The sequence below is a fragment of the Leptodactylus fuscus genome, chromosome 10, assembly GCF_031893055.1.
Source record: "Leptodactylus fuscus isolate aLepFus1 chromosome 10, aLepFus1.hap2, whole genome shotgun sequence".
NCBI lineage: Eukaryota > Metazoa > Chordata > Amphibia > Anura > Leptodactylidae > Leptodactylus > Leptodactylus fuscus.
Window position 1 is genome coordinate 16,765,386 of NC_134274.1, and position 203,911 is coordinate 16,969,296.

The following is a 203,911-nucleotide window of genomic DNA, read 5'->3' on the forward strand; positions in this document are numbered from 1 at the left end:
ATGAAGTGAAGAAAAATCGAAATGCCATCAATATTCGGTGTGACCTTTGCCCTTTGTCTTCCATCAGTCCTTCTCAGTACTTGCAGACAGTTTTTGGCAGAACTGGGCAGGGAGGTTGTTCCCGCCATCTTGGAGAACTAAGCACAGATCTTCTATGGATGTCGGCTCGCTCCAATCCGTCTGTCTCTTCATGTAATCCCAGACAGACTGGATGATGATGAGATCAGGGGGTCTATGGGGGTCATATCATCACTTCCAGGACTCCTCCTTCAAAGGACAAAGGTCACACCAATATTGATGGGATTTAGATTTCTTCATTACCTTTATTGTGAAGAAACAATAAACTATTAACCCTTCTATTTCTAAACAAATTCTTATTTGGAAGTATTTTCCACATCCACTTAGAACTTTTGCATAGTGTTACACCTTTTCCATGTTGAAGTGCAATGGCGCTGCAGAGAAAATCAGCTTTAACTCCATATGCCAATGAGTTGTTTGGTGGACCTGGTCATGGCCAAATCTACCGGAGCACCTACACTCACCGGCCACTTTATTAGGTACACCATGCTAGTAACGGGTTGGACCCCCTTTTGCCTTCAGAACTGCCTCAATTCTTCGTGGCATAGATACAACAAGGTGCTGGAAGCATTCCTCAGAGATTTTGGTCCATATTGACATGATGGCGTCACACAGTTGCCGCAGATTTGTCGGCTGCACATCCATGATGCGAATCTCCCGTTCCACCACATCCCAAAGATGCTCTATTGGATTGAGATCTGGTGACTGTGGAGGCCATTGGAGGACAGTGAACTCATTGTCATGTTCAAGAAACCAGTCTGAGATGATTCCAGCTTTATGACATGGCATTGCATTATCCTGCTGAAAGTAGCCATCAGATGTTGGGTACATTGTGGTCATAAAGGGATGGACATGGTCAGCAACAATACTCAGGTAGGCTTTGGCGTTGCAACGATGCTCAATTGGTACCAAGGGGCCCAAAGAGTGCCAAGAAAATATTCCCCACACCATGACACCACCACCACCAGCCTGAACCGTTACCGATACAAGGCAGGATGGATCCATGCTTTCATGTTGTTGAGGCCAAATTCTGACCCTACCATCCGAATGTCGCAGCAGAAATCGAGACTCATCAGACCAGGCAACGTTTTTCCACTCTTCAATTGTCCAATTTCGATGAGCTTGTGCAAATTGTAGCCTCAGTTTCCTGTTCTTAGCTGAAAGGAGTGGCACCCGGTGTGGTCTTCTGCTGCTGTAGCCCATCTGCCTCAAAGTTGGACGTACTGTGCGTTCAGAGATGCTCTTCTGGCTACCTTGGTTGTAACGGGTGGCTATTTGAGTCACTGTTGCCTTTCTATCAGCTCGAACCAGTCTGGCCATTCTCCTCTGACCTCTGGCATCAACAACGCATTTCCGCCCACAGAACTGCCGCTCACTGGATGTTTTTTCTTTTTCGGACCATTCTCTGTAAACCCTAGAGATGGTTGTGCGTGAAAATCCCAGTAGATCAGCAGTTTCTGAAATACTCAGACCAGCCCTTCTGGCACCAACAACCATGCCACGTTCAAAGGCACTCAAATCACCTTTCTTCCCCATACTGATGCTCGGTTTGAACTGCAGGAGATTGTCTTGACCATGTCTACATGCCTAAATGCACTGAGTTGCCGCCATGTGATTGGCTGATTAGAAATTAAGTGTTGGTGCTGTTGGACAGGTGTACCTAATAAAGTGGCCGGTGAGTGTATATTCGCCTGCGGTCATCACCCTGCGCTGCCCCCTAACATAAACTTCCAGATGTGCAGTGGAAACACGTAAAAATAACCCCATTGTACCTAACAGCTCATCTATATATGGATTAAAACTTGACCAGTCACGTGGTTATCAGATATTTAATAGGTGAGGTTTTTTTGTGTATGCAGTTTTGCTACAGTGTATATTGTACCTGTATAGAGTTTAAAGCTGACAGCTATTTTTGTTTCATATGGTCATAGGGGATAGATTTATACAACTGTGTTAATTAAAGAGGTTTGCTTAGATTGTAATATCCTTAGGATAGACCTTCAATATCAGATCAGTGGCGGCCAGACACCTGGCACACTCATAGATCAACTGCTTGAAGAGACCACAGCACTGGAGCGAGAGCTATGGCCTGTTCTCTGAATACCAAGCACAATGTCCTTGTTAAATATTATATATTTACAATATTCTCTAGCAGACATGGGGTTAACACTCTACTGACATCATATCTGTTGTATTTTGGGTACATGGGTGCGGTTAGAGTGCACCATAGTAGAAATCTCCTTACATAGCTACAAGATGGAAGGTAACACCCACTCTCATGAACATAAATGAGTGACAGACACACACGTCGTCGTCGTCATCATCCATGAGGGGGATCCATGGGGAATCTATGGCAGGTCTGTCTGCCATCCCTCTCTGTCATCCTGGACAAGATGTCGTGAATATTCCAGATGACCAGACCAGATGACAAGCATGAACCAAGCTGTAACTACAAGATATCCAGATGATTTAACTTCTCTGAAGATGTAAGCTATTGACAATTGACTGATATTTGTGTTATTTGGACATTTTCCCTGTTCCTGTGTTTTCCTTCAAGATATTAATAAACCTCTACACTGATTTATAACAAGCTGACTTCTTCCTATCGTGGATAAGGCCTACAACACGTGACATAAGTCTATCCCACAATTTCAAGGCCAGGTACGGATATTTAACAGTGGATACAAGTCTCACCGGCAAATACAAGATATTTAACAGTCCTACATTGCATAGAGGCTGCGCTCAGTATTACAGCTCAGCCCCAGTCACTTGAATGGGACTAAGCTACAAAGAAGGGTTGACTGATGAACGTAATGTCACTGGTCTGTGAAGTGGAAGTGACGCTCAAGTGAGTATAGCTAAGAGCAAGTTTTATGTGGGTGTCCTGGTATCATATCCCTTGCCCATAGCAACCAATCACAGCACAACGCTTATTTCTTATAGTGCTCTTGAAACATGAAAACTGACATTGTAATGTGGGGGCAGATGAAGAGGGACATTGTAATGTGGGGGCAGATGAAGAGGGACATTATAATGTGGGGGCAGGTGGAGGGGACATTGTAATGTGGGGGCAGATGGAGGGGACATTATAATGTGGGGGCAGGTGGAGGGGACATTGTAATGTGAGGGCAGATGAAGAGGGACATTATAATGTGGGGGCAGATGGAGGGGACATTGTAATGTGAGGGCAGGTGGAGGGGACATTGTAATGTGGGGGCAGGTGGAGGGGACATTGTAATGTGGGGGCAGATGGAGGGGACATTGTAATGTGGGGGCAGAGGGAGGCGACATTATAATGTGGGGGCAGGTGGAGGGGACATTATAACGTGGGGGCAGATGGAGGGGACATTATAACGTGGGGGCAGGTGGAGGGGACATTATAACGTGGGGGCAGATGGAGGGGACATTATAACGTGGGGACAGATGGAGGGGACATTATAATGTGGGGGCAGATGGAGGGGACATTGTAATGTGGGGGCAGGTGGAGGGAACATTATAATGTGGGGGCAGATGGAGGGGACATTGTAATGTGTCCCCTCCACCTGCCCCCACATTATAATGTTCCCTCCATCTGCCCCCACATTACAATGTCCCCTCCATCTGCCCCCACATTATAATGTTCCCTCCATCTGCCCCCACATTACAATGTCCCCTCCACCTGCCCCCACATTATAAAGTCCCCTCCATCTGCCCCTACATTACAATATCCCCTCCATCTGACCCCACATTATAATGTCCCCTCCATCTGTCCCCACATTATAATGTCCCCTCCATCTGCCCCCACATTACAATGTTCCCTCCATCTGCCCCCACATTACAATGTCCCCTCCACCTGCCCCCACATTATAAAGTCCCCTCCATCTGCCCCTACATTACAATATCCCCTCCATCTGACCCCACATTATAATGTCCCCTCCATCTGTCCCCACATTATAATGTCCCCTCCATCTGCCCCCACATTACAATGTCCCCTCCACCTGCCCCCACATTACAATGTCCCCTCCACCTGTCCCCACATTATAATGTCCCCTCCACCTGTCCCCACATTATAATGTCCCCTCCATCTGCCCCCACATTACAATGTCCCCTCCATCTGCCACCACATTACAATGTCCCCTCCACCTGCCCCCACATTACAATGTCCCCTCCATCTGCCCCCACATTACAGTGTCCCCTCCATCTGCCCCCACATTACAATGTCCCCTCCATCTGCCCCCACATTATAATGTTCCCTCCATCTGCCCCACATTACAATGTCCCCTCCATCTGCCCCCACATTACAATGTCCCATCCACCTGCCCCCACATTACAATGTCCCCTCCATCTGCCCCCACATTACAATGTCCCCTCCACCTGCCCCCACATTACAATGTCCCCTCCATCTGCCCCCACATTATAATGTTCCCTCCATCTGCCCCACATTACAATGTCCCCTCCATCTGCCCCCACATTACAATGTCCCCTCCACCTGCCCCCACATTACAATGTCCCCTCCACCTGCCCCCACATTACAATGTCCCCTCCATCTGCCCCCACATTACAATGTCCCCTCCATCTGCCCCCACATTATAATGTTCCCTCCATCTGCCCCCACATTACAATGTCCCCTCCACCTGCCCCCACATTATAATGTTCCCTCCATCTGCCCCCACATTACAATGTCCCCTCCATCTGCCCCCACATTATAATGTTCCCTCCATCTGCCCCCACATTACAATGTCCCCTCCACCTGCCCCCACATTATAAAGTCCCCTCCATCTGCCCCTACATTACAATATCCCCTCCATCTGACCCCACATTATAATGTCCCCTCCATCTGTCCCCACATTATAATGTCCCCTCCATCTGCCCCACATTATAATGTTCCCTCCATCTGCCCCACATTACAATGTCCCCTCCATCTGCCCCCACATTACAATGTCCCATCCACCTGCCCCCACATTACAATGTCCCCTCCACCTGCCCCCACATTACAATGTCCCCTCCACCTGCCCCCACATTACAATGTCCCCTCCATCTGCCCCCACATTATAATGTCCCCTCCATCTGTCCCCACGTTATAATGTCCCCTCCATCTGCCCCCACATTGTAATGTGGGGGCAGATGGAGGGGACACTGTAATGTGGGGGCAGGTGGAGGGGACATTGTAATGTGGGGCAGGTGGAGGGGACATTGTAATGTGGTGGCAGATGGAGGGGACATTGTAATGTGGGGGCAGATGGAGGGGACATTATAATGTTTGGACAGGTGGAGGGGTCATTATAATGTGGGGACAGGTGGAGGGGACATTGTAATGTGGGGGCAGGTGGAGGGGACATTGTAATGTGGGGGCAGATGGAGGGAACATTGTAATGTGGGGGCAGGTGGAGGGGACATTGTAATGTGGGGGCAGATGGAGGGAACATTATAATGTGGGGGCAGATGGAGGGGACATTGTAATGTGGGGGCAGATGGAGGGAACATTATAATGTGGGGGCAGGTTGAGGGGACATTGTAATGTGGGGGCAAATGGAGGGAACATTATAATGTGGGGGCAGATGGAGGGGACATTGTAATGTGGGGGCAGATGGAGGGGACATTATAATGTGGGGGCAGATGGAGGGGACATTGTAATGTGGGGGCAGATGGAGGGAACATTATAATGTGGGGGCAGGTGGAGGGGACATTGTAATGTGGGGGCAGATGGAGGGGACATTGTAATGTGGGGGCAGAGGGAGGCGACATTATAATGTGGGGGCAGGTGGAGGGGACATTATAACGTGGGGGCAGATGGAGGGGACATTGTAATGTGGGGGCAGATGAAGGGGACATTATAATGTGGGGACAGATGGAGGGGACATTGTAATGTGGGGGCAGATGGAGGGAACATTATAATGTGGGGGCAGGTGGAGGGGACATTGTAATGTGGGGGCAGATGGAGGGAACATTGTAATGTGGGGGCAGATGGAGGGGACATTATAATGTGGGGACAGATGGAGGGGACATTATAATGTGGGGTCAGATGGAGGGGACATTGTAATGTAGGGGCAGATGGAGGGGACTTTATAATGTGGGGGCAGGTGGAGGGGACATTGTAATGTGGGGGCAGATGGAAGGAACATTATAATGTGGGGGCAGATGGAGGGGACATTGTAATGTGGGGGCAGATGGAGGGAACATTATAATGTGGGGGCAGGTGGAGGGGACATTGTAATGTGGGGGCAGATGGAGGGAACATTATAATGTGGGGGCAGATGGAGGGGACATTGTAATGTGGGGGCAGATGGAGGGGACATTATAATGTGGGGGCAGATGGAGGGGACATTGTAATGTGGGGGCAGATGGAGGGAACATTATAATGTGGGGGCAGGTGGAGGGGACATTGTAATGTGGGGGCAGATGGAGGGGACATTATAACGTGGGGACAGATGGAGGGGACATTATAATGTGGGGGCAGATGGAGGGGACATTGTAATGTGGGGGCAGGTGGAGGGGACATTGTAATGTGGGGGCAGGTGGATGGGACATTGTAATGTGGGGGCAGATGGAGGGGACATTGTAATGTGGGGCAGATGGAGGGAACATTATAATGTGGGGGCAGATGGAGGGGACATTGTAATGTGGGGGCAGATGGAGGGGACATTGTAATGTGGGGGCAGGTGGAGGGGACATTGTAATGTGGGGGCAGATGGAGGGGACACTGTAATGTGGGGGCAGGTGGAGGGGACATTGTAATGTGGGGCAGGTGGAGGGGACATTGTAATGTGGTGGAAGATGGAGGGGACATTGTAATGTGGGGGCAGATGGAGGGGACATTGTAATGTGGGGGCAGGTGGAGGGGACATAATAATGTGGGGACAGGTGGAGGGGTCATTATAATGTGGGGACAGGTGGAGGGGACATTGTAATGTGGGGGCAGGTGGAGGGGACATTGTAATGTGGGGGCAGATGGAGGGAACATTGTAATGTGGGGGCAGATGGAGGGGACATTATAATGTGGGGATAGATGGAGGGGACATTATAATGTGGGGTCAGATGGAGGGGACATTGTAATGTGGGGGCAGATGGAGGGGACATTATAATGTGGGGAGAGGTGGAGGGGACATTATAATGTGGGGACAGATGGAGGGAACATTGTAATATGGGGGCAGATGGAGGGGACATTATAATATGGGGGCAGATGGAGGGGACATTATAATGTGGGGACAGATGGAGGGGACATTTTAATGTGGGGGCAGATGGAGGGGACATTATAATGTGGGGACAGATGGAGGGGACATTGTAATGTGGGGGCAGATGGAGGGGACATTATAATGTGGGGTCAGATGGAGGGGACTTTATAATGTGGGGGCAGGTGGAGGGGACATTGTAATGTGGGGGCAGGTGGAGGGGACATTGTAATGTGGGGGCAGATGGAGGGAACATTGTAATATGGGGGCAGATGGAGGGGACATTATAATGTGGGGGCAGGTGGAGGGGATATTGTAATGTGGGGGCAGGTGGAGGGGACATTATAATATGGGGGCAGATGGAGGGGACATTATAATGTGGGGACAGATGGAGGGGACATTTTAATGTGGGGGCAGATGGAGGGGACATTGTAATGTGGGGGCAGATGGAGGGGACATTGTAATGAGGGGGCAGATGGAGGGGACATTGTAATGTGGGGTCAGGTGGAGGGGACATTGTAATGTGGGGGCAGATGGAGGGGACATTGTAATGTGGGGTCAGGTGGAGGGGACATTGTAATGTGGGGGCAGATGGAGGGGACATTGTAATGTGGGGGCAGATGGAGGGGACATTATAATGTGGGGTCAGATGGAGGGGACTTTATAATGTGGGGGCAGGTGGAGGGGACATTGTAATGTGGGGGCAGGTGGAGGGGACATTGTAATGTGGGGGCAGATGGAGGGAACATTGTAATATGGGGGCAGATGGAGGGAACATTGTAATATGGGGGCAGATGGAGGGGACATTATAATGTGGGGGCAGGTGGAGGGGATATTGTAATGTGGGGGCAGGTGGAGGTGACATTATAATGTGGGGGCAGATGGAGGGGACATTGTAATGTGGTGGCAGATGGAGGGGACACTGTAATGTGGGGGCAGATGGAGGGGACATTGTAATGTGGGGGCAGAGGGAGGCGACATTATAATGTGGGGGCAGGTGGAGGGGACATTATAACGTGGGGGCAGATGGAGGGGACATTGTAATGTGGGGGCAGATGGAGGGGACATTATAATGTGGGGACAGATGGAGGGGACATTATAATGTGGGGTCAGATGGAGGGGACATTGTAATGTAGGGGCAGATGGAGGGGACTTTATAATGTGGGGGCAGGTGGAGGGGACATTGTAATGTGGGGGCAGATGGAGGGAACATTATAATGTGGGGGCAGATGGAGGGGACATTGTAATGTGGGGGCAGATGGAGGGAACATTATAATGTGGGGGCAGGTGGAGGGGACATTGTAATGTGGGGGCAGATGGAGGGAACATTGTAATGTGGGGGCAGATGGAGGGGACATTATAATGTGGGGACAGATGGAGGGGACATTATAATGTGGGGTCAGATGGAGGGGACATTGTAATGTAGGGGCAGATGGAGGGGACTTTATAATGTGGGGGCAGGTGGAGGGGACATTGTAATGTGGGGGCAGATGGAAGGAACATTATAATGTGGGGGCAGATGGAGGGGGCAGATGGAGGGAACATTATAATGTGGGGGCAGGTGGAGGGGACATTGTAATGTGGGGGCAGATGGAGGGAACATTATAATGTGGGGGCAGATGGAGGGGACATTGTAATGTGGGGGCAGATGGAGGGGACATTATAATGTGGGGGCAGATGGAGGGGACATTGTAATGTGGGGGCAGATGGAGGGAACATTATAATGTGGGGGCAGGTGGAGGGGACATTGTAATGTGGGGGCAGATGGAGGGGACATTATAACGTGGGGACAGATGGAGGGGACATTATAATGTGGGGGCAGATGGAGGGGACATTGTAATGTGGGGGCAGGTGGATGGGACATTGTAATGTGGGGGCAGATGGAGGGGACATTGTAATGTGGGGCAGATGGAGGGAACATTATAATGTGGGGGCAGATGGAGGGGACATTGTAATGTGGGGGCAGATGGAGGGGACATTGTAATGTGGGGGCAGGTGGAGGGGACATTGTAATGTGGGGGCAGATGGAGGGGACACTGTAATGTGGGGGCAGGTGGAGGGGACATTGTAATGTGGGGCAGGTGGAGGGGACATTGTAATGTGGTGGAAGATGGAGGGGACATTGTAATGTGGGGGCAGATGGAGGGGACATTGTAATGTGGGGGCAGGTGGAGGGGACATAATAATGTGGGGACAGGTGGAGGGGTCATTATAATGTGGGGACAGGTGGAGGGGACATTGTAATGTGGGGGCAGGTGGAGGGGACATTGTAATGTGGGGGCAGATGGAGGGAACATTGTAATGTGGGGGCAGATGGAGGGGACATTATAATGTGGGGATAGATGGAGGGGACATTATAATGTGGGGTCAGATGGAGGGGACATTGTAATGTGGGGGCAGATGGAGGGGACATTATAATGTGGGGAGAGGTGGAGGGGACATTATAATGTGGGGACAGATGGAGGGAACATTGTAATATGGGGGCAGATGGAGGGGACATTATAATATGGGGGCAGATGGAGGGGACATTATAATGTGGGGACAGATGGAGGGGACATTTTAATGTGGGGGCAGATGGAGGGGACATTATAATGTGGGGACAGATGGAGGGGACATTGTAATGTGGGGGCAGATGGAGGGGACATTATAATGTGGGGTCAGATGGAGGGGACTTTATAATGTGGGGGCAGGTGGAGGGGACATTGTAATGTGGGGGCAGGTGGAGGGGACATTGTAATGTGGGGGCAGATGGAGGGAACATTGTAATATGGGGGCAGATGGAGGGGACATTATAATGTGGGGGCAGGTGGAGGGGATATTGTAATGTGGGGGCAGGTGGAGGGGACATTATAATATGGGGGCAGATGGAGGGGACATTATAATGTGGGGACAGATGGAGGGGACATTTTAATGTGGGGGCAGATGGAGGGGACATTGTAATGTGGGGGCAGATGGAGGGGACATTGTAATGAGGGGGCAGATGGAGGGGACATTGTAATGTGGGGTCAGGTGGAGGGGACATTGTAATGTGGGGGCAGATGGAGGGGACATTGTAATGTGGGGTCAGGTGGAGGGGACATTGTAATGTGGGGGCAGATGGAGGGGACATTGTAATGTGGGGGCAGATGGAGGGGACATTATAATGTGGGGTCAGATGGAGGGGACTTTATAATGTGGGGGCAGGTGGAGGGGACATTGTAATGTGGGGGCAGGTGGAGGGGACATTGTAATGTGGGGGCAGATGGAGGGAACATTGTAATATGGGGGCAGATGGAGGGAACATTGTAATATGGGGGCAGATGGAGGGGACATTATAATGTGGGGGCAGGTGGAGGGGATATTGTAATGTGGGGGCAGGTGGAGGTGACATTATAATGTGGGGGCAGATGGAGGGGACATTGTAATGTGGGGGCAGATGGAGGGGACACTGTAATGTGGGGGCAGATGGAGGGGACATTATAATGTGGGGGCAGGTGGAGGGGACATTATAATGTGGGGGCAGATGGAGGGGACATTGTAATGTGGGGGCAGATGGAGGGGACATTATAATGTGGGGACAGGTGGAGGGGACATTGTAATGTGGGGGCAGATGGAGGGGACATTGTAATGTGGGGTCAGGTGGAGGGGACATTGTAATGTGGGGGCAGATGGAGGGGACATTGTAATGTGGGGTCAGGTGGAGGGGACATTGTAATGTGGGGGCAGATGGAGGGGACATTGTAATGTGGGGTCAGGTGGAGGGGACATTGTAATGTGGGGGCAGATGGAGGGGACATTATAATGTGGGGGCAGGTGGAGGGGACATTGTAATGTGGGGTCAGGTGGAGGGGACATTATAATGTGGGGTCAGGTGGAGGGGACATTATAACGTGAGGGTATTCTGTGTCAGGGCGACTAGAGGGGTGTTATACCTATGGGGCACAAATAGACATTGATGGGAATGGGCAGAACCATTCATCCTATAAATCAGGGGGGCAAGGATCTGTGTTGGATCTGGTCATCAGTGTGAACATCACTTTAAGGCTGGACAACCCCTTTAAGCCAGCTTTCCTTATGTGCCTTAGCAGCCAATCACGGTGCAGCTTTCATTTTACAACAGCAATTGAAGCTACACACTGATTGGTTGCTAGGGGCAACACCACTGACAGGTCCTGTCTTCTACTAGGCTCTAAGCGATCTCATGTACTAGCGCCCGGTATATCAGGGAGACACTGAGCAGACACTATAACGGCCGTCTCATCACAATCCTTATAGCTAATGAGGGGACAAGGCTAGATCGGGTCGGCCGATCATGTGCCTCTATGATGATCATGTGACAACACCCGGAAGCACTTTACCTATTCCTGATACGTCACTGGCTGAACTCTCGCGAGATTACGTTGCTCCGAGCCTAGGCCGAGGACGGTCCGTATCGTTCTTGCATTGTCGGTACGGAAGCCTGCAGGGGCCGTGTTGATTCCGGTTCCTGCACGGTAATCGGGCGTTGGTGGTCGGAGAGACGTCTTTGTCAAACCAGACGTCGAGCAAGATGGAGGCTGCGGAGGAAGAAGACATCTGCAGGGTCTGCCGATCAGAGGGAACCGCAGAGAAGCCGCTCTATCACCCCTGTGTGTGCACAGGCAGTATTAAGTTCATCCACCAGGAGTGCTTGGTGCAATGGCTGAAGCACAGCAGGAAGGAGTACTGTGAGTTATGTAAGCACAGATTTGCCTTCACCCCCATATACTCCCCGGACATGCCCTCCCGCCTGCCAATCCAAGACATCTGTGCTGGACTGATCACAAGTATTGGCACCGCCATCCGATACTGGTTTCACTATACCCTGGTGGCGTTTGCATGGCTTGGCGTGGTGCCCCTGACCGCATGCCGCATATACAAGTGCTTATTTACCGGCTCCGTGAGCTCCCTGCTGACCCTGCCCCTGGATATGCTATCCACCGAGAACCTACTGGCGGACTGTCTACAAGGCTTCTTCGTGGTGACCTGCACCCTCTGCGCCTTCATAAGCCTCGTCTGGTTGCGAGAACAGATTGTTCATGGCGGAGCCCCTCTCTGGCTGGATCAAAATTTCCCACAACCTCCAAATGGTCTGGGTCCCCAGAACGAGGCACAAGGTGCTGCCGGCAATGCCGCTGCTGAAAATGTCGCTTTGGACCATCCGGCTATTCCACCAGTAGAAAACGCAGTCGTCGGTGAAAATCCCGATCTGCCGGAAGATCAGGCAGAAGATGAAGAGGAAGACAACGAGGATGATGCCGTCATAGAAGACGCTGCTGATATAAACAATGGCGCTCAAGACGACATGAACTGGAACGCCCTAGAATGGGATCGGGCGGCCGAAGAATTGACCTGGGAACGGATGCTGGGATTGGATGGATCTCTGGTCTTTCTGGAACATGTCTTCTGGGTTGTGTCCTTAAATACCCTCTTCATCCTTGTGTTTGCCTTCTGCCCCTATCACATTGGACACTTTTCTGTCGTCGGCCTCGGATTCGATTGCTACGTGAAAGCCTCCCACTTTGAAGGACTTCTAACCACCATAGTTGGCTACGTCCTCCTAGCAGTCACCTTGATCCTCTGCCATAGTCTGGCCGCCATTGTCAAGTTTCAACGTTCAAGACGAATTCTGGGCATCTGCTACATTGTCGTGAAGGTGTCTTTACTGGTAGTGGTGGAGATTGGCGTCTTCCCTCTCATTTGCGGCTGGTGGTTGGACATTTGCTCGTTGGAAATGTTCGATGCCACTTTGAAAGACCGAGAACTTAGCTTCCAGTCCGCGCCCGGGACCACCATGTTTCTTCACTGGCTTGTCGGGATGGTTTACGTCTTCTACTTTGCATCTTTCATCCTGCTACTACGAGAGGTGCTGAGACCTGGGGTGCTGTGGTTTCTCCGAAATCTGAATGATCCAGATTTTAATCCAGTCCAGGAAATGATCCACCTGCCCATTTATCGGCATCTCAGAAGATTTATATTATCCGTTATTGTGTTTGGGTCTATCGTAATCCTGATGCTTTGGCTTCCCATCCGTATTATGAAGCACGTGCTGCCCACCTTCTTACCGTATAACGTCATGCTATACAGTGACGCTCCAGTAAGTGAACTGTCCTTGGAGCTACTACTACTTCAGGTCGTTCTGCCGGCGCTATTGGAACAGGGACACACTCGGCAGTGGTTGAAAGGTCTTGTCAGAGCTTGGACAGTAACAGCTGGATATTTACTAGACTTGCACTCCTATCTTCTCGGAGACCAGGAGGAGAGTGACAACCAAGCAAACCAACAGGCTGCCAATAACCCCCTTATACGAAACAATCCCATTCCTGTGGTCGGGGAAGGTTTGCATGCAGCACACCAAGCCATATTGCAACAGGGAGGCCCCGTAGGATTTCAGCCATATCACAGACCAATCAAATTCCCTCTCCGAATATTTTTATTAATCATTTTGATGTGCATCACGTTGTTGCTCTCTAGTCTAGTTTGCCTTACCCTACCGGTATTTGTAGGACGCTGGCTGATGTCGTTTTGGACTGGAACCGCAAAAATCCATGAGTTGTACACCGCTGCCTGTGGCCTCTACGTATGCTGGCTGTCTATCAGAGCCTTAACTGTACTGGTGGCATGGATGCCACAAGGTCGGCAGGTGATCCTGCTAAAAGTGAAAGAATGGTCCCTTACGATTATGAAGACCCTTATAGTGGCCATCCTCCTGGCTGGTGTTGTCCCTCTCCTGCTTGGTCTTCTCTTTGAGCTCATTATTGTGGCACCTCTCCGGGTTCCCCTGGATCAGACACCGCTCTTTTATCCATGGCAAGACTGGGCCCTTGGTGTATTGCATGCCAAGATCATCGCCGCTATAACGCTAATGGGTCCTCAGTGGTGGTTGAAAACTGTCATCGAGCAAGTCTATGCCAACGGGATCCGTAATATTGACATGCACTTCATACTTGGCAAACTGGCCGCCCCGGTCATCGCTGTCCTTTTACTGTCCCTGTGTATCCCGTACATTATTTCTGCCGGGATTGTACTGATAATCGGTGTTACCTTCGAAATGCAGAATCTAGTACAACGCCGCATCTATCCCTTCTTGCTGATGGTGGTGATATTAATGGGGGTCCTGTCTTTCCAAATCCGACAATTTAAGCGGCTTTATGAACACATTAAGAACGATAAATATCTCGTGGGTCAACGTCTTGTGAATTATGAACGCAAATCTGGGAAATCGAAAACTTCGCCTTTAACGTTTCCTCCTCATTTGGCGCGGGAGTGAAAGGGACAGAAAAATTCGTGATAACTTTTTTTTTTTTTTTAGAGCAAGGTATTAGCGTTGGTGGTCTGCAGCACAGTAACCTAATAATGTTAGGCATCATAGGATGGATTGAAACTACTCAAATGCGTTGCCATTATCATCATTGAGTTTGTGTGGACGTGGAGTACCCCAGGGGGTAAATGTGGGATACCTAATGAATTTTTGTCAATCTCTTTATTGTAAATCTTAAAAACTATATTAAATTATTAAAAATGACAAGGGAGTGTAATATGACATTATAGAGGCAACTATAGGGTTAACTTGCTAGTATGATGGTAGTTCTAATGTAAGTTGCTCCACATTAAGTGGCGTGCCCTGTCTGATGTGTTTTACCTATAGAATGGGTAAAAAATATACCAGTTTTGACATTTTAGGGGTTAAAAGAGGTTGACCTTTTCTAGTAATAGTCATATAGCCTATTACTTCTATAGGAGGTGAAGTTGTATACGGTATTTGCAGACAGTAAAAATAAAATGGCTTTTCTGGGGGATAAAAATTGCTTAAAAATGGCTTGTGGGTTAAAAAAAGGAAAAAAAAAGAAAAGACTCCCCCATGCTAATTTGGTTCCTACTTGGGCCTGGTTCCCAATGGTCTTCACTTCAAGTTGTCACTATCCACATAGGAAATGCCCTCAGGGGGATCAAAGGACATTACCTGGGCATTACCAGGAAGAAAAGACCCATGGGGACCTGTGTTGTGTTGTTGTAAAAGAGAAAAAATTGAGCCATTCTTAAAGCAATTTTTATCCCCCAGGCAAACCCCCTAAGTCTGAGGCCCCACATTGGAGAAATGCAGTTTTTTTGTTGCAGATTTTGAGCCAAAGCCAAGAATGGCTACAAAAATAAAAGGTAAATATAAGGGAAGTTCTTGTACTTCTCCCTTCTGCTCAGTCCACTCCTTTGGCTCGAAAAATGCAGCAAAATCTGCTGCGTTTCTGCAACGTGGGGCCTCAGCCTAAAGTTGATATGCTAGCTTAAAGGGGTTATCCGGTTTCAGAAACCAAATAAGATTAAAAAATCCCAAAAAACGCATAGTCTGTATGACGCCCACATCCTGCGTATAAGCTAAAATGATGTTTGACATTCTAGGGACAGGTCCTCTTATGTCCCATAGATCTCGGTAGGGGCAGGGTTAGGGCTCCGCTCATGAGTACAGGCGCACCTATTAGGTGTAAGTTTTTCTGCGCTTCTAGGAGCCAAGTGACATGCAAGAAGTGTTGTTTACTCATAATATGGACCTGTCCTGTAACATGCTGGGATTATTTAGGGTAGCGCATTAGAGGGGTTGTCCGTCGAGAAATAATTTACTTACCTGGCCCCGGGCCATGTGACCTGAAGTAGCATGTCACTACGCTGGGTTGTTACAAATCAGATGTGAACATGGCCTACAGGGGGCATTCATATGGAGCAAAATGGCTCGGATTCTGGAGCAACTCCGCATGGAATTCACGTGGTGTCCACGTGAATTCTGTGCAGGATTGCCGCCAGAATCCGCACTGTTAAAAAGCCTCCCCATAGAACTCTCTGGAGAGGCTTTTTAACCGTGTGGATTCTGGTGGCAATCCTGCATGGAATTCGTGTGGACACCACGTGAATTCCATGCGGAGTTGCTCCAGAATCCGAGCCATTTTCCCCCGTGTGAATGCCCCCTAAGAAAGCAGCCTCCTGTGGAGGCGCTGTAGTGGAATTGATCACTTGGTTCTGGGTTTGCACACAGTTTATAGTTTGTCATTTGGGATAGAAGCAGCAGCCGGACACCCTGCCAGCACCTGACGGCCTACACAAAGGGCACAACTACAACTAACACAGGCAGGTCAAGGTTTTTTTTTACTTTAGTTGTGATCATCCACAGTGTTTAACTGTTACACAAATCTGACATTTGTAAAAATCTCAAATCACATTTAGGATTTGGAAAGAACACGAGACATTATAGCACTTACTGCAATATAAGATAGATAATAGGGGATATGTTACTCCATATGGGGACTGCCAGCTGGTGTATGAGGTCTCATAGGTCAGGCAATGCATTCTGGGACAAGGTATGCAAATTAGCTTCCTGCTGTAGCAGAACCAAATTGTATAATGTTCTATTATTAGAGTCTGTCAGGTCCAAAACGCCAACAATAGTGATCACAGCATTTGGGTAGTTCTGGGGCAAAATTGCCATCCTTAGGACTCGGTCCAAGGGACTGCCATGTCAACCAGGAGGCTGAGCAACGTTCTCCTGACTGCCTTTCCTTATTACACCTATGTGCTGCAATACAGTGTCTTTCAGTACATTACACCAGCGGCTCAGCAGGTCCCAGGTTCAAGTCCCCCTGCGGTACAGCGAAAAATAGTTATTTTTTTAAGTTCAAAAATCCCTCTTTTCATTTAAAATGCACATAATGTAATAGAAACTTACATATATGTCCCACTATTCAAAAATAGTGTTATTTATACTGTATAATGAACATGTAAAAAATAAATAAATAAAATAATAAAAATAAATAAAATATAAATAAATAAAATAATAATAAAAATAAAATAAAGCAATGTGCAAATTAATGTATTTTGATCACTTAGTTTCAATGCAAATACAGCAATAAAAAGGATTAAATAGTCCTATATACCAAAAACTGGTACCAATAAAAACTACAACTTGTCCTGCAAATGAAGAGCCCATCAACAAAATAGTAATAAAGGCGTTAGAATACAGTGACCCCAGGAAAATCGTTCATTTTTGAAAAATGAAATTTCATAAGTAAAAGCAATAAAATCAATAGAAACATTGGCTGTAATTGTAATGACCCGCTGGACAAAGCTGCCAGGTCATTTTTAATACAGAGTGAACGCAACAGGAACAAAATGCAAAAAATGTGTGTTATTTCAAAAACATTAATAAAAGCTAAACGAAAGATTATATGTACCCCAAAACTGCGCAACTCCTAATGCAAAGAATAAACCCTCGCATAGCGATGTCGACAGAAAAGTAAAAAGTTATGAATTTTGGAGGGCAAGGAAGGAAGTTGCTGAGCATTAGGGTGCATTCACACTACGGAACGCCAGCGTGTATCACAGCCGTACACGCCGGCGTTACAGCAGGGCTGCCGGACACTTCCCATTCATTTCTATGGGGAGCCGGCATGCGAGCGCTCCCCATAGAAATGAATGGACTGCTTTTTTCCATTCATTTCTATGGGGAGCGCTCACATGCCGGCTCCCATAGAAATGAATGGGAAGTGTCCGGCAGCCCTGCTGTAACGCCGGCGTGTACGGCTGTGATACACGCTGGCGTTCCGTAGTGTGAATGCACCCTTAACATACAAACTACCCTGTGTTATTAAAGGGTTAAAGAGGACCTTTCATGGTCCGGGGCACAGGCAGTTCTATATACTGCTGGAAAGCCGACAGTGCGCTGAATTCAACACAATGTCGGCTTTCCTGATCTGTGCCCCGGGTAAAGCGATATCGGTCCAAGTACCGTAGCGCTTTACAGTCAGAAGGGCGTTCCTGACAGTTAGGTATGTCCTTCTCCACAGCAGCGCCTATCGCGTTGTACAGTGTGAGCGAGGAGGAACGCCCCCCTCCCCTCTTGATAATCGTCTATGGACGAACACTGTGAGCAGAGGGAGGGGGGCGTGCCTCCCCGCTCACACTGTACAGCGCTATAGGCACTGCTGTGGAAAAGGACGTACCTGACTGACTATCAGGACCGCCCTTCTGACTGTAAAGCGCTACGGTACCGGGACCGATAGCGCTTTACCCGGGGCACAGATCGGGAAAGCCAACAGTGCACAGAATTCAGCGCACTGTCAGCTCTCCAGCAGTATATGGAACTGCCTGTGCCCCGGACCATGAAAGGTCCTCTTTAATAACGCACAAATGATCCTATCCCACCATCAAACATAAACTAATAAAATAAATAGTGAAGCAAATATAGACAGACCTGTTACCCATACTATATACGTTCTATCTATTCATCACGTCATGATTCATCATACTTGTAAGATAGTTCTAATCTAGTTTAGGGAATTAAAATTTTCAAAACACGTCACAGGGCCCTCGCAATAGAAATAACAAGCATGGCAAGATCAGGTGATGTCGATATGCAAAGTGCCAACAAAAAGACTCATGATATTGCTATGGATATGATTTTATGCTGCAATGGCACTTGTGCAACTTTTTGGAAGTTTAAGGGGTGTTCACACGTAGGAATTTGACGCAGAATTAGGCTGGTTCCATATGATTGTATGCTAGCCGCCGGCCGTGATTGACCATCTGTGTCATCCTTGGACTTCCTGACCACCGCCCGTTCTTCCGTGGCTCAATTCATTCGGAGCACGGACGCAAAAGCGGACAGGGATAGGACCTGTTCTAAGTTTTGCGGGCTGGATTGATGGCCCACACGTGGAATAGTGTAATCCCAGTCGTGTGTGGGGCGACAGAAATGAATGAATCCTATCCACACATTGCAGAAAAATATGCAAAGCGGACACGCAGCGATTTCCAGAACCGTTGCGGTTTTAGAATTTGCAGCATGTCAATTCTACCTACGGCTGCTTCTACCTGCTGGCGCGGTTTTTCCTACAGCATGTTTTTTTTCTGCAGCCCCCTGTGTCTCATCTTATAGCCCAAAGGGGTTTTCTGGGGCTTATTATCCTATGACTTGTCTTTAGGGTAGGTCACCAACTGAAGATCAGCGGCTTCTAACACCCCAAACCTTTTTGGTTCAGCTGTTTGTAGTGGCGCAGCCGTTCCTTGAGTATGGCTTCGGCTTCATGTAATCTCACGTTCATCGGTCACATGGCTTGTTCGCAGCTCAGGTTCTTTCAAGTGAATGGGCTGAGCTGTGATAGAAATGTACAGTGCTGGTAAGTAGTAATGAAGCTGAAAAAACAGCTGATCGGTGGGAGAGCCCGGGTGTCAGAACCCTGCTGATCTTTACCTATTGTAGGTAATTCATTAGTTATTGAGGTTTGATAGGGTATAGAATAATATATTGCACCTATGGGTAGTTCTACAAATACCTTGCACAGCACTGCCCCATATCACTGACCAGTCATATTAGATACACGTGCCTCAAGGTATTATGGCTCCATAGACTTCTAGACTCCTCAGCCACATGGATCCTTCACCTGTAATAATACATAATCTCTGTTAATTGACCTATTACCCGGCCATTTATAGATGGCTGTAGATAAAGTCCCGGGTGATATGGTGTCATGTGTAATAGTCAGGTCATTAAGGGAGATTTCTGCGACTTCCTGAATCAGGTTTACGATCTGATACGTATAATGAGTAATGTGCTAATGTGTTTTGTGAGCTGGCATTTTGCCACAGAGCTCCAACAGGTGGAACAAGTTGAAAGAACTTTTCCGGTAATTGCACCACTAACCTGCGACATTTTGCGGTAATGCACGGCTGGTATTACTAAGGGTTAATCACACTAGATGTGCCTGAGAGTGTCCCTTTGCCATCAGTCCAGGGTACCGTGGCAATCTGGAGGGGAAATAGCTGTATGTCTTCTCTCTACGACATTGGCATCCTAAGCATGCTGATGTGTTGAATACAATGATGGAGCAAGAAGATATTTGGTGCAGGGGGGTGTAGGGAGAGAGGAATAAGTCATTGCCGCACACTGGTTATCTCCTTGGTGATAAAAGGATTGGGCATGGTAAAAGCCAACATGCCTGACCCATTGTCTGTAAAGAGAGTTGGAACACACCATACACATCAGGGCAGGGGTCAGTAACCTTTGGCACTTCAGTTGTTGTGAAACTACGACACTCATCATGCTCCACTCATTTGGGAGTTTTGAGAATAGCCGAACGAGTGTGCAAGCTGGGAGTTGTAGTTTTACAATGGCCAAAGGTGGATTTGGCTGACATCCATCTAATCTTTCTGGCAAGGGTCAGTTGTGCTTCCCAATCGTCGACCATCACTAATCGGACAGTAATGGCATATGGCTCTTACCCTAAGCTCTTAGTGACGACTCTAGCGCAGGGGTCCCCAACCACCAGTCCGTGGACCAGGACTAAGCTGTTGGGTGTGGAGCAGCGAGCTGGCCTGAGTATTAGCTGGATACTTTGCGCTAGGACACACTGCTATGGTAACATGTATCGGGTAGCGCGGTGTCCTGTAGCTGCTAAGGATGCCGCACTACCCAATATTTTACATGTTATCATTGCATCGTGGCCTAGCGCGAAGTAACCAGCTTTGGTGTCTAGCGATTCACCATGTCCGCAGATGTTCATGTCACGCCCCCTGCCCCACAGAGTATCCCGGCAGAGAGTCTTCCTGTCCACACGGTGGAGCCCACCTATAACCTTACCCCCATATAGCCAAAGCCCCACCCCTGCGGGACATGGAAAAATGGCCTTGCTTCAAACTGGTCCCTGGTGCAAAAAAGTTTGGGGGCCACTGCTCTAGTGAACTCGTGACTGGACATGGTGATCAGTGGAGAAAGTCCCTGATACTGAGTGTAAAGAGAATCGGGGACACTGGTGATTGGAGTTAAAGCTTACATTCATACAACCATGTGAGTCCTACAGATACCCTGTCTGCAGCATTGACCCCCTCAAAGTTTTGTCGATGCATCTAGAGAGCATAAAGCCCCACATTGATTTAGTCCCTTTGGGTATTACAAAGCAGGAATTCTTGGAGGGCTTCTTCTTTGAAAATCCTCTCCAAAACTTGGCCATATTAATGAGAGCCGAGTGGCAGGACCAGCCGCTACCCATCCACTATACAGGGCGTGGAGCCAACTGCTTATGGCCCCGTATTGTGTATAGTAGGGGTGTCAGAAGCATCCCTGTACAGCTGATCTGTGTGGGAGCCGCCTGCCAACCCCTTACCGATTTGATTTTTATGGACTATCCTAAGAATAAAGAAATAAAACCGTCTTACTTAAAGGTAGATTCTTAAAGGGATTGTCCGGCCCCTTCACATTTTTGACCACAAGCGACAATAGTAATCAGTAATAACCTCAGTAACGTTCACCTTACAGCCGCCTCTACCCGAGTCCGCGCCAGTCTCTATATCCTGATATTTCTACGTAGCCCTGTATCCTGTGACCAGCTGCGAGAGGTCACCCCTGAGGTCAGAGGTCAGGTGCGCTCCGAAACGTCATCACCGGAGGTCAGAGCACAGATATAGAGGACCTGAGAAGTGGCGGCAAGGAGAATATTACTCAGATTATTATTATTTTATATTTTTGGGCACACACTTTGTAGTAAAGTAGCAGTGAACTGTGGGAAATAACAACAATAGTAATAATTGTCCCATTGTTAGCAGATTAGAGGACTTCCCAGTCATACTTCTATAACTATAGACCCCTCACCCTCTAATAGCCTCAATATTACAGTCTGAACAGGCACAGAAATCAGGTTTTGCAATATGACACGTAAACTAACCAAGGGCTGTCACGTGACACTTTTATGTGCCAATCAGGTAAGTCACGTCTGCATTTGGACTACAACAAAATGGCCGCGAGCACGGCTTCCGCGTATGACAGGAAGTCGTACGCCGGAAAATGTGTCCCCCATCCAGGAACTTCCTGATTCGCGGCTGTCATTGATTTTCATCAGAAATTCACGTCCTGTTCCCGGATCTGTCCTGATGTCCGCCTGTCCCTGTCCCTCCTCGCTGGTTGCCATGTAAGGTCCCGGGCCTTGCCTTGTGATGTCGGGTCCTCAGTCTGCAGTGCTGGGTGGGCTCCCTCAGCCCCCCATGTTGTGCTCTAGCTCCTGGCACTGCCAGGCTGAGCTGGCTGCTGTGCTGCAGGTGTCTGGGGAGGACTTACCGGCCCACCATGAAGAGGAGCCCTCTAGGTGAGATCTCTATGTGTTCTTTATGTAACAGGCAACACATTGGTAAACTGTCCCTCACAGAGACAATATCTGCCTGAGTAATGTGTGTGTGTGTGCGACGTGTCAGGGTGGATGGAAATATTCGGTATATCTCAGGTTATGACTTTTTTTTGGTTCTTAATGGGGTTAAAGGGGTTTACACTGTCTAATACTGATAGCCTGTCCCTAGGAGAGGTCAGCAATATTAGATCTGCGAGGGTCTGACAGCCAGGACCCCCACAGATCAGCTGCTCTGGGACTTTCCTGGTAATGTTTACATGCCAGGAGCTGTAACATCTATAACACTCCAGCGCGGCTTCTTTACATTGTATGGGCAGTAATGCGGTACCTTAAGTGGCGCTAGAAATACTACGGCAACAGATGTATACATTCCCAGGAGCTGCAATGTATCTGAACCGCCAATCTGTGGGGCTCCCGGCTGTCGGATGCTCACATTTCTAATATGGCTGACTTATCCTAAGGGCGGATCATCAATATTAGAAAGTGGGAAGCCCCTTTAATTCTGTCCTGAGAAAAGCATCATTCATTTCTAGAAAAGTAGCTTAAGGTCTTGTTCACACTTATGTGCAATCAGAGTTTTCTTTGTGTTTAAGGTCTGCTATGCACCTAGAAGGTTGGCTGACGTTTTTTTTATTTATTTTTTCTTCTTATGTAGATTATAAGCCCCACATAGAGATCACAATGTACATTTTTTCCCTATCATTATGTCTTTGGAGTATGGGATGGAAACCCATACAAACTACTTGCAGATGTTTTTTTTTTTTGCCCTCGGCGAGATTTGAACCGAGGACTGCAGCGCTGCAAGGCTGCAGTGCTAACCACTGAGCCACCGTGTGGCCCCAAGGTTGGCTGGCATTTATCTGTTGGTCAGCATTAGTTCCCCTACTAAAGAGCGGCGTTCCCGCTGCCGTACCTTACAATTTTTTCACTCTCGTCCATGAAGCTATTGCTTCTTCACTTGATTGGGGCTCACCTGCACTTCCAAATTCAGCCACATGAGTAAGTCGGTGTTGTTTTAGAAAATACAATCAAGAGGTTGTTTCCGTTATATAAGAACCTAGAATGTAAATATGTTCATGGATTTTCTTGTCATTTTCTGCTGCTCCCATTTCACGCTGTGCTACTTTCTTTCAGGGAGTATTGTGTACTTCTGGAGCAGCCATCATCCTCACAAGAAGACAGTCCGTGCACTTTGTCATTAGTGTGTGCAGCACAAGGGAAAGACCGAATACTGAATGTGACAATCTCTTGTGAAGCAAGGACCATTGAGTTTTATGGTGGGTCCCAAGATGGACAAGACGAGGAATACCTGGGCACCAGCCGAGGGGAGAGATTGTGCACCTTGGAAAGCAGAGGAGAAGACCATCCAGTTATTTTGTACAAAACTCACCTGAAGTTTGAGTTCCCGGTGCCATCATGTACTCTCAAGGTATATACCTCTAGATTATAAAGTACCTCATAGGGGTTGTTCACCTAATTCTGGATCAACGTTGCTGGAGAGAGAACTTTTTTAAACTTTGATCTTGTATGGATTAGTCTGCTGCAAATATGGCGGTCCTTCTTCTCTTATTCAGGGTATCTCAGTAACTGCAGGTTATCTTCTACCCACAGGATAGGGGATAACTATATGATCAGTAGGGGCCCTGCTCTGTGTGGATGAAGCAGCAGGCCGTGCATGTATACTGCTGCTCCATTCTGTTATATGGTACTGCTTGAGATAGTTGACTGCTGTATTCTGCTTCTCACTAAATAAGTTATTTCTTCTCTATAGGAGAGGGGATAACTGGCAGATCAGAGGGGGTCAGGCTGCACAATCCCTCGCTGAGCAGGAGAACGGAGGACTTCATTTCATTGCGAGTTCTGAACACTATATATCTTCTCCTGATCACTGGGGTCTGAGCGGTCAGACCCCCATTGATCTGCATGTTATCCTCTAGTCTATGGATAGGGATACCTTGCTTTGTTGTAAAATCCTTATAATGCTTTTTCGTTTATACATTGCACATGAGACTCCCAATCTTGTGATCAATGTGGGTTCGATCAGACAGTAATGACCTGTAATGTGGATGGGAAATACTTGTAATTACTGGAATATTCTTAATGTTGACCAGCAGTGTAACATATCCATAGGATTAAACTTATTCTAAGCTATTTGATGGGGGAAAAATTCTCTGTTCTCTTCCTTTTTGTTCACTTTGTCTTGTCTGTTTTCAGCTGCTGTCACTCGGTGGTCGGGACAGTGTCTTGGTGAGCAAGATTTCAGTGAAAATGACCTCCGTCCCTGAAAGGTGTTCTCCAGCATCTTATGTGCCGGGGCCGTCTATTAATCTAGATTGCGTGCAGAGTATTATGGACAGCATGGGTGGGAAAATGTCACCTGGGGCAGAGCAGCTCATGAATATGGTGCGTGCACAGCAGAAGGTGAGTCCTAGATCTGAGGAGCTCTGCTGCATCCATTTTACTGTTTGCGGATATACATGCAAAAAATAATTCTTTCCAAAAGCCACAAGCTTTATTGATGTGTTTTTGTTATACAAGTGGATTTTGGCATGTTTTTGGTTGAGTCTCCTATTTCAGAGGGAATGTTGGGCTGATTTATTTTGTAGCAGTAAATATACCAAGTAGAAGAATGCTTATATCACCCACTACATGGTTAAAAATGAAGAAAACATGTGCATTAAATAAGGCATAGTGTACACAGCAGCAGAATTTTACCTAGGAATTAGTGGGAACTTGCCTGAGCATTGTTCCACTCAGAACTAGGGTTAAAAATTCAACTTCTTCCGATCATTGGAAGTCAGACCTCGGCTGATCTGTAACTTTTCTCCTATCCTGTGGACAAGTTGCATATATTCATCTCTTCGTACAGTCTGTAAGTAATTCTTCCCCTCTGCAGTTGTTACCACTAAATTCCTATATACAATGTGCTATAAACCTGGAAGAACTGAATTTACTATAGGGATCAGTGTCAGAAGAATACACGTCAGCTATGTTGTCTCCCATCCTGTTTCGTCTGACATTCTTCAAAGAATCTTCTGTTTTCTGTGGATTTCTTGGTCCAACCTGTGTGTTTGATGACTGATAACCCGCTTATGTTTCTTGCAGCATCAGGCACCATTCGGAGCTCACTTAATGCAGCTATTCGGCAGCTTTCAGCATGCCAGGCATCAGATCAAGGAAGACTCCAGACAATGTCCCCTTGTCGAAAGCAAGATTCCTGACACAAAAATGGAACATCAAGACCAGGCTTCTGCATTGCATCCTTCACTGCAACACGCAGGTCCTGAAAGTGATGTCAAGTCTGTTTTGTCTTCACTGCTGCAAAAATCACTAGGCCCGGCCACAACGTCTTCAGGTCCTGATTCTTTGGTACCTCTCCTGCGAAATCTTTGTGGGGAAAGTAAACGAGAAGCTTGTTCGGCTCCAAAGTAAGTATTCCTTTCCATTGTGTACCTGCCGTAGTCCTAGGTGAGTCTCGTATAACCTGTGGCCAGAAAATGAAGAATATGGCAATGAATTTGAGGTGGATTCTGCATCAATCTATTCCAAATTCCATCTGAAGCCAGCCAGATGGCTGATGATAGATTTATCGGCCAATGTAATAAATCTGGTGCATTTTATATCTATTTAGATTACACTGATTGACTATTGGCCATTTTTAGTAAATCTGCCCAATTTTTTATTTTATTTTTTTGCAGAGAAGAAAAGACTGATCCAGCTTTGGAGAGACTTCTGTCTGCACACATGGAGCGTATGGAGAGGACACTTATGGCACACATTGATCAGAGGATGAGAAGTTTGCAGGAGCATCTGGACACCAGACTGGACGGGTTAATACATCAGATGCAGAGCAGCAACTCCTTACCCAGAACCTCCGCACCTAAACTAGTCAATGGCCAAAGTGATCATGGCGACCAGCAAGATGTCAATGACTGTGGTGAACTGTCTATGAATTAGTTATGGGACTTGTCCGCCCTCCTCTGCATGAACACTTTAATGGTCACTAAGGATCCTACATTAGTCATTAATGGTGGGTTTTTGGAAGTGAATGGTTTTTTTGCCTGTATCCCGGTTTTTGCGAACACAGACACAACATTACATATAGCTCCGAATGTGACGAGAAGGGGGTTTGAACATCTTTGCTACCGTTTCTTTATTCTCTCAATGCTTATAGAATGAAAAAATTAAGCAACTGTGGTTTCCTACTCTTGTTACTGCAGCTAGTATGTGTCTCCATGGTAAGAGACTGCAAAAAAACTGTGTTCTGAACCTGCAGTCCTATTCCTTCTATCTATGCGACGTATTTTGCAGCATAGGAGGGGATAGGAGTTGTGCAAGGCAGCGGGACTGCACTGTATAGAATGTATACTGTCTTTTACCATGGAGACATCAGTCTGCAGTAGAGATGAGTGAACACTGTTGGGATCAGCCGATCCGAACAGCACGCACCCATAGAAATGAATGGAAGCACCTGTGATGCTGACTTTGCCGGAGTCACAGGTGCTTCCATTCATTTCTATGGGTGCGTGCTGTTCGGATCGGCTGATGCCAACAGTGTTCTCTCATCTCTAGTCTGCAGAAGAGCTGTAGACACAGAACGATGGGACAATTTTTATTAAAACCCCTTGGAAAGTTGCATCATATATTTATTGGGACAATAAAATAATGGTTGCAAACATGGGCATGGCTTCTCTATAGCATTATATGACACACTACACACCCGGTGTCTCACCATTATAAATTGGTTATTGATGGTGAGGCAGTTTCATAGGTGCAGCCTATCAGACTATATACATTACATAGTGTGCGGTAACATTACATGGGGGTTTCTCGGTACAGCTAATGTTGGTAATGTAGGTCTAAAAAAAAGTTGGTAATTTTGCAAACATTTTGTCTTTTTTTTTGTATAACTTTGTTTGTATACTAATGCATTACTTTGTAGCCATGATATACAAAACTCTGTTCCAAACTCCGTTGGTTGCCCTTGAAAGTGGACAGAACCCTTTATGTAACTTGCTGCTGGACCTGTGACCCAAATAAGACCGAATATTTGCAGCTTAAAGGGTTTTTCCAGGCTAAAAATATTGATGACCTATCCCTATATCAGATTGATGAGGATCTGACACCTACCACCCCTACTAATCCACTGTTCTCAGCAGCTGATACACAGTCCGTGGAGCAGCAAGTGGACAGCTCCGTTCTGTATGATGTGGCCAGACCAGGGTATTGCAGATCGATACTATGGATGTTTTTGGTCTGTGGTGAATGTACACTGCATAACTCTTTGTGAAACCGCTTTAAACAAAGTCCAGCAGAATTATGTATTTCTTTTTAAAGGGATTGTCACCAGAGGTCAACATAGTAACTTAGCCCCACAGATATGCTGGGTTCTGGTGATCCTAACCTACCTATCAATCCAGCCCCTCAGATAGATAGGTTAAGCTCACCCGAGTCCAGCATAGTAACCCAGCCTCACAGATAGGTTACCGAAGCCCAGCATATTAATCCAGCTCCTCAGATAGATAGGTTAGGGTCACCAGGGTCCAACATAGTAATCCAGCCCCACAGATAGATAGGTTAAGCTCACCCGAGTCCAGCATAGTAACCCAGCCTCACAGATAGGTTACCGGAGCCCAGCATATCAATCCAGCCCCACAGATAGATAGGTTATGGTTACCGGAGCCTAGCATATCAATCCAGCCCCACAGATAGGTTAGTGTCACCAGGTCGATATACTTGGTTCTGGTGACACTCCTTTTAATTGTATATGTAAAAAAATATTCATGTAACTAAGGAAGTAAAGCAAAAATACAAAAAATCCAGGTACCAACCAGCCGATGTAGAACGTCGCACATTGTGGAGTTTGTCATTGACGTTTTATTGGTTTTATCTTCTCATATTCTCGTTTTGTAAGTAGCAGACCTGTCTTAGTCTATGATTTCTTCTGACTGACGATTCCTGTATGAGAACCGTGTAGACATGTAAGGAGTCCATATTGTCAGGGTTGTTATTGAAATGTGAGTACTACAAAGTGTCTCTCCCCACCCCCCCTTCCCGTATACTGTATCTATTAAAACAGTATTTAATATGATGTGTAACATTTGTATTGAAGGGTTCTTAGATCTGTGAGCAGGTTGTATCCGCCGCATTGATCTCTGAGCATGTGAGTCTCTGCACTTCTGCCGCCAAGGTCCATGATGTTGAAGAATACTCAGGGTTAGAAGGGCTTCTGGTAATACATTACATAGGGGAGTATTATTAGCATGTTCTTCCTACATGGTTATACCTTGCTTCACCTCTATAATCCCTATATGGCAGGGTACTGCTTGTCATATAATACCGTATAGTCAGTACCTACCCCCCTCAGGTAGTGTGCGCTCCAGCAAAGCTTTACCTTTGCCCCCATTTGTAAAATATATCAGGTAAAAGGTCATTTTGTTACTTGATGCTTATTGCAGAACCATGAACACCACGTGATCCTCGCTCTGACTCCTACAGCGTCTGCTGTTTTGGATTAATAGTCAGTCTCTGTGCAGTCCTGTGGGATATGCCATAACATGACGTGATTCACACAGGCAGTCCTATGCGATATACATTGAGCACCTTGCAGGGCTATGGACTCCGTAGGCCAAACCACTGACCCTGACTCTTTCATAAACGGCAGCCGTGGTCAGTCAGAAGCAGTAAGGCCGCTTTAAGTCATTGAATTCCTACAAAAGTAACCACGGAAGAAACCATACATCTAATTCTCTATAGTAATAATTGTATAATATAATAATAAATTTATTCTGATGTTTGTTACCTTTTTCTACCTCCATGACTCCGACTTTTGCTCCGCTGCCCAGGAATGCATAGACATGGACTTTTGGTCCACATAGTGGACACCATAAGTTTCGGATAGGCAGACTGTGGGTCTTTTGACATAATGGCAGACCGGAACCAACCTCATAATTCAGTCATAAAATACCCGGCCACAGATTTGCCTGCACTCCCTTTTTCCTGATGTAGAATAGTTTACAAATGAGAGCAAAGGTAAGAAAAATGCTGGAGTGCTTCTTTAAAGGGTTATTCCTCACAACCATTCACTGCTGAAATAGGAATACCTGCTTTTAAGTCCTGACTCCTAGGGCATGACTTGGAGGGAACAAACGAACAATGCTGCCCCCTATAGAAGAGAATGGGAGCTACAGAAGCTGTATTCTTTTCTATGGGAGTTATGCTAGGTTCATAACATATGTTCGGGTCTCCATGGGGACCTGAAAGACGGAAACCCTGTCCACCATAGACTATAAGGGGGTTATACTGAAACCAGTGGAGAGTAAAGTTGTCCTGTGCCGATTTTATTTTAAGCAGAATCTGCGATGGAGTCTCGTACGGAGAAGGCAGCGCTGGTCTTAAAGGAACAGCATAGAGGAGCTCTGCTCAGCTGTTCCATATAGTCCCGTCTTAGGGATGCGTACTTAGGAGCAGTCCTTCCCATCTTGGCATTTAACCATTGGTTTACTGGTATCTGTGCGTTAGATATCTGCTGTGAGACTGAATGATTCTAGTCTCTGCCTATTCCTCCATGTATAGTCACATACATATACCCAGTGTGTGGTTTTTGACCACATCCCAGAAAGCCCTTTTTAATTTCTATAGACTCACAAGTATACTGTACATTGGATTGTTCACATTGTATCAGTTTTATTGTATTTATTCCTAGGGGTTTTGATCTAATACAGAAACTTTGCAAATCTAAGAAATGGTTCCATTGTTATTTGTTCGTTCTGCTTACAGGGATTGTCCAGTCAGACACAATGTATACCTCAGTGCTTCTAGGTGGTAATTGCCTGATAATCCTCAGTACTTGCTTTTCAGCGCTGCTCCATTCGCCAGGAGCTGAGGTCACAGATCCACGTACAGTACATTACTACACATATAATGAGGAAAGTCCATCTAAGGTGCTGTGAACTTGTTGCCATCAGGTAGGTCTCGGCTGATGTCCAGAATGTCTTGTTTGTCTTGTGTTCAGGTGGGAACGGCCACATCTGATCCCAAAAGCAAGTAAGGACAGTCAATAGGAAAATATAGTAAAATATCACAGGAAAATGGCCTTATCTTATCAAATAGTGCACATGGCACAGAGAATGGAAAACAGGCAGCAGATCTCTTTACCTCTCCATATTACTTGGGATAAGCTCTCACTATTGTTATTAATGTCCGTTGCTGTCATCTCTCATGGGGTGAAAGCAATGGACATTAATGCAGTAGTGAGTGATACATTTAGAACCTTCCAATTCATTCTTATGTATAAAACACGACTGAAGGTTCTTCCATCATGTTTGCTACTTGATGGAGGATTTTTTTCTTTTATTACAAAAGAAAGCAAACATGGCGGAGGAAAGCTTCCATCTTGTTTTTTTAATGAGTGAATTGGAAGGGATGTGGATGGAGGAGGTAATAAATCTGTCACTCTATTGTCCTCGATGTCTGTTGCTGTTATGGGAACAATGGATGTTCTTCTCTCTCCTGGAGAAAGCATCCATAGACTTGGCATATGAAAGAACATCACACTTTTTTTTGCAGAGGGTGCAGTCGCATCGGGGCCCAGGAACCTAAGGGGGGCCCATAAGCACTGGCATCAGTATTGAGATTGCAGCTTCCATCTGACCCATAAACCAAGGAGACCCACAGATTATACTAACCACACTAAGGTTCATTAAACTCCTTAATACCCGTAACCATCACAATAAAGAATTCACTGTAGGGATGAGATAGGGGCCCCGGACAAAAGATGGCACCGGGGCCCGCAAGACTTTAGTTACGCTGCTGATTGTGAGGGTGAAATGGTTACAAGGTAGACATTGGTAACCTCAGCACATGGCGTGCACTTACTGAGGGGGGTGAGCTATAGTAAGGGTAAGCCTAGAGGCCGGTCACCTCTTCTGACACGTCTGGTTTAGAAAATATATTCCCCATGAATGAACAAGTCTGGAGCATCTTTATTGGAAGAATAACAGAGAAATATTACAGTGGTCCCTCAAGTTACAAAAGCCTTAGGATACAATATCTTCAATATACAATTGCAATGAGATTCACTGCACTAAATAGTCAGGGGTTTCTCTGTTTTGTTCCAAAATGGAACAGCTATTAGTATATTTGTGTCTCTTCAGACCCCAATATATAATAAGCAGGTTTCTGAGCGCAGTCATGGGGTGTGCCGGCGTCCTGACACTATACCGCACTTTATATACTTAAGGACCTGGCAAAGCTTCTGTCACCATCAAAGAAAGGATGTACAGTTTCCAGCAGCTCTTTTAGATATTTCACTATAAGGATTTGATATCTGTGTTTGTTATTTGATAATTTTTATTGAATTTTTATTTCTTTTTTTTCAAATTTTTGGAATCTTTGGAACCCATTACCAGTTTTCCATAGACAAGGTGTGAATTTACAGTGGTTTCCACTTACAATGGACATCCCGGGAGCAATTAATATTGTGCCTTGATGGATTGTTGTACATTACAGAGGCTTCCGGAATTGGTATGTACTGAAACGGATCAGGAGGTAAGAGATCGGAGACGAACTATAACAGATCCTTCTATGTACTGGACTCAAAGAGAGTGGCTTATCAGGAAACAGGTTACTGTAATAGGACAACATGGGGCAATGGCCTATAATACATGGTCGGGTTTTATATGTTGCAGAACAATATTATTTATTTCACCGAGGAATAGAATAATCTCTAAATGTACAGATAACCAGAACTGTGTTAGGCCTAGTACAGGGTTAGGGGGAGGTGGGTGATATTAGATGTTAATACATAGCTAAAGAATATGCCATAAGTACATTATAGATGTGGATCCCACCTCTGGTACCTGTGTCCAGAATGGGGACCCCCGTCCTGTCTGGTGAGAGGTGGCCATGTAAGTGCTGCCTTCCCATTTGTATTGATGGGCGTTCCAAAAACAACAGAACACGTCCATAGAAGTGAAATGAGATAGACATGCATGCGTACCAGTGTCTCCAACCATGGCCACCCAACAGTAGACATATTCCGCAGATAGGTCCTGGTCCCAAAGGTTGAGACCCATATCTATCAAACACTTATGGCATATGGGCACCGGTGAAAACTTCTGTGTGTCCACCAGGGTTAACAATCTGGTACTACAGACAATATAAGGCTAGGGGCTATTGTGTGGTCTAGTGTCTCAGCCACCCAGAAACTTGTAGAGAGAAGTTCATGCTTTTGTGCTTTTATTTTCGGAAGGTATTCTGCCCCATGCACTGAAGAGCAGAGATATATGGAGGTATGGGTTACTGTGTGGTCACGGGGCGGTATCTGTAGGTAGTTTCCCTTCTGTAATATCTTGTCAGCACCAGCGCCAGTATGAGGACATTGACCACCAGAACGGCGATGCCCACAACATATAAGTTGCTTTGATCGGTCTTGACAACTTCTTCATTCTTTTCACCAATGGAACCTGTAGAAAGAACCAAACTCCTTAGAAGATAATCTTAGTGATAGTTTGTACAATCAGATGGGCAGAATATGTCACCTAGTGATGGAGATGTTATATGGTGGTAGATCTCGATGGAGAGCTATATATTTGTGCCCATTGGTTGTCGAGTATCTCACCTGCAGATTCGGATTCGATATGACGCTTCAGACGGATGGGGCCAAGCACGGCATTTGTTCTCCAACCCTTGGAGCTCAGATCTCTCTTCTGCCGAGTGATACATCCCTTATTACAGCGGGATTCGGGGTCATTGACGTCACATATTACAAGCCGACACTGGAGATACACAGAGGTTTGGGCATTCAGGAACCTGAAGGCATTGAAACTGAACCTGGCATACTCACTGCCCGAAGGGAAATTGTGGTAAGTGCTGTCTGTTACACATCTGTAATAGAAAAAAAATCAGTTAAAGGGGTTTTCATGTGGGGTTGCCCACTAATAGGAAAAAGGATCAGTTTTTTTTCCCTAAAACATCTGTCCATGACTTGAGATTAGTAATGCACTTCATCCCTATTCAAGTAAATGAGGATAAACTGCAATACCAGACACAACCTCTAGACAAACAAGGCGCTGTTTCTCAAAAACATGGCAGATCCTTATTTTTCTAATTGTGAACACCCCCATTAAACCCTATGTAGGTTTGGCGCTTCCTTTCTTACCCATTTCTGATAAGATCGTGAGTAGGTCCTTGGAAATCTGATTGGTCAGATGCAAAGCAGGTCTCTACAAATACAGTCAGGTCTGGATCCTGGGCATTTACTGAAGCTTGGAGATACACAATCTGATTGAGGTCAACCTGATAAGGAGATTGGGGCACTGGAGTGATGAAATCCTGCGTCTCGTAGAAGGCCAGGCTGACGTCATATTTCCCAGTCTCCTGTTGGTCATGGATGATTTCGTCGGTGGTCAGGTACATGGTCTCCACAGTGGAGTTACTGTCCAGCTCACAAGTGAGAATGAACTTCAGATCTTTACGTCTCGTGATGACGTCACTGCCTTGATTCGCAATGATTGTATTTGTGTAATAGATGATGTTATTTTCTGCCTAGAAAAAGGAATAGAAAGGTTAAAGTCGTCCTTCACTCACCGATTGTTATATTTCTTCATGAAGTGTCTGAATGTCACTTAAAGGGATTGTCCAGGACTGTGATATTCATTGTTGTGGTCTCTTTACTACGTACCAAGCATAGCGCCATACATTATATAGTGGCTGTGCTTGGTATTGCAGCTCTGCTCCATTCATTTGAAGGGAACTGAGTTGCAACATGGCCATGTGACCAATGGATGTAACGTCGCTGTCTACGCTCGTTTTACATTTTGAATATATCCTTTGGGCCCTACTGTGGTCTAGAACAGTGAAAAGTCACATGGTCTTACCTTTTTAGTGGTGCCACATCCATGGTAGGGTATGTCAAATACTATAGGATTAGTTGCCTGTGCAATACAGGTGTCGTCACTTAGTGCCAGATCAGAGGGACTGTATCCCAATCCATCGATATATTCTGGACTGAGAACAACCGTCATGGAGTCACTAGAGCAATCCAAGGCGCCTGCAACATAACACAAATACCGTCAATAAATCTGGGTCATAGTCACTACAAAACATGGTGGCAAATACAACAGTAGTCATGGATTTAGTACTTTTTCTCTTTATAGTTACCACCTTGTCAAGTTCTTTTCATCCTTTAATCAGTGCCGCTCCACTGATTCCAGCTCAGTTGGATTTTTTCCACTCTCCCCACTGTTCCTGAGCAATAAGTGCATTTAGTTTTGGTGCCTGATATACTAACCAGACTCTATAATGTCAAGTGGGTGGTAACCACCAAGGAGTTGTGATTGAGCTCTGACAGTGTCTGAGTCCCTCCCCATTGTCTGCTACTTCCTGACGCCACCCACTTGTCTTTAGAGAGTCTAGTCAGTAAAATAAACCTTCACTTATTGAACGGGAATGGTGGGGACTAGAAAAAAATCATCATGGCTGCAGCATAGTAAACAAGGAGCTCCGCTGCACAAGATGGCGCAGCCCTTCATTGGTCTTAGCAAAGTACCACTGGGGCCAGAGAATGACTTCGGCAGTCATGCAGGTAGTCGGCAGAGGTGTCACAGACCAGGGGGCAACTTCAACAAGGATAAGCAATAAATCTACTATGAGGCTTATTGAAGACCACCCACTCCTTTTCATGAATGACGGGGTGCTTACCTTTACCAGACATTTCAGATTTATCAAACACCCTGTATTAGTACTTCATACGAACTACGACTTGATAGATGGGTACACTGACTGAGCAATATATTGTTCCCATGTATGCTCCATTACCCACCACCAAATGGTGGGTAGCTGACCTATAATATACTGCCATACGTCTCTACTCCTTGTGGTGTATAGCTCTTTTCTCCCTTCACATCTGCGCTGGGATCGCCATCATTTGGGTCTGCTGTGAGATCCAAATGACAGAGAGCTAGACCACAAAAACAGCGGTTACACGTGGACCTCGGCAGACCCCGTTGACTACTTTGGGGTTGGCCATTTTCCTACTGTCTTTTCTCTCTGCTGATTTGCAGTTGTAACATCTGCTACCCTTATTGACTTCCAAATATTTTTCTGTAGGCCAAATATGTATTAGTTTGATGCTGTAGTTTGAAGACTATTTAAAGGCAGGAGTCAGATATACCATACCCCATAATCCAGTATTACAGAGCCCACACACAAAGTATCATCTGACATGTATAAAAATATCCAATTGTTTCTATTCTAGCATACCTTTCCACTTGTAGCCACTCTGCCCTTAATAAATCACGCACTAGGCCTCACTAACCACCGACAATAGATGACCATGACACAAAGCCATACTTACTGTTACCAGATTGAGGTAATGCTGTATACTGAAGATTGAAACCGAAATAGGAGTTTGCATAATCTGCGCTAAACAACAACGTCAGAGTATCGGAGGTTGTCTGCAGATCAATAGTGGTACGACCGCATAGGACATTCAGAAGAGGGGCCTCCGTGTTTGGACCATCATAGAGAGCGATGAAGTCAAATCGACAGGAGGGATCAATCTCTATGCTACATTGGGAGAACAAAAGGAAAAGAATAACAATGACACAATAGCAAATTACAATGGTTAAAGTTGAAGAAAGACTTGCAGAATTATTGACTAGGCCCCAGGAGACTTAAAAGGCAATGGCGTATGCCCGCCACAGAAGGGGTGGTGTTGTTGGAGGTACGCTTTAAGGATTACTCTTAGTAAAGAAATACAAGTCAAAGAAACTTACAAGATTTCAGTGAAGGACAGCTTCAGTAATGTGTTTTTTGGGACTTGTAGGTGCCACAAACAGAAAGCAAAGTGTGGATGGCGATTGGGGTAGTTGGGACTGGAGATGGTTCCCGAATAACCTCGGACACTTCCTCCGCACTTAAGATCTGAGAAGAATCAGTAAAGAGAAATCATTGAAGTATAAAATATGGGAGCTTAGAAAATTCTTGGAAGTTTTGCAACAAAAATTTGCAAGTAATATACTGTGTGTGTATGCCACGTAATGTCCTGTCATTGGCTAGATGTCTACTGCCATTGGCCAGAAATCGGTCAATGGCTTTACCGATTCAAGTTTGAGTTACCTTTACTTCTATACTGACTTTTATAAAATTCCAGAATTTTTTAATCTTTCATTTGGAATGATGTCTTACCAATGTCTGGAGTAACAGAATAGTACAAAAAATATGCCGTCCTCGCACCAGCCTTGGCGTCAGTGGATACCCTGATATAGACTTTGCCTGGAGCTTCGTACACTGCAATCTTGGGAGAGTTTGGGCAAAGGACTCCCAAAACTTCATCGTTCTCGTCAGTGATTGTGATGTTTTCTTGGGAACAATCTGATGATTTGTCCAAGCTGAGAAGATACAAGAACACACATACAGCAATTCTGCCAAAGACTACATGGATGGGTTGTCTAGAATGAAAGAAAATGGTTTGCTGAACATCATCACTCTTGTACCACTCTTGTCCATGCAGTTTAGCACTATGAATAAAAACCGGCTGCAATACCAGACACAGCCATTGGACTAGAGCGGTGCTGTTTCTGGGAATAAAGCAGACTTTTTTTTGTTCTTGAAACCACTTATGGCCATTTTGATGCCTATTGCAGCTTTTCAAACATCCCCCAGTGATCGCACAAGGGACTCCATTCTCAAGGAGGCTTTAGGGGGACTTTCAGTCTTCTGTTCTCCTGATCCTTGGAGGACTCAGTGTTCGGGCCCCCAATGATGGAACACATCCCCTGTCCTGCTGATAAGGTATAGGTGTCCATAATGGCACAATCCAGTTAAAATAACTCAAGAAATAGACATACCAATAAATGTGTTGGTGGACTTTACAAGATTGGGGTCACAGAACCTAAACAATACAAATCCAACTCTAGAAAGGAATAAAATAATCCCTAGATATAGGAAACTCCCTGTCTATAAATCCAGGATAGGGGATGAGCCAAGTATCTTTTTATACCCTTGGTTCAAGTTGTTTTAACCTTTCATGTCACTCGTCCAAGACATAAAGTAGGGCGGTAAATCCATATATGTATGTACTGCTGGGCAGGATGCCAGGAGTGGTAAACTGACAATATACTACAATTAAAAAGTATTGCAGTATATGGTACGAGCAATCAAGACCCCTGCTCAGGGGATCTAAATTATACGTAGGAGAAAAAGTTATTAAAAATACATTAATAACCCCCCAAATAATAAAAAATTCAGAAACACACTGTTATTCCATATTAAGAAGGGAAACAAAAACAAAACCTAAAAAGTAATGGTATGGTGTTGTGTTTTTATTCCTATTCTATTTCATATTTTTTTTTACCCTTTTGCAAAACAGCTTGTTTCACAAAACTAAAGATGCCCCTGTACTGTTATACTGAAAAAAACATCAACTTATGACTCTTAGGTGAAAAAACAACAATGAAAAAATGGAACATATCCTGTGTTTTTAAGGGGTTAAAGATGACCTTTCACCACTTCCTGCTCCACTGATTCTGGCACAGTTGGATTTTTTTCTCTAGCCCCCACCGTTCCTGAGCAATTACTGCTGTTAGTTTTGGTGCCTGATATACTATTTAGGTTCTGTACTGTCAGGAGGGCGGTGTCAGGCAGGATCAGACAAGGAGTGTGATTCTGAGCTCTGACACTGGCGCTCTGAATCACACCCCCTGCCTAACACCGCCCTTCTGACATTACAGAGCTTACATAGCGGATCACGCACCAAAGCTAGCTGCTCTTGTTGCTCAGGAATGGTGGGGGCTAGAGAGAAAATTCCAACTGTGTTGGAATCAGTGGAGCAGTGACTATTAACGTGCTAAGAACTTGAATTGGTGGAAATGGTGAAATGTCATATTTGCACTGTCCTGTATATTATGTTTACTCCACGTCTATCACTCAAGCGTTTATGAACCTGGTTGGCTACAAGTCATAACATTTGTCAATATAAACTCAAGCAAAAAGGGCAGGATATTTCTGTTCTTACTCAAGGAGGGAAAAGATGACTCTTGTGGTCTCATTGCTTGGTCTGTCTATGGTCCAGCCGCAATCAGCGTCTTCGTTAACTTGGATTTGAACCGGTTTATAAGGATCTGATAAGGTGACTCCACATCGTGCTATACAGGAGAAGAAACAAAGTCAGTTAAGATTTTTCTTCTTGGCACATTGACAATGGTTCACGACACAATTAAAACCAAAGAAGAAAAAACTTCTATAAAAATGTAAAGAACCTATTCTCAGATTTCATCCAAACCACACATGGACACGTCATGAATGTACTGTGTGGTCGTACCCTAATACCCTTGATCCAAGCACAGAAAGTCCATGGTTAGACTCCATTCACCATTGTGGTGGAGACCAGATTTTCCAGGACGTATAGCACTGTTATTTTTGCATTGAATACCCCAACTACTACATTACAAGTCACTCTTTGGTATCTATAATATGACAGATACAGGTGTTGTGGCTTTCTCCATAGACATAAGCCACGACACAGATGATAACAGAGCTTTTTGGGGTGAACTGTGATAGAAATGGCCCACCAAGACCTGAAGCCAGTTCACATCTGAACTCAACAGTACTAAGTGGAGACACAGAATAAGAATAACCAGCCCGATATATGTGACTAGACTTTCTGCTACCCGAGGCAAAAATTCAATTTGTTGTCCCAGCACCGCAAAAGGCTTCGTTTCTTATTGTTACCACCGCCACTCCAACACTTACCCCAACTATAACCCTGACTAATCCGTCGACTACAAAGTTGCAAAGATGTTCCATGTTGCTTATTCCTGTTCATTATGAACCTCTGTTCTTCAAATACCCCATAGTCCTGCAGGTACTACATCTATACTGAAAATGAACAATTGCTGTTTTTGGGCTCCAGAGTGCTCCTAATCCGTTTATGAGGAACGCCAAGTTTTTTTTGCTAATCCCTGGATGGGAATGACTGGAACAGAGCAATAGGATACCATATAATGATAGTTATTATGGGCATTACTTACGCTCAGGGATCACCGATTTCTCTTCCGCTAAGGAATAAGCGAAGCAAAGGAGCAGGGTTACTAGATACCCCGCAGAAGACATTCTAGAAGAAGTCAGTAGAAGAGAAGCTCACATGAATACTGTGTAAGGGAAAGTAAATAATAACATATATATACCAGCCTGGAGACCCGACACGTCCTTGATAAGATTTCAGTGGGGCACAGCTGGCGATTCCCAGTGTATAACGCCGCACGATCATAGGCGTGTTAGGAAATCGACATCTGCGTGTTTCTCAGGCATGGTTTAGTACAAACATCCATGACACTTGCACTTTATACTGTACGGACATGATGAACTGGCACAAGATAATTTCAGTGGTCCAATATTTTGTTCCCATTAAAACCAAGGGGAAGATTAGATACCCAAGTGCGTAATGACACTGTGACAATCCCACACTCTACGCGTACATACCGTAGATGGAGGCCACTAAGATGGTGGTGTTAATCAAAAGAGAGCCCCATGAAGGTCAATGATGGACATGTGAGATCACGTGCCCCTCCGTCACCAGACCACCATGTAAACGGGAGCACACTGAACTGAATAAAAAGGTGCCACTGAGCAATGGGGATATTAAACATGACCCAGTCATAACTATATCAGTGAGTAGTTTATTCTGCCATTTACAGCCCATTTGGGAAATTAAGGTGGACCACCCCTTTAAATGTGGATGATTGGCGATACTAGACACAGATTATTGATGGAGTGGTCGTAATAAGACATTCCCTTTAATGACAATGAAACACGGCTATTGAGGTGTAATGTCCTGTAATGCCCTGATATCTGAGCGAGTCCTTGAACATGGAGAGCTGGATGTTTTCCTCATCTGTAATCTGCTCTACCCTGGGGTGTAATACTTACGGCGTGTCACATTGTGTCAACTGCGACAGGAGATCAAAGTAAGCACCAAAGGTTATATTTTGCTTTTGGCAGCCTCTAAATGTTCCATTGCACGTCCATTCATAGTTCTCTGCTGCTGTTATCTGAGATCCTCCTCTTCATTAACCTTGTCCCATTGTGTTTCCCCTGATAAGCGCTCGTGCGGGGGGGTCACGCGGGGCATGTGTCCTGGTTGTCAAATTGGTGCCAACAAGCCACTTTTATGAATTATAGAGAACCCTTCTCCTGTCTTGTCGTGTCTGTTTAGTATAGTAACAACATCTTTTCCTATAACTAGGTGTTGTACCATTCCTCTTTTAGGAATGGATGCATAGATTGACAACTGGGCGTTACCATACCCCATGCCCATTCTTAAAGTGGTGCGTTCCTACTAGGAACACTCATTGGACCACACCAGACTGTGCAAGGACATCCTCCAACTGGTAACACCTAGTTGTCAAGTTATCCATACCTGTAGGACCAACAGAGGGAACGGACAATATGGAGCTCTAAGAATAAAATGATCCAGGATTGTTATTTTTGGGTGAATGCAAGTCTTTACTAAGACACCTTTGCAAACTAAAAATTGAAAGGAGCGCAAGACATGGGACAATTCCCCCGACTTTTGGATACTGAGTTCCAAATCCTCTCCATAAAGTTACGTGACATTCATCTGTCTGCAGCTACCATGGCAAGGCTAGTTATGGCAAGGCTGCGGGGTAAGCGATCTACCCTGAAATCTGAATTGGACATCTGTTTTTGACAACGTCTTCTCTATTACTGCGGCCTGCCAAAAAACAAGGAAATGTACAGAGGACTTGTAATCTATCGACTCCTTTTCCTGACATGCAAATATTACAAGGACAGTAGAGATTAGAAATTTCGGTCTCATTTCCTCGTACAGAGGAGAATTTTGCAGTCTCCATTTTTCCATTCGAGAGCTGCAGAATTTTTCGATCTGTTTCATTTTCTATGCAAATATTACTTTAACGCCTTAAGAACGCAGTGGTAATTTTTTTTTCATATTTTTCTTCCCCAACTTCCAAAATTCAAAACTTTTCTAAAATTTTTCTGTCGACATAGCTATGTGAGGGCTTATTCTTTGCGTGAGGAGTTGTACTTTCATTTGGCTCTATGTTGGGGTGCATGTAGTGTATTGATTAGCTTTTATTAATGTTTTTGCAGGGTCCATGTGAAAAAACCCACAATTCTATTACAATTTTTTACGGCATTCACTCACTTTTCCGCTTTTACAAATAAAATGTCAATTTCTATAAAATGAACGATTTTCCTAGGGTCACCGCAGTCTGATAACTATTTTAGTGGCAGTGTGGGGGTGATCTCGCCCCCGGCACCCCTGGATGATGTGAATGCTATTGATCATGGCATCCAGGGAGTTAATAAGCCGGAGTCGGAGTATCTAGTACAGCTAGTTCCTGGCTGAATATTGGGAGCAATGCCATAGGCAGAGCTCTTGTGCCATCGGAACTGTAGGCATCCAGGGGTGTAACTTTAGGGGATGTAGATGGTGCAGTTGCATCGGGGCCTAGGAGCCTTGGAGGCCTATAGGCATTGGCAACAGTATTGAGATTGCAGCTTCCATCTGGCCCATAAGCCAAGGAGACCCACAGGTTCCCCTAACCACACTAAGGTTGATTAAACTCCTTAGCACCCGTAACCATCATTATCAAGAATTCGCTGTAGGGATGAGGTAGGGGGTCTGGACAACAGATTGAGACCCACAAGACTTTAGTTACGCCACTGTAAACATTCATAACTCCCAACCATCCTGTGTTCAGTGGGACAGTCCCAGATTTCAGGTGCTGTCCTGAATAAAGGAAGGCATATCCTGACTTCAAGTGGCAGATATCCGTTGAAGAAGGTCAGATTTTGACCATAACATCTGGATCTAATATCCTAAAAGCCGTTACTTTTTTTCTATGGATTCTACATACAGTATATGCCCGATGATCTATATTGCATATGACCTGTACCAATAAGGTTGTGTTCTAAAAAATGCAAGATTTTATGAGTGTCTTGAATTACTACATAAGAATAGACTTAGAGATGTCCTTCACATAATAAGGGAGTGCTGTGAAGTAGCGGAATTTATAAAGAGATTGGTCAATGCTGAAAATTTGGCTCGTAAATACAAGTGCTTGGCCTGATCAGTTACTTATGATCGATCATCAGACATCCTGCAAAGAATCACTGTTTTTTTTTTTTTTAAACAACTGAACTGACCCCGTAAATTTATCTATTCACGTTGATGGGACCTTTTGTCTGAATGATCCCATAATGGCCGCCTAATGGCTGTCTGACATCTAATGTGTAGAGCCGGATTAAGACTGCGGAGAAAGCCGTCTATACTGAAATCTGAATTTGACATCTGTTTTCGACATCGACTTGACATTACTGTGGACGGCCAAAAAAATATGAGAACAGGAAACTGATACAGCGGGCTCGTAGTTTATTGACTCCTTCTCCTAACATGCAAACATTACAAGGACGAGATAGATTAGAAAATGTAGAGCTCATTTCCTTGTATGCAAAAGAGTTTTGCAACGTCCATTTTCCCCACTTGTGATCTGCTATGTCAGTATTTTTCTTAGAAAGTACTTTAAGATTACCATTGACCAGGCAAAACAAGATCATGTGTGCAAAATCCTACGAGTAATAGGTAGAGCTCACTAAGCTGACTCTGCATTGTTGGCTTCTACTTGAGGAACGAGGATTAAGAACACCAAGGTTGATATATACTCATCTATGTCTATACCTCCTAACAGTCCCAGATTCAATGGAACAGTCCCGGATTTTGGTTGCTGTTCCATTGATGCTACTATAGGCAGGTCCTAACTATAAATCCAATTTTTTGTGCATTTTATTGCGTGGACCACAAGTTGTCTTATCTATTAATAGTGTATTTGCTCTCTCTGCTTATGTTGTAGGATACACCAAGCACCTGTAAATAGCTCTGGTCTTAGAGCAGTCTCCTGGTCTACAGCGAAAGGAACCTCCAAATCTGATGTTAACCCTTTGATCACCTGATTAAAGTTGGCTCCACCCTTTTACCAGTCTAGTTAACGGTACATTTTATTAATATAAGTAATTGGCCCCTTTACATTAAAATTCATAACGTAGATATTTAACGTGGCCATTGTATGCAAAATATGTTATCTCTTGCCTTTTCTGATCATGCAAATAATTTCTATACAAACACATAATTTAGCCAAAACCTTTATACATTTTTACATTTTTATTAATTAATTAAAGGAGCAGGATTTGTCATTTGAGCACTCCGTGGTTGGAGGTTAAGGAGTAAGATTCATCCTTTGGAGTTCTACAACTGGTGGATGAAGGAGCAAGATGCATCCTTGGGGCACTCTTTGGCTGGTGGGTGAAGGAGTAAGATGTAAGATCCTTTGGAACTCCACAACTAGTGGGTGAAGGAGCAAGATGCAGTCTTTAAATGTTCCATGACTAGTGGGTGAAGGAGCAAGACATATCTTTGGGAAGTTCCACGGCTGGTAGGTGAAGGAGTAAGTTGAAGCCTTGGGGCACTCTTTGGCTGGTGGGTGAAGGAGTAAGATGCATCCTTTGGAACTCCACAACTAGTGGGTGAAGGAGCAAGATGCAGTCTTTAAATGTTCCATGACTAGTGGGTGAAGGAGCAAGACATATCTTTGGGAAGTTCCACGGCTGGTGGGTGAAGGAGTAAGTTGCACATTTGGGGCACTCTTTGGCTGGTGGGTGAAGCAGCAGGATGCATCCTTGGGGTGCTCTATGGCTGGTGGGTGAAGGAGTAAGATGCATCCTTTGGAACTCCACAACTAGTTGGTGATGAAGCAAGATGCAGTCTTTAAACGTTCCATGACTAGCGGGTGAAGGAGCAAGACATATCTTTTGGAAGTTCCATGGATGGTGGGTGAAGGAGTAAGATACATCCTTTGGAACTCCACAACAGGTGGGTGAAGGAGTAAGATGCAGTCTTTAAATGTTCCATGACTAGTGGGTGAAGGAACAAGACACATTTTTGGGAAGTTCTATGGCTGGTGGGTGAAGACATAAGATGCACCCTTTAAACGTTCCACGACTAATGGGTGAAGGAGCAAGACACATCCTTGGGAAGCTCCATGGCTGGTGGGTGAAGACGTAAGATGCATCCTTTGAGCACTCCACGACTAGTGGTTAAAGGAGCAAGGCACATTCTTCTTTTTCTATATCAATTTTTATATGTACACTCTATATTATAATCTATTATGTCCAGATGTAGATATTATATTTTCTCAGCTCCTTAAAAACAGCTTTGATCTTTTTACCCCAAGTGTTGTTTTCATCTCCTTCCTTCTTATTGTCATTGTACCTATGAGATCAGATTATAATCTATTACATTCATCCGTTGAGGCTATTCAGGAGGGGATCAGGGAACACTCACTGAAACACAGAAGACACAATCTATTCAGAAACCTTCGTAGGTAAATGACCTCTTTATTGTCTTACACAGACATGAGAGAAGAGGAGAGAGCCCAGACTGACGTAAGCTAGTGTCGTGCACTTACTGACACATTATACAGTAGTGTGCTATTGTTGCTACTACCTTGTTATGAGACTTGGGAACTATGAGGTCACATTGATAGATAATGGGGGGGATTTATTACGACTAGGATTCCTTGCTCCAGTCTTAATCCTTTCCTCTGCTAGTGAGAGATGCGTCAGAAATAGATATTTTCCAGTTTCTCAGTAATTCTAGAGCATTTTGAGAGATCTTCTGTTCCAGAACTTAAATTGAGTCTATATTTAAGATACAATTTAATGTGGATCTGTCACCAACTACAATATGGTAAATGCCATACATTATTTGATTCTTGCTGTGCCCATGAACAAGATGAAAATTTATTTTTTAAAATCTGCCTACCAGTTCAAAAGATAAAGCCCCAGAAAAATTATATGTGAACTAGCTCTGATTCTCCATGTAGGGACAGTATTTGTGGGGACTCCTAGCATCATAGGGGTCCACCTCTCTGCATACTCTTCAGGCTGGTAAATTCATCACACATGGACTGAGTTTCATGTCCAAGACTCGATTGTGAGACTAAAAGCTGTCCATGTGGACCGATCTTATGCTATTTGATTTGACTGTTTGAGGGTCTCGTGTCTATGGGCAGAATATACATTCATAAATAATATGGAAATGAAGGACTCGGATCCAAAAACTGGAGAGATTTTCGATGTGTCAATACGGGCAAGCTTAGGCGTCTACAGAAACTTTTGGTGCCTTGTATCTAGCATATACATTATGCATAGGGCAGGTTACAATCTAATTTTCCTAAAAATAAAACCGCATGCCATAACATGGCTAAACCTCACTTACACATTACACTGGGTGTTGGTGTTTTGACAAGAGTATGAAGTATTACAAGAATCAAAGAGAACTCAATTGTGTCGTGTTTCACTTCTATCCAGTCATTCTATAGATATCTCTCCTGGGAGACATAAGGACATGTAATCTCCCCTCCAGCCCCTTATACAAGGCTCAGTACACTGCCTCTAGGATCAGAGCAGTACAGGATGGAGAGGCCACTGCTATTACTGTGGATGCTATGGATGATGAACAACACAGGTAAGCTACGATTGTAATACATTAGCAAAATGTTATCTATATAGCACCAACTTATATTCTAAATGAACCCTATAGAACTGCATGTTTTTGTAGTGATGTCATAGTACAGGGATAATACACACAGTGATGTCACAGTACAGAGATAATACACACAGTGATGTCACAGTACAGGATAATACACAGTGATGTCACAGTACAGAGATAATACACACAGTGATGTCACAGTACAGGGATAATACACACAGTGATGTCACAGTATAGGATAATACACACAGCGATGTCACAGTACAGGATAATACACAGTGATGTCACAGTACAGAGATAATACACACAGTGATGTCACAGTACAGGGATAATACACACAGCGATGTCACAGTACAGGATAATACACACAGCGATGTCACAGTACAGGGATAATACACACAGTGATGTCACAGTACAGTATAATACACACAGTGATGTCACAGTACAGGGATAATGCACACAGTGATGTCACAGTACAGGGATAATGCACACAGTGATGTCACAGTACAGGGATAATACACACAGTGATGTCACAGTACAGGATAATACACATAGTGATGTCACAGTACAGAGATAATACACACAGTGATGTCACAGTACAGGGATAATACACACAGTGATGTCACAGTACAGGGATAATACACACAGTGATGTCACAGTACAGGGATAATACACACAGTGATGTCACAATACAGGGATAATACACACAGTGATGTCACAGTACAGAGATAATACACACAGTGATGTCACAGTACAGGATAATACACAGTGATGTCACAGTACAGAGATAATACACACAGTGATGTCACAGTACAGGGATAATACACACAGTGATGTCACAGTATAGGATAATACACACAGTGATGTCACAGTACAGGATAATACACACAGTGATGTCACAGTATAGGATAATACACACAGCGATGTCACAATACAGGATAATACACACAGTGATGTCACAGTACAGGATAATACACACAGCGATGTCACAGTACAGGATAATACACACAGTGATGTCACAGTACAGGGATAATGCACACAGTGATGTCACAGTACAGGGATAATGCACACAGTGATGTCACAGTACAGGGATAATACACACAGTGATGTCACAGTACAGGATAATACACATAGTGATGTCACAGTACAGAGATAATACACATAGTGATGTCACAGTACATGGATAATACACACAGTGATGTCACAGTACAGGGATAATACACACAGTGATGTCACAGTACAGGGATAATACACACAGTGATGTCACAGTACAGGGATAATACACACAGTGATGTCACAGTACAGAGATAATACACACAGTGATGTCACAGTACAGGATAGTACACAGTGATGTCACAGTACAGGGATAATGCACACAGTGATGTCACAGTACAGGGATAATACACACAGTGATGTCACAGTACAGGGATAATACACACAGCGATGTCACAGTACAGAGATAATACACACAGTGATGTCACAGTACAGGGATAATACACACAGTGATGTCACGGTACAGGGATAATAAATGCTGAGCTTGACACGTTTTGTATAGCTGACTCTCTTTCACTTTCATACTATTACATTCTTTTCCTGTATTTGGTCTTTGTGTGTTATTTTTGTGTCCTTATTGTAAATCTATATAATTATTCTTATCCTTAAATTCACTATGCTCTTGCTTTACAGTGTCCGGTATCCCAACCGTCCGGGATGGTAAGTCACCTCATAGATTATACCTAGGATTTCTTTTATCTGAGCCAATGATTCAGCTTGTTGTCTTATCCCGGTATGTAAATACCCTGGCATCTAGGCAAAATGACTTACTGGCACTTTCTCTGGCATCCACCCCCCTGGCATATGTCCAGCTAACCTCTCATAGCCCTCTCTTTAGTCTGTGAGTATGGGTGCTCCCACATTCACAACTTATTATCTATCCCCCAACTACCCTCTCCATGACCATGGTCCCAGGACCCCTCGCTGAGTAGAGTCACTGCCTCTATGTTCCAGGCTTATAGGCCTATTGAGTGTTGTGCTTGGCTATCTTCGTTAGTCCCATAGAGATTGCATTGATTGAATTAAGTTGCATGCATCACCATTGCTCCATTTAAGCAAGCGACACATCACCACTATTCCTCCTCTTTTTTATCTTGACCTACAGCCCCAGTGGCCCTGCGGTTGGCCCAGGGTGAGCATGCCTGTGCTGGACGTGTGGAGCTATACTACAGAAACGCATGGGCCCCCGTATGTGATGATGGTTGGAGCAGAATCAATGCAGAGGTGGTATGCCGACAAGCTGGTTGTGGTGGTCCCATCATGCCCCTTGCTATGTATGGACCAGGTAGTGGGAATATCATCCTGGATGACGTAAACTGCTTGGGAACTGAGCAGACACTCTGGCAGTGCTTGCACCGTGGGTGGTTCGTACATGACTGTGGCCCACTGGAGCATGTAGGCGTCATGTGCTCAGGTACTTGTACTCTTCAGCTGCATGTTTGTGAGTAAAATTGTTATAAAGAACCAAAATCCAAAACTCAAATAAGTCTATAATGTCACACAGTTCAAGTGTTAGAATAAGCCTAACTTCAAGCTCTTGGGCCCCAATGCAAAATCTGTACTGGGACCCCTATCTACCTTGTACCAAACCCAGCCCATGGACAAGTGTGGTACTATGCCTGCAGATTCTTGTGTTTTTGGTCTGTTTCATGGTAGTGGTGTGCTGTTCTTACACATATTCTTTTTTTCTTTAAGGAAATTCCAGTCTTCCTGCATCTCAACCTCCAAGTGAGTAAGAATTAATATTATTTTTTGATTATTACAATGTGAACAGTGTCAGACTAGTCCTCCGCTGGGCTCAGCCTCTAACACAATAATGGTCCAGCAGAAGACACCCAAAGGGTACTGTGGTCCATTTTGTAGGTGTTGTTGTAGAGTAGGCCCCCATAATAATTTTCCCCGGTAGACCCAAGGACCTAAGGTGGACCCACTTGGGTACATCGTCTATCTCCGCTCCCACTATACCTACGCCATGATGTTGTTAAGAGTGATCAAGTCCTACTTGACCTTATAGCTGTAGATTCATGGTTGTTTTTGCTCTTGACACTACTACCATCTCTTTTAGTATATCCTGAGGATCTGCGCCTAACCAACGGGTGGGATCGCTGTGCCGGCCGCGTGGAGCTATATTACTACAATTCATGGGGCACGGTGTGTGATGATCTTTGGGACATCAACGATGCAATGGTTGTGTGTAGACAGTTGGGTTGTGGTACGGCCATTTCTGCCCCTGGATTGGCAAAGTTTGGAGAAGGAACGGGTAATATTGTTTTGGATGATGTACGTTGTGTTGGATCCGAGTCTGCGCTTAGTCAGTGTCCTCATCGTCCATGGAAAACTCATAACTGTGAGCACAGTGAGGACAGCGGAGTCATCTGCTCAGGTAAAACACTTGCTGATGGGTACTTGTAATATATATTATTAATGGTACCATTCTTTTTCACACATTTCCAAATTTTCTTTTTCCGCACAGCCGCTGACCCCCAACCAACGAAAGCCCCAGGTAACTCTCCCCAGTAATATTACCCGCATGTTCTATGTCAACTCGATGTCATCTCACAGTTTTATATTTCACTATGTATTAATATTACATTTTCTATTACATTTTTTTCGGTGATATTCTAGAGATACCGACTAAAGCAGCAAAACTTAATGTGACAGGTGAGTTCTCAGCACACAGGTAAATGGTTATTTTTTGGTTATTTTCTGTAGTATATTTAGCATCAACCCTTGCTTTAAAAACTGTAGGCAACTAGAGATGAGCGAACACTAAAGTGTCCGAGGTTCAAAATCCGATTCGAACAGCTGCACACTGTTCGACTGTCCGAACGGATTTCGAACCCCATTATAGTCTATGGGGGAAAGTGCTCGTTTCAGGGGTACGCAACATTCGATAAAATCATACTTACCAAGTCCACGAGTGACGGTCGGGCTGGATTCTGCTTGAAGTCTTCTCCCGGCGCAGCGTCCCCGCGTCTTCTTCCGGGAGGAATTCACTCTGCCTAGGCATCCAGCGTAGGCAGAGCCGACTGCGCATGCGTGTTTGGCTCTGCCCAGGCCCGACGCCTGAGCAGAGCCGACTGCGCGTGTATGCGCGTGCATGCCCGCGCATGCGCAGTCGGCTCAGCCTAGGCCAGATGCCTAGGCAGAGTGAATTCCACCCGGAAGAAGACACGGGGACGCAGCGCGGAGAAGACTTCGGAAAGGTAAGAGAAGAACCAGCGTTGATTGGCAGAATGTATAGCATTCTACCAATCAACGCTGGTTCTACATCGAACATTAAACTTCGAACAGCTAGTAGTGTTCGATTGAGTACGAGTATTTCGAATACCGTAGTATTCGATCGAATACCTACTCGATCGAACACTACTCGCTCATCTCTATAGGCAACAAATCAAAGAACCACCTTATGGCAAGAAAATTGATACAAATTTTCTGCAGTCAAATTTAGGAATGGAGATGGGCGAACCCCCCCAAGATTTGTTTTGTTTGGGGTTCAGGTGGTTTGGGTTCCTGATTTATTTCCGGTCAAATAATTTAAATTATTATAGTCTGGGGTCTCTTCAGACCTCCAGTTATAATATCTGGAGGGCCAGGGGAGGTGTAAATACTGTATACATTTCACACTTGGCACCTCTTTTTAGCGTTACTAGTAAAATGGCAATTACCAATATTGACCCTGTGTCTTTTATGTTCTACCTTATACAGGTTAGAGCTATAGGAGGATTTGCCTTCAAGTCCATTAGTGGCGTCTCCAGTGTGACCTGTTCCAAGGTTTGACCCAAAATATACAGATACTAAAAACACCACTACATGGATATTACTTACGTCTAGAGTCTAAGTCTAGAATAACCAAAAGAATGTCACCTGTATATTATAGAATAGAATGGGGTGGGTGGGGAAATCTGTAAAAAAATATCATGTAAAGTCGCTGATTCTGTAGTTGTAGTTGTGATATGAATATATTGTTTAATGCAACCTCCTGTCTATGGCTGATACTGACATCACCTCCATTATCCGCTTCATTTTTACTAGATGTTCAGCCGCTTATTTTTGCTACATCTTTTCCATTTTTTTTTTAAAATAAACACAGTTTTTTTGCATTATGGGCACTTAGTTTATTTGTCTGATTAGAAGTCAATATGCACTTGCTCCTTTGGTTTTGTAATGGCTGGTGATGTGTTTTGCAATCTGTGGTGGACATACAAGACAGGGTCCCCATAAAGAAGATAAAAAGAAGGCTCCTTTCAGCAAACTGTAAACCAGCCAAAACTGGAAGCATACCTATTCTGTCCTATGACTAAATACATCTCTTCAGCAATTCTGACTAGTTATGTGAAATTATTCCTCCCGGTCTGTTATCTGATCCAGGACAGATGACATGACTAACTGCTCTCTGGAGGGGAGGGGAGCTAAGTTCTTTGGATTACTTCCAGAGATGTTTTCTTCTTCTCTACAGTTTGGGCAATCAGTTCAGCTAACTGCAGTTTGCCATGTAAACACAAAGATGACATTAAGTTTACTGTAACTCCGTTGTCAGCATGGAGCATGTAAGTGTTCTCTACAAACCTGTGTAATGTAATATACATTTACTGTGCATATGTGATCTGCATTATCATAGATTTCTAGTAATAATCATAATACATATTCTCTCATGGTAAAGGCAATGTCTAAATCTAGTAAGGTGCTTCATAGTGTCCTGTCCGTCAAACAGTTACAGCTCATCCACTAGCTTGTTGAAGAATACAGCAAGGAAAAGAGGAGACGATGGGCAAGCTGCTGTCTCAAAGGTTTAGTTTATTTAGATTTTATATAATATATCTGGTATTGTTCCTCTGCATTATATTGAACAATTGTCTTGATTTTTTTGGATTCTTTACCTAAAATAAATGTGCAATAAATAATATCAGAATCGGGTTATGAAACCAACATAAAGTTACTGTTCCTGGTATTTCTAGTTATCAAGACTTGAGATTTTCTACGGAATTATTACATTATAATTCATACATCTTAATCTCTGCCCATACAGTGGTTTTGGGACAAAAATAAATTGATAGAGGTTGATGTTCAATGTCAATGTACAAATGATATAAAGTCAACCCCCGACCACCCAGATTAACACATGACTGCAGGATGTGACTATGACCAGGGTGTCTTTCAGTCTATTCCTATGGGGACATAGTACTGCAGAGGGGCTGTATGCACAAAACAATAGGAAATTTCCAATTTTTGATTCTCAAAATTGAGTACAAAAATTGCACAGATGGTTTAAGACAAGAAAATTTTATACATTTTTGTTACCTTCATGTATATGGGTTTGGTCTTACTATCCGCTGCAAGGTGAATTGTATTCTGCAACTGCGTGTTCATCTAAAAGAAGGTATTGAAAATCAGAAGGTTGCTAGTTTGAAACATAAGATATTACTATCTATCTATCTATCTATCTATCTATCTATCTATCTATCTATCTATCTATCTATCTGTATGTCTATCTATGAGGTCTTCTTAACTCTCCCTCGAGTGGTTTTCTTCCTTCTTCTATCAGTACACATGCACTTTTTGGATGAGTTGAGCATGTATATCTATACGTGTCTTGACAGTAGAATATCAACCAGTGGTACGTAACCGAGACTATTAACTTGTTTCATACATATATTGCTTGGTCCAACTTTATAATGGCACACTATGACCTATACATATGGTTATTAGAGACGGGCGTACCTCTGAATATGTTAGGGCGGGCATGGGCCTCCCCTCGCCCTGCGGAGGCTCCCGGCCCACTCTGTATTCAGCGCCATGGAGGAGGGCCAGAACCTCCACTTGGCTCTGCGGGGGTTCCAGTCTCCCTCTAGTGACAGGACCTTCTGTTTCTGCGATTGGGGGGTCGGCGGCGGGCCAGAGACTATTTAGGCCTCATTCTGACCCTGGCCCACCACTGGTTATTTGTTTTTCCCATGGCATCAGCTCCACAGCGTCCTCCTGTCCTTGTACTCCTGATTACCTTCTTGTATGTGTATGACCCCCGGCTTGCTTTACAGACAACCTCTTCTTGAAACTCTTGACTTGGCATTTACCTGACCTCCTATGCATGACCTTCGGCTTTTCCTGACCTCTCCTGTTTGACTCATGTTTTGGCTACTCCGCAACCTCTTGTGTATGACCCGGCACTCCTGACTACGCTTCAGCCTCTCCCTCCTGCTACTACGTGACCTCCTGTGAACCGACTCGGCTTGATTGACTACGCTTTGGCTTACTCTGGAACCTATTGTGACCTTTGGATTACCTGCTCGCCCTGTATGTCTGTTTCTCCGTGTTGACCTGCTCTCCTGAACTTCATCCACTGAGGTTAGTGTCTGGGTTTTTCTGGGTCCTCTTTACTTGGGGTTTGCTGGGTGTACAGCGCTCTCTGGGCCACTGTGGATATAGGCCCCGGATTTTGCCAAGTCCAACTCCACCATCAGGAGCTGTGGCGAAGGACTCCGGGGCCTGGTTCCGCTCTGGTTAGGAGAGTGTAGTACACTCAGGACTGTTTTTGCTTCAGTGCCTGGGGATTCTTGTTGCCCAAGATTTACAGTGATTATTGTTGCGTCAGGTTCCTAACAGAATATTTGTTTTGTTTGAGCTTCAGGTTCAGGTTTGGACAGTTTGTCCCAAGGATTTATTTTGGGCCTAAGAAATTTGTCACAAATTAGAAGTGAAGTTGTTATACTGTGAGGCCTCTTCAGACCCCAGAGTATAATAGGTGGAGACCCAAGGGAGGTGTAGATATAATAAACAGCTATACTCGTCTTCCCTCACCACTTCTGGCCTTCAGGGTAACATCATGTGTCTTGGGATTACCTCTGAGGCCTGTGATTAGGCCTCAGCGGTAACATGGGTTAGATTAACATAATGATGCCCAGTGTGCCACATGTGACTATTGAGCCCCAGTCACAGGCTTCAGCGGTGATCCCAGATACATGACATCTCCCAGAAGTCAGAAGAGGGGGGTGTATTACCCCTATACTGTATTAATACCAAAGCATGTCCTGTTTCCAATGACAGTCTCACGTTGATGCCAAACTTCAGACAATGCAATATCATTTTCCAATTGGCTGGTCCCTTTGGAGGAGGCCTCCTGTCCTATAATAAACTGCAGCTGACCACGACTACTTACTGGCCCACCAAGTATCTTCACAGTTGTATAAATCCATCTTACCAGTCTCATAGTAGTCGTAAATTTTCACTACGGCTGGTTTTAGGTCCTTGACTTTAATATCTTGTTCAACAAGGAATGAAAGATTGACAGACTTTCGTCCGAGCTACAAACAAGAAGACACTGTCACGGGATGGTTAGAGTCTATACTATAGGCAATGTGTAATATATATTTCATGTGGAATGTATTCTCTAACCTGTTGTAAACATCAGTGTGTAGTTGGCTGATTAGGGTCTAGTGTGTTAGCACATTGTATGCAAATCCCTCTAACTAGTGAGGACCAGTGAGGACAATGGGTGGAGATAATCTGATCCTTGTCTCCAAGAAGATGTTGGACTGTGCATTGTTCAAAAGAGACAGGGAGTCTGCTCTCCTTGGCATAGGTGAGGGGGGAAGGATCTGTGACTCAGCCCTTCCCACCCCCAGATATAGGAAGTAACAGTTTAGTATATAGTTGTAGCTGGAGTTAGTATGTGTTAGCCGGCCTGTGCACAGCTCTGCAGAGAGCCAGAATTTAGTTACAGGACCAAGGAACCAAAGTTATCATTGGATTGTGACTTCTGTGGACTTATTGTTATTACGGTTGATGTGACCGCCGCCGGCTACTAACTTTGTGGATTACACTAAATTGCTGTTGTCTCCCGACCTCTTGCGTCCGTGTTGATTCAAAAGACCATCCGGAGGAAGACGTATACCTTTGCTCCGTGACAACTGGTTGGCAGCGGTGGGATCAACAGCGGACAGCGAGATGGACTACAGCAGCTCAGCGATTAATGGAGCCACAACCTCAGAATACAGGAACTGGACTATGGCAAGTCTACAAGTAAGGGCCCGGGAACTAAACCTGAGTTACCAGGCAAGAACGAAAGATCAACTGATCGAGGCACTGGAGGAGATGACCCTGCAAAGCGACCATGAGGAGGGCTGCCCCCAGGAGACAGTAGAGATACGGGAGTGGCAGGTACAGACCCAAAAGAGCAGATGGGTTGTTTTGTATGAGGAGGAATTGGCAGTGCTGGGGCTAGAAGCAACTGCAGAGCAAAGGAGTAGAGCATTACAGAGGGCTCAGGAAACGGAGAAGGAGGAACAGAGAATGGCGTATGAAAAGGAAAGAATGGCGCATGAAATGCGAATGGCTGAGATAACTGCGCGGAATTATAATCAAACGTCGACCCCCAGCCCAACAGTGAGAGAACCACCATATGTCTCCCATAAACACTTCAAGACCTTTGATGAAGCGGCTGGGGATGTTGATGGATATTTTCAGGACTTCGAACACCAGTGCCGCCTGATGGAAGTCCCAGAGAAGGATTGGGTCCGGTATCTGGTGGGGCACCTACGAGATGGGGCTGCGGAAGCTCTCAGAGCCATGGACCCTAGTGATCAGCGGGACTATGAGGCCATTAAAAGAGCGGTGCAGAAGTATTATGCAGTCACTCCAGAGTCCTACCGAGTTCAGTTCCGCTCTTTGTCTTACAATGGGGGAAGCTCCTTCCACATGTTCGCCCACAAGTTGAAGCAAGCATGCAAGCGCTGGCTAGAAGGAGAGGAGGCTGTCACAGTCGATAAGGTCCTCCAAGTCATACTTAAGGAACAGTTCTTTTCCCAGTGCCCCGCTGAGATCCGTGAGTGGGTGCTGGAACGGAACCCAGCCACAGTGGAGCAAGCTGCTTCCCTTGCAGATGAGGGCCTGACCATCAAGCCGCAGTGGAAGAGGTTGTTTGCAGAGGAGCGGAAAACTACCACAGTCCGCCAGACACCCTTCAGCCAGCCAACCACCTTTCGTGCCCGGCCTCAGGATTACAATTCCCCCTCTACCCCTGCCCCAGCCCATCGGCCTCCAGCTATGAACAACCCTGTCCCTAGACAACGACCTACTGGAAGAATGCTAGAGCGCAGATGTTTTGGGTGCGGGCGGCCTGGACATTTGCAAGCTAGTTGCCCTGTTAACATGGGGACACGGGCCACCGTGGCATCCCGGCCTATTCACTACCTGGGAACCACCCCTAGGACAGAAAGTTTGGCCCCATTTCCAGATGACTCCATGAATGACCCATCTGTTCCACCTCCAGGGGTCTATGGGATTCAGCCTTCCGCCACACATCCCGCAAACCTTCAGAGGAAGCACTTGCAGGAGGTCCTACTGGATGGCCGAACAGTTGTTGGATTCCGGGACTCGGGAGCTTTCCTAACGGTAGCGGACCCCCGAGTTGTGCGACCCGAGGCCCTAGAGGAGGGCCCTGGCATTTCTATCAAGTTGGCAGGGGGTACTCAAAGACGTATTCCTAAAGCTACCGTGGAACTCGACTATGGTTATGGACCAAAACGATGCACAATTGGTGTGATGAGCGGGCTGCCGGCCGATGTTCTGTTAGGCAACGATGTTGGAAATCTACAGTGCCACTTTGTGGGAGCAGTGACCCGAAGCCAAGCTCAGAGAGACGCCAACATGGATCGACCGGATTTTCTGCCAGATGCCAGCCCTTCAAACCTACAACTTTACCATTCAGTACCGCCGAGGGAACCAACACCAGAACGCAGATGGGTTATCCCGGCAGGAGGACATATGAGCTATAGAGACTGATGTGCATTCCCCAATTTACCTGTGTAGGCCAATTGTGTCATGCACATGTTTTGAGAGGGGGAGGGGTTGTCACGGGATGGTTAGAGTCTATACTATAGGCAATGTGTAATATATATTTCATGTGGAATGTATTCTCTAACCTGTTGTAAACATCAGTGTGTAGTTGGCTGATTAGGGTCTAGTGTGTTAGCACATTGTATGCAAATCCCTCTAACTAGTGAGGACCAGTGAGGACAATGGGTGGAGATAATCTGATCCTTGTCTCCAAGAAGATGTTGGACTGTGCATTGTTCAAAAGAGACAGGGAGTCTGCTCTCCTTGGCATAGGTGAGGGGGGAAGGATCTGTGACTCAGCCCTTCCCACCCCCAGATATAGGAAGTAACAGTTTAGTATATAGTTGTAGCTGGAGTTAGTATGTGTTAGCCGGCCTGTGCACAGCTCTGCAGAGAGCCAGAATTTAGTTACAGGACCAAGGAACCAAAGTTATCATTGGATTGTGACTTCTGTGGACTTATTGTTATTACGGTTGATGTGACCGCCGCCGGCTACTAACTTTGTGGATTACAATAAATTGCTGTTGTCTCCCGACCTCTTGCGTCCGTGTTGATTCAAAAGACCTTCCGGAGGAAGACGTATACCTTCGCTCCGTGACAGACACATATTAGCATCACAGATCAGCCGGGCGTTATGGTGGACGTCTAGTCTGTGGACTAACCTCCTCCAGATACAGGGTCACCAGATCAGTCTGGATGTCGCTTCGCTTTATCAATTTATCCTTCTCCAACTGTGAAGAAAAGAACATCAGATATAAACTTACATTATATATAGAGATCAGCGTATAGAACAAGATAATATTCTTCTTAAAGGGTTCTCTGGGATCAGACCATTTGTTTGAGCTGGTCATGACGTTCACTTGAATGAACAAAGCTACTATACCATGCACCACTACTAGGAAGTAGATGGTGTGTTGGTAGACCCAACTATACACAGAGACCACAGAGCTCAGATCCTTCAACATCTGATCAGTCGGGATCCTAGTAATCTGATATTGATCTGATTCTGTTCCCTTTAAATTTATAAAATGTGACTCAACCTGACAATCCAGACCATATAACCCCTGAATTTCTCAGACTCATTCCAGTACCTGAAAAATTTGTCCCACTCCTTAAGAACACTGCTTTTAGGGAAGTCCATGAAGCCTGTACGAGTCAGTACTAAAGGAACCAAACGGGATCTCTGCTTTGTCATATAGGTTGTGTACAAAGGGCTGAAATAGGAACTTACTTTTCTCACTGTGCTCTTTATTGGGATGTATCCAGACAGCATCTTCACGTCTATAACAACCATATTGGATTTTTCCCGAGAGCCTGTATATCTACAGCGTAAAAATACCAATAAGTAACCTGAAGACAATTTATGACAATACAAAAAAAATTGACATAAGTATAGAAAAACATTCCCATGATGATGACATGACATATCACATACATGGACAGGACAGTAGAGGACACCTACTGAGCAGTGATTTTGACCTCCAGCTTTGTCACTGGATCTTCTATACAGTCACTCGATTGAGCCTCCACTTTAATCTTAAAGGTCTCCTCTCGCCTAGGTGGAGGGACATTGTATCTCAGGACTGTCTGTTGATTTGGAACAATGAGCTCAGTTGAAGATTATGTGGACTATAAATGGAGGATCAGGAATGAAGAACCTGGTAGAAGTTCAACTTACTTGTACATAGACACAACCGCTTCCAGAAGATGTCACCGTATACTCTCCAGGTATAGCCGGTAGTGATGTACTCTGTAGAAGTAGCCGGTTATTGTTATCTACATGGAACTGCTTCATAAAGTCTGTCTTGGATGTCACCGTCACAGTCACATCTCCTTTATCGCTATATGTGGCCTCTGCATACTTGGCCAAAGCCTGAAGAGCCACCACCGTGTCCTGTATGAATGAGTGTTACGTTGACATTAGGGGAACAGTTACTGCAAATTTCCTTTCATTTGCCTGGTAGAAATAGTGAACTATATAATTGTATAAGTATGCCACAGTAATGACTTCTGTACCTGCGTAGATGAGAATCCTCCATATGGATTCTGCTGTTTGCTCAACCAGTTCACAATTTCTGCAGCTTTGACCAAGTCTGGGGTTGAACAATAAAGGAGAGCCAGGAGCACATAGGAGGTCATCTCCACCTCTGCTGACGGGGCACGGTGCCAGTAGGAGTCTTCAGATTGGGGTTTGGACGCTCGTTCCCAGTGCCGCTGTCTATCTACTCGTAACAGATAAATAGTATGGATGGTAAGACTGCCTTTACCAAGCCTCACTAACCAACACTATCCAATGTTACCATGTGATGTACACCCTGGGTCCTGGTGAAGTGTTGACCATGCTGTATGATCTGCATATAGCATGTAAGTCTGAGTATTTACTATATAGATTCTGTCTAATTTATCATGTTTTATTCTAAAACTGCAAGTTTTTGACTTTGGAGTCCAGTTGGTGGTCTCACTCAATGAGTAGTTACGACCACTCGACTCCTAAGCCCAAGAAGGGTAAAGTTTTGCATCAACAAATATCAAGTTATACGGAATCTTTTCTCAGAAAACTGGATGCAAAATTGTGGATTTTCCCTACGTGACCAAGGTGCCATCTAGTAGATGCCAATTTGATCCAGTTGACGTTTTCCTGAATTTTAGGGATTATTCAGATTTTTCTTCTTCCTTGGGTAAAGTATTTGTACGATTACAAATTGCTAAAGTTTGGATCAATATGAAGGTCCTACATCGTTGCGTTTAGTGAATAAGACATTAGTGTTGGAAAGGCTTTTCTTCTTCATTCGGGGTCATGTGGTTGCATTCCTAAAAAAACTTGGCTTATTGGATTAATAGTTTAGATGCTGTAGGGAAGTCACTTTATGGCCCTGATTCTTGAGTGTTTTTTTTTAAATTCTATTTCCGTGCTGGGGTAAAGGTGGTCCGATTAGGTGGGATTCTCCTTTTCTTCAACCTATAGGTTTTATATGTTACTATGCATTGAATAAATACAATTGTGTATCTGTAACCTTCTGTCTGCAGATCAGACTGCGTTACCAACATGGCAGGTTCCCTTACAGCTAAGGCTGGAAACTGAATCTTTGCCGGGGGTGATAGAAATCCTAGCCTCCGATGTGATGTCTGCCGATGTTTAATGTGTCTTTTATCTGTCTACGGCTAAGGTTTCCTTTATGGATACATATCACTTTCACTTACTTCCTCTCACAACTTGTGCCTCAAGTTTGTCCATCAAATCCTCCCTGAGCTTGGTTTCTCCACATAAAGTGAAGGCGTATACCATCAGTGCCTGGCTGTATACATTAGTGATATTCCCGGCTGCCTTCCCCAGGCAGGACACGGCATCTCTGACCAGAGGATCCTGAAAGATAAGTTTATATCTTAATAGAATATGCCGAAATAACCACGACATCACATTTCTTGACTATCTTGTCTTGGTTTGTAGGATATAGGCTGAGGACCTCCACCTATATGACATAGACAGCATAGAGTGTCTAAGGTGGGAAGACTCAACAGAAGAATAGGCTAAACCATATAAACAGGTCTGTCTAATGATGGACACCAGTGGGTCGTAGCCTGGGGTGTCCATGGGGTATCAGATATGAGCAAACCAGTTTGTAATGAATGGGTTTTGTTACAAATTTTCCAAAAATATCCAACCCAAGATTTTTGAGGTTCGCCACCAACTCAAAATAGTTTTACACACATGGTCACATATTATGTATATTCCATCGGTGTACTGAAGACCTTCCAAATATCCATCACCTTCAACTCAACCAGAATGATATCACTGCTTTGGATCCCTTACCTCCTTAGATACTCCAGACTCCAGCAGAGCTATGGTAACATATGCGGAGAGAGAGATTTCATCTGTTATTCCACCCTTGAAGAAAGCAGAATATCACACGTGAATCTATGTTTGCAACCAAGTTATAGACAATGACAGAATAAATTACCAAAAGTTTCAACAAGTTCTAATTCATGATAGACACTGAAATATGGCGGCATAGATAGCTTTACGTCCTTAATTGCATCCTTTATTTCCATACTGTGCCCAGGATAGGTGTGACCTGCCATTACTATGATCACATTGATATATGATAACCAAAATGTAGACAATCTTCTTGCATACAACTGCATACCATGCCATGTACAGCCCATTGCATAAGATAAGAAAAGAACCATGGAGGTTCAGTAAAGGGAGCATTATACAATGTGGGGTGCAATAAAGAAAGCATTTAACTGTGTGAAGGCCATTAAAAGGGGGCATTATACCATGTGGGAACAGGGGGCTCCACTCAAAAATTTGCTTTGGATAGTTATGCCGCTGCTTGTTCATACAGCTAATATACGCTACATCGCTCCATTGTACCTTCATAGCGTTATTAAATAGTCGTCCCACACTCCGAAAACAGCCATTGGCTTGTTGGTTTTCCTTCAGCCAGGAGAAGGAATGCTGAAGGTGTTTTTCATCTATGAAGATGTACGGCCGAGCCTTACTGAAGGATTTCACTACAAAGGCAGTCAACCTGCAAAAGAAATACATATATGGCAAAAGAGGAAAAACATTAGTTATGTTGGATCTAGAACTCCTTGACTTGCATCTTCCACTTTTACGGAATGACCCAATCACATCTTAAGGATGTTCTTACATGTTCACATTTACACCTCATTGCAACATATGGTTCCATGGTAATCCATAGAGAATAATAGAGGATCCTTCACCACTGATAGCGTCCTGACCCAAACATTCTTCATCCATTGACTTATTTGGAGACCTTACACTACACAGTTATTAACTTACCAGGTGTTTCCATTTTGGTCTCTTTTCCCAAATGCGCTGTATGATCCATCATCACGTTTATAAGTCAGTTCTCTCTGATATCCTGAATGGAAATGTAGAAATAAAATACAGAACTATATATCAATGGAAAATATAATAATAATAATAATAAAAAATTAATAATGTATGTATTATAGATAGGTTCCTAGGAGCCCTGACAGTATTCTACACTATGTATTATAGATAGGGTCCTAGGAGCCCTGACAGTGTTATACACTATGTATTATAGATAGGTTCCTAGGAGCCCTGACAGTGTTATACACTATTTATTATAGATAGGTTCCTAGGAACCCTGACAGTGTTATACACTATGTATTATAGATAGGTTCCTAGGAGCCCTGACAGTGTTATACACTAGGTTTTATAGATAGGTTCCTAGGAGCCCTGACAGTGTTATACACTATGTTTTATAGATAGGTTCCTAGGAGCTCTGACAGTGTTCTACACTATGTATTATAGATAGGTTCCTAGGAGCTCTGACAGTGTTCTACACTATGTATTATAGATAGGTTCCTAGGAACCCTGACAGTGTTATACACTATGTATTATAGATAGGTTCCTAGGAGCCCTGACAGTGTTATACACTATGTTTTATAGATAGGTTCCTAGGAGCCCTGACAGTGTTATACACTATGTTTTATAGATAGGTTCCTAGGAGCTCTGACAGTGTTATACACTATGTTTTATAGATAGGTTCCTAGGAGCTCTGACAGTGTTCTACACTATGTATTATAGATAGGTTCCTAGGAGCCCTGACAGTGTCATACACTATGTATTATAGATGGGCTCCTAGGAGCCCTGACAGTGTTCTATACTATGTTTTAAGCCATTTTAAGGTGTAGTTTGTACCAAACTTGTCTAGTTGTTTTCAACATTTAAAGAGGAGATAAACAACTGCAGTATTGTAAAGCTCCAGATGACTGGGGATAGCCACCTTCATGTATGCAATATCTATCTATCTAATCACCCACTCACCGCTCTCCAGGAACTTGGTGGCTTTGTCTTTAATCTCACTATTCAGCTGACGAGTCTTCTCCAGATACTGTAGGATAAAAATATTAGGGGCAAATAGGACCATGTTCTGTTCTCCACATCCATATGGCATGGCCAGGAGACGATCCAAATTTTGCATTGCTGTGCCCATCAGATCTCCTGTTGGGATTGAATTGTTGGTTAAGAGGTTCTCCAGGTTTACAAAAAATAGAGCTGATGTAATCTGGTGCAACATTTCTCCTCTCTTCAGGCAAACATACAAGGTTAGCTGAATGATCCCATATACACATATATACTCGGCCGAGCAGTGTATGTGTATCTAACAGAGAGGAGGGAGAAATCACGGAGTCGGCTCCCGATCTGAAAAGAACTGGGCAATTGATATCCAACTGGCTGATCCTGATCTCCTCCAATATGTCCTGTAGAGGGTGAGCGAGGAGGCCCCATACACATTAAACAGTTATTGGTTACCTGAACCCGTCAAAATTGGTCAGTTTGGTCAATAATGTTATACATCTAAGGGTTGGGCCACATTTGGTGTACAGCATATGAAATAGAGGGATCCTGGAATCTCCATTATAGTGATGAGTTTTGTACCCAAGAACTGGTTCATGTTTTCTTCTCAACACCTTTTCCATGAACCTTGGAATAATTCCTCACTAATAAAATGACAGCTTGCTCCTTTCTCCAAGAAGTTGCCTCTATCCTACATAGTATACAGCTATTAGAATTCAGTTTTACCAATCACTGTAATATGGGCTCTTTCAGAATCCTCCAGAATGTTTTCGGGAATCTTCAGTGAGATCTCTTCCACTTTGGAATCACCTAGGACAAAGAGAGACATAAATAGATATGGATCTGCTGCACCACTTGTCATCCTATGCAAAAGACTCAGTACAAGCTTCCACTTTGTTACTGGGCGATGAAGGAGATCCAAGACTTTGGGCCTCCAATAAAACACAGCACCTCGATGGACTTTATTCAGACATAGACGAGATGTTCTTGTACTGTTCTGGTCTTGGCTTCAACCAGACATTGAGGTTACAAAAAACACTAAGCTTTCTTGGAAACTCTGGTGTGTTGGATCTCTTTAGGTTCGGCCTACACAGCAATGTTGGCCATCACTTCTGCTACACAACCAAAGATCCCCATTTTACATTGTGCTTCTGAGGATTCAGCTTCTAGTTACAGACCTATCTAGTGGTACTTACCGTATGTATGAACAGCATGTTCTCACTAAAGTATAATATACAATGAAATGCTTCATAAAGACTAAAAACGAATTTTTGGGATGCTAACCATAGCCAATATGGATTCAATGCTAGTATCCTGAATTTCTGACATCTTTTAACTCCAATTATATAGCCTTCATGTACTGCCATACAGACTAAGACTAGGTGGAGAAACTAATGAACCCTTTCCTTCACGGCTGGAGTATCATTAATGTAATCCATTTCCGTTCTTACCTTCCCCTTTGCTGCACAGTAGAGCGCTGTACGATTTCTCCTCCAGGACTCCTCCTGGCTGAGCAGAATAGAAATATGGAGATATACAGTCAAAAATAGCAAGATACATAGAAGATGTCTGTACTACTGCCATATGCTAATACCAGGGCTCATACACGTGGTCTTATTGTGGATCTGTGTGGTGCAGATTCATAACTCCATATACAGACTTTATATGACATCCATAGATAACATTTTGTGATACACTGTCATATGCCATGTTACAAAAGCAATGCTTCTGGGGTGGTATACAGAACCTCATGGATGCACATAAAGACGGACTATATGTACTGTCATATAAGGTCCATGCACACGTCAGCACTCTGCAAGGTCAGGCTTCACTTCAAGGGTTTTCTTTATTGGATCAAGGCCGATACATCACCAAGCACATTATGAAATGTTTCTGCAGATTTCACTGCCTTTATTGAGCAGGTATCAATGTTATCGAAACGTCGCATGATGTGCACTTTGATCCTGATTCAAGCCTCTGTACTGCTTTGACCTTCCTGTACAATATTTGGAGTTTGGATTGGCAATCTGTGTAGCCATGGGCATGCTGGGAATTAAAGGGGTTGTGCCATTAAGGACTCTTATCCCCTATGAACAGGATAGGGAATAAGTGTTAGATCACTGAGGGTCTGAGATAAGGAGAATGGGGGCGAATGGAGCGCTAGTGTGCTTGTATGACTTCTCCATTCACTTCTATGGGGCTGGGGACACTGTCGGAGACTGCAGCCCTGGTAGTCCCATACTAGTACATGGAGAACTTTTCACGCAAATGCGCTAGTATGCCAGTGACCAGATGGAGGCAATGGGGTTTCAGTCTCCTGTTCGCTGAGGGACCCAACAATCGGACCTACAGTGATCTGATGTTTATCCCCTATCCTGTGTATAGGGGATAAATATCTTTAATGGTGCGACCCCTTTAATCTTGGTGCTTGTCCTTTCTACTTATCATATAGAGATTTAGGTCACCAAAAACACTGTAAAAAGTGCAACAAAAGCTGTGACTGTAAGATCATTGGTGAAATTACAGTTTGAAGACATTGTGTTAATGGGTGGTCCGGGGCGACTCTACCCGCTAGAGTGTGTAATCCTGAAGTGCTCCATGACATGAACCCAATAGCCTAAAATGGTTTAAAGAAAAACTGACCTGGACAAGCAGAGGCTTCACCACTGTATCGATGCTCCCCTGCCTGGGGACAACAGGCACCTCATTGTCACATAAGTCTTCTGTATCCACAGCTTCTGTGGTCACAGTAATGTTCACCTCTCCTGGATATAGCAAAAGAGGAAAGGTGATATTATGGAGGAGCGGCCAGTATGGTACCGTCTATTAGCCAGTATGGGGATGTTTACAATGCTTGTACGGATGAATGGGACAGAAATCGCTACAATAAATCTGCCTTGCAGTTCATGTTGTAAAGTTCTCTGCATTTTCAACCTACAGGCAGCAGCAATACCCATAAGGCCCAGTTGAACATCTTGGATAGTAGAGGTGACTACAATATTTTTTGCTGTAAGTTCCATTATCTGGTGTGTGGTCAGGAGGATGTTGGGGGATCAGATTTAGATACATAGCACATCTGCTTTAATAATAGGGAATGCCTGCATCTGCCACTAGGGGGAGTTATCTGCATAATAATTAATTCAGGGTTTTTATAGTGAACTTAAATGATATCACTCAGTATGCAATGAGCTCCACCTAGTGGAGACTATTATAAGAAACTATGACCATATGATTGTCAGCAGTAGTCCAGTGGCAGCCTCTCTACGTGGCCTGATAGGAGGGCTCAGTCTATCTCTGTGGTACTGAAGGGATGTCACTGGCACCTGATGTACAGGAGGACTTCTGTAATATTACCCGGACACATCTCCTGCCCTGGAGGACATTACCTAGTTTGGAGGCTTTCAGGTTCCAGTAGAAAGTTTTGCTCCCGTCTACACAGAGGCAGCTGCTATACTGACAGTCATCACATGGTCTCTCCTCCAACTCTACAGATGGGCGAAGTGTCGTCCTGACCTGTCAGTAAGAAAATATAATCTGACGGTGAATTATATTATACCACAAATTAGAGATTGAGAAACAACGTACAGATCACATTATCAGTAACATAAATCAGTAATCAATATTAGTAATAAAGTTATATACTGTATAATCCCTGTACTGAGACATCACTGTGTGTATTATCCCTGTACTGTGACATCACTGTGTGTATTATCCCTGTACTGTGACATCACTGTGTGTATTATCCCTGTACTGTGACATCACTGTGTGTATTATCTCTGTACTGTGACATCACTGTGTGTATTATCCCTGTACTGTGACATCACTGTGTGTATTATCCCTGTACTGTGACATCACTGTGTGTATTATCCCTGTACTGTGACATCACTGTGTTGGTCTTTACCTTTATACATTGTTCCAAGTAGTTAAAAACTGTGGCTTTAAGAGTGAAAGTTTCTCCTCTGATCACAGAATATGGCAAAGTGATGTCCACAAAGAAAGGCTGGAAAACACGAAACGCAGCAGAAGGGGCAAATCCGAAACCACTGGGGCCCATACAGAAAGCTCCCCCGTGCCAGTCTGTGATGGTGTCAGGAGCCTTATCATGGAGAACGGCAATCCCAGAATCCCTAATCCAAGCAGATTAGAAAGAAATAACAGGCAATGGTTATTTATCAGAATATTAGTGCTCAATGACTAGAGGAATAATAGAATAACTGGATAATAGAATATTGGATATAAAATATTATAGTGTAGGGGAATTTTTTTCATGATACTCAGTGAATAGAGAAATAATAGATTCATTATTGGATAAAACCTCTCATATCTGCTCCTTCCTCACCCCACAGTCTAAAAAAATCCTACTCCATGCCCTTATCATCTCCCATCTAGATTACTACAACATTCTTCTCTGTATTCCCACATAACTTTCCTTCTCCTCTCGGATCTGCAATCCAAGTTCGTTGCCCGGTTAATCCACCTCTTCCCTCTGTCGATGTCTTCACTGGTTACCTATTCTCAGTCTTGTAATCATGGCATAAGTCAATGTCCCAATAATATCTGTTTTGGATGAAAAGAGAAGGACCCATTCCTTTCCTCCTTTGCGTCAGCCCGTAGTCGAATGAAATGGCGTCTTACCCCACGGCTTCCAGCTTCCATATCCATGTTTCAGGGAAGTAATGTCTTATCGCTGACTTCTTCTCTGTACTTGGAATCATGTTTAATACCTCACTGGTCTGAAGAATCTCTTCTTCATCATCATCCTCAAATATAATAAGACCTAGGAAAAAAGATGACTTTCAATGTACACTTCAGGAAGGGAGGGAATGGTGGTTGTGGGAGATGAAGGTCATGGCCACGTGTCCTAAATCAGTATGTTACTGTGAGCACACAGGATTACAGCATTAAGGAATATAGGCAATACATGGATGCATCTCTTGGCCAAACAAGTCTTTGCCAGTTTGCACGCCAGTCTTAATAAAGCATCGACTATCGCAAACCGCGCCTGAAGTATCCAGCCTCAAGGTAAATCAGATGCACACCCCTGTACCAGAATGGAAGTCACCACCAGCCAGGACTGCTCTTACCATCAAGGCCCTTCCAAACACCATCCCCAGGCTCAGGAGAGGAGAGAAGCCTTCTCAACTGGAAGCATCCCAAGCAACTGCCACCACTATCAGGTACACTGCAAACCCCCTTAAACTTGCTCAAACTTGGGAGGTGGACTGGAGGAGTCCTTGTTAAGTGTCCTTGGCCTACCATTGACAACACTATAACCACTACTCCCAATCTCTGGTTCCCTCCATTGGGTTGTATGTGGCAACCATTCTCAGGTTCTGAAGACCGTCACATCCCTGGTAGCCCAAAAATGCTGAATCTCCCCCTTCCTTTTGCAGTCTCTGTCACCTCTTTCCAGGAGTCCCAAAACAGAGCAATGGCAACGCTCTACTGCATTGGGACTTCAAGAGAGCGTCTATGTACAGTGTTGGCCAAAAGCAATTCTGTCAGAGAATACTCTGTTTCTTCCAGAAAATGATTGCAATCACAAATTCTTTGGTATTATTATCTTCTTTTAATTTGTCTTCAATGGAAAACCACAAAAAGAATTGTCAAAAAGCCAAATTGGATATAATTCCACAGCAAACATAAAAAAGGGGGTGGAAAAAAGTATTGGCACTGTTTGAAAAATCATGTGATGCTTCTCTAATTTGTGTAATTAACAGCACCTGTTATTTACCTGAGGCACCTAACAGGTGGTGGCAGTAACCAAATCACACTTGCAGCCAGTTGAAATGGATTAAAGTTGACTCAACCTCTGTCCTGTGTCCTTGTGTGACCACATTGAGAATGGAGAAAAGAAAGAAGACCAAAGAACTGTCTGAGGACTTGAGAAGCAAAATTGTGAGGAAGCATGAGCAATCTCAAGGCTACAAGTCCTTCTCCAAAGACCTGAATGTTCCTGTGTCTACCGTGCGCAGTGTCATCAAGAAGTTTAATCATTTTCTGGAAGAACACGAGTATTATCTGACAGAATTGCAGGGGTGCCAATACTTTTGGCCAACACTGTAGATCGAAAGGGAGACCGGCAGGAGCCAAGTAAGGGGGATTAGAGCTAGATCCATGATCTCTTCATGTTGGAGGAGAACCGGGGCTAGCAAGGGGATATTTTTAACCATGAAACAGCCCCCTCGTACATGCCCCTGGCTTTGCTATATGCGGCAAAAAGTCCAAGGCACCACCAGAGATAAAACGTTCAAAGCTTTCGGAAAATGTTGCCAAAATGTCACTTATATGACTTTGTGCTTTGCAAAAACCAGGAAAATTCTACCTTCTAAATAAAACATTAAACATTCACCTGCACCACCATATCCGATACGAATTATTTTTCTTCTGTAGGGTTCTCTGGGATGTTTTATCATAGCACTTGTAATTATTTTTAGGCTCAAGTCCTGTACGGAAAGAAAGAAAGACAGAGTAATTTCTCTTACTTTCCATATACAGTACTGTCTGTTCAGGCAGATAGAGTTTAGTTGTCAAGTCATATGTATGCATTACACGTTATGGCTGCAGACTAATGGCGACCACTGGCATGGTGGAGCTAGAGCATTGGGGGGATTGAAGAGTTACCGTCTTCCTCTGCTGCTTATACAAAGAGAATGGATCAGGACTGTTCTCTGTGTAGTCACTGCAGCTTACATCCCATTCAAATGAGTGGGAGCTGATCCGCAGTACCTGGTCTGGCCACTACACAGAGAGTGGAGCTGTCTGCTTTTCGCTCCATTCTCTGTCTATGAGTTTCTGAAGACAGGTGATCGATTTAGAATAGATTTAGGTAACCACAGGATGAGGTTGCACATAGACATCAAAGCAATCCTCTACATCCCTGCATATCATAATAATATATAAAATGAATAAATGTACCTCAAAGTAGGTGCACACATCGACTTCATTTCTAGAGGGATAACCATAATAACTGTAATGGCGAGTGTAAAGTCTTCTTGGTTTACATTTATCTTCATCCACCACGCGACTGTTGTATTTGTCACTACTGGGAATCGGGAAAAGGTCATAAACCTTGGGAAATAAAATATTGAGAAAATAATGTGTTAGCGGAAGCAAATAGGACAGACCTCACATGTGCATATATCTGCTAACAGACTATATCAAAATTTTATGTAACAGGAATCACCTTGTCAGCCGTCAGCTCCTTCTCTGGTTTCATCAGTACCACGCTCTTATCCACCACCCGCAGACCACAGAGAGACCCAGGAGCCGCCCCAACCTGGATAGACACGGCTGATCCTGGAAGAACTTCACCTGGGACGAATCCGACAGACACCTGACAACAGAGAAATAATACTTAACAGCATAAATAAGGTACTTGGTGTGTCGTACAGTAATTAAAAAGTTCTCACCCCTTTAATAAAAGTCACACAACTGGACATACAGCTGTAATAACAGACTAAAATACATCAGTATTACAGCTGCACAAGGATATTGCGGCTAGGAAGCAAAGATCACCTTTCCTTACACAAGACTGCTGCTTGTTCCTCCATACTTTACTGAAGACTGTTGCCTCTCCCTGCATACAATAGGCAGGACTGCAAGCTACAATCCTGCATTAAAGGGGTATTCCCACGTCACATACTCACCAGTCTTCACTGCTGTAAAATCTTTCTTCCTGGTTTCTTGCGTCATTTGGTGGGTGGGGTTTCACATGCAACCTGCAGTTTAGCTCCACCCCCAAATTAGCATGTAGCTCCAACCACCGCATAGCGTGATCCTATGGGGCGGCTGAAGGGCCTGTGATGTCATCAAAGGTCCTCAAACAACACTATATGCACAATATTGGACTATGAAGTACAGGCAGGAGCAACTCCATTGTGTGCTACATACAGAGACTGCCTGTCTCTGCCATAATGAACACAATTGAATTAGCTAGCCTGATAACTGGGAGAACAGAAGAAATGAAAGCAGCTCCTCTCCCCTATCTGATAGCAGGACCTAGGTCAGGTGGTGTAGACACAGGAATAGCTAGATACACAGGCTCGCTCCCGTGCACTTAGCCTCTCCTCCCTCCCCCCTGAGAGCAGCAGATACATCACTTGACTTTTCAGCAAGTCAAGGGCTGTGTCAACAATGAAATGAATAAAGTAAGATAGTGGACAAACAAAGCAGTTTTGCTGAAGCAGTGTATTTAGGAAAAGTCTTACATCCACATTAACAAGCAGTATAGATAGGATCCTTGTGATGGGACAGCCCCTTTAAGTATGAAGGAATATGTAACAGACTTGTGTAGTCACTAGGCAGAACACCCATATTACTAAATAAACTTCAGATCCCATACTGCAGGCACTGTATACAAATAGGCAGTAGAATAAACACTATAACAGATTGGACCGGGAGGAAGCAGGCATAGGTAACACTAGCAAGGGTCAACTGCACTGAAAACATCGGGCACTATTAGCTCAATGTATTTATTAACTGTTTGCTCGGTTCCTGACCTGACAGCAGTGCCAGCGTCTGCCCATTCTCAGTGGCATTAACCCTTGCTGAGGTTTTGATATGCCTCCTACTATCTTCTCTCCTTTATCTTTTTATCTCTCTATCTGAGCTTTTTTGTATGTTGCATTCTTGTAGTATTATTGTATTATCCATGCTGCTGTAACACAATTAATTTCCCCATGGTGGGACAATTAAAAGATTATCTTATCTTATCTTTTCACTCCTGCCTGCTCCCTGTTTCCTCCTGGCTCAATCTGCTAGAGAAATATACCTCGGTGTCACTCTTGGCACAAGTGCCAGGGGTTGTCGCCCCTGGTCTAAGATTTAGACCGTGTTATTCTACCACCACCTATTAATTGGCTTACTTTGTGCCAATTTTTGGTGCAATTCTAGGGAAAGTTGTAACATCTTAAAAGAGACACAGTTGTAAGTTTGGTCTATGTCATTTACCAGTCCAGTGCCGTGAGATATCTTGCAATGGTTCACCCAGTGAGTATAGATACTAGCACAATAATATGGATAATCCCATATTAGTCTTCATGGCTCTGCCGAAATATTTCTTCCTATATAAGATTGTACTCACTTTATTCCGAAAACACTTCTCCATATTGAACTGAACAGAATCTGCTGCAGCGCCTCCATTAGGAAGCAAAATGTAGCCAAGGATTGTAAAAGATGGAGCAATGTCGGGAGTCAGAGGGAGCTTCAGTACCGCAGTGCCAGGTTCATCTGGACAAAACAGAAGATAGTAATGAAGTCTGTTCAGAAGGAAATGTGAAATAACCGACAGGAGAAGGAAAGTAAAATGATACAAATATAAGAGTCCGGATATTACAATGTGCTGTGAGCAAAAAAGCTAAATTGGTAGAATTGCTCTAGAGCTAAAATACCCATCTGGTGGTGGTCGGAGGGACGAATGTGGTCCTCATATGTCTTTAGAGCTGCAGCCCCATGGTGACCATAGGTCTAAGCGTTGGCTCGTCACCGCTGTAATGGATAGACTGAGCGCCAACAAGGGTTAACAGAATTTCAGCAGGACTATAAAACTAGAAAATACCAGAGTTAAGGGGATATCATCACTCCTTAGGGAGAGACCACCATATAGGTGTGTGGAGACTTATTAAGCCTTTAGCACTCCACTTTGCACTCCACTTCCTAATTACATCATGGAAGACAAATTTGCATATTCTTCCCATGGTCCCTTGCAAAGTGGAGTGCTAAAGGCTTAATAAGTCTCCACACACCTATATGGTGGTCTCTCCCCAAGGAGTGACGATATCCCCTAAACCCTGTCTAAGCCTCTCACCTCTACCAGGTTAGTCTTCTCTACACCGGGCTGACGAGATGCAATAACATTGAAATGGCTGTCCTCAGTTGAGAGACTATACCTGGTAATAATCTCAGCATCATTGCAAAACAAAGGCCTCTTAGAAGGTCGAGCATGATGTTAAAGGGAGCAGCCTTTATTGGGCCATATCACTGAGATTCTGTCTTCCTAATTACATCAGGGAAGACAGGCTTGCACATTCCAGTGAGCGCCCTCTATTGGTTTGCAACACTGAGGCACCTGACTTCCTAATTACATCATGGAAGACAGATTTGCATATTCTTCCCATAGAAAATACCAATCTCTTAAGCTCTTTGCTTGGATTCAGACTCAGGGTATTGACCCCAAGTATGGAAATTGAAGAATCTTTTACTGAACAAGTTACCCTCAATTGTCCTGAAAGTTAACTTGACTACCATAGGCACTTGTATATGGATCCACATACTGTAAGTAATATTAGTGTACCAGTCCCAGCTATATTCCATCCAAACTTGTTGGATCATATAGTCCAAACCCTATTGTAGACATGGTAGTAGTATCATACCTTACCTTTATCTTTACTTCTCAATGGTATTTCCAACTGCCCAGAGTGTTTTATAGAAAATCTAGAAATGACCTAAACATAGGAACAGAAGCTTAAAATGAAATACAGTCAAAAATTGATTTTTGTAAAACTTAATCTAATGATACATTCGTTAATCTACCGTATGTTTCTAAATTTATTGGGGATGTCTCATCCGGTCTGTTATTTTATTTTGTAGATTTCCATTGTGGGACCTAAATCCCCCTGATATTATTATCGGAGTGAACACTCAAGTTATCCATGTGAATAGAGGCATGAGCATAACAGAAGTGAATGGAGTAGCCTGACCCTGACCTCAGGTTAGTGACGCACCCATTGTCTATCCTTGTACCCACCAGATAACGTAAGGTAAGATGGCTGACTCCTTCCTTTACTTCCTCCTTCCTGATGATATAATCCACCTTGATCTCTTGCTGACCATCACATGGCAGGACGTTATCCAGAGAATGTATCTTAATATGGCTGATACTTTGAGCTTTATAATGTGCTAAATTCAGGTACCCCGTCGAATGGCTGGGGACAACAGTGTTAGGTACAGTAGGAGGTTGGTAGCCAGTTTTGCTTACTGTTGCCTATAAGAAAAGAGAAAGAACTGATAAAATAGGGATCATGGTGGGGGACGGTGGAATATTATCTAGATCACAAAGGATAAGAGAAAATGGGGAATGAATGGCGCTGTCAAAATATAGGAATGGAGAGGATAATGCTCTATAGCCATGATGTAGCCAATGCCAGCCATGATCAAAGTATGGACGGACTCCTGTTATGACTGCATGGTCAATGAAAAATTACTGCAACAAAATAGAAAGAAAAGAAGCAACCGATACATACTGTGAAAGAAACTTCGCCCATCCAGTCATTGGTATTGTCTATGCTGTAGAAAGCTTTTCCATCGGGTCCTGTCATCAGGGTTTCCTTTGTTGTATTAGATCTCATTATGTAGGTGAGGTAGACTGGTATTCCTGGTATGATGGCGTCATTGGCATCTGTTACTCTAATCTACATAGTGATGGATAAAGGTAGGAAGCAGAACATTGATAAAAGACTATGGGGGAAAAGTCTGCAACAGTAAGAAATACTAGTATATATTATATGTAGGGTTAAGCGATCGGGATCGGAAAAGATCGGATTCCAATCGACGATCGAGAAAATTTCACGATCGCGATCGGAATTCCGATCCTGATCTTTTCGGGTGGGATCGAGATCGGGATTATTTCCCACAATGCTTGCCTACTGGCCAATCATTGTGGGAAAAGCTTAGCACCCATAGGAATGAATGGAAGCCGCCGGCCTCTTAACTCCGTCCATTCATTCCTATGGATTTGCCACAGCCTGCAACTCTTCAGCTTTGTCCCTGTTTTACCGTATACTCAGCTGAATATACGGTAAAATAGGGACGAAGCAGAAGAGTGGCAGGCTGCGGTAAATCACTGTGTGCTGCGCTGCTGTGAGGACAACAAGGCAAATTCATGAGTAGATAGATACTACTGTACATTGACTTGTCTATCTACTAGTAATCACTACACAGCGTGCGGTCCAAAAATTGAATCAATTTTTGGACTATATGCTGTGTAGTGAATAGGGTCGTTTTTTAAGTCCGATCTCCGATTATTTAAAAAATCCCATTGACTTGCATTGGGATCAGAATTGGGATCGGATCAGGTTCGAATGGAAAATGATCGGAAATCGGATTTTAAAAACGATCCTGAAATTTCAAGATCGGCTCAACCCCAATTATATACCATATTACCTGAATTCGAAATGGGATTCCAGGTCTGTACTTAGTATCAGAGCCAACCATATGGACTTTAGTGAGAACGCTGGAGATATGAGTTTCACTTGCCGTTGATAACTCGGTTCCTAAGTAAGGAAGAAACATACATTGCTTTGTGAAGCTGGAGAAGCTTTTCCAGGTGGCTATGACTGCTACGAATTATCATTGTCTTGCACATCCACATCATTCTGGTCCTCGCCTGACCATGTGACCAATATTCTACAACTGGCATAGCTCCTTCTTCGCTTCTATTCATTCCAATGAGTCAAATATTGAGAATCTCATAGGACTGAATGGAAAAAATTATTTTTTTGTCCACATGTAAGGCACTGTGTAAGCTGTAAAGTCTTATTGTTGGTCACATGACACAGCTGAGGACCGGAAAAATGGATAAAAAGAGTATCCCATGTCCAATATAATATAACAGAAAGACCAGGGAGCCATGACCACTGTTCCATAGTTGACATGTACGAAAGCACTTATATATATACAACCTGTCCCCTCTTCCTTGATGGCCGCTGTCGCAAGCAATTTCTTCTGCATTAGTAATTTGTCTAGTTGAAAGGTCTCACAAGGAACTTCCAGGGTCGAACATCCTGAGATATCCAACTAGAGAAGAATGGTTCGAGCATTAGGATGTAGAACATAGTCTATGCTATATAAGAGTACAAGTTATATTTATATAGTACCAACACATTCTCTATCCAAAAGATTGTCATCACTTTTATATCTTCCTCCATATTGGAATTCACAATGTAAATTCCAAACCAATCTATACGTATATTTGCGTAGTATGGAAGTAAACCCACACAAACATGGGTAGGCCATACCACTCCAAGCACAGGTTGCCCCCAGATTCAAATCCAGGTCCCCAGGGTTGCAAAGTAGTCACCATTGCTAACCACTGAACCATGGGGCTGTCCTATGGAGATTTTGCATAAGCAACATGAACATGTTTCTAACAAGATAGGTGCCTATAACTGGGGGAAAAAACTCAATCAATTCCTTTAAGTACCTAGTTGTCTTTTAGCACAACTTACCTTTCCGCTGATATCTACACATGTATCAGGTGTGCTGAAAAAATGCTTTCTGCATACTTGGATGGTATAATCTCCCTTAACTGGTTTCCCATAGGTATACCTAGTAGAGGAGAGAGACCTATAACTTACTGTATCTCTAATATTCTTCATAGTACAGAGAAGATAAGGGGGGGCTTAAAGAGGATCCTTCACCATCTCCACAATTCTATTCATTACTGATTTGGGCATAATTGGATTTTTTGTTACTCTAACCCCCACCTTTATGGTGCCTAATATGTGATTTGCTGTCAACTGGGTGGTGTCAGGCAGAAGCTGACAATGGGGCGTGGTTTATACCTCTAATATCGTCCAATCAGAGGCAGACCGTACCAGAGTTTAGGATTACCCCACACCCCTACACCTCAGCTTAGCATAAAATGGCCTGTTTGTAGCTAAGTCCCATGAAATGTCCTAGAAAACCCCTTTAAGCATTGACAAAAGTCAAAAACTTTGAAGTTGGACAGAACAGTCACAATATTGGATATTAGAGGATAACAGGATTTTTCTATTATAATGTGACTCCCCGTGGGATAAGTCAATGATATCTTACCTGCCACACACTTTTAATGTGAATCGCTCATCGGTGATCACAATAACTTTGGGCATATGTAGAGTGACCTCGAATTTTGGCAGAACTGTGGAGGTATACAATATATCAGAGAAATCAGGGGAAGGGGTGAGGAATAATAATTGGAATAGATTTAAAGTGAACCCCTCGTCATGGGTTCCCTGTCTTAGATTCCACTTCCTTACCATATTCTTCCACGCTGAAGGTATGGACATTGTCTTTCACCTTGATTGAATATTGACCTAATGGAGGCTCAGAGGAAAGAGGGAGAGAAAGCTCAGCAATTCCCTGACGGAGACTCACATTCAGCCACTGGCCGATTAGATTCTTCTCTGGATCCTGAAATATAGAAAATGATGTCCATCATGGAGAAGTCTCCAACCTGGGACTGTGGCTATGCCAAAAACTACAACGCTCACCACATGGAGCTTGGAGACCATAACTATGGAGGTCCTCAATACCTTATACTGTGAAGGACTCATTGACACTACCTCATTACAGCTCTTGTCTTATATAGAACAATAATAAGGCTCCAAAGAGGTGGATTAAACCTCTACTGCCGCTCCATAGACCTCTAGTCATAGAATTTTTCTTTTAGATTTCATATGGACCTAACTGAAGAAAATGGGCATGTCCTATCCAACTGCTTGGTGAGAGTATCTCCATACACATGGAGTTTGGCTCTACGTTATTCTATCCATGTGATACATTGCTGCAATGGCTGCTATTTATTTGGTGAGGCCTCATGTCTACTTTCCGCAGGAACCCCAGCCATCCAAAGAAAACACAGGTTTTAGAACAAGGGTTTTGGAATTATAGACATTTTCTTCTGTATTTTTAGATGAACGCCTTGAAAACCAAAGATGAGAGTTTTTTGTATATTTATGGTGTCATGGCATCTTTGGTACATAGGGGAACTTGGCGTTAAATTGGTTGTGGCGGAATTCATCGTGAGTATGGTCCCCTGAGTTTTGGTTAATCCAGGGCGGTGTCGATTGGAATTGGTGGATTGATGTGGTTTTGCTCATGGTGCCCCCGAATCATTGGCGACACTGGGGGGTAATGGAAATTATGAGCAGATTGGCACCAGGTTCTCGGTATCTTATTATTGCTTTCTGCCTATTTAAAAAGTAATGGAGAGATGGAGTTGAGGGTGAAGGGTTTAGGGAATAGAATTGGGTTGAGGTCCGTGGTTAGTGTCCATGACGTATTGTCAGGATGGGTATGAATGTCTAATACATTTATCATCAGCATGAAGGACATTTCTCCCGATTTCCCCTATAGAAGGACTTACCTGTAACTCTACGGCTGGAATCTGCCAATGAAGAAATGGAAAAAAATTAATGACACATTCTTCTTGTCAGGTTCCATGATAGACCTTGCAAGTGTCTTGAACACAAGACAATGAATTTCCAGATATATTTACAACACATAATCTATCTTATCTCTGCCATTATTATCTAATACATATCTTGTTCCATCTTACCTTCATCTTTCTAGGCTGGAAATTCTCATTGAGTGAGACAACCCGAAATTTCACTGAAAAAGCAAAGCATAAGAATATACAGTAGCGTAACCTCTAATGTGGTAAATAATCAGTGAAATGACCCAATGCAAAAAAATTACAATGAGAATCTAGAAGAACTAAAACGAGTGGAAAGTCTTTATGTTGAGTCAACTTTACCAGTCTGGCCGGGTTTGTAGACGGCTTTGTCTGTTTGGATAAAAGTTCCCGTTCGCTTTCTTTTTAGAAGAAGTTTACTTTTTTTGTACATTGAATTTCCGGCATGGTGAATTGTAGCGCGGATTGTGGCGACTTCTTCATTACCATCTGGTTCAGGGACCTGTAAAGAGTCCATCAATTGCACTGGCAGATTGTCTATTATAACAGTTGCTTGTAGGACTTTTCTCTTTGCATGCAGAAACCACACGGACCCCATTATAGGCTATAGGGTTTCCATAGTTAACCACTTTTTTATGCGTATAGGTTTCCGTTCATGGAGTCCCCATATGTCCCCATGTGTACGAGGCCTAAGGTGACCATCAACCTTACATAAGTGTTGTCCCTACCCAAAGACCATCTAATGTCTACAGGGTTGTCCATATTCTTTCTAGACAGCAAATGGGAGACAAAAAAGTTGGGCATGAGTCTCACCATATCTGATCATTATGTCTCAAGGATGATAACGCTGCAGCCTCATTCCGTCTTCCTGATAAGAATACATACAAGCTTGGAAGGAATACCACAATTGTCTTGGCTAACAACTATCTAAGTGTATGGTCACCTCTTATCTATAAGTGAAGGTTGAACTTGCAGAAAAATACTGCAACAAAACCGCAGAGTGTCGCCTCACCCTAATTCCTTTGATAAACCACCTCCACCATTTTGTGTCACAGTTCCTATGCAGATCCATTTATCTCCAGCGAGACAGACTGCAGACAAACCCGTGTCGTCTGATTCTGCATAAATTGCCATAATCCTATTCATTTCGGAACAAATTTCCAAAGCACCATTCTATGACTCTTATCCTGTATCCTGGTCCTTCAGGGTATCTTTTTACCTGCACTAGTCTCATTGTCAATAATAGTCACCATAGATTGTAAAGTCTTAGAAATATGATACTCCTTGACTTGTGTTACCTGGAAAGGAATACAGTCGATGTAAGTGCCGTCCTGGAGGTTGTTTTCGAAGATGGTTACGTTACTGGTTGCCCTTTCTAAAACTAGCTGGACACTGGTTTCTTCCAACATGCCCTCCAAGTGTAGACAGAGAAGTTCAGATTGTTTTGAGTAGACCTCTGATGGGAAGATGACAGCATAGCGCCTGTATAGAACAAGACGTATTAATAGGAGCCTAGAGGACTAATATCTGGTATATAATGCAATGATACGAGATCCACAGGCGGATAAATCAGCAAGAGGGCATTCACTGCTCACACCAAGGAAGAGTCTCATTGTGGACAACACGGAATTTCCGCAACGTTGAAAAGGTGTTATTATAAGGCACCCTTAGACGCACCTCCTAAGATTCATGTGTCCAGTCCAGACCCAGATCAGTTCTGCCCTCCACATTATATAAAAGCTACAGTTACAGTATAAAATTATAAAATAATTAAATTAATCAATTAAAAAAAAACAAAAAACTTTAAATAAAAAAGTTTTTATTTTTAAATTTTTTGCACAATTTACTGATTAAAAATTAAAAATAATGCAAAAAAGAATCAGTATATTTCACATACACGCACCAAAAACAATTGAAGGCTTACTTGGGTCACACAAAAAAATAAAAATGTAGGATTTGTGCAGCCACTGCATACTCTGATTCACATTAGCGTTTGGATTTCGTCTGGGGGAGTCCGCATGAGGACCCACCCCCCGAATGGAATACCAACGCAACTGCAAGCGCTGTGCAGTTAAAGCACACGGACCCCATTAACTAATATGGGGTCCGCTTGCTTGCCACACACTGCCCGCACAAATTATGTGTGTGGGCAGTGCGCGCCAAGCACACGGCCCTATTATAGTCTATGTGGTCCGTGTGCTTTTACAGCACAGCGCTTGCAATTGTGTTTGTATTCTGTTCGGGGGTCTCCATGCGGCCTCTAACCAGACGGAATACATACGCAGATGAGAACCGACCCTGACACTAGGTTCACACTAGTGTTCGGGTTTCCATTCTTCGAGTCTACTTAGGGACCCGAAATATGGAAACTCTTCCCGCTTAAAAAGCAGTCACCACGAAGACCTGCGGATCCCAAAGACTATAATGGGGTTTGCTGGGTTTCTGCCTGAGATAGGTGGAGAGAACAGTCTTCACTCCAACTATTTTAAGCGGAATGGGGGACAGAGTCCCCGAACGCTTGTGTGAACGACTTTCACATAACATCTAACTGGTCCCATTGACCACCATTCACAATTCACCATTCCATCTTGTTTACTATCTTGCTGCACAGAATAACACATCAGACTGTTCAAATTCAAGACAAAAACAAGCAGCAGCTCACCATGTCCCAAAATCATGCCCCATCCAGTGCACAGAACAACAGCACAGAATGGATTTCCAAAAACAGCATACACGATAGATGTGGTGCGCAAGTCGTCTAAACAGAATCTATATCTATGCAGAATATAAGGAATACAATGTTTTTGTAATGACTGTATTTAGATGTACTTACAGGTTGGCATCACAGAATCCATAGAATATCACTAGGATCAGTCCCGTAAAACCGCTGAGCGACGACATTGTCCATGAGATTCTGTCCATTACTGTTTTCCTTGGTGAACAAAAGTCCAATATCCAATTTCCTGCTGATGGACTGGACGTGAACCAACACACTTCAAATATTTGTCAACCTCTTCAATGTTTGTGGTGGGTGGAATAGAGAGTTGGACAATTTGGACATCAGTAAACAAAGGAATATATTCTTTACCGTTTGGGTTAGACAGTAATGCTTTATGGTTAGATGCAAGAAATTGGCTGATAACTGTGAGCACTAGAGACGGCTGTGTACAACTAGCACACCTCTGTGAGCCAAGGCAGATCCCCAGACACCTTCACCAGAGCTCATGGCAAGGAGAGATGGACTTGTGCTGGGGATCTGAAGTGTCACCAAACAGGTGAACCTACTAATAATAAAGGCACTGCTGCAGAAACCAATACAAAGTCTGCTAAAACTAACAAAATGCAAGAGAAGTCATACCAGCAGGGCCAAAAAACCAAGAGAGGAAAGGGCAACATGGTGGCTCGGTGGTTAGCAATGTAGCCTTGCAGTGCTGGAGTCCTGGGTTCGAATCCTGCCAAGGACAACACCTGCAGGGAGTTTGTTTGTTCTCCCATAACCCTGCCCCGTCTCCTGTATGGTGGTACAGTAGGTGGTATGAGACTGCCTCACCCCCTACAGGTTGATATAATAGGTGTCGGGCACAGTTTCACCCCCTTATATTTCAGGCTATGAAGGTCCCAGTACAGCTGTGAAGTGGATGGACTGGTGGTCTCCTTTGTAGCTACAGGGGGCAGCACCCCCATGTCCTTAACCCTTTCTACTCACCATGGAGAGTTGTGACTGAATATGCATCCTCACATATGTAATACAGACACTTTTTATGCTACATCACACATGCAACATATATACTGTATATATTATGCCAGAGGTGCCCAACGACCGGTGATCACTTGGTTCCGGGCCGGCCTGGTCATCGGGGCTCTCTGTCTGGCTACTAGGTGTTGCTGAAGTTCCTATAATACATAGCATAGAGGCTTCGGCAGACACCTGGTTCACAACCTGTTTTAGGTTAAGGCCTCACGTTGCAAAAACGCCGCTTTTTTATTGCAGATTTTGTTGTGGTTTTATGAGCCAAAGCCAGGAATGGATTGAGCAGACGGTAGAAGTATTAGAGCTTTCTATATATATCCCATGATTCCTTTTGTAGCCACTCCTGACTTTAGCTCAAAAAAATGCAACAAAATCTGCAACAAAAAAAGCTGCATTTCTGCAACGTGGGCCCTCAGCCTTAGGGTGCATTCACACTGAGTAAACGCTAGCTTATTCTGAACGTAAAACACGTTCAGAATAAGCGGCGTCTAAAGCAGCTCCATTCATTTCTATGGGAGCGGGGATACGAGCGCTCCCCATAGAAATGAATGGGCTGCTTCTTTCACTCCGTGCAGTCCCATTGAAGTGAATGGGGAGTGCCGGCGTGTACGCTCCGGCATGAGCAGAGCTTGCCGTATACGCCGGCACTCCCCATTCACTTCAATGGGACTGCACGGAGTGAAAGAAGCAGCCCATTCATTTCTATGGGGAGCGCTCGTATCCCCGCTCCCATAAAAATGAATGGAGCTGCTTTAGACGCCGCTTATTCTGAACGTGTTTTACGTTCAGAATAAGCTAGCGTTTACTCAGTGTGAATTCACCCTTAGAGAGTGATTTTCTGGTGTAGCCTGGACCTGCCGATCACTTTCCATGGACCTAGTATTACTGCCGCTGTCAGGATCTGTTCTGACATATTCTGTGTTACTGCAGGAACATTCACTTTGGTGCCGCTGGGTCCGGGAGACAGAATAGAAGACGCACACGTCCTGTGTACAAGGACAGATCCCTGGAGAGCCGCACTAGTGAGCAGGTAAGTATAATGTGATTATGGTTATAGTATGTGGGGGTGATTATAGCGCCCCCCTGCTACACACACAGTTAATAACACTGTCACTTTAATAGCGCCACCCCCAGTTAATAACAGTCCCCCTCCACACAGTTAATAGTATTACAGCAATAGTGCTCCCCCAAGAGCTAATAACCGGTAATAGCCCCCAGCCCCACAGGTAATAATAATAGTTATAATTATAGTAATAATAATAATAATGTTACCTGTGTGTTGGGGGGACTGTTATTAACTGTTATAGTATCCCTAATATTGCCTAGACTAGAGACTAGACTAGAGATGAGCAAACACTATTCGAAACAGCCGTTCTGAATACCACGCTCCCATAGAAATGAATGGAAGCGGCCGGCACGCAGACTTTGCCGGCAGCCGGCCGCTTAGCCCCCTGCGTGCCAGCTACGTCCATTCATCTCTATGGGAGCGTGGTATTTGAAAAGGCTGTTTCGAATAGTGTTCGCTCATCTCTATTGCCCCCCCCCCCCCATTCTAGTCCCCTGCCGGGTCATGGGAAAATGTTCAGAGGAGCAGGAGCAGGGATCAGTGTTACGTGTGCAAGGTATATAGCTATGGAGTAAGTGCATTGTATACTGGGGTGTACAGTATACCGAGGGTCAGTATATAACTGACAGTATATAAATTAGGACTGTACAGTATACAGGGGGTCAGTATATAACTGATAGTATATACAGTAGGACTATACAGTATACAGGGAGTCAGTATATAACTGACAGTATATAAATTAGGACTGTACAGTATACAGGGGGGTCAGTATATAACTGATAGTATATAAAGTAGGACTATACAGTATACAGGGGGTCAGTATATAACTGACAGTATATACAGTAGGAATGTACAGTATATAGGGGATCAGTATATAACTTACAGTATATACAGTAGGACTGTACAGTATACAGGGGATTAGTATATAGCTGTGGAGTATATACCGTAGGACTGTACAGTATACAGGGGTTCTTTATATAGCTGTGGAGTATATACATTAGAACTGTACAATATATAGGGGATCATTCACCATCAGTTCACACAGTATATTGACAGCCCCACAAGCCCCCCCATAGTACCAGCCCCAGCTCCTGCTCTACATCTGACTTCAGTCACAATGACAGGGGGTTGTCAGGCCTGGTAGTCACTGATAGCTGCTACTTAGGTGGTATTCAGCGCTATATACAGGATTACTTATAGTGGCCACTGGGAACGTTGTCACGGGGCACACAAGACCAGTATACAATATACAATCTCCATCTATGTCTAGTCACCTCTGCTGTCTGTGCTGTGTTATCCTTCCTCGCTGTATTGTGCAGTTCAGTGTTAGGTGATATATAAGGACACACTGATCATCACTGATCACACTGGCACCATCAGTCCATACCCCCTGTGATCTACAGCACATATGTATCTGCAGAACCTTTACATTACAGTCTCCTGCACCCTACATCGCTACTGCTTGCCTCAGATTCAGAAGTGGCATCTGCTATAGTTACATTATATAGGTACTATCCAGGCATCTCTATGTATGTCTTGTTACATTGTATCCAGTGTTGTCCTATATGTAATGAGTTAACACATTTAATTCCTATGGTCTATTGTTGTTACATTGTATCATGTCAGTAAGCGTTGATACATGTTTATATATCTATAACCTCAGCAGATAACGGGCCCTATTTACTTACCAATCCTCGCTCCTGCTTACGGCCGCTGGTGCTCCCTCTTCTGCGGAGGCGGCTGTGATTAGGAGCAGGGATTGAGGCTGCGGGCCCACGAACCTCACAAACACTGCTATCATTATATTCTGGGGTCTTTTCAGAGCCTGGAGTATAATGATCAGAGGCCCAGGGGAGGTGAGACTACATAGAAAAACACTATTATTTACCTCTCCTGGGCTCTGGAAGGCTTCAGGCCTGTTTGGTGACATCACAGACGTCATGTGGGCTGGGCTTGTGTCATTATGCATCGCAACGCTGGCCTGGGTCAGGTGATGTCTGGTCTAACTTTGAAGATGGCTGAAATCAGTGGGGAGCGCACCGGAGCCCAGGAGAGGTAAGTATCATTGTCTTTTATGCTCATATTCTCCCTTGGATCTCCGATTATTATACTCTGCGGTCTGAGGAGAGTATAATAATTGTTCATGGGTGGTCCAAACTGGGGCATAATACTATGTGCAGAAATGTGGTTTGTGTGGGGGGACCCCTTGTCAAATGTTTGCCTAGTTACGTCACTGATCTCCTTGTTATATTCTCAGGGTCCCGTTCAGGCTCCTTTCCATTAACAATACTGTCATGGTGGTCCAGGGCCCCGACCATTTCCAGCTGGCCATGGGCTCTCAACCCCCCCGGGCCCAGTCGTGGTGCATTCCTTGTGACCATGATTGTTACATCAGTGACAGTAAGCAGTCCCTCTCCTGGTGCCCCAGGTAACTCTGGGAGCAAATAGAGCGGGACATCAAACTGGGGCAACTAGAGGCAGACATGTACCACTCCTGCAACCCCCAAGGTTTAATTTCCAGTTTTTTTTTGCGGGGCCGGGTGTACTTTTCAGTTCTACCATTTTCGTGAATTGCTTTTGCTTTGATCACTTTTTATTCAAATTTGTATCAGAAGCAAAACAGTGAAAAAGCAGCGATTTGGCCCTTTTGACTTTTTTTTCCCGCTACGGCGTTTACCGAACAGGAAAAATATTTTTATAGATTTGTAGAGCGGGCGATTTCGGACACAGGGATACCTATTATGTATGTGTTTCACAGTATTTAACTACTTTTATATGTGTTCTAGGGAAAGGGGGTGATTTGAACTTTTAATATTTTAAATTTATTTTTTGCTTTTTTTAAAACATAATTTTTTTTGGCATTTGTTAGACCCCCAGGGGGTCTGATCACTAATGCAACGCATTACAATGCTAATGCATTGCAAAATACCGGCGCTTCTATTGCAGGCTGTGTAGCGTAGCCTGCAATAGAAGCAATAGAATGACAGGCCGGAGAGCCTTCACAAGGCTCCTGGCTGTCATAGCAATGTGACGCCGGCCTTGGAGATTACTCTGGGAGCCGGCGATCGCAGCAAAAATGGTGGCGCTCAGGCGCTGCCCAGAAAATGGCGCCTCGGTCAGCCTTGACCGAGGCGTCGGAGGGGTTAATGCATCAACAGAGGGCAGCAGCGCTGGTTGTCAACTGTATAAAACAGTAGACACCTGGTGGTTACGGCGACTGCCTGACTCCCAGGGGGCCGCTATAGTTAATCACCTTTCATGCGCTGTACTAGTACAACGGATGTCGGGAAGGGGTTAAATTAATGTTGCCCAATTCCCCTGTGGTTAGTACCTCCTATTGCCCCATTATATTATATTTTGGCATACTCTCCTCATTCCCTCTTATATTAAACGGTTTGTCCTGAATGTGTAATGTCCCGGTACTGCTCGTTCCGTTCCCTTTAATGGTCCTTGCAGACCGAGATAATGTGGACATTTACATACGTATGTGGTAAAGACGTATCTCCATATTCCTTCCTTTATTTCACAAGAGCCCGCACACATTGAGGTCTATTGAATTTACCACTGCCATCTTGTGGATGTTTTATAAACTGCAACTGTCTATACTTTTCATTGTAATTTATGTCTGTGTAACCACTGCCACCAATGTTATCCCTGTGTGGTATCCCAGAGGATGTAGGTGATAGTAGGATCTTATAAGGGGCCGCCTAGAGCGTTTAGCTCTATAGCTTTATACAGTCTCTCATGTACAATACAGTGGGTGCATGTGAGGAGGATTCCCTTGTAAGCTGACTGGTAAGAGGTGATGATGACCCCAAGTTTCCTCAAATCTTGTAGTCTATGGTATTGGGGGAGATACAGGCCAGGACAGATCACCAGAGAGAATCACAAAACCTCAAAGTCATCTCTAATATCTGAGATGTCGAGGTGTCATCTACAACTCAGAAGACGACTGTATGTCCAGCACCACCTTCAGATAAAAACTGACAGATTTATCATCCTTCATCAGGCACTGTGCTAAATCTGGTGTAGTGTAAGACTGTCTAGACTATATTTGCATTGTCTAAAACCTAGACAGTGTTAATAAATCTCCCCCAGTGTTCTCACTCATAGATACAGTTCATGTTCACAGGAGTAATTGTTCCTGTAGAGTCAGATTTTATAATCTCATATCACAGGACACTTGTGGTCTTGTTGTATTGTATTGGCTCAGTAGGTAAGTACTCTGGTTGGAGACTCTATTTTGGAAACTGCACCCCTGAAGTAATTTATCCAGGGGTACCCTGATCAGTTTTAACCCCTAAGTGTTTAAAGGGATCCTATCTTTCAAACAGATTTTTTTCTAACTAACACATTGGAATAGCCTTAAGGAAGGCTATTCTTCTCCTACCTTCGTTGTCTTCTCCCCACCGCCGTTCGCTTGTGGACCCCATAGACTACTGCTGCTTGCAGGACTTTTCTCTCCACATGTTTCATGCAGGAACCAAGTGGAAACCACACGGACCCCATTTTAATGCCTATAGGTTTCCATTCGGGTAGAGGGTCCCAAGCGGACTCCAGAACAGAATACCGAACACAGATGTGAACAGGGCCTTAGTTATAGGGAGTTTATTTTCAATAAAATTGGATATCTGTGTCTCTGGAAAGTTCTCTGATAACTTTCAGCACCATTGAGGTTTTACTCATGATGATATTATCTCGCTTAGATTGGTCCTGATACAGTAACCCTCCCCTTCATGGTGGAACAGGACATTGTGGTGAAGGACCTAAAACCGGCTCCAGCAAGAATGTATGATTACTACGAGACGGGTAAATCTCCTCTTTTTGTCTAGAAATTAAATTGTAGCAATTGTTAGAGAATTCCTAAGCTAGTGATGTGTTTGGATGGTATTTTGCCTTCTTCTGGGTCCACGCTGTATTGGTATAGGTTGAGTTTGATGGGTCATATCCTTATGTAACCCTATTAGATAAGAATATTCTTATAATGCTCAGTATTACAGCATGGGGATTAAGGCGGCTATTTATGTCTTCCAGATGATCATACCTCTGTAGAATACAAGCACCCTTGTAGTGAAGGTAAGTGAATTCTCATTTGCTTATAAATATATTGTCCTACTGCGGACACTACACATGTTTATGACTGTATTTGCCTGTGTATTGCTTATTGCCTGTGCATTGATATTCTTGCATGTATATAACAAATATCTGTATCTTTACCGGAGCGAACATTGGAGTCGGAGAATGAGCACTTGTAACTTAGTAAGTCTGAGTAGGGCAGGAGAAGAGACAGTCCAACAGTCCATGTGCCAGGAAGAAGAAATTAGTTAACTTTTCTCAGCAAGGAGGAGGAGAGAAGTGTGGGGACAGAGTCAGAGTCCCTGTTTTTGAGGTTGCAGGGGCCACTGTGGGGCATAATAGAGGTTGCAGGGGCCACAGTAGTCCCTGCAACCTCTATTATGCCCCACACATGCCCACCCAATTATTATGCCCTACAGTTGCCTACCCAACCTCTATTATGCCACATAGTGGCCCACCCATGAACTATTATTATACTCTGGGGTCTTTTCAGATCCATGAGTATAATAAACGGAGCCCCAGGGGAGGTGAACAAACATAATAAACACTGTTACTAACTCACCTCTCCTTGATCCGGTGTTACTCCTAGCACAGGCTTCGGGCCTTTATCATGTGATGTCTGGGACATTATCATACAGGCTCAAAGACTTCTAGGAGTAACATCAGATCCAGGAGAGGTGAGTAACAGTGTTTATTATGTTCCTTCACCTCCCCTGGGGCCCCTGAAATACCGGTAGTTGTTTGGGTGGCCCGGGCTTGCTCACAGCCACCCCCCTCATCCTATAGTAGAAGAGGAAGTAGGGGGCAGCCATGAACAGGCACGGGAAGGTAGGTAAATAGGCCGCTACTCGTTGGGGATACTCCAGCAAGTAGTGGTCTATTTTTTGAAAACAAAACAAAAAGTTCTCACTTGCCTATCTTGCGATCCCTTACCAGAGTCGCTGCTGCCTCTTCCTTGACCAAGCAATAAGATGGGGGAAAAAAAAGTAAAATAAATACATAAATAAATAAAATGGTCAATTTTGACGCCCCACCGAAAGTGCTCACCTCGCCTCATTAGCGGTGCAGTCCAGAGTCTGCCCCAGCAAGAAGACGCAGACTACCACATGGGAAGCGCCATCTAAAAGGTCAGTTCTAGTCCCAGGCAAAGCTCCTATAGACCTATGACCTCCAGTATCTGGAAGCTGTTTGGATATACAGTGTTGTTCAGTACAAATCTGAATTACCTTGTTAGCCAACCTGTCTCCTGAGTCTCATCTCTGCACCTACCATCACAGGCCCTCCAACCAGGGGCCTTATCATCAGGACATGCGTCAGATTGAGACATCAATAGAAAACTTACAGTCAGCCATGTGATAGTAACTCAGAGCCCAATATAATGTAATGTTAAGTCTTAGTGTGTTTCTATTCTCTATATAACCTGACTCCTGTTATTTGTTTTACTGCAGATTAGTCTAGAAGTTCCTGCTCAGTCCTGGCTGTTGTGTATACCGCACAAGTCCCTGCAACTCAACACCGGGAACTAAGTCTGACATCTGTAACAGCGACAAAAAGAACAAATAAAATATCAAACCTGTGTCTGACACCTCGTAGTAATGTGGTTATTTGCTAAGGGAAATGAAACACTATGACCTATGTGAGAATGAAAAATTAAACTTGTATTTAATATGACTATGTACTAACTGTCTTTGTGTTTGGACCATTTCTACCATTTCTCATATTTTCAGGCTCAGGCAATAGTTCCTGATATATATATATATATATATATATATATATATATATATATATATATATGTATGTATTATATTTACTAGTGTTGAGCAAATAGTATTCGAAACTATTCGTCGAATACCTCGCTCCCATAGGAATACATGTAAGCAGCCGAACACGAAGGGGTTAAGCGCTGTGAATCTTAGCCGGCCACTAACACACAATCCTATGGGAGTGAGGTATTCGTATCTACTATTCGCTCAACACTAATATTTACCCATAGATATGAAAATATGTGTGTATAGTATATAAGAATATACATTTGTATCTGTAATGAGTGAGAATATCTGTAAAGCACAGTCACATAATCTGGTCACAAGTATAACACTTTCTCGTAAGGCTGTGTTCACACAGTATGGTTTTGCCAAAAAAAAAAAAATATATATGATTTTATCAGAAAACCAATTGCGTTTATAAAAAAAATGCTTCCTGGAACCTTCACGTGCTTTTTTTTTTTATTTTTTATAATATTAATACAGTTGGGGGGGTCACTGTGGGGCATAATAGAGGTTGCAGGGGCCGCTGTGGGGCATGATAGAGGTTGTAGGAGCCGCTGTGGGGCATGATAGAGGTTGCAGGGGCCGCTGTGGGGCATGATAGAGGTTGTAGAGGCCGATGTGGGGCATGATAGAGGTTGCAGGAGCCGCTGTGGGGCATGATAGAGGTTGCAGGGGCCGCTGTGGGGCATAATAGAGGTTGCAAGGGCTGCTGTGCGGCATAATTCCTCATGTAAGGGACATTTATAAAAGCGTTCATACAGGGAAAAGTGAGGAGTCAAACACGTCTGTGTTGCAAACTTTACAGAGACAAGTCAAAGGAGGCCATGGCAGTAAAGTGAAGACAAGGGAAATGTAAGCAATGAATAAGATATGTAATGTTGCACTAGCACCCCTACCCACCAGTATTTAGTCCAGGGGGTTTGGGGGGCTTTCGATCGTCTGCCCCAGGTAGCAGCCAGGTTAGATTCACCATTGGCCTGAACCTCTCCTGGACATCCTTGTGTGGTTCAGTTGACTTTAGCTTCTTCTTCAGGTCTGCAGCTGACGTTACACTTCCTTGGTGTCACCGCTGAGGCCTATAATTGGGCTGATGTTATGACTCCAGAGCGCTCCACATAACTGCTGAAGCCCAATCACAGGCTCCCCTGGGTCACATGATGCCAGCTACAGAACAGACAGGGCTAGGAGATGATGCTGGATACCTAGAACAGGCGAGTATGTTTATTTTTATTCACCTCCCCCGGGCAAGTTTCTCTTGGAAAGGGGCCTGGCATCACATGACGCCAAAACCCTTTCCATTAGCAAGGTGGCTGGTGGGCCAATCCACCCCCGATTAGATCCCAGATTGTTACTAATTAATTGAAATAAACAATTGTGCCATTTTATTTACTTCATTTATTGATCACTTTTAATATGTTTTGACAATACTGAATATATAGATTCTCTCTCTCTCTAGATATATCTGTATCTTTCTATATATCTATTTATTAGAGATCAGCGAGTAGTATTTGATCGAGTAGTTATTCAAAATATTCGTACTCGATCGAATACCACGCGGTAAACGCAGTAAAAATTTGATTCCCCTCCCACCTTCCCTGGTGCTTTTTTTACACCAATAAAGCAGGGTTCACACTAGTGTCGGTGTTCGATGCTAAAGTCCGCGGAAGATTTTAGTATCGGACACTAGCTGTGTCCGTTCACAATTTGCATTGTTTTCAATGGGACACCATGCAGTGTCCTTAAGTGTCCGTTTGCAAAGATGTCCGATTTTTTAAGCGGACAGCAAAATCCTACATCCCGATACTAAAATCTTCTGCGGACTTTAGCATCGGACACCAGCTGTCAGACACCGACGCTAGTGTGATAGCCCCCTAGCTGTGCAGGGGAGTTGGGACAGGAACTAGGACGGCGTAAGCATTGAAAAAAACCATATACAGTCATTGGCTGGCTAAATCAGGTGACCTGCACTCTGTAAGAATAGTGGGGTCAGATGTGACTGTGAATTAGACAGGGAGAGACATTCTGCCAGGGTTAGCTAGGAATTAACATTATTTAGGTATCATGGGAAGAATATGCAAATCTGTCTTCCATCATGGAAGACAGATTTGCATATTCTTCCCTTGATCCCTCACAGTGGAGCGTCTATGGCTTAATAAGACTCCACACATCTACATGGTGGTCTCTCCCTAAGGAGTGACGATATCCCCTCGGGCAGCACGGTGGCTCAGTAGTTAGCACTGCAGCCTTGTAGCGCTGGAGTCCTGGGTTCAAATCCTCCCAAGGACAACATCTGCAAGGAGCTTGTATGGTTTCCCTGTGTTTGTGAGGGTTTCCTCCGGTTTCCTCCCACACACTAAAGATATACTGATAGGGAATATAGATTGTGAGCCCTATATGGGACAGTGACTGTTAATGTCTGTAAAGCGCTGCGGAATATGATGGCGCTATATAAGTAATCATAATAAATAAATAATTTAGGTAGGAATCTTTCACCAACAGCTCTTATAAGAGCTAAATTTAGATCTACCACTGCTTGAAGATTGTATATACACCATCTGTATATTATATACACCATCTGTATATACACCATCTATACATCATCTGTATATACAAATCGTTATGCAACTAATTGTCCCCCAATCTACCTTTCCCATCTCCTGTCCTATACCTGTTGTAAGCTAGGTGTATACTTGCTATACAGTCCGCTTGTATACATCTAACATACAGAGGTATTTGGGCGCTGTATACAGTTATATCCATATACATCTGTGGTTGTCATGGGCAATGTGATTTAAAGGGGTGCATGCTAATGTTTCTTTAGCTTATAATTTGTCTTTCAGTCCATACTAATGTAGAGGAAAGAAGGTTTCCAGGTATTTTTCCACTTTCCATAAAGGTTCTATTGAGTTTGGAGTGTCTAGTTGATAGGCTGTGATATTGGGGTAATACTGGGACCTATCTCTATCTATCTATCTATCTATCTATCTATCTATCTATCTATCTATCTATCTATCTCATATCTATCTATCTATCTCTATATCTATCTCTATATATCTATCTCTATATCTATCTCTATACATCTATCTCTATATCTATATCTATCTCTATCTCTATATATATATCTCTATATATCTCTCTCTATATATCTATATATCTATCTATCTCTATCTCTATATATCTATCTATCTCTATCTCTATATCTATCTATCTATCTATCTATCTATCTATCTATCTATCTATCTATCTATATCTATCATATCTCTATATCTCTATATATATCTCTATATATCTATCTCTATATATCTATCTATCTCTATCTCTATATATCTATCTCTATATATCTATCTATCTCTATCTCTATATACCTATCTCTATATATCTATCTCTATATCTATCTCTATCTATCTATCTATCTATCTATCTATCTATCTATCTATCTATCTATCTATCTATATCTATATATATCTCTATATATCTATCTCTATATATCTTTCTATCTATCTCTATCTCTATATATCTATCTTTCTCTATATATCTAAATCTATCTCTCTCTCTATATCTCTATATACCTATCTCTATATTTCTCTATATATCTATCTCTATCTCTATATACCTATCTCTATCTCTATATAGCTATCTCTATCTATTAGTAAATCTCCAGGTAACCTATTCATTAACATTCCCATTACTGAGCTGACGTCACAGTGTAATAAATACTAATGACCCGGCAGCCGAGTCTACAAGGCTTTGCTCTTTTTCACTAGGGCCCTGAGTACTGGGAGACTCCTGGGATATACTGGGTGAGATAACATGTCTGGCAGCCTATACGTCATGGCAGGGTTACAACTGCCCAGACATCTATAGTCTATGAGTGGACCAGAAGTGGATAAAGGTCTATAGGTGCTCAGTCTATTCCTACTAGTCCAACAGACGTGATCCCTGCGATCAGCGATCTCTGCTACCCATGGCCATCTGGTGAGCAGGATCATGGCCATCGAGAGGCAGAATGGAAGGTAGAAGCCCATGGTTCTGGTGCTGAGATGCCTTCGTTTCTGACATGACCCGCCCACCTGACTTCTTATCCAATCAAAAGTGCCTCATTTGCATAAATTACCCAGAATGCATTGCAGGAACTCGCCCTAAGTTGTATGAATAGCGGAAACAATAAATTAAATGAAGGAAAATGACTTAGAATCTGAAAATTTGATCTGATCTGGAAGAGTGGGTGGAGCTTATCTGGGGAGTAGAATCTGGGCCCGGCTGAGCCGGCCGGCCGGCGCCGGGGTTCAAATCTCGTGAAATTTTTTTTTTTTTTTTTTTTACTTTTCATTTTGGAGGATCAGCCACCATACACCCAGGTGGCAACAGGTACATGCAGAGGAATGGTCATTGCCAGCCAGCCAAACACATACATAGCATACAAACTCCTTCAAGACGTACTTGGCAGGTTTTGAACCCAGTACACCAGCGCTATAAGGCCACCGTGCAGCAACAGCTACAGGCAAGGCCCCACAGCGCTCACGAGTGCAGAATACACTCTATGTCCAATGTGCAGCGTCTTCACAGGGACCAGCTCAGGACAACATTCATTTAACTTAAGGAGACTCTCAGGCAAAGCATTGTGGGAATTTATGCAAATTAGAACACCTGAAAATATATGAAACAAAGGAGGGGGAGGTGCAGCATGAAGCTGGGGCCAGTGACTATAACACACCCTTCTCATGCTAAACAGTACAAAGAGCTTCATCTTAAAGGGACACAACTTTTTTCTTACTGTTGTAGACATTGCAATTCAGACAGCTTGGAAAACATATAATCATTTTCTGAACTGATCAACTCAGGAGGCCACAACAACCTCCAAGTCAACCAACAAAACAAGCAATCTGCAAAAGAGTAAAACAAAACCATCAGCCTCATATATGGACAACTTCTGAGAGACCTCTATTTAAACTAAGGAGAGCTAAAGACAAGGCATCATGGGAAAATTTGCATATTTGAAGGGGGCGGTGCTTGTGTGTATAGATATAGAAAATAATTGAATAATAATACATTACAACTCTATGGCGCTTGCAGTAGGCAGATTTTTATGTCATCAATCTCCAAATGAAAAGGGAATACATGCAAGGAAGCAAGCACTCCCTTCTAGACACCCTTCTGGGCTGTGCTTTGGGTCAGGGTTGGTTTACTTTTATTTACAAAAAAACAAACAAACAGAGGAAAGGGCGAACGCAGCCCCCCCACTACCACAAATTCTGCAGTTGAGTTTCCCCTGTATTAAAGGGAAATCACAGGGGCCAATCCATCAAAAGTGCAACGATTAGTAGAGTATGGAGGCTGTGTACCTGGTCTGGCCAGAGGTGTCCCCAGATTGTTTCAGAACCTGTGCCAAGGTGCCCCAGTGAATGAATGGGCCTAATCGGGAGGGAGTCTCACACCGTGGAGTCCGCAGGAAGAAGGGGCATGTCGCTTCTTTCTACTATCTAGTGGAACAAAGAAGCGAGATTCCGCATCAAAATCCACTGCCAAAAAACTCTGTGTGAACTAGCCCCTTATCATCCCACAGTCTTCTTATTTTGTAATTCACCAGCAGAAAAGACTTAGCCCCAAAGGGACAAAGCCTCCCCGATCAGAAGATCCAAGTCTCTCACACGGAGAAATTATAAATGCTGGCAGGTATCACTGCTGAGTCTCAATTATCACACAGAGCAGACAACCCCGGGGCCCTGCCAGAAAGCAACCGTGAGCCACACTTAGCAGCAGCCCCAGGTCTCTACCAGGAAGCAGCCATAAACCTCAGGAGTGTAGAATACACTCTGCATGGAAGAAGCCGCAGCCTCACAGGGACAACCTCAGAGCGACATTTATTAAGCTTAAGGAGAAACTCAGGCAGTGCATTATGGGAATTTATGCAAATATAAAGGGCTGAAGGTGTTTCTATTATAATCTTATTACTGAGGAGGAGCCTCACATAAGTCCTCCCAGGTCATCTCACTACTTATGGTGCACCAAGGACAAGGCCCAATGACTCCATCAGCCTTCTTGTGCTTAAGTTCCTTAACTTTGCTTCTGTCCGTGCTCAGACAAATCGCAAGAATTTTCACAACTGTTGTAATAAATGAAATCGAGCTGCAATACCAGGCATAACCCATGGACAGGAGTGGTGTTGTTTTTAGGAATATACATCCATATTTCTCTAATCCTTAAATAATCCCCTCAAAGATATATAGATGCTCACAGAAAGACCATGCTTCTGGTGCTTGCCTTCTGACATGGACAGCCTATCTGGGCCTGTACCAGCAGGCAGCCAGGGACCCCACAGAGCAGCCATTCCAGGGCTCAACCAGCAATAGACTGGCCCACAGTGACCTCAGGAGCGCACAACACACTCAGCATGTAAGAGGAAGCATCCTCACAGGGACAACCTCAGAGCGACATTCATTGAACTTAAGGAGAAACTCAGGCAGTGCATTATGGGAATTTATGTAAATATAAGGGGCTGAAGGTGTTTCTATTATAATCTTATTACTGAGGAGGAGCCTCACATAAGTACTCCCAGGTTATCTCACTACTTATGGTGCACCATGGAGCAAGGCCCAATGACTCCATCAGCCTTCTTGTGCTTAAGTTCCTTAACTTTGCTTCTGTCCGTGCTCAATCATTTTCACAACTGTATCTCAGTTTATGGCAACGCCCAGTTTTCTATAACTGTGTTCTTTTATTTATTTATTTTAAGGCACCCAAAACTGGGCCAACTTTACACCCAGGGCATGAAAAAAGTGGGAGCACCATTAAAAACCAAAAACAAAACATGTACAGGATTCCCCTGTCATAAAAGTCCACCTCTGAAGAGAATGGTGTCCCAACTTCTCCTGGCCTCTGGAAGGAACGGCACCAACATCCCCATACAGGGGTAACTTCAGTGGGAAATCTATTTAACCAAAGGAGAATTACAGGCAATGCACCATGGGAAAGTATGTAAATGTGATGGGGGTGACAGTCTGTTACATTCATGTAGGTCTGTGCTGATCTCATTTCCATCCTAGATTTGGGGGAGGAGCAGTGCGGCACATTAGGTGAAGGCTACACGGCAACTTGGGCCACAACTCCTGTTGTGTGACAATAAAGTGACATATTGCTCCGCAACTTCTTCTCTAATGTCAGTGAATCGAGTCACACTGTGACCCAAAGGATGCGAGAACTACTACGTGTCTGGTTTCCTACATTTATCACAGTTCGACTTTCTTTCTGGATTATTAGATGCACACTATAGGGGTCACCCAAAAACTCTTCACCCTCCTTGAACAGTAATAGATCAGGAATCACGCCCTCGGTGGACAACAAATACCAGCAGTTTAGTAATCTTATGACAGTGATGACTTTTATCCTCAGTTTCCATTGATCTGCTCGATCCCCTTTGTGGTCTCTCTTCAATCTTATGATTTATCCTTAACCATCTGGGGATTGAACCAGCATCTTACCTGGGATGTCTCTGTAACGTCTAGGTTTCTCTGTAGCCTCTGCCCTCTGCACCACTGAACAACATGATGTATGGCCCCATTACCAGTATTATAAAGCTAATAAGTGGGGTGGGGGAGGGGGGGAGATCTCTGGAATACTCATCACTGAAACTACATGTTTGTTGTTTGGCTGCAATTAGTGGTGTAACTACCGCCGTAGCAGCAGAGGCAGCTGCCACAGGGCCTAGGACATTAGGGGCCCGGTGACAGCCGCTACTGCTGCTATCATACTTGGGGGTCTTTTCGCCGCCATTCCTAGTTACGCCACTGGCTGCACTAGTCCTGTCTATATGACACTTTTTATACAGAGCAGCAGAGATGACTTGGCCGACTCCGGAGCAGAGGGGAGGGTGCAGGACAGATTTATCTTATAGCCCCTCCCTCCTGACTACATGTTGTACATGATTGTGAACAATTCCTTTAATGTTCATTCACATGAAACTACAAGTAAGAGTAAGAAACCTAAACCTAATAATTCCCTGGTGCCTGAAAATACTACAAGAAAGCAAACAGAGGAGGCGCCAGAGAGATATATCACTATCATGTAAGCTATTGTCTTCTGTTATCAGCCACATCAGCAGAGGAGAGGCCGACTGTAGGACAGGTGAATACAATCGTATCAGGATGCGGGGTCTGGTGTATTAATGGTGAATTCTTCCAGTTTTTCGTCTTTTGTTCTGCTTTCAGGTGATGCAGTTCACAGTTGTACAGACTGGACAGATTCGGACGCAGATTCGCTGCCTTTTTCCTGCTGGGTGTTCATTACCTGTAGATGGTGTAGATCAGGCATGTCAAACTCAGGGTACCCCGAGGGCCACATGAGTAACAAGAGGTTGTTGCGAGGGCCACACACAGCAGCTAATGTCACGCACATATTTTAACAGCAGTCATGAAAACAAGATATGAAGTAGTAATATGTAACAGCAACATATATTTAACAAAAATACAGCAATTAAAAAGTAAACATTTATTTGCTATCATTTTTTCAATCTTTTTTTAGACTATAAGTGGTGATCAGTCAGCCTTGTTCTCTGAGAAGATTTTGTTAGTTTCATAAAAGAAAATTATCTATTTACATATACACCCTTCATCTGCCCCCAGATTCATGTCCCCCCATATCTGCCCCCAGATTCATGTCCCCTCCATCTCTGCCCCAGATTCATGTCCCCCATCTCTGCCCCAGATTCATGTCCTCTCCATCTCTGCCCCCAGATTCATGTCCCCTCCATCTCTGCCCCAGATTCATGTCCCCCATCTCTGCCCCAGATTCATGTCCCCTCCATCTCTGCCCCCAGATTCATGTCCTCTCCATCTCTGCCCCCAGATTCATGTCCTCTCCATCTCTGCCCCCAGATTCATGTCCCCCCATCTCTGCCCCCAGATTCATGTCCCCCATCTCTGCCCCCAGATCCATGTCTCCACATCTCTGCCCCCAGATTCATGTCCCTATCTCTGCCCCCAGATTCATGTCTCCCCCATCTCTGCCCCCAGTGTCATGTCCCTTCCATCTCTGCCCCCAGTGTCATGTCCCCTCCATCTCTGCCCCCAGTGTCATGTCCCCTCCATCTCTGCCCCCAGATTCATGTCCCCCATCTCTGCCCCCAGATTCATGTCCCCCATCTCTGCCCCAGATTCATGTCCTCTCCATCTCTGCCCCCAGATTCATGTCCCCTCCATCTCTGCCCCAGATTCATGTCCCCCATCTCTGCCCCAGATTCATGTCCCCTCCATCTCTGCCCCCAGATTCATGTCCCCCCATCTCTGCCCCCAGATTCATGTCCTCTCCATCTCTGCCCCCAGATTCATGTCCTCTCCATCTCTGCCCCCAGATTCATGTCCTCTCCATCTCTGCCCCCAGATTCATGTCCTCTCCATCTCTGCCCCCAGATTCATGTCCCCCATCTCTGCCCCCAGATTCATGTCCCCCATCTCTGCCCCCAGATCCATGTCTCCACATCTCTGCCCCCAGATTCATGTCCCTATCTCTGCCCCCAGATTCATGTCTCCCCCATCTCTGCCCCCAGTGTCATGTCCCTTCCATCTCTGCCCCCAGTGTCATGTCCCCTCCATCTCTGCCCCCAGTGTCATGTCCCCTCCATCTCTGCCCCCAGATTCATGTCCCCCATCTCTGCCCCCAGATTCATGTCCCCCATCTCTGCCCTCAGATTCATGTCCCCCATCTCTGTCCCCAGTGTCATGTCCCCCATCTCTGTCGCCAGATTCATGTCCCCCTACTCTGTCCCCAGTGTCATGCCGTCCCCTCCTTCATCTGCCCTGTTTCACGTTCCACCTCTATGCATACATACACACATTAAACTTACCTTCTCCGACGACTCCGAGTCCTCGCTCCCCCGTCGCACTCTCTCTCTCTCCCGCCTGCCGCGACTCCCCTCCGCTGTCGGCTCAAATGAATGAGCCGACATAGGAGGGAGCTGCCGGGGGCGGAAGCCGCGCGACTCAACCCGCGCAGCTTCCGTCTGAAGATTTAGACGCGATGTGACGTCATCACGTCACATCACGTCTACACAGCAGCGAATAGCCGCGTGAGTATTGCACCTCTGCGGCCCGCACAAAAGTTTCAAACTTTGTCTCTTAGAGACAAAGTTTGAGACTTTTGTGCGGGCCGCAGATATGCCTGTAAAGGGCCGCATGCGGCCCGCGGGCCGCATGTTTGACATGCCTGGTGTAGATGGTCTGAGCTGTTGTGGAGTGAGAGGCTGCGCATGCCCGCGGGCCACAAGAAAATAAGTAAATAAGCGGCCATTTTCCTGTGGCCGGCAGGCATGCGCAGTCGGCTCTGCCCGAGTCCTCGAAGTTTGAACCCAGCTCCAAAGGAAGACGCGGAGAGAGGCCGTTCCTGAAGAAGATGGAGGCAGCGCTGGAGATTTCTCTCGCAGCATTGGGGACACCCTCAGTGCTGTTGGAGCGCTGAGGACCGCCCCCAGTGCTGCAAGAGAACTCATTTGCATACACACGGAAACCTGGATTTCTACCTTTCTTAAGGGTATTCATATGTGTGATCTACAAAAAAATGTGATTTTAATCATAGCAGTATGGGACTATAGGTAGCTGCTGACTTACTGATGATAGACCTTACCTGTTTCCTGCAACACATTGGGAAATTCAATCAACCTTTGAATATTATAATCTTATAGATTACTTTGGCAGACGTTTTCTTCATGTCTATGTATGTGCATTACTACTCAGAATTTTGGCACTTGGATCCATCTTTATTATTCACACATTACATATGTTACATAGTTTATATACAAGATAATATTTTTTGGACTTGATGAAAATGTGAATTGTTCCTATGCATTTCTATGTAATGTATATACAGTCCTATGAAAAAGTTTGGGCACCCCTATTAATCTTAATCATTTTTAGTTCTAAATATTTTGGTGTTTGCAACAGCCATTTCAGTTTGATATATCTAATAACTGATGGACACAGTAATATTTCAGGATTGAAATGAGGTTTATTGTACTAACAGAAAATGCGCAATATGCATTAAACCAAAATTTGACCGGTGCAAAAATATGGGCACCTCAACAGAAAAGTGACAATATTTAGTACATCCTCCTTTTGCAAAGATAACAGCCTCTAGTCGCTTCCTGTAGCTTTTAATCAGTTCCTGGATCCTGGATGAAGGTATTTTGGACCATTTCTTTCTACAAAACAATTCAAGTTCAGTTAAGTTTGATGGTCGCCGAACATGGATAGCCCGCTCTCAAATGATCTGAAAACAAAGATTGTTCAACATAGTTGTTCAGGGGAAGGAGACAAAACGTTGTCTCAGAGATTTAACCTGTCAGTTTCCACTGTGGGAACATAGTAAGGAAATGGAAGACCACAGGGACAGTTCTTGTTAAGCCCAGAAGTGGCAGGCCAAGAAAAATATCAGAAAGGCAGAGAAGAAGAATGGTGAGAACAGTCAAGGACAATCCACAGACCACCTCCAAAGAGCTGCAGCATCATCTTGCTGCAGATGGTGTCACTGTGCATCGGTCAACAATACAGCGCACTTTGCACAAATAGAAGCTGTATGGGAGAGTGATGAGAAAGAAGCCGTTTCTGCACGTACGCCACAAATAGAGTTGCCTGAGGTATGAAAAAGCACATTTGGACAAGGCAGCTTCATTTTGGAAACAAAAATTGAGTTGTTTGGTTATAGAAAAAGGCGTTATGCATGGCGTCCAAAAAGAAACAGCATTCCAAGAAAAACACATGCTACCCACTGTAAAATTTGGTGGAGGTTCCATCATGCTTTGGGGCTGTGTGGCCAATGCCGGCATTGGGAATCTTGTTAAAGTTGAGAGTCGCATGGATTCCACTCAGTATCAGCAGATTCTTCAGAATAATGTTCAAGAATCAGTGACGAAGTTGAAGTTACGCCGGGGATGGATATTTCAGCAAGACAATGATCCAAAACACCGCTCCAAATCCTCAGGCATTCATGCAGAGGAACAATTACAATGTTCTGGAATGGCCATCCCAGTCCCCAGACCTGAATATCATTGAACATCTGTGGGATGATTTGAAGCGGGCTGTCCATGCTCGGCGACCATCTAACTTAACTGAACTTGAATTGTTTGTCCAAAATACCTTTATCCAGGATCCAGGAACTGATTAAAAGCTACAGGAAGCGACTAGAGGCTGTTATCTTTGCAAAAGGAGGATCTACTAAATATTAATGTCACTTTTCTGTTGAGGTGCCCATACTTTTGCACCGGTCAAATTTTGGTTTAATGCATATTGCACATTTTCTGTTAGTACAATAAACCTCATTTCAATCCTGAAATATTACTGTGTCCATCAGTTATTAGATATATCAAACTGAAATGGCTGTTGCAAATACCAAAATATTTAGAACTAAAAATGATTAAGATTAATAGGGGTGCCCAAACTTTTTCATAGGACTGTACCTATGTGGTTAAACATGGCAGAGTTGTAATTAGGCTGCCCTTTATGTAGAGCAAAACTTCAACCATTTGCCCTGCTCTTGTATCTTTGTACGCTGAACCAAGGCAAAACCCTTTATACCCGGGCCAAATCGTGTTGATGCCCCCTCTCTGACACCCAACACCTGCTCTCCCATACCCAACCTTCCTTAGCCATGCTTCACCCAAACCTGAGACCCAGAATTCCCCTGGACATGTAATATATCACCATACAAAAATGACAGGATTCACTTCCCAATCTAATATCTGGGCTCTCTTCTCAGTGTAAATAATGAAAGGACTAGAAAATATCTGAAGATGGATAAAATTTATTTTCATCAACATGTCAGCTCGGTATCATCTCAGTTACTATTCGGTAGAATCTGAGGTTGGGATTCGGTGGAGTCCTTATCTTCATTCAGAACCTAAAGAAAATAAGATACGAAATGTTTAACAAAGAGATTTGTTCCTCTTATCTAACATCTAGACCTTGATACAACATCTACCAAAGATCTACCACCACTGAATTTGCAATTTAGGGTCGGTTCGTGTCCTAGTGAAGATACCTTTCTTGTGTGAAAGAGAAATCTTACTCAACTTTTATTCCACATGAGCTGTTTGGATTACTTGGGACGAAACCGCCTGCCAGAGAATCCATTTTCTTATGTGTTGCCATCAAAACAGTAAGGGAGCATTCACACGGCGTAACGTGCCGCGAGATTTGGCACGTGTACGCCGCATGAGCCTTTGCGTGCCGTACACGCTCCCATTCATTTCAATGGGAGCGGGGAGCGTATGCGCCGCGCTAGTTTGCGGCCGTGCATTTATTCATGGCCGCAAACTAGCGCGGCGCATACGCTCCCCGCTCCCATTGAAATGAATGGGAGCGTGTACGGCACGCAAAGGGTCACGCGGCGTACACGTGCCAAATCTCGCGGGACGTTACGCCGTGTGAATGCACCCTAAGACTGACACGTCCCATGGTCAGAGATTTGCTACGACCACACAAGACGATGGAGCTCCAGCATGTGCGATATGGTGGTAGATCCCTTTAAAGGGGTTGTTCAGCTGGTCAACATTTTTATACTGATAAGATATCCATCAGGTCATCACTATCAGATCATTTGGACATTGGGACACAGTACTGCAGAGGAGCTGTATACACAAAACGGTAGGAAATTTCCAATTTTTGAATCTGGATGCACTAACATAATAAAATTGGGTACAAACATTGCACAAATATTAAGACATTTTTGTTACCTTGTTGTGTATGGGTTTGGTCTTACTCACTGCAAGGCGAATTGTATTCTGCAGCTGCATGTTCATCTAAAAGACAAGAAAGTTCTGAAAATCAGAAACTTAACTCCCATGGATATCTAGGATGTAATGGGAATCTCTACCTTGACCTTTTGGAAGAGGCCTACTGTCCTCTACTAAACCTCAGCTGACTACAACTACTTACTGGCCCACCAAGTATCTTCACAGTTGTATAAATCCATCTTACCAGTCTCATAGTAGTCGTATATTTTCACTACAGCTGGTTTTAGGTCCTTGACTTTAATATCTTGTTCAACAAGGAATGAAAGAGTGACAGACTTTCGTCCGAGCTACAAACAAGAAGTCACATATTAGCATCACAGATCAGCCGGGCATTATGGTGGACGTCTAGTCTGTGGACTAACCTCCTCCAGATACAGGGTCACCAGATCAGTCTGGATGTCGCTTCTCTTTATCAACTGATCCTTCTCCAACTGTGAAGAAAAGAAATTTACATTATATTTAGAGATTAAGTTACCATCTCTATTCTTATAGAAGGGTCATCTACTCGAGGTGGCCATTTTAGTTCAACTGAGACAAATCCAATATAGTTTAGTAAAAAACAAAACAATTTGGAATATTCGGGTCGAATCCGCTTTGTTGCAAACCAATTTGCTCATCTCTATGTACAGAGATGACATGTTCTCTCTAAGAACACGGCTTTTAGGGGAAAAACAGAGTCTAATAGAGACTTCATAGCAGTTCATGTAGTCTATACAAGTCAGTACTACAGCAACCGTATGGGGTCACAGGTTGTGTACCAAGGGCTATGCTGAGTGTAAGGCTGCATTCACACGGAGTAAACGCTGGCGTTTTTTGTGTGTTTTTTGCACATAGCGCCGCGTTTACGCCGCGTAGCGTCGCGTTAACGCCGCGTATACGCCGCGTTAATGCCGGGCAACGCCACCGCTAAATAGCGCGGCGTTAACGCGGCGTATACGCGGCGTTAATGCGACGCTACGCGGCGTAAACGCGGCGCTATGTGCAAAAAACACACAAAAAACGCCAGCGTTTACTCCGTGTGAATGCAGCCTAAGAGCCCCTAAAGATAGTACTAGGGAACCCGACAATGAAGAAACAAATAGGAACTTACTTTTCTCACTGTGCTCTTTATTGGGATGTATCCAGACAGCATCTTCACATCTATAACAACCATATTGGATTTTTCCCGAGAGCCTGTATATCTACAGCGTAAAAATACCAAAAAGTAACCTGAAGGCTATTTATGGAAATGTGAAAAATTGTCATAAGTATAGAAAAACATTCCCATGATGATGACATGACCTATCACATACATGGACAGGACAGTAGAGGACACCTACTGAGCAGTGATTTTGACCTCCAGCTTTGTCACTGGATCTTCTATACAGTCTCTCGATTGAGCCTCCACTTTAATCTTAAAGGTCTCCTCTTGTCTAGGTGGAGGGACATTGTATCTCAGGACTATCTGTTGGATTGGAAAAAATAGCTCAGATGTAGTGTATATGGTGGAAGAATGATGAACAAGATCGGACTTGTACTTAGACAACTTACTTGTACATAGACACAGCCGCTTCCAGAAGATGTCACCGTATACTCTCCAGGTATAGTCAGTAGTGATGTACTCTGTAGAAGTAGCCGGCTATTGTTATCTACATGGAACTGCTTCATAAAGTCTGTCTTGGATGTCACCGTCACAGTCACATCTCCTTTATCACTATATGTGGCTTCTGCATACTTGGCCAAAGCCTGAAGAGCCACCACCGTGTCCTGTATGGAATGAATGTTGAAGTTTGTCAGAAATGGTGAATTGTGTAAGATAAATACTGTGTCATGGTAATGACTTCTATACCTGCGTAGAAGAGAATCCTCCATATGGATTCTGCTGTTTGCTCAACCAGTTCACAATTTCTGAAGATTTGACCAAGTCTGGAGTTGGACCAGAAAGGAGAGCCAGGAGCACATAGGAGGTCATCTCCACCTCTGCTGATGGGGCACGGTGCCAGTAGGAGTCTTCAGATTGGGGTTTGGATGTTCGTTCCCAATGGCGCTCTCTGTCTACTCGCATCAGATAAATAGTATGAAAGATAAGACTGCCTTCATTAAAAGGCACTGACCATTCACTGGGATGACTTGGAGACAGAAGGATTGGAGCAAGCCTATATCCACAGAAGATCTGGGCTTAGTTCTCCAACATTTCAGGAACAACCTCCCTGCAGAGTTGCTAAATATTGACTGCAAGTACCAAGAAGATTTGATGGATTCTTTCTCAGTGACCTTCCGTCTACATTATTAACATGACAGGTTGTCTTTAAATTCACAACTAAGTATCACCCTTTTTTTTTTTTTTTAAACCAAAATGCCAGATATTTTAGCAATTTCTTGTAATGCATATTATGGAATATTCTTTTATGAATACATATCACTTACTTCGTCTCACAACTTGTTCCTCAAGTTTGTCCATCAAGTCCTCCCTGAGCTTTGCATCTCCATATAAAGTGAAGGCGTATACCATCAGTGCCTGGCTGTATACATTAGTGACATTCCCGGCTTCCTTCCCCAGGCAGGACACAGAATCTCTAACCAGAGGGTCCTGAAAGATAACGTTATACCTCACTAGGGTAGGCAGGGTACAAACAAGTATGGTCTGAATCGAAACTTGTGGGTGAATCCTGAAAATATTCACAAATCAGATCTCCTAAGGTTCGCCCATAACTAATCTCCATTTTTCACCAGACCTCGATTTTTTTGGCAATGATTTTAGACGGACTCCGGAGTCTCCCATGCAGATGTGAATAGAGGCTTATGCCTGTATCTTGTATAGTCCATCTGTGTACTGAAGACCTGCCAAATATCCATCACCCTCAACTCAACCAGATTGATATCACTGCTTTGGATCCCTTACCTCCTTAGATACTCCAGCCTCCAGTAGAGCTATGGTAACATATGCGGAGAGAGAGATTTCATCTGTTACTCCACCCTTGAAGAAAGCAGAATATCACACATGAATCCACATTTGCAACCAAGTTATAGACAATGAAGAAATTATGGACAGTGCCTCATTCCCAACAAGGTTGTCTTCTGACCAAGCCCCAATTTATAAAATATAGCTGTATAGAAAGTTTTTCCTCCACTTACTCTATACTACAGCCTATCATAGATTGGGGCTTGGTCAGAAGTAAACCTTGTTGGAAATGCAGGGTCATCTCCTTGACACAGCATGGAAATAGAGGATGCTATACTGCATACTCCTTATAGTCATTTGTACTCAATAATTGGCCATGTATAACCCATTGCACACTTGTTATAGGGAAGTGCACCCAATAGTTGGCCATGTACAACCCATTTCATACTTGTTATAACTCCATACTCTCCATAGTTGGACATGACCATTGCATACTTGTTATACCTTCATAGCGTTATTAAAAAGTCGCCCTACGCTCCTAAAGCAGCCATTGGCTTGTTGGTTTTTCTTCAGCCAGGAGAAGGAATGCTGAAGGTGTTTTTCATCTATGAAGATGTATGGCCGAGCCTTACTGAAGGATTTCACTACAAAGGCAGTCAACCTGCAAAAAAGGGAAATATCTAGTGATGGACTTGCAGTTATTTTCTGTCCAGTTTGCTCATGTGTCATTGGGTTCTTGGGTCCAACATTCCCCGACTTGTATCTTCCACCTTTACAGAATGATTCAAGAAATGACCCAATCACATCTTGTGGATGTTCTCACGTGTTCACATTTACACTCCATTACTACATATGGTTCCTTGATAATCCATAGCGAATAGTAGAGGATCCTTCATCACTCATAGCATGACCCAACCATTCTTCATCTTCAACTTACATTATGCAGCAAAGCTACCAGTTATTAACTTACCAGGTGTTTCCACTTCGGTCTCTTTTCCCAAATGCGCTGTATGATCCATCATCACGTTTATAAGTCAGTTCTCTCTGATATCCTGAATGGAAATGCAGAAATAAAATACAGAATTATACATCAATGGACAATTGCAGAAAATACATATAATGATAATAACAATAATAATGTTGATACAATAATCTTTGGCCTGTTAATGGGATAGTTTGGATAAAGCTGATATTGTAATAAAAGACAAAGGAGTTTCTTGTATGTAATATGTCCACATTTAGAATGGCAACCTCTGGTCCTGAGGCATTATCCTCGCAGATGTCCTGAAGAACATATCTGCCTGTCATTGGAGTAGCTGCTCAGTTCTGTCTTCTAGAATATTATCCAATAGTGAAGCTCCAGATGATTAGAGGTGGCCATCTTTATGTATACAATATATCAAGCTATATATATATATATATATATATATATTTATATAAAATCAGTCACTCACCGCTCTCCAGGAACTTGGTGGATTTGTCTTTAATCTCACTATTCAGCTGACGAGTCTTCTCCAGATACTGAAGGATAAAAATGTTAGGGGCAAATAGGACCATGTTCTGTTCTCCACATCCATATGGCATGGCCAGGAGACGATCCAAATTTTGCATTGCGGTTCCCATCAGGTCTCCTGTTAGAATTGAACTGCTGGTTAATGGGTTAAATATCTGATGATTCCCCGACACACATGTAAGCTCGTCCAAGGGAGAGAACAAAAGTGTCTGCCAAGTTCCTCCCTTTAAATCGCTCAATCCATTTTTCCTCCACGATGTACTATCAAGGGGGAGTCAGGAGGTCCCATCCGTTAGATGCTAAAACCATCAAAATTGGTGGGGTTGGCCCCTAGTGTCACATCTAATGTATATGGTAAGATTTAATTTCTAAGTCAGACTGTTGAAATCTCTTCCCTCTTTCCCCTGTACTGACTATGGGAATACAGCCATATGTTTGAGGCTAGGTTCACATTAGCACTGGCCTCTCCATTGTTTGCATCTGCCAGGGAAACTGATCCACGGAGAACTAAACAGCAGTTACCTGCGGACACCCACGGACCCCATAGACTATAATGGGATTCACTTGGTGCAGTGGAATCTCCAACATAGATGTGAATCTAGCCTAACACACAGTGGTGTATATAATGTGAGGGCGCCCATAACAAAGATCAGACTGGAGTCCTTATTATGGTGGTGAGGAGTTTGCCCCCTGGGACTGAAGGGCCGGAGGTTTGTTTCATCTTTTCTCATGAACCTTGAAATAATTCTTCACCTCTATATTAATAGTAGGGGAGGAAAGATGAGTCCCGCAAAGGCCGTTGTGGCCCAAAAGGTAATGGAATAGGACCAGTCAGAGCTTTCTCCTTTCACATAGGAGCTGCTTCTATGGTACATTTGCCCTTATTCACACAAGAACTACAATTCACAGATAGATTATAGACATGTTATATAGGGATCACAATTCAGTTTTACCAATCACTGTAATATGGGATCTTTCGGAATCCTTCAGAATGTTTTCAGGAATCTTCAGTGAGATCTCCTCCGATTTAGAGTCATCTAGGACCAAGAGAAATATGAAGTAGATATGGACGTCCTTCACAACTTGTAATCCTACATACTTTGTGTAAACTTCTACCGCAACCTCCAAACTGTACAGACTAGAGATGAGCGAGTAATATTCAATCGAATAGATCCATTTGCATAGTTATTGGTGTACTCGGTCGAATACCCCTCAACCTTCCCTGACGCCTTGTTTTTTTTTTATTTTTTAAACACCAGTATCTATGGAGGGGAGGTATTCGATTGAATATACTCGCTCATCTCTAGTACAGACCTATAATACAGCACCCATACAAGTGTATAGAGCTTTACCGTACCTCCTTGAGCGTATCATCACATAGAGGTTTTCTTTGTCGAATTGTGTACATATCCAATTGTACAAAAAATGATATCCAACAGCAAAAACTCTGTACGTACAGCACCTGATGGAGCCTAATATGGCAGCACACAGATATGTGCAGCTATATACTAGGTAGTCGTATAGCTTCCATATACTGCCATATAGACTCTGTGGATTTGTGTGCACATATGTTTAGGTGGAAAAACTATTTAACCCTTTCCTTAAAGGGGTTTTCCAGGCAAAAAAATAGAAAAAAGTCAGTTATTGCTTTTACTAATAATAAGAGCACCCCAATACCTTCAGCAGTGTGTTGCATGATTTCTGGGTTTCTCTTGGAGCTTCTGGTACCTTCTGCATTTGTTTACATGAGCATCTTCCTGTTCTGTGTTTTTCTACAACTACCATGATGCCTTGGGCTTCACTCAGAGCTGACTAGCACCACCTCCCTCTCTCACTACCTTTTCTCCTTTCTCACTCACACCCCCTCCCTGTTTCCCCAGCTAGCCCACCCATAAGTAGACCTTCATAACTAATTCAACACCCGTCCCTCATACTCACCTGTCTTCCAGTCTGTACCTTTTGAGCATGGGACGTCACTTCTTCTTGGCTACTGTGCATATTGCTCTACTGCGCATGCGTGGGTGGCCTGCAGATATCAAAAAGAGGAGGTGCTGGCTGCCCAGAAGAAGTAACATCCCGTGCCCAGACAGTCGGGACTGGAAGACAGGTAAGTATGATGGGTCAGGGGGATTGGGGTGTTTCTGAAGGGTTAAACTAATCAATTGACCCTGTATTTAATTGTTATACAGACATCGTTCACAACTTGAATAGAACAAATATATTTTTGTTTCTGGAAGGGGAATTACACGTTCCCTGTAACAACACCAGAAAATTGGACAATATGCCTGGTGATCTTGGCAAATATAGATTTTTGGTACACTAAGTCATTTAGAAGGTAAACGGGTGTTGTTTAGCTTAGATTAAAAATATAAATACCCATTAATGGCTGGAGTATAATTAATATAATATAATGTATTCTTACCTTCCCCCTTGCTGCACAGTAGAGCGCTGTATGATTTCTCCTCCAGGACTCCTCCTGGCTGAGCAGAATATATGGAGATATACAGTCAAAAAGAAGAAGATGCATAGAGAATGTCTGTGCTGTTACCATGTGCAAGTATTAGGGCTTATATAGATGGTATTATGATGGATCTGTGTTACGTATATCTATACTTCCATATCCAAGTCCATAGATAAAATGATGGTATACACTGTCATAGAAGCTTAGAGTGTTACACTGTACATAACATAACATAACATAACATACGGACCTGGACAAGCAGAGGCTTCACCACTGTATCGATGCTCCCCTGCCTGGGGACAACAGGCACCTCATTGTCACATAAGTCTTCTGTATCCACAGCTTCTGTGGTCACAGTAATGTTCACCTCTCCTGGATATAGCAAAAGCGGAAAGGTCATATTATGGAGGAGCGGCAGCCAGTATGGTACCGTCTATTAGCCAGTATGGGGATGTTTTGGTGGCAATGCTTGTACGGATGAATGGGACAGAAACAAATCTCTGCGATAAATCTGCCTTGTAGTTGAAAGTTCTCTGCATTTTCAATATGAGGAACCTACAGGCAGCAGCAATACCCATAAGGCCCAGTTGAATGTCCTAGATAGTAGAAGTGACTACAATATTGTTTGCTGTAAGTTCCATTATCTGGTGTGTGGTCAGGAGGATGTTGAGGGATCACAGTGAGATACACAGCACTACTACTTTAATTATAGAGAATACCTGCATATGCCACTAGGGGGAGGTATCTGCATAAGAATTTATTCAGGTTTTATTTTATTGAAATTAAATTATATCATTCAGTATGCAAAGAGCTCCACCTAGTGGAGACTAATAAAGGAATCTATGACCATGTGAATGTTGTCAGCAGTAGCTCTTTGGCAGGCTGCCTACATGGCCTGATAGGAGGGCTCAGTCTATCTCTGTCACTGACAACTGATGTACAGGAGGACTTCTGTAATATTACCCGGACACATCTCCTGCCCTGGAGGACATTACCTAGTTTGGAGGCTTTCAGGTTCCAGTAGAAAGTTTTGCTCCCGTCTACACAGAGGCAGCTGCTATACTGACAGTCATCACATGGTCTCTCCTCCAACTCTACAGATGGGCGAAGTGTCGTCCTGACCTGTCAGTAAGAAAATATAATCTGACGGTGAATTATATTATACTACAAATTAGAGATTGAGAGACAACGAACAGATCACATTATCAGTAACATAAATCAGTAATTGATATTAGTAATAAAGTTATATACTGTATAATCCCTGTACTGTGACATCACTGTGTGTATTATCCCTGTACTGTGACATCACCGTGTGTATTATCCCTGTACTGTGACATCACTGTGTATTATCCCTGTACTGTGACATCACTGTGTATTATCCCTGTACTGTGACATCACTGTGTGTATTATCCCTGTACTGTGACATCACCGTGTGTATTATCCCTGTACTGTGACATCACTGTGTATTATCCCTGTACTATGACATCACTGTGTGTATTATCCCTGTACTGTGACATCACTGTGTATTATCCCTGTACTGTGACATCACTGTGTGTATTATCCCTGTACTGTGACATCACTGTGTGTATTATCCCTGTACTGTGACATCACTGTGTGTATTATCCCTGTACTGTGACATCACTGTGTGTATTATCCCTGTACTGTGACATCACTGTGTGTATTATCCCTGTACTGTGACATCACTGTGTGTATTATCCCTGTACTGTGACATCACTGTGTGTATTATCTCTGTACTGTGTAATCACTGTGTGTATTATCTCTGTACTGTGACATCACTGTGTATATTATCTCTGTACTGTGACATCACTGTGTATATTATCTCTGTACTGTGACATCACTGTGTGTATTATCCTGTACTGTGACATCACTGTGTGTATTATCTCTGTACTGTGACACCACTGTGTGTATTATCCCTGTACTGTGACATCACTGTGTGTATTATCCCTGTACTGTGACATCACTGTGTGTATTATCCCTGTACTGTGACATCACTGTGTGTATTATCCCTGTACTGTGACATCACTGTGTGTATTATCCCTGTACTGTGACATCACTGTGTGTATTATCCCTGTACTGTGACATCACTGTGTGTATTATCCCTGTACTGTGACATCACTGTGTGTATTATCTCTGTACTGTGACATCAGTGTGTGTATTATCCCTGTACTGTGACATCACTGTGTGTATTATCCCTATACTGTGACATCACTGTGTGTATTATCCCTGTACTGTGACATCACTGTGTATTATCCCTGTACTGTGACATCACTGTGTGTATTATCCCTGTACTGTGACATCACTGTGTATATTATCTCTGTACTGTGACATCACTGTGTATATTATCTCTGTACTGTGACATCACTGTGTGTATTATCCTGTACTGTGACATCACTGTGTGTATTATCTCTGTACTGTGACATCACTGTGTGTATTATCCCTGTACTGTGACATCACTGTGTGTATTATCCCTGTACTGTGACATCACTGTGTGTATTATCCCTGTACTGTGACATCACTGTGTGTATTATCCCTGTACTGTGACATCACTGTGTGTATTATCCCTGTACTGTGACATCACTGTGTGTATTATCCCTGTACTGTGACATCACTGTGTGTATTATCCCTGTACTGTGACATCACTGTGTGTATTATCTCTGTACTGTGACATCAGTGTGTGTATTATCCCTGTACTGTGACATCACTGTGTGTATTATCCCTATACTGTGACATCACTGTGTGTATTATCCCTGTACTGTGACATCACTGTGTATTATCCCTGTACTGTGACATCACTGTGTGTATTATCCCTGTACTGTGACATCACTGTGTGTATTATCCTGTACTGTGACATCACTGTGTGTATTATCTCTGTACTGTGACATCACTGTGTATTATCCTGTACTGTGACATCACTGTGTGTATTATCCCTGTACTGTGACATCACTGTGTGTATTATCCCTGTACTGTGACATCACTGTGTGTATTATCCCTGTACTGTGACATCACTGTGTGTATTATCCCTGTACTGTGACATCACTGTGTGTATTATCCCTGTACTGTGACATCACTGTGTGTATTATCCCTGTACTGTGACATCATTGTGTGTATTATCCCTGTACTGTGACATCAGTGTGTGTATTATCCCTGTACTGTGACATCATTGTGTGTATTATCCCTGTACTGTGACATCAGTGTGTGTATTATCCTTGTACTGTGACATCACTGTGTGTATTATCCTGTACTGTGACATCACTGTGTGTATTATCCCTGTACTGTGACATCACTGTGTGTATTATCCCTGTACTGTGACATCACTGTGTGTATTATCCCTGTACTGTGACATCACTGTGTGTATTATCTCTGTACTGTGACATCACTGTGTGTATTATCTCTATACTGTGACATCACTGTGTGTATTATCCCTGTACTGTGACATCACTGTGTGTATTATCTCCGTACTGTGACATCACTGTGTGTATTATCCTGTACTGTGACATCACTGTGTGTATTATCTCTGTACTGTGACATCACTGTGTGTATTATCTCTGTACTGTGACATCACTGTGTGTATTATCTCTGTACTGTGACATCACTGTGTGTATTATCCCTGTACTGTGACATCACTGTGTGTATTATCCCTGTACTGTGACATCACTGTGTGTATTATCTCTATACTGTGACATCACTGTGTGTATTATCCCTGTACTGTGACATCACTGTGTGTATTATCTCCGTACTGTGACATCACTGTGTGTATTATCCTGTACTGTGAAATCACTGTGTGTATTATCTCTGTACTGTGACATCACTGTGTGTATTATCTCTGTACTGTGACATCACTGTGTGTATTATCTCTGTACTGTGACATCACTGTGTGTATTATCTCTGTACTGTGACATCACTGTGTGTATTATCTCTATACTGTGACATCACTGTGTTGGTCTTTACCTTTATACATTGTTTCAAGTAGTTAAACACTGTGGCTTTAAGAGTGAAAGTTTCTCCTCTGATCACAGAATACGGCAAAGTGATGTCCACAAAGAAAGGCTGGAAAACACGAAACGCAGCAGAAGGGGCAAGTCCGAAACCACTGGGGCCCATACAGAAAGCTCCCCCGTGCCAGTCTGTGATGGTGTCAGGAGCCGCATCATGGAGAACGGCAATCCCAGAATCCCTAATCCGAGCAGATTAGAAAGACATAACAGGCAATGGTTATTTATTAGAATATTAGGGATCAATGAATGTTGGATATAACCTATTGTAGTGACTGTAGTATAGAATTTATGGTTATTATGTGCGCTGTATTATCGAACCTAGAACTTCACAGATCCTCCTTTAAAGAATCAGGGACACATAAAGAGATATTAGGAAGTCTGGATTACAAAGTTGTCAGATGACGGCATCCCCTGCTCCTTCAGAGTCTGACCTACACTGGCCGGCAGTCCAATGAATGGCGTCTTACCCCACGGCTTCCAGCTTCCATATCCATGTTTCAGGGAAGTAATGTCTTATCACTGACTTCTGCTCTGTACTTGGAATCGTGTTTGATAATGGAGTGACCTCAATACTCACGTCCTCATAGTCTAAATACCCAAATCTCCCTAGGAAAAAATAGACAATTGAAAAAACAGTTTAGAAAGTTGAATAAAAAGGAAGGAACGACGGTCATAGGAGATGAAGTGGAGTCTCACGTGTCATGTGCTGGTCACATAGGTACATGGCATGCTATCATATTCACCAGGGAACATTGGATGTCATGAATGGATCATTTGGAGACCCCTTATTGCAGCTGTGATTTACAGTAGCAGCATAGTGGATGATATTTAACCCCTTCCCACCACAGCCTTTTTTTGGTTTTCATTTTTTACTTCTCGCCCTCTAAAGTTTATAACTTTTTAATATTCCCGTTTACAGAGCGGAATGACAGTTTACTTTTTGCGGCACAGGTTGTACTTCTTAGAATGCCACTGCTCCAGTGATTTCGGTATAATAGGAATTTTTCCTTTAACTCCCACCATTCCTGAGCAATAAGTGCTGTTAGTTTTGATGCCTGATACACTATTCTCTGTACTGTCAGGAGGGCGGTGTCAGGCAGGAGGGGGTGTGATTCTGAGCTCTGACACTGTCTGCCCCTGATTGAAGCTCTGGATCACGTGCCTTTTCCTGCTCCTGTCTGACACTGCCCACTTGACAGTACAGAGGCTAAACAATATATCAGGCACCAAAACTAACTGCACTAATGGCTCAGGAACGGTGAGAGCTAGAGGAAAAATTTCAACTATACTGTAATGAGTGGAGTGGCATCTATTAACAGATGCTAAGAACTGGAGCTGCTCTGTTGGGAAGATTTTGTGGAGGTTTTCATAAGGGGTCCACAGGGACCTCCCTGGATGCTCCTGCAGCTTCCATATGATCACTTCCATTGTCCCATCCCCACAACCAAATGATGGTGAATTCTCCTCTCCCTTTTGCGATCTCTGCCACCTATGTCCACAAGGTCTGATGGAGGAGACAGGTGCTGAAGAAGAGGATTAAAACGGGAATCACTTTATCGCTTCCCTGATGATTGTCATCATTATAATCAATGGACCAATTATATCCATGACTCCCCCCCCCCATGTATGCCCTTGGCTTAGCAATATGCAAGAATCAGTCCAAGGAACCTCGAGGTAAAACTTGTAAAGCTTCATTGTAGATCACAAAAACATAAAAGTAATACTGTAGCACACGGGTCTTTCCAAAGCTTTAGGAGCGTCTGCGTGCCAAAATGTTCCTTAAAAAGCATTACAATATTATATACTGGCTTCTAAATAGATAAATGGCCTGAAACAGTTACTTGCGTCTCGTGAAGATGATACACGACCACTCATGACGATTTTAGAGGTTCTATATCTATACGGCGTATCTTCTGTTCTGTCTGTGGTGGAACGTTTCATTGTAGCGCTTGTCATTATTTTTAGGCTCAAGTCCTGCGAAGACGGAAAGAAAAAGTTACTCGTCTTCTCTCACATGTCAAATACAGAACAGGGCAGATACATAACCAGCTAGATAAGGAGTTGTGTCTAGTCATCAGGTCCTATGTGTGTACTACACATCATTGCCGCCAGAGACTAATGGGGACCCCCGAAGTGGTGGAGCTGGAGCAGTGGGGAGGATGCAAGAGGGATAGTCAGACATGAGCGTGATCCTCTATATCCCCGAATATAATCATGTATAAAATGAATAAATATACCTCAAAATAGGTGCAGACATCAACTTCATTTCTAAATCGTCTATTATAATATCTGTAACGGTAACGGTTCATTCTTCTTGGTTTACATATATCTTCATCCACCACGCGGCTGTTGTATTTGTCACTACTGGGAATCGGGAAAAGGTCATAAACCTTGGGAAATAAAATATGGAGGACGTAATGAGTTAGTGGAAGTAAGAAGGACCTCACATGCTCCTATATCTGGTAACTGACTGTATAAAAAATGGGAATCACCTTATCGGCCGTCATCTCCTTCTCCGGTTTCATCAGTACCACGCTCTTATCCACCACCCGCAGACCACAGAGAGACCCGGGAGCCGCCCCAACCTGGAGAGACACGTCTGATCCTGGAAGAACCTCACCCGGGACGAATCCGACTGACACCTGACAACAGAGAAATAATACTCAACAGCCGGACTGTACAGGCACAATGGGACAGACTCACTATGGTGGTTATGACTTGACTTTGGTATAAAATGGGCGTCTCGGTGCATTGTGGCACATCCAGTGTTAGGTCATACTTTCCAATGCATTTGACAAATGGGCAGAGAGAGCATGGCTGTAATGTGACAAATGGATCTAGTGTCACAGGTGCAAAATGTACTCGGTTACTGTACAATAATATGGATAATCCCATATTAGTCTTCATGACTCTACCCTGCCGAAATACTTCTTCTATATAAGATTGTACTCACTTTATTCTGAAAACACTTCTCCATATTGAACTGAACAGAATCTGCTGCAGCGCCTCCATTAGGAAGCAAAATGTAGCCAAGGATTGTAAAAGATGGAGCAATGTCGGGAGTCAGAGGGAGCTTCAGTACCGCAGTGTCAGGTTCATCTGGACAAATCAGAAGATAGTAATGAAGTCTGATCAGAAGGAAATGTGAAATAACCGACAGGAGAAGGAAAGTAAAATGATACAAATATAAGAGGCCGGATATTACAATGTGCTGTGAGCAAAAAGCTACATTGGTAGAAATGCTCTAGAGCTGTAATACCCATCTGGTGGTGGTCGGAGGGACGAATGTGGCCCTCATAGGTCTGTGGTCTCTGATCTCAGATTCAAGACATCACCTAGTAGAGGTAGCTAACCCATAGTCAATGTCCAAGTCTTTAAGACGCCTTGTATCATGATGAAGGATGATAGCCAAATCTATACATACATATAGGTAATCGCAAACAGATACCCATACACATATGTGAGTACTGCTATATATTCCATCCAAACTTGTATCCTAATATCAGGGACACCATAGACTCTAACCCTGCAGTCCCAATATATATTGTAGACATGGCAGTAATGTCATTCGTTACCTCTGTCTGTATTTAGTACCGGGATTTTCAGCTGTCCAGAGTGTTTGATTGAAAATCTAGAAATGACCTAAAAATAAGAACAGAATTTTAAAATAAAATACAGCAGAAAATGTAATCCTATATGATATAAGGTAATTGTATATGTATCCGTCATAAAGGGACTGTCTCTTCTGGTCCTCACATGATTTTGCAGCTTTTGAAAGAGGGACCTGCTGTTTAACCCCTGCTTTTTTTGTGTTAAAGGGGTTGTCCCACTGTAGACATTTGTCCACCAATGTGAGCCCCTATACTTTCTAGCGCTATGGGTCCCCGTGGTTTTACCCCCATTTGTTCCCTATCCTGTAGATAGCAGAGGTTCCTATGTAATTGAGGGATACTACTCTATGTTGGGTCTGAGTCATCAAAAATAGAAAGACTGTATAAAGCTCATATGTGTATTCTGAGTTCTAAATGTTCCTTTATATACTATTACTATAATATGATTAATAGTCCAATCTTAGTTATGAAATTGACTATAGAATTACGCCAACAGTAGAAATACACATGCACCGTTCCAGCAGGTTACACCACTTTCCATTATACTGTAGTGTTATTCTTCTGCTTTTTTGTTTTGGTTTTTAATCTTCCTATTTTTCTAATTTTATAGTTACACTTTGGATTTGGAACCAGTTAGTAGTTTTCCTTAGGGTTCGTTCACACGGGGGGCAGATTTTGGCTGCGAGAGTGACACGGGGAGCCGCGTCACTCTTGGGTCAAAAACCAAAACCCGCCTGCCACGACCGTCGCGGTCGCAGATTCCCCCTCCGGACTCGGCTCAAATGAATGGGCTGACCTGAAGCCACCTGAAGAAAGGGCAGCTCGCTAGTGGTCTCCATAGACCACCATTGTATGGAGGCGGATTTTGAGGTGAAATCCACTGTCAAAATCCACCTCCTTGCCACCATGTGAACTAGCCCTTAGAGTTCCATGTTTCCTTAGTGGTCCAAGTGACAATATTTTTTAGTTACAACTGTTGTGCCAGGACGTGATATATCCATCCATCATCTATCCTTGTACCCACCAGATAATGTAAGTTAAGATGACTGACTCCTTGCTCTACTTCCTCCTTTCTGATGATATAGTCCACCTCGATCTCTTGCTGACCATCACATGGCAGGACGTTATCCAGAGAATTAATCTTAATATAGCTCTTGCTTTCGGTTTTATAAGGTTCTACTTTCAGGTTCGCAGATGATCGGCTCTGAGGTTGTTGGCCGTCTGTTTGCTCTACGGTTGCCTGTAAGAAAAGAACAAGAACTGATAGAAGGGTCAGAGGAATCTCTCCAGATTCTATTTTCCGTTCACCTATCCTTGCCCATGAAGATAATAAGATGACTGTTGAGAAGTGATCTCTACAGAACAGGAAGCTGTAATGAGGTTCAGTGGTCAGTGTGAAAATAGCAATATGTCTGTATGGTTTTTTTTTTTTTTTTTACCACTTCAGTACCGGGCCAATTTGTGGTCCAGGACCAGACACATTTTAGGTTTATTATGTATGTGCGGTTTTGAGGTCTGTAAAATGTTTCTCGTATGTCTTAGTCAACTAATTTTTGCGTCTTTTTTCGGGGACACATAGGGCTTTATTTTTATGTTATTTTTATTTTCAAATGTGTTTTAATTTTTTTTTATATCCAGGAAAATATAAACAAAATAGGAGGGAAATTGTGTCTGGTTTTCAATTTATAATTTTTTTTAAATTTAATAACACAAAGTGTCACTGAAAAACTTTATAAAATAGTTTTTCCTCTCCGTTACGGTAATTTTATTTTTTATGGTGTTGTCAGGGGCAGGGATATAACCTTTAATAATGGCTCATAGATTGTAAGCTCTTTTGAGCAGGGCCCTCAGTCCCATTGTGTGAAATGACGTTCTTTGTTATGTATGTCTGTCTGTATCTGAACCCTATAAATTGTACAGTGCTGCGGAATATGTTGGCGCTATATAAATAAAATGTATTATTATTATTATAATGGCGTTTTATTAGCGTATTATTTATTTATTTTTATTATTATTTTATTTACATTTTTTTAAAACTTTTTTATTATATTTTTATTTTATTTTTTTTCCAGATTGTGTCCCCATAAGGTGATAAGAAACCTTTGGGGACATCTGATCACTTTTTTTTTTTTTTTTTGTACTGGAGGCTGATTTCTCCTATAACTGGGGCTGGTACATTTAACCTCAGTTACAGGAGGAATACAGACTCCTGCACACTGTATACACAGTATGCAGAGCTGATCTGAGTCCTGTAGGACCCAGCAGCTCTGGCAGGACACTGCTCCCAGCTGATCACGTGTCTGCCGGGTCAGAGGGCAGCTGATTTATGGCTGCGTCCATAGCCGTGTATACAGCGCTCATTGAGCGCTCGAGAAGGCAGGGGAGGTAATAAATCTGCCCTGTCTTCTCTCTAGGAGCTCCGGCTGAAGTTACAGCCGGCTCCTAGTGAAAGCAGCTACACGATCTCCGTGCAGCTGCTGTGTTCTGATGGACGTACAGGTACGTCCTGGCAGAACTAGACAACCACTTCCCGGACGTATATAGTCTATGGGCGGTCCGGAAGTGGTTAATGTAGATTGTGAGCCCACATAGAGCTCACAATGTACATTTTTCCCTATCAGTATGTCTTTTTGGAATATGGGATGGAAATCCATGCAAACACGGGGAGAACATACAAACTCCTTGCAGATGGTTTTTTGCCCTTGGTGGGATTTGAACACCAGGACCCCAGCGCTGCAAGGCTGCAGTGCTAACCACTGAGCCACCGTGTGGCCCCATGTCTGTATGTTTTATACAATCAGAAATTTCAGGGGAAAAAATTCAGACATCAATGGGTGCCGATAGACCCCACTACAGTAAATAGGATCGATTTGTGTCCCCCGTTAGATTAACTATTTCTCCTGCAATGGACCAGAAGAACAGACTAACCATTGCAGATGTGAACCTTGCATCAATGAAAGATGAATATTTATTTTTGGAACACAATAGAAAGAAATGAAATGACTGCTACATACTGTGAAAGAAACTTTGCCCATCCAGTCGTTGGTATCGTCTACAGTGTAGAAAGCTTTTCCATCGGGTCCTGTCGTCAGGGTTTCCTTTGTTGTATTAGATCCCATTATGTAGGTGAGGTAGACTGGTATTCCTGGCATGATGGCGTCATTGGCATCTGTTACTCTAATCTACATAGTGATGGATAAAGAGGGTAAGCAGAAGATTGGTAACGGACTACGAGGTGAAGAGATTGATCAGTAAGGAATATATACAATATATCACCTTACCTGAATTCTAAATGGGATTCCAGCCCTGTACTTAGTATCAGAGCCAACCATATGGACTTTAGTGAGAACGCTGGAGATTGAAGTTTCACTTGTTGTTGATAACTCAGTTTCTGAATGAGGAAGAACAATTATTTATATAGGAAGAGTGTGGCCACGAAGGGCCGATACCATATCTTACACCTAGACATAGGATATGCACAACAATATAACAACAAACCAAAGCGAAGATTGGACATAGGTGCAGTCACCCAGGCCATGGAACGGGCTATTAAGGCTCTGGACCACCGATATGAAACATAAAGGTAATATTCTAAAACTCGAGCATTCATTCCGATAAGAGTAACGTTAAAAGTTTCATAGGAATCAATGTCAAAAATTGCTTTCCACATGTAAGACACTGTACCCGTTAGAAAGTCTTATTGCTGGTCACATGACACAGCTGAGGACCAGAAGTGGATAACTCACAAGTACATCCACAGATGAGATTACCCATACTTGTCAACTATTCTAAATTGATCTCTAGGAGACCAGGAGAACCCTGTTTTAGGGCATCCCATATGAAAAGGGCAATGTGCAGGACTCTCATGAAGGTTATTCTTTTGCTAACACTGAATATATTTAATCAGATTTGTTCAATTGTACATGATAAAGCCCTAATATACCCCGATATATATATACAACCTGTCCCCATTTCCTTGATGGACGCTGTCCCCAGCAATTTCATCTCCGTTGTTAATTTGCTTAGTTGAAAGGTCTCACAAGGAACTTCCAGGGTTGAACATCCTGAGATATCCAACTAGAGAAGAATGGTTAGAATATGACAGTGAAGGATATAGTCCATGATATATAAGCTCCCAAATACCCAAAGATGCAACCAATAATAACCAAGAAAACCCAACTTTTTCCATTCAATTCCTTTAAGTACCTTCTTTTGGTACAACTTACCTTTCCTATTAGATCTACGCATTTATCAACGTTTTTTCTGCATACTTGGATCTTATAATCCCCTTGAACTGGCTTCCCATAGGTATACCTAATAGAAGGGAGAGACAAATAATAAATAAGAAGCAGCCCTCCATATCTCTAATAGTCTTCAGAAACTACTGAGAAGATCTTAAGACAGCTAGTGACCTCATACGATGTCTTACAAAGTTATTCCCAGTGAGATAAGTCAATGACATCTTACCTGCCACACACTTTTAAAGTGAATCGCTCATCGGTGATCACAATAACTTTGGGCATATGCAAAGTGACCTCGAATTTTGGCAGAACTGTGGAGGAATACAATATATCAGAGAAATCAGGGGAAGGGGTGAGGAATAATATTCGGAAAAGATTTAAAGGGATCCTGTCATCATGGGTTCCTTTTCTTAGACACCACTTCCTTACCATATTCTTCCACGCTGAAGGTATGGACATTGTCTTTTACTTTGATTGAATATTGACCTAATGGAGGCTCAGAGGAAAGAGGGAGAGAAAGCTCAGCAATTCCCTGACGGAGACTCACATTCAGCCACTGGCCGATTAGATTCTTCTCTGGATCCTGAAATATAGAAAATGATGTCCATCATAGAGAAGTCTCCAACCTGGGACTGTCCGGCTATGCCAAAAACTACAACGCTTGGCATGTGCTCAATGGCATAGTTTCGAATCAGCTTGAGTGCGACAGGCTGGAGACCAGAACCATGGGGGTCTTCAATATATTATACTGCGAAAGGCTCATAGGACTCAGACACAACTTTATTATGGAATGTGAGAGGAGACAGGTGGGCTCACTTGTTGCCCCAAATGCTGCACAATCCCACAACAAGTGTGTGCACCGTTTTTTGTTATTTGCACCTAACGCACCCTTTTTCAGATGTGACTAGTAATTTGGGTGTGGTGTAGATGGGACACAGTTGTAGCCTAGTCCACTATATGGCACTTTTTTAAAGGTTTTCGCAAACACACTCCACTTCTAACTTGGCTAAAAAAAATGCACCAAAAATCCTCAGTGAACTCTAGTCCCCTCCACCTATAGAATTTTGTGACAAATGCAACAAATGTATGAACCAGCGTGAGACTTTTTGATCAAGAAAATACACAAAAATATTGGGCAATCTGGCCAGTTTTGGTTTCCTTAGGATAGTGTCTCTTGGAACTTGTGGAAGAAAGACAGAAATTTTTGCTTGCCTATTGTTCCCCAAACCATTGGCCACTCCTGGGGAAGAATGGAGCAGGTAAGCAGGTTGGCCCCAGGGATTACAGACTGGAACTGGGTTAATGCTTATTATGTATTATTGTATTGTATTGTATTATTGTATTGTATTGGCTGTGAATACTGAAGTGTAATACAGATATTATCATCAGCATCAAGAACATTTGTCCTCAGGATAGAAAGGCTTACCTGTAACTCTACGACTGGTATCTGCAAATACAGACAGGATGAAAATTAGTTAATATGATGTTATTCATGTCAATATTATCTATCTCCCATCTGTCTACATATCTATCTATCTATCTATCTATCTATCTATCTATCTATTCTGGGTGGTACCAAATATTGGTGGGATTATCTACTCCAGTAATATTACATCTCCATCTTACCTGATTATTTCCAGGCTGGAAATTCTCCTTGAGTGAGAGAACGCGAAATTTTACTGTTTCAAAAAGTAAAAGATAAGAATATTCAGTAAAGTAACATCCAGTGTGGTAGAGAATCAGTAAACTAGTTATAATAGAAGAATATGTGTCACAGATGCCGCAACTCAGATAAATGGTCAGTTAATATAAGATAAGTTAATCAATTTGGTATCAATTGAATTTGGTCCAAATTTTCACAAATTTTTGGATTCTGGCGCTTTTCTTGGTCAATAATAGTATGTCATTCATCTAGCTGCAATGACCAACAGTAACTTGTCTAAACCAATCGATGACAATGGTAATAATATTATACACAAAATAATAATATATGGATAAGAATAATATTACACCTATAGATATTTGTGAACCAGAATCTGATTAGCTACATTACTGATCAGCGCTTGTTCGGTACAAGTCAGTACAGGGGACCTGCAGGAGGAACGATCGATAAGACAATGACTTGAGCATTTGTATGAGGGTTCGTTTCCGATAGTTGCCTCCTAAATCACTCTAATAGGGCCTTAAATTGCAACTACTCCTAAATGATTGTAATGTGAATGCCAACTTTCAGGCTTAAAGGGTGCTCGATCAGAATCCTGACGAGAACTATTATGTCTGAGCATTCATTTGATAAATTTAGTACGTTTTTATGTTAAATCAACTTTACCAGTCTGGCCGGGTTTATAGACGGCTTTGTCTGTCTGGATAAAGGTTCCTGTTCGCTTTTTCTTTAGAAGAAGTTTACTTTTTTTGTACATTGAAGTTCCCTCATGGTGAATTGTAGCGCGGATGGTGGCGACTTCATCATTACCATCTGGTTCAGGGACCTGTAAAGAGTCCATCAGTTCTAGATAGTACAGATGAAGGCACTGTCCAGTATAACAGGTAAGGTGACCATCAACATCACATGAATATTGTCACAACCTAAAGACAATCTACAGAAACACAGAGTTGGAGGGAATACCAGACCTGGCTTAACCAACAGCTATCTAAGGTGTATGGCCATCTTTTATCCATAAATGAAGGTTTATAATGCTGACAAATGTATCCTCACCCTAAGTCTTTCAATAAGAAACCTCCACCATGTCGTGTCACAGCTCGTGTGCAGTCCCATGTATCTCCATGGTTATAGACTTCAGAAAACCCCCGTGTAGTCTGTTTCTGCTTTTTTTTATTTGGACTGTTCTCATTGTCAAAAATATAGGAATACCAAAACGAAGAAGTCATTGATAGTAAAGCCGTCGAAATAAGATTTTCTTTGACTTATCTTACCTGGAAAGGAATACAGTCGAGGTAAGTGGTGTCCTCAATTTTTTTCTCAAAGATGGTTACGCTACTGGTTGCCCTTTCTAAATCCAGCTGGACACTGGTTTCTTCCAACATGCCCTCCAAGTGTAGACAGACAAGTTCAGATTGTTTTGAGTAGACCTCTGATGGGAAGATGACAGCATAGCGCCTGTATAGAAGAAGACATATTAATATGAGCCGAGAGGACTAATATCTGGTATGTAATGCAATGATACGAGATCCACAGGTTGGCTTTATAATATGCCATAGGACATTCTGTTATATGGACACCTATGGGGGACACATTCTACTCCATGGCATTTGCTTTATGTGTCGGGACCTTTCCAATATGATAGACATGGGATACGCTTATCCTAAAAAAGAATCTGGTTCTTATAGACCAGATCTCTTGAATGGTAAAAGCTGACATTTATGTGTTTGCAGTTTATCTCATCTCATCTATTTATTGTACATGGAATATAATATTTCTGTAAAGACTGGAGGGTCTTGGGGTCGCTTAGTAAAGTGGAATAAACAGGAATCTAAAACAAGCAGTAATAGCAAATATTTCACGCCATGATCCCTCCTTACACCAGAGACATCTACATACATGGGGTATAAGTTAGGTCAGATTTACTCACAAGTTGGCATCGCAGAATCCATAGAATATCACTAGGATCAGTCCCGTAAAACTGCTGAGCAACGACATTGTTCATGAGATTCTGTCCATTACTATGTTTTCTTTGGTGAACAAAAGTCCAATATCCAGTTTCCTGCTCATCGACTGAACATGCGCCAAAGCATTTCAAATATTTGTCAACCTCTTCAAGGTTTGTGGTGGGTGGAATAGAGAGTTGCACAATTTGGAGACCGGTAAATAAAGGAATATATTCTTTGCAGTTTGGCTAATAAAGGAATGCATCCATATTGCAAAGGAAGGCAGAGCCTTACGATTCAGACTCTCCAAGACTATTTGCAGCCTTTCAGTGGACAGGGCTAAACTTTTTGTTGCATATATTGCATTATTTTGTTGTGTCTGTGCCACTGTGAACGCAACGTCTACATGGTTCTGCATTATTCCACTGATGATGGATGTACATCCATGTTTTGGTAGATTGTGGTCCAGCCCAACCTACAGTTGGCTGGGGTAAGAAGAGGAGACTTTGAGTGTCCTAGGATGTCTGCTATAGACACTAGAGAGTGAGGACATCTTAGAAGATCTCTACTAGTAGAAATCATTACCCATTATTAGTGCTGTAGCCCTGAGACAGGGAAGATCATGCTGTCACAGCTCACAGAGAAGAGTGTTGGAGGCTTAACATCTTTGAACTAAGCATCCATTGCTGTGAAGGCATTACCTGGCTCATTCCACGTCCCCAGTGGATCTCCTATTGCACTTATCCAGCCGCACCTGTTGCTGTAGTCCACTTCAGTAAAGTTCCATCTTATGTTGAATTGCAACTGTTGGCTCCTAAGTCATTCCTGCCCCTACCACCACAAGCACTTCCAAGCCCCATCCCCTGACTCAGCGAGTAAACTGTAAACACCCTGGGGAATTACCACTACCATCTGGTATCCTGCAGGCCCCTAAACATTGCCTTAAATCTGTTGAGTTAGGTTGACTGTTATTGGCCACAGTTGACAACACTAACTTCTTCTGCAATCCTCAATTTCCCTCCATTGGTTTGTTACATATACTTTTTTTGTTCATAATTTAATGGCAGCTCTAGAGATCACAACTGAGATTTATTCCAGTGCTGCTTTCATAGGATTTTCTGACATAATCTTGTAGAAACAACTGAGCAGGCAGGGATTACCCAAAGTGCAGGAAAAAACAGCGAGGCTCCTGCTTCAGCCAGTTATCTTGCAGCCAGATTCTGTAGTATAGAGCATGCCTTTATGATGGGAGTAGGACTGGAGACATGCCTCCTTTAGGGTGCATGCACACTACGTAACGCCGGGCGTGTATGAGAGCCGTACACGCCGGCTTTACAGCAGGGCTGCCGAACACTTCCCATTCACTTCAATGGGAGCGCTCGTAAACGCCGCTGTTACGAGCGCTCCCATTGAAGTGAATGGGAAGTGTTCGGCAGCCCTGCTGTAACGCCGGGCGTGTACGGCTCTCATACACGCCCGGTGTTACGTAGTGTGCATGCACCCTTAGACTCTACATGTTTAGGAAGCTCAGTGTCTATGTTCCAGTTTCTCCACCTTGCAGCTGTCACATTAAGGTTAACATGTCCACCAGTCAAACTTTGCCTGGGTCTTCTCAGAACTTTGACAAGCAGACTTGATAAGAGTTGTACTTCCACTCCTAGGTTGAGGCGGGGTATTTAAACAGAGTTCTCTAGCACTAGTCATTTGCTTGAGATTGTTAATGTGGCTGGGCTCCTTGTGTTCCCATATTACTATCTGTACCTCTTACTGATGTAGCTGAACTCTTCGTTAATGACATTTGGCTTGCTCTCCTGGATTACCCTCTGTTTCTTATTTGGCTGTATTTATGACCTCTTGGATAGGATTATGGCTTGGACTCTGACACACCTCTGGTTTTGTTTTGACAATTCCATACTTTCCTGGCTTCATCTCAGCTCTTTATAACTCTCTCGGTCTGCCGTAGGGGTGCTGGTTTGTTTCAAATCAAATAGGCTTTATTGGCACGTCCGAATGGATATTTGGCATTGCCAAAGCTAGTAAAGTGGGAGGGGGGGGGGAGTTGGAGTCGAGAGAGAGTATGGGTGGGGTGGCTGATTTGGGGTATAACAGTCCATGGAGTCTCATCTTCCTCTTAGTTAGTGACAGCTGTATGGGGGGGGGGTGATTTGGGGTATAACAGCCCGTGCAGTCTCATCTTCCTCTTAGTTGGTGACCACTATATGGGGAGGGGACGTGAGGTGGGGAGGTGAGGTGGGGTGGGGCGGGTGGTTTGAGGTATAACAGTCCATGGAGTCTCATCTTCCTCTGGTTTGGTGACACCTGGACACGTATTGGGCAGCAATCTCCACAGTGGCCTCTTCTTCTCCCAGTAGGATGTAGAGTTTCCTCTTCTCATCTGCAGATATGAAGTCTGGGATGTGGGCAGAGAGTCTTTGGTAGTAGACGGCCCTCACAGCTGAGTATTTGGTGCAGTGTAGCAGGAAGTGGATCTCGTCTTCTAGGGCCCCCTGGTCACAGTGCTGGCACAGTCTGTTCTCCCGTGGCTTGTACGTCTGCCTGTGTCGCCCCATCTCCATCTCCAGGTTGTGGGTGCTCAGTCTATACCGGCACAGGGTCTGTCTGTGTTTGGGGTGGCTTATTCTCTCCAGGTAGGTGGCCATGGTGTAGTCCCTTTGCAGTGACTGGTACACGGTGAGTTTCTTGGAGTTATTTATTGTGCTTCTCCATTCCTCAATGTACGGCTCTCTGTCTCTCTCAATGACTCCTTTCTCGCTCTCTACAGGGGCACTTATTTTCTGGTATCTAGATTTGGCAAACTGGGTCCCAAGCTATCAGGTCCAATCTGCTTTGCAGCAGATTTTGGTTATGACAATAGAAGTACCTTAGATTCAAAAACCAAAAGAGCTATAGGATTATAGCTTTAACCCTAACTATCCTCCTGACACATGTCATGTCACCATACAAAATGTCCTTCTTTGCCTCCAACCATCTTATATCTGAGCTGTTTCCTAGGTGTAAATAATGAAAGGACTAGCATATAATAAGATAGATAACTTTATTATCAGCACATCATACACAATCCATGCTTTTTCTGTATACATTTAGCTGACATTTGGTAGAATTTGCGTTTGGAATTTGAGGAAGTCGTTATCTTCTTTCAGAACCTAAAAGAATGACATAAGATGTTTAGCAGAGATTTGTTCCTTTATTCTAACAGTTAGACCTCTTTGCAAGTTCGTAGGGTCGGCTCATGACACAGTGAACCTTTGAATTCTTTGGTAAGATTGTCCATTGGTCCAAGCAAAGTTTGTTCACTATGTCAGTAACCAGCCCAATAATGGCATGCAAGTGGTTTACAAGAGATTCCGGTGGTGGTAGCAGTCTCCCTTGAAACGGGGCTCCTCCACATGTTTGATACTGAGAATGTATCGGTAGGATAGGTCATCAGTATCAGATTACGTGGGTCCGACATCTAGACCCCACAGGTATCATCTGTATCTGCCGACCTCTGGTGGAGGACATATATAGTAAACAGAGCTAAACATGGAGTTCACGTTCTACCTCCAGCCATTCATTTATATAGTGATTGTGACAAAAACTCTCTTAACAAGTACATGGCAAGTTTTACCCTACAATGGATTATTCATCTTATTCATCTCAAACCTAAAATATTGTAGAACATTTCTGCTGATCGGAAAATGACTTTATGTGGAATATATCTCAGAAATGATCAGGGATATGCACAAGAATCCTAGGCCCACAAGAGAACAATAATGGACCCTACTCTCTATATTACACCTATATTATAGATCGTACCCTTGATTCTGTTTATAGGATGACAATTCTGTTCAGAGGAGCTGAATACACAAAACTGTAGGAAATTTCCAATTTTTGATTCTAGATACATTAGGACAATGAAATTGGGTACAAAAAATGCACAGACTGTTTCAGCCAAGACAATAATTTTATATATATATTTGTTACCTTGATGTGTCTGAGTTTGTTCTTACTATCCTCTGCAAGGCGAATTGTATTCTGCAACTGCATGTTCATCTAAAGACAAGAAAGTACTGAAAATCAGACACTTGACTCTCATGGAAATATAGGATGTAACATGAACCTTGCCCTTAGCAGTCCTCTACTAAACCTCAGATGACCACGACTACTTACTGGACCAACAAGTAAATGTTTTCACAGTTGTATAAATCCATCTTACCAGTCTCATAGTAGTCGTAAATTTTCACTATGGCTGGTTTTAGGTCCTTGACTTTAATATCTTGTTCAACAAGGAATGAAAGATTGACAGACTTTCGTCCGAGCTACAAACAAGAAGACACATAGCATTACAGATCAGCCGGGCATTATGGTGGACGTCTACTCTGTGGACTAACCTCCTCCAGATACAGGGTCACCAGATCAGTCTGGATGTCACTTCTCTTTATCAATTGATCCTTCTCCAACTGTGAAGAAAAGAACATCAGATAGAAATTTACATTATATATAGAGATCAGCGTATAGTTCACATTTCTGATCTTTTTAAAGAGTTTAGTAGGATCAGACTTTGGACCTATTCTTCGGACTTAGGATCAGTTTAGACTAGTTGTGGGACTTGTGACATTGCCTATTTATGTCCTGTTTACTTGAATGAACAAAGTTACAATACCATACACCACTCCTGGACTAGTAAGTAGGGTTGAGCCGATGTTGAGATTTCAGGATCGATTTGGAAATAATTTCCGATCATTTTTCATTCGAACCTGATCTCGATCCCAATGCAAGTCTGGCTGGCGGCCATTTTTGGGTAGCCGCTCTTGCAGTTCAATACAGGAGCCGGCTGGCGGCCATTTTGGGGTAGCCGCTCTTGCAGTTCAATACAGGAGCCGGCTGGCGGCCATTTTGGGGTGGCCTCTCTATGCTCCTGTATAGAACTACAAAAGCAAGTTATATACACCCGTGTGTCCAGGACCAACCTGAGAATAGGAGATGGCCATAATGTGATAACCTCACAAATAGGGGTAAAATATGCCATATGATGCACTTTTACAACATAAGGATGATCGGTCACCATGCTTATGACCTCAACAGATGCTGTTCCATAGCAGCGATACCAACAACATAGATGAGACATCCCATATGCCCATCCACAAAGTGTGCCACCATCATCCACATTATAGATTCTCTTACAGAATTAAACAAACACTATAGATTAGATCAATAAGGTATACACTCAGATGCCCATCAAATGCAAGTATAAAATAGATATATTTCCACCAGTCTCAAAAGAGCACAACATATTATTCATTGAAATGACATATTCCTGGAAAAAATGTCATCTTTCACAATAAATTATAGCAACATTTGGAAAAATTCCTTTGGGGTTGGGGGTGCAGTTTCCAAAATGGAGTCACGTGTCAGGGGATTCCACTTTACCAACTTTTCAGGAGCTCTGCAAAAGTGTCATGTTGTCCAAAAGCTAAACTGTCTAGATCTGTGCAACAAAAACCTTAACAAATAGATTGTATTGCCTCTATTATCTTTCATAGTATTTCATGAATCTGCTGTTGCGCCATGTTTATGTGCGGCCCCTCCACTAATTCCCTCATCAACCTTAACTTGTAGAAACATATTGGGAGACTAGAGGTATATTAGACAATTGGTTCAGTTGGGACTAGGTTGCAAAACACCCCATCTCTTGTGATTGGTGGGGTTCCCAGGAGTGGGACAACCATCAATCAGCAAGTTATCCCCCATCTTTTGGATAGGGGGATAACTTCTTGTTTCCTAAATACCCCTTTAGCTTGACCCTACCTTGGAGTATTACAACACCATTTCTGATAGTTTAACTTTGGCAGGTGATTAGAAAGAAAAAAAAGCAACAAAAATGACGGGCCAATAGAAGTATGAAAACACAAAAATAATGTAAACTAATATAAATGTGAAAAGTCATACCCACAAGCAAATAAAACAAATTCATGTTTATTAGATAAATAAAATATAACAATGACAGTGGGGAACTAATAACCACAATAAAAAAAAACTATACCAAGAGGACATAGGAGGATGTAACTAAATATAAAACATAAGAGGTAATGCACAGGTAGTAATGTGACTCCATACATGCAAATAGCATTAAGCATGGGCCAAACATCAATGCATGAGCTCAGACTATACAGTGTAAAAATCCAAAAACTACAAATGAATATAAAAAGACTAAAGCAAATAAGCCTCACATAGAGCCATATGAATGGAACAAAACCCCTCCAGAAACCACAAACAAGACCCCGCATGAAGAATCCCATGTGTAATGTAAAGTAATCAACCACCAAAGACAATTTACATTTCTATCCAGGAGAGTTGGCCACTGTATTGTTTATAAGCAGTGGCAATGCGAAGAATAAAATCTGCATTTGTTTGGTAAGATAAGGGTGGTGGTTGTGAAAGTTTCCTCTATAAGAAGACAGGATGGATTTATATTCTCAGAAGCCTAGAACTACTTATTGCTACTACAACTTCCTATCATCAGGCCAGACGGAGAACAATTCTGGAATAATCTTGGATAAGGTAAGTGACAACATTTACTGAATTCTTACACATTTCTACTTGTCTCCTACCCAATTTACTGTAGGTTTCAGTAGTTTCATCACAAGGTATTGGATACATTGGATTTCTTATTGCTTTATGCCCTGGTTTAGATGTTAAAACCTAATTCTATTTCAGTTTATTGTATTTCATTTAGGAATCACCGGTAATAGTTGACTATTTTTCTCAGAAGCCAATCGTCTTTTCTAAACTTGCCCAATTTGCTTACTTTAGAGACATAAAGTCTAGATTGACCTTTACCAATTTTTTATTCATGTAATTTGATTATTGAATTGACTTGGATTGATTATTGAAATGGAATAAATAGGAATTCCCCAATATAGTCCCTTCAATGGACTTTTTGCAAGAGAACGTGATCCAGTAATGTTGTTAATCTGTGGAGAATTCTCTTCTCTTACTTTGCTCTACATAACCATGAGAATGTCAGCTCTGATTGAAAATAATGGGGTTTCCATTTGTAATCCTGGCCATATTGCTTTATATTCAAAATCAGATCTTCCCTATACATATTTGGTTCTTATGCTTAATGTTCTTTTCTGTTTCAGTCACCTCTGCCGGACACTTCCTCTCTTGAAAAAGATCTTCAAAGGAAAAGAAAATGGCAGAACCAATGCAGGAAGGATACTGGATCTGCACGACAGACCTCCTTCGGCATGAAGGAGCCAAAAAAAGACCAAGACTTTTGCCACCGTCCATTAAAATGTATCTTTTTGTGCCAACGGAGTCCAATGGAGTGGATGAAGTGAGAAGAGAGAATGATATGGACAAAGAGACTTATTTGACCCCCAAGAAGAAGATTCTTTCCCGATTTCTAGAGAGCTAGAAATGCACCTTATTCAGTATTTATTTTTTCTTAATAAAACACGTTCTAAAAAGAATTTGTTCTCAGAGTGTCACTGTTTTAGGCTGAGAGAGAAATGTTTGAGCCTGAATGTATGTTCAGATCCAGTATTGATGCCAGCAGAAGGGGAGGATGTAGAGCTTGGTTATTAAATCTGGGGATTTCTAAATCCAGAGACTTATCTGATGTTTCAGTAAAATTCTCACCATAATTCAGATCTTTTAGGTATAAGATCAAAATTTGGAAAGTGTAGCCCTCTTCTTCTATGCATAGGATTGTTTTAATAAAGATCTCCCCTCTCCTACAGCTGATGCTCAGTATATTTGCTCCAGTCTCTCCCATTTGGCTTCCTTAGAGAATATTTGACCCCACAGCATAAAATTGCGTTACACACCAGGCCATATATTTCCAATTGGACACATATCAATATCAAGGAAAATACACACACACACGTGCATGGATGTGGTCAGGGGACACTGGCCATACATTACAGGCGCTTTATATAGTGATAGAATTATGGTATAACTTACCACAGGGGTACTACAGAACTTGTTACCGCCAAACGCGCATCGGGCCATCCTGACAATGTGGGTTTATGTCATATTATATATTGATGTGTAAGACGGTAAAGTGGTGTTTCTAGCTAATCACTATTACTATGGCTTTGATGGTTTATACTCATACATTCTATATAGATTTGCTATGGACTATCTGCACCACACCAGACCTGTCTGACATGTGACTTTGTGCATTTATCCCTACATTGTTTTGGTAATGTTGGTACATAAACTGTTCCCCAATATGGATTGTTTAGTCACTTATGTTTGTTATGTTTTTCCCATTTTAGTGGATATTAATAATTCTATTTTAATATATATCCTTTGTGTGTGGATATTTCCTTGATATTGACATTTTTTTTTTTATTATATTGGCCTTTATTGTGATTACAATTGGACACGTGGTAATAACTTAATAATTCTTTTTATAATTTTATTATTATTATTACTTATATTAATAATTCTTCTTATAATTTTTCTTATATTGGCCTTTATTGTGATTACAATTGGACATGTGTCACTTGCTGGGGTAATAACTTTGAGACATTTTATGTTATCAACGCAATTCTGAGATTATTTTTCATAACACCTTGTACTTCATGTTAGTGGTAAATTTTGGCTGATCCGTTTTGCCTTTGATTATGAAGAAATTAAAAATTTGGAGAAAAAAAATGCAGTTTTCAAAACCTGAAATAACATGCTTTTCATAAAAAAAATCCTATCCAAATTTCTTCATAAATATAATTAACCATGTCTCTGCTTTATGTTGCAATCAATATCTAATCCCCCTTTCATTTGTTTCATATATTATAAGGCTTACAAGTCAAGCAATAATTTTCAAGTTTTAAAGAATATCTCCAAAAGACATTTTTCAAGCCACCAGTTCAGTTCTAAAGGGGAACGTGAAAGGTCTAACAAACACAAAGATGTGAGCTATAGATCCCCCTACAAAACTGAGAAATACAAGAAGGAGGTGAAGGTCACTCAATAAATATAGAGGAAATAAAATATAAACTTTATTACTTCATAAAGAGTGTATAGAGCCTGAAAGCAACAGAGGCCGTATTGGTTTGAGCTCAGATCTATAGTCTCCACCTCTCAAAGACACCACAATAGGAGGAGCCTAGAATGTACTACTTCACTAAATAGTCAGAAAAACTCAAATTTTCTAGGAAAAAAAGCACTGGCCTATAGAGTATACACTGCAATGTGTGTCAATTGTCTAATCCGGGTGATAAAATTCTCCACCTAGACGAAATGTAAACCTTGTTATGTTAATCCCTCAGTAGCATTGCAATGTATATCAGCTGTGAAATAAGGGAAATTCTAAATAATCACATCCCATAAACCTCCATCCATGCTCCAGTCTCTATACATATAACACCTAACTTAATGCCCAGCGATATCTACATAACAGGTTCAGCATATGTGTTAGGAGATTTTCTTTGAAAAACAATGGCCCCCATGAATCCATGAATAGCGTCAACTCCTTGTAAGGACATTAGCTTTAGGGCACTAACAACACAGTCTAACACTGGTCTGCAAATAGACTACCAAGCTAGACTCCATTGTACTTATTGTATGTCTGGAGGAAGTCTGGTTTGGGGGCAGTGGTACTAGTGCCACACAGAGGGATGATGCCACTGCCATGCATTGGGCTCAGTACAATAACATCCCTCTTGTCCTTATACTTGAACAATAGAATATTCTCATTGCAGGCAGCCCAGTATAAATAATAATCCCTATGGGGTCTGAAATTAAAAGCAAAATCAAAATTAAAAAGTTAAAAAAAAAATCCCCCTTTCTCTTGATCACATATGAAAATAAATTAACAATAATGAACATGAACACTTTATGTCTCCCCGCGCCCCAAACTGTCCAAGCTATTAAAATATGAAAATATTTATCCCATACGGAGAACAGTGGAGCAGGGAAAGGAAATCTTAATGGATTTTCCCTTCTATAAAAAAAATGAAAAAAAAAAGATCAACACACCATAACTTTTCCTGAATGGTATAAATCATAACGCCATTTTGTGGAAAGACCAGAAATAGTAGGAAAATAGAGGATTAGGTGGCCGGCCTAATGAGGAAAGAAAGAAATAAGAAGCAGAAATAGAACATTCACATAGATTTTACCAGACCCGGGGACTCCTGGACCAGCACCAAGATTACACCGAGAAAAATCATATGGAAACATAACACAAAACATTTTATCTCTTCACTAGGATTGAGCCGATCTTGACTTTTCAGGATCGATTTGGAAATAATTTCCGATCATTTTTCATTCGATCCCAATTCCGATGCCAATGCAAGTCTATGTGTTTGTTTTTTTTTTAAAGATCATTTTTTAAAAGTAAAAAAAAAGGTACCCAAAAACACAGACAAGTTCTTAGAATGCATAGAAACAGCAAGAGACTTAAATGGCCATAAAAACATTATTTTCTAATCTAAAAATTGAAGCACATGAGGCTCTGAAAAATTGTAACTTTAAAAAAATAAAAAATATGTGCAGGAGGAGCTACAGAGAATCGATGATAGGTTTTTTAACAACATCGATTTCTTTATAATGCCAATGGTGTGTTATAGCCCTTCTCAATCCAGGCCTCGTTCATTTTTATAAAACTCAGGCGATCGACATTGTCAGCAGAGAGTCTTGTCCGAAGCTCCATCACAACACCACCTGCAGTGCTGAACAGTCGTTCAGAAAAGACGCTAGCCGGGGGGCCACACGGTGGCTCAGTGGTTAGCACTGCACCCTTGCAGCGCTGGAGTCCTGGTGTTCAAATCCCGCCAAGGACAAAAAACTATCTGCAAGGAGTTTGTATTGTATGTTCTCCCCGTGTTTGCATGGATTTCCATCCCATATTCCAAAAAAAGACATACTGATAGGGAAAAAAATGTACATTGTGAGCTCTATGTGGGGCTCACAATCTACATTTAAAAAAAAACAAAAAAAAAAAACGCTAGCTGCTGGACAGGAATGTAACCCCAGGGCATACTGGGCAAGTTCAGGCCACATTTCCATCTTTGACACCCAGTAGTCCAGCAGGAAAGACTCTTGTGGTAAGATGTCTATGTGCGTTTTCATATAGTCTTGCACCTGCAACATAAAATGCTGTCTCCGGTCTGATACCTCTACATTTAATGTTGGTGTAGTAGGCCTCAACGAAGACAGCCAAGCACTAGCCATTATGCCATTAGGCTGTGCTTCTGTCTCTGGGACCACCATGGTGTTGTGAAAGTTGTGCAGGAGTTGGAGATGATCTTGACTCACTGCTTTCTGTAGGAAATGTGTCCATTAAGTCGTCCAACAGTGTTTGATGGTACATATCGATATCCCTATAAGCCTGTGGTGTGATGGAAATGAAGCCTGGAACTTTATCCCTAAAGCGAGGATCAAGTATGGTTGCCACCCAGTATTCAGGATCTGCCAGGATGTTTTTTACACGTTTATCTTCCAGAAGACAATTAAGCATGAAATGACACGTGTGCCAATGTACCTGGTGGCGTTTCATCACTGTCCAACTCATCTAAGCGGACTATAGTCTCTTCTGCATCCCCCCCATCCACGCACAATGCCTGTTGACTGGGACTGCTGGAATGACTCCTCCACACTGACATCAATCTCCTGATCCAAATTGTCCTCATCATCCTCCTCCTCTGAATAAGTACCCACACAGGCTATTCGAGTCTGTGACCCAGTCTCCAACCATTGCCAGATCCGTTCAGCCCTGGAATCATGGTGGCCATGTTGGTCTTCCAAGTCCTGGCTGTCTTCCAAGAAAATCTCCTCTTCTTCCTCTGTTGGACATACCTGATCCCTCAAAGTTATGAGACTGTCCTTCAATGTGCACAAAAGTGGCACAGTCATGCTGACGCTGGTGTTGTTTGCGCTGACCACTTTTGTGCAGTATTCCAGACACTGAAGAACCAAACAGACGTCCTGCAGCTGTGCCCACTCCACAGCCATAAGATGGAGGTTTACTGGGGCAACATTTGTACGTCGGGCTCCTCTCGTCATCAAAAGATCTATTACTGCTGGCTTCTGTTCGACAAACCTCTGCAACATATTCAATGTCTAATTCCACCTGGTGGGCACATCACATATGAGCCTGTGAACGGGCAAGCTGTGTTTGCACTGAAACTGAGCCATGAGCGATGAAGCTACCTTGGACCGCCGTATATGGGCACACAATGTTCGTACTTTGTCAATCAGGGGTGCAAGATCGGGATAGTGTTTCAAGAACGCTTGCACCACCAAATTGAATACATGCGCAAGGCAAGGTATATGTGTCAATGGGAACAAATTCAGGGCCGCCACCAAATTTCTACCATTGTCGCAGACCACGTTGCCTATTTTGAGGTCTAGCGGACCAAACCATAACTCAGTTTCAGCAATTATTGCATCTTTGATGTTTTCAGCAGTGTGACTCAGTTCCCCCAAACTAATTAATTTGAGTACTGCTTGCTGCCTTCGCCCGCTAGCCCACCGATACAAATTAGGTGCATTTCCAGACCCATGATGTGATGGAGGTTCTGGTGTGGAAGTCATTCCGTCCCTGGAACTCTCAGGAAATGAAGTTTCCGAATGAGTTGAAGGGGAAGTTGGATCCCCCAATGAATTTGAAAGGACCCTCCTTCGGGTTGGAAGAACAGACGACAAACTGCCGTCCACATTCTGACAAGGATCAAAAATGTTGACCCAATGTGCGGTCAGAGATAGGTAATGGCCCTGCCCATGCTGGCTAGACCACGTGTCTGTTGTCAAATGCACACATGCACTAACAGATTGCTTTAGGGCACACTTTATCTGTTGCTTGACATGTTCCTGCAAGTCAGGGACCGCTTTTCGTGAAAAGTAATGGCGACTGGGTACAACATATTGGGGCACAGCATGGGCCATCAGGGAGCGAAAAGCCTTTGATTCCACAAAGCGGAAAGGGACCATTTCCAAGGCCAGTAGTTCTGAAATACTGGAGGTAAGCAGCTTAGCACGCTCATCTGTGGCTGGATAGGTTTTTTTTCCTTTCCAATACTTGTTGGAGGGTGGGCTTAATATTAGAGCCAGAAAGAGAGGAACATGTTGGAGCAATTGGCATGCGGAATTCAGATGTGGCTCATTGGCCAGTGGTTCCTGTAATTCTTTTATACAAATTGCTTGACTGTTGCCCAGGAGAAGCGTTTACTGGTGTTCGTGTTATAACTGGGATTTGTGCATTAATTGGAGGACATTTTGGTGGCAATGGCAAATGAACTTGAACCTCATCATCAGAACTAGTTCCCTGATCCTCTTCACGTGGAGACCAAGTTTTGTCCACATAGTCATCATCCACTGGCTCTTCTGAACAATCTTCCACACTAACACATGGACTGGCCTGGATGATGGTGAAGGAGCCGCATCTGGAATTTGTGTTTCATCATCGTCAGATGGCAGCAGTATGTCTGTGAACTTGGACATTGAATGATCAAATAATGCAGCAGATCCCTCAGCTTCTGCCAAATTAGTTGGACAGGTTAATTTAGAAGGGGGTGAACTGGATCCCCATTGAACATTTGGCAAAGCAGATGACCCAAAGCTTCGTTCAGTGGAATATGAGGAGGAAGTCCTTCCAGAAGAAGATGCTTCAAGTAATTAGTTTTCTATGGACTGGCTTATCAGCATTCAGAATACCGGATTCGCCACACACACGCAATGTTGACGTCTGTTTTTTGCCTTTCATGGCAGGTGGTTGAGCACTGGCCAGAGTACGACTGTTGGGTCCTTTTACTTTTTTTTGTGTTTGGTGGCATTTAAAAAATAAATAAAAAATTGTTTATATATATATATATATATATATATATATATATATATATATATATATATATATATATATATCTGTCTGAGGACAGGACTGCCTATTGGACTATAACAGCCACTGGCTGTCAGGAATGGACGTATACCTTCTTGGCTAAGGTATGTATATATATCTCTCTGAGGACAGGACTGCCTATTGGATTATAGGCAGCCACTGGTTGTCAGGAGTGGACGTATACCTTCTTGGCTAAGGTATATATATATCTCTGAGCAGTGGCGTAACTAGGAATGGCGGGGCCCCATGGCGAACTTTTGACATGGGGCCCCCTCTCTTCCTGACCGACACCAAAGACCTTGACCGACCGACACCCCCCCCCCCGCATTCCTGCGCGCTCTATTATGTCCCATAGTGGCCCCTGCACATGGGATTATACCCCATAGTGGACATCCATGTACAATTATTATACTCTGGGGTATTTTCAGACCCCAGAGTATAATAATCGGAGTCCGAGGGGAGACACAGACATAAAAAAAAAAAAAAAAGTTACTTACCTGTCTCCGGCTCCGCTGCAGTCTTTGGTGGTGTTGGCCATCTTTAATAACACATGGATGTCATGACATTTCATGTCCTCCCTCCATCTGCCCCCAGTTTCATGCACCCCTCATCTCTACCCACATTTTCATGTCTTCCCCTCCATCTCTGCCCCTAGGCTACTGTTGCTCCTCACCACACATACATATACACTCACACACAGACACACACTCTCCATTCTACATCTCACATCCCCCTCCCCTTCAGTATAATACAATACACAGAGCGCCCCCTGACTACTATTAGACAGTCATTAGTAACAGCAATTGCAGGCAAGTCTTAATACAAACAATGAGTAGAGTACTGATCCGTCTACTCACACTGACCTCCCCCTCCTCCTAATACACAGATCTCAGTACACAGACCTCTCCTCCTAATACACAGATATCACTCACAGACCTCTCCTCCTAATACACAGATCTCAAAACACAGACCTCTCCTCCTAATACACAGCTATCACTCACAGACCTCTCCTCCTAATACACAGATATCACTCACAGACCCCTCCTCCTAATACACAGATATCAGGACACTGACCTCCTCCTAATACACAGATATCACTCACAGACCCCTCCTCCTAATACACAGATATCACTCACAGACCTCTCCTCCTAATACACAGATATCACTCACAGACCTCTCTTCCTAATACACAGATATCACTCACAGACCTCTCCTCCTAATACACAGATATGAGGACACTGACCTCCCCCTCCTCCTAATACACAGATATCACTCACAGACCTCTCCTCCTAATACACAGATATCAAAACACAGACCTCTCCTCCTAATACACAGATATCAGGACACTGACCTCCCCCTCCTCCTAATACACAGATATCACTCAAAGACCTCTCCTCCTAATTCACAGATATCACTCAGACCTCTCCTCCTAATACACAGATATCACTCACAGACCTCTCCTCCTAATACACAGATCTCAGTACACAGACCTCTCCTCCTAATACACAGATATCAAAACACAGACCTCTCCTCCTAATACACAGATATCAGGACACTGACCTCCCCCTCCTCCTAATACACAGATATCACTCAAAGACCTCTCCTCCTAATTCACAGATATCACTCAGACCTCTCCTCCTAATACACAGATATCACTCACAGACCTCTCCTCCTAATACACAGATATCACTCACAGACCTCTCCTCCTAATACACAGATATCACTCACAGACCCCTCCTCCTAATACACAGATATCACTCACAGACCTCTCCTCCTAATACACAGATCTCAGTACACAGACCTCTCCTCCTAATACACAGATCTCAGTACACAGACCTCTCCTCCTAATACACAGATCTCAGTACATAGACCTCTCCTCCTAATACACAGATATCACTCACAGACCCCTCCTCCTAATACACAGATATCACTCACAGACCTCTCCTCCTAATACACAGATATTTTGGGGTAGCCGCTCTTGCAGTTCAATACAGGAGCCGGCTGGTGGCCATTTTGGGGTAGCCGCTCTTGCAGTTCAATACAGGAGCTGGCTGGCGGCCATTTTGGGGTGGCCTCTCTATGCTCCTGTATAGAACTACAAGAGCAAGAGAAGCCAGAAGAGGCGGAGTTGCTGCAGAAGAAGGAGGCGGCGCAGGAAAGAGCTCTCGGGCAACAGTGGGGATGTGCTCATCGGTGTTTCAGCGCTGGGGCCCGCCCTCATTGCTGCGGAGAGCTCATTTGCATACCGGTTAAAACCGGTATTTCTACGGAACGGCGCGGCGGAGACCACATCTAAAGGTAGGAGACGAATAGCCTTTCTTAAGGCTATTCCGGCGTGTTCATTAGAAAAAAAGGTAGTTTAATGGTAGAATCCCTTTAAATATATTTAAAAAGTTAAATATAAAAACAACAACAACATAGATGAGACATCCCATATGCCCATCCACAAAGTGTGCCACCATCATCCAACATTATAGATTCTCTTACAGAATTAAACAAACACTATAGATTAGATCAATAAGGTATACACTCAGATGCCCATCAAATGCAAGTATAAAATAGATATATTTCCACCAGTCTCAAAAGAGCAAAACATATTATGCATTGAAATGACATATTCCTGGAAAAAATGTCATCTTTCACAATAAATTATAGCAACATTTGGAAAAATTCCTTTGGGGTTGGGGGTGCAGTTTCCAAAATGGAGTCACGTGTCAGGGGATTCCACTTTACCAACTTTTCAGGAGCTCTGCAAAAGTGTCATGGTGTCCAAAAGCTAAACTGTCTAGATCTGTGCAACAAAAACCTTAAGAAATAGATTGTATTGCCTCTATTATCTTTCATAGTATTTCATGAATCTGATGTTGTGCCATGTTTATGTGCGGCCCCTCCACTAATTCCCTCATCAACCTTAACTTGTAGAAACATATTGGGAGACTAGAGGTATATTAGACAATTGGTTCAGTTGGGACTAGGTTGCAAAACACCCCGTCTCTTGTGATTGGTGGGGTTCCCAGGAGTGGGACAACCATCAATCAGCAAGTTATCCCCCATCTTTTGGATAGGGGGATAACTTCTTGTTTCCTAAATACCCCTTTAGCTTGACCCTACCTTGGAGTATTACAACACCATTTCTGATAGTTTAACTTTGGCAGGTGATTAGAAAGAAAAAAAAGCAACAAAAATGACGGGCCAATAGAAGTATGAAAACACAAAAATAATGTAAACTAATATAAATGTGAAAAGTCATACCCACAAGCAAATAAAACAAATTCATGTTTATTAAATAAATGAAATATAACAATGACAGTGGGAAACTAATAACCACAATAAAAAAAAAACTATACCAAGAGGACATAGGAGGATGTAACTAAATATAAAACATAAGAGGTAATGCACATGTAGCAATGTGACTCCATACATGCAAATAGCATTAAGCATGGCCCAAACATCAATGCATGAGCTCAGACTATACAGTGTAAAAATCCAAAAACTACAAATGAATATAAAAAGACTAAAGCAAATAAGCCTCACATAGAGCCATATGAATGGAACAAAACCCCTCCAGAAACCACAAACAAGACCCCGCATGAAGAATCCCATGTGTAATGTAAAGTAATCAACCACCAAAGACAATTTACATTTCTATCCAGGAGAGTTGGCCACTGTATTGTTTATAAGCAGTGGCAATGCGAAGAATAAAATCTGCATTTGTTTGGTAAGATAAGGGTGGTGGTTGTGAAAGTTTCTTATAAAGAAAACAGGATGGATTTATATTCTCAGAAACCTAGAACTACTTATTGCTACTACAACAACTTCCTATCATCAGGCCAGACGGAGAACAATTCTGAGATCATTTTGGATCAGGTAAGTGACAACATTGACTGAATTCTTACACATTTCTACTTGTCTCCTACCCAATTTACTGTAGGTTTCAGTAGCTTCATCACAAGGTATTGGATACATTGGATTTCTTATTGCTTTATGCCCTGGTTTAGATGTTAAAACCTAATTCTATTTCAGTTTATTGTATTTCATTTAGGAATCACCGGTAATAGTTGACTATTTTTCTCAGAAGCCGATCGTCTTTTCTAAACTTGCCCAATTTGCTTACTTTAGAGACATAAAGTCTAGATTGACCTTTACCAATTTTTTATTCATGTAATTTGATTATTGAATTGACTTGGATTGATTATTGAAATGGAATAAATAGGAATTCCCCAATATAGTCCCTTCAATGGACTTTTTGCAAGAGAACGTGATCCAGTAATGTTGTTAAGCTGTGGAGAATTCTCTTCTCTTACTTTGCTCTACATAACCATGAGAATGTCAGCTCTGATTGAAAATAATGGGGTTTCCATTTGTAATCCTGGCCATATTGCTTTATATTCAAAATCAGATCTTCCCTATACATATTTGGTTCTTATGCTTAATGTTCTTTTCTGTTTCAGTCACCTCTGCCGGACACTTCCTCTCTTGAAAAAGATCTTCAACGGAAAAGAAAATGGCAGAACCAATGCAGGAAGGATACTGGATCTGCACGACAGACCTCATTCGGCATGAAGGAGCCAAAAAAAGACCAAGACTTTTGCCACCGTCCATTAAAATGTATCTTTTGTGCCAACGGAGTCCAATGGAGTGGATGAAGTGAGAAGAGAGAATGATATGGACAAAGAGACTTATTTGACCCCCAAGAAGAAGATTCTTTCCCGATTTCTAGAGAGCTAGAAATGCACCTTATTCAGTATTTATTTTTTCTTAATAAAACACGTTCTAAAAAGAATTTGTTCTCAGAGTGTCACTGTTTTAGGCTGAGAGAGAAATGTTTGAGCCTGAATGTATGTTCAGATCCAGTATTGATGCCAGCAGAAGGGGAGGATGTAGAGCTTGGTTATTAAATCTGGGGATTTCTAAATCCAGAGACTTATCTGATGTTTCAGTAAAATTCTCACCATAATTCAGATCTTTTAGGTATAAGATCAAAATTTGGAAAGTGTAGCCCTCTTCTTCTATGCATAGGATTGTTTTAATAAAGATCTCCCCTCTCCTACAGCTGATGCTCAGTATATTTGCTCCAGTCTCTCCCATTTGGCTTCCTTAGAGAATATTTGACCCCACAGCATAAAATTGCGTTACACACCAGGCCATATATTTCCAATTGAACACTTATCAATATCAAGGAAAATACACACACACACGTGCATGGATGTGGTCAGGGGACACTGGCCATACATTACAGGTGCTTTATATAGTGATAGAATTATGGTATAACTTACCACAGGGGTACTACAGAACTTGTTACCGCCAAACGCGCATCGGGCCATCCTGACAATGTGGGTTTATGTCATATTATATATTGATGTGTAAGACGGTAAAGTGGTGTTTCTAGCTAATCACTATTACTATGGCTTTGATGGTTTATACTCATACATTCTATATAGATTTGCTATGGACTATCTGCACCACACCAGACCTGTCTGACATGTGACTTTGTGCATTTATCCCTACATTGTTTTGGTAATGTTGGTACATAAACTGTTCCCCAATATGGATTGTTTAGTCACTTATGTTTGTTATGGTTTTCCCATTTTAGTGGATATTAATAATTCTATTTTAATATATATCCTTTGTGTGTGGATATTTCCTTGATATTGACATTTTTTTTTTTATTATATTGGCCTTTATTGTGATTACAATTGGACACGTGGTAATAACTTAATAATTCTTTTTATAATTTTATTATTATTATTACTTATATTAATAATTCTTCTTATAATTTTTCTTATATTGGCCTTTATTGTGATTACAATTGGACATGTGTCACTTGCTGGGGTAATAACTTTGAGACATTTTATGTTATCAACGCAATTCTGAGATTATTTTTCATAACACCTTGTACTTCATGTTAGTGGTAAATTTTGGCTGATCCGTTTTGCCTTTGATTATGAAGAAATTAAAAATTTGGAGAAAAAAAATGCAGTTTTCAAAACCTGAAATAACATGCTTTTCATAAAAAAAATCCTATCCAAATTTCTTCATAAATATAATTAACCATGTCTCTGCTTTATGTTGCAATCAATATCTAATCCCCCTTTCATTTGTTTCATATATTATAAGGCTTACAAGTCAAGCAATAATTTTCAAGTTTTAAAGAATATCTCCAAAAGACATTTTTCAAGCCACCAGTTCAGTTCTAAAGGGGAACGTGAAAGGCCTAACAAACACAAAGATGTGAGCTATAGATCCCCCTACAAAACTGAGAAATACAAGAAGGAGGTGAAGGTCACTCAATAAATATAGAGGAAATAAAATATAAACTTTATTACTTCATAAAGAGTGTATAGAGCCTGAAAGCAACAGAGGCCGTATTGGTTTGAGCTCAGATCTATAGTCTCCACCTCTCAAAGACACCACAATAGGAGGAGCCTAGAATGTACTACTTCACTAAATAGTCAGAAAAACTCAAATTTTCTAGGAAAAAAAGCACTGGCCTATAGAGTATACACTGCAATGTGTGTCAATTGTCTAATCCGGGTGATAAAATTCTCCACCTAGACGAAATGTAAACCTTGTTATGTTAATCCCTCAGTAGCATTGCAATGTATATCAGCTGTGAAATAAGGGAAATTCTAAATAATCACATCCCATAAACCTCCATCCATGCTCCAGTCTCTATACATATAACACCTAACTTAATGCCCAGCGATATCTACATAACAGGTTCAGCATATGTGTTAGGAGATTTTCTTTGAAAAACAATGGCCCCCATGAATCCATGAATAGCGTCAACTCCTTGTAAGGACATTAGCTTTAGGGCACTAACAACACAGTCTAACACTGGTCTGCAAATAGACTACCAAGCTAGACTCCATTGTACTTATTGTATGTCTGGAGGAAGTCTGGTTTGGGGGCAGTGGTACTAGTGCCACACAGAGGGATGATGCCACTGCCATGCATTGGGCTCAGTACAATAACATCCCTCTTGTCCTTATACTTGAACAACAGAATATTCTCATTGCCGGCAGCCCAGTATAAATAATAATCCCTATGGGGACTGAAATTAAAAGCAAAATCAAAATTAAAAAGTAAAAAAAAAAAATCCCCCTTTCCCTTGATCACATATGAAAATAAATTAACAATAATGAACAAAACACTTTATGTCTCCGCGCGCCCCAAACTGTCCAAGCTATTAAAATATGAAAATATTTATCCCATACGGAGAACAGCAGAGCAGGGAAAGGAAATGGATTTTCCCTTCTATAAAAAAAAAGAAAAAAAAAAGATCAAAACACCATAACTTTTCCTGAATGGTATAAATCATAACGCCATTTTGTGGAAAGACCAGAAATAGTAGGAAAATAGAGGATTAGGTGGCCGGCCTAATGAGGAAAGAAAGAAATAAGAAGCAGAAATAGAACATTCACATAGATTTTACCAGATTCGGGGACTCCTGGACCAGCACCAAGATTACACCGAGAAAAATCATATGGAAACATAACACAAAACATTTTATAGGGTTGAGCCGATCTTGACTTTTCAGGATCGATTTGGAAATAATTTCTGATAATTTTTCATTCAAACCCGATCTTGATCCCAATTCTGATCCCAATGCAAGTCTATGGTTTGGTTTGGTTTTGGTGTGTTATAGCCCTTCTCAACCCACAATGATTGGCCAGTAGCCAAGCATTGTGGGAACTTAACCTCCGAACACGATCCCGCCGGAAAAGATCGTGTTCGGGATTCCGATCGCGATCGTGAATTTTTCTCGATTGCCGATCGGAATCCAATCTTTTCCGAACACGATCGCTCAACCCTACTAGTAAGTACAAGTAGACCCAACTATACAAAGAGACCACAGAGCTCAGACCCTTCAACAGTTGATCAGTCGGGATCCCAGTGATATGATATCATTCAGATTGTTATCCTAGAAGCCTCTTTAAATTTACAAAATGTGAATCAACCTGACAATCCAAACCATATATTGGTCTTATTTCTAGGACTGACACTTTTTAGGACTAATCATAGATGTCCCCAATGCAAGGAGTCTCTGAGCTAGATTCAGTCCAGGTAATGGAGGCCAATATATGATCTGGATTATTTCCCCCCTAAAGTTGACCATACACCGAAATAGGAACTTACTTTTCTCACTGTGCTCTTTATTGGGATGTATCCAGACAGCATCTTCACATCTATAACAACCATATTGGATTTTTCCCGAGAACCTGTATATCTACAGCATAAAAATACCAAAAAGTAACCTGAAGGCTTTTTATAGTAATGTGAAAATATGGTGAGTATAGAAAACATTCCCATGATGACGACATGACCTATCACATACATGGACAGGACAGTAGAGGACACCTACTGAGCAGTGATTTTGACCTCCAGCTTTGTCAATGGATCTTCTATACAGTCTCTCGATTGAGCCTCCACTTTAATCTTAAAGGTCTCCTCTCGCCTAGGTGGAGGGACATTGTATCTCAGGACTGTCTGTTGGATTACAACAATTAGCTCAGATATAGATTATATGGACTTTAAATGGAGGATCAAGAGTGAAGAACCTGGTAGAAGTTCAACTTACTTGTACATAGACACAACCACTTCCAGAAGATGTCACCGTATACTCTCCAGGTATAGTCAGTAGTGATGTACTCTGTAGAAGTAGCCGGTTATTGTTATCTACATGGAACTGCTTCAGAAAGTCTGTCTTGGATGTCACCGTCACAGTCACATCTCCTTTATCGCTATATGTGGCCTCTGCATACTTGGCCAAAGCCTGAAGAGCCACCACCGTGTCCTGTATGGAACAAGTGTAGAGACGACATTAGCAGAAAAGTTACTGTAAATTTCATTAAAGTTAGTCAGAAATGCTGAATTGTGTAACTGTGTCATGGTAATGACTTCTGTACCTGCGTGGAAGAGAATCCTCCATATGGATTCTGCTGTTTGCTCAACCAGTTTACAATTTCTAAAACTTTGACCAAGTCTGGAGTTGGACCAGAAAGGAGAGCCAGGAGCACATAGGAGGTCATCTCCACCTCTGCTGACGGGGCACGGTGCCAGTAAGAGTCTTCAGACTGGGGTTTGGACTCTCGTTCCCAATGGCGCTGGCTACCTACCCCAACAGATAAATAGTATGAAAGATAAGTCTGCCTTCATCAAAGCTTATTCACCATCACAGACCATTGTTAGTGTGTGATCATATATATATATATATCTAGGGTGCTGGTGGAAGGGGAGATGGCACCAACAAGTCACTATTTCGTGAACAGTAATTTAACATGTTGATCATGTCTGTCTGATCTGTAGGCAGCATCTTATATAGTATGAAAATCTGAGCAGAAAATGATACAGTATTGGGTAAAAGCTTCAGGCACACGTGGAAAACCTTCTACAAATAAGAACAGTTTCAGAAATAAAAGTTCTAATAGTTTATTGTTGTCAGTTAGCAAAATGAAATGAATGAACAAGAGAGAAATCTAGATGAAACTAAAATTTGGTGTGTCCATCCTTGGAAGGAGAAGATCCCTGAGCTCAACATCCTCCAACCTGTCTAGGATTACATGAAGAGACAGAAGGATTGGAGCAAGCCACAGAAGATCTGTGCTTACTTCTCCAAGATGGTGGGAATAACCTCCTTGCCCAATTCTGCCAAAAATTATCTGCAAATATAAAAAATATCTGCAGAAGAATTGATGGGTTCTTGACCTTCTGTTTCAACATGACAGGTTCCCTTTAAGTTCACAACTAAGCACCCCCTTTTTTTTAACCAAATTTCCGGATATTTGAGCAGTCTCTTGTAATGTGTATTGTGAAATGTCTCTGGTGGATCACCGCATGACGGGTTATTGTATGAATTTTTTATAAATCAGAAAAAATCCAATAAAACAAATTTATGAAAAAAAAACAAAGTTTAAGAAAAAGAACCTGTATCTTTGCCCGGGATAATAGACATCCTAGCCTCTGAAGTCTGCTGATGTGCTCAATGTGTTTGTACTTAAGGTTTCCTTTATGGATACATATCACTTTCACTTACTTCCTCTCACAACTTGTGCCTCAAGTTTGTCCATCAAGTCCTCTCTGAGCTTTTCATCTCCATATAAAGTGAAGGCGTATACCATCAGTGCCTGGCTGTATACATTAGTGACATTCCCGGCTTCCTTCCCCAGGCAGGACACAGCGTCTCTGACCAGAGGATCCTGAAAGATAATGTTATACCTCACTAGGGTGGCCAGATACCACCGCTACACATCATGTGTCATGTATAGTCCATCTGTGTACTGAAGACCTTCCAAATATCCATCACCCTCAACTCAACCAGAATAATATCACTGCTTTGGATCCCTTACCTCCTTAGATACTCCAGACTCCAGTAGAGCTATGGTAACATATGCGGAGAGAGAAATTTCATCTGTTACTCCACCCTTGAAGAAAGCAGAATATCACACATGAATCCATGTTTGCACATTATTTTATAGTCAGTTGCACTCACTAGTTGGCCATTCAGACACCATTGTATACTTGTTCAGGACTATTGCTTTCAATAGTTAAGCACAGCCCATTTCATACTTGTTCTAACTGTATGAACTCCACAGCTCATTCCTTCCTTACATCACAATGAAACATTAAAAACTGAATATATTTATATCAATATCTATCTCCTATCTATCTATCTATCTATCTATCTATCTATCTATCTATCTATCTATCTATCCATCTATCTCATATTTATCTATCTATCTATCTCATATCTATCTATCTATCTATCTATCTATCTATCTATCTCATATCTATCTATCTATCTATCTCATATCTATCTATCTATCTATCTATCTATCTATCTATCTATCTCATATCTATCTATCTATCTATCTATCTATCTATCTATCTATCTCTCTATCTATCCATCTATCTCATATCTATCTATCTATCTATCTATCTATCTATCTCTCTCATATCTATCTATCTATCTATCTATCTATCTATCTATCTATCTATCTATCTATCTATCTCTCACATAAACAAACAAACCTGCCTGATATGCTATTTCAGTTCTGTAATGTCAGAAGGGTGGTGTCAGACAGGGGGTATGAGCTCCAGAGACAGCAAGTGTCAGGGCTCAGAATCACACCCCTGGTTTGCTCCTGCCTGACACCACCGAGACTGACGCTAGGTTCACACCTGCGTTCATGTCTCCGTTCTATGGTTTCTGTCTTCTGCATGGCAGATGACGGAAACCATAGATCGGGTCCGGCCGTGAGCGGCGGTGAGCGTTTTAGGCTCTCCGCCGCGAAACCGGATTTTTTAATCCGGACACAGAGTAGTGCATGTCCGACTCTGTGTCCGGATTATAAAACCCGGTTTCGCGGCGGAGAATGCAAAACGCTCACCGCCGCTCACGGCCGGACAGCTTTCTCACCCATTCAAATGAATGGGTGAGAAAGTCTCCTGCAGGCTTCCGTCTCCTGCATCTGTTTTATGCAGGAAACGGAAACCTGCAATAAGGACAGATGAACGCAGATGTGAATGAGCCCTAAATAGTATATCAGGCACTAAACCCAACAACATTGATAGCTCAGGAATGGTGGGGGTTAGACAAACTATTCCAACTGTGCCAGAATCAGTGGATCAGTGACTAGATGTCAAGAGCTGGAGTTGGGGGTGGTGAAAGGTTGTCCCATAATCAAGTCTTGCCAGTATTTTCCCCAGCATAGGAGATAAGCACCATATCCAGTGGTGGTAATGTTGACTGTTGCCTTTTAAAACGGAAACACCATATTTCAGTACAAATTTATGTAAATTTATGTACTCGTTTCAAAGAAGTTTCATTAACAGAATTTAACCTTCATACAATATAAATGAACTCAAAATTTGTCTTAAACTGATGTACATCAAGGTTGTCTTTTGGCAAAGCTTTTCCTTGCACACATCGCTTATACATAAACTACATCTCTCTATTGTACCTTCATAGCGTTATTAAAAAGTCGCCCTACGCTCCTAAAACAGCCATTGGCTTGTTGGTTTTCCTTCAGCCAGGAGAAGGAATGCTGAAGGTGTTTTTCATCTATGAAGATGTACGGCCGAGCCTTACTGAAGGATTTCACTACAAAGGCAGTCAACCTGCAAAACAGGGAAATATCTAGTTATGGACTTGCAGTTACTCTCTGTCCAGTTTGCTTATCTGCCTTTGAGTTGTTGGATCCAACATTCCTCAACTTGTATCTTCCACTTTTACAGAATGATTCAAGAAATGACCCAATCACATCTTGAGGATGTTCTTACGTGTTCACACTTCAATACACCATATGGTTCCATAGTAATCCATAGAGAATAGTAGAGGATCCTTCATCACACATAGCATCATGACCCAACCATTCTTCATCTTCACCTTACGTTACGCAGCAATGCTACAGGTTAATAACTTACCAGGTGTTTCCACTTCGGTCTCTTTTCCCAAATGCGCTGTATGATCCATCATCACGTTTATAAGTCAGTTCTCTCTGATATCCTGAATGGAAATGCAGAAATAAAATACAGAACTATATATCAGGGGACAAATGCAGAAAATACATATAATAATAATAATAATAATAATAATAATAATAATAATAATAATAATAATAATAATAGTTAATATAATAATCTTCTTCCTCTGAATGGGATCATTCCTCCACCTTTTTGTGGATGCCATTGGCTCTAGTGTTTCAACAAATTTCACAATTAGATTGGAAGGTCACCCTAGAGAATAACTACAATAGTGTCCATATTACCATTGTATACAAATAGCTAAGATTTACCTTTCACCAGTCACGAAAAGTCAATGTGTCCTACAATAACCAGGTTGTACTACAGACCCTCTAAAATCTTACGGGTTTAACCAAACATATAGAGGACTCTGTTCTCCGACTCTATACTATACATTATGGCTACATTTCAGTTCATCAACACAAGCCATTGAGCTTTGATTGACACAAGTCCAACCAGAACTTATTGCCATCTCTTTTCTGATCACCAAGCCCGACTGATCACTATAAGGCTGCATTCACACGGAGTAAACGCTGGCGTTTTTTGTGTGTTTTTTGCACATAGCGCCGCGTTTACGCTGCGTAGCGTCGCGTTAACGCCGCGTATACGCCGCGTTAACGCTGCGCTATTTAGCGGTGGCGTTGCCCGGCGTTAACGCCGCGTATACGCGGCGTTAACGCGGCGCTACGCGGCGTAAACGCGGCGCTATGTGCAAAAAACACACAAAAAACGCCAGCGTTTACTCCGTGTGAATGCAGCCTAATAGTGTCCACGTTTAAAGGACGCAACGGTCATACATGTGAGCTGTCACTACCTTAATAGTCAATAGGGTTGATGAAAATAATGGAACCCTGTTGTTAGCCATCTCCATCAGGCCCATAAAAAAGTAAATGGGTTTCCATGCTATTCTCCTTGCAGAAGTGCCTGCTCCATATTGCTGAAGCCCAGGGTCACGAGGAACATGTCTGCCTGTCATTAGAGTAGCTGCTCAGTTCTCTCTTCTAGAATATTATCCAATTGTGAAGCTCCAGATGGATAGAGGTGGCCATCGTACAATATATTCACTCACCACGTTCCAGGAACTTGGTGGCTTTATCTTTAATCTCACTATTCAGCTGATGAGTCTTCTCCAGATACTGAAGGATAAAAATGTTAGGGGCAAATAGGACCATGTTCTGTTCTCCACATCCATATGGCATGGCCAGGAGACGATCCAAATTTTGCATTGCTGTGCCCATCAGATCTCCTATTGGAATTGAACTGGTGGTTAAGGGGTTCTCCAGATTTCCAAAAAAAAAGTATCTTATGTAACCTAGTGGAACATTTCTCTTCGTGTAGCCATATACTGTAATCTGAATGATTCCCCTACACACATGGAAGCTCAGCCAAAGGAGAGAACAAAAGCAGCGGCCAAACTCCTCCTTTAAAACCGCACTATTCTTTTTCCCTCCAGGATTGGGCTGTTTGGGGGGGAGTCAGAAGGTCCCATACATTAGCTGGTCAGCTAAACCCACCAAAATCGATGCGTTCGGCCAATAGTGACACACATCTAATGTATATGGCAAGCTTAAATTTCTAAGCCAGTCTGCTGAAATCTCTTGTCTCTTCCCCCTATACTGATATATGGGAATACAGCCATATGGTTGAGGCTAGGATCACATTAGCGGGCTCTCTGTTGTTCACGTCCAGCAGCAGCCGTTACCTGCAGACATCAGTGCACCCCATAGATTATAATGGGGTTCACTGGATTTCTGTTGGGTTTTCACTGTTTTTATACTGAAACTGATGGAGAGAACGATCCTCCGTGCAGGACCTTTCTCTGCCGGTTTTATGCAGAATCTGCAGCAGAATCTCCATTGTAGATGTGAATCTAGCCCAAGACACAGCGGTGTATATAAAAAGAGATCAGACTGGAGTCCTCATTATGGTGGTGATGAATTCGCCAACCAGGGTCGGGTGTTAGTTTCCTCATTTCCCATGAACTTTGAAACAATTCCTCACCCCCATGTTTGTTAATACTAGGTGAGGAAAGATGAGTCCTGCACAGGTTGCTGTCTCCCAATAGGTAATGGAATAGGACCAGTCAGAGCGTTCTCCTTTCTCCAAGAAGCTGCTTCTATGGTACATTTGCCCTTATTTACACAAGAACTACAACTCACAGATGAGATTATAGACATGTCATACAGGTATCACAATTCAGTTTTACCAATCACTGTAATGTGGGATCTTTCGGAATCCTTCAGAATGTTTTCAGGAATCTTAAGTGAGATCTCCTCGGATTTAGAATCATCTAGGACCAAGAGAAATATTAAGAAGATATGGATGTCCTTCACAACTTGTAATCCTAGATACTTGCAACCTCCAAGCTGTACAGACCTGTACTTCAGCACCCATGCAAGTGTATAGAGCTTTACCGTACCTCCTTGTGCGTATCATCACACAGACCTTTTCTTTGTCGAATTGTGTACGTATCCAATTGCGCAATAAATTTGTGGCAAGTCACTGTATTGCTTCTAGGGGACAATAACACTGTACGTGCAGGTCCTGATGGAGTCTAATGTGGCAGCACACAGACACTGTGCAGCTGTATACTAGGCAGCTGTATATACAGTGTATATATATATATATATATATATATATATATATATATATATATATATATATATATATATATATAACCTTAATGAGCTACCATACAGGTTCTGTGGATTTGAGTGTGCATAAATTTAGGTGGAGAAACGTTAACGTAATACATTTCCATTCTTACCTTCCCCCTTGCTGCACAGTAGAGCGCTGTACGATTTCTCCTCCAGGACTCCTCCTGGCTGAGCAGAATAGAAATATGGAGATACAGTCAAAAAGAGCAAGATACATAGAAGATGTCTGTGCTGTTACCATGTGTCAATATTAAGGCTTATGTAGAACGTGGGAAGACAAAAACAAGTTCTTCTTTCTCTCTTAGTATATTTCAGACAGTTGTAAGGTCTTTGCAGCTTATAGCTTTCTTTATTCTTAGGGTTTGCTCATTTCTTTTGTGAACACAACCTACTGACCTGGACAAGCAGAGGCTTCACCACTGTATCGATGCTCCCCTGCCTGGGGACAACAGGCACCTCATTGTCACATAAGTCTTCTGTATCCACAGCTTCTGTGGTCACAGTAATGTTCACCTCTCCTGGATATAGCAAAAGAGGAAATGTCATATTATGGAAGAGCGGCGGTACTTGGTCACCCAATATGGTCCCGTCTACTAGCCTCACTCTGCAATATGGGGGATGTTTTGATGGCAATGCTTGTATAGATGAATGGGAGAGAAGTTGCTGTAATAAATCTGCTTTGGAGGTCATGCTGCAAAAATCTTTGTATTTGGAATAACAGGGACCTACAGGCAGCAGCAATACCCATAGGACCAAATCTAACATCTTGGTTACTCGAGCATGGCTATAATATTTTTTCCTTGTAAGGACCATTATTTGGTGTGTGCTCAGAAGGATGTTGGGGGTCAGAGTGAGATACAAAGTAACTACTACATTTTTATTTAAAATTGAACTTAAATTGCATCAGTCACTTTGCAATGACCGCCACCTAGTAGAGACTATTAAAGGAAACTATGACCATATGATTGTCAGCAGTAGTCCAGTGGCAGGCTCTCTACATGGCCTGATAGGAGGGCTCAGTCTATCTCTGTGGCACTGAAGGGATGTCACTGGCACCTGATGTACACGAGGACTTCTGTAATATTACCCGGACACATCTCCTGCCCTGGAGGACATTACCTAGTTTGGAGGCTTTCAGGTTCCAGTAGAAAGTTTTGCTCCCGTCTACACAGAGGCAGCTGCTATACTGACAGTCATCACATGGTCTCCCCTCCAACTCTACAGATGGGCGAAGTGTCGTCCTGACCTGTCAGTAAGAAAATATAATCTGACGGTGAATTATATTATACTACAAATTAGAGATTGAGAGACAACGAACAGATCACATTATCAGTAGAGATGAGCGAACACTAAAATGTTCGAGGTTCGAAATTCGATTCGAACAGCCGCTCAATGTTCGTGTGTTCGAACGGGTTTCGAACCCCATTATAGTCTATGGGGAACAGATACTCGTTAAGGGGGAAACCCAAATCCGTGTCTGGAGGGTCACCAAGTCCACTATGACAACCCAGGAAATGATGCCAACACCTCTGGAATGACACTGGGACAGCAGGGGAAGCATGTCTGGGGGCATCTAACACACCAAAGACCCTCTATTACCCCAACATCACTGCCTAACAACTACACACTTTCCACATTCAAAAAAACCTCTATCAAAGTGGGAAAATACCTGGAAACCTTCTTTACTCCCCAAATGGATGGACACAAACCCCAATTTAAGCTCAACAAACAGTAACAACCACTCCTTTAAATCACGTTCCCCATGACAACCACAAATGGAATAGGCAATGGGAATTCCAAAAGCCCTCACCCTTAACTGTCATTTTGAGTGTGTGTGTGTGTGTGTGTGTGTGTGTGTGTGTGATGTGGTAAGACCTTCCAAAATTCACTTTTCTAGCCCTTAACATGAGCCCTTCCAAACAAAGTTACAGGACCTTAAGCTGAGCTACCAGCAGAGATTGAGGCCCTTGGCATGAGTAGAGCCTTGCACCAGCAGTGTTTTTGGCACTTAGGGTGAGTTGAGCCTTGTACCAGCGTGTGTCCCTTAACATCAGGCGGGCCCTAAGTTCTGCGCTTTGCACAAAAGTTCCACATTAACTAGGCTGAATGGTACAAAGATTAGTAGACCCGAGAACCAGGAACAGGTCTTGCAATGGCTGTCGGATAACGCTTAAGGCACATTGTCCACCAGCCAGTCAGCCTCTACCTCCTCTTACCCAACAGTCTTGTCCTCCTTCCACCCAAAATTCCCAATCTTCCCAGAACAATAACCCCAACTGTCCCTGCTCCCCAGAGCTGTTCTCCCTTCCTTTGACTGTACCGCAACCTGCCCCTCCATTTCGCGATTCCACGGACCTAACAGACGAGTATCTGTGTCCAGATGCTCAAACACTAGAGTCTCCTCCATTCCATCTCCGGTCGATTTGGTGGCGGATGACCAGCAACCCACCCTCATCGACGACGATGAGACGCAGTTGCTGTCAGGGCAGCCAGTTGACATGCGCATTGTGCAGGAGGAGGAGGCGAGACAGGAGTTGGAAGAGGAGGTGGTGGACGACGAGGACACCGACCCCACCTGGACAAGGCAGATGTCAAGCTGGGAAAGTAGTGTGGATGTTGAGGCAGGTGCAGCACCAAAAAGGGTAGCTAGAGGCAGAGACATGTCCAGAGGCAGAGGTCAGCTGCTTTGCCGAAGCCAGGCCAGACCCGGAATGTCCGAAGATGTTCCCTTTTGTACCCAGCCCAGAAAAACTCCCCCATCGAGGGCACGTTTCTTGAAGGTGTAGAGTTTTTTCAAGGAATGCGCCGAGGACAGATATAGTGTCGTCTACACAATTTGCCTCTCGAAATCGAGTAGGGGCCCTGAGAAGAGCAACCTGTCCACCACTTCAATGCACCGTCATTTGGAATCCAAGCAATGGAATCAGTGGCAGGCAGCAACGGCAGGACAAACGTCGCCCGCCGTTCATGCCACTGCCTCTGCTCACAGTGCTGGCGATGCACTCCAGAGGACGAGCCAGGACATCACTTCATCTGCCTCCGCCACTTTGTTGACTTCTCCCTCATCCTCCCCTGTTTCTGTCTTATCTCCTTCTCCTGCACCATCAAAGGCACCATCAGGCGCTTCTTTACAACAACCCACCATCTCTCAGACATTGGAGCGCCGGCAGAAATACACCGCTAACCACCCACCCACGCAAGCCTAGAACGCCAACATCGCTAAACTGCTGGCCCAGGAGAGGTTGGCGTTCCAGCTTGTTGAAACTCCCGCCTTCCTGGACCTGATGGCAACTGTGGCACCTCACTATGCCGTCCCTAGCCGTCTCAACTTCTCCCGGTGTGGCGTCCCCGCCTTGCACCAGCACGTGTCACTCAACATCAGGTGGGCCCTTAGTTCCGCGCTTTGCTGCAAGGTCCACTTGACCACCGACACTTGGACAAGCACCTGTGGTCAGGGATGCTGCTTATCTTTAAGGACAGGCAGGGTGAATGTGGTGGAGTCTGGTCCCGGGGTGCAAACTGAGGTACCCTATCTCCTCTCCCAGGCCAAAATTCATGGCAGGAGTAGACTGAAACCCTACGTCGCTGCAACCTCCACCACAGCTACTAGCGGCATACGCTAAAACACTGGTGTGGGGAGACGTCAGCAGGCGGTGCTGAAGCTCATCAGCTTGGGGGACAGACAGCACAGTGCCTCCGAGGTCAGGGATGCCATCCTGGCTGAGATGGCATTTTTTTTTCCCTGCTACACCTGGGGCCTGGCATTTTTACGCCTGTGATAATGGCTGGAACCTGGTAGCGGCTCTGGAGCTTGCCAGCCTCCAACACGTTCCATGTTTGGCCCACGTCTAACCTAGTGGTGCAAAGTTTTTTGAAAACATACCCAAATGTACCGAAGCTACTGTTGAAAATGCGGCGCTTGTGCGCCCACTTTTGCAAGTGCACAGGAGTCGCTGCTAGCCTAAAAACACTCTAGCAAGGCCTACATCTGTCCAAACACAGGCTGTTGTCCGTCATTCACACACGCTGAAACCCTACAATACCATATCTTGAGCAGGGTGTGTGAGCTGCACAGACCTTTGATGGAGTTCCATCTACAAAACCCAAGGGTTCCTCAAAGTCAGCTCCCAAAGTTTCTGCACCATGAGTTTCCAGGGGTGGCAGAGTTATGGCTAGGGGCAGAGGCATGGATAGGGATGATGTCTAGGGGCAAAAGCAGTGTGGATGTGGAGGCAAGCTAAGCAGGAAAAACTGGGGGTACAAGCTAAGGCATGGACTGGGGTGATGTCTAGGGGCAAAAGCAGTGTGGATGTGGAGGCAAGCTAAGCAGGAAAAACTGGGGGTACAAGCTAAGGCATGGACTGGGGTGATGTCTAGGGGCAAAAGCAGTGTGGATGTGGAGGCAAGCTAAGCAGGAAAAACTGGGGGTACAAGCTAAGGCATGGACTAGGGTGATGTCTAGGGGCAAAAGCAGTGTGGATGTGGAGGCAAGCTAAGCAGGAAAAACTGGGGGTACAAGCTAAGGCATGGACTGGGGTGATGTCTAGGGGCAAAAGCAGTGTGGATGTGGAGGCAAGCTAAGCAGGAAAAACTGGGGGTACAAGCTAAGGCATGGACTGGGGTGATGTCTAGGGGCAAAAGCAGTGTGGATGTGGAGGCAAGCTAAGCAGCAAAAACTGGGGGTACAAGCAGCCGGTGGCATCATCACTGACAAGCACAGCTGTCTGTCAGCTGACAGGCTGACTTTCACCAAAATGAACAGACAATGGATAGACTCATCATATACATGTCAGTTACATGACAAATTTAGTGCAATTTGCAAGTCCAAGATGGGTTGGAGATCTGCAGAGAGGAATCTCACCACCTCTTGCGGGTGCCATCATTTGGAAGGCAAGCCCTGGGCTCAGTGGGTGAGAGCAAGCGCAGGATAATCGTCGTTTGGCCTGGCGGCCACTGCCTCTCCCACTGTTGACAGGGCTGGCGCTGCAGTCCAGACCAGCAGCCAGGACACCTCCACATCTGCCTCTGACACTTTGGGGAGTTCACCCTCATCCTCACCTTTTCCTGCCATTTCTCCTTTTGCCCGCGCCATCATGCGCCTCTTCCCAGCAACTCCCCATCTCCCAAGCCTTTCATTTCATGCTAAAGTACAGCGCAACCCACCCACATGCCCAAGGCTTCAACGGCCTCATCTCAAGAAATCTGGCCCAGGAGATGTTGGAATCCCGGCTGGGGGACACTCTGCCCTTTTTGGGCAGAGTGTCTACTGCGCCACCGCACTGTGCCGTCCACACCAGCACTTTCCCCCAAACATGAGGCGGTCCCTAAATTCAGCGCTTAGCCCTAAAGTTCCACGTGACCAGTTACGAATGGACAAGTGCATGCGGACAGGGACGCTACCTTTCAATTTTGGCACAGTGGTTGAATGTAGTTGAGGCGTGGACCGGGTCGCAAAATGTGGTGGCCTGACTTGTCTCCCCACACAACATTCCTGGGAGGAGGGCTGAAACACCACCCTCCTCCGCTGTTAAATTGACCCCAGCTACGAGCTGGAAACGCTGCAACACTGGTGTGGGGAGACGTCAGCGGGCCGTGCTGAAGCTCATCAGCTTGGGGGCCAGACAGCACACTGCCTACAAAGTGAGTCATGCCATCCTCGATGAGACGGCAATGTGGTTTTTGCCACTGCACCTGGGCCCAGGCATGTTGTCATGTGTGATAATGGCCGTAACCTGGGATCGGCTCTGTAGCTTGGCAGCCTGCAACATATTCCATGCCTGGGCCACGTTTTTAACTCATTGCTGCTAATCATTTTAAAAAGGTACCCCAATGCTCCTGAGCTACTGGTGAAAGTGTGGCGCTTGTGCGGATAGTTTTTAAAGTCTATAGTTGCCGCTGCTAGCCTCTATGCACTCCTACAACGCCTGTACCTGCTGGAACAATGGCTGTTGTGCGACGTCTCCACACTGCTGGCACTAAACATATCATGTGTTGAGCAGAGTGTGTGAGCAGCACAGACCTTTGATGTAGTTCCAACTCCAAAACCCTCGGGTTCGTCAAAGTCAAATCCCTCAGTTGCTCAACCATGAGTGGCCATGGGTGGCAGACTTATGTGAAATCCCATCCCATCCATTGCACTGGACACGAAACATTAGCATGCGCTCAGCACAACTTTGGATATGGCAGCTGCGTTAAGCAGGGTGCAGGGTACAACACAGACCAGGCCCGAGCACCAGGAACAGGTGTTAGAAATACTGCAGCATCCGCCATTTCCTTCCAATTTTGGGGTTTTGGACCCGCCACTGACTTGTCTGGACCTAAGTGGGGATCATGAGACACAGTTACCATCAGGGCAAGCTGTGGTCATGTGCGGTTTGCAGTAAGGGGCCAGTGCGCAATTGGAAGAGGAGTTGGTGGATGACGAGGCCACCGACCCCACATGGACAGGGGTGATGTCTAGGGGCTAAAGCAGTGTAGATGTAGAGGGAAGCTAAATCAACAAAAAATATGGGTAGAAGCAAAGGCATAAACTGGGGTGATGTTTAGGGGCTAAAGCAGTGTAGATGTGGAGGGAAGCTAATTCAACAAAAAAAAACAGGGTAGAAGCAAAGGCATAAACTGGAGTGATGTTTAGGGGCTAAAGCAGTGTAGATGTGGAGGGAAGCTAATTTAACAAAAAAAACAGGGTAGAAGCAAAGGCATAAACTGGGGTGATGTTTAGGGGCTAAAGCAGTGTAGATGTGAAGGGAAGCTAATTCAACAAAAAAAACAGGGTAGAAGCAAAGGCATAAACTGGGGTGATGTTTAGGGGTGAAAGCAGTGTAGATGTGGAGGGAAGCTAATTCAACAATAAAAAAACAGGGTAGAAGCAAAGGCATAAACTGGGGTGATGTTTAGGGGTGAAAGCAGTGTAGATGTGGAGGGAAGCTAAGCAGCAAAAACAGTGGGTAGAAGCAAAGGCATGCAAAACTCTACCCTGTTGGAAGACTTATTCCTAAGTCTGGAACACGTTAATGGCCCCCCTGGACAAATTACTGCCACTCAGGGGCCTAGTGTCACCAGGAGGGACAAGTATAGGCGCATGTTGTGGGAATACTTGGCCGACACCAGCTCTGTCCTCTCCGATCCCTCTGTGCTCTACAGCCTACACTTATTTTCTCATCTTTTTTTCTGCACTGCACATCTCTTGCCTGCTTCCTTTGGGATCTTACAAGTGGTGGTCCACTTCCACAGATGGTAACTTCACTAGACAGTGTAACGGGAGTAGCTGAGGGATCGCTGTCTTAACCACTTTTTGGCACAAAATTAACTTCCAAAGCCAAATATGTTGCAAGTATATGATGCAAGGACACCTACACACCTATCTCTGACACATTGGGGAGTTCACCCTCATGCGCCCTTTTGGCCTGCACCATCATGCGCCTCTTCCCAGCCACTCCACATTTCCCAAGCTTTTCATTGCAGGCAGAAGTACAACACAACCCACCCCCATGCCCAAGCCTTTAACAGCCTCATCGATAAACTGCTGGCCCTGGAGATGTTGGTGTTTGTTTATGCTTCTGGAGACCCAGGCCTTCCGTCAGCAGATGGCAGCTGGGGCACCTCCCTATGCTGGGCCTAGCCGTTACTACTTCTCTTGGTGTGCTGTCCCTGCCTTGCGCCTGCATGTGTCCCATAACATCAGTCGGGCCCAGAGCTCTGCGCTTTGCTGCAAGGTCCACTTGACCACCGATACATGGACAAGCGCCTGTGGTCAGGGATGCTGCAGTGCTTATCTTTAATGACAGGCAGGGTGAATGTGGTGGAGTCTGGTCCCCGGGTGCAAACTGGGGTGGCCTATCTCCTTTCCCAGGCCAAAATTCATGGCAGGAGTAGACTGAAACCCTACGATGCTGCAACCTCCACCCCAGCTACTAGCGGCAAACACTGTAACACTGGCGTGGGGAGATGTCAGCAGGCCGTGCTGAAACTGATCAGCTTGGGGGACAGACAGCACAGTGCCTCCGAGGTCAGGGATGCCATCCTAGCTGAGATGGCATTTTTTTTTCCCTACTACACCTGGGGCCTGGCATTTTTGCGCCTGTGATAATGGCTGGAACCTGGTAGCAGATCTGGAGCTTGCCAGACTCAAACACGGTCCACGCGTGGCCCACGTTTTCCAACTTGTTGGTGCCATGTTTCTTTGAAACCTACACCATTGTGCCTGATATACAGGTCAAAGTGGGGCCATTTTCGTAAGTGAGAACTAGCCTCTGCTAGGCAGAAAACATTCAGAGCACACTCCTCTCATCTTCGCACCGTTGGCTGGCGGAGGAAGACGAGGGGGTTGGAGTGGCATCTGATGTCCCTGTCCCACACGAGGCTAGAGGGTGCACTTCAGTGCATCCCATTGCTTCACCACAAATGGTGTGAAGGGGAGTGGAAAATGGAGGAAATGGAGAGTGACCCTTACAGTTGGGGCCAGCAAAGGCATGCCAAGTAACACACTGGCACACATGGCTGACTTCATCTTGGGTTGCTTTTCAACACATATTTCACATCATGAAGAACAAATAATACTGGATTTTTACAAGCCTCGAACCCCGGTCTAGGTCTAATGTCTGTTCCTTTCTTATATTAGGGGAGAGGGAAAAAAAATTACTTCAGTGATACGTTTAGCGTACATAGACTGACTATTAATGTGTATCCCACTTAGTGTTGTTAGGGTTACACACCGTCACAACCTGGCTAAAGCTTCTATAGCTGTTAATAAAGTCAACATAACTTTACGGTATCCAAAAAGACAGCTGGTACCGACAGAGAGCAAGACAAATGTCAACCAAAGCTGTGAGCTCTGAACACCCACAGTGACTTTGGCGTCATCATCATTATAAGGGAGCGGGTGGTAATAAATAACTTGGCAGTGCCTAAAACCCAAAAAGCTTATACAACTATATTTACATTAAGATACACAAATGACACTTTTCAGTAGCATGTCATGAGACAAGCTGATAAGCTCTTCCTTTGTGCAGTGCTATTTGAAAGTTAAACGCTGCCTTTATTTTAATTCTGGAGAAGGTGCAGACATTAGATTTAGAACATGTTGTCTTCATTGTCCAAATCCTCTATATAGGTAACGTGTTTTTCGGGCCGAGCTGTCTGGGAACGAGCTGGTGCAGCACTGACAACCTGGGTGAATATGGCAAGAGCCTGAGATGTAGGGTGAATGAATCCCCAAATTATTTGTGGAATTCCCAGTGAGACAATGGCACTATCTACCAGTAGCAAAAATTGTGGGTGCACGTAACCCCAATATATTCATTGAATTCCCAGTCAGACAATGGCACTATATACCAGTAGCAAGAAATGAGGGTATTTGTAACCCCAATATATTCTTTGAATTCCCAGTCAGACAATGGCACTGTATAGCAGTAGCAAAAATTGTGGGTGCACGTAACCCCCATATATTCTTTGAATTCCCAGTCAGACAATGGCACTGTATACCAGTAGCAAAAATTGTGGGTGCACATAACCCCAATATATTCTTTGAATTCCCAGTGAGACAATGGCACTGTATAGCAGTAGCAAAAATTGTGGGTGCACGTAACCCCCATATATTCTTTGAATTCCCAGTCAGACAATGGCACTATATACCAGTAGCAAAAATTGTGGGTGCACATAACCCCAATATATTCTTTGAATTCCCAGTGAGACAATGGCACTGTATGGCAGTAGCAAGAAATGAGGGTATTTGTAACCCCAATATATTCTTTGAATTCCCAGTCAGACAATGGCACTATATACCAGTAGCAAAAATTGTGGGTGCACGTAACCCCAATATATTCTTTGAATTACCAGTCAGAAACTGGCACTATATAGCAGTAGCAAAAATTGTGGGTACACATAACCCCAATATATTCTTTGAATTCCCAGTCAGACAATGGCACTATATACCAGTAGCAAGAAATGAGGGTATTTGTAACCCCAATATATTCTTTGAATTCCCAGTCAGACAATGGCACTATATAGCAGTAGCAAAAATTGTGGGTGCACGTAACCCCCATATATTCTTTGAATTCCCAGTCAGACAATGGCACTATATACCAGTAGCAAAAATTGTGGGTGCACGTAACCCCAATATATTCTTTGAATTCCCAGTCAGACAATGGCACTATATAGCAGTAGCAAAAATTGTGGGTGCACGTAACCCCAATATATTCTTTGAATTCCCAGTCAGACAATGGCACTATATACCAGTAGCAAAAATTGTGGGTGCACGTAACCCCCATATATTCTTTGAATTCCCAGTGAGACAATGGCACTATATGGCAGTAGCAAAAATAGTGGGTGTATATAGCCCCAATTCTATTGCTAGGGGACTTGCAGGGTATTTCTGGGGTGAAGGTGGGGGGGCACACCGTTGGAACGGGTATCGGAGGTATATATCGGGTATACGGGAATACACTGTCAGTGTATTCCATTCAGGATCCGCGGAAAGCTGGGTTGCGGCGATTGAGCCCGTCAGTGCCACGTTACACTGACAAGCTTCTCCCTGGAATTTAGCTCTTATAAGAGCTGTTGGTTGTCTTCTCCTTCCTATCCTAGCCTGTCCCTGCCTACCCAGAATCTAAGCCCTAGCTAGCTGGACGGAAACCTCCGTCCTCGGTGAATTGCAAGCTCAGAATGACGCGAAGCTGGGCGTCGCTGTTCTTTTAAATTAGAGGTCACATGTTTTCGGCAGCCAATGGGTTTTGCCTACTTTTTTCAACGTCACCGGTGTCGTAGTTCCTGTCCCACCTACCCTGCGCTGTTATTGGAGCAAAAAAGGCGCCAGGGAAGGTGGGAGGGGAATCGAGTAATGGCGCACTTTACCACGCGGTGTTCGATTCGATTCGAACATGCCGAACAGCCTAATATCCGATCGAACATGAGTTCGATAGAACACTGTTCGCTCATCTCTAATTATCAGTAACATAAATAGTAATCGATATTCGTAATAAAGTTATATACTGTATAATCCCTGTACTGTGACATCACTGTGTGTATTATCTCTGTACTGTGACATCACTGTGTGTATTATCCCTGTACTGTGACATCACTGTGTGTATTATCTCTGTACTGTGACATCACTGTGTGTATTATCCCTGTACTGAGACATCACTGTGTGTATTATCTCTGTACTGTGACATCACCGTGTGTATTATCCCTGTACTGTGACATCACTGTGTGTATTATCCCTGTACTGTGACATCACTGTGTGTATTATCTCTGTACTGTGACATCACTGTGTGTATTATCCCTGTACTGTGACATCACCGTGTGTATTATCTCTGTACTGTGACATCACTGTGTGTATTATCTCTGTACTGTGACATCACCGTGTGTATTATCTCTGTACTGTGACATCACCGTGTGTATTATCCCTGTACTGTGACATCACTGTGTGTATTATCCCTGTACTGTGACATCACTGTATTATCCCTGTACTGTGACATCACTGTGTGTATTATCTCTGTACTGTGACATCACTGTGTGTATTATCTCTGTACTGTGACATCACTGTGTGTATTATCTCTGTACTGTGACATCACTGTGTGTATTATCCCTGTACTGTGACATCACTGTGTGTATTATCCCTGTACTGTGACATCACTGTGTGTATTATCTCTGTACTGTGACATCACTGTGTGTATTATCCCTGTACTGTGACATCACTGTGTGTATTATCTCTGTACTGTGACATCACTGTGTGTATTATCTCTGTACTGTGACATCACTGTGTGTATTATCCCTGTATTGTGACATCACTGTGTGTATTATCCTGTACTGTGACATCACTGTGTGTATTATCCCTGTACTGTGACATCACTGTGTGTATTATTCCTGTACTGTGACATCACTGTGTGTATTATCCCTGTACTGTGACATCACTGTGTGTATTATCCCTGTACTGTGACATCACTGTGTGTATTATCCCTGTACTGTGACATCACTGTGTGTATCAACTCTGTACTGTGACATCACTGTGTGTATTATCCCTGTACTGTGACATCACTGTGTGTATTATCCCTGTGCTGTGACATCACTGTGTGTATTATCTCTGTACTGTGACATCACTGTGTGTATTATCTCTGTACTGTGACATCACTGTGTGTATTACCCTGTACTGTGACATCACTGTGTGTATTATCTCTGTACTGTGACATCACTGTGTGTATTATCCCTGTACTGTGACATCACTGTGTGTATTATCTCTGTACTGTGACATCACTGTGTGTATTATCTCTGTACTGTGACATCACTGTGTTGGTCTTTACCTTTATACATTGTTTCAAGTAGTTAAACACTGTGGCTTTAAGAGTGAAAGTTTCTCCTCTGATCACAGAATACGGCAAAGTGATGTCCACAAAGAAAGGCTGGAAAACACGAAAAGAAGCAGAAGGGGCAAGTCCGAAACCACTGGGGCCCATACAGAAAGCTCCCCCGTGCCAGTCTGTGATGGTGTCCGGAGCCGCATCATGGAGAACGGCAATCCCAGAATCCCTAATCCGAGCAGATTAGAAAGAAATAACAGGCAATGATTCTTAGTGATTAAGGACTAGAGGAATAATAGTTATGGCTATAACCTATTGTAGTGACTGTAGTATAGAATATATAGTTATTATGTGCCGTGTACTATCTAACCTAGATCTTCACAGATTGCTCTTTAAAATATCAGGTACAGCTAGAGAGATATTAGACAGTCTGGATTACAAGGTGGACAGATGGCGGCATTCCCTGCTCCTTCAGAGTCTTAATCCCATTCTCTGGTTTAGGGTGAAAAGTAAGGGAAAGACTTCTTTCGTCCTTTGCTCTGGCCGGCAGTCCAATGAATGGCGTCTTACCCCACGGCTTCCAGCTTCCATATCCATGTTTCCGGGAAGTAATGTCTTATCACTGACTTCTGCTTTTCAAATGTAATTCTGTTTGACGATGGAATCATATCCATATATCCTTTCTCATTAGAGGAAAAATAGCGATAAATACCTAGGATAAAAATACACAATTGACATAAACTGTTTCGAAAGTTGAATAAAAGGGAAGGAACGACGGCTTTTCCTGTTCACACAGCGGTACGAGGGTTTACTTTTTACAGGACAGATTTTACTTCATGGTGTTACCAATTACTATTCTATACTAGATACTGGGAAGCTAAAGAAAATGGGGGGGGGGGGGGGGAGATTTAGAAAAAAAAAAACTATTTCCTCCACTTTGTGTTTATGAAGTTCACTGTGTAGTCAAGAGGACACATTACCTATATTCTGCAGGTCAGCACAATTAGGGAAATACTAAATTTTAGGATCTCTTTACATTATTTAATTACATTATTTATTTAATAGGTGCTGCTCCAGTGATTTCGCCACAGTAGGATTTTTTTCTCTAGCCCCCACCATTCGTAAGCAATCAATGTTGTTAGTTTTGGTGCCTGGTATACTATTTAGGCTCTGTACTGTCAGGAGGGCGGAGTCAGTAACAAGGTGTGTGATTCTGAGCTCTGACACTGGCTGCCTCTGATTGGAGCTCTGAATCATGTGCCTTCTCCTGCCTGACACCGCCCACCTGACAGTACAGAGCCCAAGTAGCATATAAGGCACCAAAACTAACTGTACTGATTGCTCAGGAACAGTGGGAGCTAGAGGAAAAATTTCAATTATGCTGAAATGAGTGGAGTGGCGCCTATTAACAGATGCTAAGAACTGGAGCTGTCTCTTTAAGGGACATTGTGTCCTGCCCTAATATGGGGGCATTATGAACTGCTCTGTTTGGGAGGTTTCGTGGAGGCTTTTTAAGGGGTCCACAGGACACTCATCCCCCTGGCAGCTCCTTCAACTTTCATATCATCACTTCCTGGTTGTTGAAGACCATTGTCCACTCCTTTCAACCCAATGATATTGAATTCTCGTCTTCTTATTTGCGATCCCTGCCACCAATGTTCACAAGTCTCAATGGAGGAGACGGGTGCTGAAGAAGAGGATTAGAATGGGAATCACGCCGCTGCTTTCCTGCTGATCATCCTTATTATCCATGAAACTGCCCCCCTATGTATGCCCCTGGCTTTGCTCTGCAAGAATCAGTCCAAGGCAACACCAGACAAAACTTGTAAAGCTAAAACGTAGAGCGCTAAAACCTAAGACTAATACTGTAGCACACAGGTCTTTCCAAAGCGTTAGGAGAGCCGGCGTGCCGAAATGTTGTTTATAAAAAAAACACAAACGTAAAAAGCATTAAAATATGAAATATTGGCTCTAAATACATAGATTGCATTAAAAAGTTACTTGTTCCATCTGGGGTGTATACGTAATGACCCCATGCCTTCCTGAAACGATTTCTATGTTCATCATTTGTTGTGGAACGTTTCATTGTAGCGCTTGTCATTATTTTTAGGCTCAAGTCCTGTATGGAAAGAAAGAAAGAAAAAGTTACTCGTCTTCTCTCACATCTCCAGCCAGATAAGGAGTTGTGTCTACTCTTCAAGTCCTGTGTATGTCTTATGCGTCATTAACAGCCAGAGACTAATGGGGACCCCCGAAGTGGTGGAGCTGGAACAATGGGGGATGATGAAGAAGGATACTATACTTTTTATCTTTTGCCATTATTTTTTCCTATTCCGTGTTCTCTTTGGAAAGTTTAAGAAATAAAAATAAAAATCCCTTAAGGCCGTGTCCCCAAGTAGTGAAAACACCATACAGTGCCTGGAAAGTGGATGGGACTCTTGGTATTCCGTTCAGGGGGGTGTCTCCATGCGGACTCCTTGCGGACAGAATACAAGCGCTAGTGTGAACCAACCCTTAGATCCCATTCAGATGAATATGAGTTGATCAGCAGTACCTGGTCTGCTTTCTGCTTCCAGCTCTATTCTCTGTGTATCCGTTTCTGAAAACAGGTGATCCATGGAGGGGCCAGATGTTAGACCCCCAAAGATTTGATATTAATAATCTACAGTTAAGATAGGTCACCAATATTTTTAGCCAGGAAAAAATGGGATAAAAAAATCCGGTTTCGCGGCGGAGAGCATAAAACGCTCACCGCCGCTCACGGCCGGACCCGGTCAGAGCTTTCCGACTTCTGGCATGAAGAAGACGGAAAGCTCAGAACGGACAGGTGAACGCTAGTGTGAACTTAGCGTAAGCACAGGATGAGGTTGCATACAGACCATCAAAGTAATCCTCTATATACCTGAATATAATAATTTATAAGATGAATAAATATACCTCAAAATAGGTGCAGACATCAGTGTCTTTTCTATACTCTTTATCATAATATCTGTAACGGTAAGTTCTTGGTTTACATGAATCTTCATCTACAACGCGGCTGTTATATATCTCAGGACTGGGAATCGGGAAAAGGTCATAAACCTTTGGAAATAAAATATTGAGAACGTAATGCGTTAGTGGACCTATGAAGGAGGGTACGAGGAAAGATCACACAGACCTCACACGTGCCTATATCTGCTAACTGACTGTATAGAAAACGGGAATCACCTTGTCGGCCGTCATCTCCTTCTCCGGTTTCATCAGTACCACGCTCTTATCCACCACCCGCAGACCACAGAGAGATCCAGGAGCAGCCCCAACCTGGAGAGACACATCTGATCCTGGAAGAACTTCGCCTGGGAAGAATCCGACTGACACCTGACAACAGAGAAATAATACTCAAAAGACACAATGGGACAGATTTACTATTGTGGTTATCACTTGACTTTGGTGTAAGATTGGCATCTTGAGGAATTTTGGCACATCCAGTTTTAGGCCATACTCTCTAATTCATTTGACAAATGGGTATAGTGTCACAGGGAAAAGAGGCGCCGCACCTCCCATGAGGCGACCTGAAGCGACCGCTTCAGGCGGCGCTATGCCAGGGCCTCGGGAGGACGGCATTTTTGCTGACCTAAGCCAGTCCAGGACAAGCTGCTCAGCCCCACCCCTTTCTTGTGACCCCATCCCCTCAGCTCCGCCTCTCCTGGGGGGGGGGGGGGGCGGCTTTCTGACGTCCGCTTCAGGCGGCAGAAAGCCCAGGTTCACCCCTGAAAGAGGGCATGGCTTAAATGTGACAAAATAAACCAAATTTTACTAAAATTTTGGCACAATGTAATCCAACTAATGGGTAATACTCTGAATTCTGCTGCAAAAAACACAACATTCTGAGAAATATTTCTGGGGTGGAATTTGAGAAAATCCACTGCTTACTCCTCTGAATAGATGTATTGCTCTTCAGGGGCAACACGGTGGCTCAGTGGTTAGCACTGCAGCCTTGCAGCGCTGGAGTCCTGGGTTCAAATCCCACCAGGAACAACATCTGCAAGGAGTTTGTATGTTCTCCTTGTAAACCTGTAAACCTGTGTGAATGTGAATTTGTGTATCAGTGTCATCTACAGCGCCCTGCCCCTTTAAAGCTGACCTACAGCAGAAAAAAAATGGCTGGGTTGCTAAGGAAACCTAGAGTAAAGCTCTGATGTGTGAGTGTGTGCTGAGCTGTGTATCTAATCCTCTGATGTGTGCTGAGCTGTGTATCTAATCCTCTGATGTGTGATACTGTGTGCTGAGCTGTTTATCTAATCCCCTGATGTGTGATGGTATATGCTGAGCTGTTTATCTAATCCCCTGATGTGTGATGGTATATGCTGAGCTGTGTATCTAATCCTCTGATGTGTGATGGTGTGTGCTGAGCTGTGTATCTAATCCTCTGATGTGTGATGGCATATGCTGAGCTGTGTATCTAATACCTTGATGTGTGATGGTGTGTGCTGAGCTGTGTATCTAATCCTCTGATGTGTGTACCTCAGTTTGGATATCAGTGTTGGATATACCTGGAGTAATGCTGTGTGCATGTGGAGTGACTGTGTGTATGGCATTTGGAATATGAGTGAAAGACTTGCAGGTGTGTATTGGCTAATGCAGGTCATTGTTTTGTCAATACTGTATCTCAGGAACGGTACATCTGAGAGAGTTGAGACCTGATCTACAACCTTCCCGGACACCTGATGTATCTGTGGGTCAAATTTGGTGAAGTTGTTTGGTCGCACATAAAGCACAGAAACTAATTTTTATATATATAAGAGATAAGATTGTACTCACTTTATTCTGAAAACACTTCTCCATATTGAACTGAACAGAATCTGCTGCAGCGCCTCCATTAGGAAGCAAAATGTAGCCAAGGATTGTAAAAGATGGAGCTAAGTCGGGAGTCAGAGGGAGCTTCAGTACCGCAGTGCCAGGTTTAGCTGGACAAATCAGAAGATAGTAATGAAGTCTGATCAGAAGGAAATGTGAAATAACCGACAGGAGAAGGAAAGTAAAATGATACAAATATAAGAGGCTGGATATTACAATGTGCTGTGAGCAAAAAGCTAAAATTGTAGAAATGTTCTAGAGCTGTAATACCCATCTGGTGGTGGTCGGTGGGACAGACGTGGTCTGCATATACCTGTAGTCTCTGCTTTCAGATTTGTGCTCAGATACTGATTTAGGGTGATGCAGTTTGCTGGCCCTGCTGCTCTGGTGTGTGTTAGAATTGGACCGGGGGGCTGTGGCTTCTTTGTCAGACTATTGTCACTTGGCTGTCTCTGCCATCACATACTCTGCACAATACATGGATCTGAAGAAAAACTACTCTCTTCATGGCACCATTTGCAAACCTCCGCCTCTAGCATTATCTTCATGCTTCCTGCTCCTTCTACTACAGATTCAATAGCAGGAATCAAAATATTCTTCTCTAACTTCTGGTGCTTGTTTACCCCAACAAAGTAAATTCCAGAGGAGAACATGTTCTTAACACCCACTAGCTAAGGTGGTGAAACCAAAGATAAATTGTTGTTCCCTCTAGGGACTTCCTAGCAGTCACATGGACATCCTATAATGGTACGTAACCTCACTGGCAGCCTACAGTTTGTGCATGGAACAACCAGAGGGTTTATTTCTTGTTCTGTCAATGTCTTGGTTTGTTCTGTTTCTTCTGTAGGGAGCTCATGAGTAGGAGTAGGGAATGTTCCAGAATAATAAGGATATATAGATTAGCTTACGTCTGTAAGAAAGTGTTACCTAGTAGAGGCAGTTAGCCTATAGTCAATGTCCAAGTCTTTAAGAAGCCTTGTCACATGATGAAGGATGTTAGCCAAACCCATACATATATATATATATATATATATATATATATATATATATATATATGTACACACAAGCAGACATTAATATATATATATATATATATATATATATATATATATATATATATATACACATATATATATATATATATATATATATATATATATATATATATATATATATATATTAGTACCAGCTCTAGAGTCTGCTATATTCCATCCACACGTGCTGTATCCTAATATCGGGGACACCAGATACTCTAACACTGCAGTCACATTGAATATTGTAGACATGGCAGTAATGTCATTCTTTACCTCTTTTTCTACTTCTTATTGGGATTTCCAGCTGTCCAGAGTGTTTTATTGAAAATCTAGAAATGACCTAAAAATAAGAAGAGAATGCTAAAATGAAATAAAGAAGAACATGTAATCCTATATTATATAAAGTAATTGTATATGTGTCAGTCTGTGGTTATGAATATAACACCACCTGCGGTTTAACCCCCTGCTGTTAGAGAGAGTCTATCATTGGGGATACCGTGTTTCCCCGAAAATAAGACAGTGTCTTATATTAAATTGTCGGCCTAAACATAGGACCAGTCTTATTTTCGGGGGACGTCTTATTACACCCAGAGGTCATGCCGGCACTTCCTTAGCGGAGCGTCAGCATGACTGCCGGTTGTAGGTAGTGTAGGGGAGGGGGGGAAGGTATCCTACTTACCTTTCCCATCTTTATAGTAGCGCTGGTGCTGCTGTTCGTCCCGGCAGTGGTGGGCGGAACTTAGCAAGCCTTTGGGGGGCGGGGCTTAGCGATCCTCACTTCACTGACACAGCAGCCAGCTGGATGCCATGCTCTGTGCTCCGTGTGCAAAGGAAAGCCGGCTGCTGCCTCTGGGATGAGCTGGGAGAACTCATCCTACAGCAGCAGGGACAGTGGACACAACAGCAGAGGCAGCAGCCGGATTTCCTGTGGACACCAAACACATCGCACAGTGTTCAGTCGGCTGCAAAGATTTTTGGGCATGCCTTATTTTCGGGGGGTGCCTTATATTAGGCAATTCAACAGACCCCCCCCCCGCATACCTTACTTTTGGGGGGTGTCCTACTTTCGGGGAAATACGGTATGTATTGTAAACCAAGCACATGTCGGCATAGCCTTTAGACAGGCAATTATACTCCTACCTTTGGTTCAGTCTTGAACGTCGCCATTTTATAAATAAATCACTTTTCCCATTTATGTAAGGGGTACCCAGGGAGCACAGGAGGAGTTCCCTAGTGCTCTGTGCACAGCTTAGTCATGTCTTGAATGCTGCCTCCTGGATCATTGTGTCACACCCCCTGAGATGTCTTGGTCCTCCTGGAACAATTACCCTGACCTCAGCTTAGTTAGTGATGCACCCATTGTCTATCCTTGTACCCACCAGATAATATAAGGTAAGATGACTGACTCCTTCCTTTATGTCACCCTTTCTGATGATATAGTCCACCTCGATCTCTTGCTGACCGTCACATGGCAGGACGTTATCCAGAGGATTCATCTTGATAAAGCTCCTGCTTTGAGCTTTATAAGGTTTTACATACAGGTACGCAGGTTTATGACTGGAGAACATGATGGCAGACATAAGAGGATGTTGGTCGTCTGTGCGATTTACTGTTGCCTGTAAGAAAAGAATAAGAACTGATCAAAGGGTCAAAGGATCCTCTCCATCTACCCATATGGTTTTCTTTTAAAAAGCCAAACCTTGTCATCCATATTTTGGCTTGGTTTCCTGTTAAAAGGAAATGTATCACCTATATTTTTAGTCATTTACATGAGATATATTTTTTTCTATACTGCTTCTGTTTTCTAATTGCCTAAACTTGTCTATGAGGATAAGATATATGTTGAGTAGTGATCTCTACAGAACAGGAAGTGATCTCTACAGAACAGGAAGTGATCTCTACAGAACAGGAAGTTGTTATGAGAAAATATGTGAAAATAGCAACATGTCAGGGTTTTTTATATGCACCGTAGACAGTGCCAGGGGGATCCTATATACACACAATGTGGTCCCTTTATAGGGGGATCATGGACAGGGACAGTGGAATATTATCTAGATTACGTAGGTGTCTGCTGCTGTTGCACCTATGGTGTTAGTATGGTGCCCTGTAATTATTTGAGGGTCAGGCTGAGCTCACATGTGCACCAAGTGTCTGTCTGTTGCAAAGTTATCAGAAATGCTGGAGGAAAAAAATTCTGCAAATTTCAGGGAAAAAAAAAACCTGTGTGTCGACAGACCCCATTACAGTAAATGGGATCGATTTGTGTCCCCCATTAGCAGGTGTGAACCTGCCCCTTTCGCCGCCCGAGGCGAACGACAGAAAGCCGCCCCCCCCGGGGGAGGAGGGGGCGTGGCAGAGCGGAGGGGCGGGAATTAGTGAAGGGGGTGGGGCTTAGCGCGGAGCACGGAGACGACCTGCTCTCTGCCTGAGCGTGAGGGGAGGCTGCAGGAGCAGCGCTGCTCCAGTGGCCTCCCCAAACCACCGCTTGGTGCTAAGCCAGTCCAGGACAGCTTGTCCTGGATTGGCTTGGGTAAGAAAAAATGCCGCCCTCCCTGGGACCCTGGCATAGCACCGCCTGAAGCGGTCGCTTCAGGTCGCCTCATGGGAGGTGCGGAGCTGCCCATTAGCCAAACTATTTCTCCAGCAATGGACCAGAACAACAGACTAACCAATGCAAATATGAACATAGTAACAAAAATAAAGAAACAAAGAAACAACAAAGAAATCAAGTGACTCCTACATACTGTGAAAGATACTTCGCCCATCCAGTCATTGGTATTGTCTATGCTGTAGGAGGCTTTTCCATCGGGTCCTGTCGTCAGGGATTCCTTTGTTGTATTAGATCCCATTATGTAGGTGAGGTAGACTGGTATTCCTGGTATGATGGCGTCATTGGCATCTGTTACTCTAATCTACATAGTGATGGATAAAGATGGTAAGCACAAGATTGGTAATGGACTATGAAGTTCATTGATCCCAAAGGAAGATTTAGATCACATTACCTGAATTCTAAATGGGATTCCAGACCTGTATTTAGTATCAGAGCCAACCATATGGACTTTAGTGTGAATGTGGGAGATTAGAGTATTGCTCGTTGTTGAAAACTCAATTCCTGAGTGAGGAAGAACAATGAAGCAAACAGCAGACATTACTTATATAGGAAGAGGGTGGCCATGGTGGGCTGATGCCATACCTTACACCTAGACATTGGTTTGTTGTTTTTGTTGCATATCCTAAGAGAAAAATTGGACATAGGGGCAGTCACCCAGTCCATGGAAGGGGCTATTTAGGCTGTGGACCCTTGATATCAGGGTAACCAATATGAAACAGAAAGGAAACATTAGAAAACCTGAGCACACAGCTATTTGCTATCAAAGTTACTATGGCATAGAGGAAGCTGGTTGTCATTGGGTATCATCCATAACCCAAGGAGTTGATAAACTGCCATTAGCCCTTAACTTGTGTTCCTTTGTGCATTTCCTAAGTGTACCCTCACCTCAATTCCAGGAATAAAGGTAACTGCCCCCCTATCTGACAGGAATCTATGAATCGTGGTTCCCTTTACATGAAGCAGATCAAAAACTGGTGCTTGTATTTGGGAGTTCTCACTTTTGTTCTGGTCCTTGCCTGACCATGTGACCAACATTCTCCAGTTGACATAGAATCTTATGTGTGGACCAGAAGTCAACTTCACTATTCATTCCTATAAGACTCACATTAATACTCTCATAGGAACTTTAGAAAATGACTGTTCACATGTAAGACACTGTGCCAGTTAGAAAGTCTTATTGCTGGTCACATGACACAGCTGAGGACCAGAAGGAAGTTGATAACTCACAAACAAATCCATTACCCATACTTGTCAACTATTCTAAATGGATCTTTAGGAGACCAGGAGAACCCTGGCTGTTCCACCTCCTCTTCACAAATCCCCAACCCATCTGATGGTCCCTTTTTATGACATGGGCATGGTATGTGCCACATGAAGGGCCCTTGTTACATAAAATATATCAGAGAACCCCGGGTCCTGGGATATAAAGTTGGCAAGAATGAAATTATGTAACTTGTAAAGAAAAATGTTTATGGGACTATCCTGGGGTATTTGTTATTTCAGTCTATATGCTGCCAAGAAATTTTTGTAGCTGCAAATAAAAACTTAAGTGATACCTGTTTTAGTGTGAAGACATGAAAAGGACAATGTGCAGGACTCGCATGAACGTTATTCTTTTGTTAATACTGAAGATGTTTAATCAGATTTGTTCAAATGTACATGATACAGCCCTAATATACCACAATCTATATATATATATATATATATATATATACAACCTGTCTCCGCTTCCTTGATGGACGCGGTCCCCAGCAGATTCCTCTCCATTCCAGATTTGTTTAGTTGAAAGGTCTCACAAGGAACTTCCAGGGTTGAACATCCCGAGATATCCAACTAGAGAAAAATTGTCAGAGTATAAGTATCATAGTAATACCAACCTATGGACCATAGTGGCGTAGTTTCTAGAAAAAAAAAAAAAACTATTTGGAAAAATTTGGAATTTTTCTTTTTATTCAACCGTTTCAAGTCCCTGCTTTTCATTTAGTACAGCTTACCTCTCCCTTTAGGTCTACACATTTAGCGCCTCTGATGAAATATTCCTTTCTGCATACTTGGACCTTATAATCCCCTTGAACTGGCTTCCCATAGGTATACCTAATAGAGGAGAGAGACAAAGGTTAGATACACATCAAAGGGTTTTTCCAGGTCTACAGGATAGGTCATCAATATCAGATCGGTGGGAGTCCAACACCTGGCGCCTCCGATCTGCTGACTGAAGAAGCAAGCAGTGCTTGGGTGATTGCCACTTTGGCTTGACAGCTAGTGACATCGTGTTATTTGGTGACATGGTCTGTTTGGTGCGCAGTCAAAGACATCTTACCTGCCACACACTGTTAATGTGAATCGCTCATCGGTGATCACAACAGCATCGGGCATGTGTAGAGTGACCTCGAATTTTGGCAGAACTGTGGAGGCATACAATATATCAGAGAAATCAGGAGAAGGGGCGAGTAATAAGAATCACAAAAGATGTAACCCTTTCTCTGCTGTGTGGCACTTTTGTAGTAGAGGACATATCTAAAAGGAGATATCTTATTAGCAAAGTCAATATCTCAAGATATGAAGATGATCTTGCATTGGTTTTAAAGAAGAGAGCCATCTTTAAATTGATACCAAGATCATCATGATAACCCTTATAGATCTGGAGCGATTCACTGGTGAAAACACTATTGGGCACTGAAATCCCAATGCAGATCTCAATTTCTGACAGAATTTTTTAACAGCAGATTTTTGACAGCCTTAGTGATATGAATTAACTCTTCACTACTGGATGATTTTTTAATGTTTCAAGTTAGATTTTATTTATCCATCTCAAAACTGTGAAAATTGATCTGGCTACCAGAGGTGCAAAATATTCGGAGACCTGTGGTTACCAAAGGGGTTAAAGTGAATCTGTCATCCAATCTACCGGCATCAAAAATAGTAGGAGAAGCCAATGCAGAGTGATATACTGTATAGTCTGTAGAAATATATAGCTTGTAGACCTAAATGCGTACAATGTCTATGACTAGGTTCCTACTCAGTGACAAGCTTCCTTGTATGAACATGCACATATAGATAGATGTCAAGTTATTATTTTCCCAAAATACTATATATCACTCTGCTCAGTTCCTTGGGCTGCAGAATAGATTACAGATGAATGTGATAGATTCCCTATCTTAGATATCACTTCCTTACCATATTCTTCCACACTGAAGGTATGGACATTGTCTTTCACCTTGATTGAATATTGACCTAATGGAGGCTCAGAGGAAAGAGGGAGAGAAAGCTCAGCAATTCCCTGACGGAGACTCACATTCAGCCACTGGCCGATTCGATTCTCCTCTGGATCCTGAAATATAGAAAATGATGTCCATCATGGAGAAGTCTCCAACCTGGGAAAAACTACAACGCTCGGCATGTGCCACAGGCTAGAGACCAGAACCATGAAGGTCCTCAATATATTATACTGTGAAAGGCTACTTTCACAGGCTGTAGGCGGGTCTACTTGTTGCCCCAAATCTTGCACAACCCCACAAGTGTGTGCACCAGTTTTTTAGTTATTTGCAATAATGTGCCCGTATTCAGATGTGACTAGTAATTTGGGTGTGGTGTAGATGGGGCGCAGTTGTAGCCTAGTTCACTATATGAGAACAAAACAGGGCTGGGGAAAATGGAAATCACAGTCTACTTACTTGAACCTTCAAGATGTACAGTCCAGGTGGGTCAATGCCAAATGTCCAAATAACCTAGGATGGAGGATGCTCAAAAATTGAGCCCATCGCCATGGGATGTATCCAGAAGAAAAAGGAAAAAATCCAGCTCCACTCCGAGCTTCCTTAAAAGGTAGCTTTTATTTGCATCGATTTAAAATCCAAGACATGTTGCAAGCACTACTGATCTCGCAATGATACCATTCTACTGGGAAAAGCGACCAGCTGACGTTTCGAGGATAATGAGTCCTCTTAGTCGTAGCTGGTTGCTTTTGCCAGTAGAATGATATCATTGCAAGATCAGTAGTGATTGTAACTAGAAATGAGCGAGTAGTATTCGATCGAGTAGGTATTCGATCGAATACTATGGTATTCGATATACTCGTACTCGATCGAGTACCACTCGCTATTCGAATGGAAAAGTTTGATGCAGAATCAGCATTGATTGTCCGAATGCTATACAGTCGGCCAATCAACACTGGTTCTTCTCCTATCTTTAAAAGTCTTCTCCGTGCAGCTTCTCCGTGGCGTCTTCCTGGGCAGAGCCGACTGCGCATGCGCGCTTGTAGTGCAGGCATGCGCAGTCGGCTCTGCCCAGGCCCGATGCCTGGCAGAGTGAATTCAGAGCCGGAAGACGTCACGGGGATGCTGCAAGGAGAAGACTGCTCGGAGGATCCAGCCTGACCCTCACTCGTGGACTTGGTAAGTGTAATTTGATCGAACGTTGCCTACCCCTGAAACGGGCATTTTCCCCCCATAGACTATAATAGGGTTCGATATTCGATTTGAGCAGTCGAATATTGAGGGGCTACTCGAAACAAATATCGAACCTCGAACATTTTACTGTTCGCTCATCTCCAATTGTAACATGTCTTGGATTTTAAATCGATGCAAATAAAAGCTACGTTTTAAGGAAGCTTGGAGTGGAGCTGGATTTTTTCCTTTTTCTTCTAGTTCACTATATGGCACTTTTTAAAATGTTGGAACGTGTGGAATTAAAAAAAAAAAAAATTCTGCTCCTATTATTCCCTAAACCATTGGTCACTCCAGCGCTTAATGCTCATTATGTATTGTCAAGATGGCTGTGAATACTGAAGTGTAATACAGATATTATCATCCAGATCAAGAACATTTACCCTCAGTATAGAAAGACTTACCTGTATCTCTACAACTGGTATCTGCAAATACAGACGGAGTGAATATTAGTTAAACTGTTAATATTTATGATGTGAATTTCATCTATCTATCTATCTATCTATCTATCTATCTATCTATCTATCTATCTATCTATCTATCTATCTATCTATCTATCCCTGGTGGTAAGTGAAGTTGCATGTACATCCACCAAGGGGGACTGAGTCATAAAGAGATAATATTATGGAATGAATACAGATACAGGTCTGTTGCTATAACTGGGTTCTTCATGGTCCTGAATTGGCTACAATTCAGACCTGACCAGCAGTAGATATACAGGTTCAATAATAGACCTCCCAAAAAGTAAATGTCTTGAACACAAGACCAATGTATTTTGGTTGCCCACTGCTCTGGCCTGAATAAACAGTAAGATTAACCTTATATATTACTTACATCTTCTACTCAAACCTTAAACTTGTACAATGCTTGTAATATTACAACTCCAGGTTACCTTGATATCTCCAGGCTGGAAATTCTCCTTGAATGAGAGAACTCGAAATTTCACTGTTTAAAAAAGGTAAAACATAAGAATATTCTGTAAAGTAACATCCAATGTGGTATAGAATCAGTAAATTGGCTATAATAGAACAATATATGTCACAGATGCCGCATCTCAGATAGTTAGTGGTAGAGATAAGATAATCGATTTGGAACATTGGAACATTGAATTTGGTCCAAATTTCTACAATTTTTTGGATTCTGGTGTTCTTGGTCAATAATAGTATGTCATTCATCTAAATTGAAACAACAACAGTAACTGGTGTAATCCAACCAATGACCATGGTAATAGTATCCACACAATAATAATCTATGTATAAGGGTAATATTACACCTATAGATATTTGTGAACCAGAATCTGATTGGCTACATTAGTGATCGGCGCCTGTTTCGCACCGGCCTCGTAACACAAGTCAATGCAGGAACTTGCAGGAGAAACGATCGATAAGACAATCATTACTTTGTTATATGCTTTCATTGTCCATTCTTTTATTACACAAGGACGATGTGCGGCCAATGGACAACAATCTTTTGTCAACCGATCACCGAGCAAACATGGGGGAACTATCTGTTCTATTAGGCAGGCTGATTATAGGAAAAAGACTCTTGTGCGAGGGTTAGTTTCCCATAGCTTCCTCCTAAATCGCTCTGTCTAATAAGTCTGATTTTGGGACTACTATGAAATGATTATTAAATTAATAATATAATTAAAAAAAAATATTTCCACGTTTATTAATTTTTTTAAAATTTTTACTGTAATATATTTCTCACATTTGTTATATACTTTTTCACTTGTTTTTTCTTTAGGGTGTATATTGATTTCTTCACCATAGATAACTGGTGTGAGGTTATCATATTTTTGTGCAATGTTTGGCATGGCTGGCTGTGACAGCTGACACCTGGATGTGACTCTATATAGGCAAGGTTCGGTCACTTTGTATGATCAGCAGCGGTGTTTCCAGCTGAGGGAAACCCTCGCAATTGCCTGTGATCTCAAAGCCTAATTCCATCTTTTGGTTTTTATTACTGGTTAAGCTTTGGCAGAGAATATCACCTGCATGTGCACAATAATGCTAGATTAGAGGGGTTTTCCGGGTAGAAAATCTTTTTTTTTGTTGTAAAGGTGTGTTAGTGCTAGTAATGGTTTAATAAGTACACCCATATACCTTTAGCAGTGTTTTGAGTGATTTCTGGGTGTCTCTGGTTGCTGCCGCATCCTCTGTGTTTGTTTACTTGGTGTTAGCTTCCTGCTGTGCAGCTTCTACTCTAGTTCCCTCTCACTCAGCCCCCCCTCTTTTACAAAACCCTCGTCTCCCTAACCTACCGATACAGCCCATTACTAACCCCTCCTACAATTCCTGTCTCTAGCCTAGCGATCCCACCCATTAGTAGTTCCTCCCACCCTCTCTGTCTCCCTAGCCTAGCAATCCCACCCATTACTAGCCCCTTCCACCGCTTCCCATCTCCCTAGCCTAGCGATCCTACCCATTACTAGTCCCTCCTAGCCTTTCCCGTCTTTCTAACCTAGCGATCCCGCCCATTACTAACCCCTCCCACCCTTTCCCATCTCTCTAGCCTAGCGATCCCACCCATTACTAGCAACTCCCACCCTCCCCGTCTCCCTTGCTAACCTATTCCATCCACTACTAGCAGAGAGGAAGAGGAGAGGCTTGGTAAGTATTGATGGGTGACATTCCATTTTGTAGATAGAGGTGTAGTATGTACATGCAGGATTTACTTTACTGAAGTCTTTGGTATGAGAACATATGAGAGTTAGTTGACCATTAGGGTGGTGTCTTACTGCAAGACATGCTTGCCATCTTATACACACGCCATAGTGGTGACACTACAGGCAAGTAATTGTACACACCTGGGGGAATTCTATTTTATTCATAGTCCAGACCTCCACCTCACATCCAATGTGGTATAGAATCAGTAAATTGGCTATAATAGAACAATATATGTCACAGATGCCGCATCTCAGATAGTTAGTGGTAGAGATAAGATAATCGATTTGGAACATTGGAACATTGAATTTGGTCCAAATTTCTACAATTTTTTGGATTCTGGTGTTCTTGGTCAATAATAGTATGTCATTCATCTAAATTGAAACAACAACAGTAACTGGTGTAATCCAACCAATGACCATGGTAATAGTATCCACACAATAATAATCTATGTATAAGGGTAATATTACACCTATAGATATTTGTGAACCAGAATCTGATTGGCTACATTAGTGATCGGCGCCTGTTTCGCACCGGCCTCGTAACACAAGTCAATGCAGGAACTTGCAGGAGAAACGATCGATAAGACAATCATTACTTTGTTATATGCTTTCATTGTCCATTCTTTTATTACACAAGGACGATGTGCGGCCAATGGACAACAATCTTTTGTCAACCGATCACCGAGCAAACATGGGGGAACTATCTGTTCTATTAGGCAGGCTGATTATAGGAAAAAGACTCTTGTGCGAGGGTTAGTTTCCCATAGCTTCCTCCTAAATCGCTCTGTCTAATAAGTCTGATTTTGGGACTACTATGAAATGATTATTAAATTAATAATATAATTAAAAAAAAATATTTCCACGTTTATTAATTTTTTTAAAATTTTTACTGTAATATATTTCTCACATTTGTTATATACTTTTTCACTTGTTTTTTCTTTAGGGTGTATATTGATTTCTTCACCATAGATAACTGGTGTGAGGTTATCATATTTTTGTGCAATGTTTGGCATGGCTGGCTGTGACAGCTGACACCTGGATGTGACTCTATATAGGCAAGGTTCGGTCACTTTGTATGATCAGCAGCGGTGTTTCCAGCTGAGGGAAACCCTCGCAATTGCCTGTGATCTCAAAGCCTAATTCCATCTTTTGGTTTTTATTACTGGTTAAGCTTTGGCAGAGAATATCACCTGCATGTGCACAATAATGCTAGATTAGAGGGGTTTTCCGGGTAGAAAATCTTTTTTTTTGTTGTAAAGGTGTGTTAGTGCTAGTAATGGTTTAATAAGTACACCCATATACCTTTAGCAGTGTTTTGAGTGATTTCTGGGTGTCTCTGGTTGCTGCCGCATCCTCTGTGTTTGTTTACTTGGTGTTAGCTTCCTGCTGTGCAGCTTCTACTCTAGTTCCCTCTCACTCAGCCCCCCCTCTTTTACAAAACCCTCGTCTCCCTAACCTACCGATACAGCCCATTACTAACCCCTCCTACAATTCCTGTCTCTAGCCTAGCGATCCCACCCATTAGTAGTTCCTCCCACCCTCTCTGTCTCCCTAGCCTAGCAATCCCACCCATTACTAGCCCCTTCCACCGCTTCCCATCTCCCTAGCCTAGCGATCCTACCCATTACTAGTCCCTCCTAGCCTTTCCCGTCTTTCTAACCTAGCGATCCCGCCCATTACTAACCCCTCCCACCCTTTCCCATCTCTCTAGCCTAGCGATCCCACCCATTACTAGCAACTCCCACCCTCCCCGTCTCCCTTGCTAACCTATTCCATCCACTACTAGCAGAGAGGAAGAGGAGAGGCTTGGTAAGTATTGATGGGTGACATTCCATTTTGTAGATAGAGGTGTAGTATGTACATGCAGGATTTACTTTACTGAAGTCTTTGGTATGAGAACATATGAGAGTTAGTTGACCATTAGGGTGGTGTCTTACTGCAAGACATGCTTGCCATCTTATACACACGCCATAGTGGTGACACTACAGGCAAGTAATTGTACACACCTGGGGGAATTCTATTTTATTCATAGTCCAGACCTCCACCTCACATCTCCCTTATGAAGCAAGGGGCAAAACACGTGTTTGAGCAACAGATAGGGGTCACATTAGCACCTTACATTTGCACTTTGTGCGTCTGAACCTTGGGTCTTGCCATGACCTTCACTTCTCATACAGTTTTAATTATGTTTTTACAATAGTTCAATTAAATTATTTAATAAAAATAAATTATTTGATATGACGTTAGATGTGTTTTTGTATTTTGACCCATAGTTATACTCGTGTAGGTATTCACTTTAGTATAGTGAGATTAAAACGGATAATATATTTTTTTGCCTTAGGCCCAGTTCACATCTGCGTTCGGGTTTCCATTTGGGGAGTCTGCCGAATGCAGATGTGAATCGGGTCTTAGTAGATTTGGTAGATATGTAGGTTAATAATGGAATCTAGAAAATAATTTTTACAACAGTGTGTTCATTTGATAAAGTTAGTAAGTCTTTACGTTGAATTAACTTTACCAGTCTGGCCGGGCTTATAGACGGCTTTGTCTGTCTGGATAAGGGTTCCTGTTCGCTTTTTCTTTAGAAGAAGTTTGCTTTTTTTGTATATTGTATTTCCAGCATGGTGAATTGTAGCGCGTATGGTGGCGACTTCTTCATTACCATCTGGTTCAGGGGCCTATAAAGAGTCCATCAGTAATAGATAGTTCAGATGAAGGCATTGTTCAGTATAACAGGTAAGACGACCATCAACATCACATGAATATTGTCCCGACCTAAAGACAATCTACAGAAACACAGAGTTGGATGGAATACCAGACCTGGCTTAACCAACAGCTATCTAAGGTGTATGGCCATCTTTTATCCATAAATGAAGGTTTATAATTCTGAATGTGTCCTCACCCTAATTTTTTCAATAAATAACTTCCACCATTTTGTATCACAGCTCGTGTGCAGTCCCATGTGTCTCCATGGTCACAGACTACAGAAAACCCCCGAGTAGTCTGTTTCTGCATTAATTTCAGATTCATATTATTGTTTTTTTTTTGTTTGCACTATTTTCGACAAGAATATTGGAAATCCAAAAAGGAAGATTGATGATAATGCCCTAAAAATAAGATTCCTTGACTAATGTTACCTGGAATGGAATACAGTTGAAGTAAGTGGTGTCCTCCAGGGTGTTTTCAAAGATGGTTACGTTACTGGTTGCCCTCTCTAAAACCAGCTGGACACTGGTTTCTTCCAACATGCCCTCCAAGTGTAGACAGACAAGTTCAGATTGTTTTGAGTAGACCTCTGATGGGAAGATGACAGCATAGCGCCTGTATAGAACAAGATGTATTAATATGAGCCTAGAGGACTAATATCTGGTATATAATGCAATGATACGGCACCCTTAGATGAACTTCATATAATATGGCAATCATGTGACCAATCATCTTGTTGCTGAGATCCCTCAACATGGACACAGATCTGCCCCACCACTGATTCTTATATGGGTGCCCAAGATACAGTATAAAGATGGCACCATGTGCAAAAAGAAAAGCAAAAATATGAAATGCACATACAAAAAGGGAACTTTATCAATCCTTTGGTCCAACATACTTATTATAGCTTGCACCAATTTCCATGACGGTTGTAAAGGCAATCTGGTATCAGGTGTAGGTCTCCATTCAGATACATGGACGGGCAACTGATTTAAGAAGTGAAACTAATCTTATTAACCAGTTCTGCCCTGTGCCAGTTGTGGCATTTAATAAGACAGGAAATGTTGGTGTAACACATCTATAAAATCACTAAGGCTACTTTGACACCACATTTATGGTAGAAGCCTCCCTGGACACCTATAGGGGACACATTCTACTCCATGGCATGTGCTTTATGTGTTGGGAGCTTTCCAATATGATAGACATGGCATACGCTTATCCTAAAAAAGAACCTAGTTTTATAGACCAGATCTCTTGAATGGTAAAAGCTGACATTTATGTGTTTGCAGTTTATCTCATCCCATCTATTTATTGTACATGGAATATAATATTTCTGTAAAGACTGGAGGGTCCTGGGGTCGCTTAGTAAAGTGGAATAAACAGGAATCTAAAACAAGCAATAATAGCAAATATTTCACTCTATGATCCCTCCTTACACCAGAGACATCTACATACATGGGGTATAAGTTAGGTCAGATGTACTTACAAGTTGGCATCGCAGAATCCATAGAATATCACTATGATCAGTCCCATAAAACTGCTGAGCGACGACATTGTCCATGAGATTCTGTCCATTACTATGTTTTCTCTGGGGAACAAATGTCATAACCAATTCCCTGCTCATGGACTGGACAAGAGTCAAAGCACAACAAATATTTGTTGACCTCTTCAAGGTTTGGGGTGGGCGGAATAGAGAGTTGGATAATAATAAACAAAGGAATTTGTTCTTTGCAGTTTGGTTCATCATGAATGCTTCTATATTGCAAAGGGAGGTCGAGCCTTTTAACTTACACTCTCCAAGACCTCATTTCTGCCTTGCACACTAGAAGTAGCTGTGGTTCCGACTAACTAACCTGAGAGGGCACGAACACAACCTGAGAAATAACACACCTGTAAGAGAAACAGAAACCTGACTTGTTTCACATTTTGAAAGTAGAGACAGATACAGAGAAAGCCCCGTCCAGATGTCCAACTCCTTGGGACCCCACATTACCAGAGTACCCTGCCCCTTGTCCTAACATGTGCAGCAGCCATCTTCTTAAAAAATGCAATTTGATGCAAAGCAGGAGGAAACACCCAAGTAGTACTCGCCTGTCCACCCAAAATTTGGAGAGATTAAACTTTGTGAAGATGAATCAGGCATTGATCAGCCAGGATTTCCACCCACCAATGCCTGATGTGTTAGATTAAATGATCCATGCCGCCTCACTCAAACCCGCTTGATGCCACACATCTGATGCCAAGTGCTCCTTCTTACAGACTCTATTGTCATTGCGTACAGTTTGTGCCACCCGTCTCCCCACTCTGTCACCGAGTCACTGTATGGCCTCCCAAGGCTACTGCTACCTCCATATTATATCACTTTGCCACTCTCTGGACTCCTCACACTGCTGCCACTTCCACACTCAGTCACTGGGTCACTGTTCTACACTACTATACAAGCTCTCTGCAGCCAGGAAATAGCTGATTTTTAACACTATTCACCACAAATTAATTCGGATAGAATCAATTTTTTGGGTGAAATCCGGTGAAGCAGCAGAATCGAATTTTTCAAAACTTTGCTCAACTTTAATCCAGATGCAAGGCCACAAAAACAAGGTTGGTTAAGAATAGGCCTTAGGATAGCATCAGCAGAAATGGGCTGACATCTGCGAACAGTAGAATATGCTACTTAAACACATCACACCCAGGGTGAGCCAAAACCAGCCTTCAGACACTGTCACCAAAGCTCCTCGTGGTGGAGTTGGACTTTGCAGGATCCTTTGACTAGAAATGACACCACAGAGAAATGTACTACAAATTGGCACACTGAAGTCAGACACCAGGATCTACACAAGACTCACCGGGGAAAATAGTCGAAAAACAGGTCAGCAACAGTGCGGGCAAGCAAGGTAAAATAACAGGAGACAGAGACAAAGCCAGAGCCAGAGGTCAGAAGCCAAATGGGAGCAGGGTAGCAGAATCGCAATTCAAGTGGGAGATCCAGGCAACAAGCCAGTCCAAAGCCAATAGTTAGTATAGGAGAATCAGTACAAAGCTGGGGCAAACTAGCAGATCACCAACAGAGCTATCCTTTTTGTGCTCTATTCCTATCCTCTTTGTGCTCCCCACACAGTATAAAGCTCCTACAGTCACCCTAATATTATATGCCCACACATTATTATGTTCTCCTCATATGACACCACAGTGTAAAGTCTCTCTCCTGATGCACCCACAGTTTAATGTTCCCTTCCAGCTGCCCCAATTTAATGTCACCCTCTAGTTGCTCCATAATTTAATACCCCCCTCCATCTGCCCCAGTTTAAACTGAGGGTAACTAGAGAAATACATTAAACTGGGTGTTAGGATCGGGTCTCGCAGATATCCATCCCGGCGCACAGCGCCACCTGTGGGGCAGTCCGACTCCCACCCTCGGCCTCATGCAGTGAGGCAACTGGAGTCTAAGTCCAGTTTTCCCCCTACTGAGCGTGCTCGGACATTTTGGAGCCGCTCAGAGGCGAAGTCCCATTTTGGCCATACTGAGCATGACCGGTGAGGTCATGGCCACCTCCCCTGCTGGGCGGGGACTTCAATTTATATAGTGTGAGCCAACGTCTGCCGGGTGCTCACACTTTCACTAGGAATTCATTAATGACAGTAGTTCAGGGCTGGGATCCAGTAGTCAGGCAGGCCAGTAAATCCTGAACTGTCAGCCCTACACCAAGGCTAGGAGCAGTGGTCTCTGTTCCAGCCTGTGGCTCTGACAGGAGGTTTGGTCTCTTAGTTAACCTATTTGAACGGTCTATTCCCTTTGTACTCCTAGCTGTTGCAGGAGCATGTTTTGTTGCTGACCAGGGGTGAAGGTTAACCCTTGGCAGCCTTGTTGTGTCAGCTGTATACAGGTGCTCCTTTCCAGTGAGATTAACTGGCAAGGTTTGGTTGCACCCTGTTCACATTGAGTGCCGCGCCACATCACTGCCAGTGCAGTTTAAATGGTATTGCGCTGTTCAGACATACAGCCGCCCATCTGGGCCTGTGGACCTCGCTGCAGTATCTTGCAGACTAGCGGTTCTGTCATTTAAAATATTTTTATATATTTACACAGAACGGTAACACTGGGGCACCTGAGAGGGACATTAAAATGAGGCAATTGGAGGGGGATATTAAACCGGGGGCAACTAGAGGGGAACATTGATGTTCTTCTCCAGTTGCCCTCAGTTTAATGTCCCCTTCTAGTCACCCCCATTTTAATGTTCCCCTCCAGTTGCCTCCAATTTAATGTCTCTCTCATTCAGTTTAATGCCCCCTCATACGCCCCTCCAGTTTGTCCCCCCTCCATCTATCCCCACAATTTAATGTCCCTCTTCATCTGTCAAAGTTTAACATAAAAAAACACGGATACTCACCTCTCCTCACTACCCAGCTGTGCAGTCTGCAGTCTTATCTCGCAATGTTCAGGGAGTTGCAGGCACAATGTGAGTGATGGCATCACATTGCGCCTACAACTCCCGGAGTTGAAGTACGCAGGAGCACAGTGGTGAGGTGCGGGCTGTCTGCTCCTGCTCCACTGTATTCAACTCATCTGCATCCTCTCCTGGGGTATGCCAGCCTGCGCTAGCTATGGTCTACTCAACACCTGAGACACATTTCTAGGCAGTTTTTCCTTTAGTTCTGATACTGAAACATGTAATGTGTCACTGTACACCATTAGAGATGAGCGAACAGTGTTCTATCGAACTCATGTTCGATCGGATATTAGGCTGTTCGGCATGTTCGAATCGAATCGAACACCGCGTGGTAAAGTGCGCCATTACTCGATTCCCCTCCCACCTTCCCTGGCGCCTTTTTTGCTCCAATAACAGCGCAGGGTAGGTGGGACAGGAACTACGACACCGGTGACGTTGAGAAAAGTAGGCAAAACCCATTGGCTGCCGAAAACATGTGACCTCTAATTTAAAAGAACAGTGCCGCCCAGGTTCGCGTCATTCTGAGCTTGCAATTCACCGAGGACGGAGGTTTCCGTCCAGCTAGCTAGGGCTTAGATTCTGGGTAGGCAGGGACAGGCTAGGATAGGAAGGAGAAGACAACCACAACAGCTCTTGTAAGAGCTAAATTCCAGGGAGAAGCTTGTCAGTGTAACGTGGCACTGACGGGCTAAATCGCCGCAACCCAGCTTTCCCAGGATCCTGAATGGAATACACTGTCAGTGTATTCCCGTATACCCGATATATACCCCGATACCCGTTCCAACGGTGTGCCCCCCCACCTTCACCCCAGAAATACCCTGCAAGTCCCCTAGCAATAGAATTGGGGCTATATACACCCACAATGTTTACTACTGGTATACAGTGCCATTGTCTGACTGGGAATTCAAAGAATATATTGGGGTTATAAATACCCTCATTTCTTGCTACTGCCATATAGTGCCAGTGTCTGACTGGGAATTCAAAGAATATATTGGGGTTACGTGCACCCACAATTTTTACTACTGGTATACAGTGCCATTGTCTGACTGGGAATTCAAAGAATATATTGGGAATACAAATACCCTCATTTCTTGCTACTGCCATATAGTGCCAGTGTCTGACTGGGAATTCAAAGAATATATTGGGGTTACGTGCACCCACAATTTTTACTACTGGTATACAGTGCCATTGTCTGACTGGGAATTCAAAGAATATATTGGGAATACAAATACCCTCATTTCTTGCTACTGCCATATAGTGCCAGTTTCTGACTGGTAATTCAAAGAATATATTGGGGTTACGTGCACCCACAATTTTTACTACTGGTATACAGTGCCATTGTCTGACTGGGAATTCAAAGAATATATTGGGGTTATAAATACCCTCATTTCTTGCTACTGCCATATAGTGCCAGTTTCTGACTGGTAATTCAAAGAATATATTGTGGTTACGTGCACCCACAATTTTTACTACTGGTATACAGTGCCATTGTCTGACTGGGAATTCAAAGAATATATTGGGAATACAAATACCCTCATTTCTTGCTACTGCCATATAGTGCCAGTGTCTGACTGGGAATTCAAAGAATATATTGGGGTTACGTGCACCCACAATTTTTACTACTGGTATACAGTGCCATTGTCTGACTGGGAATTCAAAGAATATATTGGGAATACAAATACCCTCATTTCTTGCTACTGCCATATAGTGCCAGTGTCTGACTGGGAATTCAAAGAATATATTGGGGTTACGTGCACCCACAATTTTTACTACTGGTATACAGTGCCATTGTCTGACTGGGAATTCAAAGAATATATTGGGGTTATAAATACCCTCATTTCTTGCTACTGCCATATAGTGCCAGTTTCTGACTGGTAATTCAAAGAATATATTGTGGTTACGTGCACCCACAATTTTTACTACTGGTATACAGTGCCATTGTCTGACTGGGAATTCAAAGAATATATTGGGAATACAAATACCCTCATTTCTTGCTACTGCCATATAGTGCCAGTGTCTGACTGGGAATTCAAAGAATATATTGGGGTTACGTGCACCCACAATTTTTACTACTGGTATACAGTGCCATTGTCTGACTGGGAATTCAAAGAATATATTGGGAATACAAATACCCTCATTTCTTGCTACTGCCATATAGTGCCAGTGTCTGACTGGGAATTCAAAGAATATATTGGGGTTACGTGCACCCACAATTTTTACTACTGGTATACAGTGCCATTGTCTGACTGGGAATTCAAAGAATATATTGGGAATACAAATACCCTCATTTCTTGCTACTGCCATATAGTGCCAGTTTCTGACTGGTAATTCAAAGAATATATTGGGGTTACGTGCACCCACAATTTTTACTACTGGTATACAGTGCCATTGTCTGACTGGGAATTCAAAGAATATATTGGGGTTATAAATACCGTCATTTCTTGCTACTGCCATATAGTGCCAGTGTCTGACTGGGAATTCAAAGAATATATTGGGGTTACGTGCACCCACAATTTTTACTACTGGTATACAGTGCCAATTTCTAACTAGGAATTCAAAATGCGCAAGGCTCCCGGAAAGGGACGTGGACGAGGCCGTGGGCGAGGTCGGGGGAATGGTTCTGGGGAGCAAGGTAGCAGTGAAGCCACAGGGCGTCCTGTGCCTACTCCTGTGGGGCAGCAAGCATTGCGCCACTCCACAGTGCCAGGGTTGCTTGCCACATTAACTAAACTGCAGGGTACAAACCTTAGTAGGCCCGAGAACCAGGAACAGGTCTTGCAATGGCTGTCAGAGAACGCTTACAGCACATTGTCCAGCAGCCAGTCAGACTCTGCCTCCTCTCCTCCTATTACCCAACAGTCTTGTCTTCCTTCCTCCCCAAATTCCGAAGCTTTACAGAACAATAACCCAAACTGTCCCTGCTCCCCAGAGCTGTTCTCCGCTCCTTTCATTGTCCCTCAACCTGCCTCTCCACGTCACGATTCCACGAACCTAACAGAGGAGCATCTGTGTCCAGATGCTCAAACACTAGAGTCTCCTCCATCTCCGTTCGATTTGGTGGTGGATGACCAGCAACCCACCCTCATCGACGATGATGTGACGCAGTTGCCGTCAGGGCATCCAGTTGACCGGCGCATTGTGCGGGAGGAGGAGATGAGACAGGAGTTGGAAGAGGAAGTGGTGGATGATGAGGACACTGACCCGACCTGGACAGGGGGGATGTCAAGCGGGGAAAGTAGTGTGGATGTTGAGGCAGGTGCAGCACCAAAAAGGGTAGCTAGAGGCAGAGGCAGAGGTCAGCAGCTTAGGCGAAGCCAGGCCACACCCGGAATCTCCCAAGATGTTCCAGTTCGTACCCAGCCCCGAAAAACTCCCACCTCGAGGGCACGTTTCTCGAAGGTGTGGAGTTTTTTCAAGGAATGCGCCGAGGATAGATATAGTGTTGTCTGCACAATTTGCCTCTCGAAATTGATTAGGGGCTCTGAGAAGAGCAACCTGTCCACCACTTCAATGCGCCGTCATTTGGAATCCAAGCACTGGAATCAGTGGCAGGCAGCAACGGCAGGACAAAGGCCGCCTGCCGTTCATGCCACTGCCACTGCCTCTGCCACTGCCACTGCTGACTGTGCTGGCGATGCACTCCAGAGGACGAGCCAGGACACCACTTCATCTGCCTCCACCACTTTGTTGACTTCTACCTCATCCTCCCCTGGTCCTGTCTTATCTCCTTCTCCTGCACCATCAAAGGCACCATCAGGCGTTTCTTTACAACAACCCACCATCTCTCAGACATTGGAGCGGCGGCAGAAATACACTGCTAACCACCCACACGCGCAAGCCTTGAACGCCAACATCGCTAAACTGCTGGCCCAGGAGATGTTGGCGTTCCGGCTTGTTGAAACTCCCGCCTTCCTGGACCTGATGGCAACTGCGGCACCTCGCTAGGCCGTCCCTAGCCGTCACTACTTCTCCCGGTGTGCCGTCCCCGCCTTGCACCAGCACGTGTCACTCAACATCAGGCGGGCCCTTAGTTCCGCGCTTTGCACAAAGGTCCACTTGACCACCGACGCGTGGACAAGTGCATGCGGACAGGGACGCTACATTTCACTGACGGCACACTGGGTGAATGTAGTTGAGGCTGGGACTGCTTCCCAAACTGGCCCGGTGTACCTCGTCTCCCGCCTAACATTCCTGGCAGGGACACGAGAAGAACACCCCCCTCCTCCTCCTCCTCTACCGCCTCATCCTCCGCCACCGCCTCCTCCTCCGCCACCGCCTCCTCCTCCGCTGTTAGATTGACCCCAGCTACGAGTTGGAAACGTTGCAGCACTGGCGTTGGTAGACGTCAGCAGGCTGTGCTGAAGCTGATCAGCTTGGGGGACAGACAGCACACTGCCTCCGAGGTGAGGGATGCCCTCCTCGATGAGATGGCAATATGGTTTGAGCCGCTGCACCTGGGCCCAGGCATGGTTGTTTGTGATAACGGCCGGAACCTGGTAGCAGCTCTGGAGCTTGCCGGACTCCAACATGTTCCATGCCTGGCCCACGTCTTCAACCTAGTGGTGCAACGTTTCCTAAAGAGCTACCCCAATGTTCCAGAGCTACTGGTGAAAGTGCGGCGCATGTGCGCCCACTTTCGCAAGTCGACAGTAGCCGCTGCTAGCTTAAAATCTCTCCAGCAACGCCTGCATGTGCCACAACACCGGCTTTTGTGCGACGTCCCCACACGCTGGAACTCAACGTTTCAGATGTTGAATAGAGTGGTTGAGCAGCAGAGACCTTTGATGGAATACCAGCTACAAAACCCTAGGGTGCCACAAAGTCAGCTGCCTCAGTTTCACATCCATGAGTGGCCATGGATGAGAGACCTTTGTGACATCCTACGGGTCTTTGAGGAGTCCACAAGGAGGGTGAGCTCTGAGGATGCGATGGTGAGCCTTACAATCCCGCTCTTGTGTGTTCTGAGAGAATCCCTGATTGACATCAGGGATAACTCAGATCACACAGAGGAGTTAGGGATAGCATCCGATCCGTCACAGCTGGAGAGTAGGTCCACACATCTGTCCGCTTCACTGCGTTTAATGGAGGAGGAGGAGGAGGAGGAGGAGGAGGAAGAAGAGTTGTCCGATGATGTGATGGTGATACAGGAGGCTTCCGGGCAACTTCGAATCGTCCCATTGTTGCAGCGCGGATGGGTAGACATGGAGGATGAGGAGGAAATGGAGATTGAACTTTCCGGTGGGGCCAGAGGAGTCATGCCAACTAACACTGTGGCAGACATGGCTGAGTTCATGTTGGGGTGCTTTACAACCGACAAGCGTATTGTCAAAATCATGGAGGACAACCAGTACTGGATCTTTGCTATCCTTGACCCCCGGTATAAAAACAACATCTCGTCTTTTATTCCGGTAGAGGGGAGGGCCAATCGCATCAATGCTTGCCACAGGCAATTGGTGCAGAATATGATGGAGATGTTTCCAGCATGTGACGTTGGCGGCAGGGAGGGCAGTTCCTCCAGTAGGCAACCAAGTTCTCACCGGTCCACACAAACGAGGGGCACACTGTCTAAGGTCTGGGACACCTTGATGGCACCCCCTCGCCAAAGTGCCGCCACGGAGGGTCCTAGTGTCACCAGGCGTGAGAAGTATAGGCACATGTTGCGGGAATACCTTTCCGACCACAGCCCTGTCCTCTCCGACCCCTCTGCGCCCTACACGTATTGGGTGTCGAAGTTGGACCTGTGGCTTGAACTTGCCCTATATGCCTTGGAGGTGCTGTCCTGTCCTGCCGCCAGCGTCCTATCTGAGAGGGTGTTCAGTGCAGCCGGTGGCATCATCACTGACAAGCGCACCCGTCTGTCAGCTGAGAGTGCCGACCGGCTCACTTTGATAAAAATGAACCACCACTGGATAGAGCCTTCATTTTTGTGCCCACCTGTGTAAAGCACCCCAACATGAAACTCCATGTCTGTACTCAACCTCTCCAATTCCTCCGCATCCTCATACTCATCCACCATAAGCGTTGCACAATTCTGCTAATACTAGGCTCCCTCCAACATGATTTCCCCCAACTCTGCTGGTTAGAGGCTCCCTCCACCCTGATTTCCACCAACTCTGCTGGTTAGAGGCTCCCTCCACCCTGCTTTCCCACAACTCTGCTGGTTAGAGGCTCCCTCCACCATGAATTTGCCCAAACTGGGCTGGTTAGAGGCTCCCTCCACCATGAATTGGTCCAAACTGGGCTGGTTAGAGGCTCCCTCCACCATGAATTGGTCCAAACTGGGGTTTTTAGAGGCTCCCTCCACCATGAATTGGTCCAAACTTGGCTGTTTAGAGGCTCCCTCCACCATGAATTTGCCCACACTGGGCTGGTTAGAGGCTCCCTCCACCATGAATTGGTCCAAACTGGGGTTTTTAGAGGCTCCCTCCACCATGAATTTGCCCAAACTGGGGTGTTTAGAGGCTCCCTCCACCATGAATTTGCCCAAACTCTGCTGGTTAGAGGCTCAATCCACCCTGATTTTCAAAACAAATGTTGGTGCCAACCTCAACTTACTACAAGGGCCAAATTCACTGCTGGTGACAAGCTCTCCTCACTGCAAGTGCCAAATACACATGTTTCAAGGTGTTTTCCTACTGTCAGAGAGGTGGTATTGAGTGTGTAAAGTGTGTAGTTGTTAGGCTGTGATGTTGGGGTAATAGAGGGTCTTTGGTGTGTTAGATGCCCCCAGACATGCTTCCCCTGCTGTCCCAGTGTCATTCCAGAGGTGTTGGCATCATTTCCTGGGGTGTCATAGTGGACTTGGTGACCCTCCAGACACGGATTTGGGTTTCCCCCTTAACGAGTATCTGTTCCCCATAGACTATAATGGGGTTCGAAACCCATTCGAACACACGAACATTGAGCGGCTGTTCGAATCGAATTTCGAACCTCGAACATTTTAGTGTTCGCTCATCTCTATACACCATACAACATGTCAGGTTTTACCTCCGAAAGTCTGATATTTTAAGTCTGTTTTATACATAAAACACAAAAGGACAGGCATATCATAAGATGTATCATTTTATTATCAGCAGCACATCAAACACCATTTATGGTCTCTCTCTATAGACTCAGTTGATATTTGTTTGAATCTGAGGTTGAGATTCGGCAGACTCATTCATCTTCTTTCGGAACCTAAAGAAAATGACATAAGATGATGTTTAGCAGAAATTTGTTTCTCTTTTCTAACAGAACTTTTTACAAGTTTGTAGGGTCGGTTCATGTCATAGTGAACCTTTTCACAGCACATTTGAATATGTAATACAAGGTGAATTTGTCGGTAGTAAGATTGTCCATTGTCAAAAGCAAAGCATATTCACTATAAGTGGTTTAGAAGAGATTCTGGAGGTAGCAGTCTCCTTTGAAACGGGGCTCTTCCACATTTTAGATAGCAGTAAGATAGGTCATCAGTATCAGATTACGTGGGTCTGACACCTAGACCCTACAGGTATCATCTGTATCTGCCGACCTCTGGTGGAGGACATATATAGTAAACAGAGCTAAACATGGAGTTCACATTCTACCTCCAGCCATTCATTTATATAGTGACTGTGACAAAATCTCCCTTACCAAGTACATGGCAAGTAGAGATGAGCGAACACTAAAATGTTCGAGGTTCGAAATTCGATTCGAACAGCCGCTCAATGTTCGTGTGTTCGAACGGGTTTCGAACCCCATTATAGTCTATGGGGAACAGATACTCGTTAAGGGGGAAACCCAAATCCGTGTCTGGAGGGTCACCAAGTCCACTATGACACCCCAGGAAATGATGCCAACACCTCTGGAATGACACTGGGACAGCAGGGGAAGCATGTCTGGGGGCATCTAACACACCAAAGACCCTCTATTACCCCAACATCACTGCCTAACAACTACACACTTTCCACATTCAAAAAAACCTCTATCAAAGTGGGAAAATACCTGGAAACCTTCTTTACTCCCCAAATGGATGGACACAAACCCCAATTTAAGCTCAACAAACAGTAACAACCACCCCTTTAAATCACGTTCCCCATGACAACCACAAATGGAATAGGCAATGGGAATTCCAAAAGCCCTCACCCTTAACTGTCATTTTGAGTGTGTGTGTGTGTGTGTGTGTGTGTGTGTGTGTGTGTGTGTGTGATGTGGTAAGACCTTCCAAAATTCACTTTTCTAGCCCTTAACATGAGCCCTTCCAAACAAAGTTACATGACCTTAAGCTGAGCTACCAGCAGAGATTGAGGCCCTTGGCATGAGTAGAGCCTTGCACCAGCAGTGTTTTTGGCACTTAGGGTGAGTTGAGACTTGTACCAGCGTGTGTCCCTTAACATCAGGCGGGCCCTAAGTTCTGCGCTTTGCACAAAAGTTCCACATTAACTAGGCTGAATGGTACAAAGATTAGTAGGCCCGAGAACCAGGAACAGGTCTTGCAATGGCTGTCGGATAACGCTTAAAGCACATTGTCCACCAGCCAGTCAGCCTCTACCTCCTCTTACCCAACAGTCTTGTCCTCCTTCCACCCAAAATTCCCAATCTTCCCAGAACAATAACCCCAACTGTCCCTGCTCCCCAGAGCTTTTCTCCCTTCCTTTGACTGTACCGCAACCTGCCCCTCCATTTCGCGATTCCACGGACCTAACAGACGAGTATCTGTGTCCAGATGCTCAAACACTAGAGTCTCCTCCATTCCATCTCCGGTCGATTTGGTGGCGGATGACCAGCAACCCACCCTCATCGACGACGATGAGACGCAGTTGCTGTCAGGGCAGCCAGTTGACATGCGCATTGTGCAGGAGGAGGAGGCGAGACAGGAGTTGGAAGAGGAGGTGGTGGACGACGAGGACACCGACCCCACCTGGACAAGGCAGATGTCAAGCTGGGAAAGTAGTGTGGATGTTGAGGCAGGTGCAGCACCAAAAAGGGTAGCTAGAGGCAGAGACATGTCCAGAGGCAGAGGTCAGCTGCTTTGCCGAAGCCAGGCCAGACCCGGAATGTCCGAAGATGTTCCCTTTTGTACCCAGCCCAGAAAAACTCCCCCATCGAGGGCACGTTTCTTGAAGGTGTAGAGTTTTTTCAAGGAATGCGCCGAGGACAGATATAGTGTCGTCTACACAATTTGCCTCTCGAAATCGAGTAGAGGCCCTGAGAAGAGCAACCTGTCCACCACTTCAATGCACCGTCATTTGGAATCCAAGCAATGGAATCAGTGGCAGGCAGCAACGGCAGGACAAACGTCGCCCGCCGTTCATGCCACTGCCTCTGCTCACAGTGCTGGCGATGCACTCCAGAGGACGAGCCAGGACATCACTTCATCTGCCTCCGCCACTTTGTTGACTTCTCCCTCATCCTCCCCTGTTTCTGTCTTATCTCCTTCTCCTGCACCATCAAAGGCACCATCAGGCGCTTCTTTACAACAACCCACCATCTCTCAGACATTGGAGCGCCGGCAGAAATACACCGCTAACCACCCACCCACGCAAGCCTAGAACGCCAACATCGCTAAACTGCTTGCCCAGGAGAGGTTGGCGTTCCGGCTTGTTGAAACTCCCGCCTTCCCGGACCTGATGGCAACTGTGGCACCTCACTATGCCGTCCCTAGCCGTCTCAACTTCTCCCGGTGTGGCGTCCCCGCCTTGCACCAGCACGTGTCACTCAACATCAGGTGGGCCCTTAGTTCCGCGCTTTGCTGCAAGGTCCACTTGACCACCGACACTTGGACAAGCGCCTGTGGTCAGGGATGCTGCAGTGCTTATCTTTAATGACAGGCAGGGTGAATGTGGTGGAGTCTGTTCCCCGGGTGCAAACTGGGGTGGCCTATCTCCTCTCCCAGGCCAAAATTCATGGCAGGAGTAGACTGAAACCCTACGACGCTGCAACCTCCACCACAGCTACTAGCGGCAAACGCTAAAACACTGGTGTGGGGAGACGTCAGCAGGCGGTGCTGAAGCTCATCAGCTTGGGGGACAGACAGCACAGTGCCTCCGAGGTCAGGGATGCCATCCTGGCTGAGATGGCATTTTTTTTTCCCTGCTACACCTGGGGCCTGGCATTTTTACGCCTGTGATAATGGCTGGAACCTGGTAGCGGCTCTGGAGCTTGCCAGCCTCCAACACGTTCCATGTTTGGCCCACGTCTAACCTAGTGGTGCAAAGTTTTTTTAAAAACATACCCAAATGTACCGAAGCTACTGTTGAAAATGCGGCGCTTGTGCGCCCACTTTTGCAAGTGCACAGGAGTCGCTGCTAGCCTAAAAACACTCTAGCAAGGCCTACATCTGTCCAAACACAGGCTGTTGTCCGTCATTCACACATGCTGAAACCCTACAATACCATATCTTGAGCAGGGTGTGTGAGCTGCACAGACCTTTGATGGAGTTCCATCTACAAAACCCAAGGGTTCCTCAAAGTCAGCAACCAAAGTTTCTGCACCATGAGTTTCCAGGGGTGGCAGAGTTATGGCTAGGGGAAGAGGCATGGATAGGGATGATGTCTAGGGGCAAAAGCAGTGTGGATGTGGAGGCAAGCTAAGCAGGAAAAACTGGGGGTACAAGCTAAGGCATGGACTGGGGTGATGTCTAGGGGCAAAAGCAGTGTGGATGTGGAGGCAAGCTAAGCAGGAAAAACTGGGGGTACAAGCTAAGGCATGGACTGGGGTGATGTCTAGGGGCAAAAGCAGTGTGGATGTGGAGGCAAGCTAAGCAGGAAAAACTGGGGGTACAAGCTAAGGCATGGACTGGGGTGATGTCTAGGGGCAAAAGCAGTGTGGATGTGGAGGCAAGCTAAGCAGGAAAAACTGGGGGTACAAGCTAAGGCATGGACTGGGGTGATGTCTAGGGGCAAAAGCAGTGTGGATGTGGAGGCAAGCAAAGCAGGGAAAATGGTGGCTAGAGGCAAAGGGATGTCCATAGGCAGCAAGGGCAAAGATGCAAAACTCTCCCGTTTCAAGAATTTTCCTGACTTGTTTCCCCACAAAACATTCCTGGGAGGAGGGCTGAAACACCACCCTCCTCCTCCTCCGCTGTTAGATTTACCCCAGCTACGAGCTGAAAACGCTGCAACACTGGTGTGGGGAGACGTCAGCAGGCTGGGCTGAAGCTCATCAGCTTGGGAGACGGACAGCACACTGCCTCTGAGGTCAGGGATGCCATCCTGGATGAGATGGCAATTTGTTTATCTCCGCTGCCCCTGGGGCCAGGTTTTTTAGCTTGTTGGAGGGCTCTGGAGCTTGCCAGCCTCCAACACGTTCCATGCCTGGCCCACATGTTCAATGTAGTGGTGCAATGATTTTTAAAAACATACCCCAAATTAGCTGAGCTAAGGGTGAAAGTGCGGCACTTGGACACCCACTTTCCCAAGTCTACAGTACCTGGAGCTAGCCGCAATACACTCCAGCAAGGCCTACATCTGCCTGAAGCACCTACTGTTGTGCGAGGTCACCACACGCTCTAACCCTAGATACCGTATGTTCAGCAGGGTGTGTGAGCAGCAGAGACCTTTGATGGAGTACCAGCTACAAAACCCAAGGGTTCCTCAGAGTCAGCTCCCTCACTTTCTGCACCATGAGTTTCCATGGGTGGCAGACTTATGGCTAGAGGCACAGGCATGGATAGGGGTGATGTGTAGGGGCAAAAGCAGTGTGGATGTGGAGGCAAGCTAAGCAGCAAAAACTGGGGGTACAAGCAGCCGGTGACATCATCACTGACAAGCACAGCTGTCTGTCAGCTGACAGGCTGACTTTCACCAAAATGAACAGACAATGGATAGACTCATCATATACATGTCAGTTACATGACAAATTTAGTGCAATTTGCAAGTCCAAGATGGTTTGGAGATCTGCGGAGAGGAATCTCACCACCTCTTGCGGGTGCCATCATTTGGAAGGCAAGCCCTGGGCTCAGTGGGTGAGAGCAAGCGCAGGATAATCGTCGTTTGGCCTGGCGGCCACTGCCTCTTCCACTGTTGACAGGGCTGGCGCTGCAGTCCAGACCAGGAGCCAGGACACCTCCACATCTGCCTCTGACACTTTGGGGAGTTCACCCTTATCCTCACCTTTTCCTGCCATTTCTCCTTTTGCCCGCGCCATCATGCGCCTCTTCCCAGCAACTCCCCATCTCCCAAGCCTTTCATTTCATGCTAAAGTACAGCGCAACCCACCCACATGCCCAAGGCTTCAACGGCCTCATCTCAAGAAATCTGGCCCAGGAGATGTTGGAATCCCGGCTGGGGGACACTCTGCCCTTTTTGGGCAGAGTGTCTACTGCGCCACCGCACTGTGCCGTCCACACCAGCACTTTCCCCCAAACATGAGGCGGTCCCTAAATTCAGCGCTTAGCCCTAAAGTTCCATGTGACCAGTTACGAATGGACAAGTGCATGCGGACAGGGACGCTACCTTTCAATTTGGGCACAGTGGTTGAATGTAGTTGAGGCGTGGACCGGGTCGCAAAATGTGGTGGCCTGACTTGTCTCCCCACACAACATTCCTGGGAGGAGGGCTGAAACACCACCCTCCTCCGCTGTTAAATTGACCCCAGCTACGAGCTGGAAACGCTGCAACACTGGTGTGGGGAGACGTCAGCGGGCCGTGCTGAAGCTCATCAGCTTGGGGGCCAGACAGCACACTGCCTACAAAGTGAGTCATGCCATCCTCGATGAGACGGCAATGTGGTTTTTGCCACTGCACCTGGGCCCAGGCATGTTGTCATGTGTGATAATGGCCGTAACCTGGGATTGGCTCTGTAGCTTGGCAGCCTGCAACATATTCCATACCTGGGCCACGTTTTTAACTCATTGCTGCTAATCTTTTGAAAAAGGTACCCCAATGTTCCTGAGCTACTGGTGAAAGTGTGGCGCTTGTGCGGATAGTTTTTAAAGTGTATAGTTGCCGCTGCTAGCCTCTATGCACTCCTACAACGCCTGTACCTGCTGGAACAACGGCTGTTGTGCGACGTCTCCACACTGCTGGCACTAAACATATCATGTGTTGAGCAGAGTGTGTGAGCAGCACAGACCTTTGATGTAGTTCCAACTCCAAAACCCTCGGGTTCGTCAAAGTCAACTCCCTCAGTTGCTCAACCATGAGTGGCCATGGGTGGCAGACTTATGTGAAATCCCATCCCATCCATTGCACTGGACACGAAACATTAGCATGCGCTCAGCACAACTTCGGATATGGCAGATGCGTTAAGCAGGGTGCAGGGTACAACACAGACCAGGCCCGAGCACCAGGAACAGGTGTTAGAAATACTGCAGCATCTGCCATTTCCTTCCAATTTTGGGGTTTTGGACCCGCCACCGACTTGTCTGGACCTAAGTGGGGATCATGAGACACAGTTGCCATCAAGGCAAGCTGTGGTCATGTGCGGTTTGCAGTAAGGGGGCAGTGCGCAATTGGAAGAGGAGTTGGTGGATGACGAGGCCACCGACCCCACATGGACAGGGGTGATGTCTAGGGGCTAAAGCAGTGTAGATGTAGAGGGAAGCTAAATCAACAAAAAACCTGGGTAGAAGCAAAGGCATAAACTGGGGTGATGTTTAGGGGTGAAAGCAGAGTAGATGTGGAGGGAAGCTAAGCAGCAAAAACAGTGGGTAGAAGCAAAGGCATGCAAAACTCTACCCTGTTGGAAGACTTATTCCTAGGTCTGGAACACGTTAATGGCCCCCCTGGACAAATTACTGCCACTCAGGGGCCTAGTGTCACCAGGAGGGACAAGTATAGGCGCATGTTGTGGGAATACCTGGCCGACACCAGCTCTGTCCTCTCCGATCCCTCTGTGCTCTACAGCCTAAACTTATTTTCTCATCTTTTTTTCTGAACTGCACATCTCTTGCCTGCTTCCTTTGGGATCTTAGAAATGGTGGTCCACTTCCACAGATGGTAACTTCAATAGACAGTGTAACGGGAGTAGCTGAGGGATCGCTGTCTTAACCACTTTTTGGCACAAAATTAACTTCCAAAGCCAAATATGGTGCAAGTATATGATGCAAGGACACCTACACACCTATCTCTGACACATTGGGGAGTTCACCCTCATGCGCCCTTTTGGCCTGCACCATCATGCGCCTCTTCCCAGCCACTCCACATTTCCCAAGCTTTTCATTGCAGGCAGAAGTACAATACAACCCACCCCCATGCCCAAGCCTGTAACAGCCTCATCGATAAA

General features: G+C 43.8%; 7 protein-coding genes across 9 annotated transcripts; 3 read left to right on the forward strand and 4 right to left on the reverse strand.

The window, feature by feature from the left end:
- The first annotated feature begins 11,575 nt into the window (after positions 1-11,575).
- Positions 11,576-14,607, forward strand: MARCHF6 (membrane associated ring-CH-type finger 6). Its single transcript, XM_075258015.1, has one exon. It carries the CDS (start codon positions 11,755-11,757, stop codon positions 14,491-14,493), a length of 2,739 nt encoding a protein of 912 aa, XP_075114116.1. The 5' UTR covers positions 11,576-11,754; the 3' UTR covers positions 14,494-14,607.
- Positions 14,608-22,090: 7,483 nt separating this feature from the next.
- On the forward strand, positions 22,091-28,856 carry C10H10orf88 (chromosome 10 C10orf88 homolog). The gene is made up of 5 exons (XM_075257716.1): positions 22,091-22,342; positions 23,516-23,810; positions 24,596-24,802; positions 25,487-25,809; positions 26,080-28,856. Exons 1-5 carry the CDS (start codon positions 22,194-22,196, stop codon positions 26,336-26,338), a joined length of 1,233 nt encoding a protein of 410 aa, XP_075113817.1. The 5' UTR covers positions 22,091-22,193; the 3' UTR covers positions 26,339-28,856.
- A 3,764-nt stretch (positions 28,857-32,620) lies between these two features.
- CUZD1 (CUB and zona pellucida like domains 1) lies at positions 32,621-39,511 on the reverse strand. The gene is made up of 9 exons (XM_075258634.1): positions 39,415-39,511; positions 38,400-38,529; positions 36,572-36,774; positions 36,160-36,307; positions 35,739-35,950; positions 34,261-34,433; positions 33,543-33,928; positions 33,003-33,268; positions 32,621-32,847 (listed from the first exon to the last, which is right to left on the reverse strand). The coding sequence occupies exons 1-9, from the start codon at positions 39,494-39,496 to the stop codon at positions 32,681-32,683; spliced, it is 1,767 nt and encodes a 588-aa protein (XP_075114735.1). The 5' UTR covers positions 39,497-39,511; the 3' UTR covers positions 32,621-32,680.
- Positions 33,213-51,839, forward strand: LOC142183526 (scavenger receptor cysteine-rich domain-containing protein DMBT1). 3 transcript variants are annotated; one of them, XM_075258636.1, is made up of 10 exons: positions 33,213-33,246; positions 43,279-43,416; positions 45,794-45,950; positions 47,661-47,687; positions 48,133-48,441; positions 48,723-48,755; positions 49,093-49,410; positions 49,501-49,530; positions 49,653-49,688; positions 50,736-51,839. In XM_075258636.1, exons 3-10 carry the CDS (start codon positions 45,899-45,901, stop codon positions 50,738-50,740), a joined length of 810 nt encoding a protein of 269 aa, XP_075114737.1. In that variant the 5' UTR covers positions 33,213-33,246; positions 43,279-43,416; positions 45,794-45,898; the 3' UTR covers positions 50,741-51,839. The 3 variants fall into 3 exon arrangements, with proteins under 3 accessions (XP_075114737.1, XP_075114736.1, XP_075114738.1); XM_075258635.1 differs by lacking the exon at positions 33,213-33,246 and adding an exon at positions 42,849-43,078; XM_075258637.1 differs by lacking the exons at positions 33,213-33,246; positions 48,133-48,441 and adding an exon at positions 42,849-43,078.
- Positions 51,840-52,342: 503 nt separating this feature from the next.
- LOC142219109 (alpha-2-macroglobulin-like) lies at positions 52,343-80,791 on the reverse strand. Its single transcript, XM_075288075.1, has 35 exons — positions 80,724-80,791; positions 79,189-79,372; positions 78,233-78,392; positions 78,035-78,087; positions 77,843-77,863; positions 76,734-76,887; positions 76,531-76,615; positions 75,942-76,041; positions 75,396-75,510; positions 74,878-74,987; positions 73,959-74,126; positions 73,463-73,699; positions 73,094-73,160; positions 71,801-71,946; positions 69,902-70,051; positions 69,634-69,786; positions 69,068-69,161; positions 67,351-67,492; positions 66,617-66,842; positions 66,102-66,228; positions 65,359-65,480; positions 64,167-64,224; positions 63,442-63,525; positions 62,683-62,859; positions 61,669-61,750; positions 61,237-61,393; positions 60,673-60,747; positions 60,063-60,225; positions 58,878-59,083; positions 58,540-58,755; positions 58,324-58,448; positions 58,093-58,183; positions 57,524-57,592; positions 54,226-54,328; positions 52,343-52,397 (listed from the first exon to the last, which is right to left on the reverse strand). Exons 1-35 carry the CDS (start codon positions 80,789-80,791, stop codon positions 52,354-52,356), a joined length of 4,332 nt encoding a protein of 1,443 aa, XP_075144176.1. The 3' UTR covers positions 52,343-52,353.
- A 21,580-nt stretch (positions 80,792-102,371) lies between these two features.
- LOC142219110 (alpha-2-macroglobulin-like) lies at positions 102,372-125,710 on the reverse strand. Its single transcript, XM_075288077.1, is given in 37 exon segments — positions 102,372-102,434; positions 102,516-102,562; positions 103,270-103,335; positions 103,514-103,616; positions 103,692-103,760; positions 104,420-104,510; positions 104,649-104,773; positions 104,860-105,075; positions 105,158-105,363; positions 105,736-105,898; positions 106,211-106,285; positions 106,715-106,871; positions 107,181-107,262; positions 107,665-107,841; positions 108,677-108,760; positions 110,146-110,203; positions 110,435-110,556; positions 111,180-111,306; positions 114,154-114,379; positions 114,668-114,806; positions 116,042-116,174; positions 116,438-116,590; positions 116,693-116,842; positions 117,154-117,299; positions 117,776-117,842; positions 118,836-119,051; positions 120,826-120,993; positions 121,093-121,202; positions 121,774-121,888; positions 122,038-122,125; positions 122,279-122,363; positions 122,482-122,635; positions 123,479-123,499; positions 123,679-123,731; positions 124,382-124,541; positions 124,987-125,170; positions 125,643-125,710. Coding segments are annotated over 37 exon segments (4,467 nt in total).
- Positions 125,711-128,762: 3,052 nt separating this feature from the next.
- LOC142219111 (alpha-2-macroglobulin-like) lies at positions 128,763-186,816 on the reverse strand. The gene is made up of 36 exons (XM_075288078.1): positions 186,769-186,816; positions 185,714-185,897; positions 185,095-185,254; positions 180,801-180,853; positions 180,313-180,333; positions 178,641-178,794; positions 177,784-177,868; positions 177,458-177,557; positions 177,182-177,296; positions 175,855-175,964; positions 175,597-175,764; positions 174,232-174,468; positions 173,126-173,192; positions 171,783-171,928; positions 170,190-170,339; positions 169,920-170,063; positions 168,984-169,101; positions 167,553-167,694; positions 166,986-167,211; positions 155,809-155,935; positions 155,086-155,207; positions 154,800-154,857; positions 154,239-154,322; positions 153,102-153,278; positions 151,934-152,015; positions 151,471-151,627; positions 149,857-149,931; positions 149,544-149,706; positions 148,417-148,622; positions 148,089-148,304; positions 147,873-147,997; positions 147,647-147,737; positions 130,050-130,118; positions 129,875-129,977; positions 129,643-129,711; positions 128,763-128,822 (listed from the first exon to the last, which is right to left on the reverse strand). Exons 1-35 carry the CDS (start codon positions 186,813-186,815, stop codon positions 129,668-129,670), a joined length of 4,326 nt encoding a protein of 1,441 aa, XP_075144179.1. The 5' UTR covers position 186,816; the 3' UTR covers positions 128,763-128,822; positions 129,643-129,667.
- Positions 186,817-203,911: the final 17,095 nt, after the last annotated feature.

Bases quoted from the DNA above. Each gene is read 5' to 3' on its own strand.
- MARCHF6 (XM_075258015.1), top strand. From the start codon at position 11,755: ATGGAGGCTGCGGAGGAAGAAGACATCTGCAGGGTCTGCCGATCAGAG.
- C10H10orf88 (XM_075257716.1), top strand. From the start codon at position 22,194: ATGTCGGGTCCTCAGTCTGCAGTGCTGGGTGGGCTCCCTCAGCCCCCC. The intron at 22,343-23,515 runs GTGAGATCTCTA...ACTTTCTTTCAG, and splicing joins CATGAAGAGGAGCCCTCTAG to GGAGTATTGTGTACTTCTGG. The intron at 23,811-24,595 runs GTATATACCTCT...GTCTGTTTTCAG, and splicing joins TGCCATCATGTACTCTCAAG to CTGCTGTCACTCGGTGGTCG.
- CUZD1 (XM_075258634.1), bottom strand. From the start codon at position 39,496: ATGTCTTCTGCGGGGTATCTAGTAACCCTGCTCCTTTGCTTCGCTTAT. The intron at 36,308-36,571 runs GTAAGACATCAT...GATTCTTCTCAG, and splicing joins TTCTGTTACTCCAGACATTG to ATCTTAAGTGCGGAGGAAGT. The intron at 33,929-34,260 runs GTAAGACCATGT...TCCTTTTTCTAG, and splicing joins GATGTGGCACCACTAAAAAG to GCAGAAAATAACATCATCTA.
- LOC142183526 (XM_075258636.1), top strand. From the start codon at position 45,899: ATGGAGAGGCCACTGCTATTACTGTGGATGCTATGGATGATGAACAAC. The intron at 45,951-47,660 runs GTAAGCTACGAT...CTTGCTTTACAG, and splicing joins ATGGATGATGAACAACACAG to TGTCCGGTATCCCAACCGTC. The intron at 49,411-49,500 runs GTAAAACACTTG...TTTTCCGCACAG, and splicing joins CAGCGGAGTCATCTGCTCAG to CCGCTGACCCCCAACCAACG.
- LOC142219109 (XM_075288075.1), bottom strand. From the start codon at position 80,791: ATGTCGTCGCTCAGCGGTTTTACGGGACTGATCCTAGTGATATTCTAT. The intron at 76,888-77,842 runs GTAAGTCCTTCT...TCTATATTTCAG, and splicing joins TTCCAGCCGTAGAGTTACAG to GATCCAGAGAAGAATCTAAT. The intron at 75,511-75,941 runs GTAAGTTGTGCT...ATTCTTCTCTAG, and splicing joins GTGTAGATATCAGCGGAAAG to TTGGATATCTCAGGATGTTC.
- LOC142219111 (XM_075288078.1), bottom strand. From the start codon at position 186,815: ATGGGACTGATCATAGTGATATTCTATGGATTCTGCGATGCCAACTT. The intron at 180,854-185,094 runs GTAAAGTTAATT...TTTTTTAAACAG, and splicing joins CTATAAGCCCGGCCAGACTG to TGAAATTTCGAGTTCTCTCA. The intron at 148,305-148,416 runs GTACAGAAGTCA...TGTTCCATACAG, and splicing joins GAGGATTCTCTTCCACGCAG to GACACGGTGGTGGCTCTTCA.